The following is a 249,751-nucleotide window of genomic DNA, read 5'->3' on the forward strand; positions in this document are numbered from 1 at the left end:
TTGAGTCCTTTGTAATACATTAAATATCTTCTACTTTTTGGGTTGCCTTCTTCCTGTTTTTGATGAATAGAAGAAATACATTTTAATGGACTCCAGCTAATCCATTTTTTTCCTTTATTGTAAATGCTTGTTGTATTATTTAAAGAAAATTTGTCTACTTCAAGGTCCTAAACATATTCTTCTTTTGTTAAATTTGCATTTTTGATGTTTAGTTAGGTTGAATTTTCTTTTTTAAAAATTTCTTTTGGTCTTTTGTAATTTCATTGTCAACCATTATCTTTTACAGATTATTTTATAAACATACTGGTGTTTTTCTTATTGACTTCTATAAAATATTTATCCATTAAGAAAAATTGCATTTTGGGTCCTAGATATTTTTCATAACTTTGTTAGCCTTATAATTATTTTTACTAGATTTTAAGATGGATGAATTGTATTTTATTTTGTGATATTTTTAATTTACTTTAGGTTTAAAAAGCTTTTCTTATCTAACTATTAGGAAAAATATATCTTCTTATTTTACAGTGTTTTATTGTTATTTTGTTTTGTTTTTCTTCTTTACATTTTCCTTTTTAACTATCAGCCATAAGTTCTTGTTTATTTTCTTTAATGTTTTTTCACTTCCCCCAATGCCTAAGAATCCCTTTTATTAATTGATTCTTCTTTTTATAATTGGTTTATAATGCTTTCTTCATAATAAGTTGGGTTACTTTATGTAATTTAATTTTTTTTTTGCTATTCTTATTCACTGATTTTCATGTTAATTCTAGTTTTATGATATAAATTTTTAATATTCTTTTAATGTAGGGTATGTATATGTGTATGTGTGCTTAGCTAGGAATGCTTTCCCATCATTTTTTATCATTTTCAAATATTATTTGGCTATACTAGTCAGCTTACACTTCTGGATAAACCTTAAAATCATTTTTTTTTTTGAGTTCCTAAAAAGCTTTTTGAAATTCTAGATTAGGATATTTCAAACCTATAAATTAACTTGTGAAGAACTGTTTCTTTTTTCCTTCAAAATAGTTTTGTCTCTATTTGCAATTATGTAAGATAATAGTTTCTTATTGTGTAAAAGGACTTGTCCATTACTTGCCTCCAAAATACTCCTGACTAACACAGTCCTTGTGATTTGGGGTCAGGAATACTTCCTACCTGCCCCACAAGGTTCCAGTAGAGAATCAGTTTGAAAGAAGGTGTTTGAAGATACATTTCCTAAAGGATGACATATAATACACAAAAGATATGATGCATAGGCCCTTAGGTGGCTAAATGCTTAAATATCCCCCTTCTTTGAGCCCCAAAATTAGAAATTAGTTCACGTATATTAGTTCCTCTAAGCTTTAACAAAATGGCAGTTTTTGCTTTTGATTCTAACTTATAAAACCAGGTCTCATTTATGTATTTTTTGTGAATTGGAAAGTGGGAATTTGTTGTAAATTGGCTATTGGAATTCAAGAAAGATAATGGTCAAATAGAAAGACCTTTAGTAGATGGAATATTAAAAACACAGTGATCAATAGCACAAGGTTTAATTAACCACTGCATAAATGGTAATGGAAAAAATACAATTATAAAAATATAAAAGATCTAAGACCCTGTCATCTCTAAGGGATGTTATTTAATTTGTGCAAGATCTTAGCACATAAGTGACTGTTTATTAGATCCCCTTTGATAATTACAGTTACTATAGAGCCTCTTTCTACCCTCCCCTCCCTCCAAAAAAGTTGAAGGCACTTGAAAATTTGAGTCTAATTGTTCCTCTTTGTAAGCATGTTCTGAAAATTGGGTGTGAATTAGGCTTTCTTAACACTTGGTTTTCAGATTACAAACCCTTTCACCCCCATGTCCTCAGTCTTCAATCAGTATCTATTAAATGGACAGAGAAGAGGAGACACCATCATAAAAAAAATCTTCATCCTGACACATGTAGCTCAGTTGGTTGGGCATTGTCCCATAAACTGAAAGTTCACCAGTTCAATTCCTGGTCAAGGCACATGCCTGGGTTACAGGTTCAGCCTCCCCGCTCCCCCAACTCATGCCGCCTCCACCAACAGGGAGCATACGAGAGGCAACCAGTTGATGTTCCTCTCTCACATCGATGATTCTTTCCCTCTCTTTCTCCCTCCCTTCCCCTCTCTCTAAAAATAAATGAATAAAATCTTTTAAAAAATGTTCCTTAAGTTTTAAAATCTGGTGAGTAAAGCCATAGCTATAAAACCAGCAGGGACCAGGTTTAGGTTATGGAATCTTTGCTGTGGTTTAGAATTTAATACTAAATCATTTTTAAAAAACTATGATCAGATTCTGCATATCTTCTGTTCCTCAGCATAAACAAGCTTTAAGCAACTAACCAACATGTCTAAGAATCTATTGTAATTTGGGTTTTTTTTTAAAGATTTATGTTAAAAGGGTAAATGTGTACTAGTTTGTTCTGATTTTCAGATAATATAGGCATGTTTGCTATTGATAAGAGGTGCCCATTTCTTCTTCCTTTTGCACTGCTATGTATTTTAAAGTCAGCCATGGTTCTCAACCTTGACTGCACATCAGATCAGTAATATAATCAAAATGTAATCAGTATAAAAATTATAAACCATGTATTTTATCTTTTGTCATGTATCTTTGAAATCCAGTATTTTATACATAAAACACATCTTAATTCAGACCAGCCACATTTTAAGAGCTCAATTGCTCCATGGGTCTAGGGCAACCATATTGCACAGCAGAGATCTAGCCCTAAGAGTTTAAACAATTTTAAGAAAATGAAGGTGTAGGTCAGGAGTAAAAGCATGCTGAGACTCTTGTCTTGTTCTCTAAGTTAGGTAGGCAGCAACTTACAGGTCCTGGCAAAATGTTAATTAACCCACATAAATACAATGGATAAGTTTTAAAACACTGGAGTAGAACCAATTAAACAAAAAGCAGGAAGTGAAAAATATTAAAGAAAATAAATGAGAAATTATGGCTGATGGTTAAAAAAATATATAGTCCATTTGAACCTTGGGATACTGTGCTATAATTAAAAAGAATAAGGTGGGCAGTCTCTGATGTCCCCTGTGATCCCTGCTTACTAGCATTGGTGTCCTTGTGTAATTCCTGCTCCTCTCCTAGAGCTGGACTCACTGACTCTCTCCTAATGAACAGAATATGACTGAAGTGATGAAATGATACTTCCAGGATTAGGTTATAAAAGGGAATTGGTTTCCACCTTGGGTTTACTTTCCCACTCTCTCTTAGATCATTCACCCTGCAGAAGGCCAGCTGTCACGTCCTCAAGCAACCTTGCAGAGAGGCCCATGTTGCAAAAGACTGAGGCAGGGCCAACAACCACATGAAATTCCCACCCCACTCCCAGTCAAGCATTCTGATGAGACCGCAACCCAAGTCGACATCTTGACTGCAACCTCATGCGAGACTGTGCGCCAGTCATTTAGGTAAGTTGCATCTGAAACTCATGCACAGAAGCTGTGAGATAATAAATGTCTGTTGCCTTGAGTGCCTAAGTTTTGGGACAATTTTTTGAATGCAGCAATAGGTAGTGACCATATATCAACATTAAATTTAAAAAATATTGCTGTTTAGTATCTGTAGTATGATCCCATATATATAAAGAACACCGAAGTGGAAATGTATAAGAGGTAGGCAGAATAAGATTTATCGATACATATGATTATTCCAGCCTTTGCTTTTGCCCTCTTCTCCCTTCACATACTCAGGTGAGTTTTGCCTTCCCTCGCCCCTCTTTTTAGATGCTGAATCAGAAGAATATAAAGAGATCTGCCTGAAAGTAAGGAGGATTTAGTGAGAGACCAAGGTAGTCTACATAATAAAGTGCTGGAGGTTAAGTAGAAGAGAGAGGAGAAGCATATGGACAAACTGGGGCTTGGGAAAGTTTTGTGACTTAGCACATCAGAGCCCCCAGAGCACCTTGAAAAGTGTAGTATGTGGTATGATCGGGGCAGCCTTAGGGTTTTCAAGAGATGGGTACAAGAATTAGAAATGCGTCCTAATTAGATTTTTGGATGGACTATATTTCTTTAAATCTCACTTTATTCAGACTGGACTATGTGGAAAGTAGAATTTATTAGAGTTATATATCTATACCTATATAGATATAGATGAAATATTGCTATATAATAAAATGTGTAAGGAAGCAATGGAGGTCTTTCTTTTTTATCCTTTATTCTTTTATATTTGAAAGTTCAATAGCAAGCCTATATTGATAAAAAAAAAAAATCTGAAGGAGGAGCTGTTTCACTAAACATATGTGAGATGTTGTCCGTGCAAGACAGATATGACATAATTCTCATCTATAGCTATGACACAGGTAGCAGGTGGGTAGTCCTGACCTCAGTGGTGACATAAGATAGCACAAGAGAGAAGAATATGGTGGCATCATGGGTAACTGAAAGGCCTTTGCCGTGAATACATGGGAAACACCCTAGAATTTGTTAGGAGGAACTTGGAGGGGTGCTGAAGACCCAGAAATTGTGGATGACAAGAGTCAGAGAAATTCTGTTGGCTGACTGACTTGTGACCCAGTGTTTTCGTTTTTTCACTTTATTTTTATTGTTGACACTATTACAGGTGTCCCCATTTCCCCCTCCCGTTTGGCTACCTCCATCCAGCCCCCATCTCCCCTTCCCTCTGGCTGTCACCACACTGTTGCCTGTGTCTATGGGTTTTGCATGTATGTTCTTTGCCTGATCCCTTCCCCTTCTTTTAACCCTGGGATTGTGAAACCTGGGCAAAGAAAGATAGCCCTTTCATAAAATACTGACAACCTTAATCATCCCCTAAACAATATGCAAAAATCAGCAAGTCAGGTCCACTCCAGAGCGCAAAGAAATGGGACGGCTCAGATGCTGCTGGTGAGAGAACACACCTGCAAGACCAAAGCAACTCTGTACAGGGGATGCTGCTCAATTCAGGAATTGCAAAAAGCCAATTACCTTCAAGTTAAACACACACACACACACACACACACACAGGAAAGTAATTCTCCATCCATGCTCTCACTCTCACATTCCCTGCACATCTTAGTCACCCTCTCCCTATGAAAAGTGTGCAACCTGCTGGAGCATTTAGTTGGCTCTGGTGTGATAACAGTTTGCTGAGTATCTTCCTTCTGTCTAGCACTGTGCCAAAAGGCAAGGGATTCACACATCCTACAGATATGTCTTTACCTATCAGTTCTTAAAATCTGGTAGAGAAGAGAAACCTCACCCACTAAACAGGGAGTGACAGTGTCAGGTAAGCGGAGACTTTGTACTGACTGTCTAAATACAAACCTGCACGGCACAGAGAAGTACATAATAACTGGGCAGTGCTAATAACAATAACCAGACTGCATTGTATAACATCAAGCCCATGAGATTATTGGGGGCATTTATAAACCTTTCCATTATAAATGTTACTGAGGGGAACGGGTTAAGGCACTTGTTCAAAATCAGTGACCTTCCCTCCTCCTTCCCTCCCTTTTTCCTCCCCTTCCTCCCTCCCTCCTCCCCTGCTTCCTTCCCTCACTCTCTTCCTTCTTTGCTCTTTTCACCTACTATTTGTTTAACAGGGTTTACTGAGCACGTACTATGTGCCAATCTCTGTATTAGGTCCTGGGGATAAAAAGGTTAGCAAACACCCTGGCCCTCAAGTTTCTTGGAGTGTGTAGATCAATTAATCATACAAATGAATGTAAAATTACAATTTTGGTAAAGTTACAAAGGAAAACAATAAATACAATCCTGGGAGACTATGTAGCCTGACCATGAGGGGTCAAGTCTAGTTTGACTCCAAATTCCCTGTTCTCCCTACCAATCACCCTTTGCCTCTTGCCAAGTAGCCAAATTCCCATCCTAAATACAATATTGCTAATCTGGCTTCTGGAATCTCCTGTTCTTCTTTGAAACTGTCAGGGTAGGCCACTATACTTGCATCACAGTTATCATTGCTGGGGTATAAGAGCAAGATGTCAGGCTTCAGAATCAGAGAGCCCCAGGTACAAATGCTCACTTTGTCACTCTATCTCTGTGACATTGGGCAAGTCATTGGACTTTTCTGAGCCTCCATCCCCTCAACTAAAATGGGAATATTAGAACATGTCAAGCACATGGACATAATGCAATGCAATAATTGGCTGTTATTATTATGACTTAAAATTGAGAATGTTATTTTCTTCAAATCCGGAGTTCTAAACATAGGGAAATTGGGTAGTTTGTTCAGAGTTAGAGCCATACCTGGTGTCTAAATTAGAATTCCCTTTCTTTCCTTTCCTCCCTCCCTTCCTCCACTTCCTCCCCCTCCTCCTTCCTCTCTCTCTCTCTCAAAAGAAACATCAATTTGTTTCCCTTTTTAACGCATTGACGGGTTGATTCTTGTATGTGCCCTGGCCAGGGACCAAACTCACAACCTTGTTGTATTGGGACGAAGCTCTAACCAACTGAGCCATAGAATTTTCTATGATATGTTCATGAAATCTTTTTCAAGGTAAGAAATGTATTGTTGGTTTGAAAGCAGAAAGGCAATGGAAATATATGTCCACAAAAGAAAAAGACTAGACCTTTCGTGTTTGTGTTTACGGAGTCATCATTTTCTGTTAAAGAAACCCGTTTGCATAAGGAGCTTCTAGCTAAAGCACTTTAGCTGTGTGTTTCAGCAGCAGTAATGGGCATGATGTTGAGACTATTAAATACCCAATGATTCTGGAAAGCTAGAGTCAGGGTTTTTGTTCCTGGAAAAGTGATGTTAGATTGTTTGTCCATTTACATCCAGTAAGACTATTATCTACTGATTGTAATGCATCACAACCCTCTGGAGATATTTGGGCATCCATTCTATTAAATTTGTGGCTCTAGCTAACTTATTTATTTATTTATTTTTGCCACCTCAGCTTTATCCAGACGAACAAATTGTTGCCAATGAATGTACATTATTTTTAGCAGTTCTTAGGAAGGAGGCTATGGGAGTACCGGTGACCTGTCCCGCTGAATGATTGAGGCAGCCCTACATCCTTCAAGCTGGAGGCATGGAGACACGTTGTTGTAAGGGACATTGTTTGGACTAGGTTCTAATCCTGCCCTGCCTCTCACCAGCTGTGCCACATGAGCTGGTCACCAACCTCTCTGAACTTCATCTTCTTTACTTTGGTTTCCTGTGCCTGGCACGTAGTAAACACTTCCTATGCTGTGACATAGGTTTTATCCTCCCCATTTTTTCATATGGGAAGATCAGATGAAGTTCAGAGGAGTTAAGTTCAAGGCCATATATTTAGTTGATGGTGCAGCTAGTGCTTAAACCAGGGTTTCTCAACCTCAGCGCTATTGATAATATCAGATAATTCTTTGCTGTCTTGTGCACTGTAGAATATTTAGCAACATCCTGGGCTCTGCTCAGTAGATCCCAGTAGCACTCTCCTTACAACTAAAGATGTCTCCACATATTGCCCAGTGTCCTAAGGGGACAAAAATGGTGCCTTACCCCAAGTGGGGAAGCACTGATTTAAACCCAGGTCTTTCTAGCTCCAAATCCCATAGTCATTCCATGACATGATGTTGTCAGTTAGAAATACCATATAATCCCTTATTTAAAAAAGAATTTGAACAAGCTTCAACAGTTAATTTAAGCCCAATTGTGACATCAGTACCTCTTGTTATAAGTTCCCCTCTTTTGCCCTTTTGGCCTTTTAATCTATTAATAGTTCCCATCAGGTGCCCACTGACTTCATGGTCCATATCCCTCCACCATAACCCTCTTTTCCACCTTCAGGTGGCTTAAAGTTTTAGCTACTGAAAGTTTGTTTGGCAATCCATTTAAGACACAGGCAGAGGACCTGAATAAACATTTCTCCAATTAGGACATACAGATGGCCATGAGACATATGAAAAGATAATTCAATATCACTAATAATCAGAGATATGCAAATCAGAACCACAGTGAGATATCACTCACACCTGTCAGAATGGTATTATTAATAAATCAACAAACAACAAGTGCTGGCGAGGATGTGGAGAAAAGAACCCCTAGTGCATGCTGGTGGGATTGCAAATTGGTGCAGCCACTGTGGAAAACAGTATGGAGGTTCTTCAAAAAAAATTAAAAATAGAACTAATTATGACCCAGCAGTTCCACTTCTGGGTATATATCCAAAGAAATCCAAAACACTAACTGTATCCCTGTGTTCATTGCAGTATTATTTACAATAGCCAAGATAAGGAAGCAGCCCAAGTGCCCATCAAAGGATGAATAGATAAGGAGAAACTGATACATATACACAATGGAATAATATTTGGCCATTAAAAAGAATGAAATCTTACCATTTGCGACAACATGGATGGAGCTAGAGGGCATTATGCTAAGTGACATAAGTCAGAGAAAGACAAATACTGTATGATCTCATGTATACATGGAATCTAAAGAACAAAATAAACAAACAAAACAGAAAAAGACTGAGATACAGAGAATAAACTGTGGGTTGCCAGATTTGGGGTGGGGTTGGGAGGCTGGATGAAAAAGTGAATGAAGGTATTAAGAAGTATAAATTGGTAGTTACAAAACAATCACGGAAATATAAAGTACAGTTTATGGAATAGAGTCAATAATATTATAATAACTATGTCTGGTGCCAGATGGGTACTAGAATTATTAGGGGGATAACTTTGTAAATTATATAATTGTCTGACCTCTATGTTGTACACCTGAAACTAATATGAAATGATACTGAGTATCAACTGTAATTGAAAAATTTGTTTAAAATTTGCTTGTTGTTTTTATTTATTTATTTATTTTGCCTTCTGTTTTGAAAACAGAGTTCAGCATTTTTAGTTAAAAGCATGGGTGCCTCACAGGCACTTGCAACACTCCCTGTTTGTTCAAGTCATCTGTGGAGTCTTTATAAGTGATTCCCCAGATCCGCTACTGGGGTTCTGATTCAGCTGGGGAGAGGAGGACGGGAGTGTTCAGAACTGCTCTGTTGGTTCCACCAGGCCAAAGTGCAGAGGCACTCTTCAGGAACTGCAGAGTTCCCTTACTGCATTAGTAATGCTTGTCAGTCAGAATCACCAGGAAAAATTATTGAAAGAAACAGACACAAAAGGTTTCTTGGGAGCAGAGATGAATTAATTCAGCAATTCCGGGGTTGGGCCCCGAACTCTTCATTTTAACAAGTGACTGGGGTGATTCTGATGTGGTGTCCCCAGTTAGGAGTTAAGTTGGAGTCACACTGGGCTCTGCCACATGCAAAGCCATGTAACCTGGAGTCAGAGGTGAAACTCGTAACCCCCAGTTTCCTGATCTGAAAACAGAGGATAAAACGGCACCCACCTTGCGGAGCCTCTGTGACAGCAGAGCTGTTGCACAGGTGTAAAGCTTTGGGAAGTGTTTCTGGCCATTGGTATGATTGATGGGTTTAAAACCTTAAGCAATTTTGATTATTATGCTTACTAAGGATTTTTTAAAAAGTTAAACCTAACAGTAGAAACTATTTATAGATCACCTGGTGGGGGTTCTTCCAAAAAACGGATACAAGGAGTTCTCAGGGGTGCCTATCAGCTTACTTTGGGTGCTGTGTGTGTGCAGCTGCCTCTCCTGCTGGGGTGGAAGCTCCCCCACAGCCACCCAGTCCTCCTCTGTAGCCTTTCTGTGGTCTGTACACCTTTGTAGAGTTGAATGACTCGTTCTATTACTTCATTAGAGCTACTGTAACATGCGAGCACAACAGGGCAGCTTGAACACCAGAAACGTATTGCTTCGCAGTTCTGCAGGGCAGAAGCCCCGGATCCATGTGACAGCGGGGCCGGTTCCTGCGGAGGGCTGTGAGGGAGGATCTGTCCCATGTCTTTCTCCTCGCTGCTGGCAGTTTGCTGGGCTTTTTGAAGCATCACCCCAAACTCTGCCTCAGTTTTCTCAGGGCTTTCTCCCTGTGTGTGTTTCTGTGTCCAGATGCCCCCTTTGTGAAAGGGCACCGATCATATTGGATGAGTGCTCACCCAAATGACCTCATTTTAACTTGTTAAAGACCATATCTCCTCAGATAAGGCCACATTCTGGGGTGTGGGGGGTTTAGGACTTCAGCATATAAATTTGGGGGAACATGATTCAACCCATAGCGATGGTCCCCTCAGTGGGGAACTGAATGCAAAACCAAGATATTATTGATTTTTCACTCCAGTGAAGTATATTCTATTCATGCCACTCCCAAACTACAGCTTTAACAATGCAAACCCATCAGCACCCATTTGTGAAAGTAAATCAAGCCCACCACACCCTACAGGAAAGGCTCCCTATGATGGCCAGTGATCACACTGTCCCCAAATGATGGTTAACACCTTCTATGCTGACTTGCTGGAAGTCTCTGCCATGACACTACATGTTTGTGGGATGTCTCTACATGTTTTCTGACAATATGCAGTCTTCATTTCTCCAATACCAAGAGTGTTTGAAAATGTGCTTTCTCCCTCCATTAGCAAAGGCAATGATGGACTTGCTTTCTTGCTCATTCTTTAACTAAGGGCAAGTGCTTAAAACATGCCTGACCACTTGGTTTTATATTCCATGACAATTGGTGACACCGGTGGGGGAAAGAGAACTGACAAAATGGATGTAAAGATGATATATGCCATTGAAGAGTAAGGCTCTTAAAAAAAAAGTAAATATATGGACTCACTATTATTTGATTTGAGCAAAGCCTCGCTGACGTGTTCTGGCATCTGGGAAGTTAGACGTAGAGAGGGTTCCCACAATTCCTTACCTGCTAAGTGGCTCACTGTGCCTAAAGCATTTGTGCAAACAATGTGGTTTATGCTGAACACCTACCTGCCTTCCTTCTGGGAGCCTGGAGTTTTAGTATATGCTAGTCAGAGAGTGCCCGTGGGACCAGCCCCCAGTAAAATACACTGGGCCCTCCCTGGGTGGCAGCACTTCCCATGTTTTGTCACAACATGTTGTCATAACACTCGTTGCTAGAGAAAGTCAGGGTGTCATGTCCTGCGTGACTCCACAGCGAGAGGACTCAGAAATGTGTGCCTGGCTTCCTCTTGACCTTACCCTTGTGCCTTTTCTCTTTGCTGGTTTTGCTTTGGATCCGTTGGCCGGACTAGCTCACAACCAGGAGCTGAGCCTGTGCATCCTCCTCATGGATCCTGCCCTGCGGAGGTGGTCATGGGGAGCCTTGACCAGAAGAGCAGCTGCTAGCAGAAGTAAAAGCCTCTTTATGCTAAATGCTTACGAAAACTTGATGCTGGACATTTTTGCAATTTTTAAAGTATTCAAATGATTGCACTCCAGTTGGGATTACTATAGATAGAATATAATTTACTATATAAAAATAATTTTCGGGATTAGAAGGCAATCAGATAAGTGGGAAGCCCTTTTTACTTTTATAGAAGACTCTCCTAAGTAAACTACGAGAGAGCTAGAAGGAGGGACCAACCAGCTGACATGAATTATAAAAACAGTTTTTCCTCCTAAAACATTGACACTCAATCTTAGTTCATAACTTACTTGGAAAATCCAAAGTGCTTTTGAAGGCTTAGCCCAAGCTCTTCTTTACTGGAGTGATAGGTACTACAGAAATATATATATACACAAACATTGTTATCTGAAGCTTGAAGGCAGTCCCTGGAGAAAACTTTAGAAAGATGTCATTTTGGAGGACAACGATAAAGCACTTTAAGAAAGGGAAACACAAATGAATAATAAATAACAAGTACGCAGGAAGCCGAGGGTGGAATGACTTGCTGACTCTTGATTTCTTATATATATGTGGTCCTCAGACTCCTTAGAAGTGAGTCTCTCATTTTGGTGTTTCAGAATGTGGAGCTCTGCACCAAACCTGGAAATTTTCAGTGCACTTTACCCGTTGCATCGTTCTTGGGTGCTCAGAATAGATCCAGGAGCCCAGTGGTGCGGGGTCAGATATGCTAATGAGAGGCCCACGCTTTTCCCATTTCCCCGTGTCTGTGGCAGAGCTCACACTGCACAGCACCCGGCAGCTCCAGGCATCACGGGCAATTCTCTGCTGTCCAACTTCAGAATGTTGCTGGCTGTTGTGAGACTCTTATGCCTTTGGTAAAGAGTGGGCAGAGAGCTGATGCAGCTGCATTAGTCGGGAGGGCAGACCCAGCTGTAAGAAATGGCAACACCTGCTGATAGCCGTGGGCGTGCACAGCGTGGCCTGAGGAAGCATCGACCACAGGAGATAGAGGAACCGTTCTTGGCCTTCCTGCCGTGTACAATTTGAAATGTGTATGCAAGGCATTTACCCAGAAGTGTGACATATGTAGTGAAGAATTGATTATTTAATACTTCCAACTTTCTAGAACCCAGAAAAAGGAACTTAAAAATTAAACACAAAAGAACTCTGTACAGTCAAAAGGGATGTCAAAAAGTCCACATACTTTTCTCATAGCTCTGCTGCTTTGGTCCTTGCCTAGAGTACACTTAAACTTTATACAAAAATAATAATAATAATAATAATAATCTTTCTTTGGTCTCCATGAAAACTACTCTCAACGGTCATCAATACCTTCCTCAGGAAAATAATGTTCTTTTTTAAAAATGAATTGATTATCTGGACAGCATTTTTTAAGTGTTGACTTCTCTTTCCCTCTCCCCTGACTTTTTAAAAATTAAATAATTCATTAAGGTGAAAGTCACATAATAAAATGAACCGTTTTAAAGTGAGCAATTCAGTGACATTTAGAATATTCAGTGTTGAGCAGTCACCACCTCTCTCCAGTTCCAGAACATTTCCATTACTCCAAAGTAAACGCCCACACCCACTAAGCAGTTTCTCCTCAGTCTCCCCTCCCCCTAGCCCCTGACAACCACAAATCTGCATTCTGTCTGTGTGGATTTATCTATTCTGGATGTTTCATACGAATGGAGCCATACGGCATGTGGTCTTTGCGAATGGCTTCTTTCACTTAGCATAAGGTTTCGTGTTTCCTCCATGTTGTAGCGTATTATCAGTACCTTAATCCGTTTTGTGGTTAACTAATACTCCATTGTATAGACAGTCCACAGTTTGTTTATCCATTCATCAGTTGATAGACATCTGGGTTGTTTCCACTTTAGAGCCACTGTGAATGTCGCTGCTGGAACAGAGCATTTGTGCATTCCCTGACTTTTGCCAACTCAGCTTCTCATCTCTGTAGTGCAGATGATAATGATATCTGCCTCACAGGACTGTTAGGATTAAATGAGGAGTAAACATTTAGAATAGTGTCTGGCACATGGTCAAAGTTCAATCAATTCTTGTTATTACTGTTTTGTAATTATTTTTTAATACATGACTCAAAAAGCGTCAGAGGTTCATTTCCATCAGGGTCGATGACTTTATACTTCTCAACAATTCTGGAGGTCATCATTGTATCACTTGAATAAGTAATGTAAGAAATAGTGACCCTGAATCATAAGCGAAAGGTTAGCAGCAAAACTATGGTCAGCATTTTCTGAGTAAGAAGGCGGGGATGAGTGCGATGCCCCATTGAAGAACTTCCATCAGACCTTAGCGTTAGGTGTGGTAAATAAGCATGGCCTTCCAGAGACCTGCTACACGCTATCTTTTTAAAAGAAATGAGCTATGAGTCTGCAGAGGACAAGTCAGATAATAGGGGCCTGGGAGTGCTATTTCTCAAGCAGAACTGTGTGACGAAAACTGTAAATGAAGAACAGCACGCTGACACGTCTGAGCCCAGCGGATTGGAGCGGAAGCTGGAAGATCAGAGAGGACACTTGCACGGGGGTTGGGGTATTATCCTTGAGAGCTGACTGGGCTTATGAAGAAGCAGCAGTGTACCAAGGAGTCACCTGTATGAAAAGTCAATAGTAAATGGGAAGGGATTGACCAGAGGCGGGAGGAGTCAGCACAAACACCTGGTGAAGGGAAAGGCGGCGATGCCGTGAACGGTGTCTGGAGAGTTGGAAAGGAAGCTGCTCTGAGTTTGGCCATGGGGACTTCTTTGACATATTGATGTCAGATGGGTCATGTCACTCACTTCTAGGTTCACACAGGTTTTACTTTCTATTTAGGAATGAAGGCAGATAAACTCCTGGGCACTCGCAACATCCAGTTCCCGTTTTTCCCTTGCTGTCATCAGTAGGAATGGGATAAGATACACCACAGTAACTGTTCCAAAATTTCAGTGATGTAACGACAAAAGTTTCTTTCTCATTTGTGCTGAGAATGCATGTCAGCTGGGCTGGGTCTATACTCCTTCATCTTCATCATTCTGACACTGGGACCCGGGCAGGTGGAGTGGCCTATGATGGGAATACTGCCCAAGACGAAACAACTCCTAAATGGAAGGGGGGGGGGGGGTCCTTAAACCTAGGTCTTTGAATTCTTTCAAACTTCAGGCATCTGTTATGGCAGAAGTTGAGTTGATATCCTACATTTTCAAAGTTTTTCAGTCTTCACAATCATTATTTTAATGGATTTACAATATTCTGTTGATTACAAAGCAGCAATTAGGAAAACATAGAATACAATTTAAGTTTGTATTTACTTAAAAATTGTAACTGCATGAAAAATACTAGAAGGAAATATTACATCATAATAATGTAAGCAAGGGTTGTTTTTGTAGGTACATTATAGGCAATTTTATTCCCTTTAAACAGTTTTTTCAATTACAGTTGATATTCAATATTATATTAGTTTCAGGTGTACAGCATAGTGGTTAGACATTTACTTATATTACTTATGTTATAAAGTAGGTTTTGCAAGAAATAATGATGTAAAGCAAACAGACCTTCTCTCTTCTCCTGCATTACACAGTCCCAGCAAGTCTCACCGACTCCGAGGAAAACTATGGACTTTAGATATTGATATGTCTTATGCCAAGTACATATTCATTTTTTTTAAAGATTTTATTTATTTATTTTCATAGAGAGGGGAAGAGAGGGAGAGAAAGATCAATGTGTGGTTGCCTCTCATGCACCCCCAACTGGGGACATGGTCCACAACCCAGGCCTGTGCCCTGACCAGGAATCGAACCGGCGACCCTTTGGTTCCGAGGCCAGCGCTCAATCCATTGAGCCACACCAGCCAGGGCCAAGTACATATTCTTCACAGAAGAATTTATTTTTGGTTCCAGGAAGTCAGTTCATTATATTAAGAGTCTCTAAAAGCCAGAGCAGGACCGTTACAGTTTCTTCCCTGAAGTGCTGATTTCATCTGAGTGTGATATGCCATGTCGCTGTGGGTCAATAGGGAAATGCGAGTCAAGGATCAGAGAGCAGGGCCCTTTATGATACAAGTCCTAACGACACTGGAGAAATGAAGAGGATAACACAAAGGTGGAAAACCCACTTCCAGAGAAGGTAGAAATATACACCCATTACGGATTCCCAGTTTTCATTTCTGTAACTAGGGAAAGATCTATGGGAATTGGGTTAACTGAAGCCCTCCTCTGAAGTTTCTTTCTGTGTGATTTGGTAAAGTTGATGCAGGCATTCTAAAGAACAGGGGAATGTGTTAAAGGGGAAAAGGCTAAAATAAAAATCATTGAGCTTATGACCCTGGCAAAATGATAACTTACGAACACGGCATCTTTCTGACATCAATTTGCTACAAGATCAGCTGTATGACCTTCACTCCCACCCCCACTATCATCAGTAAAGGTCATTTCTTTGGGATTCGTTTGAACGCCTACTAGTTGCTAGGCAGAGACAATCCTTGGGAGATTACAAACCGGGGTATAGGCCCTCACTTTGTGAACCTATAATCCAATTAGATAGAAATTAATCAGAAAAATCACAAAAATAAATATAATTGCAAAGGTTATATGTGCTACCAACACACACACACACACACACACATGCACATGCACACGCACAGGCACAGGCACACCCCCTAACAAGAGCATAAGATAGGCTGATTTGACCTAGTCATGAAAGTCAAGGGTGACGACAGAATGACATGCAAAGGATGAGTCAGCATTAATTAAACAAAGAGAAAGGAACAGCATATTTTAGAGCGGAAGCATATTCCAGAGAGTTCTCCACACCAGGCAGAAGAAGCAAAGTCCTGGAAGCAGATCAGTGTGAAAGAAAGTGGCTGAGAGGGAGGGGTGACATGGCATGAGAGGAAGTTGGTGGACACCAGATCACGTGGGACCTTGAAAGTCGTGTACGTAGTTCTGTCTTTTTCCTGGGAAGCTATGGACAGGTTTTAGTATTAGATTTGGGTTAAAAAAAAAAAAAATCACTGTAGCTGCAGAGCGGAGAGCAAGAGTGGATTTCAGGGAATTGGTTAGAAGTCTGCTGCAGTTTGAACTATACAGTGGTGTTACTGGGGGAGCCTGAGAAGGGAATTTAGGGGGATTGGTGAAAGACTAAGCCTTCTGGGTTACTCTATAAAACGTGAAACACACCAAAGAGGATATAACATACACAACCTTTTTCTGCCAACACGCTTGCTGGAGATTTGAAGGTGAAGAAAGATAGTGGATACTGTGGCTTGGCTCCCTCAACTGCCACCCCAACCTGCTCCTAATGTGCCTTGCTGCAAAGCTGAACATCTCATTTCCCAGCCTTCCTTGCAGCTAGATTTGCAGATGGGATTTGGAGTATACCAATCAGATGCATTCATGAAAGGCATGAATTTGCAAATGAGGTAATAAAGGAGAAGCAGTATTCACGGCGCACATTTTATTGGTGAGGCTTATACCAGGCCATTTGGCCAAGTCTTTTTGGTTTGACAGGCGGCCTCCTGATAGTGCAGGAGTGGCAGGAATCTTGGCAGCCCAGTTTGGCAGTGCCTGGCACATAAATGCTTTATATCTGTGGACTTTTATTACCGTCCTTACTATTTACTTTGAACAATGCTGTAGGATGTCCATGTGCTGGGGAGATAGTGCCTAAAAGATAAACGGAATGGTCAGCCTGAATTCTGAGGTAGCTCAGTCCTGAAGGAAATACGGATTCATGGTTTAAAGTGTATGACATTTGCCCTGGCTGGCATGGCTCAGTGGATTGAGTGCTGGCCTGCGAATCAAAGGGTTGCATGTTCGATTCCCAGTCAGGGCACATGCTTGGGCTGTGGGCCACGTCCCCAGTTGGGGGTACACGAGAGGCAACCACACATTGATGTTTCTCTCCCTCTCGTCCCCTCTCTATGAAAATAAATAAATAAAGTCTTAAAGAAAAGTATATGACATTGGTGTCTCTTCACCTGTTACGCTCCTTTTTTACAATCATCCTATATTCCCACAGTATAACATGAGAAAAAGCTGGTTCTTTCAAATGCTTGGAAGAAAGCTAGCATCTCGTTGCTAAAGGCGAATAATCTTTCTCTAGAACCTCCCAGAAATTTAAACATCAGTGAAAAATGACTATTAGAATAAACTGTCACTTTTAGTTGCACTGATAACATGCACTTTAAGCAGGAGCTGTGTCTAAACCAGGAAGCTTAACAATGTTGCAACTTCCTCTACAAGGACCACTTCATTGTAACAAATACGAATTTTTGATCAAAAAGTTAAAAATGTCAGCAAAGACATGCAGGAAGTGACTCTCTGCTCTGAATTCCCGAAATAATTTCTCTGTTCCCTGAACACATTTTTGGTGCATCTCTTAGGACATTTTCCCATTTTTTAAGCTTGCATTGTAGTTATTTATGTCCATGCCTGATGTGCCCTATATATAAAACTGTAAAAACACCAAGGGCAGGGACACCCACTGACTCATTTTTGGATCTCTTAAAGTGCCTGGTGAGAATAGTCCTCTACACAAAGGGGGCAGTCAGTCTGCATTTAATGAAGGAGGTAGAGGACCCTTGTGTAGTCCTGAGTCAGGAGGGCTAACACTTTTGAAAGAATGCTTATAAGGTGTTCCTATGCAACTAAATATACTTTGATTCATTTTCTGGAGAGGAGAGAAGGAGAAAGAAGTGAGTAGGAGCGCACAGGGTGGAGAAGGTTGCATCACTGCTTCAGGCAAGTGTTTCTCCAGCTCCCTTCTGTGGTGGGAGTGGCAAAAAGAGGGCACTTTAAGAGGGTAGGAGACCCAGCCTCTAATCACTCACAGGCTCTAAGATTCTAGTCAAGATGCTGGAACTCTCCCCTCCCTTGTAAAAGGGATTGATGAGGCGAAGAACCATAGTTCCTTCTCATCACGTTGTTTTACAGTTACCATCCAGAAGATGCAAGCTCTAGTCTTGTGATGATTTAAGATCTTAATCTTAAAATGGCTTAACGTTGATACAGCCTCAGCTTGGTAATTTGGCACCATCTCACAAGCTGACCCTATCAGCGGCTGCTTCCTAGAGCACTGTGGTTAAAAGGATTCTGAGTCCCTATTTGGGCTCAGTGGAAAGAGAGCATTGACTTAATAGTGATACCTGGTATGAGGCAGGGAGGGGAGTAGCAGCAAATAAGCCAAGATATGTCATCCCTGACCTAGTCCAATGCCTTCATTTCACAGGAAGAAAAGGAGAACAGAAGCTCATGTCTTAAGCTTACTATGTGTTAGGCACTAGTCAAACTGCTTTTACATGCACATATTTTTTTAATCCTTAGCCAGTCTTAAGGAGTTAGCATTATTTGATTCCTTTTTTGCAGATGAGGTTTAGGGAAGCAAATTTTGCCTGGAGTTCACACTCTGGACATTTTATTTTATTCTATTCTATTCTATTTAATTGTGGTTCAATTACAGTCATCCCAATTTTCCCCTCATTGCTCTCTCCTGCTCCACCCACCCCACCCCCTGCTCCTGATCCCACAGTCAATCCCCACCCTGCTATAAGTGAGAGTGACCAAAGGGGGGTGGGGGAGGGGGATAACAGGGGAAAAAAGAGGAAGAGTCAAGGAACAAATGTAAAGGACCCATGGACATGGAAATCCTTATCTTTAAGCACTTCCCTATACTGTCTCCTAATCTGGGGGCAGTAACTATGCGCTAGGCTAAGGGTACTCAGCTACAGCGATTTTTATCTCCAGGAGGCATCTGGCAATGTCCGGGGACATTTTGGTTATGGGAAGGAGAGCGTGTTCCTTGAATCTAGTGGCTAGAGGCCAGAGATACTGCTAACTGCACAGAACAGTGCCCAGAACAAACATGTACCTGGTCTGAAATGGCCAGAGTTCTGAGATTGAGAACTCAAGAGTTAGGCTACATGAAAACCATTTTCAGACTGGTGATGAAACTTCTTGTAGGCAGGTAAGTACAATTACTGTCTCCATTTTACAGACAAGGAAAAGGGCTCTCAGAATCAGGAAGATCACAAGTCAGGAACCCAGGTAGTATGATTCTGGAGGCCTCTGGAGTTCCCCCTCCACAAAACTCTATTCTCATCAGCTTCCTTCACTGTCAAAAGATGTAAACTTTTTTTTTATTGTTCTGTTACAGTTGCCCCATTTTCCCCTGTTGCTCTCCCCTGTCCCGCCCACCCCTCCTTCTCCAACAGTCAATCCCCGCTCTGTCGTTCATGCCCATGGGTCCTTTATACTAGTTCCTTGACTATCCCCTCCCCCTTCTTTCTGCTCTTCTCCCCCTCCCCTCTGGTCACTGTCAGTCTGTCCCTTGTTTCCCTGCCTCTGATTCTATTTTGTTCATTTGTTTGTTTTGTTCATTAGGTTCCTGTATTAGGTGAAATCATATGGTATTTGTCTTTCGCTGCCTGGTTTATTTCACCAAGCATAAAACTCTCCAGTTCCATCCATGTTGTTGCAAAAGGTAGGAGTTCCTTCTTTCTGCTGCATAGTGTTCCATTGTGTAGATGTACCACCGTTTTTTGATCCACTCATCCACTGATGGGCACTTCGCTATTGTAAATAGCGCTAAAACACGTAACTCTTTAAACATATACTTACATATTACGGATTTCAGAAGCTAAGAACATACAGCTAACTATAAAAAATTTCTACTATGGTGGGTGTCTCTTCATAGATAGAAAAAGTATTTGTTCAATAGTTCAAAGAAGAGGGTCTTTAGAAGCTCTTACTATAGAACCATTGATCTTCCTGGAGTAGACACGCAGATCCTTGCTTTAAAATAAAACTGAGGAGAAAAGTAATTTTAGGACATTAGCAAGCTTTTTTCAAGAATAATTAGCTCTGCGTGGGATTCAACTTTAATTTTTTTTCTTTTGTTTTTAGGAGCTTGTGAGCCTGGAGCAGAAAAGGAAAGAAAAGGAAATGAAACTATTAAAAGACAGTCTGATTCCTTTTTCTACAAGGTAAGGTACAAATATGAATAACTTTCTCATACTGTCCAACTGACTGCCTCAAGTACAAATAGAAATATATATATATTTATATACACAAAAACTTGCTTAATTGGAAGAAGTTGAAGAAGCCAAGAATTGAATGCTCCTTTCAACAATAAAGCCCTATGCAAATAACTTCCTTTAGGATGTAAGGCTTGTCTCCTGCAAAGAAAACAATGCTAATATAGCAGGGCGAGGGAGGGAGTTAGAGGGGGGAAAAAAAAAAAGACATCAAAGAGCTTGAGAGAAGAGAGGGAGGAAAAATCGAGCTTCTCTCTCTGAAAATTGCAAGAAGGGTTGGGAAAACAGCGTCTGAGTTGCTCAGGCCATCCAGGCTGGGTGTGGGCGAGGTGCCTCCTGGAATTCGGAATGAAGGGTCGGCCGCCTGCTGGACCTGTCCATCCACCCCGCGTTCTACGGGTGATGGGGGGAGGGGGGGTAATCTAAGAACCTCCGAGTCATTCGATTTTAAATCTCCTCGGGTAAGGTTCTCCGTGTGCGGACGTGGGCAGCCTGAGAGTGGGTTCGCTCTGCAGCTGGTTGGAATCCTCCTCCCTCCCTCCCTCGCTGCTTGCCAGATAAGAGAACAGTTTCAGACGCCCGGCGACGGGGATGGTTCCAGAAGCGGAGCCTCTAGCGCAATGAATGAAATGTGAATAGTATGGCTCTGGCAAGAAGAGACTCAGTCACCTTAATTTGGGGTCAGCTGGGAAACTGGAAATGCGCCGGGCGCCGCAGGTGGCAAGTGGCACTGGAATTTAACATTCTGGAGCCCCTACTCTTTGTCAGGCACTGAGCCTGGTGAGCAGGTCACACTCATTGTTCAGCTCGGTGAGGCAGTTAGGTGGATCTTCTGGGAGGTTAAATACCTTGCATTTGCCATTCCCTCGGCCTGGAATGCTCTTCCGAGACCACTTCCTTTCTGGAATCTGCTTAAAAGCCACCTCAGCCGAGAGGCCCTCGGGGCGCTTCGCAGCTCTCTGTCACACAAATCAACGCTTTTGAAAACTCTTAGCAATTACCTTAGTGCTCACAATTCATCAGCACCTTCTCATTTGTTTATATTTGCACGTGTTGGTCTTTGTTTATAGTTTGTCTCCTCACTAAAATATAAGCTCCATGAGAGCAGGAACCTGGTGTGCCATCATCCCAGCTGCACGCCCACAGCTGCTTCGGACCCACACCCGGCTACTCAGGAAATGTTTTCCCCTCCCGCCACGTGCGGCACTCGACAGGGGCGCTGTCTCCAGCCTGACCCCAGGTGATCGGTTGCTTGCATTCATGCTAGGATCCAAGGAGCGAGTGGGCAGTCGAGTTAGGTGGACTTCATTGCCTTTTAAGGAGCTCCTGCATTTTAACTACGAAGCTTTCTCTCCCTTCCCCGACCCCCTGCACGTGAACTACATAGAACAAAACCACCACACTCCCCTCGGGTTTCCTCCTGGGCCCCAGGCACGAAGCTGCATCACTGCCCCTGGTTGTCAGGGTCACAGTCTAGGGCCGGGGTTCCACGCCGAATCTGTCCTTCGTCATCCCTGCAATCCTCCCTTCACCAGCTGTTCTTCTCGGTTCTCGATCCCTTTGCCTCGGTCTGACTTCCTCATAGGGTCCAGTCCTCTTTGCTTGATCGATCACCGGGTCCCCTGGAAGCTTCTCCTTAACCAGCTCCTCCCGCGCCGCCGTCGCATTCCCCCTCCTTCCCAGGCGGGGAAAGGCAACTCGACAAATATTTATTGAGCACCCACAGTGCATAGTGCGCAGGGCCGCTGGAAGCCCCTTTCCAGGCCGCGCCGCAGCTCTCACCTTCCTCCGCCCTTCCCACCTGTCGGGAACCCCGGGTCCCAACTCCCTTGACTGCGTCATGGAATCCGCACGCTTTCTCCAAGAGCATCGCCCCACCTCCTTCCCCGGAGCCAACTCCTGATTGGTGAGCGTGTGGGTCACTCTGCCGCCCCTCTCGTCTTCCTCGCCCTCCGCACGGGGCCCCGCCCCCGGGGCGCGCTCGGGCTCCTCCTTCTCGTTTATTCCCTCCTGCTAATCGCTGGCGAGGAGTGCGGAGAAGTTCTGGGCAAAGTCCTGGGAACTGGCGGCGCTATCGCAGAACCCGCAAGCCTGGCCCGGCAAAGGGACCCCAGCGCAAAGCAGTCAGCGCGCGGCGTGGGCTTCGACCCCTCCGTCGATCCGTGAGTGGCCGTCCCTCTCCAGTCTCCTGCAGCTGGTGAGGGAACTGTCAGCTACACGTTGCGGGGGGACTGGAGAAACTGGGTTTGCCTCCTCCCGGGTCTGTGGACGAACCGCGGAGCCCGGCACCGGGGGAGTAGGCGGTGTTCCCGGTTGCAGAGCGCGCAGGTAAGCGCCTGGACGCCTGCCAGAATGGTGCTGGGGTGTGGTGGGGCCCAGGGGCGAAACGGGCTTGGTCGGGCTGCGATTTCGGAGCGGGGGCGGGGGAGCACCAGTTTCTGCAGGACCGGACAGCCTCCTGTCGCCGTAGAAGAACCGGCCAGAGGGGCAGCCCCGAGCCAGGGAGATTGTCCCATTGTCCTCGGTGCCGGCGTCAGTCTCTCTGGACGTAGGGTTCGAGTGGACAGCACCCTAGAGCTCTATCCTTAGAGGGACGGTTTGGCTGGGATTCACGCCGAGAAGGCGCTGAGCTCGGGGGCCTGGGTCGCGGTGCGGGTGGATGCGACGCAGAAGGGCTGTCCTGGGTTGTGGGGAGGTGCGCTGCCGGGGCGGGAGGTACAGGAAACCTCTTTAATTGGGCTGAGCGCGAAGCTTTACCACATCCGCTGGATGGGGCGCGGCTGGAGGACGCGGGCGACGCTAGCCTTGCAGGCACCCGGCTCGCCCGCTCCGCTGCCGGGCCTGCTCCGCCTAACGGCGCCCCAGCTGGGGGCTGAGGACACTCGCTCCTTTGGGCTTTCTAGCATCTTGGATATTGTCTTAGATCGTACCGATATTTCTTAAGCCTAGGCGCGCCGCCCCGCTTTGGTAATGAAACTTGCCAGCCGCCTTCTGCACACTGGTGCTCCCTCCTCTGTCTCACAAACTACCAGTCTCCTGAGTCCGAACTCTGAGCGGAGGGGTCTGTGAATTGTCGCTTTCCATGTGTCTGGGAATTACGTTGAGGTACTTAAGGTTCCCCATGTGTTGCACTGACCCTCAGGGTTTGAGTACTGGGATGGGAGCATTTAGAAGCATTTTAAGCTGCAGATGGGAAAGAGACCCTTCCACAGACAGGTGATAGTGTAGGTCTGAATTCCGGTTATCTACGTTCCACCCCCAAGCATCATCATACAAGGTGAGTTCCCCTTCTGGCCAAAGGAGACCAGTCAGGCAAGCCAGGACTGAAATGCACGCAAGCTAAAGCCCCTCCCCCAACTTGCGAGCACACCACCCGGTTCCATGTTCCTCGTAGCGCTCGAACTCTTTCTGAAATTATTTCTTTGGGGCTGTTTACTGTCTGCTTTCCCTCACTGGAATGGAAATTCCGGTTAGGCAGCGATCTTTTTTTTTTTTAAGTATATTTTATTGATTATGTTATTACAGTAGTTCCAATTTTTTCCCCTTTGCTCCCCTCTGCCTAGTACCGGCCTTCCCTACAGCAATCCCCTACCCCTTAGTTCATGTCCATGGGTCGTGCATGTAAGTTCTTTGGCTTCACCCTTTCCTGTATTATTCTTAACTCCCCCGTCTATTTCGTACAAACCAGTTAAGCTTCTTAATCCCTGCACCATTTCTCCCCCTTCCCCCTCCCAGCTGATAACCCTCCAAATGATCCTCGTACCTGTGATTCTGCTCCTATTCTGGTTTGCTTAGTTGGATTTTGTTTTTATTTTTTAGATTCAGTTGTTGATAGTTGTGAGTTGTCATTTTAGTGTTCATAGTTTTGATCTTCTTTTTCTTAAGTAAGTCCCTTTGACATTTCATATAATAATGGCTTGGTGATGACGAACTCTTTTAGCTTTACCTTGTCTGGGAAGCGCTTTATTGGCCCTTCCATTCTGAATGATAGCTTTGCTGGATAGAGTAATCTTGGTTGTAGGTCCTTGCTTTTCATCACATTGAATACTGCTTGCCAGTCCCTTCTTGCCTGCAAAGTTTCTTTTGAGAAATCAGCTGATAGTCTTATAGGCACCCCTATTAGGCAACTCTCCACTTCTGTCTTGCTGCTTTTAGGGTTCTCTCTTTATCTTTCACCTTTGACATTTTAATCATGATGTGTCTTGGTGTGGTTCCCTCTGGGCCAGCTCACCCAGGACTCTCCATGCTTCATGGACTTGTATGTCTATTTCCTTTGCAAAATTTGGGAAGTTTTCCTCTGTTATTTTTTCACATAAGTTTTCAATTTCTTGCTCTTCCTCTTCTCCTTCTGGCACCCCCATGATTTGGATATTGTCACATTTAAAGTTGTCTCAGAGGTTCCCAGGCCTCTCCTAATTTTTTTCAATTCTTGTTTCCTCATTCTGTACTGGTTGACCTTTTTTCTTCCTTATATTCCAAATCATTGAAGAGTTTTCTTCCCTTCACCATTGATTTTGTGTGAATTTTCCTTCGTTTCACTTAGCATAGCCTTCACTTCTTCCCATATGCGTTTGCCATACTTAAGGATATCTGTCAAGTCTGTGAGCATCTTTATTACCAGTGTTTTGAATTCTGTGTCTGTTAGGTTGTCTATCTCCTCATCTTTTAGGTTGGTTATCTCCTTGTCGCTTAGTTCTCCCACTGGAACCTTGATCCGTTCCCTCTTTTGGGCCATACTTCTCTGTCTCCTCATCTTGACAGGCTCCTGTGTTTGTTTGCCTCTGTCTTAGGTAGAGCTGTAGCTCCTGTTACATTGTAAGGGGCGGAGCCTTAGGGATTGGTCAGTACTGGGCTACCTGTTTCACCATGTTGTGGTGCTGTATGTGGGGGAGGGGTCTGAGAGGGAACAATGCCACTTGCTCAGCATTTGCCCCTTTTCCAGGCACTTCTCCCACTTCCGTATGGGACTGGTGCCTCTCTAGTTGTTGCCCTGGCTGTTGTTCCCAGAGTGGATGGGTCTGCAGACATTCTAGGACCATGGGGGCCTTTTAAACAAGTGAACTCTGTTGAGAGACTGGCAGTTTCTGCCTCCGCCCCAACCCCCACTGGTTTGCACAGTCAGAAGCAATGAGGCTTGATTTTCCCTGGTGCTGGGACAGTAAGCTGCAGCAGTCTGGTGAGGAGCTGGGAACGCTGCCTGACTTTTTAAAATGTGTAACTGTGCTTTCCGATGGCCTGCTGCCACCACTGCTGCTCCCACCACCACACCGCTTTCTCTCCGCCCCTCCTACCTGTCTGGATGAGTATTTCTTCTTTATATCTTTGTTTGTTGGACTTCCATGCAGTGTGATGTTCTGAAACTTCTGGTTGTTTCTAGTTTTGAGGTCAGTTGTCTGGTAGCTGAGATGAAGTGAGTTAGGGTATTTGAAGGCCTCCGAAAATAGAGGGAAGACCCACTTGGGTTTTCCTCACAGGTTCAGAGCTGCTTCAAGCAAATTTTTAGTGTTTAGAGATGAACTGATGTGTCCTTTGGAGCTTGTCGGAGGCATTAGGGAATGGGGAATGAGCCTGCTCTTAAAGATGGCTGGGGAACGATAGCAGTTATTTGCTCTTTGGTTGTCTGACATCCATTTACCCTTTCAGATTTCCATTTGAGAAATCACTCCCTGACTTTGGATATGGTTTTCTGGGATCAGAATGAGGGACCCGTTCTCCTCAGCCATGGGCAGCCCTGGAAGCCTCTTGCTGGAGACCGAGTCCAATGCCAAGGATCATGGAGAGGTTCTCTGCGTCCCGACCAGACCATTCCTATTCAGACCACACTGCTGTGGTCTGCCTTCTGGTCTTCTGACACTGTGCAACTGCTTGTTTCTCTGCCCCCCCCCCCCGCCCCCAACCCCTTCAATTCCTTAAACTGATATTTTTCCAATACATTTCCTCTGGTTTCATTTGCCAGATTGGTTTCTGTTGCTTCTACTCAAAGAACCACCGACTGTCAAAGGCCTAGAGAGGCTAAAGTAGTTTATCCGCCACCGTCGGCAGCCATCCGTCTCCAGAGACGATGGTGTAGCTTCTTAAGAGTCTATCTGCACCGCCAAGAATGGCTGTGCAGTCCAACTCGGGAGTGACACGGTATCTGTCTCCTCCCGTGTTGCATCGACATCTTGTGATGACGCTGGAGTGTCCTCTCCAGTGAAGCTGAAGCTACAGAGCCTGGGCAGGGTGATATGGAGGGTCTGCTGTTGCCCATGCAGCAGACCCCCCCTCTCTTCGCAGCTGAAGGGTCCAAGGGAAAGACAGAGTCAATACAGCTTGGCTTCAGGTGCGCCGCAGGAGTTGCCGGTGTTGACTACAACATCAAACCGCCTTAGGGACTCCGGCTCCGGATTTTCTGTCGGGGTTTACTCCCTTAGCCTTTCCCCTGAAGAGGTATGCCGCAAGGCAGCGGAGGTTTTTTGGAGTCAGAGTTTTCCTTCTCTGATGTGCCCTGACTGGAAGATCGAACCAGCGACACTTAGCTCGCAGGCCGACGCTCAATCCACTGAGCCAAACCAGCCAGGGTGAGTTTATCCGCCACCACAAAGGGAAAAAGAGGCCGAGTGGGGTGGAGGTGGGTCATTCTGCCTCTACAGCAAGGCATTCAGCGTGGTGGCACGCACGAGACTGGGAGCCAGGGAGTGAGGGTGTGGATCCACTCTCAGCAGTGCCTCTACCTCTGCAGCTATAGGAGCACAGAAAGAGCCATTGGAAATGCTTTTGCAGAGATGTGGGCATTTGTGCCAAGCCTTGAAGGACACATAAGATTGATGCGAAGGAAGGGAGTGGAAGGCCAGATAGAACGCACATCATAGGTAGAGAATGCAGGATGGGCCAATGCATGGCGTTTTAAGGAATGATGAACCCTTCAGGTTCTTGAGAAGGACTCGTTCACATGGGAAGAGGGACAGGATCTGAGAACGGTGGGATACGTGGAAGCCCAGCTGCAGTAGATCTGGAATCCCATAGTAAGGGTTTGGACTTGATGCTGTAGACTGAATAAGGAGGTGTAGGATGGGAGCTCTCCTAGGGAAAATACTCTGGTGGAGGTAGAGAGGGTCAGACCGGGAGTGCAAGCATGATGAGACCAGAACTATGGTGGTCACAGTGGGAGAAGAAAGAAAAGAGCACAGAAATATTGGAAAGTTCAGATGAGAGCCTCTAAGAACTGGGTGGTCGGGGGAAGGGGTTGAGAGAGAAGGCAAAGATGATTCCATGGGAGATAATAAATGGTGCTGGTACAATCAGATCAAAAATAAAATGGGAGCCTTACATCATACCCACCAAAATCTATTTCTCATGAATCAAAACTTTAACATTAAAAAGCTAGAAGAGAATAGAATACCATTTAAATAATAATGAAGATGAAAAGTCCTTTCAAGATATGATATAAAATCCAGAAGCTAAAAATAAAAGATTGAGTCACTTGACTATATATAATTTTGCAGGGCCAATTATTTTTTTTTACTGTGTCTAAAGGTAATCAATAAATTTAGAAAAATAATTGCAATTTATGCACAAACATTCATTTAATCAACATATAAAGAACTAGAACAAATAAGAGAAAGAACAGGTACTCTAGAGTCAAAGATATGAACAGTTTACAAAATGTCATACAAAGGACTCTTAAGCATATGAAAACTTTAAATTCATTCATAAAAAGAGAAATGCAAATTAAAACTTGAGTGAGATGTCATTTTTCACCCTTCAGATTGGCAAATATAACAAAAGGAGGTAAAACTGCTGGTAGAGGTTTGAGGAAACAGGTATTCACAGTGGATGCAAATGTATGTACATTGGTCCAAGCTCTTTGTAGAGTGATGGGCAGTGTTGACCAAAACTGCAAACATGTAAGCCCCTTGAACCACCCATAATAATTCTATGAATTTTATCATACATACATGTGTGGACAGAATGACATATGCAAAATTATTTATTGCAGTGTTTGAATAAATAAAAAATTGCACATAACCTAATTATCCATCAGTAGGGACTGGTTAATAAATAATGGGGCAATTACAAATGAGACAGCTTGACATGTACTGATTTGGAACTATCTCTGAGATTTATTTTTAAGTTAAAAAAAGAAAGGTGTAGGATCCATAGCTTGTAGCATACATACCATTTATACCATACATTTATGGTATGCTTCCATTTCAGTAAAATATATCCATATATAATATTTTATGGATATGTATACAGACTCATAAACTGATGGGCTAAAATCAGCTCACGAGAACCAATTAGGTATATTTTTCCAACTCCTTGGTCAATGACTTTGGGTCCTAGTTTGAAATTGGTGGTAGTATTTATACCATGGACATCAGCAGAAGCAACAAACCAGGACTCTTTTTTTCCAGAGAACTGGTTGATAAACATTCACTAGGACCTACTGTGTATTATAAATATAAAATACCTCAGAAGGATACACAAGAGATTGGTAGCATCAGATCCCCCAAAGAAGGGAGAATGGTCTCAAAGGGGCAGATGCGAGACTTAAATTGCACTTCTGAATTGTATCGCAAGTAAATATGTTACATATTGTGCATCAAATATAGTAGAAAACAAACAAAAAAATGTAGCTCCAGAGTTTTTGGTCTATTTGACTGTGTTATTTAAGGTGCCATTGAAAATAGAAAGATGAATAGACCCAAGGGAAAAAGAATGCTTTTGGTTTTGAACATGCTGAGCTTCAAGAGTATGAGTGATATCTGTGGAAATGACCTAAAGGTAACTCAGAAGAGGGCAAAGCTGAAGATCACTTCTGGGAGTCGGCAGTTTCATTGAAATTATGGCAGTGGAGGTTTCCAAGGGAGGCCCAGCCTGTAAAACTTTTGGGCTGGTCCCAGGAGAGAAAGGAGGATGTGTGTGGTACCTTGGGGAACGCCAGCCAAGAAGTGTAGGGGAAGGGTAATTAGTCACAAAGATAGGAAGACCATAGCATGATAGAGTATTAATAGTAGCTTCCTTCTATGGTTGGCCTACAAGAAGCAAGGCACTATTCTCAGTAGTTTTTGAAAGAACATCCCCTGACTTAATTCTCAGGACCACTTTCCGGAGTGAGTATCATTTCCATGGTTGCTGTGGAATGGAGGAGAGCAATTCCAAAAAGCAAACTAGGGAAGAGCTCCTAGAAGGATGATCATAGAGCTTGACCTTGAAACGGATGATTTTAAAGGTAAAGCTGTTTTGGGGAAGAGAAGAATGATGAGCAGAGGCTGAAAGTGAGCTACTAGATGTAGCTGGAGCATAGAGGTTCGTGGCAGTTTGTGGGTGGAGGGTTGCTGCCCCATTCTCTGGCAACCGGAGAGCTGCAAAATGTTTTTGAGCTAGGAAATATGCTTTAACCGGTCTATATTACTTGAGCATTTACTCAGTGTTCATTGTTAGAGGGGAGTATGGTAAGAGACAGGAAACATTACCATGGAACTTTGAGATACATCACGCTGATGGCCCATGAGTACTGGGACTCAGTGTCTGCAAACAGGAACTGTGATGGCTAGTGCCAGCTCTCTCTTAGCTGTTTTTTTCTTTCCCACTAAGCTTTGCTTTAATGAGTCTCATTTTCTGTGACAGATTTTTGGTCAAGTTGTTTCCATTAAAAAGCACCGATTTTAAAAGCTAATAAAAACTGCCCCACGAAAAAACAACAACAAAATGGTTTACAAAACCTTTTTCTTTTCCTCTGAAGGTTTCACAGTGCATTGCAATCATTAACCCGTCTTTTCCTATTTAACAGCCAATTGAGACAAAGGGTTCTGAGACCATTCTTCCACCACTGATTAAGCCTGGGGTGGCAGGTACTGAAAATGATACTCATTCAGCCTTCTGAGCTTTCTGGGCAGACTTGGTGACTTTGCCAGCTCCAGCAGCTCCACTGCTTTGACGATGCCCATAGCTACTATCTGTCTCATGTCACAAACAGCAAAATGGACCAGAGGAGGATAGTCAGAGAGGCTCTCAGCGTGTTAGGAACTTGGGCAGCATCACCATATTTAAAAAAACTTTGGGCCATCTTGCAGCTTTTCCCCAGAACAACAGTCTTCTCCTTCGGCTCAGCAAACTCGCAAGCAGTGTGAGCTGTGTGACAGTCCAGAACAGGTGCATGTCCGACACTGATTTGGCCTGGATGGTTCCGGATCATCACCTGAGCTGTGAAGCCAGCTGCTTCCGTTGATGGGTCATTTTTGCTGTCACCAGCCACATTACCTCAATGGACACCTTTGACAGACACGTCTTGACATTCAAGTTCACATTTTCCCCAAGAAGAGGTTCACTCAAAGCTTCATGGTGCATTTCAACAGACTTTACTTCAGTTGTAACGTTGACGGGAGCAAAGGTGACCACTAAGGCTGCTGGGTTTGAGAACACCAGTCTGCATCCAGCCCATAGGGACAGTACAATACCACCATTTGCTGACATCCTGGAGGGGCAGACGCAGGGGCTTGTCAGTTGGATGAGTTGGTGGCAGATGCAATCCTGAGCTTCAAGCAGCGTGGTTCCACTGGCATTGCCCCTTGTATGTGTGACTTTCCATCCCCTGGACCAAAGCATGTTAACACTGGCTTCAGCATGTCACCATTCAAACCAGAAATTGGCACAAATACTATAGTGTCAGGGTTGTAGCCAATTTTCTTAATGGAGGTGCTGACTTCATAAACAATTTTCTTGTTACCTCTCTGGCTGTAGAGCGGGTCAGTGAAATCTACTTTGTTCACACCAACAATCAGCTGTTTCACACCCTGCATGTAAACCAGAAGGGCATGCTCCTAGGTCTGCCAATTGTAGGGGGTCCCATCTTCAAGTTCACCAACACCAGTGTAAACAATCAGAACAGCACAGTCAGCCTGAGATGTGCCTGTCATCATGCTTTTGATACATTCTCTGTGTCGCGGGGCATCAATGATGGTCACATAATACTTGCAGGTCTTGAATTTCCGCAAGGAGATAGCAGTGGTGATACCACACTCACACTCAGCTTTCAGATTATCCAAGAGCCAGGTGCCCTTGAAGGAGCCCTTCCCCCGCTCAGCAGTGTCCTTATCACATTTTTCAGTGTGGTTTTTTTTTATCCCACCACATTTGTAGATCAGATGGCCAGTAGTGGTAAATTGCCAGAATCTGCATGTCCAATGATAACAATGTTGATATGAGTCTTTTTCATTCCCACTTGGGCTTCTATTTAGTAGTGGTTTTTACAACACCTGTGTTCTGGCACCAAACCCATTGCAAAAAAGCCAGCTCAGATATTTCTAACATTTATGGTCCTGTGACTTCAAAACTCACTACTCACATAGACACACTATTTCTGTTGATGGCTGGTATTTGCGGGAAGCAAGAACAATTGAATATTTTCTCCAACAAATAGTCTTTGGTTTTCACACTCCTTGGCCTAATTATTACAGAGTTTACAGACAAAGGCTTTGTGCCCGGGAGAACTCAGTGTTATTATTCCAGCTTCAATCCCCACATACTCAGGTTTCTTTTGGAAATACTTCCTGAGCTGGTGCAAACCTGTGCCATAAGATATTGTGCAGGTCGAGCCTGCTCAGGGAACTGACGAGGACTTTCAATACGTTCATCTAGTCCAGGACAGCAGTGTTGAATAGTTGTCATTATTGAGTTGATCACCCAAAGCCAGTTCTAGACATGATGTCAGCTTCATTAAGCTAAGAAATAGGAGACTGAAGAAGACATGCCAAGGCATCAAATATTTCTAATTTTGTATCAGTTACATAGTCTGCGATCATCTTCCAGCATGCCTCATTGTTTTCAGTTATAATACCAGCAATAGCTTAATTTCCTCTGACTTCAAACATGAGTTTACATATCCTAGCATACACTGAGGGGTAAAGAAAGATGGTAATTGGATCCTCTAGTAGTATCTGCCTCTGCTGGGTTTCCTGGGCTGGAGAACATGGCCAGGAAGCCCCCAAAGGTGTAGCAAAAAGATGGGGTCCTGGCTGATCCCTCTGTCTGCCCTGCCGAGGCCCACCTGCCAGGAGGCCCACGAAGGGGCCTGCAGGTACAGCAGGTGCCTAGTTCCTCTACGTCCACAACTTCGGCACCCGATCTTAGTTTTTGTTTCTTAAATATTTTATTTATTTTTAGAGAGAGGGGAAGGGAGAGAAAAAGAGATGGAGAGGTTGCCTCTCGTGCACCTCCAACTGAGGACCTGGCCTGCAATCCAGGCATGTACCCCTGACTGGGAATTGAACCAGTGACCCTTTGGTTTGCAGGCCAGTGCTCAATCCACTGAGCCACACCAGCCAGGGCTTAGTTGTTTTTTGACTCAAGCTGAATTTACCTATTGTGGTGGTATATTCATCTTTCTTTTTTTATCTGTGAATAAATTATGGACTGAAGGCTCTGCTTTCCACAAGACAGTGAATAGGGAATAAGGAAAGTGGAGGTGAATAAGGAACTGATGATTTGTTGACATATTTTTATGTGTATGATTTATGTACATTATGCTAAGAAGTAATATTCTTTACAGCACACACACACACACACACACACACACACATCCTGTCTCTGTTCTTTAGAGAGACATTGTGCCTGTATTGGCAGTCCTTTTACCTTGGAAATACACACGTATATAGACAGTATAAAATTTCACCCCGATTAGCTTTTCAAGGCAGTCTTTCCCTAGACTACCGTTGTCTTAAGTTTGTTGTATGCAAGTCATTAGGAATAATATCAATAACGAGGTATCAAATAGGAAAAGAATAATAACTGTGGTCTAAACATGGCTCAGAAAAAGGACCAGCTTATACGCCTGACTTGTAATTCCTGTTTTTCTAGTCTTTGATCCCCAGCCAAAATAGCATTCCAGTTTGTTTATTACTCTCAGTTCTGCATCATTTGTTTCCTGATCAAGGACCTGAAAGCCTCTTTTGTTCTCTGGCATCTGCAGGTTACATTTTAATACGATATGTATATGGGTGTAGATGGATGTGTATATAAGATAGCTGCCTTTTCTGATCCATAGATTAAGACATCTTTGTCTGACAAATGCTGGGTGACCAGAAGGACAGGATGCTGCTGCAATTTGGGTCTTTGTAAAATGTGTGATGTGTGGTTCTGAGAGACACCCTGATTTCCCTTCATTGCTAAGAACTTCCCAGATTAGCTGGGCTAAATAACCATGTTCTTGGGTCTTGCTGTGGCTAGTTAACTCACGCAGAGGTGTGGCGTGCCAGGGACCTTCCCACCTGCCTGTGGGGAGTGCTGCTTCTCCTCCTCTCTCAGAGGAGTGGTGTGAGAATCAGCCAAGTGGTAACAGACATGAAGGGGGTCCTGGAGGACATGGGAGCCACGTGGTTGCTAGCTGGGCAGGGGGCCAGCTGGAGGAGCGTGGCCCCTGTGAAGGGGGCTCACAGTATTGCAGTCCCCAGTGGGTTTCTATGGGGCAGTGGCCTAAAAACTTCAGTAGCATGGTCTGCAGGGCTTGTAAAAACACAGATTGTTGGGCCCCACCCTGGAGTTTCTGATTTAGCGGGTCTGTGGTGAAGCCCAAGATTCTGTGTTGCTAACAAGTTCTCAGGTGTTGCAGATGCTGCTGACCCAGGGACCCCTTTGAAAATCCAAGCACTGGTTCCGTAGGCAAAAGACTGAGTCTCCCTCCTCCAGCCCTTAGTCCGCTCTGATTTAGGGGAGAACTAGAGAATTTTGGTTATCCTAAGCTCCGTATTTTGTATAGCATTTCCACATTTATAAACCACTTTAATAAATGTTGCTTCTCACAACCTGACAAAATTTTGTGAGGTAGGCAGGGCAGGGGTTAGCCTTGGTGTATAGGTGGGGAACATCAAACTGAGGACCTTGGGGAAGGAAGTGATCTCCCCAAGGGGCCAATGGCAGAGCTGAGACTTGCATCTGGATTTTCTGACTGTAGTCTTAGTGCAGCGGTTGTGTTCCTTGTCTTTAAAGCTAGTGGAAAGCTTAGAAATCATGTGCTCTAAATAACACTCAAAGTTTGTTTTAATCACCCTTCATATGAAAACAGCTTTTCATTTTGGAACAGTTTTAATAATTTTTCTAAATCCTCAAGTTTATTGACTTTTAGAGAGAGGAAAGGAGAGAGAGAGAGAAGGGGGGGCATTGATGTGAGAGAGAACCATTGATATGAGAGAAGCATCAACTAGTTGCCTCCTGTATGTACCCGGACTGGCGCTGCAACCTGCAACCTAGGTATGTGCCCTGACTGGGGATTGAACTCACAACCCTTCGGTGTACAGGATGATGCTCCCACCAACTGAGCCACCCAGCCAGGGCTAGAACAGTTTTAGATCTACAGAAAAGTTGTGCAGATAATACAGAGTTCCCATATGCCCCACACTTCATCCCTCCTATTCCTACTACCTTATAGCAGTACGGCACCTTTGTCACAATTAAAGGAACCAATACTGATATATTACTATTAATAAAAGTCTATACTTTCTCCAGGTTGCCTTCGTTTTTACCTAATTTCCCTTTCCTATTCCAGGGTCCCACCAGGGTTCAACATTATGTTTAGTCATTATGTCTCTTTTCGGTTATCACAGTTTCTCAGGCCCTCCTTGTTTTTGATGACCTTGACAATTTTGAGGCACGCTGGTCAGGGATTTTGTAGACTGCCCTTCAGTTGGAATTTGTCTGATGTTTCTCATGATTAGGCTAGGGTTGTGGGCTTTGGGGAGGTGAGGTGCCGTTTTCATCATGTCATGTGAGTGTACATCCTGCCAACTTGAGTTATCACTGCTGAGGCCGACCTTGGTCCCCGGGCTGAGCTAGTGTTTGTCAGATTTCTGAACTCTTTCCCAGCCCATCATGTGCAGCCCACACTGAAGGGACAGGGAGTTACGTTCCACCTCAAGGGCAGAGTATCGACATAAAGTAGTTTCTTCTGCATGCAGGTTTGTCTGTTTTCCCCCGTTTATTGATTTATTTATTCATTTAATCAGTATTTATATCAGTATGCACTCATGGATATTTATTTGGCTTACACTCCGGTAGTCCTTTATTTACTTCAGTGCTCCAGTTCTTCCAGCTTTGACCAGTATGAGCTAGTTGACTTCTGTGTTCCTTTGACATAAGCCCATCTTCGTTGGTATTTGAAGTACACCCTCACTTTCTGGCACTACAAGATGCTCCAGACTCACCTTAATTTCTGTCTCAGCCCTAGAATTGTATTTTTAATGTTGGCCTCGATTCACTGAATTGATTTCACTGTCCACTACCTGAGTCACCACCCACAGTGAAAAACATTAATCTGTCACATGTTAAAATTAAGGTAATTGGTACCTTAAAAGGAGAAATGGCTTATGCAAGGGCACACACAGTTGTCTGCAAAGCCAGGGCCATGACCAGGTCCAGGTCTCAGTCCTCTGGACTTCTTTCTAGTCCTGTGCCTTTTCTACCAATTTATGCTGGCAAATTCTGCCATTCAGCATCCTCCCCTCACCCACACTTCGTGCCTAGGCAATCATGTAAACTCAACTGGACATACTACTGTCTACCCAGGACAGATATCAGTGAAAGGGGACAAGAGTACTGGCCAAATTCCTCTGGATTCTTGTGGCAAGTCTGTGTTTTCCTATCAGAATGCGGTTTTGGAACGGTGAACACAAGAACCCACAGATGGGGCTGCTGACATCAGCACTTTGTAACTGTGGTTTGACCACATGACTGGCCTCTGTTTTGTGGGGAAGTAGGGTCAGAGGGAAGCTTGTAGAATCCACACACTTTTTATCTGGGTTTTCCTCCTCTTCATGGGGGAGGCAGAATGAAGTGAATTCAAGCTGCAAAAGTGTCAAATTTTACTGCATCCTGTGAACTCCTGGGGTCCTGCACAAAGGGAACTGAACACACTGGGTTTTGGTGTCCTAAAGGCCCAGAGAACCTAGTATTATTAGGATCTGGTGTGACTAATCAGTTACACCAAGAAATAATTTAGCCTTCAGAAGGTCCGTAGATGTGAGGAATAATAAAAGACAAACTTATTTCATGTCTGCTTCTCAAATGTTCCATTTCAAAAGATATGTTTTGATTTTTTAATAATTGAGGGTGAGTGCTGTAGCTGAAGAATTAGTCCCTATAAAAGGGTTTAAAGGAATACAGCAACAGTGATGCAGTAGGATGTTTTGTTTGCAAGTAGCAGAAACCCATCCAGCTTAAAGACAATTTAAAAGAAAATCGATTGGTTTATGTTGCTACAACATCTAAGAGTAGGTCTCGTTTCAGGCATGGCTGGATCTAGGGGCTCATACCATGCCATTGGAGCCTTGTTTCTTGCCACCTTCCAGCCTGTTTTCATGTGGCTTCATTCTCAGCCAGGCTTTCTCTATGTGAATAGCTCTCATGAGCAACGGGCCTTTTCCTACATGATGAACAACCGGATTCTGCAGACACTCGCTGCCTCCAATTGCCCCTGCCTTTGGCCGTGCCCCTAACTCTGAACGAGTACCTGGGGACAGGGTTACCAGGGGTGTCAGTGGCCTGGCAGGGGTCAGGGGTCAAGGGAAGGGATGGCTTTCACAGAAAGATTGAGGTTCTGGGAACAGAAGGGTGAGATGGGTAGACAAAAATGAGAGGTATCCATCTGTCTTCCAGTGTTGCGAACACTCAGGGTAAACGCTTGATGAATGAGTAAACATTCAGCTCAGACGCTCTCCATGCATTTGTTTATTTAGTCCCCTCCCAAGCTACTTATTTGTTTTGTGAGTTCTTCTAGAGAAACCGTTTAGTTATTCTTGTACTAACCTGTCAGCCCTTGTTAGACCCTCAGCAAATCCTCCTCTTGCTGTTTTTGTTGCTAATTTCAAGACCAATTTCAGCTATTCTTGGCTAGATGAAGGTGATCTCTTTAAATATGTTTAAGCAGGTTAGTGTTAGGCAATTTATGTTATGCCTTTAATAAACCTGCTTTGATAAAGGAGGTAACTTCCGATCTTCCTAATTTCCCTTAATTCCATTCCTAGCTCAGTGGTTAATTGAAATGGTCCCTTCTGTAAGGGAGAACTTTTTTTTTTTTAAATCATTACATGAGCCTAGATGTACTAGGTCCAGATTTTTAAAAAATTTAATTAAAAGTTTGGTTATTGAAATCTCTTGCTTGTTTTCATTATTGTACCTGCCTTCTGCAAATTTCACTATTTATTAGCACCTTTGCCTGAAGGCAGACCAGATAAGGGGCCTTTACTTGGTGATGTTTCTGCAAAACCAGTTTTGTACATTGGCCAACATGAACTGTTATGGATTATCTGTGAATTTCAGTTACTCATCTTTTTGGTATCCCCTTTTACAATAGGACGTTGAAAGTTTGCTACAAAGTCACCTCCTTCTGATGGTTGCTGAGACTTCAGATCTTTTCTACTTGTCTACTTCCTGAGTCCTACTGAGATCAAGTTAAAGATGAATTAATGCCAAGTTCGTAAGAGGGTAAGTATTTGGGTCTCTTCATTAGTCTCAAAAGTGCCTGTTATTTCTATATTTCACAGCCCAATAGAAAAGATTTTTAAAAATCTGTCTCTATTGGCACAGATCATTGAACTTAATATATATTGATTTTATTTTGTCCATTTCTGTCTTTGTTTGAAGCATTGCTTGACTAATTCAATGCCATCAATTTTCCCCCCCTTTTTAAAAATCTCCAGAGTATTTGTATCTGGGTGATGGTTAAGATTCACGAAAACCATTTTGATTAGGTTTCTCATTAATTTATATACTACATAAGCAGGGGCATGCCTTTGTATATGAGATTATTTTCTACAAGACTAATGAGGTGGAAGGGTTTGTGTTTCATTTCCCTTGGTTTCCCTCTATTCAGGCACCTGCATTTGCCATTAATTACTACTCCCATGACATTCTCTTTTTGTCTGCTGTGCAGTGTTTTAACATAATACTGGAGGGAAGCTGGGTGCTGAGGCACATATCGGCATTAGAATAAATAGGTTTTTTTTTTAGTAGCTCAACAGAAGGCTTATTTAAGAGTAATTGCTATTTTGGCATAATTTTAAGATGATTTTGTTTCTTTTCTTCTTTTTCTGCAATCGTTGCTTATTCCCTATAGCTGATTGCCTCTGGTCACCTTTTTTTTTCTTCTTAATAAAAAATTCTGATGACCATTTCTGGCCTCTGCATTATTTCAGGAATAGAAAATTGCTTTCTCTGGGATCTCTTTTTGTAGTAGGCTCTTGAGTCAAACCAGTGCAAAGCAGTTGGGTTTGCAAGTTGTTACTCCTCATTATGACATTTAAAAACATTCATTCATGAAAGGTATTTTAAAAGAAATATATTTTCTTTTGGCGGCTTAGCCTATTGCTTTTCTTTTGTTTCAGTTAAACTTTTTATTGAAGTGTGATGCACATGTAGGAAACTATACAAAGCACAAATGTCGCTTAATGCGTTTTCATAAGATGAACATGTGTATAACCAACATCTAGATCAAGAAACAGAATATTACCACTGCCTTAGAAGCCTCCTTGTGTTGTCCCCAGTCCCTGTGCCTTCTGCACAGGGGGTCCTCTGACTTGTAATACCATTAGATTTGCTTTGCCTGCTTTTGTAATTTAAGTGACTCTTTGGATTTGTGAGATTCACTCATATCTTGGTGTGACATTGTAGCTTGTTTGTTCTCTTTGCTATTAGAATTCCATTGTATGAGGAGCAAAATTTGTTTTTTCATTCTACTATTGATAAGCACTTGGGTGTTTCTGATTTTAGGCTGTTACAGTTAATGCTGCTGTGGACATTCTTGTACATAGCTGCTGGTGAACGTGTGTATCTTTATCAACTGTATACCTAGGAGTACAGTTTCTGGGGCATGGGGTTGGCATATGTATAGCTTTTGTTGATTTACCCCTTTTTCCAAAGTGGTTGTGCCAATTTCCTCCAGTGGTATATGAGTTCTAGTTCATCTACATTCATACTTAACATTGTCTGTTTCTTTTTAGCCATTCTGTTGGAGGCTTAGTGGTATCTTGTGATTTTAAAATTACATTTCCTTGATTAGCAAAGAAGGTGATCACCTTTTCCTAAGTTTATTGGGCATTAATACTTCGCTTTAAAAGTACTTTGATCTTAGTTATGTTCTTTAGTCATTTAAGTCACAGCCATGATTTCAGTGTTGAACAACACTAAGTAAAAAACTCAAAAGAAGGATTTTATTAGCATTTATTAAGCTGTGATATGAATTTTTAGGCCAAGAAAAAAAATCTCCAGATCTTTATTTCATTTTATTATAAGGAACATATTTAATTAAAATTCACAATCTTTATTTCCAATTCAGTCTTTCATCCTACATTAATTGAGTGAAAGTGTTAGACATCATAAGGGTTGCTAAGATGGAGACTTTGGTCTTGAACTTGAAGAAGCTTACATATGTATATGGCAGAGTGAAATGATGCTATTGTGAAGCTCTAAAAATGTGCCCTGGTCACCCTGAGAAAGGAGTGATTAAGTCCAATGAGAGGAATATGGGCACATTCCATACACATTGAAACGCCTTTGAATTTGACTGGAGGTGGGAAGAATGGCCCACTTGGGCAATAGCAAGTAGTTCAGAATGGCTGGATTATAGGCTGTGTAGAAGGATATAGAAGAGGAAAGTCAAAGGGAATGAAATAAGTTTTTCTAATACTCGAAGAGAGACTATCAATCAATAAAGACTCCCCGCCCCCCCCCCAAAAAAAAACCTCATTAGAAAAGCAAATGGAAACACATGGAATGCTATTTTTTACTACCCTGTTTACTGAGATTTTACAACAATGTTTGACAAGAGATTATATTGACAAATGTGTGGAGAAATAGTCTCCATTTATGTCTGAAAGGAGAATAAATTACTATAAATCTCTATGGAAGACAATCTGGCATTCTTTTTCAAAATTGAAAATGTTTATACTATTGATGCAGCAATTCTCTTTTAGAAATTTACTTTATAAATAGCTTACATATGAGCAAAAGGCTATAATGGTAAAGGATTGGAAATAACCTAAATGTGGAAGCTGGTCCTTCCATTCCATGGCTTCCTATGCACCCAGTGAAAAGAATGGGGGCACTCCCTCTCTGTTGATAATATCGATATGAAACAATCACCAAGCTTGTATATTTTCAAAAATATTTATTCTGTAGATATTTATTGAATGCCTACAAATGTGCCAGGCTCCTTGTAGATCCTGGGAATACAACAGTGAACAAAATTCTGCGCTGGTAGAGTTTGCATTATAAACAAATAGAAATACAAGGGACTGAGTGTTGTAATTTGATTTTATATAGGATGATGCAAGGCTTCTCTGATAAGGTGACATTTGAGCAGAGACCCAAGGAGAGAAGAAGCACAGATGACTCAAATGTCTGGGGAAAGAGTGGTTCAGCTAGAGGAGACAGGGAGTGCAAAGGCCCTGGGGCAGGGGGAGATTGATTGTTTGAAGAAGAACAGGGAGGCCAGTATGGGTTTGTGGAATGGATGTGTGGGTTGATCCAGGGAGAGTATGTAGCACAGGAACATGACTTAGACTGTTTAAGTGTGTGCAAGAGAGAGGCTGGTGATGGAAACTGACCCTCCCTTCTGGGGAGGTAGGAAGATGGCAGGAGTGAGGAGTACCATGACCTTGTGTTCTCAGAGGTCATCGGAGCTGTCCCGAAGGCCAGAGCAGTGAGGGAGCTTGTAAAGCTCAAGACTTGTCTGTGGTGCAGCTGGGACTCGAACACGATGCTTTTGACTCCGAGTCAGTCTTTCCAGTAAACTGAGAAATGTATGAGTGCAACATAGGGCAAAGGCTTCTGAGAAAAGCAGAATATAAAATTATATATACAGTACGAACCCAATGACAGAATAAATTAGGTGACTAGAGAACATATAAGGATGAAATGCAACAAGAGTTTATAATAGTTATCACTAGATGGTGGAATTATATAGTTTCTAAAATTTCTAAATACAATGAATATTGTATTTTATATTTCTTAATCTGGGAAAGGAAAGGACTTAACCTGCAGCCTAAGGGGCTTTGTTTAGATAAGAATTTCCTTTATTGAAGACTCTGGTGTTAAGGAAGGTTACGGTACCCATATTCTCTGCCTTTCCTCCTGTTACGGTGAGTCACGTGTCTCTGTTTCCATCTGAGACAATCCACCAGTGCATGGGGTTCTAACTGCTATTGCTCATTCAAGGGCTTTGCCAATGGATTCCTCCCTTCTCTCCTGCATTATCAATTTCTCCATCTCCTGGGTTATTCCCATCAACCTCTAGATGTGCAAAATATATCCTGAATCCAGTCCCTTCTCACCAACTCCTCTCGGGTCCAAGCCTCCGTCATCTCACCTCTGGTCTGTACTAGTGTCCTAACTGACCTCTTTGTCCTTCTTCTCCTCCCTAGTGGCCTGTCCACCGCACAGCAGCCAGCGAGAGTCACTAGACTACACGCCCCACGAGGGAAGGCACTCCATGTCTTGTCTGCCACTTTACCCTTGTAGTGCCCAGAAAAACTCCTAGCACATTGTAGGTGCTCAGGACATTTTTGTGGCTGGAAGAACTGAATCCCTGAATGACACAGTGGCACCCAGGCTCATGATGGGAAGTGTGTTTTGCCTTATTCGTAGGCCTAACTGGTAAATTAACGTGCTACTGGCTTTTAGCACATTCATGAATGATTGTGCTGTGTTATATTAATTCAAAAATAATTCATTGGGAGCCTCTTATGTGCCAGAAACTGTTCAAGTACAGGGGTATGTGTGGCAGGGAGGAAAATGAAATCAGGGGTCTCATGTACCTTCTAGAGCCCAAGGGGCATCATGGGTCTTTGAAGTCATGGCTATGGAGGGTGTGATTATGTTTTCCTTCCTTATTTGCCCAATTGCTTTATCCTTTATTCTGCTCCATCCCATTGCAAGGAATAAATATCCCATCCCTTTAGTACCATTGGCAAGAATCCTTGGGCATAGGACCACTTATCAGACCCAGTATGATACTTTTTACTCTCTTAAGAAAAAAATCCTTTCCAAGTGTCTTCCAGTGTTATATTTTCTAGGTAACATAGTTTGGTCACCATATTCCTGATAAAAATCACCAGATTTGAAATTAAAGAGTGTGCCAGTGCAGAATGGCTTTTTGCTTGTCTAGGGTCCAAGTCAGAACTTCTTTTGTCTGTGCTTTTTGGATAGAACCTAAGTTTCTCTGCAGAAGGTGGAGTGAAAAGCACTGCAGGACTTGCTGTTTTTCCCCTCCCCCAAGCCCCTTTGCCAATTCGGGTTAAGAGAACTAACTGGCCAGGCAGCCCAGAATACTATGGCCGGAATGGTGAGAGTTCTGTTTGTCTAAATACTTCCCTTGAAGCAGAAATGTCCAGGTAAAACGGGTCTCTCGTGAATGTGTTTATGTGAATTCAAGTAGTGTAAGTGATTCTTGGCATCAGAGTAGTTATAATGACATGCGCAAGTATACAGAACTTTTAAAGCTATTTTGGTTTGATGCCCTACCTTGTGACTGAAAGATTTTGACATCCTTATGGAGAAACGTTTAAAAAGTAACAGTTTCTCCTGCTACGGAGAATAAATAATAACCTCATGTCTAAAGATACCTTAATTTGCAAAAAAAGATTAATCCAAAGTGTTTGACTAGAAATATTTTTAATAACTTAAAAAAAACAGTTGGGTGGTGATTCCTAGGGTTCGGGATGATGTCTTGGCTTGAGTGACTGTATCGTTGGACATTCTAGCTCCTTTGTTTGTCTCAGTGAAAACTGTAGTTCTTGGGGAAGGTTGAAGAGCGGATCACCATGAAAGAGGGAAAAAAGATCTTGGATGGACAAAAGCTTCATGTGATCTCTCTGGGGCTGTTCCCTCCGGTGTTATTCAGACCCTTTCTGAGTATGTCCTAAGGTTGTCCCAGTGACTGAGGAAGTGTTTCAGATTGCCTGTCACTGTTACTATATTGGTTATCAGGAAGGTTATTTTCTTGATGAACTGTTTTGTTTCACATTTTGTAGCAAGGATTCTCCAGGGATACAAGCTGCCACCTTTCAGTTCATGCCATTGAACATTTAACAGAGTGCCAGATGGCATAGACCATTTATTAAACGGAGTCTCAATTGTGCGTTGGTGGAAAGTGACTTGAAATTTTATTTTTATTTGTTCAGTCAGCATTCATTGAGCATCTACTGTGCCAGGTCCTAAAATAGAGTGGAAATAAATCTAGAGTTTCTGATTAAAATGAGCTTCCTTCCTTGGCCGTGGAGTGCTTAATCAGTGGTACAATCTGACTGCTTTTTAACAAGCCTCGTCCTTTTTCTGTTATTCTATTTGGTTTTCATACTGAGTATAATAATAACAAGAACTCAATAAATTCCTGTTTAAAATGAAGATTGAGAATTCGGTCATAATTCAGCTGCCATGCACTACTTTAATAAGAGACAATTTAACTCAAGTTTTGAGCAATCTTTCCTGCAGGGACAGGAAATTAGAACTTGTTGGTATAATTTTCCCTGAAAGAAGCCCCAGGGAAGAGGTGCTTGATTTGGGAAGATGAGGGGTAACTCCCTGGCACAGCTGACAAATGGTTGAATATCGGAATCAAGCTGTTGTTAGATGAGTTGCCAGAACCATTAGCGTGATGAAGCAAAACTACTCCAGTGCAGGTTTTAATCTTTTCATCTTTTAAGGTAGTATTATGTTCAAAAAGCCTGGAGTTGTTTTCGGTGGGGTGGAGGAGGGGAAAGGGCATGGTGTAGGGAAATGTTTTAAATTTGGGAACCCTGATGGTATTCTTATTCAATGGTTTGCAGGTGGTTGGGGCTGGGGAATCCGGGAAATTACCTTAATCTCCTGAGGGCTGATGTAATATACAGAGTTAAGAATGTTGTAGGATTTTTGTCTATGACTATACATGTGCCTGGCATGAATTACATTGAACTAGATGAAAAGTTTTAGTACCAAGTCTCTTGAGGTGGCTTATATGAAGCCTTTCTTTTTTCTTCCTTCCTTCCTTCCTTCCTTCCTTCCTTCCTTCCTTCCTTCCTTCCTTCCTTCCTTCCTTCCTTCCTTCCTTCCTTCCTTCCTTTCATTCTTTCATTCTTTCTTTCTTAGTGGAGCAACAAAAATTTCATGTACTGCTTAAAGATGTTAAAAATTTTTTTCAGACATGGAAGATTAGACCATACTTTCTGACATTTCTGGGGTTTCAGTCTGCTACAGTGCATTATGAATGTCAAGGCAGACGCCAGGTAGACCTAGGTAGCCAGCTACATGGTAGTGGTAACGTGACATTAGGCAAATCTTGAGCCTACAGGCCTCAGCTTTTCCATCCCTAAAATAAAAGGCTGAACGACTTATGTTTTGCTTAGTTCTTAAAAAGTTTTCCCTATTTCTGTTTAGATTACTGATCTGAACCCAAATCAAATATTAGTCTTCTTGAATAGAATTTTGGGTGCCCTTCTGGTGGCTGGGTAGTTCCAGCATGTCATGACTGTTGCATTCTTAGATTTTATCTGTGTCTGAGCTCCTGTTTCAAAGTATTAAAGAATGGCAGGAGGAGGTCCCTCCATCTTCCCTCCCGTTCTTCCTTTTAGTTATTCAGTGAGGTAATCCAGTTAACAGTATCCCCAAGAAGTGTTATCATGATACAAAAGCTCTTTATAGTCTCATTCATACTTGAATAAAATGATTCCCTTTTATGTTAAAAAAAAGAAAAAGGAAACATTTGAGGTCTCTCTGCAAGTGTTTATTCATTCAAGCTGCAAGATGTACCGTGGGTGTTATGTCTGATTTCTGAAGAGCTTTTGCAGAAGGTTTATGTCTAGAGTGTTTTGTCTGTTTTTTGTTTTTGTATTTGTTGAGACTAAAAATTAATACAGAGCTTTTCTTGCTAACCCTGAGGATAATCAGTACAGGTCTCTCCCCTGTGGTGTTTTTTGTTTTTGTTTTTTGTTTTTTGTCAGCCCTTACACGGAAGAAAACAGTGAAAGAATACTTTTCTTGAAGCTCAGTCCTAGGGAACTTGGGGAAAAAGAACAAGACATCTATGTGTGTTTAGGTTATAAACACTCCCCTGGCTTTTGTAAACTAGATTTCTTTCTCAGCTCTGAAAGAGTTCTTTTTAAAAATTTTTGTACCTACATTCATAGTCATATGACCTCTGTGTATACATTTAATATTACTGAGTGACCTTTTTGGTTTGCATTTACTTTTAATCTCCCCACCACCTTTTGCTTTTTATGACCAGAAGGGATCTGAAATTAAATACAAATACTCTATGCACAATGGAAAAGGCAATTATGATTTACTTTTTACTTGAGCAAGGAGTTGCTTTTATTTAAAGGCATTTTACTTATTTAGTTATTTATATTATTTTTTATGTTATTTAAATTTTTTTAATTTATTGATGAGAGAGCGAGCGAGCAAGAGAGAGAGAGAAACAGAAACATTAATTTATTTTTCCACTGATAGGTACATTCATTGGTTGATTCTTGTATGTACCCTGACCCAGGACGGAACCACAACCTTGGGTATCAGGATGATTCTCTAACCAACTGACCTGCCCAGCCAGGGCCAAGGCATTATTTTTCAGAAACGTGAACAAAGATCACCTAAAGACCCATTTATGTTAGGCCATTATAAAAAAATTTTTACATAGATTTTGATTGATTTCTTTGACAGTCTACTTCCACAGTCCAAATTTATTCATTTTTCATTTTTCTTTTTTTAAAGTATATTTTATTGACTATGCTATTACAGTTGTCCTGTTTTTTTTCCCCTTTGCGCCTCTCTGCCTAGTAATCCCCTTCCCTCCAGCCACCCCTCTTCCCTCTTAGTTCATGTCTATGGGTCGTGCATATAAGTTCTTTGGGTTCACCCTTTCCTGTACTATTATTAACAACCCCCCTATCTATTTTGTTCCTACCAATTATGCTTCTTAATCTTTGTACCTTTTCCCCCCATTCTCCCCTTTCTCCTCCCCTGTGACAGCCGTCCGTATGATCTCCATATCTATCTATGATTCTGCTCCTGTCCTGGTTGTTTGCTTAGTTTGTTTTTGTTTTTGTTTTTCTCTTCCCACTTTCTAGTCTCTGTTACCACAATCATCAATACAGTAATTGGTGTTAGGAGAGACTTCCTTTCCTCCCCTCCCCAGCTTTTAACATTCGCTCTCAGCAACTTTCCAATGTGAAATACAGCATTTTTAACTCTAGCCGCTATGCTGTAGTTTATAGTCCCATGACATTTATTTTGTAATTGGAAGTTTGTACCTTTTTGATTCCTTCACCCATTCTTCTTCCCTTCCCCCACTTCTGGCAACCACCCATCTGTTCTCTGTATTTCTGAACTAGGTTTTCCTTTCTTTCCCTTTCTTTCTTTTAGATTCCATATGTAAGTGAAATCAAAAGGTATTTGTTTTTGTCTGACTTACTTCACTTAGCATAATGCCTTCCAGGTTCATTTATATTGTCACAAATGGCAAGTTTTTTTTCTTCTTTTTTTTTTTATGGCTGAATATTTTATTGTATATATATGTGTGTGTGTGTATGTACATATGGGTAAAGAAAATGTGTGTGTGTGTGTGTGTGTGTGTGTGTGTGTGTGTGTGTGTTTTCTTTATTATTCATCCATTGATGGGCACTTAGATTGTTTCCATGTCGTGGCTATTGTAAATAATGCTTCATTGAACAGTGGGTACATATATCTTTTCAAGTTAGTGTTTTCATTTTCTTTGGCTAAATACCCATTAGTGGAACTGCTGGATCATGTGATAGTTCTATTTTTAATTTTTTGAGGAATGTTCATCTGTTTTTCATAGTGGCTGCACCAATTTACATTCTAACCAACAGTGCACAGGGTTCTTTTTATTCCACATCCTCACCAACACTTTTTGTTTCTTGTCCTTTTGATAATAGTTATTCTAATAGGCATGAGGTGATATCGAATTGTGGTTTTAATTTGTGTTTTCCCAACGACGAGTGATGTTGATCACCTTTTCACATACCTGTTTACCATTTGTAAGTCTTTTTTGGAAAATGTTTATTCATATCCCCTGCCCATTTTTAATCAGATTTTATTTTATATTTTTGTTATTGAATCATATTAGTTCTTTATGTATTTTGGACATTAATTCCTTATGAGCTATATGAATTTCAAATATTAGAGTCATTCTTTTTATGGAATGGTGGTGGTGGCTGTTGCTTAAATATTAAATAAACAAATATTAATTATGGGGCTTTGATACAACTTCATATAAGGGCAACTTTTATCTGTTAACTAAGATTTAAGACTTAGCTTTACATAAATATGAAATTAAATGTTTTTTTCAACTCAGGTTTGGTCTTTGTGATTTTGTAACATCCATCTATTGGGCATTGACTTTAAACTGTCCTTTGTGGTGATCTGAGTTCCAAATTACACAATAGCTTTAATCCTGAGCAAACTTGTTCTGAATGGCCCTCTTTATTTCCTTTTATCTTTAGCCAAGAAGTTTTATAAGATTTTTGTGTTGAACCAAATAGTTTCTACTTCTGCCTTTGAGAGCTTTGGTGAGTTTATTTATTTCCTGTTTGGGTCTATCTTGATTTCAAGACTAGTGACAAGGATGTAAATGAACATCATCACAGGCATTTTGATTTTTAAGAAATTCCCGTTCACCAAAATGTGTGTTTGTACAAGTCCATGTGTGCACATCAGGGTGGATGAATATTTGTTCCTGGAGCCTTGATTGCATTGCTAAATATTTTCTCAGGTAAAAAAAAAATGCAGTGTGGTAAGGTTATGTTTCCTGAGGCGCCTTTGTGCTGGCACTCAATGCTTTTTACAGAATAAGCATTTTTAATGGCCTGGCTTGGGAACCTAATCATCTATAATAGCATTTCTGTGGGGAAAACAAATTGTAAATTCCAAGCAGATGAAGTTTACAAACAATATAAAGCATTGGAACATTGGAAGCTATTTAAATAGTCCAGTCAGGCCAGGCTCTCCAGTTGGGCTGTGTCTGTACTGAGGACTTATCAAGCGACTTTATTAATGTGACTCTTGTCATCTGAAGCCCAACACTCACCAACAATGGCATCTCTCAGTGGTTCTCTCTTCCGCTGTCTCACTTGAAAGGCCTGGTCCTGTCTTCACTATACAATTTCATGACAGTTTTATTGGTGTAATGGATCACTAAGCTTCAAGAGAGAGAGGCAGTGTGCTCTCTAGTTTGATGAAGCCACCCTCTTTAGGATATGTAAGAGGTGATCCCTTGGAGTCTGAGAATGTGAGAGCTGGAAGGGGTACACAGAGACCTAGAAATAACCCGAGTGGCCACTGCCTTAGCTTGGATTCTTCTGACAGCATAGGCTGAAGCAAGGAGTGAGTCCAGGTAGTTTATTTGGAAGGTAATTTTAGGAAGCAGGAGTGAGGGAGTAAGAAGACTGTCAGGGAGGAGGAAAAGCCAGTATGAGACAGTGTTATGAAGGCCGATACCGTAAGTAACTGAGGCTCAATTCTGCTTTCGGATTCCTCCTTTAGAAAGACAAGAGACTAGAGCATTCACACAGCCATTCCTGGAGCCTCCTGGTGAGGCTGTAACCTGGGCCACTATTGCTTCCCCATTTTGGGGCTGCCCTGGCCTTCAGGCTGAGTAGTAGTGCTCAGCTTCAGAGAAGGTCCTGGAGGACAAGTGAGACCCCTGTGTTGCCTGCGGTGGGAACTGGAAGCTTGAGTCTACGCTTCTGGGAACTCCCCACAATATCCATGGCTGAAATCAGAGCTGGGCCGAGGGAGTATGACAACGGACATCAGAAGTATATGCTGCCAGCACCAACACCAAAAATGGACCGATTATATAAAGTACAGCCAACTATGTCATTGAACCAAAGACTATTAATTGTAAGACCCAGCATTAATGTATGTACCTCTAAGAAAGAAAATGTACCGCTAAGAAAAAAAAATATGCCATCAAGTAGAATATGATGGCCATTGAATGTGAGACACACCTAATATCCGAGATGTTAAAATATGGGAAAAATATTTTCTAGAATCGGTGAAACATAGTGTGTAATAATAGTCTTGTTAGCATTGGTAGCTAGATATTAATAAAGGAAGGGAGCAAAGGAAATCAGACATCATTAAGCATAATCCAGTAGGAAGCATAAGCCTGCTTAACCAGGAAGCTACAACTTCACACACTCCAGGGGAGAGCAGCATTGACCGGCCAAGGGGGTTAACACCCCGTCCTCCCCCATACAGAGAGGAAGGACCAGCTTTTCCATCTCTCATAACTCCAGAACATCTAGGAAATAGGTTGGTTAGAGGGTGGACCCATTAGAAGCCTTCAGAAACCTTGGGAAGTTAATTGGTTAGTTTGAAGGCACTCGTGGTCCTTCCCGAGCCTAAGATAATATAGTTCCAGATAACAAAGAGTTTGTTCTCATTCTCTCTCTCTCCTCCTCCTTTCTTCCCTCCCCACTCCCCTCTCCCTCTCCTTCCCCACCCTCTTTCTCTATCTCTAAAATCTATGAACATATCCTCGGATGAAGATTAAAAAAACATTACACTAAAAATGTGACTTTGAGACTCATTCCTTATTAGTGACTACTGATGAACTAAGAACATGTAAGTTGGAGGGGTAGCCACTGGGGGACTCCAAGCAGCAGTCAGGAATGCTGTTCTGCAGGTTTCTGCTCAAGCCAGGTAGCGTATATCCCGTGGGTCCATTCTGTAGACCATTGGGTTTACTGGGAAGAACTTCACTCAGAGATTCCTAGGTGTCTTTTTCTCTATTTTAATACATTTTTGGAAGGGAAATAATAAATGGTAACATTTTACACACTTATAAGAATTCAGCTTTGCTTTTATTTTATAAATCCTGTGTTATAGTATTGTGGACTCTTGGGAGGGACCGTAAAATCTTTAGAGTCCACTCTCCACCTGATGTTTTAATCCTTTGTAAACATCCCATCAAGGATGAGGAACTCCCATCTTTGTTTTTATTTATTTATTATTTTTTTGTACATATGTATTTTTTTTGAGGTATAATTGACATACATTGTATCAGTTTAGATGTGCAACATGATTTGACACTTGTGTACACTATGACATGATCACAGTAAGACTAGTCACCTTCTGTCACCATCAAAAGCTATAATTTTTTCCTGGTCATAAGTGTGTTCCAAATCCACTCTCCTAGCAACCTTCTTATAGACGCTGCAGCTCCATTAACTACAGTCCCTGTGCTACACCACACCCCATGACCTACTCATTTATTCATTTATTCATTTCACAACAGGAGGTTCTGTACTTCCTGATCTCCTTCACCCATCACCCCCTGCCTCCAACAACCCCTAAGTTCTCTGTATCCATGAGGTTTTTTGTTTGTTTGTTTGTGCTGTTAGATTCCACATATAAGTGAGATCATATGTTGTCTTCCTCTGTCTGACTTATTTTTTAGACAGCTCTAAGCTTCCCTAAGAATTCAGCAGTCTAGCTCCTGTGATACAGATGGTCTTCTTTGTTTAGCGATTTAAAGGTATGAATGGGGCAAGAATAATGAGCAGTAAGGCTCATCCTTTTTATTTTAAGCACAAGCCAGACAGCCAGTCTTTTCTGGGCTACTGCTGGGTGCTGTGGCAAAGGGAAAGAATTAAGACAGTTCTGCTTACAGAGCTGATGAGATGGCTGGAGTCAGTGTCTCTCTTATTGCTCTCCTTCCCCACCCCACCCGCTACTACAACTCACCATTCCAAAGTGTAAGATGACGAGGGCAGTGAGCAGAGACGAGGAGGGAGAGACCAGTGCCACCTGCAGAGGGTGAGGTGGACCTGGAGCCTGGCCTAAGCTGTGCTTGTGTGGCCTTTTGTTACTGAAGAGTTCAAAAGTCCAAAAGCTGTTCTATGACCCTCTTGTTAAGCTAATCAATTAGCTAAGCTTATTTAACAAAAGATACTTGGACTGAACAAAATAATGACAATATTTCCTCATAGTGATTCATATCTAGAAGGCACTATTCTACTTAACCATGTTTTTTTAAGTAGTTGAGACTTGCCGCTTTAAGAACTGTGGCAGTTTAAAAAACAATGTCGAGAAATGATCGTATATTGATAGGTGGTGTTTATATACCCTCCTCTTGAATATGAGTTGTCTTATGACTACTTTATCCAATAGAATATGACAGAAAGGACACTATGTGACTTCCAACACTAGGTCATCAAAGGCCGTGCAACTTCTGCCTGCTTCTCTTGGAATACTGGCTCTGGGGAAGCCAATTGCTGTATATAAATATGACTACTCTGAGGCTTGCATGCTGGAGAAGCTTAGCTGACTGCCCCAGCTGAGCTCCCAGCCACCAGCCAGAATTAACTAGCAGCCTCGTGAGGGAGCCATCTTGACACCCACCCAGTTGGGTCTTCAGGTGGTTCCAGCCCCACCTGGCATCAGATTGCGGGTACATGAGAGACCCTGAACCGGAACTGCCCAACCAAGCCTTTCCTGAGTTATTGACCCCTCCCTCTAATTATGAGCCAAATAAAATAATTGTTTAAAGTTACTAATGTTCTAAGAAAATGTTTTAACTCAGCTGTCTTGCATCTCTCTAAAATGTATTGACTACATTTTTGAAGAGTGTAGACGTAATTTGAACCTCTTATTAACATTGAACATCTGATATCTCACATTGTGACTGATGTAGTTATTATGTTCTTAAGATACCAGTGAGTTGTGTACTTGTAGTTTTTTCTTATCCTTTGCTGCCAATAATCTTGTCACTGTGTCTGAGTGTGCCACTTTCAGTGTTAAACCACATTTGAAATCACTGTATGCAAATTCAGGTGCTACATTTTCTGAGAGCAGTCTTCAAAAGTATTTAGTGAGTGCTTACTTTGTGTTGGGCATTGTTCTGGGTGCTAGAGGAGATGCTCAGCTTCAAGAGAGCAGTGATCACTGAAACTGATGTACCCCCGGTTCCTAGAATAATATCCAGTGCTTGCTAAGCCTGTGTTGAGTGGATAGATACAGGACACTATGTTAGGTGGTCAGAGCGAGTGCTCCTAGTGGGTTCTGTCCTGAGTGGGGTGACTAGGATGGGGAAGGGGCTGGAAACCATCCTGCGGGAGAGGTAAATGGTAATATTCAGTCTGGAAAAAAGGAAGAGTTGCTTGAAGGAGAAAAGGATTGTCTTGTGGAAGAGAAATGGTGCTAGTCTGAATTAAAGAGGATTTTCTCTTGTCTTTCTGTTATCAAATAATGCCTTAGGTGGAGTTTATCAGATTCTCAGTGTGGCTGTTTTGGCTTATGAATGTTGCTTGCTCCAATATAAGAAAAAAAGCTAATCATGGAATTTGTCAGGGTAAAAAATAGACATTGACTCATTGTGCCAGAATTATTCCTTCATGTTTTATGGTTTATAAAATATATATACATATACACTTTTAATCCTCACCTAACGATATGTTTATTGATTTGAGACAGAGAGAGAAACATTAGTGTGAGAGAGAAACATTGATTGGTTGCTTCCTCTACAAATGCCCTGACTGGGAATTGAACTCGCAACCTAAGTATGTGCCCTGATGGGGAGATTGAAAATGCAACCTTTTGGTGTATAGGATGATACTCCAAATAGGTGAGCCACCTGGCCAGGGTGTAAAATATTTTTGACAACAGTGTAGATGTAGGTCATTCATTAATTTAAAGTGTCAGTATTAAAGAGAGTGAGAAGGGTCTCAGGAGTTATGCACCTAGCCAAATGAGAAGATTGCAAATACGATTTTGTGGTACAAACCTTTGGAAGAAATAGAGCATATAGAGGAGGCGTTGGCATTCCATCTCTTTTGAGGAGGGAGAAGGGGCCAGGTTTATTGAAATTTTTAATTCTTAAATGGCACCATGACATTTCTAACACCTGGAGTTTCTTCTTATTTGCATCACCACTTTCATGTCAGTAACTGAGTCAACAAGGTTAATGCAAGTGAGAAGACAGAAGCTCTTGCTTAAAGCTTCATAATAAGTTATAGCCATGTTTGTAAACAGAATGCTGTATTTTAGAATACAAAGACTCCATCCCTCAAAATCAAGATCACTTTTTCATCTTTGGTTTCTCCCCAATAAAATTATTTTCTTCAATTATTCTTGATTTCCAACTGACAAATTTTAAATTTCTTCCTTGGTTTTCTTTGCACATTAAAGGAAACGATTGCCTATTTGTAGTTTCTTGTCCATGCTGAGAAGACTGATTGAGTAAAGGATTCTTAACTATTATTGTCTCTTCTAGTTTGTGTTTAACCTGAAATACAAAATAAACTCACTACTGACTTCCCTGGAGTACAATGATGAGTGTCAAGAAAGATTTAGAATGGGCCAGAGTCACACCTGTTTATGTAATACTCTGAGCACTGATATTTTCAGTAGTTCATCCCCATTTAATTTTGTGCTGGTGAAGATATAGTCAGCATCAGGAAACATGAAAGCTCTTCTTAGAACCACATTTCCATTTTATTAAATTCTCCTTGCCTGATTTCTTTCAAAATTGAGTTTGTTTCTTAGCATGGCTCTAATATTAGATAAGTCTCCTTGGAGATATGCATAGACTTATGGTGTTAACCTTGATCTCATGAAGTTTAATAGAGTTCTTAGAAAAGTATGCTCTGATTACCTCATTAAAATATTCCACAAAAGCAAATATAGAAGCTATGGAGGTAAGACTTGAGATGGTAAATTTTTGGTTATAAATTTGGTGCTTTGTTTCAGGGGTGATTTTGAAGGTCAAGTGTGGACCGGGGAAAATAATGGCACTTTGAGGTATTATTAGAGATAGATCTTCCAAAAGGAACAGACTGTGTGATCAGTGTACCCAGTAAATCCCAATCCAATCCCAGCAATGTAAGAAATTCATATGACTCTTGCAAGAGAGTGAGCGTATAACTGACATTTTCTATTTATTGAAAAGAAAAAAATGATTCCTCTTTCTAAATTATAAAACTTTGACGACTTTAGAGAAGTAGAGCGGGAGCCTGGGAGGGAATTTTTGATGTATTGCTCAAAGAAGAGTTGAGCCTGTTTTTAAATTTGTTTTTATTTTTTTATTTTCTATTTTTATTTTTTAAATATTGGACTATGTTTCTTCCAAACTATGCCAAATACAGGTATGCCTTGTATTGCTGACCTTTAATCTGTGGAAATGCAAACTAACATCATACGTAAGTAATGAGACGAATCTGACATAAACACATGTTAAATGAGGGTTAGCATCCATTTTGGCCCAGCAGGTACCTTATACTCTTAATAGTTGGTGAAAGTATTTTTTGTTGTTGCTGGTTTGTAATAATAGTTTTTGTTTCACTTATATTCTATTGCTGACAATTTTTTCTTAATCTAAGAAACAATGTCATTTGTCATTAAAGCTTCTTGCTCAGACACATGAGTAGAATATAATGAAAATGTTTCTCAGAGGTCCAGCAAAGGAGACTTACACTTGGTCAACAAGATCAGTGTTGAGCATGTTATGTTTATCTGTGTAATATTTGAATAAAAAGTTGTTGAGGTGATTGATACTGGTTTTTCAAATGAGGCTTGCATTGAAGTGGTCAGTTAACTTTCTCATGCATAAAAAATGCTCTCAGATGACCGCATGTCCTGTCATTTCCAAATTCTTCCTTTTGACTCCAGCTGAGTAAACTGATTTTCTCTCAGATTTCCATTTCAGAGCAATGACACATATGATCTGCCTTCTTGTATCAGCTTCATCACATTCCATTTCTTCCTCCTTTTAAATTTTGCTTTTTTTTTTTTTTTTTGCATCTTATCCATGGAACTATTTATAGACTAAAGCAATGTAGTTCCAAGAAATCTTAGTATTTTTTGTTTTAGCCTTACTATTTATGCCATGTACAACTCATATGTATTTTTGTATAGGTATGTTGGACTCTTTGGCTGATATTTGAAATTTTGATAGTTATTAACTTTGTGAATTATTCATCTGACTTTCCTCTGTTAATAACTAATTATGTAAACATCAACTATGGGTAAGAACTGAGAGAATATGCAAATGATTGCCTCAACTGGAATTTAGGATAAATGAATTATGGAAAAGCAGATTTTCTTTCTTTAGCATAATGTACTTAAAGTTTTGCTCAACTACCACTTTTCCTTGGGAACAGAAGTACCCTTAGATATATCATTACTGACCTAAGTGTTCTGTATTGTGGGGTTAGTCTGTGTTGGGTTTTTAGGCTGGCCTATGGTTGTCAGTATCTTTTTACAGTTTACTGGGTGATTCTGTTCTCTTTTGTTTTGTTCTTTTAAACTATACATAAATTTAAGATGCTGTTATGCACGTGAAATCATTTAGTAAATTTCGGGAATAAATCAGAGCCCATTGAGAGAGATAACATTCTAAAAGGCTTGTGTTTGCATAGTTACTTTTCACCTTCATAGGTCATTTGCTTTTGAACTCTAGGATGGCGATAATAAATTGTAGAGCTGAATTGCCTCAAAGTTGATTCCCTTTTTTGGAGTTTGCAGGTGGTACTAATGAACCTTCCCTCCTTGAACACGTGTAATGAATGTCCTCTTAAGTCTCCATTTTACCCTTGAGCCAGGAAACCCCCTCTCAGCTGGGACCCAGTTCTGCAGGCATCTGCTGCTTGGCCTGTTATTACTCCATGAATCACTGCTGGCCTTATTAAACTATTTTGGGCAGCAGCCTTTCCATCGTCCTTAAAAAGGCTGGAGTTGTTACAGCAGCATAGATAGGCCCAGAGTGGAATTTGAATATAAAGAAAAGATGGTTCACTGGTTTGTAATGTGGCATTCTACCTTATAGGATGGTAGGGTACGTGCCCACGGAGGCCACACTGGGTCTTGAATTTTTTTTGTTGTTGTTGTTCTAAAAAGTGATCCCCAAAAGTTCATTCTTGAATATCTACTGGTTAAAATGCTTGACTATCAGGTAGTTTGGTCTCTCCTCCATCCCACACAGCCCCTCCCTTTTTCTTTCATTTTCTCTAGTACATCCATAATCCTGGTTCGTGCCAGTAGTGTTCTCCTTCTCTTGTGATCTAACCTATTGAAGAGCTCAGGTCCATAGGCCCATAGTGTGAGCCTTGCCAAGGAAAGGCAGCACAGTGAACAGGAAAGTGACCTACATTCGAATCCTACAATGATGGGCAAATGACATAACCTCTGTAAGTTTAAAAGAGGGAAAGTGTGCCCAACTTCACAGGGCACTCTAAGGATTTAGGTAAGTAAGATGTGTAAGAACTAGTTAATGGGAAAGCTGACCATTGGTTAGAACTAGTTAGTAGAAAAAGTCCTTCAGCTGATGTGTAACAGGTGGTCTCACATCCATGTGTGGTGGATAAAAATTCAAGCCGGATATCTCGGGAGTGAGGAGGCCTAGCCCCACACCAGGTCCCCCAGCTCAGGGTTCCAGTGGCAGGATGATAAATCCTCATACCTTCTGTCTACAAAAAACAGTGGGGATTGAGTTGGTGGGAGAAACTTCTGGAGTCCCAAGCAGTTTCTTTTAAAGAGTCCAGACATGGACTTACTCAGAGTCACTTCCTCTGAGCTCTAGCACCGGGGTAGCAGCTTGAAAGGCACCAGTGGCATACAGGGAGGAACTGAAGTGTTTGGGATCCAGTCAAGACCTGGGGGAAAGCTTTCTCCCAGACAGAAAGGCAGGCAGAGACCGTTGTCCCTTTTCTGAACCCTCCCCACACAGAGCCACAGAGCCAGCAGGTAGGCAGGTACCATATCTGAGACTCTATCAACTTGGCTAACATTGTTTACCCTGCTCTGGAGATCCCTTGAGACTGTCCCATCCAACTTACGGGCCCACCCAAACTGTTAACTGTGACTTTTCCATATGAATGGCTGGTCCTGGCGCATGCTATACAGCTTCCTAAATCCTCTCAAACAAGCAACAGCTGGTCTCAGAGAGCCTCCAGCCCCCATACCTCTTGCTAAGTAACCCTAGGCCCAGTACTAGCAGCAAGTGAGTCTAGATTCACAGCTTGGCTTCACTGAAGACCTCCAAGCCCAGCATAAGTAGCAGCCATCTCAGATTGCTTTATAGCTCGGGCAGGATGGCCTTGGGTAAAACACAGATGGGGGCTGACCTTGGCCTGCACCACTCAGGAAACCCCAGAGCCAGCATACCCAGTGGGCAGCTACAGACCATGTTGGAGCACCACCACCCTGCCCTTGCATAGTTCATTCTCCACGAAATGTGGAAGTTGGTGGTCAGTGGACACAGCCAGTCCATGCAACTGACTGGTCTGGGTAAATCCCTCCCATTGACCTGCCAACAGCAATCAAGGTCAACTACAAGAGGGGAGGGTATACTCAGCCCACACAAAGAGCATACTTCGGTACCCAGCTTGGGTAATGGGGGAGGCTGCGCCACTGGACCCTATAGGACACCTCTACATTAGGCCACACGACCGAAACAGGGAGTCATAGAAGCTCTACCTAATACACAGAAACAAACACAAGGAGGCTGCCAAAATGAGGAGACAAAGAAACATGGCCCAAATGAAAGAACATATCAAAACTTCAGAAAAAGCACATACAAAAAAAGGAAGATAAACAATGTATAGGATGCAGAGTTCAAAACACTGATTATAGGGATGCTCAAGGAACTTAGTACTTCAACAGCATATAAAAGATCCAGTCAAAAATGAAGGATACACTGATTGAAATAAAGAACAATTTACAGGGAAACAATAGTAGCCTGGGTGAAGCTGAGAATCAAATCAATGATTTGGAACATAAAAAAGCAAAAGACAACCAATCAGAACAACAAGAAGAAAAAAGAATCCAAAAAGAAAATGAGGCTAGTGTAAGCAACTTCTGGAATAACTTCAAGTGTTCCAATATTTGCATCATAGTGGTGCCAGAAGGAGAACAGGAAAAGCAATAAATTGGTAATCTATTTAAAAAAACAATGAAAGAAAACTCCCCTTATTTGGTGAAGGAAAAATACATGCAAGTCCATGAAGCAGAGAGAGTCCTAAACAAGATTGAGGCAAATAGGTCCACTCCAAGATACATCATAATTAAAGTGCCAAAGGTTAAATACAAAGAGAGAACCTTAAAAGCAGCAAGAGAAAAGCAGTTACCTATAGAGGAATTTTCATAAAGCTGATTTCTCTGAAGAAACTGCAGGCTAGAAGGGATTGGCAAGAAATATTCAAAGTCATGAAGAGCAGGGATCTACAGCTAAGATTGCTCTACCCAGCAAAGCTGTCATTTAGAATTGAAGAGCAGATAAAGAGCTTCCCAGAAAAGAAAAAATCTAAAGGAGTTCCTCATCACCAAACCTTTATTATATGAAATATGAAAGGGGCTTATTTAAGAAAAAGATCAAACTAATAAAATGGCAATAGATGTATATCTATCAACTGAATCTAAAAAACAAACTAAGCAAACAGAAGAACAGAGACAGAAATATGGATACGGAGAGCGTTTTGATGGTTGCCAGATGGGAGTGGGGGTGGGAGAATGGGTGAAGAGCTGAGGGGATTAAGGAGTACAAATAGGCAGTTACAGAACAGCCATGGGGATGTAAAGTGCAGGATAGGAAATGGAGAAGCCAAAGAACTCATATGCATGACCCGTGGACAGAAACAGTGGGGGGAGGGGGGGATTGCTTGAGGAGTGGGAGGTGCTGGGTGGAGGGGGGCAAAGGAGGAAAACTTGGAACAACTGTGATAGCATAATCAATAAACGTTTTAAACACCAAACAAAGAAAAGACAAAGTCCTGAAGCCTTTATTAGGGAGACATTATAATTCGTATAGCTAATGCTGCATTTTAAAGACCAGTCAGCAGGACCCAAAGAGGCTGTGCTTGTCTGACGACAGGTAGCTGCACACGAAGAATGAGGATGAGAACTCAGATTTTCCGACTCCTAGTCCAGTGCGTTCCCATAAAGCACAGCACGTCCCCATGTGTTGCTGGGCAGGGCTGCATTTGAACTGTTCTGAGTCTTGTTGACGGAAATATTTGTTGTTCATCAGAAAATATATTTTCGTATGCGGTCTCATATTTCTCTTTATTTCCTTATCCCCTGCTGCTATAGCAAACGAAATTGTTTTAGGCCACAAAATTAGCGGCTTAAAACAATACAAATATATTCCCTTACAGTGTTGGAGGTCAGAAGTCTGACATCCTTCTGGAGACTCTTGTGAACTATCTAATTCTTTGTTCTCTCTCACTTTTAGAGGCCACCTGCATCCCTTGGCTCATGGTCCCACATCACATCTTCTTTTTTATCATCACATCACATTCTATTAACCCGGATTTCCTGCCTCTCTTTTAAGGACCCTGTGATTACATTGGTCCCACAAGGATCATTTTGGATAATCTCCCCATCTCCAGGGCTTTACTTTAATCATATAAGCAAAGGGTCATATCCACTGGATCCAGGGGTTAGGATGTGGAAATATTGGGGCCCATTATTCTACCTATCACAGACAGACAACTGCCACACAACCCAGAATTCCCAAATTATCCTTTTTCACCTATGTGAGTTTGTCAGTCTGCTCACATATGTTTTTGCTAGCCATTTACTCTCCCTCTGGGCCCCATAATTAATTTATTTTTTAAGACTAGACCTGTTCTAAAAATTCAAAGCACTGACAGCACCTACTCAAATGACCGCTCATGCTTCCCAGCTGGCCCTGATGCTGAGGGGCCCTCATTGGGCAGTGGATGTCCGGAGCATTCCCATGGTTCATTTTCTCCTTCTGAACACGTGCTTTCTGTGAGAATAATAACCAATTTAGGGAATTAAAAAATCTTCTAATTCTACCATGTATATTGAGGTTTGGATTAGGAGAGGTTTGCCTTTCTCTTTTTGACTGTAGGTCGGTCACATTTGCATGATTGTCAGCAGACATCTCACTGATGAATTTATGCAATCTGGGGTCTTTCATCTAAACCTAGGGTCTGTAAACCCTTAAAGGCTCAATGGAAGGTCTTCAGGGATCTGGACGTCTTGGGATTGTGCAAGGCCATCCAATCATTTTTCTGGAAAGACTGGACCATAACTTCCATTAGATTTTTAAAGAGGTTAGTGACCCAGGAACAATTAATGACCAGCTGAATTGATGGCAGGTAGGTTATTTTTCATTTACTCAATAGGTAAAGGCCTTTGGAAGTACGCTGCATATTTTTTTAATATGTGATGAGATACTTTTTAAGCTGCAACTCAACTCCCTCCATTCATGTCGCAGTAGACCTCCCACTGAAGTCCATGTCTTTTTTGCTGTCAGCAATTAAAGGTTTATTCTGTTTCTGCTGGCATAGTCTGGGATATCTTTAGAACAAGATATGGGAAACCTTTACTAAGTGTAATTCGAACCTTGGATAGGCAATATATAATTTGTTAGCTTAGACAGGAATTGAAGACACAAAGTCTTGTGTTGTTTTTCTCATATCCCCTGAATACCAATTGTTTTATTTGCAATTTTTTCCCCTTTGGAACTGAAAACTAATTTCCTTCAGTGTTTTGCCATGCATTTCTGCCTGACCTTTGATTACTATTTAGCCTTTCTTCTGACTCAAGTTTCCTCATGAAGAATGCATGATATTTTCCTGCCTTTATCATTCACTTTGCCTTTACTTTTACTCTTATCTTGCCCTATGGAACCCAAAGGATAAGGACTGACTTTGGAATTTGCTTAGGTTCCATACATTGCTAGATAGATGAGGCTTAACAATAGTAAAGAAATACTGTACATGCATAAGGCAAAATGGCAAAGGAACTCCAGTGGTGTGTTAATTGAGTTACTCCATACAATTTGAAGCTTCATGAGCAAAACATAAATGACCAAAGGTAATTATTTATACTTTTTGAAACATGAAGGTTTTTAAAAACAGGTATAGTTTGGGATTTAGCTCAGTTGACTACAGAAGGAACTACATATTAAGGTTCACTGATTTGGCACCCCAGCTTCAAAGCACCAGGCAAAAGAGGGAGCCTTTTATTGAATGAAATCTCCTTTCTTGACAGGTTCTTTCTCTTCTTTTTTTCCTCTAATGTGTGGTGGTTTGGAGAGAATTATTCCTTTGACATTAAATAGGATATATACAAATTTTCTTTGAAAACTGTGGGACATTATGCAAAAATAATGCTTAAGTATTTGAAAGGATTATGTTGCTTTTGATAAACCTTATTTATGTTCTCTTTTCTTTTTTTTTTAGAAAAAGAATTTAAGTCTCATTTAGCCCAACTTAACCATTTTAAAGAAAAAGTGAGGTTAGCATAGATGGTTTTTATAGCATTAATCAAATTTTAGTGACAAATTTGGTGATAAAATGTAAGACTCCATACTCCAACCCAGTGATGTTTCATTATACCATATTGCCTGTGTTTTATAGAAAGAGGAAAAGGTTGAATATTAAAGGAAACTGATTTTATACCTTGTGTGGGGTATGCCTATACCCACCAGCATGGCTAATATTTAAAGGACTGTCAATACCAAGTGTTGCCTAGGACGTGGGCAACTAACTGTCAGGCATGGCTGGTGGGAGTGTAAAAAGGTACAGCCATGTTGCAGAGTAGTTAGGCAGCTTCTAATGTTAAACATGCCTATCCAATGGCCTAACAGTTCTGCTCTTATGCATTTACCCAAGAGAAAGGCCTATATAAATGTTTATTACAGCTTTATCATAACAATTAAAATCTGGGCGTAGCTTATATGTTCATCAACTGGTGAACGGATAAATTGTGGTATATTAATTCAATGGAATACTACTCAGCAATGAAAAGGAAGGGGCTGCTGATACCAGCAACAATGTAGCTGGAATTCCAAAATATTATGTTGAGAGAAAGAAGCAGACATCTGTATGCTTCAATTTATATGAAGTTCTAAAACAAACGACAAAAAGCCAATCAATAGTGGTAGAAATCAAAGAGACAGCCGTGGAACTTGATTACAAAAGGACAGGAATGAACTTCTGGGGTGAGAGAAATGTTGTATATGTTGTTTGAGGTGGTGGTTACATAGGCATACATGTTTGTCCAAACTTATCAAACTGTGCAATTAAAAGTGGTACATTCTATTTTATAGCAATTATACCTCAATAAAGATTAAAAAAAAAAAAAAAAAAAGGAGCGATGGGATCATGAGAAGCTAAGGTCCTGAAGAGCAAAGCACGGTTGGTATAAGCATAAAATATTTTTACCAAGCTGTTGAATTTTCTCTAATCTCATTTTCTCTCTCAAAACTGTGGTCCTTCTGTTATTGTCCCTTCCCACTTGCCTGAGAGCACAGGTATAACAACAGGCCAGCGTATCACTGTGAAAAACAACTGAACAATCCACCCATGCATATTTCCATGAGCAAGTTTCTTCTGTGCTTGCGGATATTTTGCCAACTTAAGCAACAATCATGGGAATCATTTAGAGCTTTAGTTATTAATTCTCTTTTAGTTACCAAAAATTTACCAGCACAACTACATATGCCAATAAAACGATACCTGGAGAAATGCCAAGTGCTTTTCTGTTCTCTAGGACTTTTAGAGGATTTGTAGACTAAGTAGGTTGACTTTATAGCCATATTATCAGCTAGAAAATCCAAATATAAAAACGTTGGCATCACGGTGTTCTGAATCATATTTTAAATCCTGCAAGCCTGTAGCTTAGCAAAATGCTATTCAGAAAACTCTTAAGCTGTGTATATATCTTTGTCTTGGCAACTCCCCTGCCAGCTTCTCTCAGACATTTCTTTCAGCAATGTCTAAGACTGGAATTGAAGTCATATGAGTCCCCTCGAAATGAGGTCTAGACATGAAATGAAATCGGCATTGCTTCTAACTGAGTTAAAGATTGCCAAGAGCATTCTTCTTTGTGTGTTGGAGGATTATTAAGTAACTTTTAGAATCCAGGGCACGTCATAGAGCATCTACTTTAAATGACATTAGCAATTATATTCATTCAAGTTTTCTTTTGCTACCAGTATTCTTTGTTACAGTGTTGGCTATTTTACTTTCACACAGGTCCATTTATTAATTTACTTACTGAACATTTGACAGGTATTTTGCTAGACAGCAGGATATAAAGATGAAAAAGAAAAGTGTCTGTCTTCTAGGACCTTACAATTCAGTAAAAGCGCAAGACATGCAAATGCATATTTTTATAATACAGTTGCTAGAATAAATTACGTGCAATGGCAGCCTGGTGTGTGCCAGCCTGGGAATGTTAAGTCCATTTGGTCTACCATGGGACTTAAGGCCAGTGTTTCCTAAGTGATTTTCTGTCTGGATGATCTATCCATTGATGAAAGTGGATTATTAAAGTTTCCCACTATTAATGTATTGCTGTCTATTTCTCCCTTTAGCTCTGTTAATATTTGCTTTATATATCTAGGTGCTCCTATGTTGGGTGCATGATGTTTATAAATATTATACCCTCTTGTTGAATTGACCTCTTTATCATTATACAATGACCTTCTCTGTCACTTACTACAATCTTTTTCTTAAAGTCTATTTTGTCCTATAAAAGTATTGCTACCCCAGCTTTCTTTTGGTTTCCATTTGCATGGAAAATCTCTTTCTATGCCTTCACTTTCAGTCTGTGTGTGTCCTTATATCTGAAGTGAGTAGGCAGCATATAGATGGGTTGTTTTTTATCCATTCAGTTACCCTTTGTCTTTTGATTGGAGAATTTAGTCCTTTTACATTTTAAGTAATAATTGATAGGTATGTACTTATTGCCATTTTGTTCATTGTTTTCTGGCTGTTTTGTAATTTCTTTGTGCCTTCTCTTGCCGTCTTTCTTTGTGATTTGGTGATTTTTCTGTAGTGATATGCTTGAATTCCTTTCTCTTATCTTGTGTATGTCTGGGTATGCTAGGCAGGAATGGACAGAAAGCCTCAGCTGAGGCACAGCCCGGGTGGGGGCTGCTCTGCCGTGCGCACAGTGGGGGCGGGGTGGCTGCTGCAGAGGCACAGAGGCAGTTTGTGGGGAACTGCAAGTGGACTGGTGTGCTGGAAGGTGAAACGTGGGTGGTAGTTACGGGAACTGAGGCTTGTGTCTAGTACAGAAGACTTGTGACTGACTGCCTTTGGGAAGGAGATGATCCTCAATCCTGGGCATTTGAATCATCTTTTGAAAAATGTTCATACGTAGATCCCAGCAGTGTTGAATTAGAATCTTTAGGAAGAGGACATCAGCATGTATTTTTCTTTAAAATGTCCAAGGATGATTCTGTTGGTAGCCAGATTATCTATTATTTGTCGGTAATGAGTCTCCACTGAGGAAGTTTGAACAGGAACATGGCATCACCGCTCACGCTCAGACTGAAAACTGGAGAGCTTTTTATAAACCGGTGTTCATCTTGTAAACACTGCTTTTGTAGCTGCAAAGAGGCCACTGTCATTCTCCCTAGTTCAGAGCACCGAGGCGGTGACAGCTCTAGGCATAAAAAAGTCATCAATTCCAGTCACCACTGCACACCAAGCCCACTTGCAGGAGCCCACGTGGTACTCATGTTTGCCTGTGATCACAGTAGTGCAAAACCGAAGGCTGATAGATCTCACTCTGTGGCTACGGAGGGTCATTTTAATGAATGGAATAAGCTTCTTACCTTTCTAACTCCAGCTGTGCCATCCTGTCCTAGAAGTGATCCATGGCAACCAAAACAGTTATTGTACTCAGCCCTTCCCATGTCACAAATATGGGCAGAATAATGGGACATGTCAAACGAGCCAGCTCTCTGAAGTCTAACCACATGAAAGTGTGGGGAGAAAGCCTGATTTAAACACACTGCTTGGGGGACCCCCTCTGTTCCTGCTTTCCTCCCCTCTGTGTGACTCAGGGACGCTGCTTGTTACAAACAGTGAGAGAGAAGAGCAGTGAGATGTTCCCACATGAGTAGGAACATAATATATATTATTATTATTATTATTATAGGTTGGCATTCTCCCTAGGGCTCCAAGGCCCAGGTGACAAAAAAATCAGAAGAGTGTATCAGCCTCACCATGCTCTATCTGCACATGCTTCTGGGCTTTATGTTGAAAGTTGGTAACTGAAGGGAGTTTGTTATTATAGCTACAGGACAGTGAAGAGGCTACCAGGATCATTTCTGCTTAAGCTCTTAGCTCCTGTGCTCACATATATGGTATTTAAAACATGAAACTCTGTGGTCATGCCGTTTAGTCATCTTTAATAACTTTTTGAATGTTAGAATTGTATGTATAGGTCCACTGTGTTATAAAGACCCAAAGACATATATAAAAATGATAAATTGCTGTGCCTCTTCCCTGTCCCTTTTGCATATACATATGTATGCATGTAAAAAAGACAAAAAGAGGGCACTAATAGCAGCTATATATAGTTGATTTGTATTATCCATAAAGAAGGGAAAATGAACCACTGGGGCTAGGACAAATCTGATTCTTGGGTAGAACCTTGAGCAGCCCAGTTATAGATCTAAGTGTCCTGGGAGAAAGAGGATCTTGTTGGACATGACAGCATTCTGACTACCATCTGGAAATCACTAATATCACCAAAACAATAAAAAATGGAACTGGCTGTCTTAGAAAGTAGTAAGGTGCCCATCACAGTATCCACACCAGTTAAACTTAGCCTGATACAGGGTGGGCAGGCATTGAGGAAATGTTTAGTAAGTAAATGGCAGCATGACATTAACTGGGAGAAGCTTAACTGGGTAACCACGGTTCTTCTTGTTGGTAATTCTGTGCAGGAATCCATACTGGGTACTGTAGTATAGTAGGGAAGTCTCAACGTGAGGAGAACAAGTACAAATGTGCAAGGTGGTAGACTCTCACTACGTCCCCCCCCCCCCTTTATTTAAAGTGATTAAATATGTCATCTTGAATATATTTTTATTTTAAAAATGCTGAAAATAGAGAATTAATAAGAAAAAGAGAGAGAAATTCCCATTATTTTGCCATTCAAATGTAACCATCTCTATGGGTGTTTTCTGTGATCTTTATTTTCAGTATACATTTTTACATAGTTCTATGTACTTTTATATTTAGCATTTTTCTTTTTTTTTTTTTAGGATATTATTTGTTTATTTTAGAGAAAGAATAAGGGAGGGAGAGAAACATTGATGCAAGAAAGAAAGAGTGATTGGTTGCCTCCTTAGGAGCCCTAACTTGGGACTGAACCCGCAAATCCAGGCATGTACCCTGACCGGGAATTGAACCCTACACCTTTCACTTTGTAGGATGATGCCCAACCAACCGAGTCACACCAGTTAGGGCCCAACCAACTGAGCCACACCGGTCAGGGCTAGCATTTTTCTTTTAACATGAAAAATTTACATGCTATATTCTTTATAAATATCTTTAGAGTAACGTTATTCATGATATGAAATTATATATTCTAGACATAATTTGCTTAACTTCACCTTTAATATTGGGCATTAAGGTTGTATCTACTTTTCCTTTACTACAAATATTTAGTAAGAGGATAAGATTATTTTATAACATTTTGATAACAGTTGCTATTTTTTTTTCCCAAATATTTTTGCTTATTTATACTACTGTCCGCAATATATGTCAAAATTCACTAATTCTTCCTCTTGCTGGGTAATATTTATTTTATTTTAATTAATTTTAATTCTCACCTAAGAATATGTTTATTGACTTTAGAGAGAGAAGAAGGGAGAGAGAGAGAAACATTGATAGGAGAGAAAAACATCAGAAACATTGATTGGTTGCCTCCCGTATGTGCTGCAACTGGGGATCGAACCGGCAACCCTTTGGTGTATGGGACAATGCTCCAACCAGCTGAGCCACCTGGCCTAGGCTGGGTATTGATACATAAAATTACTTTTCTAATTTTATATGTGGGAAAGAATATCTGACACTGGATCAGGAAGGGAGGTGTTGGGCTGATGCAAGGCTAGCTGCCAGCCCCCCCCCCCCCCAAGGAAGCAGGAAGTACAGCTGGAACTTGGCAGGGCCTCAAACATGGCAGAAATCTGTCAAGTCCTTCCTTTCCCCCACCAGGCCTCCCACCCCCCTCGGCCTCTCCATCTGACACTGCCTCTGGGTCACTGCACGTGTGTATTGTCCATCTGTCTTTCTGTGCCTCACTCTGCATTTCTCTGAGTGTGGTCTGTTTCACATTGCCTGTCCCTCCCTCCCTCTCTCTGCCTGCCTGCCCTGCTTTCCCATTCTCTCAGCTCTGCGTCCCCTGCACATGGCTAAAACTAGCTCCCCACAGTAGTCCCACTTGTGCCCCAAGTCCTGTGGTCATCAGAGTCTGTCTCTGTCCCTGTGTCTTACAGATTTTGAACAAAGTGCATCTGGGCAGTTCAGCTTGGTCAGTGCCTGGCTGTCTTTGGTTTGGGTCACCCCAGTAGCCAGGGAGGGGAGAGGCAGAGCACAGGGAGGGGCTGGCTCTCAGAGGGAAGGGCGCAGTGGAGAGGTGCCCCCTTACAGGTGCCTGTGATCCAGTCCTGAGCCCCGTCATGATGAGTTTCACTCTGCAGAGATAATTCAACAAGCGGGTCTTGTGTTCTTTTGTGCGCCTATTAAGGAAAAAACTGAGGTTAGCAAAGACCTTCCCTTGATAGAGAACCTGTCATAACTGATGGAAAGTATCTTCTAGGATTAGATTTGCTGTCTCTAAGGTGAAGAAGACTTTGCTCGATTGGTCCCATCACTGATACTGCGTGTGTGTGTGTGTGTGTGTGTGTGTGTGTGTGTGTGTATTGAGGTGGGGTGTGGTGGTGGGGAGCTATACTGCAGAGAATCTCTGAAGGTCATACTTACAGGTTTGTTCTTTCTTTTTCTTAAGTTCTCTGAAAACTAATTCAGTCCTGCCTTTTGTTTTCTTCTGTATTGACCTAAGGTAATTAGCTTACTTTGTACTCAGAATTAACCCGGTTGTTTTCCATAAGGACGGTGATCCATCACTTTTCTGAAGAAGCTCTGGGTCAGTAAGAGTCTGGGAGGTTGTAGGGGGTGCGGGTGGGGGAGGGGGAGCGCAGAGATCCTTGACTTGAAGCAGGGCTGGGAAATTGGGCTCAAACAGCGTGGTTGACAGGAAGTCTGTGTGTCAGAACCAGGTGGTCAGGCTAGAAGGAGGTCAGACTGAGGACTGGGGGCTGAGCCCGGGGCTCTGCGTAAGTCAGAGGAGAGCCAGGAGAGGGGATGAGGAGAGGATGGGGGTGGGGGGTGGGGGGTGGGGGTGGGACAGGGCTAGGGAGTGGTTACAAGCTTCCCAGCTCTCATTTGGCGTTTATTGTAACGGTGAATTACATAATGTAGTCTCTTTAATTGTTTCATAAACAATATATATTTGTGAAACCACGTTCTAAAGGCACCAAGGTATTCACTGAAAACTTAATTCCCTCCCACTCTGGTCACTCAGCTACACAATTTCCCCGGGGGGGAGAATAGTTTCCTGGTTGAGGAAATCATGAGACAGAGAGGCAAATTGCTCACATCACACCGTGGCAAGAACAAGCGTGCCTTTCTCACACCAGAGCTGGTGCTGTGCCCAGTTCACCTCATAAAATAGTCCAGTCACTCAGCATTTATAAATAGTTTTTATTAATGTTTTTTAGCCACCTGTTTTCTGTATCTACCTAAACAATACCCTTTCGAGGCCAGTCCAATCCCATTAGTTCCTATCACAGTGTATGTAAGTTATTCCAGGGTATTTTTTAAAATTAATTGCATCCGCAATACTAATGGTGTTAAGGGTAAAGAGATTCCACAAATGTTTTTGAGGTGCCTGCTATGCACTGGGTGGAGGGCGTGAGGGTGATAAGACTACTGACCGTAAGAGACATTTAGAAGTTGCTGAAAGCCATGACTTTTCATGTATCTTCTGTACAAAATGTTTTTTTTTTTTTTAATTCAGCAATTGGACTTTCTGTATTAATGTTGTACTTCAACCAAAAGTTTTTTTTTTTTTTTTTTTTTTTAATCCTATAATGGGAACTCCTTTGTTTCCTTTCATTACTAGATAAGCAGACATTTACTGAAATTAGAATTTGGGGAGAGTAGCAAAATGCCACAGACACTCCCAGCCTTATGGATTCCTTGTGAATGGGTTTGTGTGTCTGAATGGCAGTGGATGGGATTCCCTCCGTAGACCATGGCCTGTATTTGTCCAGTGGTTTAGGATACCAGGGGAATGACGGGACCAGAGAGTATATCCTCTATTTCCCGATGTTGTAGCCGGGGTACTGCCACTCTGAGCTATGTTCTGGAGTTGGACTTGGAAGGCAGTTTCCCATTACAAAGAAGTGCTATCAGCTCTCACCTTCAAGTTCATTGCATAGATCTCCCTGGATGCCTTTGGTACGTGACCACAAGCTAACAAATTTCTATGAAAAAATGAATTTTGAGTTTCAAATAGCTGATTTCTAATTACTTTTTGGAACATAACCTTTCAAAAGTTGAGATGATTTGTGCTAGTTCTATTTATCTTGCTCATTTGACTATAGCTTGGATTGTTCTTTTGACTAGTGAGGGGTTAACTAGTGAATATTGAGAATATACATGTATCTCTTTTAACCTACATGGTGGTATTTCTGAGAATTAGAATTGTAGTCACTTTTTTTTTCTTCTTCTTCTTTTTTTTTTTTTAACGTGGGCCTTTGCTAAATATAAAGCAAGCGTACAGATCAAAGATCACACAGCTGTTTGGAGCTTAAAGGTCATTTTAACGTCACATCTAGATTTGGCTTTTAGTCCCATAAGGGTTTTAATTAGACCTCTGATTGCTTGTAAGTAGGCCCTCAGTTATCTAAGCTGGTGCTGCCTACCAAGATAGAAGAAAGCCTTCAAGATCTTGGAGGAACCCCATGTTTTATTTCTGGATATGATTGTCAGCAACCTCTCAAATGAGGAGGAATCTCCATGATCTTTTAGAGAGTTCTGTGATGACTGATGGGGCAGCTGGGTTGACAAGTCTTGTTATAATTTGTATTGGTGTTTCCACATGTTGAAGTTGACTTTGACCTTTGGCTTTTGCCAGTTCATTCTTTCCTTTCTGTGAGTCCACTAGAGCATATAAATCTAGCCTTTTGTGGACTGATATGAAATTATAGACTCCTATGTTGATATTATTTGGTTCGTTTGTTTTCAGTTTTGTATGATATGTCAAAGCAGTCATGGTGGAGTTCTCAAAACTTTCTTATTGGAACTTTCTTGATCTATTTCAGAGTACAGAATAGTTCTTTCTTTGAATCTTAGGACTGGATTTCAATATCATATATCTGACTTTGCAAAAGTAGATTCATCTCAATGCCAGTGGTTTTGTGGGAGAAGATAGGTAACTGCATATCTGATTCTATTTGATTCAAAGATTACTTTTAGAAGGGGAGAATTTTTTTATTGCTATATAATTTACATACCTCAAGCTTTACCCTTTTAGAGTGTGTAAGTCAGTGATTTTCTTTTTTTAGTACATTCATAAAATTGTGTAACCATCACCACCATCTAATTACAGTACATTTTCATCAGCCTCCCCCCCACCCCCCAAAGAAATCCCATACTTCTCCATTTCCCCTACCTTCAGCCAAGGCAAACATGACTTTCTGTCTCTATAGATTTGCTTATAGTAGACATTTCATATAAATGGGATCATACAATATGTGGCCCTTTTTATCCCTCTTCCTTCATTTAGCATATTGTTTTTAGAGTTCATCCCTGCTTAATGTGACTCAATATTTTATACCTTTTTATAGCCGATTAATATTCCATTGTATATTATCTTAGTTTGGGCTGTTATAACAAATTACCTTTGACTGGTTGACTTAAACCATAAACATTTATTTCTTACAATTCTGGAGGCTGACAAGTCCAAGATCAAGGTGCGGCAAAGCCATTGTCTGGTGAGAGCCTGCTTCCTGGTTTGTAGATGGCCATGTTTTTGTATCCTCACATGACTGACAGCAGGTGAGAAAACAAGCTTTCTTTTTATAAGGGCACTAATCCCATTCATGAGGGCAGCACCCTCCTGACTTAATTACCTCCCAATACCTCCACCTCCACTGGAGATTAGACTATAACATATAGATACTGGGATGACACAAACATTTAATTTATAACATATGGTTATTCCACTTTTTGTTTATCTATTCTTCAGTTGATTGACATTTTGGTTTTTTACTTTTTGGCTATTATGAATTATGATGCTATGAACATTCTTGTAGAAGTTTTTGTTTGGACACCTGTTTTAAGGTCTTCTGAAGTGGAATTGCTGCCTCATCTGGTAACTATGTTTAACATTTTGAGGAACTGCAAGATTGTTTTCCAAAGTATACATTCCCACCAAAATGTATGAGAGTTCTAATTTTGCCACATCCTTGCTAACACTTGTCATTATCTGCCTGTTGTTTGCTTGTCTGTATCTTTTTATAGTTTCGTTAACTTTTAAAAATATTATCTTTTTTATTGTTGACACTATTGTAGATGTCCTCATCCCCCCCTCCTTTGCTCACTACCCTACACCCCACTTCCCTCTGGCCATCACCACACTGCTGTCTGTGTCTTAGGTTATTTAATATGCACTTCTTTCATGGTTAATGATGTTGAACATTTTTTTAATGTGCTTTTTGATCATTTGTGTGTCTTCTTCGGAGAAATGTCTAAGTCATTTGCCTATTTTAAAAATTGGGTTGTGTTTTCATTGTTGAGTTGTAAGAGATCTTAATATATTCTGGATCCTAGACCCATATCAGATATAAGATTTGCAAATATTTTCTCCCATTCTTGGGTTGTATTTTCATTCTTTTGATGTTATCCTTTGAGGCATAACACTTTAAAATTTTGATGAGGTCCAACTTACTTTTTTTTTTTTTTTTAATTGCTTTTGTTTTAGTTGTCATAGTTAAGAGATGATGGCCTAATCCATGGTCAGGAAAATTTACTCTCATGTTTCCTTTCAAGAGTAATATATCGAACTTTTAGCTCTTACATTTATGTCTGTTGTATATGGTATGACAGAGGGACTCACTTTCATCCTTTTGCCTGTGAATAATTCACTTTTTCCGGTACCATTTGTTGACGAGATTGTTTTCATCATTGAATTGTGTTGGCACCTTTGCCCAAAGTGAATTGGCCGTACATACGAGAGTTTAACTCCCACATTTCTGATTCTATTCCATTGATCTATATGTCTGTCTTTATGACAGTACACACTGACTGGATTTCTGTAGCTTTGTAGTAAATTTTGAAATCGGGAAGTATGAGTCCTACAAATTTGTGAAGATTATATTCTTGATATGATGCTGCTATCTACTCTTCTCCCTTACACCCTTTGAGTGATATTTTCTCTGCCACCATAAAGTCATATTAAATATGCTCTTTTGAAGTGGCCATGAATTCAGTTTCAGGTGTAATCTCACTATTCTAATATAAAAGGTATGGATTTGGAATCAGGCATATTACAAAAGTTTGAACACTAGCTTTGTCTCAGTTTATTAACTACAAAATGAAGCTGAAAACCTAAGTCGAAGGATAATTCTGAGAATTAAAAAATAAAATAAAAAGATTTTAAAAATAAAAGAATTCTTCTAATGTTTTCCTACTTTTAAAAAATGTATCTAGTATATGGCACCTGGGAAGTGATAGGTACGAAATAAATTGTCTGTTGCCTTTCGCATGCCCTTCTCATAGATGTAAAAACTTCCCTTGTACCTTGTGAGATGGTTCTGAACTCTTCCTCAAAGTCCCCCTTCGCTCATTTAGAAACTGGATTTTCCAAAGTCATCATGTGAGTTGGTAGCATGGAATTTTCTAGTCTAGTTTATTATTTGTAGTATAGTGTTTCAAACTTCGTTCACTGCTTTGCCTCTGATGTCTAGCAGCACCTGACCAATAGGAAGTTAGCAATAAACATTTGTTAAGTGAATCCGTTGTTGATCCCGTGTTCTTGTTTTCTTGGTAACTAGTGCAGATTGCTCAGAGGTAGGTTTGGACGTAAGCATGCGTAACAGTTGCATAAGTTTTCCATTTCTGAGATATTTTCCACATGAGTTTTTTTGAGCAGCTTGTCCTGTTAACTGAGTGCCGCTCTTGGAGTGATTCTTATTTCTTTTACATCATGTTGTCCTTGCCATTCAGATGTATCCTCTCCAGGGTAATTCAGACTGAAATAGAAAAGATTCAGTCCAAATAGCAGTAACCTTTAGAAAGCAAGGGGAGGGGGAGGGGGGAAGTTAGGTTTGGGGGAAGATCTGTGATAATGAGAGGCCAGGGAGGGACTTTTAGGGAAGACTGGGTCAAAGAGAGAACTGCTTCCGCAGTCTCTGGAACATTGCTTATGGTTTTTATGGGCGAGTCATGGTTTCTCACGACTCTCTACATCTCTCAAGTCTAGACATGAAACTGTAAGCAAGGAGTATCCGAGTGTTATTACTGGCTTTTGTGAGCCCGATTTATAGCCAAGAAGTAGTGCCTGTACATGCTAAGCTATTATCTACGCGATGAGTAAACTAAAGTTTAAAAGAGTTTCAATTCCATGGAGTCAGAGGATAATTGAGTTTTAAAGTTAGATAGGATCATCAGGCTGAAAGAATGTTGGTGTGTGTTACCTCAAACAATAGATTCCATGATCAAATAGGTTTATAATTAATTCAATGAAGTTAACAATAAGGCTTTCGTTGTTTACTTGTTTTGACTGGAAACCTCTAAGAGGTTATGCATTAATATGTATGTATCACTGTGTATCTTCAAGGGGGAATGTAGAAGCAGTACTCCTCATGGTAACCGGTCCGTGGGGACTTAGTTCTTACCCCATAGAGAGCCTTGTGAGATGATGCAGGGTTATACCTTTATCTTAGTCTTTTTTGAGTTGCTATTTCTAAGGACTATGTCCATTGTCTTGCAAGTGCTTCAGTTAGGAGTTAAAATCAAACTCCTGAAACACTGTTTATATGTATATATAAAATGCCTTACCTTCCAGGATCTTTTTTTTTTTTTCTTTTTTCTTTTAATGTGCTACTTGTATAGGTTGGTCTGTGTGATGCCCTATAATCCCTGATCTAATGAACTGGTAAAATCTGATTTCTGCAGCTTTTGCTCTTATACACACTCCTTTAGTTGGAGGAGAGGATGGGGACACGTACAAAGCAAGACCACTGACTTCTGCTATGAAATAAACGAAACAGGGACAGCTATTCTGAGTGGTCAGACAGGCTTGTTATGACTGGAATACATTCTTGGAGTTCTGTGGTAGAGAAGATTGTTCAAAACGTGGCTACAGGCTACTCTGTACTCCTCACAGTTCTCTCTTCTCCACTCCCTGCGCCCAGACACCCAGCCTGCCTTCTGTCTTCCAAGTCATCTAGCAGGGTTTGTTTCTTTAACTTTCTTTGAAAGAGAGGGAGGGAGAGAGGAAGAAAGAAAAGGAAGGGGAAGAGGGAGAAGGGCACACACACATGGAGAGAGAGAGAGAGAGAGAGAGAGATTAGAAGAGGTCCTAGCGGTACAGCTCCCCTCACTTCCAGCAAATCTAGTTTGCGTGTGTTGGAGTGCCACCACTGTGGTTAAGGACAGCACATCTGGGATTCCCGGTGTCAGTAGTTTCCATTCACACCTCTAGTTAAAGGACGTTATCACCACTGATTTTCTTATCTGCATTCTGGGGGTGGTTTCTGCTTTCCCCACTTGATGACTGAGGGGAGGCGTGACCTAGGCAGAGTCTCTCATCTGGGAGCATAACGTTTCTCCAACAGCCGAGATGCAACCCAGAAAAGAGGGTCCGCGAATGAGGGTGCTGGAGGTTTTTGAGTCAGAATCCGAGATTGGTGAGCGTTGGGGAAACCAGAGGAGCGTGGATCAGGTGACCATTTTAGGAAAATGAACCATGCAAATCAGAAAAGCAATGACTGTTTTCTTTTCATTTCAGTGATTTGTGTTTCTTATGTTTAAAAATCAAGCAAAAAATTATGTATGTATATATATATATATATATATATATATATATATTTCTGTCGATGTAAGAAACATCCAAAACCTGTAGAGAATTTTTATGAGTTTATTTGAGCCAAACTGATGACAATTTCTGGGAAGCAAAATCTCAATGGACTGAGAAATGCCCCAGAAAATGGCAGTTTTACACTTGTTTTATATATCAGAATCCAAAGGGAAGGCTAGAACAGATAAACATATACTTTCACATTGCTGGGTATAGGATAGTAAAAATTAACAGTTACAACACTCAGATGATATTTGGGCAACAAGATAACAAGGAGGGGTTCCTTGGTTCTCCTGCTCTGGTGGAAGATTGTGCCCTGAGGAGTCCGCAAAAAGGAGGATTACTCTGACATTTCAAAGGTATGTTATCTTAGGTGCAGGAAGACAACAGACAGGCTCACTTCTGGTAAAGACTGACCTTTGTCAAGGAAGCTGCAGGCCCAGGACATGACTCTCCGCTATGACTCGCTTTTAGTTAGGAATTTTTATGCTCAGACCATCCTATGTGGCTACTTTCAGTCTCTTGACAATTGTAAGGCCCTCCATGCAGGCCTGCCTTGAACTTGTCAGGCTTAGTATGTGGCCCCTTTTTTTGTCCACAGTTCAAAGGGGAAATTAAAATACTACCCAAAAACCTCAACTAGAAAATAACCAATGTTAACATTTATTTCAAGCTTGCCTCTTTATATATAGTGAGAGAGATGAATAGAGGAATGGATAGATATATCATGGGCAGAAATAATTGTATAAGACTGAGCTGAACCTAAACATAGTTTTAAAAGTAAAATATTCTATTTGATCTTACTTGAATTTAACAAAAGGAAGTGAAATGGCCAATGTCTGAAAGGTTATTTCTTATGCTAAGTGGGTTAGTTTTCTTATTTCAGGAGAGAGATGTTTGGGAGTTAGAATGGGTTGAGCTGCTGTAACAACATAATAAACAAGCTAATACTTCACTCACCGTCCCTCCTGTGATTTCAGATGATTGTGCTTGTTTTATTTTTATTTTGTTAGGATTTATACTTTTAACATTCAGCAGCTATGATTCCTCTGATTATTCGCCCCATATTTAATCCTAATCCATGCACTTTTAACTCTTGGTTTTTTTCCATGGCTTTGCCATTCCTAATAATTTACTATTCGGTGGGCTTCATTGTCATGAGTCATTAACTTTTTAAAGAAAAAGCATATTTCCCAGGTTGTTTTATCTTTGGGAATTGCTGCCTATTGTCTTTATTTTTGAAAGACAACTTTCTATTCTCATATATTTTGCTAAAGAGGCTGTACCAATTTATATTCTACTAGTCTTGGTGGAGGAAATGGGATTCTTCCACAGTATCACAGGAAATGCATTTCAGGGATACACACACAGGAGGATTTGAGATCGACTAGCAAGATTTATTGGAGCAAAAACAAAGGGAAGGGCTTAGGCAATGTCTCATCCATTACCAGGTGGCTGCGCGCGCCTTCTTGCTGTCGAAGAAGTCCAGCCTCTGGGGCCGCAGGCCCACACTTGTTCCCACCAAGCCCAGGAGGAGGGCCAGGACCCAGAGCTGCTGAGCTGGCCCGTTAGCCTGTCGTCTGACGCCCCTGTTGTCCAGCACAGTCTCTGTTCCTTCCTGGCCCCCGCCTCATGGGCTCTGTGCTCCTGCCCGTTGGGCTGCTAAAGAGAAAGCGAGCCCAGGGAGATTGTTAAGTTTTGATTATATTTCCTTGGGCTTGGGAGAGAGCAGGCTTTCCTTCAAACTATCCAATCTCTCTCCTGACTTTTCCTGGGCTGGTGTCCTTATCCTATCTGATCTTTTCCCCAGATTTCCCCAGGTTTGTCTCCTCCCCTTTATGTTTGCTGTTTTGCCTTCTGCTGCACATGTGCTTAGTAGCAGGACTTTGCCCCTCACCACGTCTCCTTCCCTCCTTTAATCTAGGGGAACTGGCCGGGTATTCCCTGGGGTGATTGGAAAGCTGGTCTTTCCTGCCCACTCTGAGGAATGTTAATTCGTTCTGTTTGGCAAAGCAATTCCAGCTATTCTCTGGAGTTTCTGGGGAACTGTAGTTTCCTGACTTAATCAGGCGTAGCCAGTTTTCTCCCTTCCCTTTAGTTAGTACTGTATTGCCTAATATCCAATGAGCTGCCTACGCGAACATTAGCAATCTGTGAGAATGCCTGTCTTGAATGGGGAACTTTTATTAAGAATATGTTTGCCTGAAATGGTAGAACCATTTTGGGCAGTGACTAAAATAAGCTTGAGTCGGTAAATTGGATATCAGATTATGGAAACACTTGAATGTTGGGATATTGGCTGTTTTCTTGGTGAATTTCTCATTTCCTTGCAAAATTCACAGCTTGCCTACAGGCCCAATGATAGCTACTGGGCGCTTTTCGGAGCCGTATCTAGGACTTTGTAAATTGTGTGGGAATCCTCTTCAGCTTCTCCCCCACCCACCCCCACTCTGTGGAGAGGCACCTGGCTGGCTGACAGTGGGTCTTTGTTGCCATCTGAAGTTAGTAGAAAGTGGTAAATATTAACATCTGCCCCCAAATTAGCATCTGGTAATTGTTTGAACTATAACATTTTCTTTGTTTCTGAAATACAATTTTTTGTTTCATGCCACAGGCTATTTTTTTAAAACTGAGTATCTGTGACAAGCCATTCCAAAATGACTCATGGACTTCACACATCTTTCTGTAACATTCTCAGGGGTTTTCAGTTAAGGGGGTATGAGTCGGAAGGTCTGACTCTTTAATGCAGCTCATCTCTGTACTGACACAGTTTTAAGTGCCTGTAAGTTGAAGTTGGGCTTATTATTAAAAATCCCTGCTGACCACCTGTAGGCGACAATAGCCCATAGCCCATGTCACCCTTTGGTTCATGCTCTCCTAACAGTGGGGGGAATGGGAAAGAACATTTCCCAAATGACTTGATACATTTAAGTTTTGGCCACTGAAGTCCAGCCATGGACTTCTTCAGAGCCAGGACAGCGAGAGCCCAGTGGGGAGATTTCGGGAGGCAAAAATGGCCCCAGGTGTTCTCACTCGGCACTGAAGGGAAGGAAGGGGGAGTCAGCGGCTTAGAATAGTGCAGTGTAAGGCTGTGCTGACCAATATGGCAGCTATCTAAATTTAATATTTAAAATTAAATCCAGTTTCTTAGTTGCACTGGCCACATCTCAGGGGCTCCATAGCCACGTGTGGCCAGACGCTGCCGTATCAGAGAGCACCTTAAGTTCTATTGGATACTTCGGGTTTATATGCTGATCTTCTGTTTCATGACCATTCAGGGTTCATGACAGCCCTAGTGGGTTGATCTCCTGTCTTTTCTCCCTTCCTCCTCCTGCTTTCAGTCATTCTCCTGCAGCTCCAATGATGAAGCACTGGTCTCCATAGTAACTTGCTGGCATCCTCTGGTTTCTGGGCATGGATAGCCCTTGGGAATCCTGTGTGTGGTCCAGATTAGATCTTTGCACCGCAGGACCAACTAGACAGCTCTCTGGCCAAGGTCCAAGAATTAGTCAGTATTCTTACCAAAGGACTGAGTGATTCTTGGGAATTTGACTCATGAATTTTACACTAAAACTGCTCTTTCACAATATTTAAATGTATCCACTTAGATTTTTACTTCAGTTCCTTCTTTCCCTTCCCGATGTGTCTTCTTGATGAAGAGGGCAGTCCTGGGATCTGTGGTAATTGTCTCCCACTGACTGACCCTATGGCCTTGGCAAGACAATTTCTCTGTGGCTCAGTTGCCCATTGAGAACTCACTTGCAGTCAATGTTAAAGCTATTGAAGACAAATGCCAAATGACAAGTGAGAGATGTTGAAGTTTGTGTTAAAGGGTTCTTAAGGGGTTGGTTTGTATTTTTTATTGTTGTGCCTAGTTTTAGATTTCCAATGTCCCATTTGTGCTCTGTCACTATCAAACACGTGCCCAGCTTGGTCAGCTACAGGGCTCATTCACTCCGCAGTGTGTTTCATGTAAGTGACAGGGAGGTAAGTCTAGGTTTGTTGACCAAGGAGCCTTCTTCCAAGTCTGACCTAAATGACAAAAGTAGGATTCTGTGGTATGAGGAGCCCGCTAGCCTGAGGGTCAGTAGAAGGGCCATTACTGCTGATTGAACTATTGAGTCTTTTTGGCCCCATGTTCTCATCCTCCCACCTGACCACCCTGGATGTCTGTCAAGGGTTCCTGCCTAGTGTTGCAGTTATGTGATGCCATGTAACAAACAGCCCCAAACTTGGTGGATTAAGACAATTACGTTTAACCATCAAATCTGCCATTTGGGCAGGACTCAGTGGGGAGAGCTAGCCTCTTCCTCTCAAAAGGCTGGAGTGGGTAACATTTGAAGGCTCACTACTCACATGTCAGGGAGCTGGGTGGGTCTTGGTTCTTTTCTAAATGGGCCCTCTCTGTGTGTTCTCTCTACGTTGCCTAGTTTGGGCTTATTCACAATCCTGATGGGCAAGCTGAGGGGCAGGCATCCTGAGAGACAGACAGACAGAGAGAGACAGAGAGAGAGAGAACACCAAGCGAAAACTGTATTACCATTTCTAACATAGCCTTGGAAATCACACAGCATGGCTTTGCCCATAATCACACGCCTACTCAGGCTCAAGGGAAGGGAGCAGTGACCCCCACCAATCGATGGGGAAGTATCATTGTTACTTTTTAAGAAGCACTTTGCAATGAGAAGTAAATTAGTCTCATCATCTTTAAACAATGCATCTTCCATACCTTTTCATGATGAATTAGAATTGGAATCAGGTCTCTCTAAGTCATAAATAAGCCTTGAGGTCTGCCTGGGTCTGGAAACTGGGGCACTTCTCATTTTCAGGAGATATGGTTGTCATTGCTTTGAGCTGGGGCTGCTCTGCCTTTGTGTTAAGGGTGGGGGAGTTGCCATTGGCATAGCACTGGGGCGTCTTTGATGAAAGATGCTGTCTAAACACAGAATGGTGCATTGAAACACCTTCCATGTGCTAAACTCCCTGATTCAATTGACAGCTGCAATGAATGCACAATCTATGGAAATTCAGAGTGAAAATCAGGGTCCTGGTTGCTGAAAATTATCTTTAAAATTAATTTGATAGAATCCAGCTAAACTTTTGATAACATTATTTACACCTCTCATTTTGACTTAGGTTTTCTTATTTTTAATTTCTGTTACTTATTACGCTTTTGTAACATTCTCACTTGACGCAGACTCCTAAACAATTAAGATCCATCTTTTTACAGAATTTTTAGGTTTGATAAATGGATACTTGAGAATATTTCTTTTCCTATTTGAGATGAAATAAGTTTTAGGAAAAACCTTGTAGCTGGTATAAGGGGGAGCTGACACAGGTCATCAATTTGATAAATAACCTGCCACGTGCCAGGTTCTGTGCCAGTTGTAGGAAATTAAAAAAACAAAAACAGAACAAGATAGTCTTCAAATTGCTTCTGATCTACACGCTCTGCTGGAGGGGAAAAAAGAACCATTGTTTTATGGGCATTGGTAACAGAGGGGTGTTTACGTTTCTCTTGCCTTTTGAGCTCTAGTCTAGCAAAACCCACCCTGTTTTTTCACCTATTTTCTCTGTCTTTTCCTTCTTCTATTTCTCCTTATAATTTTTTCAGCTTGCCCAGTTTTAAAAGGGTTGTGTGTCCATTTTCTTGCAGCGGTCCTGCTCCTCAGAACAATTAGAGCTTCCTGAACCCCTTCTCCTCCCACCTGCATTCACTGCATTGGTGATTCCTTGCTTTCTTTGTGGCTTCTGAAAGGCATCATTTTAGAAACACACCCCCAAAATATATCTCGGGAAGTTCATTTCATAGAATTTGTTTAAGCTTAAATTCTCAGTCCCGGGGTTATTTTTAGTGAGGAAGACAAACAAACTCCAAGTGTGCACATTTGATACGTGAACCATTAGGTGTTCAGTTTCTCGTTACTTGAGAGTGTTCAGCTAGTGCTTATGGAGCTTTATTCATTGTGAGCTCAATGTTTACATTTCTGAAAAGACCAATTAGTAACGTTTTTATGGGAGATAGGTAAGTTTTAAAAATTTACCTTTGTATTTCATAGTGACTCAACTGATAGTCTTTTTAGATAAGTAATGAAATGCAGTTTATGGTTGCCAATTGTTAAAATGCTACCCTGCTTCCGCCAGCAGTTGTCAGCTGAGGGAGGATAACAACACCCACTGATAAAAGTCAGACCACAAGATGTTATTTATAGTTCTTGGGGGGCGCTCTCTCTTTTTACCCTTTAAACTGCTCAGTCACATCCTGCTTTGCATTTTAATGTGATGTAAATTTATATGTCAGTAGATACTAAAATGAAATTAAATGCTAAAATAGAAGGCAGTTCTGTGGATTAAATCTTCCTATCATTTCTGCATGGACACACGATTTAGGGCAGTGGTTCTCAGCCCTCACTGTGTATCACAGTCACCGGGGCCTCACCCCAGAGTGTCTCGCTGAGTGTGTGTTATGGAGCGGGCCCAGACTTTGGCATTTTCTAGAAGCTTCCCGGCAAGATCCTGACCTGCAACCAGGCCTCAGAAATATTGCATGAGGTGTCTTCCCCACCCTCCACATTCCTCGCTACATAGTCAAGTCCTACCCACATCTTTAAGGCTTTCCACAGGCCACCTCTTTCTTTTTTAATTTTTAATTTAAATGTATTAGGGTGACATTGGTTAGGAAGTTTACATAAATTCCAAGTGACTGTTTCTATGACCCATATTCTGTATATTGCATTGTGTGCCCACCACCCAAAGTCAGATCATCTCCTGTCACCATACATTCGGCCCCCTTTGCCCTTAACTACACCCCCACCCCTCTGTCCTCTGGGAACCACCATACTTTCATCTGTGTCTGTGAGTTTCGGTTGTATATTCCCTATGTAAGTGAAATCATATTGTTCTTAGCTTTTTCTGACTGACTTATTTTGCTGAGCAGAATATTCTCAAGGTCCATCCCTGTTGTCACAGATGGTAGTATTTCATCTTTTCTTATGGATGAATAGTATTCCACAGTGTATATGTACAACATCTTCTTTACCCAATCAGCAGTTGAAGAGCACTTTGGTTGTTTCCATAGGGAGACCAGTATGGAGGGCCCTCAAAAAATTAAGAATAGAGTTACCATATGACCAGCAATCCTTCTTCTGAGTATCTATCCAAAAAATTTCAAAACCTTTATTTGCAAAGACATATGCAGCCCTATGTTCACAGCAGCACTGTTCATGGTGGCCCAGACAAGGCCACCTCTTTCAAACCTTCGCTCACAACTCCAGCCTTTGTGAGCTCTTCCCTGTGACTGCCCACAACACCTACTAGGCTCCCTACCCTGAACTGTGTTCTTGTTTCATTGTGTACATCTTCCCTCCTTGATCAGAGTGATTTCCTCCTTGGATTAAGCTTTTGTGATTCAGTTCCATCTCTCAGGGGTTGGCACAGCTATGGACGCATAGTAGGTACTTTATAGATCTAGATTGAGTTGATTTTCCATCTGCGTGGCTGATCTTTATCTCCTCATCTTTGCGCTCTAGCATCCTTTATTAGCCCACTTTTATCCACAAGTGTTTCTTCCTCTTGAGCCATGGAAAGATAAGTAAGACTGACTAAACTGTAGGAGGAGGAGGAAACTCAGCCCATTCCTGATTTTATCACTTAAGAGTAGAGGGATTGTCATTGACCTGTGGTCTCATTCCTCTCCAATAAGAACAGTCATCCTGTTCTACAGTGGCTCTCGGGACCACAGGGGTAACAAATGCAAAATGGAGCTGGCTGTCCTGCTGGAGAAGGTAGAAGTGATCTGAGGAATGCACCTCTACCCTCAGGCTTGTTGAAGAATATTGGATTATTTCGGGAGAAGGTAATATACTCCTAGAACTTGAAAGGAAAAAGGAAAAGGAGAATGGATATTGGTAAACAGCAAGCCAAGTCATGCATAACTTGCCAAAATATCAGATCCAGCACTTTTCATCTTTGTTTATTGGTTTGGATAAAAATATGCTAAACTGTCACAAGAAACCTCAAATGTATCCCTAGTCCTATGAAATCATGGTAAAAAGCTGAAGGACTGGAGAGGGATGTGTGGTGCTTCTACCTTTCCAGGGATTGGAAGAAAATAAGGGAAGTGTACAAACAACTGTAGCACAGATAGCGTTTACAAATAGGGTGTGGTTTGTGGGGGCGGTTCTTGACATCTCTGAGGACAAATGTGTTTGGCAAGAGATTTGCTAACTTAAGAGTATTCAACTGAAATTTTATGGGAAGGAAGAACATTAAAATGTGATTGAATGGAGAACACTAAGCATTGCAAAGATAAGACCAATAACAGAGAAGGAGAACGGCGGCAGGCAGACACACACGCACACAGCACACACACACACATCCCACCACCTTCACCCCCACCCCCACCCTGGGAAGCCAGGTGGTTGTAACACCTGTAGCTGCTTGCCATCATGCAGCCTCTGAGAACTAAGCAAAGTAAACCTGAAACATTAAAACTTGGACATAGATAGGACCGTCTGAGCTGTCTACCCTCGGTTACGCTGGTTCTCATGACTGAAATATGATTCCAGAAGAGAATATTTTGCTTTACAGAAGCAGGCCTATGGTAATCCAGCCCCTAAAGGTGCATTGCCAGATCAGGTTGCCAGGAAAGGTTGTTCTGGCCAGATCAATATTATGGATTACCAGACAGAGGTCATAGATCATGCTTTTGCCCCAGAGACTTTAACTTTAAAATAGAGGCCAAATGTGCTGAGAAACCCACTAGGGGTTTCAGTCTACTGAATTCTGCCGAACTATTGACTTGTTTTGCTGGTCATTTGATTTTTAAGAAGACTGAGAAAATAATACAAGGAGATATCTCTGAAAAGAAACAGAAACATTGGCCAGTTATATAAAATGACAGGAGCCAGGAGATGAAATCCCTGAAGAAGCCATGCACTCTGGAAACATTTCAACAGTTCAGACGAAAGAAAGACATTAACTCTCTTTTGGCCAAAGACAAAATGGTAAGGGGACTTCAAAAAGAAAGGATAACTTCAATGTTCTGAAAACACACATAGAGCCCCAAATACCCAAATAACTCCTATAAAACGGAAAGGAGGAAGGCTCCTATGGAATACATACATGCACTCACACTGAGAATTTTTTTCCTGTCAACGCAGATTAGTGAAGGATATACGGTCTGGCACCACAGTTATTGCCACTGGTCTTTGTAAGATGAGCAGGGTGCAGTCCCTGAGGGGATGTACCCATAACACCTTGTGGTCAGGGTCTGAAGTGCGAGGTGAATGCAGGAAACGTGTGGCCTACTTGCAGCAAGCGCCAAACCAAAGCAGGGGTTCACCAGGGAAAAAAACTGGGGGTGGGGACACGTTCAGACGACGTTTCACGGCAAAGATGACACACAAGGTGCACTTTGGAGGGGGGGCGGAATTTCCACCCATGGAGGAGAGAAACCAGGTTAGAGGGTGCTCTGCATGGACGGACTAGCTGGGAGCAGGCCGAGCAGAGTGATGGCAGGAGGGCTTCGCATGTAGGGCGGGGAGGTGCCAGTTTTTGGAGACCAGTTTGGATAATAACAGCTAAGATGTAATTGAGTAATGTACTGTATTGAGATTTACATGCATTACTTAAAAATTTTTTTTCAATTATAGTTGACATTTGTTACTATTTTGCGTAGTGGTTAGACAATCCTATACTTTATAACGTGTCCCCCCTGATATTCCCAGTACCCACCTGGCACCGTACCTAGTTTTTACAACATTATTGACTATATTCCCTGTGTTGTACTTTACGTCCTGTGACTGTTTTGTAATTAACAGTTGTCCTTAATCCCTTGCCTCTCTCAGCCAGCCCCCCCACCTCCCCTCCCATCTGGCAGCCACCAGTTTGTTCTCTGTGTCTGTGAGTCTGTTCTAAGTTTTACATGTGTTATTTCAGTCAAACTCCACAAAAAACTTGGTACTTCTCTTTGTCCCTCATTTCAGATGAGGGAACAACTCAGAAGTTTACTAACACCCAGCCTGTGGTAGGTAGAGCCACAGCCCAAACCAGTTAAATTTAACTATATTGTGATGAGTTTAGGATTTTTAACTTAATTCCATGACTAGTGGGAATTTAGACCAGAGAAGAGACCTTGGAACCTTTTGGGGGAAGATAGATAGGGGAAGGGCATGTAAGGTAGATTAAAGTGCAGGGAGAGATAAAGGAGAGACCCCCTAAGGGGAGTTCAAGTGCATTGGTGGCGGTGGCCCGGAAGCATGGGAGAGAAGTTGGGGCTGATTAGATGTGTGTCAGGGCAGAGCTCTTCTAGCTCTGAATCCCAGGTCTGGGGGACCTGGAAGAAAGAGTCTGTGTGGATTCAGAGAGGGTGGGGGTCTTTATCAGAGTCAGGGAAGTCAGCACGGGGAGTGATGCATTTGCCCTTGAAGTGACCAGGAGGCTTCATGTTCCAGTGAGGAGTCCAGGGGCCACCCATCGGGCTGGGGACGTGAGGGACACTAAAGAGCACAGAGTGGAGGTACAGCTGCCGTATTAAAGTTGTGGGTGTGGATAAGATGACCAAGAGCTAAAGTCCGTAGAAAGAAGTGGGTGAAGGATAAAGCATAGGTAACACTTTAAAGATAAGAGGAACTAAGTAAGAGTCTTACACAAATATGATAGAATAATCTGTACCACTAAAGCCAGGAACGAGCTAAAGCTTGCAAAAAGTGGTTAAAAGCTACAAAACAGTTTGCAAACATATATCCAGGGCCAGATTAAAATAAGAAAATAAAGATAAGCTTCTAGCTGTGGAAACTTTTACTTCACAAAACATCAGAAGTCAAAAGAATTATTCTAATTCTGCTTGTTTTCTGTCTCTTTTCTAAAGAACTTCTAACTGAAAAGAACTGAATAAATATAAAGAAGAAATTGAAACCCAAGACAGGTGAAGGGATAGGAAACAGGTTCTGGGTTCTAGTTCAGCCCCAAACACCCCAGGGACTGCATCACTTGCATCTTCACAGAACCTCTAGGAGTAAAGTATGCCATACAACAGAGGCTGAGATGGGTATCAGAAGCCTAAAAATGGGTAGATGCTTTCAGGATTATTAAAAAGAGAAAGGAAATTTCTGAAAACTCTAGACTAGTGATTCTCGAGCCTGGCTGTGCAAGGGCATCTGGAGGGGAGCTTTTACAAAATACTGTGGCCCAGGTCTCACCCTCAAAGGTTATGATGAAAGTGGCATAAGGGCATTATACCACCCCTTAGGGGATTCTAACAGGCATCCAGGGGTTAGAAGCACAGCTTCATACCCATGAGTTCTGTCTATCGCTGCAAAATTCTTGAGTGAATTATCTATTACTAAACAGGTAGATAGTTCAGGTTTAGAAAAGAAGCCATTTTGGGTTCACTTAAGACATGCCGAAGGACCCTAGTTTCCCACTGTGTTTAGGTTATCAGATCATAAAAATATCACAGACACAGCTGATTTTATTTCTTCTAGTTGCTACCTGAACACTGGGGGAGGATCATCCCCAGCTCGGGAACCTGTCTCAGGTAGGGCTTGGGTGACATAGGAAGTGAGATCTATAACACTGGGAACCACCGGGTTGAAGACTGTTTGGTGAGAATATGGTAGCTGGTGAGGACAACGCAGTCTGATGAAGCAGAGCCAGTAGTCAAAGCCACTCTCGAGGGAAGTCTGTCCTCAGGGGTGTGGGGGTAAGTGCCTGGAGGGACGAGGAGCCAGGGGCTCAGCATCGAAACCAAGTCCTGGGCGTCAAGGTAGTCGGCCAGTATTGCCAGACAAAAGTCTTTATGAGTAGCAAGCTCCTTTCCCATGTTTTATAGGAGGATGTCAGACTTCTGAAAAGTCTATCTGGTGTTGAAGTTTCTGTCTCATGATATCCTTGTGAAAGTGGACAATTAAGGTCTGAGTCAACAGCTTCTCTTCTGGTGAAGGAAGGATAGGATTCGTCTGGGTGTGTGACATGGAATTTTTATAAAAATCATTTAGAAGTTACCTTGACCTCCTTCTCCATACCTGGCTGCGAGTGTTCTCTCCTAGAAATCTACCAGCTTTAAATTGCCCATCTGTAAACTTCCAAAAGGCTGGTAGTTAGCAACCTTGGCCACTCAGGTATCTTCTCATCTTCCTTTGCCTTTCTTCACCACTTTCTGATTCTGGGATTTAGGGGTTACTATTTGTGTGTCTGTTCCTCCCTCCCTTCTCACTCGTTCTAAGGGTGTTTGGGGGAATTGGAGCTGTTAAGCCAAGGTGAGGGCTCACCCAAGAAGCTAGCATGGAAGGCTTCTGAGAGTTGGAAGCTGAGTAGAAAACTACCCGCTATCAGAACGTCTTGCCAAGGGCCCGGCAGCAGCTTGTACAACTTTCTAGCTTTACAAAAAAAAGGGACGATGATTTATTTAAACATTGTCTTATTTTGCAACACACTTGAAGTCACTTCCAAGAATACATATACCGCACAAGGAAATAGTGGTAGTTGAGAGAATTGGAGCACAGTGACAATAAAGGTAAGCCAAGCATGCAGAAATGCTCGTCTAGTAAAGATCGCCAGGAGCATGCCATTAATCTGACTCTGTCCATCCTAGCACCCCAAGCAAAGAGGGCTATGTTCTCAGACATAAATTCTTAGTGTCTAAAAACCAAGAACAAGCCGGTCATTTAGGAGGGGCACTTTGATCCAAGACCTGAACTGTTTCTCATAAAGGTCCTTTACAGCGTTTGTCTTGTGTAAATTGGGTTGGCCATGTTGCAGAGCCATTTGGAATACCTAGTAAAACTAAAACTAGTTCTGCCTAAAGATTCAGCAATCCCACTTATTTTAGAAAATGATGCCACAGCCTCACCAGAAACAGATCCTGCACCACCATTTTTAATAGCAATGACCAGGAAACAACCTAAAGGAAGAATAAGTTAAACAAGGCATGGTCATACCGTGGGGCTATTTTGCAGGAATGAACTAGAATGTGTGTGTCGTGTGTAATAATTCTGTGTGAAAATAAGCCAGCTGCAGAAATGCACGGTATGATACTATTTATTGGGCAAAAAATTTAAAAAACCAGAAAAATGGTGGATATGTATGTTTGTATAAATAAGGATGGAGAGAACAGTTAATTTTGGGTGATAAGAATATGGATTATCTTAATTTTTCTGATAAAAGAGAAGAGCAGCCACTGTGATGTTGTGCCCAACAGTGACCCCTGTGTCCCAGACTAGCTAACTCATCGAGAGATGACTGCCCTGTCATGCTTTATTTACATTTGTGTGATTAGCTCATCTAGTTACCTCAACAACGCCTTTAGGGAGATCCTTTAATTATTTACATTTGTCAGTGAAAATCTGAGAATTAGAGAGGCTAAAAATGTACAAGCAACTTAGGTTGGCTTTGATTCCAGAGCTTGTAGTCTTATTATACTACTCTGCAAAATTTCCCAGTATCATTGGATGGGTTGGTTGTAATACCCCTCATTGTAGTCAAAGGCCTAACCCCAGAGGACAGTGCAGGAAAATTATATGGCAAGATCCTGGAGGGTAAATATTTTGTGTTCAGGATCAAGGATAGATCCATGGGTGTTGACTCTTAGAACTAGACTGTTAATGTCGCAACGAAAATAGGGCTTCTAATCAGGATGAGGGATGGCATGGGGTTCTGCTAACCCTGCCATGGCCATATAGACCTTGGCAGGATAGGATCTGTCTGGCCAACTCTGTCTTAGTGTCTGAAGAGCTGTTTGAGAAAATTCGACATAATGATTAAATTTGGGAGTGAGGACTGAAAACACATGCATCTGGCATTTACCAACCCTGGCCTGAAGTAGTAGCTAAGCAGTGGCACAGAGTTGTCTTTGAAAAAGAGCTTGGGATCTACTCCAATCCCTTGTTAAAAGTACACAAGATGCCTCGGGATTCTATGCCTAGGATAAGATATTAATCTTGATAGTGGTTCTTAAACTTGGACATCAGTCACATGGAGAACCTGTGAAAAACGAATTGCTGGACTTCTGGTCAAAATAGCAGAATTGTAAAAGGCTGTGTTTGCCTTCTCTCATGACCATATCAAAATTACAACTAAAGGACAGAACAGCCATCAATGAGGGTTGTCTGAATTGTAGCTGAACAGAACTGTAACTAAGGATATAAAGAAGCTACATCAAGACTAGTAGGAGGGGCTGGTTCCACACCTGTGTGTGTGGGTTAAAAATTCAGAGGGGTATCTTGGCTGCAGGGGTTCCCCTTGAGGAGTGAGGGGTCCAATCCCCACACCAGGTTTCATAGCCCAGGGTTCCAGTGCCAGGAAGAGAAGTCCCCATAACTTCTGGCTGTAAAAACCAGCAGGGATTATGGTTGAGTGAGATGGAGGGCTTTTGGGGTCCCAAGTATTCCCCTTAAAGGGCTCATGCATGGACTTACTTGCTAAGGGACTCACTTGCTCTCAGCTGTAACACTGGAGCAGCAGCTTGAAAAGCCCCAGGGACAGATGGGGAAGAACTGAATTGTTAGGCATCACGGCAAGGGCGGCTTTCTCCTAGATGTAGGTGCTGGCAGAGCCTATTGTTCCTGTGCTGAGCCCTCCCCTACAGGTGCAGGCAGGTGCCATATCTGAGCCTTCATCAACCTGGGTCACTTTATTAAAATACACTCTATATATGCTCACACTGTTTGCCCATCCTGGTGATTCCCTGAGACCCTGTCCCATCCAGCTTATGGGTCCACCCAAACCATTTTCAATGGCCTTTCCATTAAAAAACAGCCTATCTTGGCTTATGCTTCAGACTTTTCTAAAATTTCTTAAAGGCTCACAAACCCCAAACAAGCAGCATCTGACTTTAGTGTGCTCCATACCTCTTGCTAAGTAGCGCTAACCTTGACAGTAGTGGCATCCACCCTTGGTTTGCAGCTTAACTTCTCCCTGGCACCTCCTAGCCCAACACAAGTAGCAACATCACAGTTTGTAGCTCATACCAGGTGGTCCCAAGCACAGCAAAGGCAGCAGCTGACTTGGCCTGCACCAGACTCCTCCCAAGAGGCCCCAGAACCAACACACCCAGTGGCCAGCTTCAGACCACACTAGAGTACCACCAATTACCTCTGCAAATGATATACCCAAAGGGTAGGCTCAGTAGGCACCAGAGCCCTGATAAAGTGAATCCTGCTCTATGGAGTCAACTCCTGCATGACAGGTCTTTCACTATAGTCACAGCCAGTTCCCACAACCAATTAGTCTGAGGGTCAATTACTCCCACTGATGTTCTAACAACAATCAAGGATCAATTACAACAGGAGCGCACACACAACCCACACAAGCACTTCTGGAGCACCTGGCTCAGGCGACCAGGAAAACTGCATCAGTGGGCCTCACAGGACACCTACTACATAAGGCCATTGTACCAAGACCAGAGACATAGCACCTCTACCTACTACACAGAAACAAGCACAAGGAGGCAGCCAAAAGAGGAGATGAATAAACATGTTCCAAATGAAAGAACAGGACAAAGCTCCAGGAAAAGAACTAAACTAAATGGAGACAAGCAGTGTACTAGATGCAGAGTTCAAAACACTGGTTATAAGGATGCTCAGTGAACTCAATGAAAGCTTTAACAAAGAGACAGGAAACAATACAAAAGGAGATAAAAAGAAAAGAGAGAGAGAGAAAAAAAAACAGTCAGAAATGAAGAATATAATAACTGATCTGAAGAATACATTAGAGGGAATCAACAGTGGAGTAGAGGAAGCAGAGGATCAAATCAGAGATTGGAAGATAAGGTTTCAGAAAACATTCAGAACAGCAAAAATAAAAAAGCATCCAAAAAATGAGGATAGTGTAAGGGCCTCTGGGATAACAACAAGCATGACGACACCCACATCACATGGGTACCAGAAGGAGAAGAGAAAGAACAAGGAATTGAAAAACTATTTGAAGAGATAATGACTGAAAATTTCCCTAACCTGGTGAAGAAAATAGATATACAAGTCCAGGAAGTGCAGAGTCCCAAACAAAATGAATTAAGAGGCCCACACCAAAACACATCATAATTAAAATGCCAAACGTTAAAGACAAAGAGAATCTTAAAAGCAGCAAGAGAAAAGCAGTTAGTTACCAACAAGGGACCTTTCATAAGACTGTTAGCTGATTTCTCAACGCAAACATGTTAGACCAGAAGGGACTAGAAAAAATATTTAAAGTGATGAGAAGCAAGGACTTACAACCAAGATTACTCAGCAAGGCTATTGTATTTAGAATTGAAGACAGATAAAGAGCTTCCCAGACAAGAAAAAAAAAACTAAAGGAGTTCATCACCACCAAACTGGCATTACAAGAAATGTTAAAGGGACTTATTTAAGAACAAGTAGGAAAAAAAATGTGAATAATAAAATGGCAGCAACTACATACCTCTCAATAATTACTTTAAATGTAAATGGGTTAAATGCTCCAGTTCAAAGACATTTGGTTGCTGAATGGATAAGAAAACAAGGCCCATCCATATCCTGTCTACAAAAACCCACTTCAGATCAAAAGATATACAGACGGAAAGTAAAGTGATAGAAAAAGATATTTCATAAAAATGGAAATTATAAAAAAGCTGGGGTAGCAATTTATATCAGACAAAATAGACTTTAAAACAAAGGTTATAATGAGACAAAGAAGGACCCAGCAATTCTCTTCTGGGTATTTATCCAAAAAAATCCAAAACATAAATTCAAAAAAGGCATATGTATTCCTCTGTGCATTGTAGCATTATTTACAATAGCCAAGATATATTCATTGACAGGCAAAAGGATGAAGAAGAGATGGTACACATCTACAATGGACTGTTATTCAGCCATAAAAGGGATGAAATTTTGCCATCTGCAACAGCAAGGATGGACCTAGAGGGTATTATACTAAGCAAAACAAGTCAGAGAAAGACAAAGCCCATATGATTTCACTTATATGTAGAATCAAAAGAAACAAAATAAATAAACAGACAAAACAGAAACAAGCTCATAGATAACAGAGGAGGTTTTCATGGTTGCCAGACGGGGTGGGGGTTCAGGGGGATAAGAGAAAAGGGAAGGGGATTAAGATGTACAGATTGACAGTTAGAAAGAACAGTCATAGAATGTAAAGCACAGCTTAGGGAATAATATTGTAATAACTATATATGGTGTCAGATGGGTAGTAGACTTATTGGGATAATCACTTCCTGAGTTGTGTAAATATTTAATCATTATGCTGCACACCTGAAACTAATAAAATATCCTACGTCAACTGCAACTGAAAAATAAAAATTATTTTTAAAAAGGTAAGCGAATACATTTGTAGAATATTTTTATATATTTTTTACATACTCCAAAAATATCTCTTATGATAAAGATTTTGTAATGCCGTTTTCTATAGAAAAAAAAAAAGAAATTAGTTGTGCATCTTCAATAAATAAAATCGATCAATTAAAAAAAAAACAAAACAGGTTGCTAGGCTCTACCCTCAGTTCCTGACTTCACAGACCTATAGTCTGAGAATTTACATTTCTGACAAGCTCCCAGTGGATGCCGATGCTGCTGGTCTGAAGACCACTTTTTGAAAATCACAGGCCTAGGATAATAAAATAGGGTTTTGTCTTCCTATCTTGTCTGCAGCGTCACAAATACACAGATGGAAGAATTAGTTCAGGGTAAGATAAGAAGGGCTGAAAACTACTAGCTACCTCCGAGGATCTCAAACTCTAATGTGCACAAAAATCACTCGGGGAATGTGTTAAGTATGCATATTATCAGGCCCATCCCTAGATACTCTGATTCAATTTATTTAAAGGAAAGTTTCCAAAATCTGCCTTTTAATCAAGGGTCCAAGAGGCTTCAAAGAAGGTGAACCTAGATACTTTGAAAAGTTAGACATGACTGCACAGTTATGCGGATTTATAGTGCGTTGGCAAATTTGGACCAGAAATGCTAATTAATGAACAAATTAACATAAACAGTGGAGAGGATCTCAGCGCCCTTTGGTGCTCTTCTCCTTAGGAAATGTCCCAGTATGATTTCCTTGAGTGAGGACAGAGTTCACATACCTAGGCAATCTATGGATGCTATGACAAAGGACAAGTGGGCCAAACACATTGAATGACAGTCGGTCCCTAAAAATATCCTGACAGACTGGAATAACAGGCCAAAATTAATATGAGATAATATAATAATAGTAGTAAAGTTACATCCTGAATTTCAGTGAAAGGACATAAGGGGATCCTGTTCAGAAAGAAGAAAGCCTAGCTTTTGCCCAGCGCCTATGACCTCAGAGTCCTAGAGAACAGTGAGCACCGTGTATAAGGCAAGAGAGAGGATTCTCCCTTCTCTCCTCCAGAACACACTGGGAGCGTGTCTTTTGATCTGAGCACCATTTTCAGGGAGGCACAAACTGAAGTGTAATCAGAGTTGGACATCTGTGATCATAAGGACTCTGGATCCATGTCACATAAGAAATGGCTAATGAAAATGTGGCTGTTTGGTTTGGAGAAGAAGAGGTTTTCTGGGTGGGGAGTGGGACTGGTGGGAGTTCCAATGCTGGTATGGTGGGGAAAAGGAGGTGAATCTTGTTCTCTGTAGTGACAGAGGGTAGATCGAGGACCTATGGAAATTATAGTGAGACAAATTTCAACTCTAAAGGAAAAACCATCTGGACTTTTTTGTGTTTCTTTTTTTTTTTTTTAACAAAAAGTTAAATCTGTTGTGGGAAATGGTCAAGCATTGATGATCTGGCAGTGTTACAGAAAGAATTCTTGCTTTGAGTAAGAAGCTGGGGCTACAATTCACACGGAGGTTCCATGATTCTGGGCAATGATTGACTAGTATTTTTGTGCTTTTCATTCTATTTGCTCAATAGTGGTAATAAATGGTTTGAGCCACTGTCAAACTTTTTGTCTAATGGAAACTGTGGCACTTCAAGTCTGTGTCCATATGCATTTCTGTTGCTGGATTGCACTCTGGGCAGTAACAGATTGTCCTCTGAAGAAGTGGATTACAAAGGGCCTAAAACACCTTCTGTATGAATGGCAAGGCATGGGAATGGATATTCTGTTTCAACATGAGAGAAGAAGCATTTGAATCTCAAGGCCTCTTGACCCCAGTCTTCCCAGAAGACAAGAAGGGTTTCTGGAGGGATTCTTTGCCTGTAGGGAAGTGGGAGGTGGAGACGTCTCTGACTCTGAGTGTCACCCTCATCCCCCAGGAACAGACAGCATCCCTGGCTCAGCCAGTGGTCCGCGTAGTTAAGGCACATCAGCGGCATTTCACACAGAGGTCCAGGGTCAGCCCTTGCGGACACTGCTTAGAACCTACTTCCTGGAAACCCTGATTTTCTGCAGAACTTACAACCAAATAACCAAAGCCCCGCTTGTGATCATGTAACATTTTGGAAATCAAGACAGAAAGTGTCACTTATTGAAAAAAAAAAAAAAAAATGCATATCCAGGAGTAGAATAATTTTCTTTTGCCAAAGAAGACCAGAAGATCAGAAATGGATATTCCATTATACATTTTTTTTTTTTTTTTTTTTGGTGTGAATTCAGGCCATAATTTATATGCCATCTGGGCTTTATGTGAGTTGTTTACAAGGATGGAATCAAAACCAATTTCTCAAACACAACATGACCAAGCTTGTGAGTGTCTACCCCTAGGCCTGATGGACTCATAAGTAGCTGTGTTATATGCCAGTGTTTCAAACCTGCTAGTTAATATTAAGTTGCTTTTTTGGACAGCCAGTGATGGGGAATAATGTGGCTTTTATTTTCAGTATTTCTTTCTTGCTCCAAAGTAAGCAGGCTACTTGAATGATTTAAAAATCTGTTCACACTTGTGCTATGGATTTTTAGAAATGTTAATATGTTAAAAGACAAAAATGTTTTAAACTTCTATGGAGTCCTTATATAGTTTTGGTTGCAAGGGGCGGATAGGATCTTATCTCTGCTGCACCTGCCCCTTTCAGGAAGCCAGGAGGGGAATAAATGGCACTAACATCTGTTGGGTGTCTCTTCTATTCAGGCCAGGCCCTGGCTCCTCGTTTTCTCATTTCATCCTCACAGTTGCTCATTTCCTGCATAAAAAATTGAAGGTCAGAAAGGTTATTGCATTTGTCAAAATGCACAGAACGTATACTCAGAGAGGACCAATTCAAACTTAGGTCTGGCTCCTTTCGAGGCACATATGTGATAGGGACATCCCCTTTGTATCATTTCCCAAACTGTGTATTCTTTTCTAAGTGAAAATTTCCAAAATAAGTCTTAAAATAGCCTTTGTTACCAAAAAATGCTTGGCAGTGCCTTGGTCATCTATTTTCCGCCATTCTTGGTAGAAATCAGAGTTCTCTTCTCCATAATGGAAGCCCCATGTGTTCACACGTCTCATGCCCTTTGGACTTTTAGCTGAAACACCGTTTTCACCTGGGCCTGACCCACCAGCTTCCTAGGCTGGGTGGCAATGGTGACAGAGGACCCAGCTCACCCCAGAGGCACAAGCAGGGCCTTTTTGATTTGACATGAATGCACTGGGCTTTACACACCTGTTGGATTTGGCTGCCAGGTGGTCTGTTGGAATGAAAGCAGGTCTCAGACTGAATTCTCTCCCACATCAGACCCTCGTGTTAGGCAGAAGGCACAAGAGGAGTCATCTAGCCTGTTCCTGTAAGCGTGGGGACGCCCCAGCGCTGTCTTGGGGCATGTGGGCAAGGACTTGCAGGCGAGGCTTTGTCTGGGTAGGTACCACAGCATTCAGCAGGAGGACCGGCCCTCGCCGGTGGGATCAGGGGCCAAGGGATAGAGAACTTTCTGGGAAGGCTGCACATGCTCCATTTCTTCGTCCAGTGGTGGAGTGTCATTATTTGCAAATGTAAGCTTTCATAGCACTGCCGGTGCCCTTAGGGTTTGTTCACTTCACTGTGTGCCATTTGTGCCTCAGTAAAAAATAAAGGGGAAAATAAATTGTTGTCTGTAAGTTGTTCACAGTCGATGATGAATAAACCTGTTGAGTCAGAGGTTTCCCACGGAACCGCCGCAGGGAGGGGTGAAATCCCACGGGGGTCTTCTTTGGTGCCCACCTCATCATCTCTGACACCGCAAACTGGCGGCCTGGCCCCCCAACAGTATCTGCCTCCCTGCAGGGCTCTCTCTTCACCATTTGGCTCGGTCAGCATGGCGATGTCAGCTACAGGGAGTAGAAGACACAAGGCCTTGCTGTGACTTCCTTGTCAAGGTCCTCTGCCTTGGGATTGCCACTAAGGTCGGTTACCCCCCAGGCCAGCCCTCGAGGTTCTCCAGGTTGGAAGCAATAGCTGCCTCGTCTCAGAACCCCACCATACCCCTGGGGCCACCTGCCTTCATTCTTTATTCTGCCCTGCTTAAGCAAATCCTTTCCCCAGATTTTGACGTCTTTTGTCCTTGAAGCTGCCCTTGGTAATTTCAACAGAATTTTTGCTGAGGTTAGGCAGGCAGGTTTTGGGGGTTGGGTGAAACATAATTTCCTAGGCAATAATTCCAGACTCCCCCAGGATGGGTGTGGGGGAGGGGCTGTGCACCCACCTTTCTTTTCCCTGAAGGATAGAAAGAGACTTGGGTGGGGCCAGACAGCGGTTTTTGCAGAGGTCTTATCATTAATGACCAATGTAAAGGGGCGCGCATTTCGCTGCTCACAACCCAGGCCTTGGCAGCTGGCGCCTGAGAAGCGAAATTTGGCCGAGTTAAAAGAGAAGGAGACGACCCCTTTCATCAACCGTCTCTACCACAGGACAACAGAGCATCTGATTTTTCAGTTTCAGAATTCCCGTGACTCTTATTTTACTGCTCAAGTGCTCTTTTCTTTTCCTTCACATGTCTGACGCCGCCTGATCCCATGCTTACTGTCAGAATCTCCGCCTTCAGAAAAATGCAGAAACCCTTTGCTGGCATTCCTAAGGCCCTAAGGAATCAGTTGTCACAGTGATGGCTACCCCCCCACCCCCCATTTCACCATTAAAAAAAATCTTTCTCCAACAGCAGCAGCCAACACTGTTATTAAATAAACGATGAACATATCTTTGCAGCCTCTCCTGGCAGTTGTTAACCAGATTGCATTTGCTTCTGACTTCAGGTACAATTAGTCATGCCCCAAAGTAAAGCTAAGTTTATGAAGAGGCTGCTCCGCTGTTGGAGCCAATGCATAACGAATACAGGGAGTTGAGGGGGTTTCTATGGGAGCAACATGGGAATTGAGTTCTATAACAACAGGGACCTCAATTTTATTTTCTGAGATTGTATTTCCCTTCATTGTCTTGGTTTTAATTTATGTCTTTAGCATACTTATTATTATTATTTTTTAAAGAACTAAGTATTAGTGAAAGACAGGAGATTTGAGTACTTAATAATTAACCAAAAGTTTGATACACTATCTCACTAGCTGGTTCCTGGACAATTATATAACACTCTTCTTTTAAAATATACTAGGTGAACATGCAAAACAGAAAGGGTTACATAACATTTCTTTTTTTTATTGTCAATATGCTTGGGAAAGTTGTGGAATTTATTTGAAACTAGCATTTCAAGTAAAGGCCTGGCCTTCTTAAGCCAAAACCAAACACGTTAATCACCCTTAACTCAGGGCTGTGGATGAAGGCAGCGGTTCAGCCCTAAAAAGATGCAAGGGTGGCAGGTGGCAGCCCAGTTAACACTCTTAGGTTGTCCCTGTCTCTGTCCTGGGGGGGTCCCCTTGCCCACCACAGACACTTTGCCATCTTGAAGGTTGGTGCTGTGCATGGAAAGGAACGGAGTGCTGCTACCTCTTCAGATCTGACTTTTGATGTGCTCTCTCCCCAGTTTCTGTAGCCTGGCTCCTCAGTTCTCTTAGGTCCCAGAGAGGGGGCACTAGCTGGTATCCCCTGCCTGGTCATGGTATGCTAATTTCTAGCACCAGGGTTAAAGGCCTGGGAGCTAACCTGGCTTCAGTCTCTTACCAGCTGCATGATGAGGCAAGTTGCCTAATTTCTCCGAGACGCAGTGTTTTAGTTTCTTCCTCCGTAAAATAAAGAAAATGCTCTCCCACCAGAAAGTTGATTAAATGAGACAATAGGTATGGGAAACCAACAAGTGATCATGGTTTTCATGACTGGTGTACTAATAGATGATATGGAAAATTCTGCTTTCCCCGTGGTTTTTGTCATACCATATAATAGTGTTTTTAGAAGACAGCTCCAAAAAACTTTGACAAAACAAATCTCTGATCCCCCTCCTCCCAAAAAAGGATTTTTAAAAAATTGCAGTAAAATACACATGACATGAAATTCACCTTTAAACTATTTTAAATATGTAATTTCGTACATTCCCAATGTTGCGCAACTATCACTGTTATCTAGCTTCAGAACATTTTAGCCATTACCTACCTAGTCATAGCCCATTCCCTAGTTTCCCTAGCCCCTGGCAACCACTAATTGGCCTCCTGTCTCTATGGATTTGACCACTCGGGGTAGTTTTTATAAACAGAAGCGTACAATATATGGTCTTTTGTGTCCGGCTTTCACTTAGCGTAACATTTTCAAGGTTCATCCATGTTACAGCATCATGTATGCATCAGTATCAGTATGCATTAGTACTTCGTTCTTTTTAATACCTGAATAATATTCCATTGTGTGGTCTACTCTCTTAGTCCCTTGGGACTGCTGTAACAACACCCCACAGGCTGTGTGGCTTAGAAGCAACAGAATTCTATTTCTCACAGTTCCGGAGGCTGGAAGTTCAAGATGAAGGTGCCAGCATGGTCAGAGGGCCTTTGTCAGGTTGCAGACTTACTCTCGTATCCTCTCCTGGTGGAGGGTTAGGGAGCTCTGCTTGGTCTCTTTTATAAGGACATTAATCCCATTCCTGAGGGCATTGCCCTCAGTACTTAGGCACCTCCCAAAGGCCCCACCTCCTAGCACCATCACCTTGGGCATTAAGATTTCAACACATGAATTTTGGGGGGGCACACACATTCAGACTGTAGCTTATACTACATGTAGTTTATCATACATTATACTACATGTAGTATCATGCATTTGAATGGTTTCTCCCTTTGGCTATTGTGAATAGCTTTGCTATGAATACTCTTGTACAAATTTTTGTTTGAATATCTGTTTTCAGTTTTTTGGGGTATATTTCTAGCAGTGAAATTGTTGGCTCATATGATAATTCTATATTTAACTTTTCAAAAAAATGCCAAACTGTTTTCAGCTATGATTGCCCATTTCACATCCTTTGCAGCGATGCCTGAGGGTTCCAATTTCTTTTAAAACTTGCTATTTTCTGTTTTTGTTTTTGTTTTTAAATTTTATTATAGCTGTCATAGTGGGTATGAAGTGGTATCTCATTGTGGTTTGGGTGGTTTTTAATAGTACTGATTTTGTATGTTTCTGTACTTAAACTTTTTACTACATAGTGTTCTTACTGCAAAGCTACATAAAAAACTACCTACAAGCAATTTCCAATAAGAGGAAGGTGTAAAATATCTTTTCCTTTACAGTTCTTGCTGCAGCTGAGCCTCATGGCTCTGTAATCTGTCCTGTAGATAAACCAGGTGCAGGCAACCAGTGGCTAATTATAAATGATAGCTGACGCCCCTGAGCTTCTCGCTAATTTTTTTTTTTTTTTTTTTTTTTGCTTTTAGGGATTTCCTCTGGATCGTCGAAAATGTTTTCCCAACGTATTGGATAAGAGCTGAGCCACCTGCCTGTTTGGGACTTCCATACTCTCTGCCACACTGTCTTCTGATGGCATTTTGACTACATCGAAGTCACGTGACCTGCCCGCTCAGGATGAGTGATGAGAAGAACCTTGGAGTGTCCCAAAAATTGGTCTCCCCTTCAAGGAGCCCAAGCAGCTCCTCCTCCAAGCAGGGAAGTCGGCAGGTAAAATTTTAACTAATGCAACTTTTAAGATGCAAATTTAAATCAGGAAGTTTGCAGGTTAAAGTGCGTATATTTACCTGGGAACGCCTCCTTCTCTGTTGAAGATCGTTTGCCCTCAGTCATATCTTAATTATACGAGACGAGTAGATTTTAGATGGTTTTAATAATGCAGCCTGAATGCCCACCAGAGGGAAAGAACTGCATTTGGCTGTTTGCATCATTTTACTCAGTCCTTGCAACTGTCCTGCCACACAGATACTAATCTCCCCGTTTTCTCCACGAGGAAGCTGAGTCAGACGGACTGAGTTACTTTCTGAAGGACAAAAAAACTAGTGTGCGGCAGACCAAGAAACCAAAACTCAGTCTGCTTGACTCCAGGGCCCACGCTTTCATTCATACCCTACTAAACAAAAAAAAAAAAAAAAAAATCACTTTTCCAGTAATTATGACGTCCACCCATTCTCCCCTTCCTTCCTTTTACCCAACCTTTTATGGCACCTTCCAGCCACAGGCTGCCAGGTGGTTTGTCCCACCTGCTCTGTTTCTCTGAGGGTAAGAGAATCAACAGAGAAGTGGTCCAAGGGAATTAAGTGGAAAGAAGAAAGAAGTGAAACAAAGGACTGAGCAATTAACTCCTAAGTACCTGTCAGCTAATTATATGTTGTTTTATTTTTGTTTGTTTCCTTTCTAATAACTGCCCGGGGGCAGAATTTGCTGGTGTTAGATCAGTGGCAGAAAATGCACATTAATCATTGCAATTCTTCCACCTTCAGTTAAGTCGAGAGAGAGTGGTTGTCCAACAGCTCTGGCTTTGCCACCGAAGTGGTCTCTGAGCCTTTTCAGTATCTGCTGTATCTGTTGGCCTTGTCGAGGCCCTGCGGGAAGCTCTGGCCTAACAATTGGCCCAGAGGTCTTGGTTCCTGATTTGGAAGCAACGATCCAGCAGCCTGCCACCTCAGGCATGTCCGCACATTTATGACACATTATCACAAATCTCTCCATTCGAACACTGCCGAGGACAGGAGCTTGCCACCTCACAGTACTGCCTCATGTCATTAGAATCTGTGATTCTAGACAAATTAGATTTTGCTATAGGCCTGACATTTGGGGAGCTCTCCAAGGTCTCTCCTGGGGGGTTCAGAAGAAGAATTTTTTTCAGCGCAGTTATTACCTCCTGTTGGGATTAAAAAGTGACTAAAAATAATCCTTGGCTGATACATTATGTCTCCCTGGGACTTCCATTTTCGTAAGAGTAGTTATGCTTACCCCCTTTGTCAGCTTCCCAGGGGGGTACTTCTCTCCCTAAGGCACATTTCTGGTTGGGACTAGAGCCGAATGAAGATGTTCTCTGATTGGAAAGACTGTGGATGGTGAAGAGGGCACATGGCCTCCATCCCTTTTTTCTTTTTTCTGTGTTGCTATCATTTGCCACATAAGTCAGAAATCAGAAAGTGAATCCTGCTAAAATAATTGATAAGTACTTGGTTCATAATCACAAGGGATTTGAAATGGAAAAATCTATTGCCAGGTAAGTCTCCATACAGTCATGCAATTTGTTCTTGTTACCCTTCTGTCCCTGAGCTAATCTAAGGTGGCCTTTGAGCCTCCCAGGGTCATCGATGAGAGTTCATTTCTGCCGACTATTAGATTACGCAGCACTGCAGGGAGCCCAGACTGGCTGGGTTTGGTGCCAGAACCCATAAGACACAGGAGTTGAATGGGAGAGAATTTGCCAGGAAAATAAAAGTGAATTAAAGCTATAATGTTCAGGTGTTTATAATTTCAGCTGTCTGGTATTAAAAATACTTAGTCCTGTTTATTTCTTTTAATTTATCAAGTCTTCAGAGACATTGAGATTTGCCAGCTGCCTTCTGTAAGTATGGGCTTAATGAACACCCTGAGAAAGGCCACTCAAGGAGGAGGAGCTTGGGAATGTCATAATTTGTCACATTGTTCGTTGATGGGCACAGAAGATGAAAGGCAATGAGTTTGAACTTGCTGGGGAGCTAGATGGCCTGAGTTTAAATCTTGGATTGTTTATAAGCTGTTTGACCTTGGGCAAGTTCCTTAACCCCTCTGTGCCTTGGTTTGTTATAAGGTTGTACAAATTGCTTAGCTAGAAGACAGCCTGCACATGGAGAGTGCTGTATAAGTGATGGATGCTCGAACCATTCACCTTCCCTAAGCAGAGTCCCAGGAGCCCACAAGCACTTCCACAGGGTGACTGTCCTCTGCCTCGTCCTTTCAGCTGTGAGGGGACATGGCACGGTGCAGAGTCAGTGACTTGGCTTCCTATCTGGGAGACTCTGGGAGGAAGAGGCAGCAAGGAACACTAGAAGTGAACAGCTCATTATATTCTTTCATACGATACTTTGGAGTCTCAAAACAATTCAGGGAGGTCTGTACTGTTTTATGGTCCAGAGATATACTAACCACCTTGTTTAGAGTTACATGACTAATAATTGATAGGGAATTAGGCAACCATCTGTTTGCAGAACACTGGATTTTTTAGATGTCACAAAGCCTCTTTAGAAGTTAATTCAAGTTCCATGTGCCTTATGTACATATGATTACTGTTTAAACAAACCTCCAGAAACCAACGCCTCTGTGAATGCAGAGACAGGGATAACACGGATGAGTGAAGCATCCTTAAGGGTCCCTGACATCTGATTGTCTAGAGCTGTTTTGTTTTGGTTTTTTGTTTTTTGTTATTTTGTTTTCCTGGTAGGAACAACAGAGAAAAATAATTAACTGATATATTTCTGTCTTAGTTTTCCAGATTCTGCCTTTCTGGACCTTTACTGCCTACCTTTTGGTCACCTCTATGGTTGTGACATTATACATTGAAAGTAGGAAGGGCAGAGGTACATGACTCAATTCTCAATACATTTCTATTTGGAGTAAGTCCTATAAAGAAAAAAACAAACATCTGATATAGGAAGAAGTTAAAACTTCAGCTAAAATGACATATTCAAGTTGTCAGGGTATCTTTGTTACTCTCCATGTCCACAAATGCTAGACTGTTGGCTACAGTTCCCACCACAGAACAGGGGAAACTGAACCATGGAAACACTCCTACGAGTTGCTGTCGATGCTCTCCTGCAGTTCCAGAATAATAAGCACAGCAAATATATCGTGGTGGGTTTGAGAAACACTGCCTTGATAGAAACTATTTGAGATGCCTTAAAAAATAAATGTATATATCCATGGTTGGCATGGGCCATAGTGCAGGGTACAGGATGACAGAACCCTGACCCGGACGCGTTTATTGACAGCACAATTTAGTAGCCGTGCAGTTACTGGAATTTTCTCTAGGAGCTATAATACAAACTTGAACTGAACTGACTCAACAGTTCTTTCCTAGGGAGGGGAAAGTCTAAATCTGCTTCAGTGATATGATGATATTAAAATACTAAAGGCCAATAAGTGACAGTGTAAGAGGTAGGACAGAGGCAAAAGAGAGGACTTCCCTATAATAATCTGACATCTCTCTAAGGTCCTCTGCACTTTGGCCCCACCACTGAGTCCAGCTGGGTCTCCCTCTATGTCTGTACACAACCAGCATCAACTAAAATCACCTCCTCATCCCCCACCACACTCCTGGCAAAGAATATGTCCACATCCTAATCCTTGGGACCTGTGACTGTTACCTTATTTGGTAAAAAAGCTCTTTGGAGATGTAATTAATTTAAGGATCTTGATATAATGAGATCATCTTAGATATCCAGGTCAGCCTTAAATTCAATGATCAGTGTCCTGATAAGAAGTGCACAGAGAAGATAGACATGGAGTAGAAGGTGGGAAGATGGAGGCAGAGATTGGAATGATGTGGCTACAAGCCAAGGAATGACTACAGCCACTAGAAACCAGAAGAGGCAAGGAATGCCATCATGGACTGAATGTTTGTGCCCTCCCCCGCCCCCAAATTCATATCTTGAAGCCTTAACCCTCAAGGTCATGGTAATTAGAGGCAGGGCCTTCAGGATTTTAAGTTCAGATGAGGTCATGAGGGTGGTGCCCTCAAGAGGGGCTTAGTACCCTTATCAGAGGAAAGGCACCAGAGCTCATTCTCTCTCACACTTGGAGGAAAGGCCTTGTGAACACCCAGAGAGAAGGCAGCTGTCCACAGGCCAGGACGTGGGTTCTCACCAGGAACCGAATCTATAATACCAGCACCTTGATCTTGGGACTTCCCAGCCTTTACTCTGTCTGTGGTTTTTTGTTACAGCAGCTGAGTTAAGACAAACACGTTCTCCCTGGAGCCTCCAGAGCAAGCATGGCCCTGTAATACCTTGATTTTAGACTCTGGCCTCCAGAACTGTTAGAGAATAAATTTCTGTTGTTTAAAGCCACCACCAAGTTTGTGGTAATTTGTCAGGGTAGCCTCAGAAAGTCTGCTTCTCCTTGTGTGTCCATTTTTCTTCATGTCCCAGCTCAAGTTATTACCCTAAGGTGGATCTAGCCTGAGAACGCCTTTGGTGGGTTTGTTTGAGTCTCCCATTCTGACATTACCAGTTTTCATTCTTGTGGTGTCGCTTTATTTTAAATTTGTGTTTACTTCTTAGAGGCCAGAATTTAGTTTTACATCTTCGCATCTCCAGTACCTGGTACTAAGCCATAGACCTTTGAGTAGACATTACCTTATTAAATAGAAGCTCAGTATGAACTAGAACATAACCCACTTAACATGAAAGTCACTCCAGGATCTGAACCTTTTGCTAGATTCTCATACGAGAACCAGTATTTCTTGTATAGCACTGTAAAAAAAGTTACTGATGATTTGGATGAAGCATAAGGAATTTTATTATGCTAAACTTCTGCCTATTGCTATGACTTAAATCATGCTTGCATTAATTAGTCAGAATGTGTCTCTGCTTTGATTGCAAATTTCAATAAGCCCTGAATAAGTAGCTTGCGCATACTCTAAGAGAGAACACCATCATCGACTAGTGTCATCCAGCAATGGAGGGGATTTCTTGAGGAGTGGTGAAGACCCTGTGATTGGAGTTAAAAAGTGTTCTATCTGAATTCAGAGTCTGTGATTCTCTCCAGTGCTAAGACACCGAAGGGCAGAGCTCTATGATATGCCAAAGAAATATATATATATATATTTTTAACTTAAAAGATAATAGACAATATGGAAACAATGCTGGAAGGTATAAAATGAAGAGCAAAAGTCTCAACCCATCACATCTCTGACCCAGTCCCTTTCATATAGGAATCTGTGTTGGAGATTTTCTCTGTCACCATATGGCCCATGAGCATGTGCAATGAGTTAATTCAGGATCTCCTCCATGGCCTGTCTGCCCCTGAGGAGACAGATAATGCTTGGAAAGGGGTAGTAGGAAAGACATTGAGTTGGAGACAGAAGACAGGGTCATGGTCCTTAAAGGCCCTTTACTCGTTTTTGTGGCTCTACGCAAATCAGTTAGCTTAGATTCCTCAGCTCTAAGACGGAAGGACTGGGTGGATGACTTCCACATTCTCGTTCAAACTCCGACATTTAAAAGAAAAAAAAAATACTGCCATTTGCAACAACATGATGGATCTTGAGAATATCATGCTAAGTAAAATAAGTCAGAGAGAAAAAGTCAAGAACCATATGATTTCACCCGTATGTGGGATATACAACTGAAAGCAACAAATGATCAACCAAGACAAACACACACACAGACAATAGTGCGGTGGTTTCCAGAGGAAAAGGGGGGTGGGGGTCATAACGGGTAAAGGGAATCAAATAAATGGTGATGGAAGGAGCTTTGACTTTGAGTGGTAAATGCCCAGGGCAATATACAGATGATGTGTTATAGAACGGTATACTTGCAAACTATAATTTTATTAACCCATTCACCCCACTGAATTTAATTATAAATAAAAAGAAAAAAATATTCCATGACTCTATATAAACAAATCATTACAGTATACCCTGGGGAAAAAAATATCAAGAGACTCTTGAGTCCCTTGGGTGGACAGAATTGTCCTGTCCTGTCATCGTTGCCTAACAAACGTGCCCATGAGTGCAGGATCATCAAGGACAGACTTACTCTGCTTGGGGAAAAAGCAGTGCTGGGGGTGAGCACTAGACTGGGAGGGGAGTAGGTAGCCTTGGATGGACCCTAATATACCTGTTGGTGATCTTGTCCATCATGGACACTGAGCAGAGAGATTCTGGAGTGGTCTCCCATCCACAAATGGGTCCACCACTTAATAGGTTGTGATCTTGGGCAAACTACTTTGGAGCTTCATTTCTCTCTTCTGTAAAATGAGGATAAAAGTACCTTCATTGTACTGCAAGGCACACAGAAGGTATTCAAGAAACAGTAGTTGTTACTCGTATTGCTATAATCACCACCACAAGAGCAGCTGTAAAACTCAACCGCCACCCCAGGGGCTTCATGGACAGAGTAGAACAGCATAATGGATTCATGTCTCCATCCCTAACAGCTATAGCTCTCAGAGGCCCTGGTTTACACAACACAGCGTTATGGGAGAAAAGTGCATAAAAGATGCTCTTCATAGTTTTGAAGCGCTTGCATGCAAATCAGGCAGGTATTTAACAAACACTAATAACCCACAAATCTGTTTGAGAATCCTAAAACAGTTTCAATATAATTATAGCCATAAATGCTAAGTGAGTGATCAGCAGAGTAGAAACAGTCATTATATGTGCATTAATGTTTTTTATTAATAGTATTTTAATTATAAGTCTATTTGTAGTCAACACAGTTGGAAAGCATTTTTCTCTTTGGAAACCCAGGTTGAGAATGACCTCGGGTAGTAACACAGCTGGCAGCCCACCTGGTTTTTCCTCCCCGTTGTCAGTATCAGCTGCTGCCAGTGACCCTCCTTGGTGGCACCTCCTGTGCTTTCTCAAGGTTCACCCCAAAGCCTCAGTGCACCTTCTCTCATTATCTAAGTAATTAAGGCACCAGTGGTTTTGATCCGTGACTACCCAAGTCATTAAGACTTAAAACATTCAGGGGCCTGAATCACGTGTTGTTCACTATCCCCGCCCTGGCGTGGGTGTGTGAACTGTGTCTGTGTGTGAAGGGAGAGGAGGGAAGTGGCCGCTGGCCGGCCGTGACTGCTACTCCCCCCATAGCCTTGAGACTTGGAGTGGGTTCTTCACCGCTCAGCCCTCCTTATTTCTTTAACCTTCTCACTCAGAGCCTAAGGTCAGAGATTGTACCGAGGTTATAAGACTGAAGCTAATGCTGCTATATATGTTGTTTGTTTTTCAGAAGACTTTATCAGCCACTGTTTTATTTTATTAATTATGATAAGAACACTTAACATGAGATCTGCCATCTTGATAAATTTTTAAGGGCATGGTACAGTATTGTTAATTAGTGCCACATGTTGTATAGCAGATCTCCGGGACTTACTCATTTTGCATAACTGAGACAATATCCACTTAATATGATATAAGAGTTGGAGGGGATCTCACAGCTCCTTTGTTCTGACTTTCTTCCTAGTCTAGGAATCCCCTCTACAGGTACCCCTGACAGAGCTTCCCAGTGACTAGAGGACTTCCTCTTTCATAGACTAGCCTGTGTCAGTTTTGTCATTTTTCATAGCACTAATTATTAGGTGAACAGACAACCTCTCCTTTATGCAGACCTGAAATGCAGGGCCTTATAACTCCCACCCATTCGTCCTGGTTTTGCCCCGAGAGCCTACTGAGTCAAATCCTAATTCCTGAGATAGCCAGGTCTCCTAGAGGGTGGCTACTCTATGTGGGCCTGCAGCCCAGCAGCAGCGGCAGCAGCGGCAGCAAGTGACCTCCCCTGTGCAGGTGCAGAAGACGAGGACTCTCCCCAGACCTGCTGAATGGAAATCTGAACTTTGACAAGATCTTCCATGATTGGTGTGCACATTGGGGTGTGTGAAGCACTGCGTTAGATCACACGCACTACCACTCCACCCCCTACTGATTTGTTCCCTTACTTGCTGTTGCTATCAGGCCTACTGGTGTTCACAGAATCTTAGTTGAGGAAAAAACGATTGGCAAGAAGCAACAATTGCAAGTCTCAGTAACTGAAGGATAAGTACAGAATTGGTCTGACCTAAGTTAAAGCTATCATTACATTAACTGGAATTCTACGGACAAGTATTTCCACATGTCCATCGTACAATCATAAAAGTGATATTGATGATCCTGAGGCTTTAGAAGATCACAAACGCCTTTGATCATTAAAGACACGTTAACTTATGCTCTATGTGATTTTATACTGGGTCTTGCCTTGTGATTTTTAAAACCCTGAAAAACAGACTTCAACAACTGAACAGAACAACTCAGTGTCTGAGTCATGGCAGATAGAGGCAACCACAACACTTCCTTCCGTCACACTCTTCAGCTGCAGGGAGAATGGAAGTTGAAATCCTTTTGTTTCTGACATCGCTGCCAGGACAGTGACTGAGAATCCAGCATCTGAAAGGTGCAAGGCGAGCACACTGGGGAAACAGCTGTGCTGGAGGGAAGAGCTTCAGGGCGTGCACTCAGCAATATGGAAATGAACTTGGCCAGCTCACGAGTATGAATAAATGCTTAGCTGCCTTCCCAACCACAAAATCACTTTCTATATTTGGCACTTTTTAGACATTCAGTAAAACAGACTGAATTTAATGCCGGATGGCAGTGCCAGGCTGTCTTCAGTTAAACTCAAGCAGAACCCTTAAGAAGCCCCTTCTCCCACACCTTGTCTTAGTTCTCTCTCCACCTGCCCTCCTTGGTGAGCTTTAAGCCTGATACCCCCAGATGGGACATCAGCCCGGCCAGGCTGGGCTAAGTCAGCAGGGCCTTGATCTCCCCAGAGGCCCAAGTCCACCCTGTACTGTGAATCTCAGCTCAAGGTGCACGTCCTACTCCCTGGCCACTGGGTATGTGCCGAACAGGTGGAGCCACTCCCTGATCCCCAGTCCTTTTATCCAAGAGAAACTGGCATCTCAGCTTTTTTCTGCCCTGAGTACCAGTTCCTCCCAATCCAGCACACTGTATTAAAGTCCTTCGCCCAAAGACTTTGTGGAGTCCTTTGCATGCTCTCCCTTGCTCCTAAGGCTCAGCCATTGAGTAAGTATTTATTTAGGACCCCTACGTTCCAACTAGTGAGATTATAATAAACAACATCCAGCTCCTATCCCCGCGGAACTTGCATTCTAAGTAGTGAGACAGACCATGCCGGTGCGGTTTGTGCAACTGCCGAGGGCTGAGTGAGTTTCTGTTTGAGGAGGAGGTTTGGGGCTAAATGAGAATTCCCCAGCTGAGAAGTCAATGTGGCAGACATTCAGGTATAAAAGAGCTAAGGAGCAAAGATTCGGCTTTATTAAAATGCCCTGGCTGGTGTGGCTCAGTGGATTGAGTGCCAGTCTGCCAACCAAAGGGTCGCCAGTTCAATTCCCAGTCAAGGCACATGCCTGGGTCGCAGGCCAGGTCCCCAGCTGGGGGCATGCGAGAGGCAACCACACACTGATGTTTCTCTCTTTTTCTTTCTCCCTCCCTTCCCTGCTTTCAAAAATAAATAAATAAAATCTTTTTAAAAAAATGCGCAATCTGATTTCCTGCCCCCTTGTGGTTGGACTAGTTTACAGGAAACCTGGTGGGTCTCAGCAGGGTTCCAAAGCTTGCTCATCTTTGTCCATAGGGTGGCGTTTCTTAACTCCTTAAGATTGTTCAGGATCTTGGCCACTTCCTGGATTTGCCCACCTCTGTCTCTCTGCCCTATGGCATTTATTTCTGGTTCATCAGAATTCACATATTTAAATTACAGTAGCATATACAATATGCTATGATATGGGGCAGAACAATTGAAAATATAAGCTTTACAGTCTCTTAGCAGCTTTATAGCACTGGGGAAGTTACCGAATTCTCTTTTTTTCCGTTTCCTTATTCATAAAATAAAGATACGATAAATTCAGTATCTCAGGATTGTGCAAGGATTAAGAGCAATGTTGTAAGTATGGTCAGTTAGCACACTACCCGATGCTTAATAAATGTTGGCTATTGTAATTGCTTCATTCACTTGTTTAACATATTTATATATATACTATGTTCTATTAAATAGTAAACAAAACAGAAAAGGTTCCTGCTTTCCTAGAGCTAGAAAGTAGGGCTCCAATCATTTTATATTATTATTGTTTTCATCATTGTAATTATACCTTGTTCTGATCAGACATCACTGGATACTTTGTCTGGAGGCACTGTTCTTTTGTGTTGTAAATGGCAGGCATTGCAGGATATCTAACATCTCTTGACTCCCTGCCCTTAGATGCCAGAGTTCCCATCACTGTGACAACCAAAAGTGCTGGGTGTGGGCTCTCAGGTTTCAGCCCCAGGCTCCAGGACCAGTGACACACAGGGAAGTTGGGAGGGGCAGGATTTGAATGTCACACTCAGAACAGGAGTTGGCTGCAGTGACTTACTTCTTCCTCAGTGGAGGAGAGCCTTCACTTTCTTACAAACTTGAAATCTAGCTTCTGGTAGGAGTCTTACATTCTGGGCCCAGGAAGAAGATAAAATAAGGGAAAATGGTGATATTTTGTATAAATAAATGTGAACCCTTTTTGACTTATTTACCTTAAGAGCCAACAAACCCCATCTAATTCCCCGCCCCCCAAATCGGCTCTTTGGTAGGGATGTCCCATGTCTCAAGAGTTTAGGAGAAATTGGGTCCTAAAATGAAACCTTGAAAGATTATTGAAGTTTAATTCTTCTTTCCCTTTAAACTACAGGTATGATCTCATTGCACTTCTTTTTTCAGTTTTTTAAAGTATGCAATAGCATCTAATCCCTCTTGGCATTTGCATTGTGCACAATTGAATGTATTGAGCAGATGTGCATAGTGGTCTAGTATTAGCACTCTGCATGCTACCTTCTGCTTGGGAGTCTTAAGACAAACAAATCAAAAGGACTTGATCCCCTCAGAGTACTTTCCAGAAGATTATTAGCTTAGCTTTTCATTGAACAATGATAACATACACATACCGCTTTCACAAATACGAATGTGCTGTGTTCAGTTTGTAAATAGTCATTTGGCTCAAAGACATGGGGCACACTTCAAATGCATGCCAATTTATGATAGTCCAAGAACATGAATCTATTTGCAGTCTTATTCCAGGACCAAGTTTATTCATTTGCCAGTCAGTCGGATGCATGCTGTGCACAAGACAGCAGGTTAGGCACAGTGGGAAGTCAGAAGTGAACCAGACACTTTAAACAATTCTGGTGTCCATTGGGGATGATAAAACCTAACTGTGTTATCAGAAGTAAGAGGTTAACCATTGGAATGGTAAAATAGAATACTGAAATTTGTAGGGATGAAATAGTACTTTCCTCTGAAGAATACTTCCTGGAGGAAGTAGAATTTTTAACTTCATGACCTTTAAGATTCATTAAAGTTTTAACAGATAAAATACTTTAAATTTTGAGAGACAGCTTTCTGAGCTGAAATAAATGTGAGTAGAAAAATTTGGGGGTATGTGGCTTCCCATCACTTAATAATATGCATTTTCCATTTATTGTCTGGGTGTAATTGAGTAACTTTTAATAATTGCTACAAAGAAATCTCATTCAACATTGCTGTTTTTCTGAAAAAGTTCTCCAATTTAAGTGCTGGACAGAAGTTTTACTTTTTTCCACTGAGGAATTCCCTTCTACAACTCCAGATCCTGGGAGACCACCACCATATTTTAAAACTCTATGAAGTACCTTTAACTGCATTCATAATAAAGTGTCATCAGATATAAGGCAGACTGTTACATAAAGAGTTCAGTTGCTTGAAGTGGGGAAGTGTTCTTGCTACCAGATGTTTCCCATATATTGAACCTGAGGACAACGTGGAACTGCCAAGCAAGAGCATTCAGGACTCCCTGCTCTTCCTATGCCCTTCCCATTAGATCATCAGCTTTCTGAGACTTGAGTCTTAATTGCTTTTGCGCCCTGGTGCTGCTCCAGACTTGTCATCTCCCAGCCCCTCTGGCTTCTGCCTGTACCAGAAATTTGACTAAGAGCAGGTTAATTAACATGAAATCTTGGCCAAAAGGACACGTTTGTCTCTTGAGGAGATATCTGCACCCCCGTGTTCATTGCAGCATTATTCACGATAGCCAAGACAACCCAAGTGCCCATTAATAGGTGAATGGATAAAGACCGTTCAACACACACACACACACACACACACACACGGAGGAATATTACTCAGCCATAAAAGGAAATAGTGCCTTTTGTGACAACACAGATGGATGTTGAGGACATTATGCTAAATGAAATAAATCAGATAGAGAAAGACAATTATTGTAAGTTCTCACTTATATGCAGAATCTAAAAAAGCCAAACTAATGTGGAAGAGAGACTAGAATGGTGGTTGTCTGGTGGGGGTTGGGTGGAGTGGGGAGATGTTGGTAAAATGGTATAAACTCCCAGTTATAAGATGAAAAGTTTTGGGTGATCTAATGTATAGCATGGTGACTATAATTAAGAATATTGTATTACGTATTTGAAAGCTGTTAAGAAAAGTAGATCTTAAATGTTATCACCACCAATGGAAAAAGTGGCAATTCTGTGAGGAAATGGAGGTGTATTAAATCATCACATTGTATGCCTTGAGCTGACATATGTGTTTATGTCAATAATATCTCAATAATGATGCATGTTTGTCAAAACTCAACTATCCTGCACTTACAGTGTTTTCTCTCTGATATGGATAGCAGTTACTGAGGATATAGGTGCATAAATTCATTGAACTGTACTCTTAAGATTTGTACATTTCATATATATTACATCCCAATAAAAATGTAAAAATAACCAGAAAGTTCATTATCTTAGTCACTGAAGTTTTGCCAAGTTCGGTCTATTTTTGGATAATTTTGCAATGATTTATGCAATGTCAGACACTTAAAAATAAATCTTCAGAATTTTTAGTGTTTTTCTCTTGCATCCCTTTTTAAAATTCTTTTCAGTCAATTAGTTAAAATAACCTAAATGGCCAACAATGGAAGATTAATTGTAACAACTGTTTGTACATCTTCAAAATTGCAAATAGCTCAGTAGAACAATAATTGGCCAACAACAAAAAAAGGTTTTTGAAATGAAAGGGAATAGGGAACAAAATTGCTGGAAAAGGAGATGAAAATACTTGTTGCAAAAGCACTTTTTTGATGCTTCAGGATTTTCACTACTTAAATATCTAGAATTTGAAGATAATAACCTGCAACTAAATCATTATTTTGACCAAGTTGTCATATTTACCAACTTTATCCAGTCTCACACTTTTCATCCAGTTCTTAAGCCAGCGTCCCGTTTTCCCACCTCACCCCACCCCACGCTTCCATCCTCATGTCTTTAGCTTTTGGTTAAAATGCAGACTGAGGTCTAGCGGTGAATAAACAGTGACTGTGTGATAATATCAAAGGGAACAAAAATAGAGCTTAACCGTGAAATCTTTTCCCTTAGCTGTGGTTGCCAAGGTTTGAGCACCAAGGGAGAGAGAAACAGTCCCTTCTAACAGAGAGCTTTTTGGGGAAAAAGTAAAAATAAAACTTGTTGCCATTAAATTGTAGCATTAAGTTCATAAAATCCAGGAATGGTATAAAAATTAAATTTGAATCTCTTCTCCCCAACAAACCCAGCCAGACTCCCTGTCTTGGATGGATTTACAGACAGCATGAAGGACTTCTTAGCGTCATTATTATTTTTAAAGGCAGCTATTTATCATGAACACTCTCTTTGGAACAGGACAGCTGGGAAGTGGTAGAAGGACTGAGGGGAGAGGTGAATTACACTCAGGAGCCTCCAGTTCAAAAAGGATTTTTGCTGAAAAAGCGGAAATGGCCCCTGAAAGGCTGGCACAAGGTAAGACACAGGCCTTGGCCTCACCTGTATTTGCACCCAGACTACCGCACTCAGCACTCCATTCCTAGGCACGTAATTTGAAGTTGAAAATTGGGACCAAGGGAAGAATGGACATTTAAATGGAATGTATTCCTGAATTGTACTTTCTCCTCACAGAGATTCTTCTATCTGGACAGAGGAATCTTGAAATATGCCAAGAGCCAAACTGATGTAAGTCTCCTCATTAATCCAGCATGCTGTTGGAGAGTTCTGAAGGGCTAGCTGTTGTCAGCTCATGGATGAGCTTGTGCGTGTGGTGGTGGTGATGGTGGGGATTCCATTTCTCTGAACTGGGAACCACGGAGGAATAATAATTCCTTCACATGGAGCAGAGGTGGCTGCTCCCCACTGTCCCAGCTCTGGGTTCTAGGTGGGCTCAGTTCACCTGCTGAGTAGAGATGGGGGCCTCCTGTGTATCCAGGGGACTGTTCTGGCCTTAGGGTCATGCTGAGGGGCTCTCTCGGTGGGAGAAGACATTTCTGCAGTGAGATAACAGGAGCAAAACGTGGGGTGAGCACCGCTCCCACTGTTACAGTGGCTGAGGGGTTTGGCGGAGAACCTTGGTGAAGGTGACGTGACATTCCCCTTGGTGTTAACACTAAGCGGGCGGCCCAGAAGGGCTCAGAATGGCTGTTGGTACTGCCCCTCATGGGGGCCTTCTCTCACCCAGCACTTCTCCCTCCCTCCTCTCCTCGCCCCGCTTACGGTGCTCATCTTGGACGGTTGCGTGCAGAACGCTTGGCCTGATGTCAGACCCAGAGTAGCCTGTGGGCTTCCTGCCCCTACTCCTCTTTTTAAATCACTTACCCATGAATTTAGACACTGGAAACTGATTCTGTGGGAGGCAGTGCAGTTAAAGGTGAATTTGCTGCTGTGGAGTTAGTCCACGGGGCTCCCCTTCGTTCTTCCTCACTTACTGGCTGTGTCAACTCCTTGTTACATAACCCCTCGCAGGTTAGATAATGTACAGCACTTAGAACTCAGTACAGGTTCACACTAGGTACTCGATAAGTCATAGTTCTTAGGGCTCCTGGGAGTGGACGTGCAGGTGAGGGTAGAGGGAAGGAGTGTCTGGGATCTTACTACCATTTGAACGTGTGGTTCTCAAGTGACCTCTTCATGCCTCTGCAGATAGAGAGAGAGAAGCTGCATGGCAGCATTGACGTTGGGCTCTCAGTGATGTCTATAAAGAAGTCATTAAAGTGCATAGATCTGGACACCGAGGAGCACATCTACCATCTGAAGGTGAGACCGTGTCCCGGCTGCCAGGTCCCGTTGCAGAGTCCCTTCATGTTGCAGTACAGTGCTATTGGCCTTTTGAATATTTCCAAACACCCAGCCAACATGTAGAAGATCTTTAGTATGAAAGTATTTCTAATGGACCCTATTGTGAGGGACTGTCACACTGCTGAGGGTTTAGCATCCTTGTCCCCTCATTCCCCAAAAACCCCCTCCCCGTGAATGTGACAACAATCGATAAGCAAAACATCATGTTTCCAAATACAATCCTCCTTGCCCCAGACAGTACCATCTTTAGTCAAGAACTATTTACCATAGGTTAAACTATGTTCCTTGGAATATAATATTTAATATTTCTGTCTTACAGCTTTGACTAATTTTATAGGGATTCCATTAATATTCTCATATTAAATTGAATGTTAGGAATTCCCAACCCCCCCCCCCCCAAAGTGTGGGCCTCTAAATAGTACCTCTCAGAGGTGGCAATAGATGGTTAAAAGCATGAAACAAGAGCTTTGTGGATTCAGATCTGGTTCAGTTCTTGACCTGGCTACTTACTAGCTGTTGGCCTTTGACAAATTATTTAATCTATGAAAGTCTCCGTTTTCTCACTCCCCCAAATGGGAATTATTAGAGTAGAAAACTTGGCATGATCCCTGGCCCACAGTAATCTCTCTATGTTTAGTTATTGTATATAATTATTAGGTGGTGCCCACATGTTAGAAATTAATTGAGAAAATGTTAAAACTCTTTTCTTACTTAGGCACATTATTTGGACTATTGGCAATGGGGACTGAGTATTGGGAGAATAAAAGCATGAGATTATGGGCCCCATGTTTTAAGATGTCCCTGTCCGCCCTGTAGCATATATGCGGTGCTTGGGCAAATACACACAACACATGCATGTGATTGATTGACTGCACAAGACAGTCAAGTCGTACTGTTTCCCAGCCTAAGCCTGTACCTGGCGGGGTGTGTGTGTGTGTGTTAACTATGTAAAGCAGGTTTTCTTACCCTCAATGCTAGTGACCTGGCGGGCTAGAGAATTCTTTGCTGTGGGGGCTGATACTGTACGTTGTAAGATGTTGAGTGGCATCCTGGACCCTACCCACTAGATGTCACCAACAACCCCCTTCCAGTTATGACAACCAAAAAATGTCTCCAGACATTGCCAACTGTCCCCCAGCAGGGAGGGGCCTAAATCACCCCTGGTTGAGAATAACTAGTGTGAAGTAAAGAAGGGAGAGACCTATAGTCTTAATTTAAAAAAAAAAATTAAAGAAAGAAAATTTTCCCCACCCCCATTTAAATGGTCAGTCTTCTTTACAATAATTTAGGTTATCTCTCTGTGTAGTTCCAGTGGCTCCTAGTTCTGTGGTTTTTTTGTTGTTGTTTTTGTTTTTCATATGGTGCCAGGAGGATATTAGACTTTTTGGGGGAATCACTCTGTAGGTCTGTGTTTTGACATGGTCAGGAAATTGTAGGTTCTTGTTTACCCTCTATTCTAGTTAACCAAATAAAAGTGATTATTACATCCTAATTTTTAAAGAACTAGAATACCTTAAGATACATTAAGTGCTAATATCATGATGAACACAGTTTAATACTTCTCTGCATTGATTCACTTTAAGTTCTGTTTGTGCTTCTTATTCATTCTTTCGAACATCAGCTGTAACTGTCAGTGTAGGTATGTGTAGTTATTTGAAGCTCCTAGTTAATAGCCTCAGGGGCAGGCAGTTTTCAGATGTGGGTCATCCAGTCCCATTCTCTTATTTTATAGATGAGGGATCTGGCAACAGAGTTAATTGGCTGTCCTCCCACAGTCCTAGAGCCACTTGCAAGGCTTTATTTATTTAATAAAGTGCTGTTATTCTTCTACCCTGTTTGAGTCAAGATGAACACCGTGGGCACTGATTGTTAAGGGCCTCTGAGAGAACATCAGCGCAAAGGGAGACGGAAGAGTTCTATAAAATTCCTGTTAACCACATCTGGGAAATGGCATATACTTCAAAAACATGATGTAGAGGAGACAGAGAGGTGAACGTTTGTATTGCTTCTTCCTGTACACGTTCAGTAATGTGTACAGTAAAGCCCCTGGAGAGGTTTTCAGTCTTGTACATACTTCTAATCAATGCAACAAACACGAGAGCCAGCCTGTCATTTCCCAAGCGAATGGCTCTGCTGACAGTTACTTCCACACCCTTGTTCTCAGCAGTGGCGTTTGTGAAGATAGTAATAGGATTGACCTGGACTTGTCTTTTTAGAAGTTAACCTACCATGGGTCCTTTGGGGGTATTATAAATGGCCACATCATGAGCCTCTGTGTTCTAATATATAGACAGATACCATTTTTTATTTTGAAAATATCAATATACCTTCATATGCACAGAAAATTATTGACTATTAAGAAATATCTATGGTACATAGGTGTCTGTTATATTCTTTGTAGTACTTTTATGAACATTAGAAATATTTTATCCTAAAAGTTACTGTTTACAAACATTATTCTTAATGGAAATTAGACATTTATAGATAGTTATGGAAAGAATGGCTAAATGTGTGTGTGTGAAAAATCCTGGAAATCACTGATAATACTTTATTAGGCTTTTTCTCTTTCTGAAAGCAGGAAAAATATTCTTTTAAATAACCCTCACATTTATTAACATATATTCCTCAGCATTGTATTCTTTGACAGAGAAGATTAACAAGGTGAAATATCTTAGGAAGAATTTACTAATTCATCCCAGTTCAGCGAAGATTAATCTGAAAAGTCTGAATTTTGAAAGAGTTTAAAAAGAAACAGGGCACTAGTAGTTTCGGCAGGAATAGGAGAAGCTGGGACAGGAGAACCTGGAAATGCTTGCAGACAGATAAATGTAAATTTCAGTTTTAATTGCTGTTTAATATAATTGATACTGTATTGCTTTCTTAATAATAGCATAATAATTGGACCCTTTCACAGAGAGCCTAAATATATACTTTATGGAGACCATTTTTACTCTCCATTTCCTCCTCAAATTTGCTCCTATAGATCACATAAATATAAAACAAGTCAATAAGCTGATATCTCTACATTTCTACACGTGCCAATGAGAAAAGAGAGGGTGTCAGGAGTGACCTCAATTTGATGAAGAATTGTTCCTTTCAGTGAGTGACACTCTTGTCCCCTTCTTTTAATTTAACACGATTTAGGTAAAGTCATTAGACATCTTTGATGAGTGGGTATCCAGACTCCGCCACCACAGAATGTATCGTCAGAATGAAATCTCCATGTTTCCGCACGAAGTTAATCACTTTTTACCAGGATCCACCATCACAGACTCTGTGGATGGGGTCTTGGACTCCATTTCAAGTAGGAAGGTAATAATTGGCCAATAGTGAATCTAAAAAAGGGATGGCTTCAGGTGGGGATGTCCCACCTTGGTGGGGGTTGGGAGACTTGTCTGAGGAAGGAAAGGTTTGAGGGCAGGAGCAGGGAAGCTTGAGTTGGTATTTGATGTGTCTGTTTGCCCAGTCAGTCCGACCAGGGCCAAAAGAGCATCTGTTATCTCTGGGACAATAACTGAAGCATAGTGTGTAGAGAGGAATTTAACAGCCCTGAATGCTCCAGCTTTCTCTTGCTCAGCTTGACTTTGGTTTTCTTATCTGGTTGTAAAATGCAGCAGGTACATTTATAGCTATACAGATTGTGCAAAATCTCCCAGTACTTATATCATTATTTTGATATTATTATAATTTAACACAAGAAGAAATGAAGGATTGTAGTCCAAGGCCACATAGCACGGTGTGGCCAGACTGGGGTGACAGCCTGAGCTGAGTTCTTCAGTGGAGTGCTTTGCTAGAAGCTTCTTTCCCATTACAGGCTGAGGGCTTCCGTTAGCAACGAGCCCACAGTGTTACCTTTCACCCTAAAGTATGCCCACTGGGCTCTGTTTTCACTTACAATGTGTTTTTGTCCTCTGTGGAACAGCGTAACAGTATACCAAAGCAGAATTCACTTCCAGCTGGAAGCAATTTATCGTTTTCTTGCGGTGGCGAGTCACGGGTTCCATCATGGCTGCAGTCTTCCGAGGACATGGAGCAATGCTCAAAAGGTAGAGTGACTTGAAACCTCCGCCACTATTTGTTGTGGCTCTGAGGTTATACTAGTTTAGTGTCGACACCTTAGCTGATCTCACTTCCTTCCCCCGCACTGGTCTACAATCCCTCGCATATTTTGCTTATTCAATCTGCACTCATGACACTTCCGTGCAGAGTTTCACATCTTCACCTGGGGGTGTGTGCAGACAGCTTGTCTTCTCCTTAAGTACTGATGCCTGATTTCCATGTGGGCTTATTCAACCACACTCCAGGGGTGAGGTGTGCACAGCTCCCTATTTTTTTAAGTGCCAAAAAGGCTTCTGATGCACAATCCAAGATGCACTGTTCTAGTGGTGAGTGGGTGAACCAAAGGGAGATTCCCCCACGAAGTGGGTGTTCTCTACCATGGCTGCACGTTAGAGTCATCAAAAGAGCTTTCAAAATGCAGGAATACCCATGCCCTGGCCTATCTCCAGAAGAATCTCTTCCAGTTGGTTTGGAGTAGGCCCCTGGCATCACTAATTTTTTCAAGTTCCCCAAGTGATTCTAATAAGGAGTCAGGATTGAGAACTCTTGCCATAGGAAGCTCAGTGTTCTCAACCCTAATTAGCTATGAATCGCCCAGGGAATTAAATAACACAATAGTCACCAGTGGGATTATGGGTGTTCTGATTTAATTGTCTGGGGATGGGACATGGACGTATGTAATTTCAAAAATTCTATTGATTTTAAGGTGTAGCTATGACCAAGAACCACTCTTAGAGAAAGGTGCTAAGTAGTAGCCTTGAGAATTGCATTCTCTCTTGTTGAATGATATCACCATACCTGAGGCCATATATTACAGGTGTTGCCCTTCCAGGAAATACCACTCAAGAGCTTCAGCAGCAGCATGGGTCTGGCCCGCAAACTTAGTAGAAATGCAAATTCTCAGGCCCAACCCAGATAGTGTGAGTCAGAAACCAGGGGTGGATCCCCACGACCTGTGGTTTAACTGGTTCTCCAAGTGATTCTGATGACACCAGAGTTTGAAAGGCACTATGTTAAAGCCTTTGGGCTTTGATTCCTCGGCAGAAACAGCTGCTATCCTCCAGTGGACAGCAAACTGAGGACTGTTTTTGAGTTAGTGACCCCGGAACTGGTTTGAGAATAATCTTAGGTCCTCTTAGGTCAATCTGAAGGAGATCATCAGGGTTCTCATTGCAGGTCCATGATCAATCAAGTTATCTTTAAGACCAGTACAACCTTCACTAATTTAACTTGTACTGGGTCCTAAGAAATGGACAGTGACACCCTGTTATAGCAATATTAGAAGTGAAGATGATGATTTCTGTGATTACAATGTGCCAACACTATAAAAGCACACTGCATTTATTAGCTCACTTAACTCACAACTATCCTGTGAGCTGGGTGTAACTATCCCCATTTTCCAGATAAGGAAACTGAGGCACAAAGCAGTTACATCATTTGCCCAAGAGTCACAGTTCATTGAGTGGATTCAAAGGGAAGCAGCCTGGTTCTCCAGATCCAAGCCTTTATCCACAACAGTCTATTGCCTCTCCCATAAAAACAGGAAGTCACATTTCCTTTCCGTACAGATGTCCATCAAATATAGATAAATGAGAAAGGTAGCTGGGGCTAGCCCAGTGCAGCCTGAATGCCAAGGCAGGTGCTCCTGAATCCGCCCTTTGCTTTCCCCCCACAGACCTGGCGCACTGCCATTCCTACCTGCTGGAAATGAGCCAGCTCCTCCAAAGTATGGACGTCCTGCATCGCACATACTCAGCGCCCGCTATCAATGCCATCCAGGTTAGCCAGATCCCTCTTCTGTTTGCGTTCCGATGCTCTTCTGCCTTCCTTTCTCCTCCCCGCCTTTCACTAACAGCGGGGTGTTGTCTGGTCAGATGCTTTGGCAAGTTCAAGGGGATGGAACTGGTCACTTTGCTGTGCATTTTCCCTTATTGGGTTGGTGGGCCTTATTGTCTGTGCTCTCTTTCCTGTTTTGAAACAAAGGGTGGAGCTTTTGAAAGTCCCAAAAAGGAGAAAAGATCTCACAGGAGGTGGCGGTCCAGAGCTATTGGCAAAGATGCTAAAGGAACACTACAGGTAACCATTGCTCCCCCATGGGCTGGATTCTTCATTGGCCCTTCGCTGCATGCCATGTGCTAGGGGCTGCTTACACTCAAGTAGGAGAATAGATAAGTGGATATTCTAGTTATTCCCTCAAATACCCTGTGCAGAGAGATGCATTCAATCACTTAGGTTTTCTGGACTCTAAGATAGGCATGTAATGGATGTGGGGTAAGGGAAAATAGTGTGAGGTTGGAGGGATACAGCCCTTTCTAGGACTTGGGTTTCTCATTCTTTAACGCTGAGCCTGCCTGCCCTGCCCCTGCTTGGGGAGGCGCTCTGACCCACCCCTTCTGCTGCTGCTTAGAGGATTCCTCATTCCTCTGAGCTGACTGGCTGGCATTTCTGGGAACAGGACATTGTGCAGATGCTCTTTTGCCTCTTGTCTCCTATTTCCCATCAGATGTTTACTGTGTCACACTAACTGCTGACTTTCCCCATGCACAGCTCAGCCAGAGGCCAAGATCTGCAGGTTGGCCATCGCCTGTTATGTTGCAACATTATTAGGGTCCAAATAAATCAGAAAGTTCGATAAGTCGTCTGCTATATTCTTGTAGGCTCTTTGGTTCAAAGCAGTTTATGGGTTGAACTAAATAAACGAGTGATTTGTGTACCAATATGTGAGAAATTAGTTCATTTTCTGGAAGCACCAGGAGCAAATAAAAAAATGTATGCATTTTAAAACTTATCCACTCTAACAACCTAGACACTGGGTGATTGTTGCTGGGAGGAAGGAATTGAGTGTAAATGAGAAAGAACCTGGCAGCTTTAGTGGTCATTTTCAACCTATAGCTTTAATGCTTCTACCATTTCCCACGAATGCAGCAGTTGTCCCTGAACTGCGGTTTTACTTTGCATGGTTTGTTTCCCATGGTCAACTGTGCTCCAAAAATATTAAATCGAAAATTCCAGAAATAAACAATTCCATAAGTTTTAAATCACGTGCCCACATGGTTCATTGCTGTTCGAGGTTCCAGGCGTTCACTGGGGGCCTGTGAACACCCCCCCCCCCCCCCCCGCTAAGGACAGACTCAACTGCGCATGTGTGATTTCTCACCCATTGTTATTTTTGCAAGAAGCAAGTACAACTTGCAGCTGAAGTGCTTTCTTGTATTTTCACTTATTTTTCTTATAAGTAATCATTCACTAGAAAGACTTTCCTAGATAGAGCCCTTTGCTTACTACTTTCCAGTCTTAGAAACAAGTAAATGTTGTAAGCAATTTGCATCTGAAAAGAAAAATCTCCTTTCCGTATCACTTCAGGTCCCTAAACCTTTTCCTGGCCCACAAAGACTGCATTCTTCCAACCCTAATCTGTCAACACTAGATTTTGGAGAAGAGAAAAATCATTCTGATGGCTCTGAAACCTCATCCGAGTTTTCTAAAATGCAAGAAGACCTGTGTCATATTGCTCATAAAGGTGAGTTTTCTTTCTTCCTAATGTGTTTGATGAAAATGTTAAATGCATGTCGAATGTAGGCTGTCCTTGGAGAGGGGATCTTAGTTGGTTAATTTCCAGATCTACTGAGATTTTAGGCAACCCAATTTTTGTTTTATTTTATTTCCCTGGGAGTGTGTGTGTGTGTGTGTGTGTGTGTGTGTGTGTGTGTATGTGTTTAATGTTACCCTTGGGGGAAATAGTGAGAGCATTAAGTATCATTTAAGAGCTGAGCAGTTTATAGGCTGCTGATGGGGGTGTAAACTGGAACTCTTCTGGAGGACAATATGGCACTGTGTTTCAACTTAAAAAAATCTGCCAATTCAGTAACTCCACTATATATAATTCATTTGTAGGAATTAACTTAAAATTTGTTCAAGTAAAGATATTCATTGTAGCATTGTTTACCACATTAAAAATTGGAAATAGACATTCAGCTTCATTAGCCATTTGGGCAATGCATATTAAAACCATGATATTACCACATACCTACAAGAATAGCTAACATTAAAAAAAATACTGATAATACCAAATACTGGTGAGAATACAGAGACACTGGATCTCTCATACATTACTGGTGGCAATGCAAGATGGTACAGCCACTCTCTGTAGCAGTTTGGCAATTTTGTATAAAAATAAACACAACACGCAACACAATATTCACATTCCTGGGCCTTCATCCCAGATTAAAATATAAACTTATGTTTACAAAGAAAAGTCCGTACACAATGTTCAGAGCAAGTTTATTTGTATTAGCCAAAAAGTGAAACAGCCCAAATGTTCTTCAAATGATGGATGGTTAAAAAACTGTGGTACATCCTTACAATGGACTACTACTACTTGGCAATGAAAAAGAGCACAAGAAGTTGAAGGAATTTCAAGGGAATTATGTTGACTAAAAATAGTCTCAAAGGGTTGCGTAGTGTGTGATTCCACTTACAGTTTTGAAGTGATAAAATTAAAGAGATGGAGAAGAGATTAGTGGTTGTCAGAGGTTACAGACAAGAAAAAGTATGGGTGTGATTTTAAAGGGTTAATAAGAGGGAACTTGGTGGTGATGGAAAGTTCTGTGTCCCAAGTCTACACATGTGATAACATTCCGTCGTCGGCAGCCGTCCGTCTCGAGAGACGATGGTGTAGCTTCTTAAGAGTCTATCTGCACCGCCGAGAATGGCTGTGCAGTCCGACTCGGGAGTGACATGGTAGTATCTGTCTCCTCCGGTGTTGAATCGACATCTTGCGATGACGCTGAAGCTACAGAGCCTGGGCAGGGTAATATGGAGGGTCTGCTGTTGCCCATGCAGCAGACCCCCCCTCTCTTCGCAGCTGAAGGGTCCAAGGGAAAGACGGAGTCAATACAGCTTGGCTTCAGGTGCGCCGCAGGAGTTGCCGGTGTTGACTACAACGTCAAACTGCCTTAGGGACTCCGGCTCCGGATTTTCTGTCGGGGTTTACTCCCTTAGCCTTTCCCCTGAAGAGGTATGCCGCAAGGCAGCGGAGGTTTTTTGGAGTCAGAGTTTTCCTTCTCTGATGTACCCTGACTGGAAGATCGAACCAGCGACACTTAGCTCGCAGGCCGACGCTCAATCCACTGAGCTAAACCAGCCAGGGCGTGTGATAACATTACATTGACCTATATTTACACACATATACAAATAAGAGCACGTAAAATGGGTGAAGTCTGAATAAGAACTGTCATTTATCCCAATGTCAGTTTCCTGGTTTTGATATTGTACCATAGTTATGTAAGGTATTACCACTGCACTGTGGGAACCGGGATGCAGGGTGCCCAGGACTTCTCTGTATTGTTTTTGCAACTTCCTGTGAGTCAGTAGTAATTTCAAAATAGAAAGTTTAAAAATATTAGAAATAACCTAAATGCCCCAAAATAAAGGGACTGGATTTTTTTTAAATGAAATATAATCATATGACAGAATAGTTAATAGCCACGTAATAATAATAGCTACCTTATTTCGAGCTCAGAGCTGTCTGTTAGTTATTTGTTAAACAGTTACATGCCTGTTTTCATTAATTCTAGCAACAACCTTTGGAGTAGGTGTTACTGTAATCCCCATTACACAGATAAGAAACCTGAGGCTCAGAGAAGCCAAAGAACTCCCTGAAGGTCACATGGTAGAAAACAGCCAACCTTGGACTTGAATCCTAACCAGCCTGTCCCCACAGTCTGTGCTCCTCACCTGGTGTCTCATTGCCCTTACCAGTGGGGTAGCCAGGGTTATTTTTATAGAGCTAGAAAGATGTTCATAGCATATCATTGAGTAAAAACATAAGGTCACAAAGCAATCTACAGGTATGATCCCAATTTTTCAATAGAAATAAACTATATAAACCTGGTATACGTGGTCATACTCAAAAGTCTGGAAGGAAAAACACTGGCATTTTTGTGATGGATGCTGGAGTTATAAGTACTTATTATCTTCTTTGTGCTTTTTTATTTCACATATTAATCATTTTTAGAGGAGAAAATGGGTTAAAATTTTTTTAAATGGGAGAGCTGTACTTGCTGTAGGAAAGAAGACATTCCCTCTGCTGCCTCGCTCTCCTAGACCTGTGTTCCTCTTCCTTCCCATTACTGATTCCTTCAGCTCTCCTTTTCCTTAACCTGCAGACCTAAAACATGTTGGCTATGAGGAAGCCATTTATGCTTTTTGAAATTCCCACCTCAAACTCTTGTCCTCGTTTTCATTAGAACTTTGCCAGCGTTTTGCAGTGCTGGTATATGATCTGTCAAAAGGGTGGAATTACTGCTTCAACCCTTTAAAGCTCTTTGCACACACCCTCGTATGTTCTCTACTGTTAAAGGATCAGTTATAATTAGGGCTTTCCCTTTTTGGTTTGGAGGGAGAAAATACCTATAAAACACCATTACTTTTTAATAAGATGAACTGCCTTTTTAAAAATGGGAAAAATACTTCTGGCAAAAGGGCAATAGCCTGGCTTTGACCTACACTGAAGAAGCTGCTTCCTCAGCAGGACAGGGGTTGCCATATTGAGTTGACCCATTGATTCCATCCTCCTGCAGGGATTCAGCCTCGTGCACCGTCTCTAATGGCCTCAGCCAGCTGTTCTGTCTTTCGGGCTTTGTGAAAGCCAGCTGGCTGCAGAGCTGCCACATGTCTAGACGAGGTCAAGGTTTGTGCTCAGAGTAAGGCCCAGGTGCACTTACTCCATAACAGATGGTGCTCACTGGGCTTACAGACAGTGACTTCCATGGGGAGCCTAACAAGCTGTGGTATTAACACGCGCACAAAGATCTCCGGGGGTCTCTTTTCCACAGGCTGTAACTCAGAGCCCTCATGGGATAAAGACAGCTCCCAAGTTTGCCCGAAGTCCTGATACCTTCGTGCTTTCTCACTTCCATACGTTTCTGCTTTTGTTCCTGACACTTCGCACTGTTCTTTCTTGACTATATCGCTAATTTATTGGCTATGATTCCAGAGTAGCTGAACTAAAGCCAAGAATTCTGCAGATGTTGTAACTTAACTCTGTACCCACTTTTTCTTCAACGTGTTAAATGCATTGGAATTCTCCCTGTTTTGTAGAAGTTAGAACAACTAATTTAGCATAAAAACCTGCTAAACAGTTATATTTATGTAAATAATCAGAAACTAAGTAGGAACATTTAATTAAATCACTCAGTGCATTTAAATTTAAAGGAACATTTAGATCAAATATAGGTTAGAAAGTATTTTAAAACCCTGGACATTGTCTGAGGTTTGAAAATTAAGGGACATAGACTACAGAAGATCTAACCACCCCAGTTATTTTAGGTATGTTAACATTTTAAAGAAAATTCACCAAAATGTGGTTTTCATTCAAAACATGGAAAGGTAAATAATGCATCCTAGTATGGGTTGGATGCTATACAATAGCATGTGTTTTTCAGTTTCCTTAAAGCATTCCTGAGATATGGGCATTATCCACACAAACAGAGGTGGAAATTGAGGATTTGTCTGATATCTAAACATTCACTAAGTGGTAGAGATAGGATTATGGTCCATGTTTGTCGTACTACAAAATGTCTTAATCTTGTACCACACTGCCACCGTAGAGGTGACATCATGATTTTCCTGTCTTCCTCAAGACCTTACTCTTTTCTGATGCTGAGAAACTTCTAGAGAAGGAGCATATTAAACAATAGAGCTCAGGCAAATTAAGAGTACAGGTGTCCTTCAACACCAGCCATGGCCCTCCAAACATGCTGTCTGTACTCGGCCCACTCACCTCGATAAAAGGATGGCGTGGAAACTGGTAGAGATGGGAAAGGTAGTGATTGCTAAGACTCAGCTGTCTGTTGCCTATGACATTCTATTCTGTCAGACGCTTGACCAGTGTCCCACCCTCTCCGTACAGTGAGGGGGTCTGAGAAGTGGCTAAAGACAGTCTGAGAAAGAAAAGAATAAACAGAGACACCAGCGTTGCCTTCCGATATTTGAAAACCCCAGGAAAGAGGAAGCAGTTCTGTGTGCCAATGAGAAGACACTGGGGTAAACGTCAGCTTAGGAACACAAAGGACTTCCTTATCCCTGGAGAGTGGACTGCTCCAGGAGACAGCGAAAGCTCCAAAAAGCACAGAACCAAAGACTGTTTGGCAAGGACGTTTGGAGGTGGAGAGCTGCTGGTCATTCTGTATGGCAGTGGCCTTTGTGATCATTGAGGTTCTTTGTAGTTGTGAGCACCTACGACTTTTCATGTGGTCTTATTTATTATCAGATATCTATCAATGTGATACACCCATTTATTTTTCTTTTTCTCTAGCATTATGTTAAAAATTAGTAAGGAAACATGCCTGTCACAGCAAATATTCCTGACCTCTGAGATTCTGTGTCTTTAGCAATTAATATAAATATGATCTCCTATGAGCAGCCTTGAATCATTGCTGTGTGTGTGCTAGGTCATGAGGCTGCTGTGAAGGACTATTTTAATGACCTCTGAGTGAGCCTAAGCATCACTGAAGATATTGAGTGCATGGGGATCTGGGCTTCTGAGCCCTTTGTCAGGAGGCTTAGAAAGTGCTTTACACCTTAAAATTAAATATGGTGACTGTGACCTGGCCAGTGTGGCTCAGTTGGTTGAAGTGTCATCCCATAAACTGAAAGGTCACAGGTTTGATTCCTGGTCAGGGCATGTACCTAGGTTGCGGAATCAGTCCCAGGTCAGGGAGTGTACGGGAGGCAACCAATCAATGTTTCTCTTTCTCTCTCCCTTCCTTCCCCCCCCCGCCCCCCCTCAAATAAATAAATAAAATGACTATATAAGGTTCTTTCCACTTGCTTTATGCCCACCACAGTCTTGTCACCTATCCATTTTGAACCAAACGGTATATGTTCTGCCAATTAAAAAAATTTAATAGGAATCTTCCAGTTTAGTTGACTGCCTGGCTTTAGTGCAGGCCATCTGAAAGTCAGAGGAATTGATTTAGTAAAGTGGCAACCAACTGAGTGCCACATTTATTTAATTTAGAGTAATGAATAAGACAGTGCAAACAAATTTTTTTGCAATTATGTAAGGTACTGAATGTTAATGAGGTTTACTGTGGTGATCATTTGGCAATGTGTACAAATATTGAATCATTTTGTAGTACACCTGAAACTAATATAATGTTATATTATTAATGATACCCCAATGTTAAAAAGAAAAGAATTACCATATTTTTTGCCCTATAAGATGCACCTGACCATAAGATGCACCTAGGTTTAGAGGAGGAAAACAAGAAAAAAAATATTCTCAACCAAATGGTGTTCTAAAATATCTAATAAAATATAACATAATAATACTTCAACCATGTAAAGTGAACAGCAGTCAACAGCAATATTAAGAACCTTCATCACTGTCATTAGCAAATGAGGAGAAACTTTAAGGTTCAAGTACTCTTCTAGTTTTCTGGGAACCCCAAGAACTCATCATCGCTAGTGTCAGAATTTATGGAGCTCAGTTGCTCACAATCACTGATATCACTTACTTCGCTACCTTCATACTGACCAGACGCCCTGAGATTCAGCAGTAAAGTGGGACATTTAAGCACCCCTAGGGGTTTCATGTGGGCCCACTGCTTCCTCTTCTAACAGCTGTCGCCACCACTGACAGGTCAGGTAACACACATCATGGTCTGTGATGCAATATTTGCTCCATAAGGTGCACAGGCATTTCCCCCCCACTTTTTTTGGGGGGGGAGTGCATCTTACGGAGCGAAAAATACGGTATAATAAACTAAAGAAACTTAAAAATAACAGCAGTGAAGCAGTATCCTCCAGCGACCCACTCAGCTGGGCGGTGTGTTCTGTGGAGCTGCATGGGCTGGGAATGCCTATTTGATAGACATAAGACACAGTGACTTAGCTGGGGCTTGTTGCTTTCCAGCTGAGTCTGCTCTTCCACTGCTTAATAGATTCTGGTCAACCACTGCGTGCAGTTATTTATAGGCGTTGTCCTGGCAACAGACTACATAAAGCATCCTCCTAACGCCGCTGCCCATATTTCAGGAGACTGTAGTCACCACCATTTGCCTTGTCACATGTTCCTTTCCTCACCATCACTATTATTATTGCAGTAACATTTGTTATTTACTTTATGCTCTGCATGGGTTAGTGCTTTACCTGCATCATCTAATTAATCCCATAATGATCTTTGGAAGTAAATGCTATTATTATCCCCATCTATGAATGAGGAAACTGGGGTTCAGACTCATCACACACTTGTCTAAAGCCATGCAGTGAGTAAGGGATGGAAGAATCCAGGGCTGGTGTTGGAGCCCGCACTATTGGTCACCCTATGATGTTTCCCACTATTCAGTGCAATTGAATCCTTTAAATCAAAGGGTTGAGTGTGTTCCATAGACGCTATTAGAAAATTTAGTACCTATTGACCCTTTACCTCTGTCCTATGGAGACGGAAGCACCGTAATTTGTGTGTTTATAAACCAATTGCTTATTTGTACTGTGTGAAGAAGCTCTAAGTCTATCACTAAACATTACAACCTCAGACAATTTCAGTGACAACCTGTAGAAAGGCTCAGTTGTCCTCCTGGCTGTGAACTGAAGGAAGTCAGTCAGTAATGCATATATAGTGTCTGTGATACTAAATAGGCTACTCCTGAATAACAGTATCTCTAAAAAATCCAACCCCATGGAATTCAGTAATATACCAGGCCATTTGAGAAGAAGTGTGTCTCCCTTCTTTCTGCCCTTCTAAAACAAAGTATAATGAAGGAGATTGGAAAGAATATTCAAATGTGATATCCATCATCAATGATTTAGGTGACACTTTCCTCATCTGTAGGAGGTAACTTGTACATTCTGTGATCAACACCTGATGAATTATTTTGCTATATGTGTTAATGGGTGTTTTAAATTGAATTTATTGGGGTGACATTGGTTAGTAAAACCACAGAGGTTTCCAATGTACGACTCAGTAACACATCATCTGCACACTGCATTGTGTGCTCAGCACCCGAAGTCAAGTCTCCTCTGCCACCATTTGTCCCTACTTTGCCCTCCTGTACCTGCCCCCACGCCCTTCCTCTCTGGCAGTCACCATACTGTTGTCTACGTCTGTGTGTTCTTTTTAATCCCTTCGCCTTTTTCACTCAGTCCCCCCACCAACAGCCTCTGTCCTGTGTATATTTAAGATTCTGTTTCCGTTACGTTGGTTACGTTATTTTGTTCATTAGATTCCACATACAAGTGAAATCAATCATATGGTATTTGTCTTTCTCTGACCAGCTTATTTCATTTAGCCTAATACTGTCCAGGTCCATCCATGCTGTCGCAAAATGTAAGATTTCCTTTTTTACTGCTGAATAGTAGTCCATTGTGTAAGGCACCACAGCTTTTTTAACCACTCATCTACTGATGGGCACTTGGGCTGCTCAAACATCAGTGCAGGCATCTGAATGCCTAAAGTGCTAAGCTCTCAATATACCTGAAGTGAGCAGAGTAGCTGGCCGGCTGCCAAGTTTAGAGGTGGGGAATTCTGGGTCAAGCAGCTGGAAAGACTAACAAGGAAGAGGATAGGTAACACCTTATATATTTTGAAATAATTTCAAACTTACAGAGAAGTTGCAAGAATAATACAGATAACTCTCATATGTACTTTACCCAAATTCACCATTTTTAATATTTTGCCACATTTATTTTACCTCTTTCTACACACATCCACATGCATGTGTGCTTATTTTCCTGTACTGTGAAAGTAGGAATCATGTGTCATGTCTTTTTTTAATGCATTTATACTGTAGTGTATATTTCCTAAGAATCGGGGTATTCTTAACCAGTTCAGTTATGAAATCCAGGAAACTTAGCATCGAAACAGTACTGTTACCTATTCCACCTTCCTTATTCAAATGTTGTCAGTTATCCCAGTAATGTTCTATAATAGCACTTTCCCTTCAGCACAGGATCTAGTCCATAGTCATATATTGCATATAATTGTCATGCTTGTTTAGGCTCCTCATGATCATACTCAGATTGTCTGTCCCTGGCCAGCATACAACAAAATGACAGTGTATATTTTTTAGGGTGTTACACCCCAAGTAACACAAAGCCCATCTGACTCTCATTGGTAATTAATTTTGGTCACCTAGTTAAGATGCTGTTTAGTTCCTCTACTGTATTGTTACTGTTTTCACCCTGAGAACCAATTAGCTTTGTTTTCAAACATTTCGAGTCTTGAAAACAAAACTAAATATTAAGAAGAACCCAGAAGCACAGTCCTTTCAAGTGTCAGAACATCTTGATGATAAGTCATAAAATCAGGGAATTTTATAGTGGGTAGGTGCTTTGGAATTGACAAATGCGACTTTGAAAAATGTAATAGGCTTTATTTTTTTTAGAGCAGTTTTAGGTTCACAGCAAAAGTGAGCTTATAAAGTACAGGGTTACCATATACAATCATTCCCCCTTCCACGCGCACACACATACAGCCTCTCCCACTATCAACACCCCACCAGAGTGGTCCATTTGTTACAGCTAATAAACCTACATTGGAACGTCATTATCACCCAGAGTCTGTAGGTTACTTAGGGTTCCCTCTTGGTGTTGTACATTCCAGATGTGTTGTTAAAAAGTCAAAAATATTCAGGGCTGTTACTTTTCTAAGTTCTTTTATAAGAAATACATCTCTCTGTATCTCCTTTTTAATTATGCCTCTTCCTTCATTCCTTTTTATAATGATTATATCTTTATAGTTTACTTCACTTTAAGGTCAGCGTTTAATACCGTATCGGCGGAGAGAGAGAAATTGAAGCAGCTGATGGAGCAGGATGTCGCATCCCCGTCTGCTCAGGGTATTGGTCTGAAGCGCGCCCTGTCATCCGTAAGTGCGTCTGTGTGCAGAAACGCCTGACAGTGGGTCCCAGCTCATGAATTTTCTGTACTTTCCACCTCCATGGTCGTTTTGAAAATTCATAAGAAAACCAAACAAATTATCCAAATTATATTCTAGCCTTTCATCAGATTTTCTTATTGTAAAGATCAAAACTAAGTCTACCCCAAATCTTAGTATTTCATTGAGCGTAAGACATTTCAGGTTTGGTTTCCTCTCTTTATCTTGATGTTTCTGTTTCTGTAGAACTTTTGTTGTGTGTTTGTGTGTGTGTGACAGACATTGGTTTGTGAATGCTTACAAAAATCTGATCGTTGGGAGATTTCTGTACCCAAGACTTTACAGACTTAGATTGACTTTCCAAAGAACAGGCAGTACAGCAAAATGTTAAATTCACTTTTATCTTCTCTGTTGCACAGCACTGATCCTATTTACCATTACTCCAAAGACGTGAAATTACAGTGGTACCTCAGTATAGCCAAGAGTATAGATTCTAGCCACTTAGACTAGAATACCAGTGGCACACTGGCCAGAATAAAGTAAGTGTAGAGATTGTTGCTACATGTAACAATTTCTGTTTTGTGTGTTTAAGAAACTTCAACTCAGTGTTTCCTAAATGATTTTCAAGAATTTCCAAATAACCCATTCCATCCATGGGTACTAACAAATAAAGCCAAAATCCTTGCTTGAGACCTGGGCTGAGGATTGGACAGGGCAACAGCCTTCTGTGTTCTCAGCAGGTAGGCCTGTATGGATCCTGGTGAGTGGGAAGGCTCCCAGGTTCTCGGAAGCGAGTCAGGAAGACAGGCAGGATGGATCTGTGCGCAGGCAGCCAGGAGCTGATCGTGGGAGTGTCTGGGGAACAGCTGGGCGACTTGTTCCTTTCCAAAGACAGAGCACTTGGAGGACGGCTGGTCAAGAAGCATGAAGGAAACATCCTCCTTTACTGTCAGGCCAGCTCCTTCCAGTTGGGAGGCTGGGCTGGGCAATCAGACCAGCTCAGAGGGAGATAAAAGAGGCTGGGGTGGGGGGGCTCACACATGCATCCATCTAACACCCCCATTGCCAGGGCCCTGGTTCTTAGCCCTTATTCAGGTAAGTGAGTCATTTCTTTTGTTTAAATCAAATATCTTAATCATAAAGAATGAATAAAACAATCAACACCTACATGGGGAAACAATAAAATTAATCCTCCACAAAATCCTACTTTCCAAGATTCGATTCAACTGCTGTGATCATTAACTAACGTTAAAATATGGCCAATCATGAAGGGTGAGAGCAGCATCTTGTTTAAAGGTGAAAGGAGCTTGGAATCATTAGGGAGGGACTTGCACAAAGACCACAGTAGCCCTCTGTGTCCCAGGTTCCACCTCCACGGATTTAACCCACCAAGGATAGGAAATAGTCCTTAAAAATGTTACACGGTTGCAGATGAGTATTACGTGGTTAGACCTACACTGGCTGCAGTGGTCGCAACGGTTGTGTCTGTACTGAACACGTACAGACTTTTCCCGTCATCATTCCTTAAACAATACAGTATAACTGTATACTATTTACATAGCATGTATATTATATTAAAACCCTGGCTGGTTTAGCTCAGTGGATTGAGCGTCGGCCTGCGAGCTAAGTGTCGCTGGTTCGATCTTCCAGTCAGGGCACATCAGAGAAGGAAAACTCTGACTCCAAAAAACCTCCGCTGCCTTGCGGCATACCTCTTCAGGGGAAAGGCTAAGGGAGTAAACCCCGACAGAAAATCCGGAGCCGGAGTCCCTAAGGCGGTTTGACGTTGTGATCAACACCGGCAACTCCTGCGGCGCACCTGAAGCCAAGCTGTATTGACTCCGTCTTTCCCTTGGATCCTTCAGCTGCGAAGAGAGGGGGGGTCTGCTGCATGGGCAACAGCAGACCCTCCATATCACCCTGCCCAGGCTCTGTAGCTTCAGCGTCATCGCAAGATGTCGATTCAACACGGGAGGAGACAGATACCGTGTCACTCCCGAGTCGGACTGCACAGCCATTCTCGGCGGTGCAGATAGACTCTTAAGAAGCTACACCATCGTCTCTCGAGACGGACGGCTGCCGATATTATATTAAGTATTAGAACTAATCTAGAGATGAGTTAAAGTATACGAGAGGATGTGTGTATGTTATATGCAAACACGCACGCCACCATTTTATAAAAGGGACCCGAGCACCCGTGGATTTTGGTGTCAGTGGGGTCCTGGAGCCACCGGGGATACCGAGGGACACTGTGGACACAGCTGGGAAGGAGGAGGGGCCCTGAAACCACCGGTCAGAATAAGAGCTGAAGGTGTTTGTGATTCCCTTCTCTGTGAAAAAGAAAGCCTCGCTAACCCCTCCTTCCACCTCTGGCGATGAGATTAGAGAAGAGCCCCTGTTTCCAGAGTTTCCTCTTTTATTTCCCAGGCGTCCCAGAACCCGTGTCCTGCTGGATAGCATTCCGGGGCAAAGCCCAGGAAGTGCCCCTCGGGGCCGGCCCACGGGGCGCACTGCGCTGCTTTCTGAACCACTATTTTTAACATGTTCCAGGCCCTAGCACAAAACACAGATCTTAAAGAGCGCTTACGCAGAATCCATGCCGAGTCCCTGCTCCTCGACCCCCCTGCTGCTGCCAGGTCGGCGGACTGTCTGGCAGAGGTGGGTACAGCTTCTCCCCGGGCAGCGTCTCCGGGACCTGCCGGGCGCCCGGGCTCCCTGCCTCCCCCGCGGGCGGCCCTTTCCTACCGCCGCCCGCACAGCGGCCCAGGGCGGGCGGTCCCAGGCTTCCTTGCCTGTGCTGCTAACTGCACTTTAAAAACTGCTTTCCCCCCAGACCTCTTCTTCCCATTGTGTTTCTTTCCTCCATTTTCCTCCTAAGTATCACCCGTTTCACTAGGCATTACTGCGGCGGGAACTGCAGGGAGACAAACATTGTCTCCTGCTACTTCTGGAGAAGCCTGCATCGCTGACCTTGGTATCCATCCCAGTTCCCTGCCAGCATCCGGCTTCCTCGGCAACACCCACTCCTTCTTTCTGGCTGTTCCCTTCTTCCTTTCCTGGGACTTCTTTTTTCTTTTAAAAGCTCAGCCTTACCCTCAGAGGGAAAAAATACTCTTATTACAGTGGAAGGGTTTTGACCAGTGAATAGTACATTTAAAATGTCTTTTCTCAAGACATGTGATGGTAATCTAAAATACTCCTTGAATGTGTTTACAACGAGGAATTTCAGAAAAATATAAATTAATTGCCTGAGAAATGGAAAGGGGAAATAGGGTTAAAACTGTTTTGGGCGATCTCTTGTATTTATATGCCTGCCTCAGAGGTGCTAAGTATTTCATTAGCAAATTTATTAGATGGAGCGCATATAAAATAAAATAAGGTAATATACAAGGGATGTGTGTGTGCATTTTAAAAGGAATTCTAATGTTTAATTTTAATCCATCATTCTCCCTTTCCTGCCCTCCAAGAAAACAAAACCTCACACAATCCCTTCACTCTTTGGGAAAGCTGAGGTGTTGTGAGGAGAAAACAAGAGGCAGAAGTCAATCAGTGCCCTGCCTGCCAGGCCCGGGCACCCAGAGGTCCCCAAGGCCACTTGGAGCACAGGCTGACGGGAGGGATGCTCTTTTCGGATGCAGGAGTTGCCTTCTCTCTGCAGAGCTCACAGGCCTCTTGATACTTCTGAGATCAAGTCTTAGTTGCCTGTGAAATTACTTTACACATTCGCTCTCCCCAAGAGATCTTGTCAGTCATTTTAGCCCAGACTGAGATTGAGTCCCATGCAGGATTGACCCCCGACACGTTACCTGTGGTGGTCTTCATTGTAGGCCTGGGCAAAGAAATGAACAGGATAGAAGAGGCTCAAAAGTCAATGGGAAAGAGATGGATTATTCAATCAGTTACGTTGGCACAGCTCAAAAGCAACCTGGAAAGCAGTTTAAATCTCCTATTGCACACTGAAATGAATTGCCGATGAATTAGAGTTAAATATAAAAATTCAAATGGAAAAATATTGATTTAAATATTGATCAAATGGCTTAGAGTAGGGAGGACTTCCTAATTGTGGAAGTTACAAAAGAAATGTTGACTGGATTTGGCTATAGTTTTTCCTAGGGGGGGAAATGGTGTGTGTGAAAAAATAATGTATATGATAGATTAGGAAAAATATTTTCAGTGAAAAATGACAGATTTAGATAATGCTAAATAGGTGATGATGTATTTAATACTTGAATCATTAATAAATAATAGTAAGCAACTTAAGACCTCAACTAATGGGGAAAAAAGACACAATTCACCAAAAACCCCAAATACAGATAATTTAAAAAAAAACTTTTTATTTAGTATTGCTTATAAGTTCATAGGAAGGTGTAAAGAAATGCAGAGGAAGGGCCCATGTACCCTGACTAGCCTCCTCCAATGTTAACCTCTCTACATCTAGTTTTTTAAAAAAGGAAAAAATGTTCAACCTAATTCTTAACAATCAAATGCTAATTAAAATAATTAGATTAGCAACAACTATTTCTAAGTTAAAGTATTTGGTTCCCTTACAGATGTAGAGGAAGTAGAGGTTCTCTTACTTGTTGATGTGATTAGGTAATATATATTTTGCGTTAAACATTTTAAATAATTCTGAGAACTGATCCTAAGGAATAATGAAATGCAATCAAAGACACATTTGCAAACATGTTCACCATCTTTACAAATTTGGAAACACCCTTTGTTTCCAATAAAGGAAATGGCTTTCTGTGACACAATTAAAATAAAATATTGCCTATCAACTAAAGTTTATAGTCTCAAAGAACTTTTACCAGCCTGGGGAAAAGTTGACAATATAATGTTAAGTGAATATAGCAAACTATCTAAAGACTGTACAGTGTGATCCCAATTTTTCAAACTTAATAAAATCTATATACAAATATTTTAATATAAAATATACACCAGCAGACTAATAGGAGCCACATCTGGGTGATGAGACTTTCAGTGATATTTATTTACTTTTTATATTTTCTATTTTGGACACATTACTTTTATCCTCAGAACAAATGTTAATTTTGAAAATAACTATGGCGCAGTGTTGTTTTGGGGAAGTTTATAAAATTAGGTAGATAATACAGTTATTTCAAAGCAAAACTATATGTACAAAAAGGATTGTAGAGAAATGTATCAAAACAGTTATAGTGGTTGTTTTAGTGTGATGGGATTACCTGTTCCCTTTCCTCCCTTTTCTCTGTTTACTTATCATTTTGTAACATAAAAAGCAGATGAACAAATACTCTAACGCCTTACAAACTTGAGGGGATATTTAATTCAACTGACTAGATTAATATTTTAATAAATGAGGTCCTGAGTTGTACAAGACCCTGTGAGTTTTCAATAGGTATTTATAGGAAGTAGCCAAGAAACCCTCTGGCACATTAGTCTAGCAGAAGGGTAGAGAGCACAGGAGTGACTGGTAATAAATTAATGAGCAGAACAAGTAAATAAATCATTAGAGTCTTCGGTGGCAGTGGCACGCCAAAGACAGGACAATTCTGTTGTTTCAGTGAGCATTCAAGGAGTTCTGTTATTCACCACAGTGTCTCTTTTGAGGAGAGAGGCTCTCTTAACAGTGGCACATGCAGTTTCTTATTAGAGACCCACTGTGATCTTTTTATTAGGATAGAGAAGAAGCCTGCTTTCCAGAAAGCTGTAGGCATATTAAAATGGGTAGGATCTTTCAACGAATACCTTGGGCCAGCTGTCATAGGAAGAGTCCAAGAGGAAAGGGTATGCATTTAAATGTGTCCCTGGGGTAAGCATTTGGTAAAGAGACCCCTTTCCCTTTATTAATTAAGAAAATTTGCTGTGGCCCTCCTCTTAGACTGTCCCTATCATGGGTATAATTTGTTATGATACTGAGGAATGTGTCCTGAAATTGTAAAGCTTCTGGGAAAGACATCATCTATTATAGAAACAGCTCCTTTGTCTGCCCAATAAGGAATGGGAGCTCTTGGGAAGATCAGGGCAATAATCGTCTCTGTTTGGGAGGAATCGAATCCCTGTGCCCTGAATCTGTGCTCATTCCTCAAGGTCCAGTCAGGTGTCACCTCTTCTGGGAAGCCCTCCCCACACCAGAGCCCCCAAGAGAATCAGTCTCACCTTCCTCTTCACTTCAAGACTCTCTACCACAGTCTTGGTCTCGTGTTAGGTGCGTTCTCTGCCCCAGTCGTTCAGGCCAGAATCCCGGTCTTACCCATCATGGTATCCCTCCGTGGCCAGCACAAAACAGTTGCTCAATTTGTTGAGGCAAATTGAATTTTCACTTACAACTTGACTAGAAAGCACCTTCCCCAGTGGGAAAGTCTAGATTCAGTGAAGAAGGGGATGGAAGGCCAGGAAAGATGAGAAAATCGTGAGATTCTATTGTGTTACTTATGGGGCAGCTGCTGAAGGGGACTGGGGATTTTCTTCCCTTGAGGAGTCATTGTGGTTGGAGAGAGACAGACAAAGAGAATTTATCTCATTCATCCATGAATAATGGATGATCTGCCACCAGGGACACTTCTGGACCAAAACACACTGTTCATTTGCCAACGGACGACTCAAAAGCAGCATGTTGGCCTCAGTGAGCACATGGGGCAGAAGAAAACTACATTGCTCTGAACCAGCCATGCAAACACATGTGTTCAGTACAATTCAGAGGACATTTTAAGATGAAAAGAAATCCTGCAGTGGTAGAAAATAAGAGGATATGATTCAGAGAGTGTTGGAATTTTTTTCTCTTAAATGGAACAAAGACTGACTGGGACATTCTTTTTCTGCTTTGAGTTAGTTTGTGGGCCTGAACAGCAATGTACCTGTAACTGAGGTGCCCGTTTGGAGAACACCTTTGTTTTTCATTTTATTTTGTGTGAGGCTTGCTTCTTCTCAACTCTGAAGCTAACCTTTGCTTTGAGCTGCTTGTTGGCATGGGCCTGTGACCTTGTGTATTGTGCAACAAAATCAGTTGTTTATTTTGCTGCTTTTGAGACTGTTTCTAAATATATGTATTTTTGTTTTTGTGTTAAATAGGAAAACTCCACAGATGACAACCGACCTCTGGTCCATCAGCTTTCCAATGAGAGTCGACTCTCCATCACTGATTCCCTTTCAGAGTTCTTTGATGCACAAGAAGTTCTGTTATCTCCAAGCTCTTCAGAAAATGAGGTCTGAGCACTGTTTTCAGTTAGGTGCCTCAGAGTCGCTTCTGTTGCTTTACCCATTCACTTGATAACCCATATTTAGAAACACTAAACTCAATCGCTACTTTCTACTATTGTATTCTCAGGATCTTCTTATAACTCGTATCCCCCAAAGCACAAAAGGATATGAGATCTTAGAAAGAAATGTTGTGAAAGTAGGTGTTGGGCACTTCTTTATTCTGTTACTTGATTTGTTATCCTTCTTTTCAATTACAGGGTAATAATTTTGACTGTTAGCTCTTTGATAATGTAATACTTCTATTACTGATTCAGAAATTAGCATTTTGTTTTTCTTTTGTCATTGAATTTGACCCATACTAATTTACAACATACAGCTATTATATTATTATATTATTATAATATTGTAATGCGGTTATTATAGTAATTTATAATATATAACAACATCGTTTTAAATTAATGCATAACATACTTTCTGGAGTAGGTAGTATCATAGTTGGCATTGCTGTGTCTAAGGGTGTATTGCTAATTTTACCCCTTCAGTATAGAAGTACTAATTTTGTTTATTAATTTCTATAGAGGATTCATTTTTTTCACAAATAGTTCAAAGACAAATTGTAACTCATTCTACCCAAACACTAACAAATTCTGATAATGTAGCCTGAATTTATACGAATTTTAATAACAACTAAAATCTTAAGTTTGCCTGAGTTTTCCTTGTGAGAACAAGTCAAGAAAGTGTAAGGATTTTAATAACAGGTGTTTGCTATAAACACCTCCTTTGCAAGAGAGCTGTGTGGGCCTGAATAAAAACAGCATTCAAAATTATTTCTCTAGGTTTGCAATGTGGGATTCAAAATGTTTGATGATTTGGAGGAAACGTTTTATGAAAACCTGGCTTGTTTACTTTCACTCTACAGTATATCATTTCTCCTTTCCCACAGGTTTCTGAGGATGATTCATATGCCAGTGACATAAGTGATAACCTGTCCTTGGACAATCTCAGTAACGATTTAGATAATGAGCGACAAACAGGTAAGATTTAAACTACTTGATCTCTAGAAGTTTGGATCTTTTCACAATACTGGTAAACATACACCAATTATAGAAATATCAAAGATTAATGCAACAGATAGCCCTTATATGGTCAAACATTCTCTCTGCAAACATAGTAGAATATAACTTTTTGTCTTTAGGTATCTAGTGGTTTTTATAATTTAGGAATTCTGTAGGGCTTAGATAGTAAAAGGTCTGTTCCGAGTAGCAATTTAGCTTCAGATTCTTTAAGATATCACATATGAAAGTAATAAACTTATATCTCCTTGAAATAGGGGCCCTCCAGTTATCCTAAGTTGTTCATTTATTACTGGTTGACCCCAGGAGTGGAAATGATGTCCAGGAAATGTTGTTTGAACCATGGGGTACCTGGAGTATCTGGCTGTTCCCAAACAACTCTGATTTGGCAGTACAGTGAGCAGACCGAAGTCTGTTTACCAAGGTGCCCTTAGGAGGAATCTGCCCATTGGACAGTTCTGTGCGAGAAGCATGTAGCATCAAATACTCCCAGTCTTGGTACTCTGTGTGCCTTGGTCTGTCTAGGTTTGTGCCATACATTGGGTACCCTGAGCACCACCTGTTTTCTTATCTATGTGGAAGACAGGGACCAGGTCAGGTCCTTTTTGATATTTTAGTGCTTCCCAGCTAAGTAAGTGTGTGTGAAATATGATGATGTTGAGTTGTTATCTGAATGCTAATGAGCCTACTCTTTGGCGACCACCATCCTCTGGAAGAACCTCCTTTCAGCATCACACCTGCTGGAAGTCCGATGCTCATTAGGCTCTATCTTGCCAGAAATGCTTCTGGAGCAATGAGTCCTTTGGTGGAAAAGTCTAAGAATCAGTGGTTCAAAGCAGAACCACTGTTATCAAACAAAGGAGCTACTTGCTTTATAGAAAAACAAGATGAATTGAAAGAGAGATAAAGAAACATCACTTATTCCCTTGTCAAATAGCATACGCACTAAAATGTAACTCACACTGTGGTTGAGGAAGGCCGACAACTGAAGAAGTCCTCTTTGAGGCCTTAGGAAGGGGGCCAAGGGTTCAGAGGTCTGAGTTGAGAACAGGGAACTGGCCCTCGAACCTAAAACCATAGCTGTGCTGAGTTGACACTAGCCAGGAAAAGCATAGAAGAGGTTAAGGCTGGTTTTCTCTATCTTATTTCACAGCTATTTTGCTAGAATGCTGACCAACGTTGCCTTGAACAAACACTGGGCCAAACCCAGCTGTCTTCTTTGGTAGTATTTGGAAACAAAAATAAATTCCCTCCAGTTGCTGAGGAAGATTAGATTTCTAAACATCAGTACTCTACTGAAAAGACTGGATATAGAAATAACTTTTGCATTTATGACACAATTTTGCCTACAAAAGGAAATAGGATTGGATCAAGGTCTTGATAAGTTATTGCTCTAGAATTTCTCTGAGCCCATAGTAAATGCTGGGTATTTAGAGTATTTCCTATTAATTTCTTTCCCCCTGAGTCAGATAGCTCTCACCATGTTGGGTGCTGTGGGGAAGTTATATAGTTAGGAATATAGATTCAGTGTTAACTCCAGCTCTGCCTCTCCCTGGTTATGTGTTCTAGGGCAGGTCACTTGACTGCTCTGTGCATCAATTTCTTCATGCATAAAATGGGGATAATAGTACTGTTTACTCAAGAGGTTGTTATAAAGAATAAGTGAGATAATGTCTATAATACTTAGAGGGCTTGCTGCCACAGAGTAAAAGCTAGGTGTGTATTAGCCATGAGTAGTAGTTGGATAGTGTTCTAAGAAGCTATTTCAAGATTACATGGAAAACTTTTTAAAATGTGATCATTTGCAGCTATTTACTTGTATAAATCACATTTTTATCCATGTTGAGCAATTAAAACAAATTCAGCAATTAATTGGATGCATAGGACTGCAAAATAGGACCCCAGTTTCATGCTCCTCTTTCATACTTTTCAAAGCAGCTTCTTTATTCAGAGCGATTGATTTTATAAAGAATAACTGTTAAATACTTATTTTTAACAAATAAATATATTCAAATATGATCATCTCACTACTTTCTCATATGTTGGTGTGATGCAAAAGATTTCATTTGAAAATAGGCTCTGTTGGGATGGGAAAAGAATTTCAGAGCACAAAGCAATGGAAGCTGTCACAAGGGAAAAGATCGATAGAGGCGCCTAACATACCTAACATGTAAATGTTTCATTCATCAAAAAACCACTAGACCAAACTGAAAGTAGATGTCAAATGGGGATTAAATTGTAAAGCAAATATAAAAACAAAGGATTATGTCTTAATGTATAAATAGGAAAGCGGACAATTCAGAAGAGAAGAAATGTTCTTGAAAGCATTCCAAATCACGCTAGGGAATTTCTAAATGGAATTTAAAAACAAGAAGATAACGCTGTCCACCTAACAACTGGCCAAAACCTAAAGGCGAATGATGACAAGCCTGAGAAGCCCCCAGCTGGTGGACACTCACGCACGCTGCTGCTGTGTGGGGAACCGACGCAGCCTTTTGGAGGAGCCCTCTGGTGATAGGGCTCCAAAGTCTAAAAATGTGCATAGCTTTTGGCATAGTAATTCCATTTCTATATTTCCTATGAAAATAATCATAGACAATCAAATATCTAGGAATACGAACATCCACTATTCTTTGCATCATAGCAAAACATTGAAATAAATCCAAGTTCAACAATAGATAAGTGATTCATTCAATTATGGCTCTATAGCATGGAATTATTTTTTTTACAGTCGTTAAAAAGGATGTTTTAGAAGAATTTTGAATAGCCTGGAAAAATACTTGTTAACTGGATAAGCAAAAGGCATATGAAGTATATCGATGGAGAAAACACTGAATGAAAATACTCCAAAATATAAATGACTACTACTTCTAGATAGTGGGATAATAGAAGACTTTATTTTCTTCATAATTATCCTATAATAAACACAATTGTTTTTTATCAGAATTTAAAGTGATTTTTAAACAAGTATTTTAAAAGATTTTTGATAAGGATTTGAGGTGCTCTTTAAAAATTATTTAAGAGATTAAAAGTGAAAACAGAAAGCTGCTCTGGGCATAGAAATCCAGCTTCCAGTTTTATTATAAGTGTATGTATAGCTATGAAGAACTAGCTTTTTGGAGCTTGAAGACCTCTCTGTGAGTGAAGCCCATGAATTTTAGTGCATGTAATTTTTGGCACTTAATTTAGTTGTGCAGAATTCTTTTTATCTTATGATTTTCCATCACATTCTGAACAACTGAGATTCATAGTAAAATTGAGTATGTTTTCGGTAAGGTTTTATTCATGGATTTTTTTTTTTTAATAGTAAAATAAAGTGAAAAGACTTATAAAAGAACAAGGCTGTTTCCCTTTCAGAGTCAGTTCTTGAAAGCAGTGGGGAAGCCAAGTCCAAAAGAAGAACTTGCTTGCCGGCCCCCTGCCCCAACACCAGTAACATCAGCTTGTGGAACATCCTGAGAAATAACATAGGCAAGGACCTGTCCAAAGTGGCCATGCCGGTGGAGCTGAACGAACCACTGAACACGCTGCAGAGGCTCTGCGAGGAGCTGGAGTACAGTGAGCTTCTGGACAAGGCCGCACAGACCCCCGACGCCCTGGAGAGGATGGTGAGGACACAGCCTGCAGACTGTGTCGTCTGCCTCGGCTCGGTCCGGCCCAGCCAGCATGGGCAGTGCCCCAGCCCCAGGCCCCTCTGGTGTTCCCTGGGATAGTTCTTTGGATAGGTTCATTCTCAGTGGCGTCTGGTTCCCCACTGCCTGTCTGTTTTTGGTCACCCTGTCAGGACTTGCCATGTGGCAGGGAAGGTAGCGGTGGGTGGCGCTTCTCTGTGACAGCGGATGCCTGGGGGTAGTTCTGCTCTGTGGATTTGTGTTTCTTCTTTTTCCAGAACCTTCCATGTGATTTTTCTGATAAGCCTGGCTGGAAAACATATTTTGCGGGATATCTGGGTGTTTATTTTTACTGTCCCGGGGGGACAAAATTTAATTTCGCAAGCTGTTTTCCTTCTCTAGAGTAAATTTCCCTTGAGAATGTTTGTTTATTTTTGGAATTGTCCAATCAGGTCTTAGATTTTCAGGAAATAACACTCACAGAAGAGATTTTCACATAAGAAACATTCCCCCTGCCTTCTGATTCTATAGAGTTGGGATTTTTTTGTTTGTTTGTTTGTTTTTGAAGCTCACCCGAGGAAAACTCACCTTCTGTCCCCTACTCAGTTAGCACTCCCAACGAAGGGGCTTCCGAGTGTCTCATCCTTCCCCATCTCGTGGGGGAGTCCGTGGTGGTAACACTATGGGGAACTCAGCCCTTCCTGTGACTGTGGCCGACTTTGTTCTCCAAGGATTTCTCTTCCTCTTTTTGCTTTCTCACCTGTTATCTGCTCAACAGTGAGGTCATCTATTGTATGGGAGGCTGGGACTGCCGCGTCCCCCCGGGTTTCTGTCCTGGGCATTGGCTGGTTGGCCAAGTTGGAGCTGGCACACCCCCTTGGCTTCAGGTCCTGCAGTCACCCTCTAGCTGCTAGGGGGCACCGTTTTTTCCTAAATTCCAAGCATTCTGCGATTTCAGTCTTGATTAGAACTTCATTACTTGAGTGATTTGAAGATTAAGGGGAACTCTGGTGGGTGAAGGGAGACATTCATAGTCATTCCAGAGTCTCCAGGGTCCTCTCCCATCAAAGGATAATAAGAGCAGAAGAGAAAAACAAGCCCTGTGTCTTTTCAGCCTTCTTTGTTGCTCTTCCCCAGAGAATTTCTGCTCAACAAAGAACTTCCAAGGCAAGTGTAAAAAGTCAGCATCTTTAAAGACAACGATTGACTTTGAAGATGAAAATATTCGTAAAGGTTTTTCATGCGTGTGGCAATTTAGAAACCTTTAGGTCGTTCAGCTGACTGATGCTGTAATTGACCTTGAGGAGAAGCTTGGGGAAAGGCTGGGCATTCCAGCAGATGCACTGGAGGAAAAGTGCCACAAAACACTGAGCAGGAACCTTGTCCTGGGGTTGCGCTCACTCCTCTGTGGGTCAGCTCGTGCCCCTGCCTGGATTCTCTCTCCTGTTCCAGCCCCAAAGGAGGAGGCTGCATCGTGCCTGCTCCCTCCCTCCCGTCTCCCCCAGCATCATGAATGACACCGAGTTCATTTATACGTTTTGTTATACTTCAAATCGTGAAGGTGATTCAGGGGTGGTTCAGCATTCAGTATAGACAATGTGGCCTTACTGTTTAAGGGGTAACAGACATCTGAGGGAGCAGAGAGAAGAATAGATACCCAGGTTTCAAGAACAAAGACTGAATTGAACATAGTGAATTGGTTTGTATAAACTATCCAGCCGCTCTAGAGCATTCTATAGTGTGAGAGGGTGAAGTGGATCCTATTTGCAAAAGGCAAAGGAAAGTTATGGGACTAGTGAACATTTGCGAAGGCCACTCCACTTTTTTTCCGAGATAAGAAACTTCATGAATTGTGTTGGAAAGATGAAATGTGGAGATTGTTACTCGATATTATAAAGGGAAAGCTGCTATCGGTACTTAGGTTTAAATTTTTGGCTGCCTCATCCCTCCCCCACCCCCAAAAGATATGAATAATAATGTGTTTTTGGTACCTGGAAAGGGGAAATGATAAAAATGCCGAGAGCTTCACAGTGGGGCCCATTAAAGGAACTTGCTTATTTCTTGTTTACCTGTAGTTCTCCTTTCTTTTCCTTTTTGAGTTTCCCTTTTATCCTCCTCCCACCCCAACCCCCCAACCAAAGCAGAACTTTTAAAAAGGCACTGTGCTCTGTCCTGTGGCTTGTTGCTCAGGCTTAGGAAATGACTCTCACAGATTTTCTTTTGACAAAATGAATTTTGGGATGTCTACAGTATCAAGTTGGGAATGGTTAAACTTTGGATGCTCGTTCCTGAATTTTGAGGGGAGTTTGGCTTTTTTAATGCCCCTCTTCCCCCTCCTCCCCGAAAACCTTAGCACGGTATCAGATGCTCAGATACTGTCAGGTTTAGGGGTGCTGCACTCAGCTTAACAGCGCCAAAACAGTGCAATTCATGTGGTAAATACCATGATCTCGAGAGCCTCTGCCAGCTTTTAGGCATCAGGACAGATGGGCAGGTTGAAGATGTTTATGTAGTTTGTCTCCGAGGCTACAACGAGCATTACTTGAGCCTGCACCTTTAAACCAGAGTTGCTTAGGTTGTCCTTAGACCAGAGACAAATCTTTGGCTTTCTCTGACGTAAACCACGGCTCCAGAGAAATAACAGCGTTCTTCACTCACTCTCCTTAGGTGCACGTGGCCGCCTTCGCTGTGTCGGCTTATGCGTCCAGCTACTTTCGGGCTGGAAGCAAGCCCTTTAACCCGGTTCTTGGAGAAACATACGAGTGTATTCGAGAGGACAAGGGCTTCCAGTATTTTTCAGAACAGGTGGGTATACATCCTTTTTGTTCGTGCGTATACCCTTTTGTCCACTTACACTGGAGGAGTTGCTTATGCCTCCCATTACATGTGCTTTTGAAATATTTATGTTCCACCTTTCACTAGCTTCAAAGCAACTGAGATAATTACAGCGCTTTTACACATAAAGAGAGGGATTGTGTTCCCTTCCATGGAAACCTAGTCACCACCCCTGGGCACGAAGGTACTAGCAACATGAGCTCTCTCGCTTGGCCCTATGCATTGACAAGGCCTTTCTGTTCCAAGTCATAGTGAGAGAAAATTCCAAAGTAAGAAGCATTTGCCCAGCTGCCATTTAGAGGTTTAAAGTGCACACCCTCAACGCGCTGACACCATCGTTCTAGAGCATGAGTGTCCCCATCGGGATGGGTAGCAGTGAATAAATGCAGTAGTCTGGATTTTAAGAATATTCATTCATGTATTTATTCAGTCCATAAATGTTTCTTGAACACGTACCGTGTTCCTGGCATTGCTCCAGGTACTGGGAGAATGCAGTGGTGTGGAGCCGCGATGCCTGTCCCCCTCTAATGGAGGCACATACTTCCTGCTTACACTGCCTGAGTTCCTTAAGCATCCACAAGACTCTTCCCATCTCAGAATTAGCAGAGAATAATGTTCAAGAACAGACCGCTTAGGTTCAAAGTCCAGCTCTACCTCTCCCTAGGTTTGGAACCCAGAGCAAGCTGCTTCCTGTCTCTGGGCTTCAGTCCCCTCTTTAAAGCAGAGGTGATGATAACAGTGCAGATCTCAGGTGGCTTTGTAAGGATTAAATGAGATACACTGTCCAGAACACGTAGACCAGGCTCTGACCCATGAAGTAAAAAGTGTGCTATGAGCGTTTGCTTTCATTTCTGATGCTGGATGGCTTGGTTTGCAATACTGTAGTATTGGCAACATGCAAAATATCTGTCAACAAGGAATTTTTTAGCATACGTTGGGTCCAAAGATACTGAAAATAAAAATGGAAAACAATTCTCTCCCTCCTGGTCAAGGCAGTGACTGAACATGTCCACCCGCCATAGATCCCTGGATGTCACCCTAGGAACATGAAACACGACTGGTTTGATACATTTCTCTCCTCCCAATTCTTAGAAAACTGAGGGAAAAGGGGTGGGGTTTTCTAAAGTATTGTCTTCCTTCCTGTCATCGTCCTGCCCTCTTTATCAATGGGATGTGCATCCTGGGGGTAGGGAGCAGAGGGTGGTGTGGCCGGGGGCTTCTGAAGACGTGCTTGGCCTCACTGTAAGTTACAGACAGTGTTCTCTGAAACTCAAAGGAAAATGGACACAAAGCAGTCCCGAATTACAAAAGCACATTGTCACTAGCTTTCCAGTTAGAAGCTAAAGTAAGAAATTGAACACTGATATTGGGGAGATAAGGGGTTAAATCAGTAGTTAAAGAAATAAGATAGCCTGATTCAAATTCGTCTGGGTTATTTAAATACTTAACCTAAAATGGAATGAAAATGTAATTTGGTTACCATGGCGTTATATGCACTCATGTGAAAAACAGAGGCCAAAAATAGCCCCAAACTACAGCCAACAATCAGGGTAAGATGAGTGGGTACAAGAAACAATAGTAACATGAGGTTGTTCAAAGCTAAGCTTCAACCCTGTGAGCCCCTGACAGGGCAGGTGCAAGTTCAGGACCGGCCTGTGTATCTCGCGGGGGTGCGGAGAGAAAGCGGAACTCCCGGGCACATGTGCAGAGGTGGGGAGAGCCTTACATTACATAACTCATCTTCAGTTCCATGAGATGGATCCCGAGGACATAAGCAGGAAAAAGATCTGGTCATTGTTAATAGCCTAGGGAGTGCTGGGTACAAAGTAGACCTGCTTTCAAATCCAAACTCCAACCCTTACTCTGTGCATGGCTTTGTGTTAGTGACTTACATTTCCCGAGCCTCTGTTGTTTGTTTATAAAATAGGAGTGGTAATGCTGGCTCGTAGGTGGCGGTCAGGCTTAAGTGAAATCGTAATACACTGATATGTAGAGTATTAGTGCACTGAGGATAGTGAGCATTCAGCACATGGTTACTGCTCTTTTATTTAGAGGCAACTTTTAAAATCTTTTTAAATACACAGTGTCAAGAATAGTAAGAGGAGAGTTGAAATAAGATATACTATATCTTCTGCGCTGCTCATTCAAGTGCTCTGAAGGGGGCGTAATGTAACTGGTGTGTCTCTGACGGAAAGCCAGCAGGGGGCAGCCAGGAGTCCTCACGGCTGGCTTCCCCAGGGTGATACCACCAATCCTGACAACCGCAGAGCCACCTCCTCTGTCTGGCATTTAGCCTCATGGCCTTAGATAGTTAGTTCTTTTAATACACCCAGGAACGGATGAGTCTGTTGGAGATAGGGCCACGCTAAGGTTGCAAGAGGCTGATACGTAAGCTGGAATGCTGCTATATGCATTTACTGTGAAAAATAGGCCTGCCGCGGGGACCAGAAGACTTGGTAGGCATGAGCAGGCGTACTTTCCCCAGAGACAATGACTCGGGAAGCTGAAATTAGAATCATGAGGTGAGTGTCGTGAGAAAGAGGTGCTGTTCAGTTCAGTGTGCCAGGTGGCGCACCTGCCCCAGGAGTGGAGAGCGTTTCGGCCAGGGCCTCCCTTTTCCCGGCCGGCAGAAGGCGCATCACTGAGGTCTTCACCTCCCTCGCCTGCCTTTGTTGATGCCGACTGGATGGGCATGAAGACTTCCTAACGTAACACACCTGGAGAGTGCCAGAGCGTTTATTCTGTCTCACGCTGGCACCTGCCAGTGTGGCTCTTTCTGCTTCTGGCCCAGGAGACGTTGCACCTCCATGGAGACAGCATGACTGCCCTCATCCATTATGTACAGGGGGCCTCTTTGCTTTCTTGTACCTCTACAATGAGTAGAGGTCACTGAATGACTAACATAATAAGCTGGGAAGGACCCCCAAATTAACATTTTTGGGTGGAATTTTTTTCTAACGAGGACTTTGATGGAAATCATATCTCCAAGTGAAAGGAACTGGAAAGTGTCAAGTTACTTAGCTTTTCTGCTGTGTTTTCTGGACATCATTTGAAAAGTGACATCTGTCCCTTTCCTCCAAGTCTGGGGTTTTGTTGCTCTGTGGTTTGGGTGGGCACGTAGATGTCCAAAGCGGTCAGTAGTCAGGGAGACTGTAGTAAGTGCTACTTCCCAGAGTTAAGCTACCTCAGGCTCTGTTATTTCTCACCTAAAGGAGCAAAAAATGTAATGTTAGGATGACTCATGCAGTCAGAAACCAGAGAAAACATTTGCTGTCCAGATTTTCCCCCTAACAATTAAGTACTAAGTGTGCAGAGTGCTCTACACCTTTAAAACATGTAGAGGATCTTATTTGGTCTTCAAAAGATCCACTGTGTGGCAGGCAAGGAGAGGGTCAGTTACAGGTGAGGAAACCGAGGCCAAGGGCAGCAGCACCTCCCAGTCCCCCTTAGCTAACGTCCTTTGTTTCTGCTCCCCTGTCCCCTCCCTGTCACCTTTTTTGGGAGTCTCTTGTGTAGGTTTATGGCTGTGCTTAGAGCTGCTGGACTTCTCAGCTGTCCATGTGAAAATAGCCTTTTGTGTACTGTTCAGATTTTGTCTGTCTTTGCCCCTGAAACCTTTCACGCTCTAGACTCATGGTAGGACTGTGTTCTCAGCTCCCACTGTGGGCTGGCGGGTGGCCTTCGTGGATGGGGTACTTCCAGGAGTAGATTATAAACATTCCTGTCATATGTTCCACTGTCTTGGGAAAGGAGCTTCCTTTGTGCCGAGAAATCTGATTCAGCCTTGGCTTTTGAAATAAGCCCAGAATTTGGGAGGAAGAGACTTCCCCTCTCTCCTCAGGGACTGAGGCTCCCGCCGCCTGGCACAGAGCAAACACTAGTTTGGAGCTTCATCTGTGACTAGAGGGCTTACTTCAGTTAGCTTTGCTTCTCTGTGTCCCTTTGGGAAAGGTTTGCTGTCTAAATTTAGGATATGCAATTAAGCTATTACCTAAAAGTGGCTTTTCCTAATTACCTGAAACTTCAACTGTCAGGTCCCTTGTTCCACTCAACTTAGCCGTTTGCCCACCCGGCCACAGACCCGTGAGAGTGGGGCAGAAACGCTGAATGGAGTTATTGGAAGTTACTAAAATGGAAGAAGTTAACATGAAGTGTTTTTTGCTTTGTTCTATGGGCTCAGCCCTTCTTCCTTTTCTGTGAGTCATCAGGAGATCTTGAACAAAAATTCTTGGGCAGACTATAAATAACCACGCCTATCACCTCTCTGAATAGTTCTTTTATCTCCTAGAAGCCAGAAGTATTTACTACTGATCACAGTGGCATCTTAGTTAAAGATATGGTCAGAGGGAAATTCAAGCTGTTCCAATAAAACTGGCCGTCAATTCAGTATAAGGTGCCTAAGCCAGTGCCTCTCCATTTCCAGGCCATCGCTTAATGTGTTTTTTGTTTTCTATTTGTGGGGGTTTTTGTTGTTGTTTTGTTTTTTGCAAGGACCTATATGTGTATCAAATAAGAGATTAACTCTGAACACAGAGGAAGAGAAAATAATTGGCAACTGCATTTTCCCCCGAACCAGGCCAGTATCTTTGGCATCATTCTTAATAGCTCCTTCCGTTTTCACTGCCTCCCCCACTGGTGCTGGACACGGTGCCCACGCCTCCATAATCAATGACTGGGATTATTGCAGTAGGCTCACTACCTGGTTTCTTGTTTCCATAGCAGGTTCTCACCCCCAGCCAGGGTCATTGCTTCAAGTAGGTGCCACATGATCTCTAAACTCTCCAATGACTTCCCATGTCACTTGGAATAAAAGCGGAAGTCCTGGCCACGGTCCGCAAAGCCCTCCCCGTGCCACCCCCAGATAACATCCCCTCCCTCCTGCTTTCTCTCATTCAGTCTCAGCAGCGCTGCCTTTTTGCTTCTCCTAAAACACACTAAGTATTTGCCAGCCCTGGGCGGTGGCTGTGTCTTCCGCCTGGGACGCCTTTCTCCCAGCTCTGTGTGTGTGTGGTAATGGCCTTACTTCTCTTCGCCTCAGAACTTGACATTATTGGGACTCCTGCTCCAACTCTGTCTGGAATAGCACTAACACCAACCCCTCCTCTACCTTTATGACTGACTTTATTCTTAACGCTGTCACTACAGCCCTGGCTGGTGTGGCTCAGTGGATTGAGTGCCGGCCTGTGAACCAAATGCCGGTTTGATTCCCGGTCAGGGCACATGCCCGGGTTATGGGCCAGGTCCCCAGTTGAGGGTGTGCGAGAGGCAACCACACATTGGTGTTTCTCTCCCTTTTGCTCCCTCCCTTCCCCTCTCTCTAAAAATGTATAAATAAAATCTTTAAAAAAAAACAAAACAAAACACTGTCACTACTGACAAATGATCTACTTATTTGTTTATTGCCTACCTCCCCCTCTTCTGTGCTAAAATGTAAACTCCACGAGGGTGGAGGTTTTTGTTTCTTTTGTTTCTCATTATACTCCTGACACCTTGTGGCAGTCAGGAGTGTTCGATGAGTGCCCTGGAGAGACTGGCCCCTGGGTCCCCGCCCTGGATGGTTTCCTTCCACCTGGCACTTGATCTCTTTTCCACAGCCGCCCTTTTGAGGGTGGGTGTGAGTCAGGAACGAGGAGGGCTATGTAGTTATGTCTCTGGACAGCTGCAGAATTGCTGTATTTAAGGGATATTTGCATAAATCTAAAAAAGAAAAACTTATAAAATACACAAATATTGAAATACACTCTTTTCTCATCTGCTTCTCACCTTTTGATACATTCAAAACATAAATCAAAAATGATTAGGGCAGGGTGAAGAAAGACTTCAAATGTATAAATAAATTGCAAGAATTCTTCACCAACAGGGGAACTGTTTGACCTCAGGCTTGTAGATAGAAATGTGCATATAAAAACCATATATACTAATTTCCTGAATGTTTGGGGATCCTTACCAATCAGAAATTGCTCTAAATTGATTGGGATGGACAGGGATGCAAGAAAACCGGTCTAAACTGGATTTAGGCAGTAGGCTAACAGATCATGTCCACTCCAGGGCTGGTTCAATTCAGACTCAAACTAAGCAGCAAATGCCTCTCTGGGCTACGTGGGTTAATGTGAATAAAAACTCAACACTAAGTCAGGACTCTAGGTTATCCTGTCCCTGCTGTTCTCTGCCTAGAGGGGTGTCGCCCAGAAGTGATTTTCAGACCATGTTCCTCATTGCAGTTGAGGGTCCAGAGCTAGATGGATTTGAGGAGCTGTTATCTCTCCCCTAAAACCATGCTGTGAACCAAACATGCCAGGTTTTACCCTCTCTTCTTCCCTGTGGGTGTGTTGGGGAAGCCTGACTTAACCTTTCTGGTTTCTGTCTCCTCATTTGTAATATGAAACCTTGGGGCTGAATGCTCTCAATGTAACATACTTTGCTATGAACCAGCTAACAGAAATTTCTGGAAACAAGGCTGGCATCATTACTCTGTTTCACTAATACTGAATTATAATAACAGTGCATGTACGGTCATGTTCCTCCAATTACTGAGGAGCCGTCTTCTCATTAGTGTCTTCATTAGTGAATCAACCCAAAATAATGGCTCCAGCGACAAAAGACAGGGGAGGTGCTACAGTCTTCACTAGAGGGGATTCTCAGATTCTCTTCCCTAGAAGTAATGGTGTATTTACTCAGTTGCATATTTCTATCTTGGTAGTGAGTAAAATTTTTTTCTTAGCAGTTGACTAATGTATCTTTCATAATTGTTTGTTTAGCTCTTTGTAGAAACATTATTCTTTTTAAAAAATTATCTCGAATCAGTCTTCCTGTAAGTAATTTGCCAAGAGGCTGGACTTGTGATTTAATTTTCAAAAGAGTGGAATCTGCAGAGCCGAAGAATTTTATTTTTATTGAATTAATTGGGGTGACACTGATTAACAGAATTATACAGGTTTCAGGCGCACAGTTCTGCAACACGTCATCTGTACACTGTACTGTGTGTGCACCTCCCCAAGTCAAGTCTCCTTCCATCACCGTTTTTCCCCCTGACACCCTCTTCTACCTCCCCCTACCCCCCCACCATCACCACACTATTTTCTGTGTCCATGAGTTTTTTCCCTTTTCTCTTTAGCTCACTCCCTCTACCCCCAGCCACCCAGCAAAAAGAGTTTTTGTGTTGCTTAGAAGTAGCATTTAAAAATATTTATGATTTGACAATAATTAAATGCAAATACTTTCAGAACAGCTAATAGGGATTTTGACATTGGTAGACAATGCCAGATGATAGGGTTCATGAGTGGGCAGCCCTTGCATGCCCTTGATTTTATTATCATGTCTTTCCAAACATGTCTCTGTCCTCATTACTCACCACCTGACTGCTTTTCTCCCAAGTTTCCAGAGGCTCCCATTCACCCAGTTTCTTCTTATCCCTAATGAACTTGAGCAAATTGAAACTGACCATACTAGGGGCACGCCCTTAAGGACTGACTTGTTGAAAGAAAATGGAAGTTCATTCACTGAGACACTGAGCATTGTTCCATCTCAACGCAAGGGAGAAAGAATGGACTTCAGGAGACACAAAAGTTAACAATTTGTTTGTTTGTGACCTTTGTTTCCATCAGGTCAGCCACCACCCACCTATCTCTGCATGTCACGCTGAGTCTGGAAATTTTGTTTTCTGGCAAGGTAATGTGCTAACGTACTTGACCCCCACTGTTTTTTTTTTTTTTTTTTTTTTTTTTTTTGTGATGTTATAGATTTATGTTATTAAAGAACTTCTGTTAAATGCTTGTTAAGATTAAAAGTGGGCCCTGAACTTTGACTCGCTGGAAGGATCTGCTCATGATCTCGCCTGTTATCTCTGAATAACTGATATTTGTTTCATAATTGAGGAGTCAGGAGGATAATTTAGTCATCCCCTCTTTTAAAAATTCTCAATCTTGTGGTCACCACCATTTATTCCTGTAACTTTATCTTATTCCATAGACACTTGAAATGCCTCACATTTCAAGAGACACAAATTGTTTACTTCCTTATCAGAGTCTAGATAGCAGAGGAGTTTTTGTTTTTAAATTTTTTAATTTTTATTTCTAAAATTACATTTACATTGCTGACTTTTTCTTCATTTTGAGAGCAGTTTCTATATTCAGTTTGTATTTTGGATTTGGGAGAGTATGGGTTCTGAATAATAAATAAGGCTACAAATATTTTCCAAATGGGTTGATTAACTCTGTTAACTCATTTATTCACTCAAAAGTCAGAGTGTACGTTATAGAAAGAAAATGTGAGCATCTGGGTTTTCAAACAATGGGTCAGCATCAGTTTTAAAAACGTTTTTCTCTGCTAACAGTGCAAACACCTGATTTGCCACATTGCCTTTAAGAATACATCTATACAATTTAAATGATTATAAAAGAGTATTTTGTAAAAAAACAAAAACAAATAAAACCTTTTTTTCTCCCTTCAATTCCTCTCTCTGGAGGCAATGAATTTTACTAGTTTAGGTTATAAGTACCATAGTTTCTTTTCTGAATCTTTGCTACTGAAGTTTAGAATTGAAGTTTGATTAGAAGCTTCTCTAACCTTCACTAAAAGCCCTTGAAAATAATTCTCGTAGGCTCTCTAAACTCCTACTTGCAAAGTGTCATCAGCAAGCACTTGATGATTGTTATGGATTACATATGGGGAAGGGTCTTCCTGAAGTAGTGCCTGAGCACTCCTTTCTCCTTACGTTACTCACAGTTCCTCCTCAGCTTCCTACTCTCTTTCCTCATCAGCCGCGTGTTGGCAATCTCACCTATATCTATAGGCCCATGATTCCTAAATCTTGCTTTTTAAAATCCAATCTGACATTTCTCTGCATTTTAATTAGGTCGTTTAGACCATTTACATTTATTGTGATTTTAGTGTAGTTAGGTTTAAATCTAGCCTCATTTTCTGTTTGTTCTTCGTTGCCCTTTTTCTTTTTTTCTTGCCTTCTTTTGGGCTGAGCTCCTTTGCTGGCTTATTAGCTATACCTCTTTGTTTCATTTCTTAGTTGTTACTGTAGGATTCATGTTATATATCTTTCATGTATCACCGTCTACCTTCAAGTAATATGCCATTCCACCTGTAGAATAAGAAACTTGCAAAATAGACCTCCATTTCTCCTCTCCCAACCTTTGTGCTATTGTGGACATACATTTTATTCGTGTATATTATAAATCCTGCAATACGTTGCTACTGTTTTTGCTTTAAACGGCCAATTATCTTTTTCTTGTGGCAACTTTACTGAGATAGTCAATGGTTTTTAGTATATTTACAGAGTTGTACAATCATCAACCACAATCAACTTTATAACATTTTCATTATTCTGAAAAGAAACCTGTTTAGCAAATATCCTCCCCATCCCAACTTCCAAGTTCCATGAGCCTCTTTCATCCTCAGACAACCACTAACCTACTCTCTATAGATTGGCCTATTCTGGATTTTTCATATAAAGGAAGTCATGTACTAGGTGCCCAGGGTCAACCTGGACCCGCTCCACCTCTGTCCTGGACCATGGCCATGGCCCCTGCTGCCCTCCCTGCTTTTACCTCTGCTCCCCTGAGGTCTGAATGGTCATGTAGCAGCCAGAAGGACCAGCTGTCTCCACCTTTCTTTTTCTGTTCCCGTCTCTCTCCCAGCACCACCATTCATGCAAATCTAAAAAGTCTGAAATCATCCACAAACTCTCCCTGTCATTCACAATCTGCGTCTGGGGTCGTTCCCTTCCACGCCATCCCCCCACGACTGCTGTCTTGGTTCACTTCATCCTTGTTTGTACCTTGAGCAACTCCAGTAGCCCTGTAACTTGTCACCTGCTCCTCATCTCTCCTGCTCCTATTTCGTTCTCCATATTGCTGCCAGTGGTCTTTGCAAAGTCAGTTCTCTGTCCAAACAAACACCTTACTTTCCCCCAAGGCACACAAACCAGACTTCCTAGCCAGGCTGTAGAGCCCACTTTTTTTGTACTCAATCTGTCTGTCCACTCTTCTCTCTAGACAATTTGTGGCGATAGGACAGAACCGTACCGTGTGCCCTCCCTTTGAACAAGCTGGATCTTCTGCCTTCAGTTGCTCTTTCTCTGCCTGGTGAACTCCTGCCTGTTGGTCATTCCTTCTTCTCTGGTTCCATTTCACCTGACAAAATACTCAGTTTTAGCCTGTGAGCTCTCCCAAGGGAGGCACTTAATCTTATCAGAAGTCATCCTGTATGATAATGGATTTTATTATGAAGATTGTCCTATATCGTAATTGATCATTTATATAGTCTTAGAACTCTTTTGTCTACCTAGCTCTCCTGCTAAATATATAATATTTGGTATTATTTCATTTCAGACATGAGATGGAAAAACAAATTCTGGGGCAAATCCCTGGAAATTGTTCCCATTGGCACAACCCATGTGACCCTGCCCGCGTAAGTGCTTCTGGAGTTGAGAACTTTATAGAATTTAGGACCAAGATAACAGCTTTAGGAACAGGCTGCCCACTGTCCCCCCCAAGGCAGTGAGTGCTTTTTTCTTAATCTGTTTGACAGTAAGTTCAAATGTTTCTTATTTTAACAACCTCGTATTTTATTTCCCTTAAATGAAAATGCTTCCTGGAGACCAAATTCCCCAAAAAGATGCCTTCTAAAAACTTATTTCTACTTTCTAACAAAATTAAGAATGGTGGTTTCTCTTTAACGTTGTCCTGCCTCACTCTCAAAATTTCTTTTAAGGAACATATGGCCTTGACCTTTCATGGATTATTGATACTTATTCATAAAACAAAATATAGCCTCTGGAACCAGTCTACCAGGATTCATGTGCTCTCATTCAGCTATTTACTAATTGCAAATCCTTGGGAGGTTTCTAACCTTTCCGATCTCCAGTGCTGTCATCTAGGAACTGGGTATAATCAGCCATCTACCACATAGGACTGTTGTGAAAATTAAATAGATAATATATACAAAGCATGTAAAGTAGTACTTGGCATATGCCAGGTACTTACATGTACCATGTAAGTGTTTCGTCTTATTACCATTATCCTCATGATTATTATTTATCTCTGTAAGTCATATCTGAATACTTTCTCATTGTAAGAGATTTAAGATATACGTACCTTAAGATTTAAACATGATATGTGTGCACATATATGTGCATGTATTTACACATGTATACACGTGTGCCTATACGTGTGTGCACATGTATGGGGGAGAGCAGATTGTGAAACTCCCTATACCTTCCCCCATTGCCATTGCCTTTTCCTAGTTTGGGGACTGTAGACAAGTCACCTCTGGCCCTCAGTTCCCTCCTGTGTCAGAGGGAGTGGGCGGTCCCAGGACATCACCAGCTCAGAGAGGCCTCTGGCAGCTTCCAGAGCACCGAGTCTGACTGTTGTCAGCACCGTGGCGTGCCTGCCTCCCAGGAGAGTGGACCGCCCAGCACGGCTGAGCTTCCCCATCAGCGCTGGACCCTTAGGGGCAGGGATGAGAAATTCATTACACGCCTTATGTTTTAAAATAGCAGGGCCCATGTGCACTCAGTGCTGCTCTTCTGAGAGTCGCGCCTCTCGCCTTTCCCCCTTTAGGTTCGGAGATCACTTTCAGTGGAACAAAGTCACCTCTTGCATCCATAACATCTTAAGCGGGCAGAGGTGGATTGAGCACTACGGGGAGATTGTCATCAAGAACGTGAGTGACGACTCCTGCCACTGCAAAGTGAACTTCACAAAGGTAAGCTGGCAGCCCTGGCAGAGCTGGGGCCTCAGGGCACAGGGTGTCTTGGGTAGCTTTTCACCTTTGCTTTCGTGCTGGCAGACCAGCGATGCCAGGGGTTCCCTGGTGCCAGCCCCACCTCTGTCACCTGGACCAGGGCCATGACTGCTCCTGGCCTCCTTCGTCCCCTCTGGTCTGTCCTCAGTGCAGCAGCCAGAGGAAGCTTTTTGAAACAGAAGCGATCATGCTGCAGTATGGATGAACCTCGAAGATATTATGCTAAGTGAAATGAGCCAGACACAAAAGACAGATACTATATGATTCCATTCATATGAGGGACCCAGACCAGTCAGAGCCATAGTGACAGAATGGTGGTGGCCGGGGCTGGGGGAGGGGTGGGAGTTAATGTTCAATGAGCAGTTTCAGTTTGGGAAGACAAAAAATCCCTGGCAACATATAAGGCAGTGGTTCCACAGCATTATTAATGTACTTAATGCCACTGAATTGTACACTTACAAATGGTTGAAATGGTAAATTTTGCTATGTATGTTTTATCACAATTTTTTTTAAAAGTAGGTTGTGTCATATTTGACCAAATCCTCTGACAGCTTCCATCTTTCTCACAGTACAAGCTTTTATCCTTTCAGGGGCCCACAAGATCCTGAAGAGTCTGCACGCCCTGCCCCGCCCTTCAAGATTACATACATGTGTGTGCACACACATATGCACACACACACACACACGCCTCCCTCACTCTTCTCCAGCCTCAGCGTCCAGTCTCAGCGTTCCCGCCCTTCCTCGCTGTCCTCAGACCTCTCTGGCCTTCTTCTGTCTCTTCATTTTCTCCGCTTGGACCCCCCTCCCCAGATCCTCCCATCGCCCACCCGATCCTGTTAGTCACAGTCTCATGTCCCATTTTCTCCCAAGTTGTCATTACTGTCTGTAGTTAGCTTGATTCTGGTGGACTTACTTGTTTATCTTCTGTTCTCCACGCACTCACTCCTTGCCCTTCCTGGCCCCAGGAAAGCAGAAGCCTGGTCTGTCTTGCTCAGGGCCGCAGCCTGGGGCCGGGAGCCCAGCAGAGGCTCATCTGGACAGAGGAACAGCCCGGCCTGAAATAGTCTGCTGATGCTCCCACCTGCCTCGACCCAGGCCCTCTTACACCTCTTTTCCTCCTTAGGTTCCCTCTTGCTGTTAAAAACCTCAAGTACTTAAAGTGTTACCCCTCAGAAATATTTGCATTGAATTATGAAATTTAAGCCAAAGTAGTAGACCCTCGTTGTGGTATTTCATGGCATATCCTCTGTCCCACCTGTAGCTGGTAGGGGACATTATGGAGAGGTGGACTGGGGTCTTTCTTATACCCTGTGAGTCAAACTGGGCTGTAGTCAGACATAAAGCTAGTAGTGACTTGGCGTAAAATAAAAATGACCCAGCCTTGAAAGCTTCATCTAAGCTCTCTGCAAAAAAAAAAAAAAAAAGAAGCAGCAAAAAGCAGCCTGGAGCAGGAAGCTATGAGCTTTGCCTCCAGGTGAGAGCCACCTGGTTCTCAGCAATTCCCCCACAGAAATGTTTGCAACTCCCGTGTCCTCCATCCACCTGGTACTTGCCCAGGTCGGGCCAGAGCATCGATTTTTGTTGTCGCCTGAGATGAAAAGGGTTCAAACACCGGATGCGCGCCTGGTGTTGAAACGGACTCTGACGCAGATGCAGGCTGCCTGCCTCGGAGGCCCCACCCTACCGCCTGCATTGGATCTGCTGGCACACAAACATCTGTAAGAAAAAAAATCCGACGCCTGCTTCAAAGCAAACTGAAAGGCCGGACAGTATTGATATTTATATCTTTTTTCCCTCATTTTTACATGACACGAGAAGTCACTTCTAAATTTCTGATTCAGGTTGAGATGTTTATCACAGACTTGGAATGGGGAAGCCAGCCCATCAGAATATGGCCTGAAAATGCCACTCAGCTTTATTGGTTTCCAAATATAGATTCTGTTTTGGCTGAAAATAGTAATACGATTTTTGATTTATGAAGTAATGCCTTCCCTTTTTCTCGTGGAGACTTTTTTAGGGCAGCCAGGTAACTGGGAGATCTTATTTTATTTTATATTTTAAATCAATTCCAGGACGTTGGAGCTCCCTCTGCTGGGCGCGGTGTAGTACGCTATCAAACCCTCGAGGCTGAGCTGGTCTCAGACCGCGTCCAGCCGCAATGTGACAGGGGTTGGTTGCCTAGGGTTCTGTGACTTGGGTGAACAGATCTACATTTGAGGGAAAAATGGTTGAAGAAACCGAACATTTGTTGGTGTAAGAAGCAGCTGCCTTTATTGGTTTATAAAACACTGTCTCATTCCTTTAGAGAAAAAATTACATGAGTTACATTTCTTTTCATTTGCAAATCTTCAGAGCCGCAGTGAGAGGCAGGAACCCCCATTCCAGAGGGAGGGGGCTGACGGCCGACCACACTACGTGTCCGATGTAGAAGAACCAAACTTTCCCTTATTGCTTTGCATGTAGAAAAAGTAGGAGAAAGTGAATCTTACACACATAGAAAAAAATATATCAAATGTTGATTCGTTGAGTTGCAAACTGTAAATCAAGGGTTAGCTGTTAATTTTTATTACATAATTAAAAGTGCCATTAAAAAAGAAAGAATCCAGAACTGGCCAACTATATGCAATATGGAATTATCCTTATGGTTCTTTCTTTTTTCCTTTTTCACCCCCTTCTTAATATCTGTAATAAGTTGACCCCCATTCGAATCCTAGGCCAAGTACTGGAGCTCTAACGCCTGTGAGATCGAAGGGACGGTGTTTGACAAGAGCGGGAAAGCGGTGCGGCGGCTCTTCGGGAAATGGCACGAAAGCATCTTCTGTGGCAGCCCGGCCTCACCCTCCTGCATCTGGAGAGCGCGTGAGTGTCGGGGAGCCAGCCCCAGGCAGAGGGCCGGGCCTCAGGGTCCATCTGTGTCTCAGGCCCGCCCGAAGCCGTGTGTGAGCTACCGGTGCTTCTTTCATTCACCCAATCATGTCTCAGCCTCATCACCAGACTTCTCAACAACCCCTGCGCTGGGCTGGGGGGCCCTGGGTTCTTACTCCCAGAACGCAGCCATTGCTAGTCCCCGGTCCCTCCGTCTTCCAGTCAATGCACGTCATTCCCGAGCCTCTACTGGGCACTAAGAAGGGATACAGTGAAGTAAAAGAGGTCATTCTAGAGTAGGACAGAGAAAAATTTTACCAGAAAAGCATATTTCTTATCATTCAAAGTTCTGTCAGCCTTGGCTGGTGTGGCTCAGTGGACTGAGAGCCGGCCTGTGAACCAAAAGGTCACAGGTTGATTCCCTGTCAGGGCACGTGCCTGGGTTGCCAGCCGGGTCCCCAGTTGGGGGCGTGCAAGAGGCTACCACACAGTGGTGTTTCTCTCCTCTTTCTCCCTCCCTTCCCTTCTGTCTAAATATAAATAAATAAAATCTTTAAAAAAAAAAAAAAAAGAATTGTCAGCCCCCTTGGTGGCACTACAAGAGTTAGGGATCTGCCCAATTCTTCCAGCATCACAAGCCACTCTGATCGCGCCCGTCATTCCACAAGGAGGCGGAGCCCTCGAGACGGCTGTGGGAAGAAGGACTAGGGGAAGTCAGACCTTCATAACAGGTGCCAAGAACATTTTAAGACTTTAGTCCATCTTCTGATCTGCTAAGTATGTTCCCCAGTCATGGTCATATTAAAAAAACCATTGTTTTAAAAGACCACCAGTAGGATGCATTAGGCTGATCAAAACAAGAAAGCCATTCTAATAATGGCTTAACCCATTAAGATATGTGCTAATACTTAGTAATAAGGGTGTGGGGGGGCCCTAGGGTTGACAAGAGGCAGCTTGCCTGTGTCAACAGCACAAGGTCATTGAGGGCACGTTCTGCCCCTCCTGATATGGTGGTGATATTTCCGTCATGGATGTAAATCATTGTCACACTTCAATGTCATACCCCCACATGACAACTCATCAAGCAGGGAGAAGGGAGGACAAAAAGCTTTCTTTGCTTATGCCCCTCTTTTCTCAGGAATGCAGTGTCTCCTGGGATCCCCCAGCAAATGTGCCTGAAGCAGGTCCAAACCCATCCGACACCGGTCCTGGGCCGCTGGGTAGCCAGGAGAGAGTCAGAGAGCTTCCCAGTTCCTCCCCTAAGGAGGACGCACTGCCACCGGAGCAAAGCAGTTTCCCATTGACTGTAGAGAGGCAGCAGTGGGTGGCAGCCACATCTTCCTGCATCGCACAGGCTGGTCAGAAAGGAAGCATGAATTGGCCCCAGGGGCTGCCTCCCTGGCCGCAGAGGTTCAGGGGCACACGTGAGCCCCTGTGAGTGAAGCATTCATTTCCCTGTGCTTGAAGCCTGCATCACAGAGCAGAGCTACCGTCCTCTCTGGATGTTAAAGCAGAACCTTGATGGAAGGACACTGTATAAGCCCTTCTTCTTGTTGCCATGGTTCTATTCATGGACTTTCTGTCTCTGCCTTGGCCATGAGCATCCTGGCCGATCTCCAAGCGAACCCGCTGTCTTCAGTCTGGTGGATGGAGACTGGGGTAGACTTTTGAGGGCACCTTAGGAAGCTTTGATATGATTTCATGCTCAGGATACACAGAGAATTAGACCTAGAATTTGACAAAAAGGACTTCTGAAACCTCAGAAAATGGCCCCTAGAGAAGTTCATGGAACACATTTGTATTTGTATGTGAACAACTAGAGCTTAGGCTATGAGTGATTTTTTTTGTCTATGTTTGATTTACCCAATGTAACTTTGGATGTTTTTAGCTTGATTTTTAGCTGAATTTAAGTTAGAGCAATACACCTGCGTTAATCTGCTTGGGCTGCTATAACAAAATACCACAGACTGGGTGGCTTAAAGGACAGAAATTTATTTTCTCACAGTTCTGGAGGCTGGGAAATCAAAGATGGAGGTGCTGGAAAAAGTGGGTTCCGGTGAAGGATCTCTTCCTGGCTCGCAGAGAGCCGCCAGATCAGGGCCTGCCCCACCCTCTGACCTCATTTAACCGTCGCTCCTTCCTCGGAGGCCTCATCTCCAAATGGCAGCCACACTGTGGGTAGGGCCTCCACCTATGAATGTTGGGAAGATACAAATATTCAGTCCATAACATTCTGCCCCTGGGCCCCAAAATTCAGGTCCTTCTTACGTACAGAATATATTTATTCCATCCCAACAGCCGCCCAAAATCTTGCCTCCTTTCAGCATCAGCTCTACATTCCAAAGTCTCATCTAAATGTTGTCTGAATCAGGTAGGGTGAGATTTGAGGTGTGATTCATCCTCTCCAGCTGTGAGGCTATGAAACCAAAATGTGCTTCCAAAATACAGTGGTGGGACAGGCATAGGACAGGCATCCCAAAAGGGAGACTTAGGCAAGAAGGAAGGGGTGATAGACCCCAAGCAAGGTTAAAATGTCATTAGATCTTAAGGGTACAGAATAATCCCCTTTGGTTCAGTTCCCAGCCCTCTGGGCCCACTTGGAGTTGGAGCAGTGGCCCTGCCTCCAAACCCCCAAGGCTCTGGGTAGTGGCAGCCTGGCACATTGGAGCTGCCACGGTGGCCTCGCCCTCTGAGAGGTGGAGGTAGCCTTGCCCTGGGGCCTGTGCGGTCTGGGCCTGTCTGGGAGTGGCAGCCTGATGATCTCGGAATCACCTCCAGTCATTCTCCCCTGCTCTTGTAACTCATTTGCGGCCGGGTGGCTAGCGCTCTGGTCCCATCCACTGGAATGCCAACAATCCAACAGCCTTTCTTCTTTCTGTCTCAGGTTCTCTGTCCCCTTGACGTACAGCTGCCAGTGTTTCTGCCAGTCTAATCCATTTGTATTCGTGGCTCTGCTGAGATAGTTTTAAATTAAAATATGTAAGATTTGGAAGGGCAAGAGTTAGTGAAAAGAAGGGCAGGTATGGAAGAAAGAATATTTATTGACCACTTGCTAGGGGTTCAACACTATTGTAGGCAGAGGACAGAGTTTTAGGAGACTCTGACATCTCTCAAATGAAAAATGGATTCTCAAGAGCAGTGGTTTTCAACCTTCCTAATGCCGTGACCCTTTAATACAGTTCCTCATGTTGTGGTGACCCCCAACCGTAACTAAAGAATAGTGATTAATCACAAAAACAATATGTAATTATATATTTGTTTTCCAATGGTCTTAGGTGACCCCTGTGAAAGGGTCATTCGGCCCCCAAAGGGGTCACGACCCACAGGTTGAGAACCACTGCTCTAGAGTGATAATCTTGTTAGTCAGGAAAATGGATCTAGAGTTCTTTCTAACATGTTTATTTTAGTAAATTATTTGTTTAGCTTAAACAGTATAGAAACTTCACAACGTTTTGTCAATTTGCTGTGTAACCACACAGAGGAGGCCTTATCCTTGTAGGTAGAAGAAAATTTATAGGGAAATATTCAGCCCTCTTTGTTAGCCAGAATATTTTCATAGAAATGAAAGAGCTTAGAGCTGAAAGACAAAAATTGTAGCTGGTCTGAGATGAAAGGGGTGAGGAAATTAAAATGTGATGGAAATGAAATGCAAGTTAGGGATGAATGGACTCTTTTTCTTGTAGATCCCATGCCGAAAGGCTACGAGCAATATTATGGCTTCACACAGTTTGCACTAGAATTAAATGAAATTGATCCGTTGTTGAAGACTTTATTACCACCTACTGACACTCGATTTAGGCCAGACCAGAGGTAAGGATTTTTTTTTTTTTTTCAATCTTTGTCTCCAGAGATGTAAAACTTTATATAAACCTGTTATTAACAACTCCCAGGTCACCAGAGGAGACTGAGGAAGATAGATAATGTCATCAGGAATACAGTCCAGGGGGACTTTAAACAGTCATGTGGGAGAAACGGAGCCCAGCTTATATCTGTGTGTGGCCTGACTTTTATTCATCAGTAAAGCCCCATTTCTATGGAAATGTCAAAAAAGTGTTTATTTCTAAGAGTTTTACAGCATTCAATAAAAAAACTTATTGTGTATTTGAAAGTTAAAAGCATCCACCGCCTCCACCCTTAGAATTTAAATTATTTTGGTGCACTGATATCTAAATTTTGATTTCTTGTTTGCTGCTAATGAGCCGTGTGACAGATGATATGTCTTTTAATCACACATACAGAAGAGCCCTGGGCAACCAGGGTTTTGTGGTTTTTAGTGTAGATTTTCTTTCTTTTTGGGGGGGGGGGTGCGGATTGACATTGTTTTTTAATGGGCAACAGAATCACTTTTAGGAGGAATTAGGAATTTCTCAGCTTCAGTTTTCTAGTCTGTAAAATGGAAAGAATTCTCTTTCCTCTAAGGCCTTTCTAATTAAGACTCAAAACCCAGAAGAAAAATAAAGGGTAAAATTTGACTTTATTTAAAAAATACACACACACACACACACACACAAACACACCAACACCCTTCTTCATGGCAAAGTAAATAACATATATACCCAGAGTCAAAAGATAAAGGACACACTGAGGACTCTATATCTGCAGCTCATTTCATGAGTTGTTTCTAGGAATCAAGATCAACTCATTAAAGAAATGGACATAAGAAAATGAGCAGTTCACAAAATAAGAAATGCAGATATCCCTTAAACATGAAAAGATGCTTCATCTCACTCAAAGAAATGCACATTTTTAAAACCCCATTGGCATTCCATTTCTTATCCTATTGGCTGGCAAAGGTTCAAAGGTGTGATGTACTCTGAGATTGTGGGGAAAAGGCACTCTAATAACATTGCTGGTGGCAATATAATTGCTATAATCCCCATAAAGGGCAGCTTGGTTTTATATATATTACAAACTCACCCTTTAACCCAGCAATATCACTTCTAGAAATTTCTCCTTACAGGTACGCTAACCCATGTGCAAAATGACAGATATTTATAGTCATTCATTGCAGCATTAATTGTAACATTAAAAAATTGGTAACACCCCGAAGATTTATCAATAGGAAATTGTTAAATTAAATTCAGATGTATCCACACAATTTAATATTATACAGCTATTAAAAAATGAAGATGTCTGTTTGCTACTAAGAAAGAGCTCCAAGATATAGAGCATGAGGCAAAAGTAGATTTACAGTTGTTTGAATGGAAAATAATACAATAATTAATAAATAATAATGCAAGAATAATCTCTGTGTTTCACATACTCACAGCCATAAAATGACTTTTGCCGCAACCTGTGCTGTTAAGTAAAAAGTAAAACAAAAGAAACCAAGGCACAGACAGTATGTATAGCCTGCTACCATTTCTATTTTCAAAAGGGAGGGAAGAGGTAAGAATAAACATTAATGTTTGCTTTATGCGTGTAGAGAATCTCTAGAAGAAAGCACTAGAAACTAGTAACAGTGGGTTACCTGTGGTGGAAGGAGGGCGGCATGGGGGTGGAAACCAGTAGAAAGAATTAGAGACAAGGATGAGTGGGAGACTTTACTCCAAATTACTTTTTATAGATCTAATTTTTTGAACCATGTATATATCACCGATTAAAAAAATAATATCTTCCCTTCCTCCCTCAAAATATTGTGTTAAGGGGTGGAGAGGGGTCTTATGTTTTGGAAAGCATTTGGAATATCTAGTTTGGACACCTGCAATTTCAGCAGATGTGGTTATTCCAGTTCCGTGGAATTCGGATTCCTTTATGTTTTTCCCCTCAATGCCTCAGGTTTCTAGAAGAAGGGAAGTTAGAAGAAGCTGAAGTACAAAAGCAGAGGATTGAACAGCTGCAGAGAGAAAGGCGGCGGGTCTTACAAGAAAATAACATGGAACACCAGCCGCGGTTTTTCAGGTGTGTGATCCTGTGGGTTATAGGTTGACCAGTACTGGAGGCACCTGATGCTCCTGGTATGAAGAGAGTGAACAGGGGGGTCCCCTCCCCAAATAAGAGCGCTCTTGGTGTTTTTCTGGCTTCAGACTGGTGACGCCTCCCTCTGCAGGAGGGCCCGACCGTCTATGACCCTTGGCTCTAGGCTGTGCCTTCCTCTGTCCTTCCCAGGAGCAGGGACTTCATTTTGCATCCTTTGCTCTGTCCCCGCCGCCTCTCGGCATCTGGCCCAGTGAGTGTGCAGAGGTCAGTGAGGGCTTGTGGAGGAGCAAGGAGCATGCCCTCACCTGGCCCCCAGGGCCCAGCCAGCTTGTTAAATCCGTGTCTGAGCTTGGGCACCCAGCTAGGTATCGTATACACTGCGACAGAGGTAAGCGACGATCACCCACCAGCTACCACAATGCCACGTCCAAGGAATCTCAATTGCGGAAGTTCCAATACGCTTCCGCTTGGATTTGGAACACTTACTCTTCATTTTAAAATCACTTGCCAAGAGGGTCTTGTTAAAAGCAGACATAGAGTTGTAGAAGGGAAATCGGAGCTCATCAGCCCTTTGTCCCACTTTTATTTCAACGGAGAAGCCAAGAGCCAGGGAGCAGAGGGCATCTGTGAAAGGACCCCATGGGGTGTCCTGGACTGGGGCCTGGCTCATGGACGACCGAGCTGGGGCTCTATTTAGTTTTTTTTTTTTTTTTTTTTTTTTTTTTTTTTTTTTTTTTTGTGGGGGGGCGTTGTTATTTATTCTTTTTTAAATCAACATTAAAATACACATATAGAAGAGCCCTGGACAACAAAGGTTTTGTGGTTGTGTGTATTTTCTTTCTCTCTCTTTTTTTTTTTTTTTTTTGGTTGCCATTGTTTTTTAATGGGCAACAGAAACATTTTTAGGAGGAATTATTTACTAATATATCACAGCAGCAATAAAGTATGTATTCCAAAACAGCAAACTAACCATAAGTAATGTTTTATCCCCCAAATACAATGCTTTTTCCTTTCAAATTGATGTGGATTTTGCCAGACCCCTTCTGATCATTTTTACAAACTCAGGATGTGAACAATTGGAGATTAACTGGCCAGAGTTTCATCCCAAAATATTCATAACTTCATATAAATATTTTTTAAAATAAGGCCTTAAATTATTTTTTTGACAAAAGGCAAGGGATAGGTAAATGGACAGATTAACAAACAGACTGCTGAATTGATAGATACACACATAAATCATCTAGTGTCACTTCTAAACAAGGAGACTCTGCAATTATAAAGATGTTCATTATAGTAGTTTTCACAATTATTAAAAATTGTGGGTAACCAAACTGTCTCAAGAACTAGGTAAGGAGATTCATCAACTTGGTCAAATGTGAAAGCATCAAAAATGACTTCACAGTCTGTGGAGCCCTCTGGGAAGCAAATGAACATTTCAACGCCAAATGTAAAATGTTCTATAGGCCGTCATTGCACCTAAGAATTCTGTCTGGAGTCGGGAGAACTGAACACGGCTGCAGCCGAGTAGCTGTGGCCCCTTTTCCTTTTGGTTGTCTATAAAATTGTCAGAGTGGTGCCTGTGGCAAATAAAAAGTTGGAGAGAAGGCCAGAGTTCTTTAGAGGTAGTGATCCCGGCAAGGAGATGACAAGAGAGGAATGTGGGACCTGGGATGTCTCTGTTCACACTTGCTAGAGAACAGGGAAACCATCATGGGAATGTCAAGTGAACCTAGAGCTTGGGCAGAATTGGGCCTCTGCGTTTTGCAGTCAAGCATCCGATGCACAGATTGGCTCTTATTAAACATATCCCTCTATTAGAATAGGGAAACAAATGTAAAAAAACAAAAAAACAAAAAAAATCTATGTTCCTGAGAGTGGAAGAACTGGCGCTCTCTCTATTTTTGCTTTTTTGCTTCTAAAACAGATGACAATATCCATCAAAATTACAATCGACATACTCTTTGACTCAGCAGTTCTACTCACAGGAATTTTTAATGTAATTACTCATGTACATATAAAATAGCATATTATGTGTTTATTTTATTATAAACATATTTATTATAGCTAGAGACTGAAAACAACCTTTTAAATGTCCACCAGTAGGGTACCTGTTAAATTGAGGTTCATCCCTACAATGGAATATTATATACCTGTTGTTAAAAAATTGAGGAATCTCTTATTGCCAAAGTCACCAAACTATTTCTGTGAAGAGCCAGTGGTTAATATCGATAGCTTTGCGGACCATGGGATCTCAGTCGTGTTATTTAACCCTGCTACGCAGCGTGAAAGCTGCCACAGACAGCTCTTAAACAGATGGGCATGATCGTGTTCCAATAAAACAGCATTACAAAGGCAGAACACTGGAACTGGGCCTTGGGCAGTAGTTTGCTGACTTAATTGTGGAAAATGATCTCTAAAATATACTATTGTGTCAAAAACTAAAGGGATGAGGCACCACACAGTGCTACCATTGTGTAGAAAATGGGAGGGGTGGAGTGTGTGTGTGTGTGTGTGTGTGTGCATGCATGAAATTTCTCTGAAAGAAGGAAACTGGGAAGACTACTACCTCTGAGGAGAGCTGGGAGACAGGAGTAGGAAAAAGACTTATAGCTCTTCACCCTTTTGTGTCTTTTAAACTTTGATTTATGTATTATCATCAAAGAATAGTGACCCAAGGTCATTTTTTCCAGACTATTATGGCTTCCTATTCCTTTGTTCTTAATGTTAACTTACCGCTTGATATGAACAATGTGGTTGATTTAGCTATTACACAGTCATACCCAAGGAGGTGGCTCTCTTCTCGCTGAGAAGTCAAGGTCAGAAATAAGAAAGTGGTCTCCGGGCGTCCAGTTTCCTCACAACTCCAGTGCTGGACTGTCAGGAATTTTGCACGCATGTGAGAATGATACGGGAGTAGGAGAGGGAAGAAGGGGAGGGAGAGACAGCAGAGGACAGTGCTTTCAAGAGTCTTCAACACAGTCTTTCATCTGTCACAGGAAATCCGATGACGATTCTTGGGTGAGCAACGGCACCTATTTGGAACTCAGGAAAGATCTTGGTTTTTCGCAACTGGACCATCCTGTCTTGTGGTGAAAAAGGAAAGCAGAATGATACATTCTTGTGCTTCTCCTGTGCTGGCTTTCCGAAGCTGCAAACTCGGGTCTACATATTTAGAAAATGTTATCTAGAATGATCACTTGTGCTTAGCTTGGCATTGTAAGTATTCAAGCACTATCTGTTTTCTTCAGGAGGGTTCTTTACAATTTCAAATGTTATCAAGATTGTTTATATCACTATAGAACACCTTGGTATTTCTTTTTTTATATATAAAGTATTTAATAAAAATGAAAGATTCAATGTTAATGTGTGGGTTGCAAAAGAAGCTTTAACACTAATTTTCCAAAGGTTAGGAAAATTCAGTTTGAATTTATGCCTTATAAAATTATGTTGGAGGAAAAGAAAAAAACAACAACCTATCTCTCCCAGGTGCATTAAGAAATAAGAATACCCAGGGTTACTTACCCATGTGTTATGCTACCCAAGTTTAATTCAGTAGCTCATTCTCTTTTTGCCTCAGACAACTATTGAATTGCTCATGCAGAACGAATCCGCTGGTGCTGGATTCTGAAGAACGTTTGCATTTGCATGTGGGTGGTGGAGAAGATGGTGTAAGTTGAGTGGAATGTGTTTTTTTATATAAGGTGCATATGGTACCTTCTTGAACAGGAAGCATTTGAGCTCATCCCTCTCTATAGTTTTTACTGCCTTATGTGCAGAATTATACTGATCATTGCTCATAGAAATTGTTGTTAATGTGAGAAATCCTCATTAATTAAATGTCATAATGATATCCCAGAGAGGCAGTAGGAAACTCCTCTGTGAGAGCTGAATCCTTGACAAGTCAAGAAACCATTTTCTGCTTCCACCACCCCAGCTTCCAACCCTGTTTGACCACATCCCTGCTGAGTGTGGGATGTTCCAGTTTCGTGTAAAATGTCCAGCACATTCCACACACCAGTGTGACTTTGTAAATGTTCAACAAACTAATTGATTGTTTTAAAATACTGTTGTGGTATTTTCTACCTCTTAATAAGCACTGTATTTTAGATCTTGTATAAAAAGTTGGACCATCTGCCTTATAGACGTGTGTAGAGAATTGATGTTCTTCCTTTGTGCTGAGTTCTGATAAAGCTTGAAGTGTCTTATCCCTTTCCCACGCTTTCTTCTTGCTCATGTCGTTGTCTTGTGAGTTTTGCAGCAGTCCTGAATTATCCAGATTATAGCTCCCATGAGGGGAAGCTTTGTCTTTGTAAATGTGTCATTTCAAATTATAAGAACAGAATTTGTACAGCAGTTAAATTGTGCTACCAAAGCAATTCCAACTTCTGTCCAGATTACATTAAAACCAAAACCTAATCTTTAAGCCTTTTACTCTCATGCCCGTAATAATTCTATGGAGTATGAAATAAAATGATGTGGTATAAAAGGTTGCTCCCGGAAATATTTTTTCGATATTTAAATAACTTCAGAGCATGCAGAATGCTAAACAATAAAAATTAAAAGTAGACTCAATACCAGAAAAAAAGAATGCATGATTTTTCAGTGTCAGCACCAAGTAACCAATTGGACAGTGTTAGGTTTTCAAAGTGGAGGGGAATCTGCAAGTGACTAGCATTTTAAGAACAATAAACTCATTACATACTGCATTCATCCATTCCATTTCACCTAGATGTCAAGATGAACACAGTATGAGTAGCATTTCCATTTCTGAGCAGCTGAACGACCCAGTCACGGCCTTTGGTGTGTGCTCTGTTCTTTTCTTTTCAAGCATGGATCCAGGTTCTGCTCCCAGACGGGAAGCAGCAGGCTGTAGATTTCAGGGTACTCAAGGGGAAAACAAATCTAGTTTTCACAGAGTGAAGATAAATGTAGAATTTTAGTAATACTGATTATTAAGTAGGCCTGTTCTAGAAGCTGGCTCCGAAAAAGGAACAAAACAAAAACAAAAAAAAACTGCGTGGATATAGCTCTGTCCTGCAGTGTTTGCAAGTTCTTTGTGTCATTGCTGTTACTTCAGCTGATACTATGTTTGATGTTGGAATCACAAGTATAAATGGACCAAATACCATCTTTGTAGATGTCTTATTTGAGATGTTTTGGGGGAGGAATTAGAATATAATACAGAACTGTATGCAAATTTTAAAATCTAGTTAGTATTGGTATCTCTAAAAGGTTTTTTGGATATTTGAACAACTTGGGGATGCATCCTATCATCTTAAAACCACCTTGAGTGGGAAATCGCTTCTTTTTTTCCTTCAGTTCCTATTTCTCAAAAGCACTTTGCCACCTGATTCATAGCTCAGTGGCATTTTTTTAAATTTTAAGATGAAGAAAACAGAAACATAGTATTGTTTGGGCAGAAGTGAGATAAAAATCTAGTTTTCTGGACTCCAGTCTCCTGATTAAATGAAACCAGTCACTGCACCATTTGAGACACTTGTCATAACCTGCATTTTAGTTCTGATTATTCTATCCCAAGTTTATAGTGAAGTGCACAGATATCCTTGCAAATGGGACTTGGTGCCGTCCACCACCCCACACTCAGCTGTTGCTGTTCCCCGGCTGAGCTGCAGATCCATTCAGGGCGGAGCCCTCCTTCTAATGCAGTTGGACAGCCCATCACTTTGGTCCCCAGGCCCCAAAGCCTAGGTTAGTATTTCCCTGAGTCAAATGTGTCAACCAAGCCTCATTGCAGCTCTTGTGTGCACTTCAGCTGTTGGGACCCAGGCTGGTTCCGGTACTAAAGAAACAGTGCACATTAGGACAGCGGGCCAGTTATCTACCAGGTCCCCAGAATGCCCTCCTGTGGGGCTCTTGAAGAGAGAAAAACATACAAACCAATTTTTAAAAAGTTATCCAGGCTGCTGCTTTTGTCATATTCTCCTTTTAATTACTTTCCATAAATCATCCGCTTAGGCTTTGAGCGCTGACCTTCATCTGTATTTTCCAGCTTTATGATGAGTAGTCTTGTTCTGCTATTAACTATGTCAACTGTAAAAGAAAAGTGATAAACTACAAAGCTTTTATTTGGCTGTTGAACCTCGTCGTGGGTCAGCTGCGCATTCTATAAATTATATATGCCTTCCAGCTATCACAGAATTTCCTCAGACCTTTGAGTGATGCGTAAGAGCAGTAAGAAGGTGTTCTTATGATCTTAGGAGTAATAGTTCCAATGTATTGGCGTAATTTATTTGAATGTCTTTAATTTTGATATTAACATCGGCATAAATCTATTTTTGCTACCAGATGATAGCTATTTTCACGTACCCAGTTTTCCTCTGCATTGTATTAATCTGTTACTCAGTGTTAGTCATTATTTTTCTGCATTGAAAACACGTATCGCCTAAGTCTCTGCAAATCATGACGATCTGAAATGCAAACCATTGTCGGAGACTTTGGTTTTGGGGAATGCAATGAAGAGAAGTTGCTGATTTATTGTAGTCTCGTGATCTTCCTCTCAGAGGATGCTATTTTTTAATGGATATTTGTAAATCTTCCATCTAGCCCTTTATAAGATTGTGTTCTGTTTAAATCCCAGCCATCCCCTTTTGCCTCCCCCCAGAACTCGGACTAATTTGTTCATCCCCCTCCTGTAGCTACTTGACTGAATAAATAACGTGGAAAAAGCCATCTCTGTCCTCGTTTGTCCCGGTGGGTGTGCGTATGTGGCTCCTGAAAGGGGACAGAGCAGGCAGGAGGCTCTTTTGAGGAAGCACACCAGGTTACCTAGAGTGCTGGGGTTGAAAATAAGAATATCCTGGGGCGTAAAGAAGCTTGACACATGTACGTGCCGTTCTTTTGGCCCCAACATTTCCAAGGTGTAGATCCCCTAACCCTCAGCCCTGGGGTCCTGAGGCAGCTGGAGCCCCTTCCCTTTACCTCTCGGTACTATGGAAATAGCATTATGTTCTGTGTCCTAACATGAAAAAGGAAAAGGCTGACCGTTCATACCAATGTAAAGGCCCTTAGGACTGCAGCTCATCTCCTGTACCTGAGATGCCTTGTGCAAATGTCAGGAACACGCTCCGCTTTCACTGAAGTGCCGCCGGGGTCAGCTGGTGTGTTTGTGGCGTTGCACAGCGCACAGGACAGCAGAGTCACGCACGTAGTCTCAGCTCTGCGTCCCCAAACACACTGAAGAGACGACCAGGGCACTTCATGAAACCCGATTGGCTTAAGAGAAAGGAAAAAAACTAGCTATAAAAAAATATTCTGAGGACATTGGTGAGATTTGCATATAAACATAATGAAGTTATTGCTGAGTCCCCTATATGTCTTGTGTGTTGCCTATAGTTAGGCATTAAATCTATCAAAGGAGGACTATTTTTCAGCGTTATTCAAGGGAGCGTGTTATACACAAAAGGAAATCTTAAAGGGCCACCTCAGCATATTTAAACATCACCATAGGAACAGGTATCAAAGCATCCTAAGGTGTCGACTTTGAGGGGACAATAAAATTTGGAGGTACAAGTTCCAGGCCACTGGTTTACAAACTTAGTCATATTACCTTCTAGTCATACCAATGGAATGGCAGCATTAGCAGAGTTGCTGTCCATCAGTGACCAGCAAAGCAGGACAACACTGTCCTAGGTGACACCCGTCAAGGGTCTTATTATGGATGTATTAATTAGTTGGGGTCCCTGCAGGAGATTCCAACATCCATTGGAGTTCAAGAGACTTCAGTGAAGGGGCTGCTAGGCAGCGGAGCTATTAGCAGGTTTAAGGCACATTAGCAGCAGCCGGAAGCTGTTGCAGCCCAGCAGCAGCTGGGGCTCCGAGGAGGGAAGAGCCAACGCCAGGAGCTGAGGACATGCGTCCTCTGCCTCCGGTGCAGACCAGAGTGGGTAAGAACCACCCCGATGGCTGTCTCCTCTGGCCTCTGTTCTCCGAGAGAGTCTGGGAGCTGCCTGCCCCCGCACCCCCAAACCTCCACCCACAGTGCGGTTCTTAGAACTCAGACCTCAGGCAGGGGGAGGGCCCAGGAAAACAGAAAACAAGCACCCAGACCTTATATTCATCAGATTAGTTCATGTCTGAGTTTTCAGAAGAATTTTTGGTGAGTAAATAGGCATAAGAGCCTTTTTGGGGGGTGGAGGAGAATTTGTTAAATAATTTTGGCTTCCAGTTATTTGACGAAGGATGAATTATGACTTACTGTGCTTTTTAGAAGCTCTTTGGTTCTGCATATTATTGTTATAACATTTTCCACGAGCTAAGGGCAGCCTCTCTCCTTTATTAAAGGCCATAATTTAAACAGATATACGACTGGGAAAGATGTAGCAACTTCACACCTGGCTAATGTTCTGGAGGTAATTTTGTGCACACACACACACACACACACACAGTTCACCCAGGTGGTTCGGGCCCCGGCCGCGCCCCCAGAGTCTGTGGGGCCAGCATTTGCTCAACACTGAGCCGGGACACTGCCGTCTAATTTCGTGATTGCTCTAGAACTTTTAAAAGTGGCATGTCGGTAGCAATTAGGCGGGCTTTTTTTTAAAAAATAAAATTTTATATATTGCTTTCCCACTGCCTTTGAGATGTAAAGATAAGGGCCTTGTCACCACCCCACCCCCCGTGACACCTCATGTGTACCTTAAAAGGGGCTTCAAGACGGAGCAGCCGGCAGCAGCTATGACGGATCCTCTGAAACACACTTACTGAGTCCAGAACGGCCCACACACCGGGAAGCAGGTGGGCCAGCCAGCAACCACAGGGTGGCGAGGAAGCTCCGTGACCGGGACGTTTAAGTTATGGGGGTGGGGGGAGTGCTGGGGCTCAACCAAGCTACAGTCGGACGTGGACTAGAGGAGGACCAGACCTCAGAGACGGTGCAGTGTGAGGACGTGACAGCCAGGGAGGGCTGCGGGGAGGGGTGGGGACACCGCATGACTCACGGCTCCTCTCCGTGCCGTGCCAGTGAAGCCACAACACTGCTGCCATGGTCACAGTGAAGTTTCTGATGTGTCACAACATCCGCCACTTACTCAGTCCGAGGCCCTGAGAGGAAGGGTGGGGGGTGGAGGTGCCGCTCAGTGCCCGAGGGTAGCAGAGGGGCCCGGGAAATCATGCCTCTGCTGCCAGGATCACATAGGCTGCCGTCCCCGGGTTCCCCGACACCCCCAGCCTTCCACCCATGGGTCTAAGCGCCGTCTCAGTGGGGGGAAGGGAGGCAGGCCTGAGGAATCCGACAGGTTCATCATCTCTCTGGAAGTGACTGAGCATTCCCAGAGCAGACCGTGAATTATCGGATTAGACTAAATGTGTTTAATGTTTAGTGTGGTAAAAGACACATAAAAATTGATCCCTTTTACCATTCTTTGTGGCATCAAGTGGGTTCCCACTGTGTGACCCTCACCACTACTTACCTCGGGAGCTTTCACTGGCCCATACTGAAGTTCTGTACCCATTTAAATGAACCTTAAACAAAACTGGACTTTGAGTTAATTTTTTCACACTAACCCATAGAGGAGAGGCACATGGGCAAGACCAGATCAGTTATTGGCAAGATGAAAGCATTGTCTTTTTCTCATCTGTGAGTTATAGTGTGGGTTTTACAATCTCACAACAACATTTAGTCAATCCCATTGAAGAGAATAATTCACTGCGAACCAGAGGTTAAGTGACTTGACCAAACCCCAGCTAGTTAATTGCGTCAGTGAGATATGAGTCTGACTTGTTTCCAAATCCTGCTCCTTCTGCTACAGAATGAGGTGCAAGCAGTATGATCCCAACATCCTGGTCTCAGGAACACCAGTCAGGAGCCAGACACTGTCCCTGCCCCCGCGGAGCTTACTTACACATTACAGAGTCTTCCCTGAATCATTCTTTTCTGCTTTCTCCTGAAAATAGGAATTATTTGGCCATATGGAAGAATTACATTGCATGTTGAGAAAATGCTGTCAGCTTCTGAATCATTGTGCGTCTGTGGAATCAAAATTACCCACGAGTGAGCAGTTGCTGCAAGCCTGCCGATACAGCCCTGCAGGTTCATCCAGCCAGCAATGCAGGGAGCACAGGAATGAGAGAGAGAGGGAAGGAAAGAGAGAGAGAGAGAGAGAGAGAGAGAGACAGACAGACAGAGAGAGAGAGAGAGAGAGAAGCGGGCAGTCGAGCCTCTGCTCTCCTGGACTAGAGTCCAATGGGGCAGTGGGCAGAGGGAGATGACAATGAACGCATAAACAGATCAATGTTTGGTGTCACACACATGGAAGTGCCATGGAGATAAATGGGATGGTGGCAGGGAAGGCTGGGGGATGTTGCTGTTTTATGTGACGCAGGGTGGTAAGGGAGGGGTTCACTGATCCAAGACTTGAAGGGACTTGAAGGAAATGAGAAGGAAAAATGGGAAAAGCAAATACAAGCCTGAGGCAAGGGTGGGTCAGGTGCTGCCTACAAGGAGGCCAGTGTAGGTGCAGCAGCATGGGGGTGGGGGGTGCGGGGATTGGGCATCAAAATTAGGTCAGGGAGGGACTTAGGGTCAGAGGACTTGGTTTTTGCTCTGCGTGAGATTGCATCAATAAAGGGTTTGGAGCAGAGGAGCGGCTTGCTTTGATTTATGATTTTAAAGGGCCATCTGGCTGCCTGGTGCAGATTGTGGGGCACAGGCAAAACCGGGCAGCCCAGCGTGAAGGTGAGCGGACCCATCCAGAGAGAGAGACGGTGGTGGTTTGCAGAAGCAGCGGAAGTGGAGGGAAACAGAAAGAAGCTGGACATACTTTGAAGGCAGAGTCAATGACGTTGGTTGATGGGTTCAGTTTGAGATGTGGGAAAAGGAACAGGTGAAGGATGACCCCCCGGTCTGTGGCCTGAACTACTAAAAGGACGGAGTTTCCGAGAACTTAGATGAAGAAGACTATGAATAGCAGATGTTGGTGCTCTGGTGAAAATCCTAGGTGGTGATTCTTTCCAAGAGGCACTCGTGAGTAGGCAGCTGGGTACACGAGTGTAATAAAGGGTAAGGCAGCAGGCGTGGCTGGCTCAAACCCTGCACATTTGAATGAAAAAAAAAAAAAGGGAAAACTGGCTCTTGACCATTTCTGGGAGACACCCTCCAAGCCTTGGATACTGCTCCTGACAGTGGTTTTTGTATATCCGGGACCTTGGGCCACGCGAGATAGTTTATGCTAAAACAGTGATTGGTAGTGGGGGCTTTGGGCCACACTGTGTCAGCATGAGCTCTGGAGGGACTGGAGGCCAGGGTCAACCATGCGGAGGGGCTCCATGCCTGTGTGACCAGCCCTGGACACCAAGGCTTCCCTGGTTGGCAATACCCTCCGTGCTGACACATGGAGTTGCAGGGATTTCTCATGTGAGAAATCCTCCTTTGTCTCCCTCATCCCTTCATCCTCATGGTCAGGGGGGTGGGGGTCCTGCTCGCCCTGCCTATGAACGTCCCCTTTCTCAGCGCCACAGGCCCTCTTCAGTTCTCACCTGTCTGCAGCCCCAGTCCCCTCCCATTCATTCTCTAAGCTGCAACCAGAGAGATTTTTCTAAGCTCCGGCCAGATCATTGATGTCTTTATAACCCTTCTCAGCTCAGAATACCTCAGCATGGCGTGCCTGGAACACAGGTGCTGAAGCCCAGCCTTGGGAGTTAGAGAGACTTGGGTGGGGACCCTGGCTCTTCTGCTGTCGGCTTCCTCCCTTCTAAACTGGGTGAACCGCCCTCCCCCCATCCAAGGGCTGTTGTGAGGATCCCTGGCTGCTGCCATGTACTGAGCACCCACTCGGTGCCAATCACTAGTCCAAGGCTCCCTTAACAGCCCCACTTACCTAGCAGGGAACTGAGACCTAACTAATGTGGGGACGCTGCTCACAGTCCCAGCATTGTACCCGGTAAAGCCAGGATCAGGTGCTCTCTGCCTTTAAGTCTGAAGCTCACAGAAAGTGCTCTGGGGACCCTCGGGACCCTCAGGACCCACTGAAGTGAGGTGCAAGGTCTACAATAGTTTTGCAACAATATTAAGACACCCTTTGCCTTTTTCATTCTCTCACAAGTATACAGTGGAGTTTTCCAGAAGCTATGTGACATGTGAGTGCAGCAGGTTAATGCAGAAGAAGTGTCTTCTTTTCAGCCAGACACTAATGACTGGCATGATAACATAAAGCCGTGCTATTCTTCCCTCTAATGTTTTTGTTTTGAAGACCATAGTTATGTTTTATTAAACTATGTTTTTATGGGTTTATTATCCATATTTTAAATGAAGTAATGTTTCTAAATTTCTCAGTTTGAGTTTCTAATGCAGTAAATTTCAACAAATGTAACTTACATTAAGAAAAGCTCTCTGGGCTGGCTGCTGTGGCTCAGTGGATTGAGCGTCGGCCTGCAAGCCAAGTGTCACTGGTTCAATTCCCAGTCAGGGCACATGACTAGGTTGCACGTCAGGTCCCCAGTTGGGGGCGCAAGTGAGAGGCAACCACACAGTGATGTTTCTCTCCCTCTCTGTCTCCTTTCCCCTATCTCTAAAAATAAAATAAACAAATAAATAAATAATTTTTTTTTTAAAAGAAAAGCTCTCTGGGGTTGTCTATAATTTTTAAGAGCATAAACTTTTTTAGGAGCCTATTTGATCTTGAAAATTAGTGTGAGAATGCAGCACTTAGCACTAAGCTGTACATACTATGTGTAAATTGCTTATCATGGCGTGCAATGGAGAGTGAAGGCTCAATAAATGATAGTTTTCACTATTTTAGAAGGCATTGTAAGTGAATAATAAATACACCGGCCTGTGACTACTCCCAGCCTCACTTCTCAGCACTTCCCCATGGGCACTGTTCTCTTCTGTTAGGCAGACCTGCCTGTAGGCTCAGGTGTCCCTGCTTTCACACGCTCCCTTCCCGACTCTTCCACCACCCCCACCTGGCTCACACCTGCTCCCCCTGAAGCCTGAGCTGCTGGAGCATCTACATCTTTTCAGAGACTTTCTTGAGTTCGGCGCTATGGCTCTTAACTCCCTGTCCAGTGAGCTTCCGGTTCAACTCTACTGACCTGGGTAGTCAGACATGGAGATTTTGTTGATTTCCTTGAAAAGGGACTAGAGAGGAAGATTTTGTTATTGCCCCTTCAGTGCACTTGAGAAAGAGACCTTCTTCCTGGCACATAGCGATCTCCCCATCACTAAAACAATACATGCAAGAAAGATCATGGGCTAGGCCAGGGCTTCCCTCAGTGGAGGCTAGACCCCCTGCATCCAGGTTGGTGCCTGTTAACATGCAGATTCCTGCCTTCATGTGTGAACTACTGAGTCAGACTCCCTGGGAATAGGGCTTGAGAATATGGTTTTTAAAAACACAGTCCTGTGTCGATCTGGCGATTCTTACACACAACGAAGTCTGAGCACCACCCTTCTAGGTTCTACTAGGTTCCAGAAGAGCCACTATGCCTTCCGATGGGAGACAAAGATAACCAAGACATTGTTCTGCTCTTTGTGGAACTCACATTCTCTGGAAAAATTATATGACAACGAGAGAAAATAACCTACAATGAATGTGTATGGAAATTTAACAAGGGAAGAGTTGGTTCTATTGGTAAGGGGTCTGGGAGGTTATCACAGAATGTGTGACATTTGAGGTGGTTTGCATGGGCATTTTTAGGTAGAGAAGGACAACAAGGTTATTTGGGGCAAGAAGAAGAGCACGTATAATGGGTGGCACTTAGAGGGGCACGAAACCATATGGCATCCTTTGCTTTGATGTTATGTTCAACCAAGAAACTTTGTGGATATTAGTCTGGCTATTGAGCTGCTGTGTACTGGATGGTAAACATGAGTGTCCCAGCCATTGGAGAGACATTTGTGGATCCTACATTACTAATGGATAAACTAATATCCCAATTTATCAATTAACCTTGGTTAGGTGTACCAATATCCCAGAACATGTGAGGTGTCAAAATTAAGTTTCTAACCTGTAACCTGACAGCCCTCAATGTGATTTCACAAGGCAAGAACTAACTGCCCCATGAGGTCAGCCAGAGAACCAGCTGAGCTCTCAGACCTCCTGGAGCAGACACTGTAGATTGTTTCTCAAACTAATACCTTCATCCTCCTTACTTACAGAACTTTGATTCTGTTTGGATATGGGCCACATTATATTTGAAGGAGACCAAGCCCCCTCCCCAGCCCCAGCATTTTAATTTGGGCTATTCCTCCTCCTGCCTGTGACTAACTCAGGATGCAATTTTAGCCGGTGAGATAGGGGAAGAAATCTGGCAGCTTTGGGAAGAGAGAGAGTCATTTCCTTTCCAGCCTTGGACTATGTGCAGATCATTTCTGCAGGCATCCTGAAACCAGGAAGAGGCCAGGCTGAGGACCACGCCAGGCGCTAAAGATGACCACGAGGAATGCTGGATAGAGCCCAGGTTTGGGGTGATGTTGTTGAGTCTCTGAACCAGCCAATCTGTAACTGCTCTATGTCTGCACGTCTTGACCTGTGACATGACAAATGCCCTTATTTGTTAGGCCATTTGTAGCTGGGTTTTTCTTTTTGTTTCCTTTCCAGATGAACGCGCACGAATGACACCCCACCCACGCAGACACACACAAATGTGACATACCACATGTCACTTCCTCAACCTGGGAACTAAAATTAAGGTGTCACAGGAAATGTAGGAGCAGCCTTACTCCTGGGCCTTCAGAAACTGGAATGTATTTATGGAACTAGAAAATTATTCTCAATCCCAGTTACTTCTATTAATAAGATTTCTTTTCCTCCTCAAGGACAGGTTAATCCCCTTCCTTAGCACCTCTCTAGCTCCACACATACCGTTCTGCAATTACCGACAACCTTCTTACCTGAGCATCTTTTCCCTCTGACAGCTTCCGCTTGCTCATAGTTTCTTCTACCTGATTTCTCTCTGGATGTCTTTTAGCTTCTACTAGTGACTAATGTATCTACATTTCAGTTCTGCTACAAAGGGTCACGTCTTAAGCATAAGGCTGTCATGCCGAGCCATCTCATCAGGTGCTGACAACACTATAAATTGATTGCACCTGGGCCATAGGTCCAGCCCTGGTCCATCTGGCTGAGATCTAGGTGAAAAGCCACATGGTACAAATACGACAATTTATGCAGAAAGAGCCACTTAGAATCAGGTTGTGTAGTGTGGCAGGCATTGTGAAGTACAGTACGCATTATCTGTTCAGTATTATGGCAGCTTGCTAGATGTTCCTCCTATATTTATTCTCCTCTTAATTCAAAATAACAGAAGATTTGGCTGGGCACATGGATACCAGTAAATGACATTTCCCAGGCTCCCCTTAGATGTGGCCATGTGCCTATATTCTGAATCTAAAGTCAGCAGAAGTGGTATATTCAGTGTCTGGGTTGTGCCTTTATTAATTTTTTTAATCCTCACGAGAGGATATGTTTATTGATTTGAGAGAGAGAGGAAGAGAGAGAGAGAAAGAAACATCAATGTGAGGGAGAAGCATTAATTGGTTGCCTCCTGTAGTCAACCTGACCGGGGACCGAGCTCACAACCTAGGTATGTGCCCTGACCAGGGATCGAACCCACAACCTTTTGGTGTGTGGTATGGTGCTCCAACCAACTGACCCCCACAACCAGGGCTTGTTTTTCTTTCTTTTTTTAAAAATAAACAATACATATTCTTGGCAGGAAAATGAGAAAATGAAGTTTGGTTTTATAAACTTAGGCAAAATAAATGGGAGCAATACAACTCACCACTCTCACAGCAAAGCACACTTAAGCTGATCTGATTCTCTGGCCACAGAGCATGGGGGTGGGGGCATGTGCTCCTTGGAAGCAGAGGAGTTCAGGCTCACAGACAAGGTATGACCTTGCTTCTCCATGAAGTCACCTCCAGGGACGGCCCCAACAGGAGACAGTGACCCACTGAATCTCTGGGATTTTCCAGGGAAGTCCTAGTTCCAAATATCTTACCCTCTGTCCCTAAGAGCCATCTTAATTATCCAAATTTTGATGGGTGATTCCTCAAGTACATTCTCTTCTCTGCTTCCTGCTCCCCGAAGCAACCCTAAAAGCTGTGATCAGGCCACAAGTATGTTTTTTGGTTCAAGTAATGTGCAGGGCCAGATTTCGACCGTTCCATGGGCACTGCCTATGTGGGCACTGTCAGGGTGTTCAAATTTGGTGGGTTGATTAAAATATTTTTTTCCATTTTCCTTTTATTTATTTTTTTTTTGAAGAGTTCAACCTGTGTAGGAAACCCAATATGTTATTTTCCCTAAAACTTCTTTGGAGTTTATATTCTTCATGGTGGACATTTTTGACCATTTTTTAAATCATGAAAGTAATTCACTCCTTTGAGAAAGAGAAAAAATTAAGTAATTATAAGATAACAGGAAAGAATAAACTGGAAATTTTCTGAGTTCATACCACCCATCAAAAATAGTTACTATTTTTGCACATAATTTTTCACTTTTTAGCAATATTTCTATTATATATATATCATACATATGTATCGTCGTCGGCAGCCGTCCGTCTCGAGAGACGATGGTGTAGCTTCTTAAGAGTCTATCTGCACCGCCGAGAATGGCTGTGCAGTCCGACTCGGGAGTGACATGGTATCTGTCTCCTCCCGTGTTGAATCGACATCTTGTGATGATGCTGAAGCTACAGAGCCTGGGCAGGGTAATATGGAGGGTCTGCTGTTGCCCATGCAGCAGACCCCCCCTCTCTTCGCAGCTGAAGGGTCCAAGGGAAAGACGGAGTCGATACAGCTTGGCTTCAGGTGCGCCGCAGGAGTTGCCGGTGTTGACTACAACGTCAAACCGCCTTAGGGACTCCGGCTCCGGATTTTCTGTCGGGGTTTACTCCCTTAGCCTTTCCCCTGAAGAGGTATGCCGCAAGGCAGCGGAGGTTTTTTGGAGTCAGAGTTTTCCTTCTCTGATGTACCCTGACTGGAAGATCGAACCAGCGACACTTAGCTCGCAGGCTGAAGCTCAATCCACTGAGCTAAACCAGCCAGGGCAATCATACATATGTATATGTATGATATATGTGTGTGTGTATGTATATATATATGAATTTCTGGTCCTTTAAGAATTATAAAGAAAAAAAGAAATATAAGGACATATGCATCAGCTTGGTTTGGGAAGTAAATCACTGTTGCGGTGGGAGGTGAGAATATTAACCTAGGCTCATTGTGTGACAGCAGTTTATATCTGCTCCAGGGGGTTGCAGTTAAGGCAACCCATTAGAACTTTAATTTTATTTGAATTCTTTTTTAATTTATTGATTTGAGAGAGAGAGGGAAAGGGAGAGAAACATCAACTTGTTGTTCCACTTATTTATGCATTCATTGGCTGCTTCTTATATGTGCCCTGACCAGAGTAAATTGAATTTTAAATGACATAAAAGTACACCCTGGTGTGGTGGTGAAGACCTCGTTATAAAATGAAACCTCAAATTGCTTCAAAATAAAATTGGGAGTGTGGGGGCGGAGAGGGGTGCAGATGGAACAGGACTGCTTGCAGTTGATAATTATTGAAGCTGGATGGTAGATACAGGGGGGCTTATTATACTATTTGTTCCATCTTCTTTGGTATGGGTTTAACATTTTTTGTAACAAAGTTAAAACAGACAATTAAGCCCAGGAGTTGGTGTACAGTGACTCAGACCCTTCCCTCTTCCTATTTCTGAGACTTCTCTTTTCTCAAAAGTACCAATGCCATGACCAGTATATGAGTCACATAAAAGTAACCACCGTGGCAGCACCCACGAGCTCTTCCTCACCACAGGGCATCCTTACCAAAGATTCTAAGAGGCAGAACAACACAGGTGGGTGGGGTTGGGGGGTGGCAACCTCGGGGAGAACCAACAGCCCTTTGCAAGCCGGAAATGTCCTGGGATTCTGGTTGTCTCACGAATGTGTGTTCTGCATTCTAAACACGGTGCTTTTTAGGCAAATTATTTAATCTCTGCGCCTCAGTTTCTAAATCAATAAAGTGGAAATAATTACCCTGACTTCATAACACAGAAGTAAATAAGATAATGCATCTAAAAATTATCATCTACAAACACTGAATCATTTCAGTTTCTCCTGAAATTCATATACTGTTACAGCAATTATACCTCAATAAAAAATAAGTTAAAAGAATTACCTGGCAGTATGCCTGCCACACAGCAGGTGGCCATATTCATCCCCTTCCCTTCTCCTGTGTTAGGATGGAATCTGAAAGGTCTTTGCCTTTCTAAACTTACAATAGTGTTAGGAAGATATTGTGTCTGTACAATAGTTTGTAACAGGATGAGGAAAAAATGCCATGAAACCTGGTATTGGAATTCCTCTTAAGAAAGGTACTATCTCCATTGGGAAAATAAATTTGAGCAACACAGAGCGTAAAATATGGCATCCCAAGAATCTTTGGCTGAAGTCAAACCACAAAGCTAGAAGACTCCCAGGGCCACCTATTATATCATTTTTAGTTGATTATTTTGCTTTCTTATAAACTCTTCCTATCTGTATCTCCAAGCATTACATAACATCTTTCACACACACATGCCAGTGTGGGTGGTATTTGTACACATGAAAGACAGGGGCTGGATTCCATGGCTGGGTCACCTCCCAAGGAAGGAGGGACTGAGTAAGCAGAGGTGACTTTGCAGGCCCAGGATCTTAAATCCAGAAGTGAACATGAGACTGGAGTCCTGGGAAATGCATGAACCCTTTGGTGAGGTCCTGGTTCTAGTTTGAAAGGGCTCAGGGTGAAATATGGATTATTTTAAAACAGAAAAGTCAAGCAAGAGACCATGATACTATTTGTGCTAAGTGGCATATGCCACCAGGAAATGACTTAGCATGAGATGGCTTCTTTGGAGCAATCATGACTGAGTAGCAGAGGAGAGAGAGGAAGACCAGGGCCTGGGAAGTCCCTCATAACTTTAACCAGTACAAGAAAAGAGTCTCTCAGCCCTGGCTAGTGTAGCTCAGTGGATTGAGCGCTGGCCTGCAAACTGAAAGGTGGCTGTTTTGATTCCTGGTCAGGGCACCTGCCTGGGTTGTGGGCCAGGTCCCTGGTTAGAGGTGCGTGAGAGGCAACTGAATGTTTCTCTAGCACATCAGTGTCTCCCTCCCTCTATTTCTCCTTCCTTCCTCTCTCTCTAAAAATCAATAAAATCTTTAAAAGGGTCTCTCAGAAACACAGATTGTCCCCTCCTAAAAAAAAACAGAACTATTTGTTTATAACTTAGACCCCATATGCTCTCCAAAAAGGTTTGTGCATCTAAGAGACACATCGATGTAAACATGGGGAAATTCAAGGTAAAAAGAGATCAGAACCATGAAGAAAAAGCAAGGAGATAGTTCTGGAAACAAGGGAGGATGTGGTTCTGGCATTGGAACCTCTGGTGACCACAGGCAACAGGAGTCACAGTTTTCCGTAGCTGACAAAGGGTATTATGCCAACTCAGGAGGGAAGCATTAGATTCTAGGAAGAGTTTCTTCCAGGGCCTGTTTTCGCCTCTATATAGGTAAGCGCCCTGATTCTGTAAAACCCAATGACCCAAGCCATCAATGTTTCAGAAGACACAGAACGGCTCTTGTAAAGGTGGGCCAAAGAGGGAGCTATACTGACAAATTGCAACATGACAATGACAGATAATAAGGCTTAAAAATTCTTGAGATGTGCATAATATATCTGAAGCCGAGAGTCTCCATAAAACATGAAAATAAGAACTGATTTTGAATCAGTAAATGGAAGAACAACATGAATTGCCATCAAATATGAACACAATTAAAATGACTTAGTCATAACTTATATTAAAATGAAGGTCACAGATCTGTGGATTATGATTTGCAGTACAATGTGAAAGAATAATAATAGCACTTTATCTTAAGCTATCAAAGTTATTTTTGTTTTCGGTGTATTTCAGGTACTGGCTATATAATTTGAGATGTCTAAATCATAAAACAGAATTATAGCCCAAATGATTTAAACAGTGATGTAAAACTAAACACTGAGTTTGTTGATACCCAAGTGCCCGACCAGAATTGAGTTCATGAAGAAAATAAAGTGAAAAAAAAATTGTTATTGACAGTGATGAGCTTTCAGGAGACTACAGACAGATTCTTCAGGGATGGAGTGGGGAGAAAGGGAAGCTTAGTCTGCTGCTGAGTGCTGGCTTGCCTGCCACCTGTTCCTGCTGCCTCCCGGACCAGGAGGGCCGCCAGGGTTCAAGAGCGCAGTGTCCCATAGGAGGCAATCCCACTATCCGTCCCGTCCCTATAGGTCCTTGAATGTTATTGATTGTTTCATTGTTTGAAATAACCCAAGTTCTGTAAAAAAATTTAAAATTTTTAAAAAGAAATCATCCAAGTCCCTGTCAATTAGGTTCTTTATCTCTTAAATCAGGTTTTATCTTGTGGCCTTTTTTGATAAGTAAAAGAGTCATTAGCATAGAGAAGGAGAGGCAACCAGCCAGAAAAAAAAAACAAAAAACAAAAAACCACCTTTTTAAGTTCTAGTGACCTGGATTTCTGAGAAATTACTGACCCATATGGAAATCCATTTCTGAAGTCCCAACGTCCTTTGCAAAGCCACAAAACCAAGTTAGTCATAGAAACTACTAGCATCTGATGAGAAAGACGTCCATAAAATCAACAGCTATGATTTATTAGGTACCAAATATATATGAGGCACTGTGCCAACTGCTTAACCTACAGTTGACATGGAGAAAAGGTCTTCTGGTGACTCCGCATTATCACCTCTGCTCTCAGTCCCCCGGTCCTGCCCCAAGCTTGGTGCCATGTGCCACCTGCCTTGGAGAACACGATTCCCCTGCTCCAGTTCTTACCAGGTCTTGTCTGTGCAGTCCCAGGCCACCGACAGGAAGGCGTTTGGTGGCCCTGCCACACAGAATCCCCTCATGTGGGTGTCTAGGTGTGGGTCCACAGCAGTGCATTTGAGCTTTTGACCCAGAATTTAAAAGTTTGAAGTAATTTCAGAGACTGAGTTGTTGAAGTAAGAAACATCCAAACCTGTAGAGAATTTTTATAAGAATATTTGGGCCAAACTGACAACTGCCCAGAAGCAAAATCTCAATGGATTGAGAAAATGCTTGGAGAATGGCAGTTTTGCAGCTTATTTTATATATTAGAATAAAGGGAGGAGATGTGAGGAGGGCTACAGGAAACCCATTCGTGGCAGCTTAAGAAGGCGGGAGAAGGCAAAGCGGGGGAATCCCTGGGGTGGGATAAAGAGACAAAATAGAGAGACATGTACTTCTTTGACATTGGTGGGTACATTTATAGCACATGGAGAAGGTGCATGGGGAACAAGATAACAATGAGAGGTTTTGTGGTCTTGTCCTCTGGTCACGGTTGTGCCCTGAGAGTCTAAAAAAGACTACTCTGACCAGTATGTTATCTTAGATGCAGAAAAACAATAGACAGACTCACTTAAGGTAAAGATTGATCTTTGCCAAGGAAGCTGCAGGCCTAGGACATGACTCCCCACCAGGACCTGCTTTGAGGTAGGAAGTTTTATGTTCAGACCACCCTCTGCGGTTACTTTTTTAAAAATGATTTTAATGATTTATTTCTAGAGAGAGGGGACGGGAGGCAGAGCAACATCAATGTGTGGTCGCTTCTCGTGCGCCCCCAACTGAGGACCTGGCCACAACCCAGGCATGTGCCCTGATTGGGAATCGAACCGACAACCCTTTGGTTCACCAGCCAGCAGCATTCAATACTGAGCCACACCAGCCAGGCTTTTGTAGTTACTTTTGATCTCTGAGTCTGTAAGGCCGCCATGCAGGCCTCCTCTGAGCGTGTCAGGTGTAGTCTGTGGTCCCTTTTCATCCCCAGAGATCAGCCTTCAGTTTTCAGATGAAACACGTGGGACCAAAGAGGCGGAGGGCCTGTGCTGGCCCCGAGGCCAACTGTGGGGAACCTTGGAGCAGGGGGGCCCTGTCTCCCACTCTCCCCCTACCCAGCTGAATCTCTTTTACTGATGATGACATTTGATAATTTATTGATGGGTGAGAAGTGACACACTGGAGAGTCTATATGATCTGTAGCAACAGCCAGATGGTCCTTAATAAAACATTAATAAAGCAAAAGCAGATGGCCTTCATAAAGTATTATACAGACATGCCTGAGAGCCATCAAAAGCATTTTTTTCTGGACCTTCTAATAATGGAGAATTTACCAGACAAGACATAAAAGAGGAAACCAACCTCTAAATTGCAACCTGAGAAAATGTTTCTGGTTCTTGTAGATATTTTGAATAATCAAAACAATTTCTATGTAATTTTATCCTAATGACAAAGCTTTAGTAGAAACAGAAGGAGGGTCCTACAACTTCCTCCTTGCTTCAAAATCCAGCCCCCAAACCAGACTACCCCATTTTCCCACTTTCCTAGAAAAAGAGATTTCTGGATGGCATAACAAATGAAGCATTTTACTATCAGTGCAACAGAAATCATTAGTCTGGACTTTGGGGGTAGTTGTGTTACTGGTAGGACAGGCTCTGGGCTGGAGCGGGTCTGCCTGAGGCTGACCCGTGGTGAGTGGGTTCTTGATCTCATGTAGAGCAGCTTTCACAGCATGAGTCCAGGTGATTTTGAGAGTACATTTATTAAGGCTGGGGACAGTGACACACAGGAAGGACTTAGGAACACAGGGAGAAGGATTCACAGGAGAGAGCCTAGGCTCCCTAGAAAAGTTATAGGACAGGAGTGAGCCAAAGCGGGGCTGCTGTTTGCTCACCTGGAAGTCAGAGAAAAAGGGGGCCCTGGAGACAGGATCAGGGTGTAAGCCTGGGTCAAGCTGCCACTACCCACTGCTCCTCTGGCTGCAAGTCTCTTGGGACCCTTAGAGTTTACGTGGAAGTAAAAAGTTCATGCCCGGGAAGGGGCAGGGGCATGCACCTGACCGAGCCCATGCTACATCTTTGTCCTGGGGGCTTTTTATCTTTTTTTTTTTCCTGTGGGTGAGAATCTTAGGGGAAGGTTTCAGCAGAATAGTCATCAGCTTTTCAGGGGTATTTTTAAAATGTTAATGTGTCAAAATGAGCACATAGGGGGTTTGGAATATTCTTTGGTCCACTATACTATTTTACTTGTATTTTGAGTCTGTCTGGTTTTTAATGGGGTTTTTGTTATTTGTTTCCCTGACTTCATCTGGCCTTGGGTTTAACTGGCACAAATGGCATTAACTCAGTCTCTGTTCTCTACCTCCCAGACCAGGGAGATTTAAGCTATGTATTCTTTGGTTAGGGAAGAGAGGTATAAACCATTCACTCTCAAGTGTCCTTGGTTAGGGGAGTTAAGTTTTTGCAATTTGCCAGGTGGCGGTAAGTTGCTCAAACTGTTTGGCCTTGTATGATTTTCTTGTCTCAGTTTCCCTGTTCCACTTGCCTGGGAATTTTCCTAGCTTCTTACGATCCTGCTTCAGTTGTAGGAGTCACTATTCCAGAGAACTTTTAAGAACAGAAGAAATAACAATCTGCGTTCAGTGAGTAAATATTAATTTACCTGAAAGTGAAAAGATGAACTTTCTGAATTGCATTTAAATGTTTGACTTCCTCCAAAAATTTACCTGTCAGGCAGTAGTCAAAAATTAAGGTTTAGCCCTGACTAGGGTGACTCAGTGGGTTGTGCATTGTCCCACAGAGGGAAGGGTTGTGGATTTAATTCCCACTCAGGGTGCATGCCTGGGTTGCAGTCCAGGTCCCTGGTTGGGGGGGTGTGACTGGGGGCAGGAGAAAGACAACTGATCTATGTTTTTCTCCCTCTCTTTCTCCCTCCCTTCCCCTCTCTCTAAAAAATAAATCAATATAATCTTTTAAAAATGTATTTTAAAAGGTTAAGGCTTAGATTCAGATCTTAGTTTAAATCCTGGTATCAGCAGTGCCAGATTTGTAGGCTTCCTCTAAGACTTAGTGTTTTGATTTTTGTAACATAGGGATAATCACATTGTTTGGATTTGTACAAAGAGTCAATAAAATAATGTACATAAAGAATCATAATGGACACAGATATTAAAAAACTGTACCTGTGCTCTGAACCTGGTTCCCACTCTTCTAAGATGAAAGTAACTGAGTTGTGAAATAGATAGTGGTTTCCTTTTTGTAATCCTTCCAGAGATCTTTCAACTTCCTCATCAAACCCTGCTCTCCGGAAAGGATCTGTATGGACATTCATGCCTCAGTGTGAATGTTTGTTGCAGTGTGCCTTCCGGTGGGAATATTTACATTTCAAGCCTATTTTTCAGTCTGGGATAGAAAGCTAAGCATGGCTGGAGGGAATGTCTGGCTTACCCTTGTTGGGGCAGAGTTTGGGGTGAGGAAGGAGAAAGGAAAAATGGAGCCTTGGGGGCCTTTCAAGCATGTTTGTTTGTTTGACTTACCTGGATCCTTCTTTAAAACGTCCTGACCAGACCAGTTTTCCCAAGATGCATTTTCTGACAATTTCCCTTCCCAGGTAAGAATGACTGGGATCTGTGGGCAAGGAACAAACTTTCCTCTACCCTCAAAGTTCTTCTGGCTGGTCTACTAATCAAATAGACATGAGACAGATTAGCCGGAGAAAACAACCAAGTTTAGTACCATATCTACAGGGACCCCACATGCATGAGAGGGTCAGTGATAGAAAGGGGGATCTATAAATGTCCTGAGCGAGGGACGCAGCAAGGCACCTTGGGGGTTGCGAAGAGTTATTACAGGATGATAAGAAAAATAGTAAATAGAAGTTTGTCCTGCCCTCTAGATAGGTCAAAAGAAATGATCTCTGATAATAGCTTATTCTGGGCAAGGCCTCTAATTCAATTTCACCTAGGTAAAGGGAGGGCAGAGTTTTCGCTTGAACATGAGGCTAACGTTGCTTTTAGCTCAAAGTAGTCTGCAGACCGCTGAGGCACATCTTAGGTTGGCTGTCCTGAAGCTCCACAGTTGTTTTTCAGCTTTTCCAGCAGATCACTCTGCTGGTGGTTGTGAGCTTCTCAAGGGCAGAGGATGGCTTTATGGAAGGAGATGATGGCCACTCAATGATGTCTGTAAAATGAAAGAGATTCCAATAATGGCAAACCAATAATGGCGGCCAATAATGGCAGCTACCATTTCCTGGTATCTTCTGGGTGCTAAATTAATCACAGTGACCCCATGAGCGAGGTGTTATCATCTCCACTTTACCAACAAGGAAACGGAGGCTCCGAGGAGTGGTAACGGCAAATGGGAGGGAAGATAGGACTCTGTGCTCGTGCCAGTTCCCAAATCAGGAAGGAGCCAAGGCTGAATAAGAGGTCCACGCTGACACTGGCATTTGCCTGTTTGGATGGTTTTTGGTGTTTGTATCAGTCAGAGTTCTCCAGGGAAACACAACCAATAGGATGTATCTATACAGATATATCTGTAAAGATATATCAAATTTTCTGGGAAAATTTTTCTCTATACCACCTACAGATATCTCTAATATCTACAAATAGATGAATATATATGTACAGATATTTATATCTACATATATGTGAATGTAGATATATAGATATATTGATATGTAGATACATCTGTTTGGTTTTGCTTGGTTCTATATATGGGTATCTACATGTATCTATATTGGAAATTTATTACAGGAATTGGCTCTCATGATTATGGAGGTCAAGAGTCCCACTGTCTACCATCTCCATGCTTGAAGACCAGGAAAGCCAGCGGTATAATTCAGTTCACCTCTGAAGGCCAGAGAATAGGAACGTCAAGATCTGAGGACGGAAGTGGATGCCTCAACTCCGGTCGAGAGCACATCCCCCCTCCTCTCCCTTCTTGTTTCGTTCAGGCCCTGAGGGATTGGATGATGCCCACTGCCTGGGCAAGGATGTCTTCTTTACTCAGCCTGCCGATTTGAGTGCTCACCTGTTTCCAGAAACACCCTCACAGATAAACCCTCACAGAAATAACATCTTACCAGCTCTCTGGTCATCCATCAGTCTAGTGAAGTTGGTACCTAAAATTAACCATCACAGTGTGGATGTTTGTACTGTGGGAACGTTAGCACAGGGAGATGGCTTTCCTTTCAGAAATGAGCCTGTGAACCCAGAATCCCTGTGCAGGGATTTCCCGCTGGCTGTCCAGATGCCACAGAGGAACCCAGCCTGCTCACTGGCAGGCCCTGTTCTTCTCATGGGAAAAATGAAGCTCGAAGATTCAAAGTACACTATGAGAAAAAACAAGTCCACCTCTACCAACAGTCTGAAACAAAGTAAACTCTCTCTGAGCGCCAAAGGTGCCCAGAGGTGGCGGGGCGCAACTTCAGACTAGTGCATTTGCTGCACTATGCGTTAGGCAATCAGTCAAAATTGAATCAGAGGCCAAGATCATTTTTCCTTGCCAAGTTGCTTTTTTCCATTGCAATTGGCTTGTTTTAAGAACCTTACCAAACAACAGATGTGTAAGCAATCCCCAGTCTCTCCAGCCAATTAAAACTCACCTAAGTCACCTAAGAAGTTGTATCTGTAGTAACTGTCATTGATGAAAATACCGCCTCACTTTATCACCTGTCTCTCCATGTTTGCTCAGCTATCCTTTAAACCAGGTGTAGGATTAAGAAGGTTTAATTTTTTAATAGTTTGTGTTCTCTAATCCGAAAATAAATTATTTAAACTAAAAACAGGGTAGCTGTGTGAGTTTCCCTAGTTGGGATTCGTATAAGAGCCCTGAGCAGAAACCCATTTCCTCTTTATCCGCCCCCCCCCCCCCACTGCCGGGGCACCAAGTCTACCTTTGCTAACTTCCCTTGTGGTTAGAGGGACCATGTGACTGATTTCTGGGCAAAGGGTTGGTACCCTGAAGTGTCAGGCCCATGAAAATCTCCCATGAGGGAGCCTCTGGGTTCTTTCTTCTCTGCCACTGGAGACATCCATGCCCGGGCAACCTCAGCAGCCTCGGGTGGAAATGGCAGATCCTAGTTCCTAAAGGAACAGAGACCCCTGTCTTCCACCCCCACCTCCCACACTCTGGAACTACCTTCGGTTGTCCACTGACTTCCCTAGACCCAGATACTTTTTCCATTCCACATTAGATGCTCCAGGCAAGCCTTCCCACGACACAGGAGCACTGAACTTCTCACCCCTCACCCCTGTTGTTTATCTGTCTGCCTTCCCAGACAGACTCCAGAGCTCTATGAAGGCACGGACCACATTTCCCTCACTCACCATTGTATATCTTCAGTATCTAATAAAGTTGGCACGTAGTAGGTTTAATAAATGTTTGTTAGATTAACAAAGGATTGGATGCATGGACTTTGCCCTTTTCTATGCTGGGTACAGCAAAATTAGGTGCTGAGCAACCTTTACTACTAATAATAATGAGATGAGAAAAGCATGCACAGCTCTGAATTGTGGTCCTCTTTAATGTTCCCACGTACCTGGCACCTGGTGGCTAACTGCTGGTCTTCATTGCACATATCCTTGAGGCTGACAATGATATATATATATATATATATATATATATATATATATATATATATATTTCTCTATGAACAATGGACAAAAAATATTGGAGTGTTTTCTAACTTTGTTTATTCAAAGAAAATTTCATAGAAATAAGTGTGGTAGATTAAAGAATTCTGGAAATTCTTTGCTGATCTTCCACTGAGAGGTATAATTCCCCTCTCTCTGAATAGGGCCTCGCTTCAATAACAGAATGCTGTAGAAGTTACACCTCTGGTCTTCAGGGGACACGTCATAAGACATGGCTTCTGCTTCCTTGTTTGGAACACTCCCTTTTGGAGCCCCGCGCCTCCACATATGGAGTGTGACTTCCCTGAAACCACCATGATAAAGAGGACACCTGTCGGGGGTCTGCTTGATAACCCAGGCCAAGTGTTGCCTTCCAGCCATTCCTACCAAGGCATTAGACATGCAGGGGAAGCCATCTTGGATTCTTCAGACTAGGCCATGCACTGGCTAAATGCCACTGAGTGATCCCCACCAATGCCACATGGAAAGAACTGAAGAGTCATTCAGCTGAGTCCTGGCTGAAGACTTGACCTGCATAATCAAGAGATACAAATAAAATGGTAATGGTTTCAAGCTGCTACATTTTAGGGTGTGTAGTAAATGATAGTCGGAACGAGAAAGTACTTCGCTTCCTTATCTGTCCAATACTATTTGCATCAAGACTTTTACTTTTGACAGTTTTGATTTATCATTGGCCACCAAGTAAATTTCACTTCTCCTCCTATCTGTATCTTTACCTTGCAGTTGAACAAGAGATAGTTGGGACACTGAAAGAAACAGGTTAATTCTGGGCCATAGTTAACCCTCCATAAAACTGTTTATTTTAAAGCAGTAATCGGTAAGATGCATTGGCAATACAGTAGCCAGTTTTAATAAACAATTTTTGAGATATAGGGATTTAAATTAAATTCATTTAAAAATATATATCAGCCCTGGCCTGGTAGCTCAGTTGGTTAGCGCATTGCCCCAATAAGCCAAGGTTGTGGGTTCGATCCCCTGCCAGAGTACATACAAGAGTCAACCAATGAATGTGTAAATAAGTGGAACAACAAATTGATGTTTCTCTCTCTCTCTCGCTCTTCCCTTTTCTCTATCTCTAAAATGAATTGATAAAAAAGTCTTTTAAATGTATCAATGTATACCAAATTTTGTTTTAATTTATTAGTATTTATGTTTCTCTGAGAAACTGTCAATATGGTAAAAGATGAAATTATACACAGGCAAAAAATTTTAGGTTCAACTTAAAAGAGACATTATGTGAAAAGTGATTATTAAAGGAAACAAACTTTTATTAAGGGCCTACTATATGTTGAATGCTTTCCATATATTTTCTCTTTTAATCTCATGACAACACTATAGTAATTTTTAAATGAGAACTTAAAAACTTGCCCAAGGTTACTCAGCTGATAAGTGGTAGTTTGGATTTGACCCAAATTTGATCAGGCAAAAGAACATGCCTGTGCATGTTTTCTCCTCTGTAGAGGTGGTTCATCTAAAAGAGTGCAGGTGCTATCTCATTGCGGCTTTTATTTGCATTTCTCTGATGATTAGTGACACTGAGCATCTTTTCATATGTCTATTATCCATCTGTAGGTACTCTTTGGAGAAATGCTTATTAAGGTCCCCTGCCCATTTTAAACTGGATTGTTTCTTTCAGGTGGGTTCTAGATTATGGATGGATCATTTCATAAATTATATAAATGTCTAACCACTATGCTGCACACCTGGAACTAATATAGTATTGAATGTCAACTGCAATTGAAAAAAGAAAAAAGAAAAAAAAACAAAAGAGTGCAGGCCCCTCTCCAAAAGTGGCTCCCAAAGAACTAGGAAGTGGTTGTGGCAGCCATGTGGAGCTGGTGCATTAAAATGTTCATTTGTGAAATATACACCATGAATGATTTGATCAATTTTTGCTGGCCTTTCCAAGTTGGTTACTCAGTAAGGACCTGGTGATAGAGTAGGGAAAATGGGACTTCCCATGGATGTGTTTCAGAAGTCCTGTAACTTGAAACATTATCTATTTAATGAATCTTTTTAAAAGCAAAAGTTTGTCACCCCTACCACCACCCCAGTTTATCTCCTGTAAAATTCTGTTTTCATGCAGCCCCATTTTCTTAAAGGGATTTATTTACAATGGAGTGAGATCACTGGGGTTTGATGTTTTCTTCTTACTCACTTTATTTTTCTCGTTGGACTAAAAGTTCCCATCTTGCATTTGTCCATGTAAGTCTTCAAATGCTTTCATTTCATAATAATAAACACAACTGCTCAAAACTAAACAGAAAAGTGGAGACTCTCAATTAGGGCTTTGCCAGAATCCTCCTGATCCGAGTGCCCTGGGACAGGAAGAGTAGACCTGATGAGGGAAAGAGCCAGGAAGAGAGGAGGGAAGGAGAGGGAGGGGGTTTCCTTACTCACAATTCATCCCTCCCTCCCAATACACATAGGTGTGTGCAGACACAGCTTGGTGATGTGACTCTTATGTTGCTTCCTATTTTCTGTTCTGAAGGCTCTGTACCGTCTGATGGTTTAAAAGCAGAGATGGTTTCAAATGATCTGTGTTTAAATCGTGGCTTTGTCTCTTCCTGGGCTGGGTGGGCTTGCCACCTTGTGCCTCAATTTACTCATTTGTGACTTGGACCTCCAGTCATTTGCTGTGAGGACTGAATGAGCCAATCAATGCATGTGATGTACTCAGAAACCTGCTTGGCAATAGTAAATAGGAAGTGCTATATAAATATCAGCTGCTGATCTTAGTACTGTCTTCCTCAGGCATTTAATCGAAAGGCAATGGATGGGAGTGAAAGAATCTGAAGCCACCAAGTAACCGTTACACCAATTGGCTCATGCACTCTGTTACAGTGGTAACCTATGCAGACTCTGGTCTTGTGGGGTGGGAGTCTCACGAACATACTGTTTATGAAGATGTTTTTAAGATTAACAGCCTATGTCAGGAGACAATAATCTCTGATAATAAGCCAGTCATCACTATATGATTTTATGAAGATGAAGAACCAATGCCATGCCTCTTGACAGGGGCCAGGAAAGTGATTCTTTTCTTCTTCCAATACCTACTCCCTTTGGCAAGGCAGGGGACCTCAAGAGGACCACCGTTCTCAATCACTTCTACTCACTCATTCATCTGGCAACCATTAACTGTGCACCTGCCTTGTGCCAGGCACTGCAAAGATGAGCGAGACCCACAATCTAGTTGGAAAAATGAACAGGAGGATATTTTAATTAATTCAGAAATTATTTACTGACTACCATGCATTGAGCACTATGTTAGATGCTGGGTATAGTGAACAAAACAGACACAAGATCCTGCCCTCGTGGAGCCCATGTTCTGGGGAAGGAAAGATAAAATACTGCATGAAGTATGATATGTACATATAGTCTGCCAGATGGTGATCAGTGCAAAGGAGAAGAACAAAGCAGAACTAGGAGTCTTCCTGTGGGCTGGTGGACTGTCTGTAGTTTTAATTTGATGGTGTGAAAGCTGTATGCAATCAGTAGATTGGTTTATACCTAAGAATATGCAGTAGGGTACTCTCTCGTGATGCTCAGATGTGGCAATCAGCCACAGCTCCCAGGAACGACACTGTCTCTGGAGTAAACAACCAGTACTGTACAGCGTGTTGGATGACTTTGCCCAGCTGCAGACTAATATAAGTGTTGTGAGCATGTGTAAGCTAGGCTCGGTTAAGCTATGATGTTTGGTAGGTTAGGTGTATTAAATACATTTTCAGCTGAAGGCATTTTCAACTTATCTAGATGTAACCCCATCTTAAGTTAAGGAGTATCTGTAGTCAGGGGCGACTTGACTGAGATAAAGAGCAGGTGGGTTAACTGTAAACTGGGGATGAACCCAGAGCGTATGGGGCCCAGTGGAAGGCATCAGCAAAACTTTAGTCTGCTGAGTGTTAAATTCTCAGAGGGCAGAACTTTCTTTTCTCTCGTTTCTTGTTCTCAGCCTACAGAGAGCACTGTGAAAAGACTCATAAATACTGACGGAACACATGTAATGTTCAAGTCAGCCAATCAGCAAGCAGTTTTGGGGCACCAACTATGTTCAAACTCACCCCTTCGGCATTCGCTGAGCATCTAGTATACGAGATGCTGGATTCTGCCCTGGAGGAACTTAGAATATGGTTACATGAATTATTAATAAGCGTCAGGACTAAATGAGAGCACAGTCACACCCAAAATCCGGACACTCGCAGGGACGGGCATCAGGGGCTGTCCCACAGGCTACAGCGGCCTCGGGCTGTCCCAATGGGACCAAGAAGCCACCGTGCCAGTCCACGCCCCACTGTTGGTGGCGGGTCCAGGCCGTTTCCTGGCGCAGCGCTCAAAGGCACCGCGCTGCGGACTGGAGGTGAGGCCTCTGGGGCGAGCCTTGGGGTGCAAGCGACCGGCTCCGGGAGAGTCCCAAGGAGAAAGGGAATCGGCTCACTCCGAGCCTTCGGGCAGGGGTCGGGACGCAGCCAGCGGTCCCCGGCCCCGCCTCGGCTGCAGCCAGCCTACTAGCCCGGCGTGCCCGATCCGCCTCCCGGGTCAGTCTCCCCCTCCAGGGGGCGGGGACGGGCAAAGGTCCCGCCCGACCGCCCTCCGCCCCCCGAGCCCCCGCCCCCCGGGGCATCTTCGACTCCGGCTGGCACGGCTGGCACAGAGCGTGGAGCTCCGGGCGCCCAGCTGCGCGCACCCAGCTGCGGGCGCGGGAGGTGAGTGCGGGAGCGAGTCCGCGCGGCTCTTTCATCTCAGGGACCCCTCTTCTGTCCCTCCTAAGGGAGGCGGAGGCGTCGACTGCCCGCAGCTGGACCGCTGGCCACGTCGCGCCCTCTCGCTCACCGCGTCCCTGGTCTCGTCCCCGAAGGTCCTTCATCCCTTTCTAATCCCCCGCCTCCCCCCTCCCGCTGCCACTTCATTCCCTGGTTGTTGCAAGGGCAGCGGGTACCTCCGTCTTCCCGCGTCACCCCCACCCCCACCCCCGGCTGCTTCATTCTTTGTTCGGGTTTCTCCTCCGGGCGTTCGGAGCCTTCCTCTCCTGCGCGCCTGGGTGCGGGGAAGGCCTCCGCCGCCGCCGTGGAATTCCGTCTCTGCGCGGAAACGAGCGCCATCCGCCTGGGTCTGGATCGCGAGGAGGCCAGGTCCCCCGAGGTGTCCTCGGTCCGGGGTGGGATGACATCGCAGCTGCCCGCCTGGCTTCCTGGGGCTCTCACCTGCGGACCCCAGAACCTCCCGGGAGCCCGCTTCCACCTGCACCTGAGAGGCGGAGGCTGGCGGGCGGCTCTGGGGAAGGCGTTTGTTGCGGAGCGTTAGCTGGCACATCCCTCGTGGAGAGCCCTCTGTGTTCAAGGGAGTGAGCAGGATGGTAAGAGATGGGTGTCCTGACCTCGCTGCCCTCAGGAGGCAGACAGACTGACAGCCGAGTCAGAGCGGAATGGAACAAGTGCTGAGAGGTCAGACTCAGCGGAATAAATTACAGCAAACGGGTGGATTTCACGATCCACCACCAACGTGCTCTTACAGTCAAGGAAAACAGCTGCGAGAAGTTGAGCCCAGGTGATTGGATGTGAGAAATATGGCCCAGCACCCAGCTGCTGCCCCTTAGCGCGCTTGCTTTAAGGGGAAGCTTTATAGGTTCCAGAAGTGCTTTTCTTTTTGTTCTGTTTGAACCCTGAAGGGGACCAAAGAGTTCTCTATCTTTAATCAGTCCCTCTTTTGTTATCCCTCCCCTTCCCAGAAGCCTTTGCTGCCTCACCTTGATTCCTCTTCCCAGCTCATGCCTGGCTTGTGATCATTTAAAAAAAAATTTTACACACTGATTTTTTATTTTAGAAAGAAATGACAGGGTACTTGGTCTTTAATTTGTCTTCTCATAAAAGTGAGCTCAGGTCCTGGGCTGTAGGCACCAAAGGTGTACAAGGATGACATGTCTGTTTCTATAGACTCAGTTTCCCTGTTATTTAGGAAACTGAAAATAATTCAAAATGCACTGAAGTTGTTAACTACGAGACAAGTACAGCAATGCCTCATTCCCCTAGGCAGTGAGGAAACAGCGTGTTTCACAACCCTGACTTTTCCTTCCACTGTAACTGAAGTGTACCCTTTCCCGCACACTTTCTTACTTTACATATGAGTCATTAGTTGCCCAAATGAGTCAACCAAGCAGAGTGGCTCAGGCTCAGGCAGGGGAGGCAGGTGGACCTCGGTGGGAATCTGGGCTCAGCATTAATTCTCGAATGAGACTTTCAGTTCCTTCCAGGAACACACTTAGAGTTGGACAAGTTGGGTTTGTTCATCTTTGTCTACTTCCAAGTTAGAGCATTGTGGAAATTTGAACTGGAAGTCTGACTTCTGGTTAATTGAGATATTTTTGTGCTTGTCTGTGTCAGGCAACATGCGTTTTAGATCCTTCAGCTGGCACGATGGGAAAGCTCGGGGAGGTGAGGGGGGGATGTGGTCTCAGTAAGTGGCTGTTAGAAAGAAGAAAAGGATTTGGGTTTGTAGGTGATTTAGGGGAGAGTTTAAGGAAACAGGACTTTGCTCTGATGGATGCTGCCAGGAAGTGGGGGAAATTATTTTGAGCATCTTCTTAAATCTGGTCTAAAAGGGGGGAAGACTAAAGCCGTTGTTGGCCAAGAAGCAGCTGTCACTCCTTAGCCAGGATTGGTGGTGTTACTGGGAGTACTTGGTCATTTTTGTGACTTGGACCGTGTTCACATTTCATCTGTGCTCAGTCAAGATTATGAGAGGTCTTGTTTTTGTCTTGATTTCTTATGACCAGAGTGTCCTTGGCTGAGGATGACGTTCTGTGACACTGTTCATGTTCACCAGGGGAATGTCAGGCTGGTGCCCAGCAACACTAGGGCCCTAGCACCCGGCCAGCTTCCGAATGTCAGGGATGCTTCTCTCTTCTTTTTTCTCCTTGTGATATTGGGCAAGTTACTTAACATCTTTGAACTTCAATTTCCACATCTGTAAAATGTGCACACTGCCTGCTCGGGGGTGTTGTGAAGATTAAATGTGGCAATGTGTAGAGAAGGTTTAGCCCAATGCCTGGCACACAGTGGGTACTGGACATACAGTTACCCTTACCCCCTCTTAATCTAGTTTTAGTTTATTTTGATGTTGAGTTTTCTTCCCTACAATTCAAGCAGAGGCCAGTGATCCACCAGAGCTGCCCCGGAGGAAACTCTGAAACTGGGTATTAGAAAGAACTGGATCCTTTTCAACTCAGATGTGATAATCCCGCCTCTCTAAATCAGTCTTAAGAATGGACACTGGTGATTACAGTATTTTTCATGCAATCATTACCTTGGAAACGATTTTTAGGGTTCTTTGCTCCCAGATGCCCATGGCCCCAGTTGGCCATGTGTCTCTCTGGCTTTGTGTTTTCATGCTTTCTCGGTCCCTTCCTTAGAGGGCTCTTGTCCAGGAGTCTGACCAAGCTTGCATCTCCTTGCCACATTCACTCTGTCTCGCTGAGTTCTGCTTTGAGCCAGGAAGCCACACTTGCCAATCAAATTCTGGAGGCCGTGTGTCAGAGAAAGTCCAGGGTGCAGTGCCATGGATTTTGGCCGTGATGAACATTTTGAGCCAGATCTATTTCCAAGTTAAAGCATTCTGGAAATTTGAACCTGAAGTCTGACTTCTGGTTGATTGAGATATTTTTGTGCTTGTCTGTGTCAGGCAACATGGGTTTTAGATCCTTCAGCTGGTCCTGGGCACATTATATTTTTCCTGGCTAAACACTTACTTCAGATGTTTGAGAGTGGTCTAGTGGCTTATTATCTCCCAATGACACATGACAAAGTCTATTGTATAAATTCCAAGCCTATATCCTGCCTGATTTGTTATATCAAGTGTTTCTAGGAATAAAGAAAAAAAAAAACAGTAGAAAATGGGCCAACAACACAGTTAAGAAAAAGAAGTACACAAGACTTTACACAAAAGGTGCTTCATTTCATTTATATTAAATAACATAAAACTATACTGAGATGCCCTTTCTTACCTATGAGACTGACAAAAATTTGATAACACACTGTTGCTGAGACTGATACCTTCATATCTTATTGTTGAGACTACAAAATGATCCAACCTGTAAATCAGAGATGCATGTACCCACTGACCTTGCTATCTTCCTTCTAAAAACCTCCCTTCAGGTGCTCTTGCCCATGTATGAAGAAGACATACATTTAGGTGTATTTAATATAACATTTTTATAATAACAAAATATAGAAAGAACCCACTGATCAGCAATACAGGACAGATTAAATAAACAGTGGTATATCCAGGTGGTGGAATATTATGCAGCTGTAGAGGAGAAGGTGCTAACATGAAAACATCTCCGGGCTATATTGTTACATAACAGAAACTAAGGTGCAGAACAGTGTGTAGACCCCTTTTTACTCATATTTGTATAAAGAAACGTGAAGGTAATATACCTGAAGGGGAGAGGGATGAAAGGGTAGATGAACCTGGGTAGGAACGGGATTTCTTGGTGCATTATCTTTTTACATAATTCAAATATTTGAGCCATGTAAATACACTAGGTAGTTAAATATTATTTTAAAAGAAACCTCTAATTTAACTTCACAAGGAGAATATTCTCAGAGTTCCTTGATTGAATAAGCCTCATTCTAATAAACACCTACAAAGCAATAGCGCCTGTGTTGGGTCAAATGAATCTTGCACCTTATGCTAGATACACACTCAGCAGGTACTGTCTTATTGCTGCCCACCACCGGGCTTCCTCCTGAATTCCCTCTCTTGTCAAATGGCATCTCCGTCTCATCAGCCAGCCCACACCTGAGCTACCTGGAGGCCATCCTACGGAGTCTCCTCCCTTTCGTCCCCACCCTCACATCCAACCGGATTCTGGGACACCACCAGCCCAGCGTCTTTTCTATCCTTTTGCCACTGACGTAATTTGGCATTTGTTGTCCATCTCTAATCATGTTCCCTTCTGGTGGTTTCCTATTTTGCTTCCAGGAGGTCTTCTTAAGTGATCACTCTGACCACATTGCTCCCTACACAACCCTACCCTGCCCACAGCTCTCGCTGCCTGGGGCCCCCGGTATGGGAGGTGTGGGTCTTCAGAGTCTTGTTTGTACACACAGACCCAGGGAAAAGCCCTGAGACTGAACATCTACCTCCGCAAGCAGAGGGCAGGGAAAGATGGGAGAAAGAGTCAGGTCCCTCCAATCTGGCAATTAACAGCTTATTCAAGGAATTTACAAGGTGCATTGGGGGCGAATGCAAGATGAAGTGGCTGTCTTCTGTGTCACTTGACAGATGCCAAAGATTATATAAGACAGGATGGTATGTGATGGGTTGCAGGTGCAGGAAAATGTCTGACATGCAGGACAAAGACTGTTCCAGGAACCAGCACCCATGGGACATGGGACAGGTCAGAAGGTTTACGTCAGAAGGAAAGCATTCTTCACTATCAGACAGTCCCTGAGGGCGTTTACGGAAAGCATTCTATGTTCTGGCCTGGGCCTAGCTCATGGGTACAGCAGCGGCCACGTCATGGAAAGTGTGTGCTCCCCAGACCTGGACCGAGGGCCCCTTGTCCTTGTCTTTGGTCCTTTCCTACTCTAGAACCCTGCATCTGGTGCAGGAGCCAGGCCCAGAGCCTGCAAAGCAATTCCAGGTCTGTCAGAGGAACAGTAGTAGGCATCTCGACACAGAACAATGTCTCCTGGTCATGACGAGTTTGCTGGTCACCAATGTCCCCCGCCCCTCACCACCTCCTGCAAGCTAGGCTTTGAGAATTGCTACTTATTCTCTAGTGCATCCTCACAGTGCTCTTTGCCTATTTGCTGCCATTTAGCCCACAAAATGCAGCTCAGGTACCACCTACTTCAGGACAACTTCTGTGACCCTGTGCTTCTCTGTAGTTGGACTTAGATGCCTTTTTCTTAGTTCATTCCTTGGAGCATTTGGTACCAATGTCTAGATAAAACTTAGCTGCTTATTTCTCCATCTGGTCACTAAGGAGAGAAACCACTTTTTTTTCTCTATATCCAAAATGCTTAGGTACCTGGGTATAGTGGGCACTTAAGAATAATAAATGAACGATTCACGAATCTTTCGATGAATGAACAAATGAGTGATCCATTGCATGTAAGATCCTTACGCTTAGTATAGTGAGAGATTAATTAGTAATTGGCGATGAGAACCTGGTTTTCCTTTGCAGTTCGCTGTTTACCAGAAAGGAACTTCTTGCATGTTTTAGAATCCCTTCCTTAAATGTTCATTCTTGTTAATATACACGAACAGGGTTAGGTAGCTCCACAATAATCTCAGAAGAGTTTTTTAAAGACAAACTAGTGATAGGTAAGAGAAATGTTTTCTGATTCCCTGGAGGAGATTCATGTTGAGGAAAGCAGGTTAATTAGTTAGTGTGTAAGATTACTCCCAGCTCTCACAGTGCATGATTTTGTTATCTGTGTGACTCCCAGACACGGGGTACAAACACAAATAAAGCACAATTCTTGTCCTTGGGACATTTTAACCTTTGACCGTGGGTAGTTTTTTAAAAATCTTATTTCCATTTGTGCTTTTTTGAGTAAGAATGCTTACGTATGTGTGTATATGTGTATTGTGAGTTGTTAATAACATTTGCTCATGTTTATAATACAGTATTTTTAAAACTATGTAAAAGTTTTTTATAAAGTATTCTAGTTCTTTGTTATAAATATTACAAGTAATTTTTTCAGTTTTCCATTTTTCTTCCTGAACACTTTCTTGTTTTAAAATTGAACTCACAATTGTCTATTTTTTTTTATAGTAAGTTCATGGTTTCATTTGTCCTCAAAAAAACCTCCATCTACTCTACTGAGAACTTTCTCTTGTGTGTAACATGAATTGGGATCTGACTTTATTTTTTTTCAAGGTGATTAGCTCGCGGTTCTAGCACTGTTTATTGAATGATCTATAATACCTTCATCAAATACAGTCCTTTTGCACCTTGCAATGTGTCTCTTCCTTCTTCCGCCAGCTGAAGAGTGAGTGGGCTTTCATTTCTGGGTTAAAAAGTAATAGCTAGTTTCTTTCCATTCATGAATAAGAGAAGTCACAGAGCGTAGAGACAAAGCACATTTGACCCTTCACAGAAGTGGTCATAAGACAGACACAAATTGGGGTAGTCAGTATGTTGTTCAACAAATACTTCCAGGCCTCTACACATACTTGGTGTAGGATTGTCCTTCGTGACCATTATGATCAGCTGAAGCCATGTGACTAGTTCTGACAAATTGTGAGCAGACATGATGTGTGTCTGTTTGGGGCCAGAGCAGTGTATCGCAGCTGTGAGACTTTCCTGAACATTCTTTCCTATCGGATAATGACTAACAGTGCTCAAGGTGATGGCTGCCCCTCGGTCTGATCCCTCAGAGACTATGATGACAGTCTCCCGTCCTCCTCTACTGGACATATAGTGATATAGTGTGAGAAATCAATAATCCTCTATTGTTATAGGCCACTAAGGTCTAGAGATTATTTGTTTCTGAAGCATAACTTCACCTATCCTGACTTACACACATATTCCCTTTCAGTATTTCACTTTGATTTCTTTGTCATCTGCTGAGCTCGAGCTAGAGGCTTTTCTAGAGAGAAGGTATTTTTTTTAAATATACTGATTGATACTAGAGAGACATCAGGTAATTTTAGAAAAAAAAAGTCACAAAATAATAACTTGTTTAATTTGGGGTAACATTATTTTTCCAGGTAATCTGGAGTTCTCAAAATGTATGCCAAGGCAACAAGGAATTTCCTGAGAGAAGTTGATGACGGAGGTAACCTTATTGCAGTGTCAAGCCTGAATGACTCCGATAAGTTACAGCCTCTAAGTCTTGTGATAAAGAAAAACAGATTCTGGTGCTGGCAAAGACCCAAATACCAGTTTTTATCTGTCACCCTTGGAGATGTGCTTACAGAAGGCCAATGTCTGAGTCCAGGTATGTTTCTTTTTCTTCTATTTTACAATTAGTCCCAGAAGAGAAGATGATAATTCTCCTAGACACATGTTGTGCTGAATGATTATAAGGGGATAATTTATGATTTCTCCTGTTTCTTTTCCTACTGTCTTAGAATACACCTTTTCTTCAAATAACAAAATTCTGCAGATCTGACATGGAGGTTATAGCTTAATTTAAAAACAAAATACTATTGCAGTTTTGGGTATAAAAGTAAGACATGTGCATTGTAGACCACTCAACATAAGTGCGATGGATCTACCACCCAAAATTTGGTTTGGTGTTGAGGTTGATGATGCCACCTCTCTATCAGGTGGGTGTGAAGTTTTTTTACTCATGTAATGAGTAAGCATGGCAGGCTCCCAAGCTGGTCCAAAAATAGCTGGAGAGAGGGGGGATAGGAGATGGAGTCAGCTTTTATTGTGAAGAGGTGGTGGGGTGGGGGTTCTTCTGCATGTGGGCTGGGGCTTGCAAGGTTTGAACTTCCTGCTGGGCCAATGGAGGGAGCACCTGAATTTCCTACCAGCCCGCCCAGGTGTGTAACAGAAAGGGAAGAGAGCCTGGTGGCTGGAAAGTTGTTAGGAGTAACAACATCAGAAATGGAGTCAGATGCTGTATTATTGTTGAGTATTTATAAAATGTAGAAAGACATGAAAATAAGCTGACAAAAACTCTACTATCAAGTGTTAATTCCCATTAATTCTTGGATTATAGTCTTTTTTTCCCTCTGCATATAATTTTTTAATGAGATTGGAAGCTTGTTGTTATACAAATAGTTTTTATTATTTAAAATAATATAATTTAAAAATAATTATGCAAATAATTTTATATACTCCTTGTTTTTTTTATTTAACTTTATGTAAATTTTCCTTCATAGGTTTAAGTATTTTAAAATACTGTTCTCAAGAAACCCATAATATTCCTTTTTTCCTTTTTGTGTTTCTACCTTATTTGCTTAACTGTTTTAATTTAGTGCTTAATAAATAAGGCTGCAATGAACATGGTGATGTGATTTTGTTGTTGTTGTTTTGTTTATTTTTGCTTTAAGCAATTGCTTTAGCATAGATTCTTAGACAGAGTTCATGGACCAGAGGCTGGGAATTCTTGAAGGCTTTTGGTGCTCATTTCTGCGCTACCTTTTGGAACATAGTGATGTGTGAAAGTATCATCAGCTCTTAATTATTGGACCAAATGTCGTCCAAGTCCTCTTTCTTCTATTTTACAATTAACCCCAAAGTTCTCTAATATTGTGAATGCATTTCTATTAAAGGGGAGAAGAAAGAGAGGAGATCATTTGAGCTGAAAATGATCTCCAGACTTTCCTCCAGCCCAGCTTCCAGCCAGTGCGTTCTTCAACCAGACCCATTACCAGAGCCATCAAGTGACAGGCAAATGAATTGATGTGCATTTTATGTAATCTTCCCTTGCCCATGGTTTCTGTTAGAACTGCTATTGAGGGGCAAGAGAAAACAAATTCACAGACTAGGCCTTGGGGCCCTGAGTAGCTGGAATTTTGTTGTTCTGTGCTGTTGAAGTGCCTCTTTTGTGGTGTCTGGAAATTCATGAAGATGCATGTTAGGTGGCTGAGGTCAGCTGTAGCCACTGCAGTGAAGAGGTCTCAAATAATCATCTGAGGCCAGGGCTCATCACCACCACCCCAACCCCCATTTCTGTGGCCTGTCGGTGTTAGGGCTATAGCGAGAGATGTCCTCTGTCTTGTCTACAGGCAGGTCCTGGATGCTTCCCCCTTTGGTATTTGTCACTCACAACAACCCTGCAGTGTTTGCATTGCCCGGGGACATGAGGGCTGGAGGTGTAGTGACTTGGTTATAGTCCTAGTGGTCGCCTATTGGCTTCCTCACGCCTTCCCTTCCATCAGCAGCAGTAGATGACTCAAGGCAGATGTGTGCACAAATGACATCTTTTTTTTTGGAGGTGTGTCAAGAGTGGCTTTTGGGAATGCATAGACAGTCTTGGTTGTCCTCAGCTGCTGCAGGGTCCAGTCTTGGAGGCAGTGTTTCCAGGAGTGGTAATAACCTGAATGAAACCAGAACTGTGACCTGAAGGTAAAATTTCCATGTGTGTAGCACTTTGTACAATCAAGGACTGTCATGTTGATTAGAAATGATGTTGTTTTGGCCTAAACCCAGTGGGTAGATGGAGCACCTGCTATGTGCCAGGCAATGTTTTACGTGCTTCACACACATGGACTTGAAGCAGAATCCATCAGGTAGGTGTTATTAATTACCTCCAAATTACGTATGACAAACCTGACACTCAGGGAGATGAATATTACCCAACGTCTCCCGCTAGGAATATTAGTGATAAAATTTTGAACTCTTAACCTTGTTCAGTGCTACTTCTGGAAACATTTTCCAGAATGATTGTATTCCACAAGATGTGAATAGAAAAAGGTTTTGAATTAGGGGTATTTTCACAGGCTTCCTATTTTTGGTTGAGGAATGGATTTTCTTGACTGGAGTGAATGAAATACAGGTGTTGGGGGCAGTGAGTGGATGGAAAGAAAGAACCTTTCAGGCTCCATGTGGATTTGAAACTTTTATGAAGTACCACCAGGAGCCCAGCAGAGCCCTGGGTCACGGGAATGGAAAAAGCCAAGTGTGAGGTTCCTAAGACACTCTCAATGTATGTTGCAGAGTTATGATGACTGAGACCATTTTTATGGTGGTATTGGGTTGGATTAAAATCTAAACAGTAGAAGCCCGGAGAGCAGCAGTTCAGGTATGATATCATCAGATATTTACCTTCAGTGTTCAGATAAGAAGGGCGGGCCTCAAAGGCAGTTTGTAGCGATCCCCTGGATACGGCCACATGAGGACTGTGGCAGTTCCCAGGAGATTTGATTGAAGCTGGACACCAGGCGGGTTGTACTACCTTCCTACGTGCCTGGGGAGCCAGGGAGGGAGAATGGAGAGTCTGGAGCTTCTGTGTCCAGGATGGTGTTTGAGGGAGGGAGAGAGGGCGTGCCCACGGACTGTCACCAAGACAGAGATAAGGAATTGCATGACAAGGACTTGAGTAAAGGGGTAGAGGTCAGATATAAACAAATAAGTCTGGGAAGGGCATTATTTGCAGGGAGAAGGTTATAAAGGCCAGGAGAATGTTCTCCGAGATGGGAGGGTGGGAAGGGAAGATCCCCAAAGATAAGTGCAGGTGGCCAGCCTGCCGGACACTGAGTAACCACGGTAGTGGTTACATCGATGTTTACTCTAAAAATATTCAATGAATCCTACAGATAATATATGTGTACTTGGTTATACATGTATGTATTGGAATTAAAACATGAAAAAAACCCCAAAGCACCTGTAGAGCCCCTGGCCCTCCATTCCTGCCAGCTCCAAGTGCCAGGTATACCGGCGCCTTTTCCTTCTGTCCACACACACAGCACAGCGGCCACCTTTCCATTTTGGGTGCAAGCCGCATGTTTCCCACGGACCACCACAGGATTGGAAAGCGAGGTGACCTAAGGCACAGAGGTGGCCTTATGGTCATCAGATTCCCTTGCACATTTCACTCACCCCAGTGGTCGTGGAGTCGGACTTTGTGAAATACGAGGGCAAGTCTGAAAACCACGTGAGCGGGGCCATCGAGACGGCCCTGGGGAAGCTGACGCTGAACGCGGGAGGCAGAGGCCTGGTGGAGAGTCACTCTTCGTTTGGGAGCCTGAGGAAGCAGGAGGTGGACCTGCAGCAGCTCCTCAGAGATGCTGCTGAGAGGTGAGGAGAGTTTGCTTTGGCACTTGGATTTGAACGCGGCTCACATTTAAAGTTGGGTCTTTGTTAAAAGGATGACCAACGGAAACTTGGCAAATCAATAATTATTATGGACTGTTCATTGTGCTGAAACTTAAAATTAAAAAACTGTTTCAGTTACAGTTGACATACAAAATATTTGTTTCAAGTGTACGATATCATGAGTAGACATTTATAGAACTTACAAAGTGATAACCCTGAAACGGCTAGTACCCATCTGACACCACACGTAGTTGTTAGAATATTATTGGGTATAACCCCTATGCTATACTTTACATCTCTGTCACTGCTATTTTTGACTGGAAATTTGTACATCTTTTTCCCCAGCCCTTCACATCTGACAACCATCAATTTGTCTCTGTATCTTATGACTTTGTTTCTGTTTTTCTTGTTCATTTACTTTGTTTCTTAGGTTCCACATATAAGTGAAATTATATGCTGTTTGTCTTTTTTTGTTTGCCTTATTTCACTTAGAATAATACCCTCTAGATCCATCCACATTGTTGCAAATGGCAGGATGTCATTCCTTTTTATGGCTGAGTAATATTCCATTGCATATATATGTACCACTTCTTCCTTATCCATTCATCTGCCAATGGACACTTTGGTTGGTTCCACATCTTAGCTCTTATAAATAATGCTGCCATGAACATAGGGGTGCATATGTCTTTTCTAATCAGTGTTTTGGATTTCTTCAGAGAAATAGCCAGAAGTGAAATTGCTGGGTCATAATGGTAGTTTTAAAATTTCCTGAGGACCCTTCATACAGTTTTCCACAGTGGCTGCACCAGTCTGCATTCCCACCAACAGTGCACAGGGTTCCTTTTTCTTCACATCCTTGCCAGGACTTGTTTGTTGATTTATTGGTGATGGACATTCTGACACATGTGAGGTGACATCTTATTATGGCTTTAATTTGCATTTTCGTGATGATTAGTGATGTTCAGCATTTTTTCATATGTCCATTGACCATGTGTGTAGCCTCTTTGGAGAAATATCTTTTCAGGTCCTCTGCCCATTTTTTAATTGGGTTGTTTTGGGGGGAGCTAAGTTGTATGAGTTACTTATATATTTTGGATAGCAACTCCTTATCGGATGTGTATCATTGGTGAGATTATTCTCCCATTTAGTAGGTTTTTTAATTTGTTTTTTTACCTGAAAATAAAATTTAGCTGGGCATCCTGCATTTGTACTAGCTGAGTCTGGCAAATAACAGGGAAGAGGGACCGGAGGGCTGCGAACGTCCAGGGGCTCTGTCCCCTTGGTCTTCAGACGGCCCTCTCCAGCTGATCCCCATTTTGCAGTCTTGCAATTTCTATTTGAAGAACCACAGTTTGGCAGTGCTCTCTAGTCACATTTCCTGATACAGGTTTTTCGAATGCTCTTCCTGTCTCAGGCGTAGAAGACAGTGCCAATAGGGAGCATATAGGGAGAAGTCAGTGAGTCAGGATGGGGGGAAATATTCTGAGGAGAAAGAAGCCAAGGGCCAGCAGTTATAAGTGGGGACACGGGCATCTGCTGAGCACCTGCTGTGTGCCAGGCACTTCATAGTCATTAGCTCCTTTACTCTGCACTGCGTCGCCTTTACATTTGAGAACCTAAGATTCAGTGAGGAAAGGAAACCTGTGCTCAGCCCCACAGCTCAGTCTGGGTGCTGGAGCTGGGATTCAGCCCAGGATTTCCTGGCTCCAAAGCTCCTGTTCTTTCCCCTAAATCCTGCTTGAAGTGACTGTGCAGCAAAGAAACTGGCCAAGGAGAACAGAGTGAAAAGTACAGCGGAGAACGTAAAGGCAGAGGCAGGAGTCTGGCCCCCAGGGAGGGTGTACAGTGGGCTGGGCATTATCCTGAGCAAGGCCGCGAGGGTCGCTAGCTCTGCCCACCTGGAGGTGTCTGCACGTGGGGATGGGATCACCTCAGGAGGGTCTCCAGAAACCCTGTTTATTGTGGGGGCAGCAGGGGGAGGGGCAAGGAGGCACCAGGAACATGGTAAAGAACTACTAGGAAGTCTAGAAATGGAAGAAGCGTCTTATTGCAGAGCCGCCTCTTCTTCGTTTTGTTGCTAAGAGGTAAAAGGGAGCTCCAGGGGAAGGCGAGGAGGGATATGACTGTCCTGACCACGGGACAGAGGGATGTAAGGCTGCTTTGCTGGAGTGACAGATTCTGACCTATACCATCTGCCTGTCCGTGGACTCCCAGGGTCATCGGATTGCTAAGGTGCTGTCTCATGCACGTGTGGCCTTGGGAGCGGTCATGAGTGCCACTTGAGTGCTGTACATCCTCCAGGGCGTGTCTGCAGCTATTTTTATTTCAAGTCATTTAGATAAGTTGTCATCTGTGTACAAGTCATGTTGGCTCTCAGAATTCAGAGTATTAGCTTTACTGGCCACGAGATGTGTGCACAGCTCAAAAACAAGCCTCGTCTGTCCTAGACAAAACAAGTGTGTGTGCATAACTTTTAGCTAGCATTGCTGGGCATGAAGGCGTTCCACAGGAATTAACCTTCCGGTACACAGAGTGGGCCTCTTTGAATGAGAGCTGTGTGTTTATCTTAAAACATTCTTGGTGGAAGCCATGCTGAGCTAGATTGTGTAATTCTCCTCTTTTTTTCTTTTTTAAAGATTTTATTTATTTTTAGAGAGGGGGCGATGGAGGGGGGAAAGAGAGGGAAATGAAACATTGAAACATGGATGTGTGAGAGAAACACTGATCGGTTGCCTCTTGCAAGACTGGGGACCTGGCCTGCAACCCAGGCAGGTGCCCTGACCGGGAATCGAACTTGCGACCTTCTGTTTGCAGGCTGGTGCTCAATCCACCGAACCATACCAGCCAGGGACCCTCTTTTTTTTTTTTTTTTTTTTTTTAATGAAGAATAACACATATATTGAGACCGTTTTAAAAATAACTTAAAAAAAAAAATCCTTACCCAAGGATATGGAACCAGCAACCGAGGTATATGCCTTGACCAGAAATGGAACCTGCAATCTTTTGGTGTGGAGGATGATGCTCCAACCCACTGAGACACCTGGCCAGGGCTATTGAGACCATTTTGTAATGACTCACATTCATGTTTTGTTCCTAAGGTCCAGTATTATCCTGTAATAAATTATTTAGTTTTCCAGCCTGTCTTCTATTGTCAGCCGCCATGTGCTGCTGCCTGAAGAAGAACCACCCTACCCACCCCATCTCTGCCACCTGTTAATTGCCTCTAACCTCCTGGGGCCTGGGGAAGTTTATTCCTGGTAAATAATTCCTGTAGGCTTGGTATGTCACGCTGCCCCTGGCCTCAGTTCCCGGCTACTACCGTAGGTGAGAGAGTTGGATTAAATGATCTGCGAGGGTTTCCTCTTGGCTAAATGTCAGAGATGAGTAGTCACATCAGCTCCTTCCCTCTGTGTTCAGGGCCTTGGTTCCAGCTGGTTTCCAGAGAGGGGTGCCATTGTGACTTTGCTGGCTGTTTCAGGGTCGAGGTGGGTGTTAGTAAACAGGCAGATTTCACTCTCATTCTCTGCTGTATTGCAAAACAACGTTTTGTAAAACTGATTACATTTTTATATGACTACGTGATAATTAGAAGCTTGGTTCCTTGTGAACTGACATTGTGCAGGCAATGGTATGGCAATGATAAACCTTCATCATTATTTAAAGTATTTAGAAATTGCACTGAAAGGCTTAGATCTAAATAGTTCCAAATTCCATAAGTTGAATACAGAAGAAAAAATGTTGACGTTACTGTTTATTAGGGCCTACATTTGACCTCTCTAAAGCCATTAGAGTAGCTCTCATGAGTACTGTTTCAATGTGCCATCAACTCTTATTTCATTTAGGTGTTTTCTGATGGGAGGGATTTGAGGGCCTGTGTCTTTCTTGAAAAAAAGGAAATATTCAATGAGGTAGGAACTGGCCTTCTTTTCTACTTGATAAATTGCCCTGTGGCCAGCAGAGGCTTTGAAAATCATTCCATTTGTCTTCATGTTCAACTCAGTGCTGGCACCGTTATTTTTAATAGAGTTTGTGTCTAACAAATTAAAGACCTCTAGCCATATGTGTCTGGAGAACACAAGTTTCCTGAATCTGGTCCTTTTGTTCTGTCTCTCTCTCTTTTCCCTTCAGGAGCAGCTCTCTCCTAAAACAAACCAGGTGGAGGGTCCCAGGTCTGGGGGTGGGAACAGCCAGCACCACCTCTTTATGCTCTGAGGGTGGTGGTGGGGTGTATATTTAGGTCGATTACATAGTGGTAAACTTCATGCTCTATTTGTGAAATGGAAAAAATTGGTGGTGGAATCATAGCCGTATAAGGCATAATAAAACAAGCACTAATATACCACCCCCCAGCTTAAAAAAGATCTTTGTCTTTAAACCAGGACATAGGAGCTATCTTTTTCTGCCTTCGCTATCCAGGATTTCATTAATAAAATGGAATTAGTGTCCCCAAGGTATTTTCGGGAGAATTAAATGAGAGAATATAAGCAAAGCAGGTAGAGTAGCACCTGGCATGTGGCAAGTTGTCATTAACTATAGCTGTGAATATGCCCATAATTTCTGCTCTTAGGACTAGTCCCAAATGGAGCCTGGCTATAGAAGCTGGGGAAAGGTCAGAGCCATGGGAAGGGGAGTGTGATTCAGCCCTTGGTGCCAGGTCAGAGGGATGCTGAGCTTCAGAAAGGGAGTAAACTGATGTCCACAGGGTCTCTGACACATAGCATTTCTGTTGCCCACCTCTTGGAGCCTGGCAGAGGAGCAGGCAACCATGTGGTCTCCATCCTGAGCCCCACCGCAGAAGCATGGACTAAGTATTGGGTTGGCCAAAAAGTCCATTCAGTGTTTTTTCATAAAATGAAAAACACATTTTTCAGTTTCACCAATAACTTTATTCATTTGGATATTTTGAGTATGTCAGCTTTCTCCCACATGGTATAACATTCATTGTTCTCAATTAACGTCTCGATTTGCTATCTACCAACTTCAACTGGTCTACTCAAGTGTGGAACATTGTCCAGTGGGAAATCTCCGGCACAAAATTTCACAAACCACTTTTGACATGTTCTATCAGTCACAGCACCTTCTCCGTGCAGTGCACTAAATTTTATTTTATTTCTTGCGTTTCAGTTGCATTTATTTTCTTTCTTGAAATAATAAAGCATAATATGCCAAAAATGTTGCTTGTGTTCTTCCATCTTCAATATCAAAATGGCTGCACAAAAATTCATCAGTTTTGACAAGTTTTTTTCAGTGCACACTGATATGACAGCTGTCACAATACAGTCTAACAAAATTGTTTTGAATGACGTTAAAGCCAACTAAGCACTACTAGAGCAATCGTACGGAAAAAAAACAAGCAAACCTTTTGGCCAACCCAATACTTTCCCTGAGAGCCAGAGAGGCTCTGGTTCCTCCATGTGGCAGCACTCTTGCTTCTCCAAAGAGAGTGAGGACCCAGACGGGTAGGTGTGCCATGGAACAGTCAGGAAAAGTCAGAAAAGTTCTCTCTGCATGTTTTGCTTGTTGAAGGAGATGCTCGTTCAATTCTCGGACCAAGATGTAGGAAGACCTTGAATAGCATCTGTAAGATGTTCATAGGCCTTCTCTTTCATCACATTCTTTGTGCCAAGAGCAGCTACGAAGCTCCCAAGGTCACATCAAATTCACTCTTTCGAAAAGATGTCTTTTCTGAGACCTTCTGGGCCATACCCACCTCTGTGCTGCCTGGAAGTCAGTCTATTTATTGTCACCTTTTTCTGAATCATCCTGTCTCCTGCTTTTGGTCTTAGTGCTTAGGACTGGGAGCACTTGGAAGCTTGTTCGACTTCCGGTGGTTTCTATTCATAATATAATCAGAGAAGGACGTTCTGGGGATTCTTTGCAGTATTTGATCCTGGGAGTGGTTTTTGTTTTTTTGTTTTTTTGACAGAAATTGTCCTGTCCTAGGAGTTTTACTTTGAAAGGCTGCTTCAGATCTATTTGGAACGAGGTGGGGATATAAGTCCTACGGAGAGACATTCGAGTACTATTTTCTTCTAAGACTGATAGACATTCCCGTGTTTCATCCCACCCGTGACAGCCTGCACTGTATGATGCCGCACTGTTTTATGTGCCACTGAGAAAGAACACTGCCAATCAAACTGTGTCACCTGTCAATTTTCAGACGTCCTGATTTCAGAGATGTCAAGACAGGGAAAAACATGTATGTTTCAGAATGGATGAGAGACAGTGTACGAATTGGGTTGGCTGGGATGAGTCGGGTCAGCAGACGTTTATCTCGCCCGGGCTTTTCACCCAGTGATGGAAACGTGGACTGCACCCATCACTGAACATCTCATCTTCCCTCTACACCCACCTCTCTGCCCACCTCACTTGGAGGTGCGGGCTCGTGAGGCAACAGTGCAGCCGTCTCAGCCAGGAATCTGAGTCTCAAACGTGGCTCCTGCCTCACCTTCTCGCCTGCACTTAGTCTCTCGCTGGGTGAGTCTGCCTCTTAAATACGGGTCCTCCCTGTCCCCACGGCCCAGCCTCACAACCGCTGCCTGGTGCAGCTTCCGCCTGATCTCTTACCCAATGTCCGCAAGTCTCTTGGCTCATCTTTCTGCACCCATTCTCACCTCTCCCAGGGACTTTCCACACGGCAGCCAATCAGATCATGTCACTGCCTGGCTTGTGTCTGTGCCACTGACCCAGCATGACACACCGCCTCTGCCTGACAAGTCCCTGCCTCTGCTCTTTAGCTTCATTTCCCACCTTCTCCCCTCACACCCTCCAGGCCAGTCCCCTAAACTTACTTCAATTCCTGGGCCTAACAGCCAGGCTTTCTGACCTCCAGGCCTCGTCCGAAGCCTCCTTCACTCCTTCTGCCCACACAGATGCACAGAGAGACACACATCGACTCAGTCCCTCTACATCCCCGGCCAGGTCCTCAGATGAGCCCCCACTGCCTTCAGAAGCCTCATCATCCCATGGTGTCCCTCTTGGGACACCAGCCACACTGTGTGATCATGTGTGTTGTAACTGCCTGACTGCATGGTCTCTGTCCCTTCTGGAATGTCCTCTTATCCACCATGGGGCCCTGCACGGTGCCTGCAGCATGGTAAACCCTGTTGGTTAAAAGAATAATTAATTGGTCCACCTTCATCTTACATCTAAGAAGCCTGAAATGCAAAGTTAGTTAATTTGCCTGGACTCAGGATTTAAGCCCAGGTCCACAAAACACATGATTTTCTCAGTCCAGCTGCTGATGCAGAGCTTGGAAAGAGAACTGCCTGGAGGGGCTCCAGTGTGGGCTCCCCCTCTGCATCAGCTTGGTTTGGTTCATCAACTTTCAGACCTGCTGCTGCTCACCAACTAGTGGCAGTTACTCCGTCCGACAGGCTGAAAGTCCCTAATTGTTCCCCTTTTCCTCTGTTGCATCCTCATTGTATATGAGTGAGATAAGGTATTGTATAGACTAGGTTGTGAGCACAGGTGGGGAAGTCGCACGGTGGGGGTGGCCTGGTCGCTTTGGTAATCGTGTGTGGTTAGCACTGTGCCCGCATTCTGATTTTTTCCAGGCAATTTGGAATCCTGAAGTCACAGCCAAGTAGAGTGTGGCTTTTCTCATCCGATTACAGTGGAGGCCCCCTGGGCGCTGAAGTTCAGGTTTCTCGGGATTTCCTGTCCCAGGGTCCGGCTGTGGCTCCGGTTGAGCATCTCTGGTGTGTGGGAAGTTTCTTTCATGGTTGAAAGGGAGACTCTAGGTCTGTGGGGAGGATCCAGCCCCTGGGTGGCAGCTCCGTTTCCGAGAAGATCCGCTGCTAGTCTCTGGGGAGCTCTCGCAGGAGGATTAAGCAGAAAGACTCCTTGTTGGTTAAGAAGCGCGTATTAAGTAGCTTCTGTATGCAGGGCCCAGGGGACGTCCAGGAGGAAGAGGAAAGGTAGAAAGACGCAGGGCTGTGGGGATACACACACTGAGCTGTGTTCTTATCCCGGCCCTTACTAGCTGTGCACTTTCGGGTCACTGGTTGTGAGTGCTCTCTGTTCCATGCCCCTCTGTGAAATAAGGGTGACAATAATATTATGAACCCGTGGGGTGTTTTCAGTTGCAAAGAACATCTGTAATCACTTCACAAACGAAAACATCCCGCGGGTGGGTGAGTTGCCCTGACCTATGTTAAGGGTGGATGGTTAACCCAGCAGCTCAGTGGAGCCCCCCTGTGGCAGCTTCCATCTATTGCTGGTCTCAATAGCCTAGTCCTCTTGGTCTCCAAATGGCCACATTGAAGACAGTAAGGCAGAAAAGGGGTCTGTCTCTTCCTTGTGCTTCATTTTTTTTTTTTCTTTTTTTTTTGTGCTTCATTTTAAGAGAGACAAAACTTGTCTCGGGAACCCCCAACAAAGTTTTCCTCAGGTCTCAATGGTCAGATTGCCACGAATACCCCATTCTACCCTAACCACTTCTGAGAACAATGGTGTCACCAGGATCGGCCCAGATTCGTCTGTGTGTCTGGGAGCACCGCCCCCCACGCCCCAGCCCCAGGTTCCCGAGCCTGCACTAAATTGGGGTAGGAGGCTAGTGGCCAACGACACCCAGAAGTTTCAGAACCTCCAGGTCCAGGGTGCTCGGTGCAGCACCTGTAGGAGCAGCAGACACGTTTGAGGGGCTACTTTCCTCTCTTTCCTTCTCAAGGAGCCTACAGACTTGAAAGGGGGAAAGGGTTGTCCCCCGGAGGGCTAAACAGGCAGATGGAAGCAGGCGTCTGCATTTCAGGATTATAGGAGGCGGCTACCGAAATTAAACTCGAGTCACGGCTTGATGGGCGTCTGTGGATAAAGCTGGTTGGCTTTCAAAAGAGAAGCGGACTCTGCGGCTTAAGGAAATGTCAGCAGAACAAAGCCAAGTTTACAGGCAGTGTGCGCCGGCCTAATTGAAGCTGTCTTTCTGATTTGTCCACTCTGCAGCTGGTCCGTGGACATACTTCTTTACTGCCGCCTCAGCCAGTGAATCAAATCCCTTTGGGAGAAATGCCTAAGTTACTGAAGCTTTTTTCTTTTTTCGTTTTATTGTTGACACTACTGAGCCCCTGTTTTCTGCCACCACAGTGCTGTCTGCTGCTTCCCCAAGCCCCGCCTGGTCCCTGGCGCAGAGCTCATCTCGTGAAGCACAGGACAATATGGCCATGCCTTTGACCAGCCTGGAGAGGGATCTTGATTTGACTTTCTGGCCTGTAGTGGAAGGAAAGAAACATTTACAGATGGGTCCGGTGCAGGTCACTTCATGTAAAGCCTCCCTGAAATCCACCTCCTAGCCCATTCTTATTTTACAGGTGTGCAGACTGAGGCTCAGAGGCAGGAGGTGGTACCCCAGCAAGTAGGAGAGCCATGGGAGAATGGGGGCGGGGTCAGCAGGCCCACTGGGTGAAGAACAGGCACCCTTCACTCTGTTTAGTGTGGACCCCCATCACTTGCCTCCAGCTGTGTTCCTTTGGGTCCAACCCTAGAAGATTGATTATACTTCACCCCTGTCTCGGTGGCCTCCTGCCCTGCTTTCATAGGGCCATCACCCAGGAAGAGAGACGTACCTTGGGGTGTCCTTAAAAATATGTGGAGAAGATGAGGATCCCCTGGCTGCTCCCTTTCTGGTCAGAGAGCTTTGCCTTGCTTCTCTTGTCTGTGTGCTTTGACCCCAGGCTGAACCAGGGAGAGAATTTTATTCCGACCCTCCTTTAGGAGTTCTGTGATAACATTCATTTTTCCACCAACTAGGTGAATAGCATCGGTCTTAGGTAAGGGGACTGTGTCTTCCAGGAGCTTGGAGTCTGACCAAAGGACTTTTAATTAAACTTTTTTTGAGTGATTGCTATGTTCACATGGCTTTAATGTCAAAGGGTCAAGAGAGAAAAGGTGAAAAGTCTCCTGCACCTGATCTTAGGTGGGAATGAATGCCATTTCATTCCCATCTAAGAGGCAACCTCTGTCAACAGTTTCTTGGGTCTCTTTCTAAAGACATTGTGTGCATGTTGTTCAGGGATTCCTAAGAAGGCCCAGACAAGTTGGAGAAATCAGGACAGCCCCCAGGGAAGTGTTTTGCAGAAGCACAAGGAGGTGGGTCAGGGAGGATAGGCAGGTGAGGACAGTCTGAAGACAATTCCCTGAGGACCTGGGTATAAAACCTCCTTTGGCCCCCAGCTAGACAGGCAAGATACTGACATGTTGAAGTTGATGTAGTGGTCCAAGAGTTAGAGATGGTCCTAGTCGTTGTGTAGCCATAGGGTCCCTCACCCAGGGGAGGGTGGAGCAGCCTCAGGGGCTGTGTGGCTGAATGGGACTTTGTGAAATACCAACCTGGGCCGATTACCTGTGTGACTTTGGTTCCTATCTTCACCGTCTTTGGGCCTCCTTGCTCCTTATCTATGAAACGCCTAATCCAGGGTTTTAGACGTTTTGGTTACCCTTTTAGTCTGAAGAAACCATGAACCCCTTTACATGCATAGATCATATAGGATTATACAGGTAAATGAATTACACTGGAATATGGCAGATTTCCCACGAGGTGGACCCAGGGGTCCCACTGCACAGTGATTCCTGCTCTGAGGAGGGCCAGAGCCAGGGCCCCACTCCCACAAGCTGTTGTGGGTCCTGGCACAGCTTGGGGTCTGGTGGTGGTGACGGACGGAAGGATTTGGGGAAGAATTCCCTCCAGAGATTGCTTTCCGGCGCGTCAGGACAATCTGTTTTCCCTGATGACTAGCTTCCCCTTTGTCTATATGAGGCCTCCTCTCCTAACCAAAGATGAGTGGCTTTGCCCAGTATTCAGGTTCCAAAAGGTGGCAGCACTGTCCCAGGAAACAGAATCCCATGGTGGGAGCGCAGGGGTGGTGGTGGTGAGGACACGTGCCTGCCAGTGGTCGCCTCCTGCCCTCCTGCCCGCCTGCCCTGGCCCTCGCAGCCCAGGAGAGCGTTTCTCATGGGTCTGAGGTGTTGAATCCACATTCGTCTCCCCTCCTCAGTCACCCGATCTTAGTCTTGGAGATGGGCCCCGTGCCTGGCCATGCTTCTGTCCCCTGCCCCACAGTGGCCGGGAGAGCAGATCAGGACTGTCCTGCAGTCAGACGCATAAGGAAGTTACGCTCTTGCAATGGACTTCTTTTCCTTCCTTCCAGTGTTTGGACAGGGGAGACGGGGGTTCTGGAGGGAGGTGGGCATTTTAGGCAGTGGAGTCCTGGGAGGTCTAGGCTGAGTTTTTCTTTTCAAACACTTGGCCATTGGCTAAGGCAGCATTGGGCATTTTAGGGATTGGTTTAAGGCTCAAGGCAGTGTGATGGTTTCCAATACACCAGAGTCACTTCAGACTCGATGGCCATCAGCCATCCTGGCCATGGGTTCAGGGCTGTGGGCTGGGAGTTCACAGGGGGATGAGGCTGAACTGTAGTAGAGGGGGTCGCTTTCCAGGAATCTGCTAGAAGATGCAATTGTGTACAGCAGACGGAGGCGCCCATTGGAAAGGACCGTGTCAGGTGAAGCTCTGCCTGGTGGGGACATTGGGTGTCATCTTCAACACCTGAGCCTCCAGGACTAGAACATCTTAGGATGGCTTTATGTCTACCTATCATTCTTTAAACCACTGAGCTAATCTGTTTCCTCCCTTTTCCACGTGCTTTCTCTCTTTCAGACATAGATGCATATAGATTCAGACACTTATACACTCATTAAGGTACATGGATGAAGACAGAAAAACCCACAAGTGTTAGTTAACCACTTATTCCAAAAATATGTACAGAGTCATTGCTGGGCACAGGCGCTGTGCTGAGATAAGCTGTGGTCACGATGGGCAAGGCCCAACTTCCATGCAGTTTGTAGTCTACAGGGAGGAGACGGCAATGAGCAAATAAAGGAATGAGCTAGAGAGGTGCTGGGGGGCAGATATGCTCCCCAGAGAAAGGGTCTTAGGATGTGACAGCGTGATCGGGATGAGCAAGGGACACGTGCCTCCCAGGAGGTGATGAGAGGCAGTGAGATGGGGTCAGGGACACATGGTTCCAGGACCTCAGGGCTGGCCTGAGCCTGACAGGTTTAAGGCACAGAGAGAAAGCCCCAGAAAGTGGAAGGAGCGCTCCACTGGGGTGGGGCCAGGTCCTGGGGCCTTGTAGCCTGGGGAAGAGATGAGATGCCTGGTAGCCATGGAGGGTCTCTAAGCAAGGGGGTGACAAGATAAAGTATCTCCAACCCAATGAAATAGTCCATAATTCCCATCATGTGGCTTTGCTTTTTGGGTCTCAAGAGGAACAAAGGGAGGTGGCTGGAGTCAGCTAACATTTGTGTGGCACTGAACATTGTGCTCATCTAGACCTATGACAGTCCAGCAAGGAAAGGTTACCGTGAGAGAAGCCAGGGGCAGACATGGGGTAATTCACTCAGGGTCCTCCAACTGGAGTGGCTGAGCTGGGATTTGAACCCCAGCAGGGCAGGCTCCAAGCCCCTGCTTTGTATGCCTTCCTGGAAATGGAGCCCGGGTAGCTTTTTGTTGTTATTGTTAATTTATTTTTATTACTGAGTTAATATGTGTGAAACATTGTTATAATTTGCATTTCTTTAACCACTCCTGAGATGCAACAGTCTTTCATGTCTACTTTTTTTTTATTGTGATAAAACATATATATTACATAAAAGCTGTCTTTTAACTATTTTTAAGTATATAATTCACTGGCATTAAGTATAGTCACTCTGCTGTACGGCCAACACCACGATCCATTTCTAGGACTTTTTCATCACCTCAGACAGAAATCCAACAGTCATCTACGTGGCTGCTTCCTAATTTGGTTCTCTTCCTGTCCACTTCACGGACTCAGAGAGTTAAATCAAGTCTCCCGTGAGGTTATTCCATCCTTTGCTTCCAAGTGTGAAATCATCTCCTGCAGGTGGAAACGGAGCTTGTTCTTGAAAAGCCCCAGTGTGGGAGTCTCAAGTCCGCTGAGTGACCTTGGGCAGGCCAGCCCTAACTGGCCTCAGTTTACCCCTCTGTAAAGTGATGTAGACCCCTTTGTAAGCAATTATACATCCTTCTGGGACAGACAGGGTAAGCTGTTCCTTTTTCATTGAAATCGAATTTCTTCGTCGTTGCTTGTACTGCACGCCTGTCCCTCTCTCATCTGTGGGAAGGAGCTGCCAGCCTCCCCCCGCAGTAATTCTGTATTTCCCGGGCCATGCTGTGACGTCTTTGGTCCCTCAGCCTCTGATTAAATGACAAAACGGAGTCCCCCGTTGTCAGGCAGACGGATAGCAGTTCCTGCACTGTTGGCTTCCCTTCCTTCCTGCTTGATGACCAGAGCCACTTTCAACGGGGGCCCCCTGCCATCTGGCATCCAGCCTGTCCCAGAGTCCGGGCAGTTCCCAGGCGGCCTCAGGAGACTTCCGTTTATGCGGGCCTTCTCTGCATCGCCAGGAAATAAAAGATGCTGGCTGTCACACGGTACTCGTGTCCCCCGAGGCACGGGGCCGCTCACAGCCACTTCTCTCTTTCAGGACGATAAATCTGAAAAGCCCTCTGCTACAGCAGGTGCTGGAGAGGCGGAACGAGGTCCTGTGTGTCCTGACACAGAAGATAGTGACGACGCAGAAGTGTGTGATATCTGAGCACACCCAGGTTGAGGAGAAGTGCGGCGGCATGGTGGGGATCCGAACCAAGACTGTGCAGGTGCAACCCGACAGCTGGGGCCATGGCCCCCACTCTGGTTCCTGCTGCTAGGACCTCAGTCAGGGTCCTCGTTGGGTGGGCTCTTCATTCATCAGGACCCTCTGTGTAGCAAGTTAACAGAAATCCAGCTAGAATTGGCTTCATCGAGAAGCGATGCATTGGCTCATGTGATCAAAGCATTCAGGGGTAAGCTGGCTTCAGTTACTGCTGGATCCAGGACTTGGAGAACGCTGTGAGCTGCCTCCCGGGGGCTGGGGACCCTCGGACAGGCTTTCTCCTTGTGGTGCGGTAGCTCCAGGCGATTGTCCACCTGCTGTGAGTCTGGTGGGGAGAGAGCTTCGGGGCTGGATCTCACTGGCCTGGGTCGCCCGTTCCTGAAGCAGGCACAAGGCCAGGGCAGTGGGGCGCTCAGATTGGCCATGCCCGCTTGGGTCAGGGCCATTCTTGCAAGAAAATAGGTCCAGCAAGCACAAGCCTGCCCAAACGCACAGGTAGCCCCTGCAGTCCCCTTGGAGTCAGGGGTCTCAAAATGAGAGCTTTGGGATTAGCTGCCTCAGATCCTTTGTGGGTTGAGTTAGGGGGGGTAAGGATCTGTACATCTGTCTGTCTATAGATGCACAAACTAGTGCTTCTGGATGACAGGTGGACAGTCTTACAAGCTGACCGTGGGCCAGTATGAAAGTTCAGTGGGACAGAAGGCTGCCATCCCCACGCTGTCTCCCTCCAGCTTGGCCTGGTGCCTGCTATTTGGTTCTTGGAGACTTACTTCTCCGGGTAACTTCCGGCCTTTGCTGGAGGACCCAGGAAAGTTAAGTTTGGAAGGTGGAGCCATGGGCCCGGTGCTGGGCTCTCCTGGGGTGGACAGGCTGAACAGTAATGGCGAGGGATGTGCCCCTTGGGAGGTGGCTTTCGCTGGCCCTGCCAGTGTTTCTGCCCACAGTGACCCCACCAGAGGCCCAGAGCCCACCCGGGCGTCAGGAGGCCAGCTGTCATCCCAGTGTTTGGGCAACAGAAGATTCTCGCCTCCCTCTCCCCAGGCCACAGTGGGAGAGTGTCACATTTGTGACAGTGTTTGAAGCAAGGAGCTGTGGGGCCTGACTCCTGGGCTTTTCTTGCCCAGCCTCCTCGTCCTTGCTTCTTCTGCTGCCTTCACCCTGGTGTTAATAGCACAGGGTCTGGGGTGATGCAGCGCTGGGGGCCTCGCTCAGCTTGGTTCTCCCTCAGCCTTTGACATTGATGAGGCTTTTCATTTGGATTTCAGAGCAGTGTTTGTCATCCTCAGTGAGGGAAATGGGAAGTCATCTTATTTGTCTTATTATCTCTTTTATTCATCCCTATAGACCTAACTTCACTGTGTCCTGAACCCTGAAAGGTTGCCTTGGGGCAACCAGATTGGTCACTTATAAGGGAATGTGTGTGCATCACGGGGCCCACAGGGATGAAATCCTTACCCACTCAGTTCCATGGGCATTAGTCCCAGGGCACAGGGGGGCGGCAGAGAGGCTCAGGGCAGTCGGAGTTCACAGGTCCGTGTGCTCTTACCCATAGGTGTCAGCTACGGAAGATGGGACCGTCATCAAGGACACCAACGTGGTGCTGGAGATCCCGCCGGCCACCACCGTCGCCTACGGCGTCATCGAGTTGTATGTGAAACTGGACGGCCAGTTTGGTGAGTGCTGCCTTCAGCGCGAGGCTCTTGGGCGACGATGAAGCCAAGGCAGAGGGCCACGCCACCTTCTCCTGGGGCACACGCTGGTAGAGGATCCCCTACCACTTGGGAGATGGGGACACAAGAGATCCCAAGAGTGTGGGGTTATCCCATGACAAGGGGACAAGCGGGCTGCATTGGGAGAGTGTGGGGTGAGGTTTCGCCAGCAGGGTACAGAGTTGTGGACGTGTCTCCTGCGATCAGACTGGGGGTCAGCCTCGGCGCATTGCCACGCTGTCCTTTGAGGTCTTGGGCCCCCTTCTGGACCTTGCTGAGCCTTACCCACCTCATGGGGCTGCGGGAGGATTAAATAGGTGAGCCACGTGCTGTGCCTGGCCCAGCGGTGGTTTATTAATTACTCCACCTCTGCTATTAATATAATCATCACTGTTACATCACCTCCCGTTCCAAAACGCTGCTCTTGACCTTGCTCTGCTGATCACCAGTGTGTTTGAAGCTGGCCAGTTCTGGTCACTGAGCCGTGGGAAGGAAATCAGGTCTTTGGTGTAGCGGGTCTGCTGATCTCAGGTGTGCACGGCCCCGCCCCGTGCTCGGCCTGCACTTGAGGGTGCTCGTGAGTGCTGTGAGGACTTTTCTGTGGCTGGGGGCCAGGCCAGCGTGCCACTCTAGGCAGGGGGCCTGTGGGAGCTCTCCTGTTTCTCTGAGGAGGGGGGCGCCCAGCCCCACCTGCAGCTCTGTGGGCATTTGACCCTCCCTTGTGGGGCCTCTTTACACAGATGGACTTGGAAGGACACAGTCTGGCCTGGTGTGGCTCTCCTGTTTGCATTTCAATTTCGAGCCTTTCGTCTTGGCTCCCTTCCGCTGTCTGTGGAAATAAACTCCTCTTTGTGCTGCCGAGAAGAGGTGCCCTGGGGAATTCTCAAGGTCCCTTTGGCTCACCTCCCACCCCGTGGTCTAGGAAGCCCGCTGCGTTCGCTGCCCGGTCCTGCCGCGCACGGCCGCGCCTGTACGGCTTGGGGGCCGGGCCCTCATTCTGGGACACGCAGGGTCTGATTCTGAAGCCAGTTCTGTTTTTATTTCCCATCTGTGTTCTCTGTTGCTCTTGCTGCAGAATGTTCTAGCTTCATAAACACAGACCCGCAGGCCTGAAGGGCCCTTGAAAGAGCCTGCGTGATCTCTCCTCCCACCTTCTGGGTGGGAGTACCTTTGACAAGCATCCTGCTTGTTCTTGGAAACTTTGATTGAGAAGAGGCTGACTCCCTCCTCTTCCTTGAGGGAGGCATCTGTACAGCAGTCCACGATGAGGTTCTCTCAGCCGCGACCCCTTCCTTCACCCACAGCTCCCCCTCTCCCATCTCCCACCCTGACTTCATCGGCTCCTGTTCCATCCCAGCCATGTACCCAATATGATTATTTAGAAATAAAGATGTGGTCATTTCACTCACCTGCTCAAACACCTTCCGAGGCTCCCTTCGTCGCAAGATGAAGCCTTTGTCTGGCCTATTTACCCGCCATATGCAAACGCTCCGCTCTCGTTGATCTCAGAGCCTGACTGCTTAGACACTGCTTTGTCCAAGAAACCTTGGCTGGTTCTCTCTGCATCTGCCACTCTGGCTTCAGTGACCTGTCCACCTCCTCCAACGCCCTCGCGTTACCCCCGGCTCCACTCGAAGCGTCCTGATGGTCAAGCGCCTTTTGTACCTCTGGTCCCTAGCATAGTGCCTGATGCTGCAAAGGATGAAGGGACTGGCAGTGCCTTCAAGGGGCCGTGCGTGTGGCCAGGCAGGAGTGGGGTTGGGGCCACGGGCTTCTGAGACACCCACAAGGTGCTTGGCAGGATCTGAGGCTGTGTGAATGGTTATGGTCCCTATCCTCGGGAGCAAAGTCATTACCTGGGGTGGGGGGTGGTGGTTCATACTTCCCCACCTCAGTGCCTGGCGCAAAGGGCAGAGCAGGGTTGCCCTGGGTGCTCCGTGAGTGTACGTCAATGAGTGAGTAAAGGAAGGATTGTTTCATTTGTCTTAGACAGCCATGCCACCATTGTGAGGGAAAGTGTGTGCTTCCCCGTGCAGAGTCAGGCACGTCTTTATTCCTTGGCCTGTGCTGGAGCACACAAATCACAAAAAGAGCCAGGATTCATGAGTTCGCATGCTGTGTTTGTTTAGCAAGGACCTAAGCATGGTTATATTTTTACCTACAGTTCAGATACCTTAGCTGGGTTCTCAAATAGGAAGTATATAAGGAAACATTTTTTTATCATTTAAAAATAGTTTATTATGGAAGATTTCACATGTGTTCCAAAGTAGTGTTAATAATATCACGAACCTCATGTACGTCATGCTTCAAGAATGAGGGCAATTTATGTTTCATCAGCAATTTCACCGCCTCCCTCCACCCCATTCAATTGTTTCAAAGCAAATTCCAGGCATTCTATTGTTTTGTCTGTAAATATTTCAGTACCTCTAAAAGGTAAGAATTTTTTTAAAAAGACCAGTTTTGCCTTCACATAGATCCTATAGAATATATTCTGTTTTGGATTTTCCACTCAATATGTTTGATATTCATTCATATTATATAATTGCAGAAATAAATTCATTTTTTTGCTATGTATTATTATGTTAAAGACAACACTCTTTAAGAAGAGAACCATATCACATAACAATTTGTGCACCAAAAATATATTGTCAATAATTCTGTAATGTTATTGGCTCAAATCAAATCTGTCCACCAAATTCAAATTTTCTCAGTTTCATTTATATATGGTGAGTTGTTTGGAATTGGTTTGTTCAAATCAGGCTCAGGAAATATCGCCGATGTTTGAAAGATTGCTTCCTGCCTGTTCAAAGAGGACACACAGGAGAGCCTTATGCTAAGATCAACCATTTCTCCTGTAGTTTTAGGAAATGGTTGAGTTTTGATCAAACAGCAGAGCATGTGCAGGAAGCGGGCATGTGGGGAAGGGAGTGGGTGTGTCTCCCTGCCCAGCCGAGTTAGGGGAAGCTGGGGCGAGTGAGTGCTGACCCGTCCTTTTCTGTGTTGCAGAATTTTGCCTTCTCCAAGGGAAGCCTGGTGGCTTTGAGCACGAGAGGAGAAGCGATGTTGTCTTCCTGGAACTCCTGCCCTTTACAGAGTTTGCATTTAGGGACATGCCGGATGCTGGGCAGGGACCGTGTGCCCCGGATGGACCATTGAGCATTTTAAAAGAAGGTATCACCAGTGGGGAGTGGGGGGGGGGGCAGTTGAGCCGATGGCTGATTGAACATGTACCCCAAGAAGTGATGGCTTCAGGAGTGGTGACTCCAGGGACTTCAAGGAAAGCATTTGAGAAGAGAGAGAGCAGTGCTTCTCAGTGAGGCCTCGTCCACTCAGGATTTCCCTTGGTTGGAACTTAGGGAACCTTGGGTCTCGGGTGCCATGTTTTGAGAAAGGGGACAGAGACTGAGGAGCGTAAGAATGAGGAGCCTGGCATTTCCTTTAACTTGAACCACAGAAGCTTGCAAACTACTAAGAATAGCTAGTCAGCAGCAAGCAGAGAGAACCCAAGTTTTGCATCTGTTTCGTTATAATCCAGGCTTCACTGCCAAGATAAGACTTTGTCAGCATTTGCAAAATGTCACTTTGGAGGCTCTTTATCCACATGGCCTGAAGCCTGTGAGGCCGTGGCAACCAGGGAGGGGGAGGAGACTACCTGTGATTTGCCTGCAGCAATCCCTTCTGCTCCCCACAGCAGTTTGTTCTAAAAAAACTGGAGGGTTTTTTGGGGGGTGGGGTGGGGGAGAGTGACAGAGTCAGTGGGAGTAAAGTATATAGAAGAGGAGATAAGCAAGGAAGAGGAGAACCAAATAGCTATGGAGGAGCTTAGTTAGTACAAAGAACTAGGAGTCACTCAGAATATGCTCTGGCTTGGTCCCAAAGCAGAAGATGCTTTTGTTTCAGTAGAAAGAGTAGTGTTGGGAGAAATGGTAGTGAACACCTGATCTTAAAATAAGGCCTTCCTGTCATGCAGGCCCCTCCTCCGCCTCCTTGAGACCCATAATTGGGTGTAATTTTCTACTGCCACTTAGGCATTGGCGATGTCATGGGTTAGAGACACAGCGGCAGTGGCCCTTCCGGGTCTGGTGGGCTGGGGGTTAAGAACAGGGAGGCAGGAGTGAGGTGGGGACTGGCCTGGCTTTGCGCCCCGGGGCCCTACACCAACCAGGGCAGCACTTCCCTCCAGGCTGGGGCTGCAAAGACCTGGTGGTTTCTAGGCCAGTGTTTGAGTATGACAGTCACTGATGCGACTTGTTCCTCTCCGTGAGCTCTCTACAACCCTGTGCTAGAATTTGCCATCAGCAGAGGTAGTGCATTCCTGCATTAGTATGCATCCCTACCTACAAAAGCATTTAGATCCCCACGGGGCTTAATTTGCCAGAAGTTTCTGTCTTTAAAATAATAAGATGATGATTCTAAGGGAGCGGCTCGAGCACCCTGCAGAGGATGTGAGCCTCTAGCCGCAAAGGCCTGTGCACCTGTTCTCCAGGCCAGGACAGGTGAAGAAGAAAGTGCAGGCAAAGCTCAGGAGATGGGTTTGCCGTGAAAATAGGGCGCCAGCCTCTCTGAAATGCATGCATCAAACACTGAAGGATACAAAATCCACAATGTATTAGAACAAAGGGTGAAAAACAACATATTTTGGAATTTCATGGTTCTGAAGCATTGTAAAGGTAGACAGATGCTTAGTAAATCAGCCTTGATAAGTTACTTCTATAGAAAGAGGAGTCTAAATGACTTTTCCAGAAAACAATTGATGAGTGAGGTCTAAAACAAAATGGGGCGGCCCTTTCTCTTCTGTCTCTTTCTCTCTGCCTCCCCTCCTTTCTTGTAGTTTGACTGGTTATTGAAAACTTGCAGGGTGGCGTTTCACCTGATGTCCTTTATTTCTGAGTTCTGTGACTGGCTGTGCAGCTGGGAGTGTCTATGAAAGAGCTGAGGACAATTAGCTATAAAAAGCAAGAGTTGCTGTCCCTGTTCTGAGACACGCACAGCGGTCATGAGCTGGGTACGCTGTGCTGCTTCCACAGTGACTCTGCCCTTGGAGAGGACCTTCCGTCCCTTTGTGCAGCTGCCGGAGCAGGAACAGACGGCATTGAGTGGCATCCTCCAGGCGGTCCTGTTTGATGAGGAGTTACTTGTGGTCCTGGAACAAGTGGTAAGACCAGACACATCGCAAGCACAGCGTCTCCTCCTCGCTGTTCTGGAGATGTGGATGGGCTGGACCTTTTGAGACAAGGCTTTGAGCTGGGGGTACAACTGCATATAAAATTTCCCCACCTCCCTTGATCCCTAAAGCTTGTTTCTTACTCCCAGGTCCTTGGTTTTCTTACTGCAGAAAGGTAGTTGCTGTCAGGAATCTAAGTGTGTATCGGTTTCCTAGGGTTGCTGTAACAAATGACCACAAATGTCCTGGCTTAAAACAACAGAAGTACATTCTCCCATAGCTCTGGAGGCCAGGAGTGTGACGTTAAGTGTCAGCGGGGCCATGCTCCCCCCAAAGGCTGGAGGGGGAACTCTCTCTTGACTCTTGCAGCTACTGGTATTCCTTGGCTTGTGGCCACATCACTCCAATGTCTACTCTCTTCCCAAGGCCTTGTCCTCTGTGTTGTGGCCTTCCTGTTTCTTAATGACACCCACAAGTGGATTTAGGGCCTACCTCAACCTAGGAGGATCTCATCTCAAGATCCTTACCTTAGTTACATTTGCAAGCACTCTTATTCCAAATGAGGTCACATTCTCAAGTTCCAGGTAGACATATATTTATTTGGGGCAGGGGGCACTGTTTAACTCACTACAAGTGGGCTATATGGTAAGAGTCCAACAAGTCAACTTGTTTTATTCAGAAGAGATTGAAGAGCAGGCCTTTGCACTTTGGTTTCGTAGCAGGATTTTCTGGGGAGGCTGCATTGCAGGAATGGTGAGGGACATAGCTGCTAACCTCCGTCCACCCAGACTTTCAGCTCTACTTCCCTGGTGGGGGCCGGGGCGATAGCAACCTGATTTTTGCTATGGTTGGTTTTTTATTGTTTCTGGTCTTTTTTTCTTTTATGCAGAGTTTGAACTCTGATTTTCTGATTTAATGTTTCATGGCTTCCAGGAGAGCATTCATATTATTTTTTCCTCTTGAAATTGGATTGTGCCAGAAGAGCTTAGTGACCAGTCACAGAACAAGCAGGTGTTGAAACAGTCCAACAGCCCAGGACATCCGTGTGTTCTGGAGGATGTAGAGCTTGTGGGAGTGTGTGCTAGCCCTGGGGAGAACGCAGTTGTTTTTTTTTTTTTTAAAGAAATCATTGACTTTTAATTCTAAAATGTCTCCTTCCAAGAGGGAAATGTCAGGCCAGCACCCTGTGGAAAGAGCATCAGCCGCCTGGGTGGTGGGGGCCGGTGGGCTCTCATCCGGATGTGGATCCCACAGTGGAGCAGGACCGGCTGCCGGGTGCCAGGGTGGCCAGGGCCGCCCCAGCCAGCAGGACACTCCACCTCCCAACAGGTCCCAGGTGCACAGATGAGGCTGCCTGGGCCCCAGCTGGGAATGTGACTGGGGGCTGGAGAGCCAAGTTTAAAGCTTGAGAACCATATGTCCCACTCCTCAGCTGTGTGTGTAGTCACGTGTTCCTGGCCCCTGGTCCAACCCGACCGACCCTGTCCTGGAAGATTCTACTCAATAGCTCCTGCATGCCTCCTTCCCACGCTGCAAGGCTCGGTTTCCTGTCTCTCTGAGGAAATCTAACCTGGTGGACTAGTCATGTCAAAGCATAGAGAAGCGTGCAGGGTCTTGCTTTACATGGGAGGCAGCCAAGGGCAAGGGGTTCAGTGTTGTGGGTCAGAGGCCCCAGTTTGGCCTCCAGCTTTATCACATTGTCTCTTTCCTCCCCGCCCCCCTGCAGTGTGACGACATGGTCAGCGGCCTGTCACCCTCACGGGCGATACTTGGGGAGCTGAAGCCTCCCCAGAGGCAGAACCTCATGGCCTTCCTGAAGCTGGTGGGGTGCTGCGTGCAGGGCGAGTGTGCGGGCCCGCAGGGTGTGGTCAGCAGCCAGAAGCTCTTTTCTACGGCCTACTTCTTGGTCAGTGCACTAGCAGGTACGGAGAAAAGAGACACTGTTGTTGCTTTGCAATTGCTTTGCTTACTGTTGTGGAAGACTGGTACCTGGGGCTCCCCCCTTTCAGCAGCTTGTGGAGGACAAGAAGTGGAGGGCTGAGGAAGTTTACATGGCTGTCATGAAGTCACAGAGCTGAGTGTGAAGGAGGCCCATTCACCGCCACTCTCAGGGAGCACATCTCTCCCCTCCCCTGGGAGGGCTGTCTGTGGGCTCACCCCGCACTAACATGGGAAGGCGTCTTCCCCAGACCTGAGCCCTTGCAGTGCTGAGTGGCAGCGGCTTTCACAGGGCAGTGTTTCGGTCCCTCTGTTCCTCTTTGCAAGCTCACCTCCCCCGAGTTGTGGCCATTAGGGCAGGGAGGCTGCGGAGAGGGTCCCGTAGCAGCAGGGTACCAGGCTCAGCAGTGGCACCACTGCTCCAGGGGCCAGGCCCTCCCGTGATGGCTGAGTGGGACCTGCCTGCTGCTCCCACCCAGAGCCCACGTGCAGAGGGTCTCTGCCATCAGAGGGGCTCCTCCTACAGGAGGAAACTAGGCTTTTCATTCCTTCTCAGAAAGGCAAGACCTGGCGATGTGGCCCCGCCTTCTAGTCCCCAGGAGTTCCCTTCCAGAGGACATTAGTCAGCACACTGAGCTCCTGAAGCATCCTGGGTCCTTCCTCTGCACCACACAGACACACAGGCCGAGGAATCTCCAGTTTTTAAAGAACTGAAAAAAGAGACTGCCTTGCCCAGATTTATATGTCGATGTGTGTGTGCTCTATGTCTTGTTCCAAGTCATGGATAAGTTTTGACTGGGACAGAACATAAGGCAGAGCCCTGTGAGACTCCAGTAGAGACCTTTCCCCAGAGTTAACATCAGTGCATTAGACAGAGTCTTGAACTGCAGGCGTTCTATCAGGGGCCGATTCACAGGCCGGAGTTCTTCAGCTGTGAGAAGCCTTTTAAAATACTTATTGAACTATTTCTATCAATAGGCTGGTCAGCGATGTCACATATGGAGCTTATGCACCACAGTCCCCTTCTCCCTGAGCCTGGACACAGTCTCGAATGCTCTGCAGTTACTTGGAGGTGACACGTAGCATGAGACTTAGTTGCTGTGTCTGAGCTGGAAACTCAGGGCAGTGGAATCTTTAAGGGCAGCTGAAAAAATCTGCAGCCAATTTCTAAACCAGTGGAGCCCTTGTGACTCTCTGAACTGAGATCTCATTGACAAGTCAGTCACTGTGGAGGTCAGACCAGGGGAAAGCACTTTCATTAGTGCTCTTGTTAATCAGTCCTCAGCCCTTCTGAGGTGGCCTCTTCCTCCTCCTCCAGAAGTCTTCTCTCCTTAAGAGTCCACGGGAAGGGCTGGGACAGAGAATGGCCTCTTCTTGCACCCTCTTTCCAGCTCTCTAAATAATAACACCAGTTTTCAGCTTTATAGTGCTTAACATTTTTTTTATATTGAGATAAAATTAACATATAGCATTATATGGACTCAGGCATAAAACCTAATGATATTTGTATAATTGCAAAATGGTCACAATGTCTAGCTAACATCACCATACATAGTTACCATTTTGTTCTTGTGATGAGAACTAAGATTTACTCTTAGCAATTTTCAAATATACTAGAGTCATTGACGTACATTCGATCCCCATGACTTTAATTTTTGAATTTATTGGGGTGACACTGGTTAATAAAATGATATAGGTTTCAGGTGTACAATTCTGCAACACATCATCTGTGTATTGTATTGTGTGTCCACCCCCCACATCAACTCTCCTTCTCTGACACCATTTATCCCCCTTATCCTCTCCTGCCTCCCCCTCACTCACCACTCTGCCTCTTTAAATTTTTTTTTTTTTTACTGAATTGTATGAGTTCTTCATATAGTTTGGATGTTAACCCATTGTCAGATATATGTTTTACAAGTGCTTTTTCCCATTGGGTGGGTTGTTTTTTCATTTGTTTCACTGGTTTCTTCCTTTGCTGTGCAGAAGTTTTTTTAGTGTGATGTAATCCCACTTGTTTATTCTTGCTTTTGTTGCCTTTGCTTTTGGTATCAAATCCACAAAAATCAGCAAGACCAATGTCAAGGACCTTACTGCCTCAGTGACATGCCACCATTTATAAATAAGGCCGCTAACGAATGCAGGAGATAGAGTTCATAAGTGGTCCCCGGGCCAGATGACAGCCAGTGACTCTTTCTCTTTGGCCTTTTGAGCTCAAAGGTTCTGTCTCTAGGAAGTGGGTCCTTTTAGCAATTGCATCTCTTTTGCCCTGGGGGGTATTTAAAACCGTTTTGAATAACACTGACCTGGATTTCCACTCCCCCGGGGCTTGGCAGGGTCCCAACTTCCGGTGCAGTGGCCAGCTTCACACAGCTCTGTGCCGGCTCCCTCTGCCATCAGTGCCTGTTGCCACGCTAGCGGCCAGCCAGGGCCCCGCACCGTCCTGGGTTCATGAGGTCTGCTGTGCTAAAGGGTTCTAAACCCAGGTCACGAGAGCTTAGTCAGCGCTCTGACACATGAAAACAAAATCTGTGATTGGTCACGTGAGGAAGCACTCAGAGCGGGGCACCCGAGCTCACTCCCCAAATATGGAGTGGGGCTTACGCATGCCTCTTCTCACCAAATTCTTGGTTCTTTCTACGTTTCCTTGCTTTCCCCTGAGTCTCACTGGCGAATTAAATGTCAAGGGATATCCTCGGGGGAACACATAGCTGGTTACCTGGTTCCTCCGTCCGGTTTCTAAAACGCCTTTGCTGCCTGTTGAGCACCATTCACTCATTCAGTCGTTACTGAGCATAAACTCTGCCCGCTGGCTGGAGAGCCCAAAAGTGGAAACCAGTTACTGTCCAGGGCCTGGCTCTGTTCCCACAGATACTTTCGTTTGTTTTTGACAGTGACTGGTTTTTGTCTTCCGCAGAAATGCCAGATAATGCAGCAGCTCTGCTGGGTACCTGCTGTACACTTCGGATGATTCCTACGCTCTGTCACTTGGTAAGGAGCCCCCCAGGAGGGACCCAGGGACGGGCAGGACTGGGGACATGGTGAGGAGATGGCCCTAACAGCTGGTAGAACTTCTAGGCTTTCCCACCTACAACAGCCCTTCAAAATAGGCTAAACAGGTATTAGAATGAACTCCAACTTTTTCACACCCGCCTGCACCACACACCTCACCTCACAGGAAGACTGAGGCCCAGAGGGAAAGGGTTTGTCTGAAAAACTTGCCAGCAGGGCTAGGACTTGAACCTTATCTTTAGACTCCAAGCCTTATGCTTTTCTCGTTTTCTGGAGAGGATTTTGGCCAGGGCCGGGTGCAACACCGCAGGGAAGGAGCTAGACCTGCTCTACTGCACCCTGTACCACATTCACCTGGCAGGTTCTCAAGAGGACTGCGGGGTCTCAGCGCATTTCATTCTCTCTTAGGGCCCTCATTAGCGTTGTGCCCTCGGGAAATGTCGGGCCAGGACAGTTAGGTAATGACGCACTTAGCCTCGAGACTCAAGATTAAGCTTTTCCTTTTTAAATTACATATTGGGCCATCAACAGAAAGAACCATCAATGGGCTGCCCGGTGTCCACTCTAATGGGGCAGCCCCTCCAAAGCAACTCCTGCAAGCCTTGCTCAGCCTGGGGCAGACAGCAGCAGGGCACACTGGCCTGGACTGTTTTCAGGTGTGCTGACCAAGGGCCAAGGCTGGGAAGCAGATGTCGGGGTAGCTGCCCAGCCGGGGCCCCGACATCTTGCACACCCACCCTGGGAGACTGAGTACCATGGTTAGGGCCCAGGGTACTTCTTTGCCCAGGAAAGGCATCTGGAGACAACAGCAAGGCCTCATTTCCTAGGAGCGGTGCAGACATCTTTCACAACCCAGAGCAGATTCTACCCGCCCAGGGGAATGCTTTGTACTTTGACCACAAAAACTGAACTCCTTGAACACTTGCCCGCAGCATGTGTGTACTGTGGCCAGCTGGGGGTAAAAGCTGGGGGTGGAGTTTGGTTATGGAAACAATAGGTTTCCATACATCACAGTAGCTCTGCTTTTGTAACCCAGCTCCGTTTCGCAACAACTGCGTGCTTAGCATTCCCCAAATTGGTCCTTATCGAGTATTTGCAGAGTCTCCAACTGGATTCAGGAAGTGTGTGAAAAAGAAAATGCCACCGAGACCACAGTACTTCACTCCCTTGCCCAACAAACTCACGCTGGGTTGTCTTCCTCCTTGCACGGCAGCTCTAGGACTCAGTCCTGGTGTTGCTCCCAAGTCCGCTGGCTGGTGTTTTAAAAGTAGCCCGCAGGGCACACGCCGAGTTCCAGAACGGCTGGCATGCTGCTTTGGCACCAAACTTCCCACCCACAGAGTCTTTTGTTTGTCTTCACGGGCTGCTCCACAGAGACAAAGAAATAATGTTTCTTTAAAGACCTTACTGGGCATCTTCACATAATCTCCCTGAGATATTGCAACGACTCTTAGGACAGTCAGGCTCCCGCCTCCTGAAGGAATTTGGGCATCATGTGTTTCTTACAGGGATTTACTTAGAATAGGGTACAAAAATCTACCTGCGTTTCTGTCTTGTCTTGTCTCTGGCCAGAGCAACCCTGAGAGGCTTTCTGAGGCCTTTTGGGAGAATAGTGTCAGACACACTAGCACACCTGCCAAACTGGTAAAAGATGAGTTAGAATCAGTAGAGGGTGTGTTTCCCTCACCGCCACCCTCTGGGTGACTGTCATCTCTTTTATCCCTAGAAGTGCCTCTGGGCACTTGGGGCTGGCAGCTGCTCAGAGCAGGAAGCTGGACGCAGCTCAGCACTTCCTCCCCAGAGCCCACTGTGCGGCCGGCGCCTTCAGTCTGTGCCAGTGCAGCTCATTCTTAAATCGCGGGACGTGGAGCTTGGAGAGCAGGCCTGTGCGCGCTCAAAAGCCTAATCGATAGTTTCCTTCGGGGCCAAATGGTAGCGCTAAGCCTGCAGTTACACTGTGTGAGTTGTATGTGACGACGACTCTGCAAGGTGTAGATAGATTTGTAAGGCTGAATTTGGTAATAGACACCCAAGTACTTCGGTGTTCAAATGAGTGATGCCCTTCAACAACTGGGGCAGGCTGCGTGTTACTCCCTGTAAGGTCACCAGTGCTCAGGACACTTCCGGGATTCTGCAGGAGCCCCTTCAGATGCAGCTAAAATTCATGTGTACTTTATAGGCTTCATTTTTCATTTTACTCTCTCCATTCCTAATCTGATCTGGTTCTGAATACCTGTTTAAAAATCAAATCCACTGGCAAATTTATAATTACTGAAGATTAAACAATAAAGTGTCACAGGCACCAACCAAGACCCCAAAAGGCAAAGTTTCAAATGTTTTCAGAGCTTACAGTTAGAGCAGCAACCTCGCCGAAGGACTACCATTCATTCAGCGCACTGAGGGTCTAGTTCTGGGCAGGGTACAGGGTGAACACGACGGGCCAGGTCCCTGCTCTCCTGAGCAGCTTAGGTTTTAGTAAACAGACTAAACAGTGATTGTCAAGAAGATACACTTAGATGCAGTAAGCATATGAAGACAATATAATCATGGAGTAATAGCTGGGATATGGGGGGGGGGGGTAGGTGGATGGAGAGGGCTCAGGGAAGGCCCTTCTAATGTGGCAGTTCAGCTGATGACTGAGAGACGGGAAGAAGTCTGTGTGGATTTCTAGGAAGAGCATCCAGGTTGAAGGAAGAACGAGGGCAAAGGTTCTTGAGGCAGGAAGCATGAAATAAACTATGGTACCTACCCCTTTGAGGAGTTGCTGTAAATATTCTAAAATCTTCATTAAAAAAAAAAGAAACAAGCCTCACATACTGTGTGTATGAGCAAGTTAAATTCTGACCTTCCCAATATACTGGAGTTAATGAATCTAGTAGCAGGTAGAGTTCAGAGACTAGAAATTTAGACAGAGGACTCCAGGCAAACTGGAAATATCAGGGCTGAGATCCTGTCCTGGGGCAAATATATCTTGTTACACCTTAAAGGTTTCCGGTTCCATTTGGGAAATAAAAAGAAACTTTTTGTCATAACTAGCTAGAAGTGTGTTATTGTCCAACAATGTGGATTTTCTAGAGCATGTTTAAGTGAAAGTTTAAAATGTGCCATTTCAGCTCTGTGCACTGTCTGTTGGTGGAGAATCTGATCTTGAAGACACAGCCCTGGCTCCTCTGAGCGACACAGAGAGGTTCGGGATTGTGCAGCTCCTGCTTGCTACAGCCAGCATTAACCTGGAGAGACAACAGTCGTCCGTAAAAGCTGTCACCTGCAAAGTCCCTAACATTTCTGCACTCGTCCTGTATATTAGCCTGAGTGGGCTCCGTGCTTTAGGCCGAGCACAACAATAACGTCACGTGGGAATCACAGGCACATGCCATCAGCCAAGGCTGGGCACTTTTCAGCATCGCTGAGCTCCTACTACTTCGGGGCTTAGGTCACAGCCTCGTTAAAAGCTGACCAAGGAAATTAGTTTACAGAGGGGTTTATGAAGGGGTGACTTCGTGCATTGTGAGTCGCCTCAAGCTTAGCCACCAGGTTTCTTGTTCGTAAGAGGTGCCCCTGTGCTGGTGGTCCAGGGCAGGCTTAGCTCCAGCACCTGGAGAGCTGGCAGAGGGCTGGGAATCCTAAGCCAGTACATTCAGACCCTTTTTTCTGCAGAAAAATGGGTCCATCTATCACTTATAGTTTCCCACTCTCTTCCTGTTAGACAAAAACAAATGGGTCTGCCACTTTGATCCAAAACCTCATTTGAAATTGTGGATGCGGTGGGAAGGCCATTTCTCGTCATAGACGGCTACGTTCTGGATGCTCGGCAGTGACTGAGAAATGAACTGTGAATGCCACTGGAGGACATATGTTCTGCTAAAACTATACTTACAAAGTCTAATAACAGGCGGCCTAGCATAGAGCATTTCATCTGACTTTGCCATGCTGTGATGAACATACCTAGTCTATGTCAAGAACCATGTGCTGATTTTCCATGCATGCTGGATGTTTAATTTGTAAAATACATGTTATATCAAAGGAAACCCTGAATGGACTATATTTTGTTCTTCCTTGTTTTCACATCCTTCTACTATAAATAGCCTGGGGACCTGAAGACCCTCTGCTTTCCCTTAGCGAGATGTGGCTGAGCCCTACTGCGAGACTCTGCCTCATTTAGGAGCAGGGCGGCCGTGGGGACGAGGAGCAGCAGTTGTTGGAGAGAACCGTGTAGCTCATATCAGCACCTGCTTCTCCTGTCCCTGCCTTAGAAATGAAGCAAGTAACGCTTTCATCACTTAGTAAAAATGAAACTAAACCTTATGCAAATCTTCATGATACGTGAGAAAAAAAGGACAGAGTCGTACACAGTGGTAGCAACAACATAAAAAAGCAGCACCTTATGCCCAAATTGGAAAGCAACACACGGAAGTGAAAACAGTGCTAACATGCTGGCACAGTCCGTGCCTTTTTATCTGGTTTGCTGAAATACGTATACAGAACAAACTGTAGACGAAATGTGCACTAGGAGTGCGCTTCTTTGGTATAAAAACCAGATATACATGTATCACAATGATGGGAAATCTCCTTTACGAGGCCACTGAAAACCCAGCAGTGGCTCCTTCGGGGAGAGGAGTTAAGAGGTTAGGGCAGGTGGGGAACGAGGTGGTTCACCCTTCTAGAATCTTGTATGTATTGTTTTCTAAATAATGAAAACTACACACACACACACAGAGTTCAGACAGAAAGAAAAGATGCCATCCTAGCATCAAAAGCTTGGATTACATCAAACAGGTGACTAAGGCACAGTTGCCCTAACACTAGCCAGGAACCCCGTTGGATGCAGCCTTGGGCTGCGACAGGTGCTCCTGGCCCCCAGTTACTGCCGGGCTCCTCGGCGACCTCCACTGGGATGTGGTGGGCCTGGCAGCACTGGGCATGATGCGTGAGGGTGACACTGGGCCTCCCAAAGTGTCTTCTAACTGGTATCTGTATCCTTAAATATGATTAAGTTAAAATGCAACTTTATTTATTGCTTGAGATCAAGAACCATACTTATTTTAATAATTCGATGTAGAAACAAGTTCTAATAGGCCTGGTAACCTAGAAAACAGATAGTAAATAGAGGAGTATTTCCTGTAACAGGACGGCCACCTTAACGCTGATGTTTCCATGATCACTTCTCTTTCATAAATGGACACAAGAAGAAACACTGACTTCAGCTAGTGAGGAGTGGCCTGATAATGGCTCTTTAAGGTGCCTATGACCTGATAAGCCCTGGAACCTGTAAAGATATTACCTTACATGACGAAAACAGACTTTACAGGTGGTTTTAAGGGTAGGGACCTTGAGATGGACAGATTATCCTGGGTCATTTGGGTGAGCCCTTAAAAGAGGGGAGGAGGAGAGACAGTGAGAGAGACCTGACTGAAGAAAATGCAGAATAAATGAGGTGTGACAAGGATTCAGCGCTGCTGCTGGCTCTGAACACAGAGGGGACCAGTTCAAGGATGAGAGAACAGCTATCTGCAGCCAGTAAAGCGGGACATCCGCTGGACAACTGCAGGAACCTGGAGTTGGCCAACAGCCTGCGACAGGCCTGGAAGCGGTCCTCTGCAGACATCCAGAGGAGCCAGGGCGGGCCCGGGAGGCATCCTGACTTCAGCCTGCTGAAACCTGTGCTAGGTTTCAGATCCCCACGACTCAGAGAAGTCTGTGTTAAGCTGCTAAGCTTGTGGGAACTTGTTACTGTGCTGATAGCAAACTGACAGGTAGGAACGAACTAAGTCCTCATTTAACATCATTGACAGGTTCTTGGGAACTGCAACTTTAAGTAAAACATGTAACAAAGTCATTTTTAACCATAAGCTGATTAATATAAATAGGAGTCAAGAAACACCAGCCAAGTTGCTAACGGCATATTTGTGGTCACAAAAACATCACCAAACTTGTAAATAAAGGCCCAACACACCTCTGATTGTAAACAATGAAAAAGATGTGAGCTATGCCAACATTTATAAAAGATTAATAAGAACAAGTTAAGAGGGTGACTTTCCAACCTGATGACACCAGTTCAGCGTCACAGGAGGCCAAAGCCTTTCCGGCAGCTCAGGGCACAAGGTGAGACCCACCCCAGGCAGGACGCCCTTCTGTTGCAGGCCCACGTGCACCCACACCCATTCAGACTGGCACAAGTCAGACACGCCAGTTAACCCAACATGCCCATCTCTGGGATGTGGGAGGAAATCAGATACCCAGAGAAAACCCACGCAGACAAGGGGAGAATGTGCAAACTCCACACAGACTGTGGCCCCGGACAGTCATCGATTTTTTCCCCTCATCCACATTAGAACAAAACGACACTGAACAGAACTGACGTTATTCAAGGAGCTGCTGTATCTAAAACCTGGTTCTTTGGAGACGTCAGAAATATGCTGGACTGGCAGTTTCTTAAGTATGAGGTACGGAATCCCAGACACCAGCTTGGGGAAGAGCACCAAAGAACCGTTTCTGGAATCAGGCTTCCTGCACTCACCCAGTTCCACGTCCGTGTGCTGGCCCGCCCGGCCGCTCCATCTCCCCTTCTCACGCAGGCCTCAGGGCTGAGCTGTGTGCCACAGCAGGCTTCTCCCCGCCAGGGGTTCTCCTTCATGGGTAGCTGGGAAATGGCCCTGTATCACCCCACGCCATCTAAGCAGAGAGGCCTTTTCTTGAGCCTATATTTTAATCTTCACTGTCTTTGACTTTCCTCGAGTATGTTGTCTTGGAAAGCTTGGGCTGGCACAGAGGAAACGGCTGTTAGGGTTTCCTTGTTAAAGAGGAGAGGCAGGTGGAAATGTTATACATTTACCCTGGTGGGAAAAACTAAATGACATAAGAGGCTTTCTATAAAAACAATTAGCATTTTTTAGAAGTTTCCAAAGCTAATATCATATCCTCTGTATTTTCTTATCTGTAAGCCTCAGTTCCATCTATAAATCATCGTCATCATCGGCAGCCGTCCGTCTCGAGAGACGATGGTGTAGCTTCTTAAGAGTCTATCTGCACCGCCGAGAATGGCTGTGCAGTCCGACTCGGGAGTGACACGGTATCTGTCTCCTCCTTCTCTGATGTGCCCTGACTGGAAGATCGAACCAGCGACACTTAGCTCGCAGGCCGACGCTCAATCCACTGAGCCAAACCAGCCAGGGTCATCCATCTATAAATAAAACACTACATTTTCCCAATATTAAATATTTATTTCTTTTTACATACAAAAATATTTTACCAGGTGTATGCAATTTCACAGATTATTTCAATAATTTTTGTTTTGGGCAGCACATGGAAATATGTGAAAAGAAAAATTTATAGGGACAGTTTCTGAAAAATCAATACTTAAGTGTACTGCAGGAAAATTTTATTTATACAAGGACAGTAAGGTTTCTTTTACAGAGGAATTAGCAAAACAATTACGTGGAAAACAGTAGCAATTAATTTTTATTTTTAAACTTTTTCATCAGAAACTTTAGCAGCTTGCTTAGCTTTGATTTTTAGGTTGCTAACAAGATTTTGTCCTCCATTAAATCTACAATCATTTCATAGACTAGAGGTTAAAAAGAGCATGCATTTGTGCTCAAAATAAAGATATACCAAAATGAAATGGGGCGAAAAAATCCCCCAAAGCAAAGGTCTTATGACAAATACTCATCGTGGACTCTAGCAGAGCTCAACGTATCACGCAGAAAATGCCATTAGATGCTGAGCCCTAGTGTTCACTCATTTACAGCAAAATCCAAGATGCCGCTTCCTTAGCAGTCAGTGCTACTGAAGAGACAGGAGCCATTTCTTTCTTAAAGACAGTACACAGCCAAAAGAAATATTCGTCGTGTATTTCCAACACACACGGAGATGAGCTAGTCCTCAAGTCTGGGTCTATCTGAAAAGACCATGGCATTTCTCATTTGGCCACGTCCACCAGAACAAGCTTTGTGTGTTCTAAGCCATGTGACTTATACTACTGCCCACCTCTCCTACCTAAAGAGGAAAACCACATATTTTAACTGGTAATGGCTTCTGGTTTAACGCTGATAACTCACAGCTGAGGAGTTTTTAATGCATTTTTCCTCTTCCTCCAAGCTCTCAGGCCGTCTCAACTGCTATGAGGAAAGCGAAACTTCAGGTGTGGCCTGTCAGATTTATGTTTCGACCCATGGCATGCTGTTTCTGAAGGATAATAATGACCTCAATTCCCAGCTTTTCAAATAAGACCTTCGGCTTCTGCTGTATGTAGCCTGTTCAGTGGGACTCAAGACAGGTTTACAGGCATTGAGCCATTTCATCTCCCAAGTTATAAGCAGCATTTATGTTAGCTGTAGATGTGTTCATTCAGTTTGTGCTGGAGATCAGAAGATAGTAAAAGCTAGTAGTAAAAAAGAAAAAGCAAGAGAATTGTCGCTTCTGCCTCTGGTGTGTGGAGGCAGGTTAGATTCGCCACCATAGCACTGCGTTATCAGCCAGCCAACAGCCGTGATGCAATTAGAAAGAGAACTGAGTGTCCTCTGATGACCTAACTGGGACTGTTTCTCCCTATTAAGAAACAGACACCTTTTGAACTTTATACAGTACCATCAGTTAAATAATATGGGCTGCGGCGATAAATTTCAAGCATAAGAATAGGGTAGGGCAGCTTTAAGGGGCAAAGATCAGTGGGTCTGCTGATTTAATAAGAGTACTGGATTGTTTACTTAAATCTGATCTGTGAGTGGTCTGGTTGGCAGCAAGGACTTGCTAAGGGGTTGGAATTGGAATGGGATTCAAACTAAAATGGACCTCCTGCCCAGGGCCACTAAGAGAGTGGAACAGACCCTCTTCCAGGCTGTAAACTACAACTACATCCTCAGAGCCATTTTAAAACTGAAGATAAGATTCCTGAATGGTGTACATCATTGACTGTGACCTCTGAAAGACATACCCGTGAAAAGAACCAAAAGATAAGTAGCCTCAATGTAAGCAAACACATACAATACACAGATAAAGTAGCCTAATCAAGACGTTCTAATTCATCATTTACCACATCAGAATTACAAATTAGTTCTTGTGATTTAAGCCAAATATTAAGTTAGTCTTATTTAACAAATGCAATATTAAAAGTAAAGGTATATATAAGTTTTACCAAAGGTCACATGATCAGGAGTCAGAATTAGCTCTCAGTCAGTACAAATGCGTCATCTCTATTTTTATCAAACGACTACTTTAGAGAAAGTAGTGCAGTACGTTGCAGACGTGCAAACTATGCTTTTAAGTTCTTACCTTAGAAATTTGATAGCATTATTTCCTTCACTTTTTGGTGGAGTAAGGACTCATTTTTGATTCTGTGCACTAAATCCCTCGAGGAACACAGAAAGTAACATGACAAATTATGGGAAGTATTTTTTAAATGAATAGAACTGGAAGCTAACAAGAAGTTAACAAAAAAGCATTTAAAAATAACCTTACCTTAAAAAAATTATAGAATTGTTATCTTCCTCAGGTATACAATGCATATTTACATAAAAACTGATATGTTGAATTTTTAGTCAGTGGTATTCTTAACTTTGTGAATAATATTTCCTTGTACTATATACAATAATCCTATCGTTTAAAATACTGAACTTGTCCCAAGAACTTCACATACATTACAGATGTTATTACACGGATTCTCACGGCACACCCTTGGAAATGAGAGGAGGGCAGATTCCATAATCTCTAAGTCTGAACCATACCACACATTCTTTAGAAGACTTTAATAAGTATTTCTCAAGAGGTTTCCATCCAGGACTCTCCTTTTTTTCCTTAAGAAAATTGTTGTAATGATAAATTTATGGGCTTAATATTTATTTTTCAAAAAGGACATTACTATCTGACTCCAGGTAAAAACCAAAGCTCTTTCAAACAACATGAAGAAGTTTCAGAATGTATAAGAATTTGGGAGTAAATATTTTTAAGAATTGAATTAAAAGACATTTCGAAAGTAAAAAAATTTTTTAAGAACACTAGTTATAATTACATGGGTGAATATAGTTACTTTTATTATTCATGTATTTTGGAGGAATTTTACATATTATACACATAGCTTTATATAGATTATATATATGGTGATTCAAACATTTAAAAAATGACCTGCTGTCTATATACATAAAATTTCAGGATTGCTTTTTCCATATTTAGTATAAAGGTTCATTACTACAAAATTATTGGCTTTCTAGCCTGTGATTTCTGGAAACTGGAGTGTTATTTCAGAAGTTGTAAAAGCACAATGTAACCAGATCATCATTTTGACCAATTTTCAAACTTTTATGTTTAATGCTTACCAATTCAAAATAATTGTACCTAACTTAATGGCTATCTATCTTGAAAATCAACCCCAATCATGATCATGACACTTACTATACATAAAAATAAGTACCAAGTTGATAAATTTTTAAAGAAAATATCACTTCTTTATCGGGATATTATGGTCAAAGCATCTAGTATCTGGTCCTAATCCATAATGCCACATTTTGTACTTTATTGCTAATTTTCATTTTCTAAGTTTCTACTAATAATCAATTTTCTCTTTTAAAGAAAACTTGTCCTTATAAGCTATTATAAGTAAATTTTACTAGCTTCTAGAATCTGGGGTTCAGGTTACTATTGCTGTAGTCACTCTGGGTTTATAATGATTTTTTAGTAAGCTATGTTCAGCAATTGTATAGTTAAAAGTGGGCAAAAATAAACCAAGTCTTGATGCATTGGACATTTGGTATCACCCAAGCATCAAACAGAAACTGAGACTGCAAAATCAGGCATGGCTGCAATAAAGGTGCAATTCTACGTACAGCACATCGCATATATGAGGTCTGTCCAGAAGGTATCCAGCCATGGGACAGAAAAACTAAGAGACATTTATTGAAGAAGATACAAGACACATTTTGTACATAGGACAGTGACACCTCAGTCCCCTTCAAAGTAGACACCTTGGGACCTCACACAGTCTCTCAATCTCCCCCAGCTGCCCTGTCGTATTTTCCTGAATCTCACTGGTGGTCTGAAATCTCTTCCCTTTTAAAGGCGATTTTAGTTTTGGGAAAAGCCAGAAGTTGCAGGCCACCAATCTGGGCTGTAGGGGGCCTGAGTCACCTGGGTGATTTGATGTTTCACCAACAAACTCTGCACAAGATGTGAGGAATGAGCAGGCATGTTGCTATGATGAAGCTGCCAATCACCAGTTGCCTAGAGCTGTGGCTTTCTGAATCATCCAAATAGTTTCCATGGAGGAATGTTCAAGCGTAATGCAAAATTTTATGCAAATTCATTGATCTACTTGCTCAGTCATTTTGAATGTGACAGCCACACAGTACACATGCTCACTCAATGGCATCTTTCGCTCCCACTGACTAGTATGGTGAAGTCATCATTGTTCACACATGTGCATTTCAATCCATCCTCCTTGGCTGCCAGGTTACATCAATGATGCACAACACAAACTGTTCTCATTATATTAACAATGGCTGGCCTTCTTCCAGACAGACCTCGTATTCCACTAGATAAGGTTAAATTACTTATCCAGAGACATCAACTCTTGGTATTTGTACATTTGAAAAAATATATATATACACACACATATATATTTATATATGTACACATATGTAAATATATATATGTATATAAATATATGTATATATATTTAGTTGTACATAACTAGTCATGCCCTAAATGCTGAATGAAGATACTCACCTGCCCAAAAGGAATGGCACATCATGCTTCCCAAAAGCATAAGCATGTGTGTGTGAATATTAACTATTACCAATTGTTCAACATCACTTTAAACCATGTTCTCTTCAGTAAAGCTGATTATCTTAGCCCTTCCCTACAACAGAAGCCCTTGATCACAACTATACTCTCACTGCTGTGGGAGAATCCTGGGGCTGCTGGGACTCCTTGCCCAGCAGAGCTCTGCAGGGTCCTGGAGACTCAGATGGGACTTGAGTTTCAAGTTCAATGACTATTTATTGAAATACAATGAACTTTTCTAAATGCATTTTCTTCAATTCTGGTATCTAGGCCCAAATGAACTTACCTACATCATTTTATTTCACATAAAGACGGATCTAGTGTGTATTAACTAAGTAGTTAGTGATGATTTCTATTTATAATAGAAATAACTCCTTTATGTGTTGACTGTTTTCTAAATAATATGCATTTTTATACTATAGATAATGCATTTTTATACTATAGATAAAGCCGTCGTCGGACGGCTGCCGACGACAACGAAATATGATGTAGAAGTCATCTCTGTTTTGCCAGGACAGTTGAAATAACTTGTACATAAACTGTGCTGCTTACAAGGATCCCAAAGCTGTTCGGAGATGAAGGCACACCAGAGGATGTGGAAATGAAATTCCTCTTAAATTTGCAGTGTGTTGCAACACTAAGTCATAGGACATCACCCCGGCACTGTGCTTTGATTCCTGTTGCTCTGAGAAGCCAATACTGTCATGTAAATATATGAAGTTTAAAAGTTACCCAAGTTATTAAAAGAGTGTGATCCATTTTGCCACCCATTTCCTATCCTAGGACAAAGAACGTGAATTTGTGTTCTGGATATGAAATTCTGGAATTAAAAAATAACTATGGATTTTCAATCTTAACAATACAGAAACTTGAGAGTTATATTTCATTGTGAAAAGATTTCAAACAAAGTGCTTCCTCCTCATTGCCAGGCACTTCCCCCTTCCTCCAGCCCTCCTGCTGGCATTCCCCGTGACAGCTCTAGCAAGGGAAAACCAAACTCTGCAGCCAGGTGTCTGGTGCCTTCCACCAGACAAAGGCAACTTCCAACATTTAGCACCAAACCCTTTAAGTGTGAGCATTGTTTATGTGAAAAGCCCAAGCAGCAATATAAATACAGCTGATGGAGTTTAATGATGAGTGGCATGTGAGTACCTTTTAGCAAGAGTTTATACCATCCAAGAATCCTTAAAGGAAGGTATTAACTGAGGTGAATTTTGGAAATGGGTACATATTAATGCATCTAGAGGAGAACTGTTTTCCTAATCATTAAACAGAAAAACTGCATTTCCTCACAGAAATGTAAAAAAACACATTATTTAATATATATTATATAATACATACAATGTACATATTATATAATGTATATGTTATATAGATAAGACAGTGACAGTTACTTCCAAATTTTAAAAATCATTCAGTGGATTGGGTTCTCAGCACAACGAATCTAAGATCACATACTTCAAAAAGCACACTGATTGTTCAAACCCTCCCCGCCAAATGCAAACTTACAAGGCGCTTTTAAGCATCACAGAAATATGCAGAGGCACGATACATTTGCTGACCATATCCTAATAAAAAACTGTCTAAAGAAGTAGGTTCATTTTTATCAGGTAAATTTTCACCTGTGAAAATAAATCAACTGTAAGTGTCATTTTGCAGAAGGCACTCTCTGAGCCTACCCGGCCTTGCTTGCTGTGCACACATTAACTTAATATCAGTCTGTGTTTGCAACGAATGAGAGTGCAAGGTATTGCTCTTCGTTTTTTCACTCAAGTTAGAAAGGAAGGGGAAACTCACCAATATGTCTGTACAGATCAGAACGGAGAGCTATACATCTCTGAAATAACAAAACTATGTAGCATTGAGCAGACCTTTGATGTCAGATTTGGATGGTAAAAGACTT

General features: G+C 43.2%; 2 protein-coding genes across 5 annotated transcripts; both read left to right on the plus strand.

The window, feature by feature from the left end:
- Nucleotides 1-22,232: 22,232 nt before the first annotated feature.
- On the plus strand, nt 22,233-174,040 carry OSBPL3 (oxysterol binding protein like 3). Of its 4 annotated transcripts, XM_090287098.1 has the most exons (24): nt 22,233-22,555; nt 37,554-37,684; nt 99,760-100,000; nt 113,730-113,846; nt 114,003-114,056; nt 115,017-115,130; nt 118,317-118,484; nt 119,095-119,218; nt 120,907-121,010; nt 121,215-121,307; nt 122,595-122,751; nt 131,975-132,102; nt 134,662-134,769; nt 139,162-139,296; nt 140,234-140,324; nt 143,721-143,971; nt 146,642-146,779; nt 154,414-154,477; nt 157,150-157,228; nt 158,383-158,527; nt 161,281-161,425; nt 165,115-165,241; nt 167,210-167,332; nt 170,347-174,040. In XM_090287098.1, the coding sequence occupies exons 3-24, from the start codon at nt 99,908-99,910 to the stop codon at nt 170,441-170,443; spliced, it is 2,655 nt and encodes an 884-aa protein (XP_090143224.1). In that variant the 5' UTR covers nt 22,233-22,555; nt 37,554-37,684; nt 99,760-99,907; the 3' UTR covers nt 170,444-174,040. The 4 variants fall into 4 exon arrangements, with proteins under 4 accessions (XP_090143224.1, XP_090143226.1, XP_090143225.1 ...); XM_090287100.1 differs by lacking the exon at nt 134,662-134,769; XM_090287099.1 differs by lacking the exon at nt 121,215-121,307.
- A 25,392-nt stretch (nt 174,041-199,432) lies between these two features.
- On the plus strand, nt 199,433-240,099 carry GSDME (gasdermin E). Its single transcript, XM_090287102.1, has 10 exons — nt 199,433-199,567; nt 206,583-206,812; nt 210,375-210,567; nt 224,089-224,260; nt 225,809-225,929; nt 228,972-229,136; nt 230,993-231,120; nt 232,856-233,051; nt 235,982-236,055; nt 239,190-240,099. The coding sequence occupies exons 2-10, from the start codon at nt 206,602-206,604 to the stop codon at nt 239,421-239,423; spliced, it is 1,494 nt and encodes a 497-aa protein (XP_090143228.1). The 5' UTR covers nt 199,433-199,567; nt 206,583-206,601; the 3' UTR covers nt 239,424-240,099.
- The last annotated feature ends 9,652 nt before the right edge of the window (nt 240,100-249,751 follow it).

Source organism: Furipterus horrens, unplaced genomic scaffold (genome assembly GCF_987537825.1).
Source record: "Furipterus horrens unplaced genomic scaffold, mFurHor1.1.pri manual_scaffold_9, whole genome shotgun sequence".
Lineage (NCBI taxonomy): Eukaryota > Metazoa > Chordata > Mammalia > Chiroptera > Furipteridae > Furipterus > Furipterus horrens.

Bases quoted from the DNA above. Each gene is read 5' to 3' on its own strand.
- OSBPL3 (XM_090287098.1), top strand. From the start codon at position 99,908: ATGAGTGATGAGAAGAACCTTGGAGTGTCCCAAAAATTGGTCTCCCCT. The intron at 132,103-134,661 runs GTAAGTGCGTCT...AACATGTTCCAG, and splicing joins TGAAGCGCGCCCTGTCATCC to GCCCTAGCACAAAACACAGA. The intron at 167,333-170,346 runs GTGTGTGATCCT...CATCTGTCACAG, and splicing joins CACCAGCCGCGGTTTTTCAG to GAAATCCGATGACGATTCTT.
- GSDME (XM_090287102.1), top strand. From the start codon at position 206,602: ATGTATGCCAAGGCAACAAGGAATTTCCTGAGAGAAGTTGATGACGGA. The intron at 224,261-225,808 runs GTGCAACCCGAC...TCTTACCCATAG, and splicing joins TCCGAACCAAGACTGTGCAG to GTGTCAGCTACGGAAGATGG. The intron at 236,056-239,189 runs GTAAGGAGCCCC...GTGCCATTTCAG, and splicing joins TTCCTACGCTCTGTCACTTG to CTCTGTGCACTGTCTGTTGG.